General features: G+C 42.4%; 5 protein-coding genes across 8 annotated transcripts in view; 2 read left to right on the top strand and 3 right to left on the bottom strand.

Moving 5' to 3' along the window:
• The window catches only part of WDPCP (WD repeat containing planar cell polarity effector), a 106174-nt gene extending 100967 nt beyond the window's left edge, over positions 1–5207 (bottom strand). Inside the window, exons 1-3 of the mRNA XM_075708186.1 lie at positions 5141–5207; positions 3486–3530; positions 2453–2503 (exon numbers count right to left, since the gene is read on the bottom strand). Coding sequence (XP_075564301.1) covers positions 2453–2503; positions 3486–3530; positions 5141–5201 — 157 coding nt within the window. The 5' untranslated portion in view covers positions 5202–5207. The remainder of the gene's footprint in view (positions 1–2452; positions 2504–3485; positions 3531–5140) is intronic.
• Positions 5208–56238: 51031 nt separating this feature from the next.
• Positions 56239–68567, top strand: MDH1 (malate dehydrogenase 1). Its single transcript, XM_075707724.1, has 9 exons — positions 56239–56269; positions 62535–62633; positions 62960–63056; positions 64038–64213; positions 65593–65715; positions 65844–66020; positions 67637–67750; positions 67965–68054; positions 68416–68567. Exons 1-9 carry the CDS (start codon positions 56267–56269, stop codon positions 68539–68541), a joined length of 1005 nt encoding a protein of 334 aa, XP_075563839.1. The 5' UTR covers positions 56239–56266; the 3' UTR covers positions 68542–68567.
• A 50503-nt stretch (positions 68568–119070) lies between these two features.
• UGP2 (UDP-glucose pyrophosphorylase 2) lies at positions 119071–144514 on the top strand. The gene is made up of 10 exons (XM_009490235.2): positions 119071–119134; positions 124817–124944; positions 125496–125603; positions 137995–138180; positions 139649–139782; positions 140444–140741; positions 141830–142027; positions 142212–142454; positions 142911–143015; positions 144027–144514. The coding sequence occupies exons 1-10, from the start codon at positions 119116–119118 to the stop codon at positions 144132–144134; spliced, it is 1527 nt and encodes a 508-aa protein (XP_009488510.1). The 5' UTR covers positions 119071–119115; the 3' UTR covers positions 144135–144514.
• A 1043-nt stretch (positions 144515–145557) lies between these two features.
• Positions 145558–199814, bottom strand: VPS54 (VPS54 subunit of GARP complex). Of its 3 annotated transcripts, none has more exons than XM_075706702.1 (23): positions 199734–199814; positions 188512–188673; positions 187410–187651; positions 185886–185964; positions 182424–182458; positions 180955–181086; positions 177870–178255; positions 173215–173341; positions 172056–172163; positions 168792–168847; positions 166852–166948; positions 166037–166374; positions 164001–164130; positions 163376–163557; positions 162377–162489; positions 160987–161050; positions 158709–158814; positions 155239–155326; positions 153503–153624; positions 153311–153391; positions 149568–149675; positions 148504–148598; positions 145558–146432 (listed from the first exon to the last, which is right to left on the bottom strand). In XM_075706702.1, the coding sequence occupies exons 2-23, from the start codon at positions 188645–188647 to the stop codon at positions 146327–146329; spliced, it is 2931 nt and encodes a 976-aa protein (XP_075562817.1). In that variant the 5' UTR covers positions 188648–188673; positions 199734–199814; the 3' UTR covers positions 145558–146326. The 3 variants fall into 3 exon arrangements, with proteins under 3 accessions (XP_075562817.1, XP_075562818.1, XP_075562819.1); XM_075706703.1 differs by lacking the exon at positions 199734–199814 and adding an exon at positions 199683–199715; XM_075706704.1 differs by lacking the exons at positions 168792–168847; positions 172056–172163; positions 173215–173341.
• Positions 199815–219940: 20126 nt separating this feature from the next.
• Positions 219941–251374, bottom strand: PELI1 (pellino E3 ubiquitin protein ligase 1). 2 transcript variants are annotated; one of them, XM_075706987.1, is made up of 7 exons: positions 251256–251374; positions 228857–229001; positions 227462–227591; positions 225778–225879; positions 223556–223753; positions 223256–223444; positions 219941–222373 (listed from the first exon to the last, which is right to left on the bottom strand). In XM_075706987.1, exons 1-7 carry the CDS (start codon positions 251308–251310, stop codon positions 221807–221809), a joined length of 1386 nt encoding a protein of 461 aa, XP_075563102.1. In that variant the 5' UTR covers positions 251311–251374; the 3' UTR covers positions 219941–221806. The 2 variants fall into 2 exon arrangements, with proteins under 2 accessions (XP_075563102.1, XP_075563103.1); XM_075706988.1 differs by lacking the exon at positions 225778–225879.
• Between the last annotated feature and the right edge of the window lie 36984 nt (positions 251375–288358).

Below are 288358 nucleotides of genomic sequence, written 5' to 3'. Positions count from 1 at the left end.
GCAACTGTATGTATGTGTGTGTGTGTGTGTATGCATGCATGTGTGTGTGTACAAACATACATTTATATATAATTAAAAAAATGCTTTTCAAGTTGGCCTTCCTTTTCTGTGGAAACACAAAACTAAGATTTCTAGGAGTTACCTTAACCATAAAACTTACCTATAACTGGAAGGCAATGGCTATGGTTTCTATTGGTTTGTATTGTCAAATGATACCCTTTTGAAACGCTGTGTCGTAGGAACAGTTAGCATGAAATATCCACACTGACCAAGACTTTGCCACAGCAATTGTGCACAAAGCTCTCAGGATGTAATCTTACCCAGCTGCTAAGCACTTGCAATGAGAAAGCATCTCACATTTAGTATGTTAACTCAGATTCAAGTTATCAAATCCTAAACAGATACTATTCTTTTGAACTAACATTTCATTGCCTAATTTCAAAAAGCAGGCACTAACATGTCTGCAAAATATATATGCATGAATATATGCATATATAGAGGTCTTAACAACAGGTAATTGTGAACGCCATAACTTATATTATGGAGTATAGTTATTTATAGGATTTGTTCTTGAAAATTTGGTCTGAAGAATGTGCCAAGTCAAGCAAACAAGAAACTGCATAACTACTACAGTCCTTTAACAAATTTATTAATGTTCAGCAAACTATTGTGAAAATTCTGGCCCAATATATTAATCCTGAAAACAGAAAGTGAAGCTGCCTCCGGAGTTGCTAGTAATTGGCTTGTTTCATGGCTGAAAATCAGGCTCTAATAACTTGTGAGATTTCATCATTTAAAAGTGAGCAGTCTTCTGTTCATAAGTATACAATAAAAACCATGAGAAACTAGAACACATTGTCTTTTTAAAATCTAGTCTATTTAAAGGAAACCTGATGAAAAGTTTTGAGCTCTAAGCTGTCAGTTTGTGTGCCAGCTTCCAGACTGAATGACTTAACAGTTGTGTTTAAACCTCCCCGCAAAAAGGAGCTTACAATAGAAGTGCTATAGAGTAAAAAAATGAAGGATTTCATATATCAACAAAAGAGCACACCAACATACAACTTCTCTTTGTATTTTATTGGACTGAAGCCAGTGTTGGTGGAACAATTATGATAATATTAATTAGACATGTAAGATCACATTTTCAATGGGTGCCTTCATAAATACTGGAATATTTATCCACATATGCAAAATGGGAAATTACCTGTACAGATACCAAACTATATATACAAATCAGCAGCTGTGAATAAAGCTGCCCAGTTCTCCTCTTTAAGAAATGTGCTATACAGTGCTTTGTGCCTGGGCCACCCCTGTATTTACAGCAACAAGGTACAGTAGCTTGTGTTCCCTTTGCATGTCACATGTACAAAAGACAACAGTTGGGGCTTCTGTATAACGGGATTTAGCTGGGCCTGCTTCTCTTTTCATACAGGCAGCACCTGTAAGATAATGCTACGCAGAGCACAAGGGATGTAAATCCATTATGCTCCTCCCTACTTATAACCCTTTCTCACCTCCCCACCTTTACAGAGCTGTACTGATTCTGACACACAACCTCCACAGTGGGTGTAGATTTACCATATGGCTGCGTGCACCTTTATACCCATCCCCAGCAGGGCTTCAACCTGCTCCAAACACACCTTATGGTGTTGCAAATAACTTATCCCTCCGGAACACATTTTGCCTTCAAACACACGCACAATTCCATGTGAATTTTCATTATGATAAGATAAAATGTTAAGGCAATTCTTACAGCATACATATTACTTTGTGAAGTCATCTAAAAATCAATTAGATTTTTCAGACTTGTGATGTAATAATGCTTGAACATTAATGAATGTTCTGAGCAATAACAACTATGCAGGAGTTGTAAAACTTGAGCTAAAGAAAAGTTGCACTAATATAAAAATCTTTAACTGTCACAATACTGCTGTGTGATAGCATAAACTGAAATTGCCTTTAACCAGATAATGCAGGAACAGTGTAAATGTTTCAAAGCTAAAAGCATTCTATGAAGGCAGCTGATTATTAACCTGAAATTTGATTTTGGCTGAAAGTCTTTTAGTTATTTTCAGTTTTGAGGCAGTTGGTATTTCAATTCAAGAGCTGATTGGGAAAATGTTTATTGCTCATCTGCTGAGTAAATTTCATAAGGAAAAATCTGGATTGTGATTATTTTTGTTGTTCCTCTTAACAATGGATTTGAGAAGCAATGCACACTACCATGCTTAGTGACACAGAAAAAAACCCAGATTGCAAATATACTAGGAAGGAATAATTGCAACTTTTCAATTGTTTTGTGCTTGTGTAGTTTTGTGACTGTCTGTCTTGGCATGTGCAGAAAGTTACACTGGAAGCAGTCCGAGGTTACTTTAATGCTTTTCCAGGGGCATCACCAATCCAATTAATAATTTGGTCTTGCGGTAACAAGAAACTCGGAAAACGTCCTTACATTCTGCTAGCTTTTGCTTCTCTTCTAAGTAACCATGCTTCATCTGTGATGCTAAAGGAAAGAAAGGATGAAAAGATGAACGATAATCCTTACGACTGCTGTCAGCAAATACTAATATTAGAGAGAAGATTCATACAGTTTGATAAAACACAGAAATTTACAAAAAATTAAGACAGCCCTGATGTTTTCACCTCGTAGGGCAGATATCTTAAATTTGCAGTGAAAGAAAGGCTTATGCAGCCCAACAGGTGGGCCGGCATTACTGAGCCTCCAATCTCATCAGATAGTGAAGTGAGCTGCAACTGAACCCAGCAGAGAAGCTGAGTCAGCCTGTCAGCAGAGCCACGGAGACAGCGTATTAACCACGAAACTCAGCCCGTGGGATGCCCGCGCAAGCCTCCGCTCTAACCTGGCCGCAAAGAGGAAGTAACTCTAGCCGAACAGACCTTTTGGCCCATCGTGAAACTTCTAGGATTAACAGGATTAATCAGATAAAGAAAATGGACCGTTCACTCTGAAATGGCCATTTCAGATACCAGGTAGGGATGCAGGAGGCCAGGGCTGGCACTCTCGCGCGTTCACGATGCCCTCTGCTGGGATTCCAGCAAACACCCAGCTACCACAGCGGCCAGGGTCCGACTGTCCGAGCCTTGCACTGCACAGTCCCTCACAATGATGTTAGTACGCTGTTTTGGTATTCTGCAGCAGGTGAAAGGGCTGCATACAATATAAAATATAATATAAAATATAAGAATTTAGAGTATCAAATCCCACTGAGGTTTCTAATGACATAGAGGTTGTTTTTATGTAAATATTTTTCTGATTTTTTTCTTCTGTGGAATAAAAAGTTTTTAAATATTCTGACGTAACTTGGGTGAGATAATCTCTTTCTGTGCTTCCCTACTCTGTAGAAATACAGAGGCATATATTAACAAGAAATTCAAAGTTGCATTTTTCAGAGCAAGCAGTCGGTGTCAAAGATTGAATATTTGGAACTTTTGTTTAGTTTTAGTTATGGTTATTTATATTTTACCTGGTTCTTTCTTGTCATAGTACTGGTGGATCCCAATATCTTCACCTGTACAATTGAATGTAAATATATTTAATTGTGGATGTGACACTGGTAACAAAACACAACTTAGCAAGCAAAGTTCAGCATCTTAATTTTGCTAGCTGGAGCAGAGCGTTAGGTGTTAAAATAAAAGTGACAGTGGAAAAACTACAGCATATAATCTGCATACCAGTAGGACTTTCATGAACTAGCAAGCAAGGGCTGAAGGAGAACGTGACAGGTCCTTACATTTATTTGGAGCTGTAATTACCTTCACATACACTTTGATTCTCTTCCAGCTGCCAACATGCAAAAGTATTTTTATCACGTTCCTACTTAACATCTTTTATGTTCTTTCATAAGGAAAGGTAAGGATCACTGTGAAAAACGTACCTTAGAATAACTTAAAATGTTTTCTGATGACTGATGCAGCTGAGATAAAGACAACAGGGGTTTTTTTGAGATTCATTAACTCATAAAGCTGCGCTTTCAAACGATTCAATATTATTAAACTTGGATTAATATTAATATAATTATAGGTATTATTGTCTACCTGGTTCCCATGGCAAAGAAATTTAGTTTGACACCACATCTGCCTCCTAAACTCAGAGAGGGATATACCATGGGGAGAAATTCCTTACATGGAGGAATGTAGGAAGGCACTGCAATGGCAGGCAGCTTTTAAGACAAGACAGCAGTCCTCCCTTCTGCCTCAGAATTCTAGAATGAGGTTTGTAGGCAATGAATAAATGGACAGAGAGGAAGCAAGGTGGTCAAAGGCGGAAAATAGGCAGAGTAGGCCACAGTACACCTTTAATTATAATAAATCACAACTATGTGTTTACTTAAACCATCAGACTTTTCTGTGAAATACAGCTTTTGACTTTTTTATATTATTGTTGTTACAGAACAGTTCTCACAGAAAGATGGGATGACAAGACATATTAAGTCAATATTTGAATAATAACATTCAACTGAATATTCATATTCAATTGAATTGTTAATAATATTAAAAATAATATTTCAACAAAAGTATTGTACACTACAATTGGCATGAAGTGTCATAAATAATATTTTGATATGGTCCACTTATAAACCAGTGGGGTGGGTTTTTTTAGTATTACATTTTAGCAATAGCAAGGCAAGATGAATGAAGGTAATTTCTACACGGCTAGTAATCAGTCATGTGTCTCCTGAAACAATCAATTAATAAGATAAATATATCCTTGTAAGTATAAAATTTCAAGTAATCATGTAAAATACCCAGAACATGCAATAATTTTTTTATTTTCATGCTAAGTACAAATCACAATGCCTCTGCAAATCACTTGACTATTGATCTTCATTCACCCAAACTAGTCATTAAACTGAAGCTTACAGTCAAGTAGGGCACAGCTTCCTAAAAAGGAAAAAGCATCCAATTAAATACAATCTTAACATTTTTTACTTGAAAGGATGCTCCAGTTCTATGATAAGATAAGCAAAGAAGCTGATCAAGTTCAAACATCATATTGCTGCCTGATTTTCTTTCTCCTAAGTATAAAACCCACTTCATTTGGGTACTCAGAATTTTATATAAGTTTAATATGCATCAACAAGCTTTACTGTTTTATTTTTAGTAACGGGTAACAGCTCACCTCTAATATGTAAGTTAGTCTTCAAAGACCACAGGAACATCTCGGTCAGGCAGAAAGACATCTGGTAGCAGATGGAGCCTTAGCACTATCAAAAGAAGGAAAGAAACTGCATGAGCAAATTAATTACCCTCTATCACCAGTGAAACTGCAAGGATTTTGGAAACCAAGTGCCAGAAGAATGTAGCACCAATGACATTTTGTTATATGTAAGTTGTAGTTTTCAGCTGCGATAAAATGAATGATGCATGAGAAAGAATAGGATAAGAAATGGATATATGCCTATATATCCATCATATACAGAGACAAATCAACATTTATTTAAATTTACAGCTGCTCTCACCAAAGTGAATAACGTTGTGCTTGTTGCTTCTCATATACACATTATAATCTATTTTTACTGTATGGTTATTACTTTGACACATGCAGAAGTGAAGCCACTACTTAAAGATCTGGCTTAGGAGAATTTGACTTTCAGGCCAAATTTTTAAACATTGTACATTGGGAAGTGTCAGTATAACCAAGAATAAGTTTTGAACACATGATATTTGCAGACATTAGCTACAGTGCTAAATACAAAAAATTATGTCATTCTACATAAAACAGAGCACTTAAAGCAATTAAAACTGACAAAACAACAGATGTGAAGCATATGAAAAACATGAGTTGAAATACTATGTACATTGACTACAGTTATAAAATGTTTACCGTGTTTTTTTGAACAATGTATGAACAGGAGATGTGTTGTGTTTCGAAGGAGCATTGGGAATCTTCTGAGGCGCAGCAACCAACAGACTTCCCTGAGTAATTTCCTGCAGTGCTGTAGCTATAAGTGGGCCATCAGACCAATTACTTTCATTTCTTTTGCTACACCCAAGAATCCACTGAAAGCTGGACTCTGAAGGGGAGTTTACACAAACACAGCACACTTAAGAACCACTGCTGGTATAGTACTGTACTTGAACTTTTTTTCTTTTTTGAAGTGGACTCTTCATTTCCTTTCCATTAGTGCCATCTAGATAATGAACCAATTACAAGATGATTGCAGAATTCCTATCACATAGAGTATCAGACGTTTACGTCAAGAGTGCTATGATGAAAAATATGTGCAAGAATCTCAGGTAGCATGAAGGAAGCTATCAGTCCCAGCAGAGCCATGAGACCTTGAGGTATTATCACTCAAACTAATATGTGTGTTTTGATGCACTGCCTAATCCACTGAAATAGCACCAAGTGGAAATAGCATTTTCTTTGCACTGATCCCCAAATGTACAAAAAGTCTTGCTGACTTACTAAATCGCATAGTTCTATCAAGAAAAAAAAAAAAAAGCAAAAAATAAAAGCTCACAACACATATCTAGTAAATGGAATATACTTTCATCTTGGGCGAGAATGAGTTTTGGAAAAAAATGCAAGGAGATTAGCAGCACGGTGGTCTGTTGAACATGGGAACCATTTTTGGTATAAATATGGATGAGGGCAGCCCCTCATTTTCCATGTGGACTACAGTAAAAGGAGATTGTACATTATAATTTTCTTATTTGTTTTCTCTTTTTTTCCTTTCTTACTTTAGCAAGTGAAACAAAACTTGCATTCCCCAAGGCCCATAGATCCTAGATTAGAATCTCTCACTAATAGGAACTCATTGAATTGAGTGAACTTCTACAAATCCTATCATGGGTTGACTGGGAAAAAAAAAATAAAGCCTTTGATTGGCAGATGATCTGTTCAGCTGGAGAGAAGTCATATCTGCCCAGAAGACAAGGAGAGACTAGGAGACTTTGGCACAACAAATAATCTAACATAAATTCCCCAAATTACTCCAAAGCTTTTGTATGTAAGTTCCACAGGTCCTTTTAGTTGTGTCCTCCTACTGAATATAAAGCTATCCCATAACATTTTAATGCTGCTGTGTGCCTTCCAAACTGACAGAGAAGACTTTCAAGTCCTTATTTTTTCACTGAGTGTCAGAGACACAGAGGGAACTCTCCAAAAAACAGAAGGAAGCTTTCAAATAAGCACTAAATACTCAGTCTCCAAGACACGTACTTTTAAAAAATTTGCCCTCAAAAATGAGAAAAAAAGAAAGTTTGTAAGAAAATGTTAAAACCCCAAAGATTTCTAAAGAACTGCATTTCACTTCTGCACTGAATAACCTAGATGAAACAAAATTCTCCATGTACCTAAAAAGGTAAAAGACATTTTGTCAGTTATTCTAATCTTGAGTTTAGCTTTTCAATTCTCCCTTTCTTTGGACTCTGAGCTCTCACAAACCAGCTAATTATTCGAATGCTGGTTACTGTTGTGCCAGTGAGAATGGACATCTGCCCCAAAAATACTGGTCCAGTATTTTGTTCAGAGGAATTATTCTTTCTTGTTCCTTTTGAACGAATACATGCCAACTTTCAGAGTTATGCAACTACATCTCACCATTTACCACATCATTATATTTCAGCACAATGGGGATGAGGATGATGATGACAAAAGGATCTTTCTGTATTTGAAAAGTGCCTCTCAGAATTTACTATGTTTCTTTAACTACATGAGCTAGGCTGTGCTATTGCAAAGAGGTAAGTATGAAAAAATATTAAAAATTCCTCATGTTGAGCTTTAAGGACTCCATCCTCCCTCTTTAAAATTGAGTCGAATTTGGGAAAAATGGGATAAAATAACTCTATTGTTAAGGTAAAACCGGAATTCAATTTAATAGCTGGTTCTTTTTTCTGGCTCACACAACACTGACTATCTGCTTTCACAATATCTCCACAAACAATATGCAGGGATATTTTGATGGTTGCAGAAGCTTACTGAGAAATGGAGATGTTCTGCAATGGTTAGCTTGCTCCAGTATCTGTGGTAGGAGTGCTTTGTTTAAAAAAAAATCCTCAGTTTAGTAAATCTTTGTTTAACCACTGATACAGAAAATAACCATCTGGACACTTCATAACATCAACAAATGCTGAAACTGATATCTAGGGTCCACTCCAACACCTTCAATTTAGCTGCTGTCATGCCAAATAATTAGGAACTATGCACTGCATGAGTGATCCAGGGCACCGATATTGTACTTCTCGTCTTCCCATACGGTTACCTGTGAGAGTGCGGTGCTTGTGAAAGGCAATGCACAGCTCCTGAGGTGAGTGCCTCCTGGGAACATGGACCTCTGAAAATGTGTTACGAGTGACTAGATAATAGGAAATGCTGACTACAACAGACTATCTGAACTTTGTAGTTTACATGCCAGAGGCATGGCTCGGTATCACACCACTATCCCAAGTTCCTCTCTAAGAGTAAATCCTGTAACTGCCAGGCTACAGGACAGCATTTGATGACCATCTGCCTATTCCACCGAAGGTGGGCCAACATGCTCCCAGAAATCCAGTGTTCCTAGTGAAAGAGCGATAAACAAGGGGAATCCCCTCCAAAGTATCTCTATAGTTTGGGACACACTCCTAGGAGCAGAAACAAGGTAAATTACAAAGCTAGTCAGAAAGCAGATACCTCTATGCCACAGCATAGTTACAAAGCTAGTGCAGTAATATGTGTACACGTACTAGACGAGGTGCTTCAGACATGGGTTTGGGCAGATGCTATAGGACAAAATGCCCAAATAAAAGAAAATGCTGCAGAATCCATTTTCACTACTCACATGGTATCAGACTTTCTTGGCAAAAAAAATATATATACCAGGAATTATTTTATAAGAACCAGCACAGGCCATCCTTTTGTTTTCTCCTATTCCAGATTGCTTTCATGTTCTACAGGTGTAATTTTTTTCAGAAAAACTGAAAATGTAACAGCCACAATGGACTCTAACTCAGAAAAATATGTATTTTTTCATTTGATTTCAGATTAATTACATAATAGCTCTACCAGCTACAGATTCCAGAACAGACTACCCTTGATCTTAGTTCTGCCTCCCTTCCTCCACCCCTCGAATGTTAACATCCCATTTCTGGCATCACTACAGCTCATTCCCAATGTCTGATTTGTAACTCAGACACCAAACGTTCAACAAACAACGTAAGTCATCAAGTCATCCTACAACTTATTCTATGTTTCCGTGATATAATATTTGGAGCAGAAATCATTGCTGTTTTCCTCTTCATGACCAATTTCTCCTTCACCAAGGAGAGAAACTCCCTGCAGCACAGATATGATTCACAAACATAGTATTTGACTCTGTAAGGTAAAGTTTAGATTGAACTATGTGCATTAGATCAGTAGCTACTTGCTGTATGCTTTAAGTTGATACAACAACTTCTTTGTGTAAAGCATGTGAAATAAAATTTTGAACATACTCTCTTTTAATTTTTAGTTTCCTCAACTTAAAATTTACTGTAGTTACTCATTTAAAAACAGACCAGTAAAAATTTCTCTCAGTCATGTTCCCATAGATAATTGCAAAATATTCTCCCAATCTTACAAGATAGGCTTCCACTTTTTACAGTTGTATGAAGCCATAACCTGTTTGATATATAATAAACACATACAGAAATAAAGTCAGAAAAATCATGAGAATTTGTAAAACTTCATTTTGTATTCTGGCATTAAGCAGCAACAATCCAGATTCCTTCACATCTACAATTTATTCCACCAAAAGTCAGCAGCACAGCAATTAAAGGAAACTGCTAAACTTATATATGTATATTGTAGGATTGTCTTAGTACCAGAACTGAGGGACACGTAGAGATAGCTCAGGCCCTAATCACTTTTCTTGGCGAAACCTGTAGATCTAGCCCCGTTGGAGCACATTGTTTCTTGCTAAGCTAGAAGATCTAGCAAACGGGGTATAGCTATGGAAGACAGTGGTGGCATGGTGGCCATGAGTGCTGCAAAAAAGACAGGAGAGGGGAAAAAAAGGGTGGCAGGTTGTAGGGAAAAGTGTGGGGGGTTTGTGACTGCAGTGGATGGCGGGAAGGGGGCAGATGTGGGGACTGTGAAAAGCATATATTGTATGTATTGGCTATACCACTACCGCATCAGAGACAAGCACAAAGCACATGTCAACTGGGCAGGGGGAGATCATCGGAAATTCTTTAGTTGTGTTGCTTGGTGAACAAATTGCCATACAGACATTGCCAAATGTACCCGTTCCTCATTAATAGATACAAGACAGTAGGTGAGCTACTTGTCATCTGTGACACTGGCCCAAATGTTTAGAGCAAATCATGCGTGAATAGTTTCTTGCTCCTGTGTAGAAATCTAGTGACTACAGGATTCCGATCAGGTTTTAAGACCTTGGCTCAATGGGTCCATTGGTAAGATCAGCTCTAAATTTTTAGCCACAACACTTTTAAATTTCACAAATGTTTGGATTTAAAGACATTGTAGAAATAGCACTGAACGGCAGAGTTTTAATTTGGCTAGAAGTTAAATGGGTGCAAAGATGGCATCCTGATCGACCCTCCCATTGTGCAATCCTTTCTTTGGATTGCACAAGTTAGCATTCTATCAACTGTGCACAAAATAAACTATTTTCACTTCATTCTTATATGTTTAATTCATTGAATTGTGGAAATTTAACTTGATTTTCTTATAAGTAGAGGTTCTAGTCTTCATCTTTCACTTTGCACTGGCAAAGTCTGAGATGCATGTACCATAAACAGAGGCTCTGCAGTGCATAATAAATGGCAGTCAGGGTCAGAGTCCCATTTACAGTAAGACTGTAGTTAACCACAACAATGAATGCTGTTCTGTCATTCAAGATCAGATCAAAAATGCTGTGGCTATATAAAGCAAAAGACTGACCTGATAAAATTTGGATCAAATGGGTTACTAATTCTTCTGTAATGGCAACTGCAAGCTGGCTTTGGTAGCCCCCATTCTTTCTGCTCTGTTGGCACCTATGACTAGACCTCTTGCAGCTGGCCCACTGGTATCTCACCAACCCCCCTCTGCTTCCTGACACCTCTGCTTTCAGATCATCACTGCAATATGTCACCTTCCCCTTTATAAGCAGGCTTGGGCTCATCTTCTTTTTCTTAGATGCCTGTTGAAGTCAGACTCCTCCTCCCCTGCAGTTACTTTTTCTGAGCCTAGGTCAGCCCCTCCTCACAACTACTACTCCTGGGACTGAAACTCCTTGCCTGAGATCTTTGCTATCTTTAGTAGCACAGTGGGCTTTATTATTATATTTATTTACTACTCCTTTAAATCCCTTTTCCACTGAGAAAAGAAGTGTAGATTTTGTAGTATAAATAAAAATCAGGTCCCCTGTCCATAAGACCAACCTCTGATTTTAAGAAGTAGAAATACAGGCATGCTCTTACAAATCTACTCAGTGCATAATAATTCATATTATAATATTGGTTTAAGAATATTTTCAGCTAACACAAATAACAAGTTGTTCAATTATAATAAATCTTAAGTTCTAGGCAAATATTTACTGTTGCTATATTTATTCTACGCAAATATTTATTGTTGCTACTTTCTTTCTCTTCAATGCTACTTTCTTTCTCTTCAGACTTTGATGACTCAGAATATTTTTGCCAAACACATGAATGAAGCAAATTCTTTTCCTTATTCTAACTTCCCCAATCTAAATAGGAAAACTATTTTGTAGATGGGTGAACAACACACAAGAGCACTCTGTATTGAAATACACAGTGAAACTTCTATTGTAAGAAAGGCCTAAATACGGCTTGCAGAATAATGATTGAAAGGAAATACATTATCTGATAACTCAAGAATTCTGGCATGAAAATTATACATTGTAAATTTATTCCCATTTGCTGTGAAGGTGTATCATGCTCCATTGAATTAATTTTTGTGAGGTTTGTTTTATTGTTTTGTGAGTCTGAAATAATCCTCTTTTATTGCAATGACAGTTATATCTACTGAGTTTTCATACTTTTAAGATATTTACATATTTAACTGTAAAATATACATATAGCTCCTTAAGAACATTAAGAGTATTTGACACATACTAACAACACTGAAATTCTGTAAATGCTGTAAAGCAGAACAAACATTTTATCTACAAACATTTTATTTACCACTATGGCAAAGCTCATAGTAGGATCATGTCATAAACCAGTAACCATAAAAAACTGCTGCCAGACTTAATTTATATTAATATTGAGCACCAGTGTTTGAGATATATTTTAAAACAGATTAGTTGTATGTGGGCAAAAAGCCATGCAGGGCATTGTTCAGGATGTGAACTGTTGGCTGAGACACAGCTGTCCAGTTCATCCTCTGAGCTCTAAACTAAAACTCTAAATCTAAACTAAATCTAAATCTAAACTCTAAATCTACTAGATAGCAGGTGCTGAAGTTCAGGGACACGTGCAGAAATACTACAGGAAATCTATATGAGGGTAACTTGTTGCCACCCAATTGCTTGTTCATGTGTCAAAACCGAGGCACAATTTCTGCTGAGTTGTCACCCAAGTACACGATGACGGGATCAGAAACTAAATTCTTGCTTATGGCCCAAACCACACTACTGTCTGTCCTACCCTCAGAAACACACTGCCAATATGTATTATTGGTACACTCTTTTGAAAGACAACTATTGATTAACTGAACAGATAATAAGATTAACAACAGTGAAGCAGAATGAATTTGAGGGAGGTAATGCCATTTGTCAAGAAGATACTTAGCTTATGTATCAGCCACACCTCTGACAACATTAATGAAGCTAGGAATCATTCTCCAACTGATACTGCAGGCAAGTATTACAATCTATAACAACTCTCTGGCAGAGTGGGTGTGAAAAGTTAAGAAGGTCACAGAAAATAAATATAATTGACTGGGGTTTTTACTTCTCAGAGTGGAAAGTTCATACACACATTTTGATAAAGACCCTGAAGGCCTTTATATAAACCAGATAGTGGATAAGTGATCCAAACTACAGATATCCAGTGCTGACACATAACATGTAATTACAGAACTACTAAATGTCGAACTGTTTTACGCTATTCTTTCAGATAGTGATTGTTGTTGTAAATAAACCAATTTTTCAATGCTAAAGGTCAGTAGGTTATAAAATTTCATAACAGTGATTTCTTACCTTCAGCCAAAAGAGAAGATAACAAAATCCCTTGTATTTTAAGCTAAGCAGAAACAAGGATCAAAAGGTGAAAGGACCTGCAAATTATTCAAGCACAGGAAAAGTCCTTGCTCCATTGCCCTACCATTGTTGCAACTCCTGTTTGCAAGGAAGGAGGTTTATATCAGCAGGAAACTGAGAACAGTTCACATTGGAAATTAATTATGTAAATGTATGGGTTTACAGCAGTACTATTGACCGCAACAGATCTGAATTGTTTCTTTCCACTTATGCTTCTACACATAGGCATCAACTCGCCTTGCAGCATGGGCTGCTACTATTAAATAGTGATCAGAACTAGTTAAGTCCAAAGCAATGAGTTTAACCATAGTTCAATCTGAATTTTACCTATATTTGCACCTAAACAAGTATGATCCTTCTATATTTTTATGCAGAATTTCAGATTTAGCTATCAAACTACTAACCAGATCTGTAAGGATGTCTTTTTTTTTTTTTTTAAGTGTAGCACTGATATTATAGCATGAACATCTATTTAGTTTTCCTTTTGTTTATGTGCTGTACCAACAAATTTCTCACTGAGCTGTATAACTCTTGCCTTTAACATTTTACACTATGCATGTTAACTGAGTACTTGTTTAAAGAATTTTCAAAAGCACACTGGCAAACACATTGATTTGATTTGATTTACAAATCTTGCAAATTTCCAAGCTGTCTTTAGAAACAGAAATGTATTTCTGAGTACACTGTATGAACTGAACAAATTTATTAGAACAGATTGGTTATTTTTAAATCTACAGTATCTTTAAATGTGGGGTTTGTTTATTCTTTTTCAGAATGTTTTCCCATTTAAATAATTTTCAGTAGCTTCTTTACATTGACCTATTTTCTTTTGGTTTGTTTTGATGCAGGCAATAAATTAGGCAAGCAATAAATTAAGCTCCACTAATATTTGAAAATCACCTTTGAATAGCCATTTGCAAGGCTCATTGAGCTTCTTGTTTGCGAGTATTTAAAAATAAATGTTTTTTTCCTGCTATACTTGAATTCCAGTTAATCCAGTGAGACTTGTATCTTGCTTTCTTCAGTGTAATATTAAAAAAAACTACAATGCCTGTGTGTCAGACTTCCTTTTAAGAAAGATTTGATTGCAAACACAAACAAAAAGCTTTTCTTCTTTTGTAGTTCTTTAAGATCTTCAAACAGGTTTATATGAAAAGGACTAATATTTTTTCAATTTTAAGCCATACTCACCTTTGCAGTTAGGAAAGACAAAAAATGAAAATTTCATGTTACAATAATTAATTCCTGATTGTAATGCTACAGTATAGTTTATGTTATGTTCTAATTATGCAGATATGCATTAGGGAAAATAACTTTGAAGAAAAAAAATGCATTTGTTTAAATATTTTCATAATCACATTTGAAACTGTTGAGTGGTAGGGTCTTATATAAAACAAAATGTACACAAATTTTAATACTGAACTACAAACTACTCTACTACTCTTAGGAGAGCCATGAGAGTAAAATATTTGGTCTATAAGTATAGCTAGTTTCAGAAATCTATCTTACTAAAAAATGCAAACAAAATAGATCCAGTCCTCAGTGTGAGACAAAAAGCAAGTTGGGGCGAGGGGGGTGGGGAGAAACACAGAGAAAGAGGAGAAAGTTCAAGCCAAAACTGAGTATTTTTTACAACAAAAAGTGATGATTTGAGCAATCGAGTTACCAAAACCAAAAGAAACATTTCCTGCCAAACAGAATTAACTTGAGATGCTCAGTTAATTCACCAGTTTAGTCAAAACGTGAGCTTCTCCTTTTAAGCTTTCATGTCTCTGGGAGTGATACCGATCTGAATGTGGCTGAATGGGGTGCGGTCCTTCTGAATCTGCTGATGAAGAATCTAAGGTAATCCTGCCTTTTGTCCAGGTTGCCAGACTGCTGTCTGTAAGATGGACGGCCACATGACAGTGTTCAGCAGCCACAGTGTTTGAGTGTTGTCCAAGAACACATGCATAAAAGAAAAACTTGATGGGCTGAACCTCTTTCTGTTGACTATGTAGGGGACCCGAACGGACTACAGTACTAATACAAGCATTTCAAGAGCCGAAAGCTCAGTCCAGCTTCATTCTACCTATTATGTGAGCAGAGTAAGACAAGCTGTCAGTAAGATACCTGCAGTTGCCTTTGACCAGTATTTAAAACTGTTTTGGTCTCAAACCTGTCCTACAGAAGACAGACAATAGATTTAGTAACTGCCAGCACCATCCCTATAAATTTGAGTATCCATACTAAAGATAAATTCAGTTTCAGGATCTGGAAGAGATCACATAGATAACGGATATCAACCAACACTTCTTAAGGAAGACTTTCCTCTTGCTAATAATACCATCATCACTGGATGAAAACTGTTAGGTATCACTTTATGATCAGCTTCATCTGCCTCAAAAAGCAGAAAATTACGGTATCTTTATTTGATATGCTAGATACTGACACTGATGTAGATGTAATTTCATTCACCAACCCCAGTTTCACATCTTGAAAGAATATATGCTATTGCTCTAATTTCTGGTCGGCATAGGCTAGTAGTCCTCCTTAATGTCTGTAAAATAATTCACTGGTGGAATTTGTACATTTTATATTTTATAATCTTCTTTAAATGTAAAATGGACTTTTAGTCAACTCTTCATACTTTAGAAACAACCAGCTAGTTTGCAGCACCTTCCCAACATGTAGCTGAATTATGGAGAGAGATGTGAATTGGTTCTCCATAGAAATGACTGTCTATTTTTTTAGATAATACTGGTGATGTACTATCTGGCTTCAGGCTTACGGTCTTACTTGTCCAGCTATATATTGAATTTGTTTTCCTAGTGGACAGATTTGAAGGTGACAAGATTGACATAATCAAGATACGTGCACCCTTACTATCTTTGGTCATGAGCTAGCATATCTAGTATATTTGATGATCTATCCTTTCTTTCACAACAATGCTTATTAGCTCTACTCCCACCATTAACTGATGGATTTATGGTACTTGTTGAAAAAAAGTAATACAAAGCAGCTCTTGCTAATACAAGAAATGTTTACTGAAGGAATCAACCCTCCAAAATCTGTTAAAATTATAAAGTATAATACCAGAAGGAGTAATTAGCTTACTAAATTATAAGATTAGGCAGACTCCCTGTTTTCATGTAATCAGTAATTGTTACCTCTCTGGTTCTAATTTTAAAATACCAGTTGTGAACTCAAACAGTGATTTGCAACAGCTACTCAAACATGCTACCAGCAGAAAAATCCATCTAGCTAATTTTAAAAAAGTTTGTAACTTAAATTGGATCCTGTTATCATGCAGCTCAGAGGAAAAACAACTACTGGGTCGATTGGTCCAAGCTCCTAGTGAGCAGAGTGTGTACACTAATATTTTGTTCCAAACTACAGTACTATTATGATTTGCACAAGAAGAGTACCAAGCACTTATCAGATTAGGGCTTAAATTTGCTGGGCATTGCATAAACTGTTATATTACAGAATTCCTTAGTACCTTGTTACATTGTTGTCACAGGTTTAATCTAAAAATCTCTTTGAAAATCTATGAACAATTACCTTCAAAACGACATATGACATCACCTTCAATGCCTAGTATCTTCAGAGCTGAACTCACATGCTACCAGTCATTCTGTGTATTCATTCAGAATCTCCAAATTTGATATAGAAGAACAAGATGTTCTGAGCTCAGTGCCAGTCCCTCTAGCTGTCAATCGACATTTTACTAGAGAAGGTCTTTGGAAGTTCTCGCAGCTTTCAAAAGCAGCTGGGTATCAGAAATCCTTAACCCAAATCTGAAAATTCGTGCAAAGATGTACCAACTTCTGCAGGAGGAATATTTTCAGAATCACCATCTCCATGGACTGGCTTTGACAAAGATTTGCAGGTGGCAGGTTTCTTTGCTGAGCGCATAACTGAGATGTACTGCTTTGTAGTATGCACCACTTTTGAAATTTAATTACTTTTATTCAATCAGTCTTAGGAACTGATTCCATACCAGCAGAATTTTCTCTTAGAAATCTTCCTATTTCCATTCTCCTTCACTCACCTTGCACCAATGTCCTGAGTCAGAAGTGCAGACTTTAAGATGGTATTCCTGGGATAAATGGCTATAAAACCAGTTCCCTACTCTGCTGTCTGCACACTCTTACAGAAAAGACATAAGATTTATAAAATTGCTACTGAATGAGGAATCACAATGATTCTAGAGAAAACAAACAACTTTATTTTACTGAGTTTTATTTTTAAATCTTTACTAGCAATGGCAGAAATTTACAAACTGCATCTATTTTACTATTCTTGCTGCAAATATATGCAGTGGAGTTATAATGAATGAATCTATTTCTAAAAGAGGCAGTAATATTGTAAGCAAGCGCTGTAAAGTACAGATGCTCATCTTTTTCATTAATTAGGTAAGAGACCAGCCCATTTTTCACTTGCATGGGGACCATGTATATTTTCTTTTGTTTTTATATTAACAATTATGAAATGTAATACTTTTGCTGCTTTGAATCATTCCACCCTCTCTGAATCACCTTTAGTTACCCATAATTTAATCCTCCAAATTCCAAGAACAGTACTCCACAAAGTAATGCAAATTAAAGAAGGAACTGGGTAATTCTAGGAAACATAAAATGATTCTTCATTAAATCTACAAATACTTAAAGTTAAGTAAATTGGCTTTTAAGAAAAGACAGCTCCTTGGTGCAGAAGCACCCTCTAACGGCTGGCTACTGACTGCTCTGAATAACAACTGGAAAAGCAATTTAATAGCTCCGCTAAGGAAGGGAAACTGCTAAGATATAAGAGAAATAGAAAAATGTATATTCATATGCACACCCACACATATTCATGTTTCACACACATTCTCTGTTGCATATCTATCCTTAACACAAAAAAAGAGCAACATAAATCTGATAAACTTTTTAAATTAGAGACTTTTAAAACAATGTTCTCAATTTAGCAGATGAAGTAGCTTTTTATGTTTGTCCAGGTTTCAACCATTCTTTAAAATTTTAAGATAAAAAGAATCTGACTTTCCTATCTTATCTCAATTAGTTTTTACAAAAGGAAACTAGTCCAAAAAGGCTTTAAGAAAAATGCTATACTAAGTCCAAATCATACAATAATTTAGGCTGGAAGGAACTTGGAAGTCATTGAGCCCAAGCCCCTGCTCAGAGCTGGTCAGCTCTGAAGTTAGATCCCAGTAGTGGAATACTAAGTTAAAAAAAAAAAAAGAGTTATACTTTCTTTTGGTGCTAAAGCTGTACTAGAGATACTGGAAATGTAAACCATTTCTGCTGTCTAAAAATATGCCTTAATATATTTTTTTATTTTCTTCTATTCTATAGCTTTGCAGATTTTTTTTTCTGAAAATACCCAAAATTTGCTCATATAACTGCATTATTTTACCTCCACACTAGAATCTGTATTTAGCATGCAGTCCTTTATTATTAACTGTTAAGTATAATATCTCAGTGTTCATACAAAGTCAGTGGCAGATACAGCAGTTAATAACATGAAAGTAATGAGGCTAACCGACCAACTTGCTTCTCAACATCACTTTTCAAATCTCTTTGGGCTAAATTTTCAGTCAGTGTGTGGGGAATTAGCCATAGAAATCCCATTAACGTTAATGAATGTTCCATGGTTAACTCCCCATGCTCTGTGCTGAAGATTTACCCCTATATCTCTAAAATAAATATGTGCAGATGCCAAAATTCTTTTTATAGAGCCTGAAGAAATTAAAGACTCTATTCTCAAATAATTGACTTATGCACATGTATCTTTTTCCCCCATGGATCATCTTCTACATATCAGAATGGGTGTAATGTCTGCATTATTCTCATTGAAAAGATTATCCAAAGTGCATGTTTACTGCATAGAGACTGAGTTTAGTTAATTGTATATTTTACAAAAAATAATATATATCTATTGAGTAGGATTTGTCTCATAGTTAAACACACGATACACAGGTTGAACAGTATTCAGTATCATTAAGAACAGCATGTATTTGTATTCACATTTCTGAAGAAAAGACAGTATTTAGGAAAGTCATTAGTCTGAAAGAATTGGAAAGTATCCTATATCCCTACAGAAAGACAAAATACAACTAGGGCAATATAAGCCTCTGCAAGCAGTGGCTGAGTCACTGTTAAAAGATGGTGGAGGATTTTTGTTACATCAACTAGGAAAATAAGAAGCTGGGAAAGGCTTCTGGGATCAAAACCAGAAGCTGCCCCCTGTTTTTGAAAAGTACGTGTGTGGGGGCCATATTTCCATCAACTTTTCAACTCCCACTTGCAAGAATATACCCTTGCTATTTTCACAATTTTAATTTAGAAGCCTACTTGCCTACATGAGCATATCATTTCAAGCTCCATGATGGCTTAAAAAGAAGTGCCAAAACAACTTCTTTGCCAAAGCTATGCTTTGCTTCGGCAAAACAGTAAAATTCATGTTTATAAATTTTTGGCTTAACTGCTATTAAAGTACATGCAAAGTGCTTTGTTTATCTGAGGGCTGCAACTGCCCATAAAGACATAAAATGGTGTTGACCTGTTACTATACTGAGACTCTTTCAGGCTTCTGATGCATTTCAGAAACATCTCAATCCATTAAAAGTCAATGAACTGCTTCAAACCATATTCACTTGCTAAAATTTGGGAAATAAATCTTCAGTAACACTCTCTTCATACATGAAGATTTACCTTACCTTCCTTAAAAATGACTGTTCTTGAAGATCAGACTGGAATAAGTCACGTATAATACCAAACTGTCCACATCATCCCTAGTAACAGTTTATTAGAGTGTTAGCACTATAACCTCAAAGAGCACAGTCTACTTCCTCTCCGAATACAGAACCAAAAAATCATTTATGTGGAGCCTGTGCAAAGTGTTTTATCTGAAAATAATATACCAGCTAAATGAAGATAGAGGAAACCCCCTGAAATTATGCAGTGAAACCATATTTGAGAAAATTCACTCAGAAAAAACACAATCCTTCTGGTTATACCTGGAGCTGAAGATGGCACATTTAGATAGAACTTCTTTTAGCTTATGTGCAGACTCTTAAAATCATTTCTAGATCAAAGATTAAATGTATAGTCCTCCTAAGAACATCAAACTATGTGACTATAAACCAATCCTCTTTCAATAGCAACAAATTTAGAAAGATTCCCTCTTTCCACTGAAAGGTCTTTCATACAAGTCTTTCATAGCCAAGATAAAAAAGGGAATTTTCCTGGTAGCATTCTTCACAAAAATGCTTTCAGCTAGAACTGGGGAATCTGGAATGAGGTAAGGCCAGGCTGGTGGGGGTGGGGAGGAGAATCAGTCATGTAAACAGGTTTTATATTGCATTTATTACAAACTCCCCTTATTTTCACTTGCTCCTTTGGAAATTAGCACAACCATGACTGGATTAATTCTCTGTGGGTTTCCCTCTGTACTATTATTGAGCAGTCATGGGAAAACTCAGCCAAATGAGTATGGCTCTAGTGAAGCCATACATCTAGGAAGAAGGGCAATCACCAGAACACAGGGTTTGTCTAAAAAAAGACATTCAAACAGATAGGGCACTTAAGCTGACCTCCCTGAAGTGATGTCCTCATACTTTAATTGAGCTGAATTGTTGATGTTTTATGTCACTCTAAATGAAAGGGAATAATTTTATAGAGAATGTTGGTTTTCTGGTTTTACAGACATATTCCTACCTATTCTTCAGGCAGCCTGTCACATGTCATCCCTCACTGCACTGCTTCACATCTGAGCAGGTCTTGTATACATACCTGTGCACCCTCCACAGCTCCATGACTGTGGACTAGCTGAAACCTCGCTCTTTAAAGTGCTGTAAGACAACTAGGAATGTCTCTTTTCAGTATGATGAGAAACACAGACATTACAGCAGCCACCTCTTTCTCACACCTACAGATCATGAGAAAATAAAAGGCAAAGACTTTGGCATGCCTACTGCCACATCCAGCATTTCCTTCCCAATGGTGAACAGTTGGTGTTCCCTTTCCACTGCTGGACCCCCAGAGAGGGACGCCATCCTGGTAAACAGCAGCAGGGCTATCTCTTTTTGGTTTGTCCAGTGGTTTTCTGAACATAGTCTTCAACATCTCCTGGGAACCTGCCTCAAGACAACATACTCCAGCATCAAGGCACCTTGCAGGGGTTTATTCGTAGTGACTAAATTGCTGACATCTGTTCCCCTCTGACTTGCTCCCCTATTGATATGCTTGGCAGTATCAGCTGGAGGGCTTAAGTATATTTGTCCGTACTTGATGCTGTCTGCTTGTGGCATCCTATAAAGTATTCTTTCCCATCAAAATTTTTGTTTGCATAGGGTAATGGAGGAAGGGTAGAAAGGATAAGCACTGTTGTCTTCCCAATACCACTTAACTAGGCTGAGCACTCTATTTATGAAATGTCCCCACTGCTGCTGCATTTCACAGCAGCCTCCTCCCTACAAGCATCGGAAATTTCCATAACAGTCCCAACAGTTGATTTCTCAATATTCAACTAGTTTGCAACTGACTGGCATCAAGTGAGTGTAATGAGCTTTCAGATGGTAATGGCAAAATGCCTGTTGGTGCTGCCAAGAACTCCCCTATCTATCTGTGGCAGCTCTGGAGTGAGTTCAGAGATGGACAGTGGCCTATGTTAGGCTGAATTTTCGCTTCCACCATTGGTCATCCAAGTTGTGCATCATTACACTGCTTCCTCATATATATCAGCAACTAGCTGATCTACCCCTAAAGCAGCACTCCACCAAATAAAGCTGCTTCTGATAAATGTCTTGGAGAAGTAACTGCTCTATCCATCTACCCACTCCTCCTCCTTCATTAGCTGTATGGCCACAACTTCAAAAGGTTTACGCAATCACAGTGCCAAAACCATCTCTCTACATGACTATACATGCATGTGCACAATCTTATTTGCATTAATGATTATCATGATCCATGATATATGCTCTCTGCTGCTGAATGGAATAGCAAAATTAATGGACATAGGGAGATTAACCATGTAAGTTTTCCAGCTTCATTCCCAATCCTAAAATTTCTGCAAGTATTCCAGGCACTGACATATGAAAAAAATGCATAAAGATATAAAACAGCAATTGATCCACAGCATGGAACTGAGCAGCATAACATTGCATTATAGGTCCTACCTCCAGGATACTCAGTGGTTAAATCACAAAAGTAGGGAACACTAAATTATGTTACTCTAGCATACTGAATTTAGAGAGAGGCATTTCAGTTTGATATAGTCAAGTTGCTCCACATGGAGTAAACAAACTATTCTGGTTCCCCCAAGTGCTCTTCATATCTGACAACACTTTTCTGTACAGATCCTTAAGGATCAGGAAAAGCCTGGGATACTGCAATTACTGCATCAACACGTGTTTTAGGGCTTTTTAAGGCAATTCATTGTGATGAAGCCTCATTGCTGTCCTGGTCTTTGTCCCTTCCAAGGATTTCTTCATGAGATGTTTGGTATTTAGTAACCACATTCCTCATCTGTCAGCCTTCTTTCAGGATTGCAAAATACACACCTAAAAAATATTCCATTGCTCGATCACGCTAACATAAGTCATATTAATTAAGAATATGTTTGTGTAATTACATGGGAGAGGTGCTTTGCACAGCAGTTAAAGTACATGCAACATCTATAATAAGCAATCCTGTGTGTAAGACATTATTACAGAACCAGGTTCTTGGTCTGAAAGAAAGAAGTCATTTAAAAATTGATGCCAACTCTTTGGTGTTTTCTAGGTCACATAAATTGTTATTAGGACCTGATATAGTTGAATAACAAAGCACATGAAATCATATTTTATCTGACTCAATAGGAACAATCATTCTATAGCATTTGCTGAATAAAGTCAAACACGTTTCTTCCAACAAGTTAATTAAAAATGTATCATTTACATACAACAACCAGATCTGAATGGCTATTGCAAAACTTTGATTTTCTTTTGACCACTCTACCTAAAAGAATAAACATTGATGCAATCAAATTTTTGCATCTTAAAGTTATCATGATTACTTTGTTTGGAGCTAACTCTTCTCACAGGTCCAATAAACAGAGTTGCACACACTCTGTAATAAAGATTTGCAGGCTAAAAAAGCTGTTAGCAGGACAGTCCAACTGTCCTTAGGCAAATGAGCTCCCCATTTACTGCTTGAAACAGGTAGCAATACATAGAAATAATGTGCATATGCCCAGCAAAGCCATTTTTATGTTTTCTTTTTAATTTTAATACCAAAGTATTCCAAAGCTCAATTATGCTTCATTAGTGAAACTGTGATTATCCCACTTAATTATTTTAATATCTCAGGATTAGACAAGGAATGCAGAATTTTGGTGAAGCAGACAACGAAGGAAACACATTGACTGTTCCAAGAAAAAAAAAAAAAGCTGTATTTCATGTTTTGAGCCAATCAACGATGAGCCACAGATATTGTATTACAGATGATTGCTTTAATCCTAAGGCATTTTAGGGTGTATTTGAAGTAGCACAAGGGAAGCTTGTTTTGATATAGTCACAATATAAAGCTGCTAGGAGATGGCTCCTAGATTCACACAGTGTGAGTTAAGTTCTCTCTTCCCCTTTGAAACCAAAAAAGGCAAATACTTGCAAGCAGACTTAAAAGTCAAAATAACACAACAATTTATCACACAGCTCTTTCCTGAGATATCCCTTTTCCTTCTGCATATGACAAAACCAGAACTACAGGCACACTCTCATTAATCCTGTGTTACAAATCTTTCATTTGCAACTGCTAACTTCTCTGTACACATTTCTCACAAGTTTTTAAACACCGTTTGCACCTTCACTGACTTCAGAAACTCAACAGAAATACAACTTTACACAATGGCACCACCTGGTGTTTAAAATACCGATTTTCAATCCTTACACTGACCTCAACTTCTTTCCTATCACTCACAGTTGATGAAAAATATAGCTATTTAAATGAGAGCACATTTTTTCAAACAAGACTCATCTCATTTTCTGCCAGTTTGCATTTGTGTCTTTCATACCCCAAATTACCTACAACACAACCTCTGCAAGCATATTCTTAATTTAGTTACTAGTTGGTTTTCATTTAAAAGAAATGCTTGGGTCCTGACGGATGACCTGTTTTGTGATCAAAGTCAATAAAATTGTCTTTAAAGCAGGATTTAACTGGTTGGTTAAGTGGAAATCAAGCTACACATATATGTATTTTAAACCATTATCCAAGAAAGTAAATTTCCTGTAAAAATGTAAGTCTTGAAAAAATATTTACTTAAAAGATTAAATGCAGGCATTATCATACTAGAAAAATGAGTCATCCAGTGCCCAAGCTTGTCTTTTATTGTTATGGGCAGGCTGGCAGCCTTGCCATTTAGAAGTGTCAAACCACCTTACTAATTTTACAAGTGTACTTAAAGTGAATAACTTTGCAAAACTTCATCTCTGTGAGCTGAAATACAAATAAATCTTCACCAGGTTGACTTTTCTTTTCTGGGCATGGAAAGTGAGGTAACTTTGCAGCAAAAATGGTTCAGTTGCTTAAAACTATTATTTTTTTCTTTAAAATAATTTCAAATTTTGCAGGGTGGATCTTTATCTTTGAAACACACCCCCCACTATACCTAGGCTGGACCTTAAAAAAAAACCAACTCTCTGGCCTTTGGCTGGAAAAACGACCATGTTGTTCACAACTGCTCAGTAAAAAAAAAAATATCAGTTTTAGCAAATAAGGTCCACAAAACTTCCATTCCTACTTCAGATTCTCCAGTCTCCCTGTTTTCAATGTTGATTAGGCAGTACCTAAGCCTTTCAGCCCCCTCCTAAGGCACTATGCACCATGCTCTTCAGTCTCCTGCATTTCAAATAAAAACATCCTATGATTCCCATACAGGCTTAGTCCGATGCACTCTGGATACAGGGATTCAGAATAACTTTCCCAATTCACTTACTTCAGAAGTTGGAGGACCCCAAACAGAGTTCCCAAGCCCAGCAATTACTTTCTCTCCATTACAGGCACCGCTGATGCCAAGTACAGTTCTCATAACACAGTGTTTTAGGTAACAGGTATGTTTTGAAATGCTTAGTGCTAATGAAAGAAAGCACAGATACAGTCTCTATGCTGGAATCTTAGTTTAATTTTATGGTGGTTAAAGCAACCTGAGCCACATTAGAATGACTTCTTCAACACCTCACCTTCAATGTATAGCACAGAAATTCTCTGCCCTTCTTGTAATACTGAAGGATTTGCACTGCAGAAATATTCTCATTCCATTAATCTCACCTACTTTTCCCAATCTAAAGGGTTACTATTTCTCCTCCATCTCATATGCTTCTCACAAACCTAACTCTTGCTTCAGATGCAATCCTTCTCTCTATTCTACTCTTCCACCTGATAATTTCTTCTTTATCTCCAGCAAGCATTCATCTAATTTATTTTCAAAAAACTTTTAAATCGCTGGCTATACTCAAGTTACATTTGCTCAATATAAATAAAGGCAGACTCTATAAAGGCAAATTTTATCAAAAAATACCTACACTTTTTCTCAGACATTTACAAAGGATTCCACTGCATAGTATTTGAGGCCCCTGATTTAGTGGTCCCACATCCCCTTGAGTCACCAAGACCATGAAAACACCAGTTTTCCAGAACCTTCTTGTGCAGTCTTTTTGCACACATTCTCTATAAACCTTTTGCCAAAATTTTTTAGCATTACATATTCAAGGGAGCTCCAGGAGTCCAAGTTAGTAGGTTAAGAGAGGCACGGCAAAGGGGGAAATCAGGGCTGCATTTTATACACAGGAGGGCACGTCATTGCTAATATTACTCTTAAAAGATGATGCTGGGTAGTGATAGCACAAAACTGATTGTCGGCAACTGTGCTGCAACACCCAGATTCCCAGCACAGAGGGTCCTGAGAACAGACCCTCTTTAAAAAAAAGCCAAAGCTGTTGATCTTCCTTCTGTTGTGCGGGTACAACCATTTATAAGGCCACAGAAAGAAAGATGTTCAATTTAAAACCAGTTCAATTCTCTGAACCAGCTCATCAGGCAACCCTACAAATAGTTTACAAGCACAGTTATGGTAGTGATGCAAGAACAAAACAAAAGCTGTGTCAGCTGGCAGGGCTGCCAAAACGATGCCTCTTAAAACTGCATTCTCAGGAGAGATGTAATGTGAACCACGGGTATCTGCAAGGTGTTTTCAGCTGGACACAACAGTTCCACGAGGAGAGGATAGCTCAGAAGGTGACTGGAACAGTCCTCCTGTTTCTCCCCAGCAGAGCAGAAGTTGAGTGGGCATCGTCCCCAGGCAAGTCTATCTTCTATTGACTATCTAAAAGCTTTGACTGGGCAGAGATGGTTTACCCTGAGACACCTGTACTTGTTCTTTTCCCCCATTGTTCATACCCCTGGACTGCAATACCACAGGTGTTGCATAAGAGCTTCTGAACAACCACAAGCTACAGCCTGGCATATTAAGAGAAACCAAAACCTGTCACAGTTTACATTAATACCAGACTATAATCTGGGATGATTCAACTTGGTTTTATAAGCAGCAGAGGCTGGAAGAACTAGAGGCATCTCACAGTGAGATATTCCTCACAAACTTAGCCATGCTTGCATGCTTCATCCTCGCGTTCTGCCCATTCTCTGTTCTCCACATGGTAGGAAGGGGAAACAACCTTCTGTATGCTAGCTCCTCTGGGCGGCCAGACAGCAGCTGCACATCAGCAAGCCCCAAATATCTTGCACTGAGTTATAGGCAGGTAAACAGAAGCTTTTTCTCTTCTTTTTCTCCTCTCCTCAGTCTAGAAAAATGAGGTATACTGTGTCAGACGAAAATCAAAAGTCAAATTTAGGCACAAATGAGCACAAGGCCACACGATAACTCCATCTCTGTGGACTGAAAGGCCACAAAGGTGACAAATTCCTAACAAAGGTGATGATGATGACAAAGGCAATGATGAAGAAAAAGAAGAATGGTATTTTGACAAGCAGATATACTAAAAGCAGTTCCAGATTGGGCTTGTACAACGTAACCTGGAAGCATAGCAGGGAGTACACAGAAACTACCACTAGAATGAAGGCCTTTCACATGAGACTCCCACTACCCAACTCCTAAAGTAAATATGAAACAGCAGAACAACCAAATACATATTCCTGATCAAATTATCATAATTGGAGAGGACTGTCATTGATTGCTGGCAAAATGCAATTGTATTTGCACACACGTCTCAAACTATGACTCCTGTTCAACATAAGCAATCTAATTAGATCTGAAGAAGCTTAAAAGTTTTTGAGAACCGTAAGTCCTTGTTTGGGTCCTTTATAAGCAGAAAAATCCCGATTGCAAAAAACCCTGATTTCCATGCAGGTAGAGGAATCCTGTAAATAAATCCCTTTAAAAATATCTTTGTTGCTGGAGAGTGTATCTAGAAGGTGAACTGGACATCTCTGGGCAGCTAAGTGTTGCAGTACTCATGGCATTAAATTGTTTATTCTTTATCTACATTGCTTTTGAATGCAGACACTGAAAGATTGAGGAAGAAGACAAAGGATACAATTGCTCTATGATTCAGGGTGCCAATTCTTGAACATGGCAGATTATCACAGGACACATGCAATAGCTCTCATTCCAGTTCTCCACCTAATTCTCTTTTCTTGGGGACGAAGGGGTTCTCACCCTGTTGCAGGGTGGCTCAGCCACTTGTGAAATGAGTATTTCACAGTTCTGAACTGATGCAAGGTACAGCCCAGTGCCAATGGTACGCTAGCACCAATTTCAGTTTTCCTTAATTTGCCAGCCTGTAATTTGTGGAGCTGCTACATAAGCAACTGAACTGTCCCCGAAGCAGAGGCAGCGCAATAACCAGAACAACCATCCCAAGGTAAACTGTCCTGGATTGTGAACCAGATCCCTGAGGCATCTCATGCCCCTGTGAGCCCCAGTTTAGAAGTAGCAGCACTTGGCACTCTGTCTGGTTGATTAATGCATACTCCCACCTTAGGGGGAGCCTGAAGATATTGCTAAGAGTTTGATGAGTCCATCATGCTGATCACTTAATGCAGATGGTCATACATGGTCTTTCCTTTCCAAGTAGATTTACATAGCAAATATGAAGTAAATAGCCAAAATTTCCTTGCATCTAGAAAGAAGGATTTGAGAGAAAATGAGCTCCTTTAAAAAAAAAAAAAAAAGAAAAAAAGCAAGCATGCTAATCTTTTGTGTTGCCTACCAGTATCAATTTGTACCTGTGCTGCATGATATCATGTAGAAGGAAGACATTACTGCTGTATTCCACCACTCACCTCCACTCACAGTGAACTGGGATTTCTCTTCATCAAGGGTGTGACACACATGGAAGTCCCAACAACATGAGGACGATCCCGATTCAAAGGATCCACAGTGATAAAAAGTTTAAGAAAGGAGAACCAAACAGCAGTGCTGAAGCATGTTATCTGCAACAATTTTCCAGGTACTCACAGAAGGGAAGAGTGAATGACTTTGGTTTTAGGCTTTGTATCTGGCTATCTATATTATTTAGGCTGATCAGTCAATGAAGTATGACTCAATATTAAGTAGGCTTTGCTGTTAGGCAGAAAAACAGTGTCAGAGCAAAAGCTAAGGGAATGGGGATGATTCTCTGTGTAAGCTGTGGCAAACACCTCTTTTTACATGCTAGGAAAAAGTCCATAATCAGGTAGGCTGTTGCTCTGCACTATTACAGGCCATCAAGTTGTACTCAAGACATTTGATTTTTCTTTTCTTCAGGTTCAGACTTCACCTTCTGTGTTCTCTTTGTAGCTCTCATCCCACCTGACAGAACAAGGCAGACTTCCTACTCTGCCTCACAGCCTTATGCCATGTCAGTCCAGATATTGATAGGATCAGTCAGGATCAGTCTTTATGAAGAAAGTCCAGCTGTGTCCCTTGTGCCAGGAGTCAATCTCTGCTCATTCTCTCTCTGTGAGGAAGGCTCACGTGCAGCCTGATCAGCAGCCCAAAAGTGAGACAAGCGCATTCAGTGAAGATGTTTTGGAAAGCTAACTGTTGAACTTGAAGGTCTCAAAAGACATAGGCAAACTCCAATTTTTCAAAACCTAATTTAAAATGTCTGCTCCAAAGAATAAAGCTATCAGTGACTTCGAGATGTGGGAAAAACCTTAAAAAATTTTAAGAGAAAGCAAGCCCTCAGCAATTTTTCCTAGCTTCATCCTTAGACAGACTGGCAAAACCTTTTTGCTTTCTTCTTCCAAAAACCAATAGCCCTAGACAAACACATAACACATACTTCAGTTACAGCAATTAAAGTCATAAGCAACTGAAAATAAGTTCTTACAACGAAGAATTAGGCAACCTTTCTGACCTCACCTACAGCAAATCATTCAGTCCACTGAACAATTTCATATGCAGTTACGTATTTGGAAATGTCATTTGCTCTTTATATGTGTCTAAGTGACTCTCAAATTTATGTGGGCTTGGATATAGATGTTATGCTGTATACAACACCTAAGCAAAGTATACAATTGGCAGTAGGTAAAATCCTTCCTAATACAATATTTATTTTGAAGGGATTACATCAGTCTTTATTAAAAGCGGTATTTTAGTATTCCATAAAATTGTGTTTATCCTCTATCCTTAAAAATGCTAAATGCAGTTTTGGTATCCTCTCATAAACAGAATGCTAACAAAAAAAGTAAAAAATTTATGTTTAGGTTACCTTTCTCTTGAAACAACCCAGTAATTAATATTTTTTATTCAAGGCTATTTCTTATATTTAATATTACTGATATTGATATCTAAACAGTATTTAAATGAGTTACCTGAGCTAGAAGAGGATCTGAATTGTGATTTAACTCGGGATAAAATTATTCTCTTTTCCACAAAGAGAAAACTGCTCACAATAAAATTATTGCCTCAAATATTCCCTCACCTCCAAAATCAAGCCTGATATTTCATTACTTTTGCTCCTTCTTCCATTGAGGAATTTTAACTGCGCTTGTGTTCACAGTGACAAATACAGATGACAACCAAGGAAGCAATTACAATAAATGTCTGATCTACCTCCACTAAAAACATATACTTCAACTTCAAAACAATATGCCACTCAAATTGAGTAAACCCTACCTGACACAAAAATTACCAATGTTTGTCATGTCTGAACACATTTTTGGACTAAATTAAACAAGTGAGTCTTGCTTTTATCAACGCTTGTAAAAGAAAAAGAATATTTAGCAGCTTAAAAAGCAAGCCCATGTAGTGTGTTTCTGTCACTTTTTCTTAAAGAGAGAGTTCTGGGCACTTGTAAACTGTGAAAATTATTATTTTTTTTAAATGGCATCTAGATTCTTGGTGGATTTCACTGGCAGTTGTGTTTGCAGCTTTGAAGTCTCCTCCAGGTCTGTCATTTGGTAAGGCTGTTGATGGGTGCCTGGGGTGCTTTGTCCTCCGGGAGGCTATTTTCCTTTAATTCATCTCTGATTAGAAGCAATTTATGCATTTTCATCTGTTTTATGTAAAGATCAAAGGGATCATGGATCCCAATGTTGACCCTATTATAGGCAAAAGAGGCAGGCTGCACATTTTTGCTTGGTTTCAGTTTAAGCCTCAAAGAACCTGTTCATACTACTCAGTTCTTGATCTATCTCTCATAAACCACCATTTTATATGGACACCAAGTAGTATCTATTCTCTTGCCTGTAAATACATGCATGCTTTTATATTTATATAAAACAAAGTTGTGGGGTGAAATTCCCATTTTCAAATCTGCTAAGATAATTATTTGCCCAATGAGAACACAGAGATAAAAGATTAAATTCAATATTACTATAACAATACTCTTCTTAATGGTCCCATTAATAAATTTGTGACACTTCATCTAATCACAAACTGATTTAGCTGTCCCTGTATCAGAAAGTTCTTTCAAAGCTTTCTCAATTTTTTTTTCTGTCTTCAAGTTACAATAAAGAGAAAGACTGACTTCTACGCAATTTAAATAGAAATTTTTCACAACACAAAGACAACTTTAAAATTTACTCTAATTTATTCAGTAGCCGTTGATATTAACATTGTTGCCATCAACACAAGAGCAAGAATACAGATGTCATTGAAGCTTACCTTAAGTGAAAGGAAGTGCATAAGGAAGTTTTATTTTGTTACTATTTTTTTAAGCAAATTCGTACATATGCCAGCAAACATGCAGAAACAGAAAACTTGCAGGATGTTGTCCCAAGCCAGTAAACACACATTGTAAATGCAAATGCCTCATCTTACTTCCAGTCAGTTCAACCTGACTTCCTCTCCATAAGGCTCAACTCTTCCTTTTTCTTACTAAACACGTGTAGAACAGGGGGAAAATATTGTGAAGACCAGCAGATAGAAGGGGGAAAAGCCCATCAAAAATCCACTTTGATGGAAAAGGCATAGCACTATGTTTAGGAAGGTTTCTCACATGACAACATTAGGAGAACAAAGACTGCCATGGATAGTTTGTCTTTTTAAAGACAAATAATTAGGACTGGACTTAGCAAGCAATGTCCTGAAGAGGATGTTCCAAATGATGGACTAGCAAGAAATGGTGGCTCTTACCTTGAGAACAGTGGAGTCTACCCCTACCAACTTTATAAACTTTGCTAAAACCTATCATGGTCATTACTTCACAAGAGCGACAGAGGGGCTGCATGAAGCAATAGAGGTGCAAGAGAACAGCATTGAAAAAAATCGACCAGGAACAGTACAGCTTATTTGTTATCAAGATAATCCTAACAAGACAAGAATATTTAGAATTTATATGTTGGAAAATAATAAAAAAATATCCATTACATTGTAAAGGACTTCCTAATTTTCTCCTCCCTGTTTTTGCTCAATCTGAGTTACCACATGCCATTTAAAAAAACCCCACCACCTCTTCAGGGAACTTCTTACCATTCTACTTATGAAACTTGTGACACTTTCTATGGGCTTAAAAAAAATAATTCTTAAATGCGCTACAAGGTTTGCATACATTTGTGTGCTTCCATAGCAGCCGTCACTGGGATTTTGCTGGTTATTCCCAATTTCCCAGAGCCAGGCATGTGGTAACTCAGGCTGAATGCAAACAGGGACCTGAAGGAGAAGATCACAATGTCTATTACAATGTAATGGCCATTTTTTCTACTTTCCAATACTTAGAAAAAACTTAAAACCACTTTAAAAATCTTGAAAGCCACAGTTCCAAAACCAGACAGGCTAAATTCTCAGCTTGCATCATTAACACCATCGCACTAAACTGAGGTCTTTGCTAGTTTGTAATATAACAAACCCAAAGAACATGCAGAATAGGTACTAGCACCCCCCCCCCCCCCCCCCCCCCGCCACAACACACAAAACAACTCCAGCTTATAGGACAATTTAAGACATAATTACAGTAAAGAACCTCAGGCTGTCAATCCTACCCATAGAAAAAAAAAAGAACTGTGCTCTCCAAAAAAAGTGTCTGAATTCAAGATAAATTCTAAGACAAAAGCAGCCATAGGGAAAGAAACACCACTGACAAAGAAAACACAATTAGAAGAGCTCTTTAAATTTCAACAGGCAAGGAAACATAATTATGAGATACTTAGGGGTGAATATTCCAGGAAAAATGGAAAAACTACACAAAGAAAAAGTTACATGCTGCTTTTAAAAGACAAAAGTTACCTTGAGAAAATAGGCAAACTTCCAAATTAATTCCTAGGGAGAAACAACCCTCTTCCTTTTTCAGGTCTAACCTACCCCTTGCCTAGGGATCCCCTAAATTGCATTCAGAAACATGTAATCAAGTTTATATGGGAAAGGAATGGGAAAAAAACTGCCCAAGGGCAAAAGAAAGGTCCTATCTGGAGGAAGGGGAAGGTGGTGAGGCAGGGAGAGAACAGAAGGGACCCTACCTTTCCTCTCAGAATATTGTTACGAAGTCACACATAGAAAGGCCTTGTCTGATTTTTTGGTAGAATTTCAGGGTCTTCTACCACTTAACAGAAATCAAGCAGAAAAATTAACTTGGAATTTATTAAAATCTGAAAGGACATTGTCGTGGTTTAACCCCAGTCGGCAACTAAGCACCACACAGCTGCCCGCTCACCCTCCCCGCCCTGCTGGTGGGATGCAGGAGACACTATGAAAAGAAAAGTAAAACCCATGGGTTGAGATAAAGGCAGTTTAATAGGATAGCAGAGGAAGAGAAAGTAATAATAAGAATAAAAGAATATACAAAGCAAGTGATGCACAGTGCAATTGCTCACCACCCGCTGACCGCTACCCAGCCAGTCCTGAGCAGCGATCGCCGTCCCCCGGCCAGCTCCCCCCAGTTTATATACTGAGCATGGCGTCAAATGGTATAGAATAGCCCTTTGGTCAGTTTGGATCAACTATTCTGGCTGTGCCCCCTCCCAGCTTCTTGTGCACCTGGCAGAGCATGGGAAGCTGAAAAGTCCTTGATTAGCATAAGCAGGACTTAGCAACAACTAAAACACCAGTGTGTTATCGGCATTCTTCTCATCCTAAATCCAAAACACAGCACTATACCAGCTACTAGGAAGAAAATTAACTCTATCCCAGCTGAAACCAGGACAGACATAAATGAAATTGTACATGTAACAGACTACATAGGGAAAAAGAAAAAAAAAAAAAGGAAATAGGAATTAAATGCCTGTTGTTTGTTTGTTTGTTTTTAAAATCACTTTATGCTCCTTTGAACCCCTGAAAAAATTTCCTTGGATTTTCCTCTGAGCCCTCAGACCAAGACATTTGACAAAAGGGGAAACAGGTGGCTTAACTGGAGGTTTGTTCCTTATGAGAAACAAAATTTGTCTGCTAAAAGTACTTGGCCTAGTTCTCTTCTTGTGGAATCCAAGAATTCACTCCAAATAACTTGTGGAAACACTTGGCATTCAGATCTTATAATTAAGTAGAAGATAAATTACCTAGCTGGTCTTAGAGAAAGACTTACACAGTTTGTTTCCACATTGCCATGAGGTATTATCTAATGCTTCTGTTTATTTTAAATCTAAAGGTCTGTTTCAAAAATAAACAGGATCTGTTTGCTCCATTGTTGTCATGTTGTACGATACTGATGAGCACTTTATAACACATAGTCTGATTAATTTTAGACAAAGCCTTATTGTGATAAATATTAATACCTCTAAAATAGTCTTCCTAAATATGGAGTGCCTCTAGCACTGCAAACTTAAGATATACCCGTGTGCCCATGAAAGTGCACCAGGCATCTGGCTCCAGTTACATCAAGCGCTGATGAGACAATCAGTGCATCAGCACAGACAACGCAAGCCACCCTGGTTTGCCAGACCAAGACCAGCTCAGTAACTCCTCCACACAGCCCTTCAGCTCTGAATGCCACCACAGCGCGCAGCAGGATTATGGCCTCCAGCTGCATCATGGGACGTTTAGATTAGGTATTAGGAAAAACTTCTTCACGGAAAGAGTAAGTCAAGCATTGGAACAGGCTGCCCAGAGAGGTGCTGGAGTCACCATCCCTGGAGGTGTTCAAAAAACAGGTAGATGTGTCATTTTGGAACATGGTTTAGTGGGCGTGGTGGTATTGGGTTGATGGTTGGACTAGATGATCTTAGAGGTCCTTTCCAACCTTAACGATTCCTAGTTTTTACTTTCATTAAAAAATAATCCAGCCACCAAGCCAGGAAACATGAAATTATTACTCCACCCTTAATTGGTTTAGTGGTGGACTTGGTAGTGTTAGGTTAATGGTTGGACTGGATGATCTTAAAGGTCTTTTCCAGCCTAAAAGATTCTATGATTCTATGATTAAAACCATGCAAAGGCTGCCCAGCTCCACCTTCCACAGCAAGGCAGAAAATCACCTCCTGTGGCTTTAAACCTCAGTTGATGTATCTCAGTTCAGAGAAGGGTCTGCAAGGAAGACAGTTAGAAGCTAACCACAAACTGCTGCATGCTCACAGAAAGCTTGTGATGCTGGACATCAGAAAAACAGCCACATTAAAAGATGTCACAATGGCCCCTCCAAAACGACAGACAGAGATTCACGAATAGGAGGTCAGTCGATCCCTCTGCTCTGATGGTTTTGACAAGGGGTCAGAGTGGTTAGGACAGGAACAACCCTCCCTAGACTCTGTTGCTCTAAAATGATGAAGTCAATACAGCAATGTATGCAACACTCGGCTGCACAGCTGTGTTTTCAGGCATTCTCATTCCCTCACACTTTGTACGGTACTTAACTTTCACTTATATAATTTATAGGAAAACTGCAGACAAAAATCAATGCATTTATCCTAAGGTACCTCCACAAACCACTCTCTCCGAGGAAGCCACTAAGTATTTTTTTCTGAGAATTTGGTCTTTTATTTAATATTTAAATATTTATTTATATTAACATATATTATTTAACATTTGCTTGTATGCTATTTAATGCAGCTGCTTTTATCAACACTTCAAGAGTAATTCAGGCTTTTTTCCACTATTCCACACCACAAAATATCAAGTCAACTACTGGAACAGACTGCTTTGCAGAAATTTCAAAGTAGTGGTTGGACTGATTTCCTTTCACACAAAGCCTAAGAAAACAGTTTGGAAAAGCCCAAAGATGGCGCTCCACTGCAGACTGAGTGGCACAGCATGTTGCATCGTCCAACAGTCTACAAAAGGGACAGAGATTTGATGCGTGAATAATGTAACCTTCACATTGGCAAAAGACAAATATGATGCTTGCATGTTTTTATAGAGGAATGATCTGTTCTTGATTGCTCAGACACCTGAGCAACTGTTTTGCATATTATGCATCGCACACATCCCAACACAAATGTAAATGTGATGACAGATTTATCGTTTGGAGATATGACACTCTCTGTGATCCTAAGTCTATTCTGAACTACTGCAATAGCCACAAGAAACACATACATGCCATTGTCAAAATGTTACAGCAAGCCCAAAGAAATAAAAAAGTTTCCTGTATTTGTCATATATTTCCTGGCAGTCCAGAACTGAGAGAAACAGTAGATACCCTCTGAGTAGAACAACACTGTCTGGGTAACCCTGAAGGAGGAATTTCACAGAGAATGGAAAACGGGTATTTTCTTCTTGTGCAAACACTTGGGATACTTCCATCATTTTCTGGCTCCTACACTTTAAGTTCACAAGAACACACCAGGTACTATGTTAAGAGGCAAACTTGAGTGTATGCTTATGTAAAATGTTTAGTCTGGGTACTATTTCCAGCTCAAAACACTGACGTGTTCTAAGTGCTAGTTATGGTTACAATACCGAAATAGAATAGAGAAGTAAGAACTAAACCGTTTCTATATATTGCTACTGGAAAACAAAACAGCATGCTGTCCACAAGCAGAAAAGAGAGTTATTCAGCTGTTTCTACTGAAAAAGTAAAAGTTACAAATTTCTCCCACCTATTCAGTAATTAAAACAAATTAATGAAGAAATAGATTGTGACCACAGAGAAATTTTTCAAGTCTATTTTGCAAGACAGTAATTAGAAAGTAAATTCCTTTAAAAGCAAACTAAAGAACACAACATGACAAAAAAATCTATTTTTTACCTTCATAAACTCTGTATTTTCAAATTCTCTGGGTTTTTTTGGTTTAGGCAAGTAAAGATGACAATAGTTTTTAGTTTTGTGATAATATACTTTCAGTTTTGCACAAAGTCAGGTATCGAATAAATCACTAGAAAAACCCTTCAACAATTAAAATTAAAAAGCTTGTTTTAGAAAGACACATGCAATTTTATGAAGCAGGCTTTTGGAAATGAAAGCCGGTTAAAAAAAAAGCTTTTGTTTGCAAACATTTCTGTCTCGGATTGATTTTTAAAGTCTTCTGTAAATCTTCAACATTGTTCAGATATCTAACATAAACATGAAATATGGCAAAAGTTGACTAATTTATTGCAGTCTGTAATCAACAATCAATGCTGATCTTCAGAAAAGATAAACTAGAAAACACATGCTTGTTCTGTGGAGGAGATAAAAGCAAATGGGAAGCTCTGAAAGTGTTCCAGAAATGCAAATGCATACATCATTTGTGCTAAAGGCAACACCAACATTCTCCCTTAAATGAAGCAATATATCAACATGTAAGAACAAGGAAGCATTTTTCTCTCAGCAGAAAACACAGAAAACATTGCCCGTGATGAGTAAGCGATCAAACAAAAAACAAAATGGCAACAAGAATTACACAGTACTTAAAATTTTATTCTCAATGTGCTTGTATACCACAACATACACAGGTTGTAATCTAAAGGACATATAAACAGCGAACGGCACTGTAACTTGTCTGATTTTCTATGGATTGCTGATCTACAAGCCCAACACTACTATGTCATCCCCATATTCCCAAGCCTCCACATTAGGTTGCCTGCTTTTCCCTCAAGTTTCCCTAATACTTTCTACGTTACAGCACATTCACTTCTTTGTAGCCGTGCCCTTTAACTCCCTTTTTTGTCCTCTCCTCTGCCACTACATGCAACTCTCATAGCAGCCAAGCACAAAGCAGGACACTATGGCTGGTCTGGAGCAACAAGCTTCCTCAGCAATCAGTAATTACATATTTAATGATTGATATCGAAGGCCAAATTGGAAAAAAAATCCTTGAGCTCAGGTCACAGCCTTTTCTTGAGGAGTCTGGGGGAGGGAACACCAATTTGGATGTCCTTAGATTTCCACAAAAAGCATACACATTTGGACCTTTTAAGACCTCTACCTTACCCATCAAATCAGTCAACAAGCTCTAAAAATGAATGCGGGAACTGAAAGGCAGACACTGTGATCAGTTGTCTCTTCAGGTAATCAAAGAAAAATGCTGCTCCCTTACTCAGCAGATTTTGCTTACAGAGGTCAGGTGATAAAAAAGGGGAAATAACAAGTGTTCTGAATATAAATGCAACTGTTGTTTACCTGGAAATTATGGCTCCTACTGTAAGCTAAGTGTTAACTCTACCTCCAGTTCATAATTTGAAGATAGGAAAACTGTCAGCTACATTTCTTGTTAAATAACTAAGGTTGCAAACCCAAGTTCATTCTAATATTTTAGCACTGCAGATTAAACACTTTAGACTCTAATACCATGACCAACAGAACTACTATTTGCTCACTCCAAAAGAGTAAATTTTTACAAAAACCAGCTTGAAATCTATTTTCAGTACATTCCAAATCTGTTTAGCTTTAACGTTAACTAGCAAAACTGTGGTGTGGGGTGGGTTTTTTTTTTTATATTTTCCATAAAACTGTATCACATATTCATTAAAAATCCTTCAAAACTCTGAAAGATTCATAGTTCATAGGGTAGTCACGTAGGGTAAGTCACTTACTGTCCCCCTCCTAAAGTACATTATCCCATTGCAACTGCCGCTGTCTAAAATCAGTATGTAAATCCGTATTCATATTTCACTTCTGAAAACTCGAGCACTTAGAAATTGGCATTACGACCCTGAATTCAAACACTTTGCGGTTATGACAAGACTCCACTGCACAGTAAGCATGCTACCAGGCAATAAATGCCATTGCCTGATTCATTTTCGAACAATTTAACATCTTAATAATCAAAAGGAATGTTATCCAAGCTCTGAGGAAAGATGCATAGATGAGTGATAAGATAAAGTAATGTATCTTTAGAGAAAAAGAATGAAGGGTAATTCATTGTTCCCAGAAAGAAAAGGTTAAAATTGCAATGTACCTCTACCTAGTGAAAGCCATACGTATTTCAGGAATGTTTTCTGCACTACTTCTAAAATGTAGGAGAAAATGAGAACAAAACCTAATTATTAATACAAAGCAGCTGTAATAAAAGTAGTGAAAAAATATGTTTTGGTGTGTATAGAAATGCCTTTCCCCAGAGGGATAAAGTTCCTTATACCCCATTTCTGCCATATCCAACCACAATCCTGACTTTGCTGGGCAGATCCACTTTTTCATCACTTATACTTCATAGTAAAAGTGTGCCCTGGAGCTACAGTTCTAAAAGGCAAACAATAACCCATTTCATAGCTCTTGCTTAAGTGTGGAAAGTGAATTCTTATGTATTTCTCAAAATCAGACAGAAGTAGGACACATGAATATGTTTGTCAAGTAAAACCTGGGAGAGGCCCAAAAACACTTGAAGGTGTCAACAGGACTTGGAGGGGCGAAAACCTCTTAACTTTTTTCTGCACAGAGAACAGGACAATCGTTGTCATGCTGAGGAAACCGCCTCAGTTCTTGCCGAGCTCCTTTCTGCTCTCACATTCCCAGGCACCAACTGCAGTTAAACAAAATAAAAAAAACACCACAGCTTTTTTTGCATACCGACTGATCAAGATAGTTGTATCTTTTTGCAGTATGATGAGTGCCTAATTACAATGATTCAAATCTCTTGTCACCTTCAGGCTAGACTACAGATAGCAATGGTTTTTAGCCAGAGCTGATAGTGAAAATGAACTTGACACAGCACGCAATGGTTTGTTAAGCATGATATAATATTAAAAACATCACTCCCCTTTTTAATCTAGCCAGGAGGAGGAAGAAATCACATGATTTTGAGTTCAAAGTTGCTAAATCCCTTCTCCAGCAGGGAAACATGCTTGTCTGATTACATTTTCAGGTTGAATGCATTTGCCACTCTATCATCTTTCTCCACATTCAGTCCTGTTTTGAGCCCTGTTGGCTTCAGACAGTTCTTTCTCCTTCTAATTTTGCTGTAATTTCTCAGAAGTTCCTTCAGCTTACTACCCATTTTTCTTCTTGGAAAATGGTTATACGCAGGCTGGGCCCTCTAGTGCCTCTTGATGTTAATGCACTACATTCCCAGTCCTTTTTGCATCCTTTTTCTCTACCAAGAAACTTCTGAAAGAGCATTTACTCTGTCCATGTGCCTTTTGCAATTGGAACCTATTTGTGCTTGTAGAACCTCAAAAGAAGCAGGAGTTGACCCTCTGATATCCACTCTTAGTTGTGCTGTCGCTTATTGTCAAGACTCAAAATCCAAGCAGTCAGCCCCATGAATGGCACCTTCTGCTCACCCACTGCAAAATCAGCATCGAAAGCCCAGCAGGAAACTCAAGAGGTGAGGACAGAGAAACGGCTTCCTCAGCAGGGGCAGAAGTTCAGGAATGAAACCTGCTTAATACTTCAAATACAGGTCCTTTATGAGGACAGTGATCTGCACGACCCCTTGAGATCCAAAGACTAGGATGAGGCACATACACACACACACAAACACGAGGCCTAGGTGGGGAATTGTAAACAATGTCAGATCCTCAAAATACGTTCAGCTTCTGCTTAAGCCAGGAACAAAACCCTGAGGGTGTAATTCTCTCGGTCACTATGCTGCATGTCCTATCCAAGCCAATCTAAAACTTCAGCAATTAGAAAACCATCTTGATACTCCTGTACCACAATTTTTTTGATTCCTCAGGTTCTATTTCATGATCATTAACATAACTATTCATCTAATCTCAAACCATTTGCTTCTCTTTCACTTTTAGTTACCTAAGATAAAGACCACCTTGCTAATAGGCAAAACCGGAGATGGTTAAAATGCTTTAAATAAAAAGCCACAATTATATCTAAACAGGTATTCTTATGTCACTTGAAAGAATTGGGTTTTTAATGAGTGAAATGTGTTTAAGATAGGCAATATTATGTAGATAACCAAAATTTCCACTGACAAAGCCTGCAGTAGTCCAGGGGAAAAAACAAATCAGTAACATAACAAAGAAACGGGCCATGGTACAATTAGTATGAACAATATCAGAATTATCTGGATTAATTCTCAACACAGCATATATAGCTTCACTATGTATGACCTCTAAATTGACAAAATCATCAAAGATCAACAAACATTGATGTTAATGTCCTCTGTATGAATGACTGCTCTTTACACTCTGATGAATCTTTTCGGCCACAATAATTAACAAAGAAAAAGGAACTTTAATTGAATAGCAACCTTATGGTATAGGCAAAGTTGCACATTTTGTTACAACTTCCTGGGTTACTGAAAATTCAATCCACTCCTTGCTTCAAAAGAAAAGAATCCACTCTATGTTTCAAAATAAATGGTTGAAAGCAAGCTCTTTTTTTTTTTTTTTAAATGGATTTTAAAACAGCTTCTGCCAGCAAAGGCCTTCCCAGTTTTGGAGGGAAAAATGTCATTAGGGGCACCCTGTAAATGTCATAGAACATAAGGAAATAGCATACGAGTGACCCAGTTTTCTAATAGACTTTGAGCTACCCGATAAAATCACTACAAGGCAGAAGCATTTTGAAGCTTGCTTTTCTTTCACTGCAAGATTAATTTAAGCTCTCTTTTTAACACCTTCAAAAAGTGTTCATTACCATTCGAGTTGTGTATATGATTTGTGACCAATAGGTGTGACAAAACATGAACAAGCTTTTGAAAACAAAAATGTTTAATGTAACATACATTAACAGTTTAACTGTTTAACATAAGGATGAAACCTGTCCTGACTGATTTTTAAATACAACAGGGTTAAATTCATACCACTGACATTAAGCATAATGGAGTAACTATTTATGGTTTCTCTGTGAATTCTGGTAGTAACACTCTGGATGTGGTCACAGAAATTATAAATCTACATTTGTTATCTGGAAAACAAAACAATTATAGTAATCTTCTGCTATTACAAGCAATTGTCTTTAATTACCTCAATATATTACTTCATTGTCTGAAAAGACAGGATGTCAGTGTGAACAGCATTGGTTTGGCAGCCCCACATTACCAACAACCATCAAAATGCTGCATGCTCTCTCTTCCCTTCCCCAAAGAGAGGATCTGAGCTTTCATAGAAGCTTGACTTTCTACCTTAGTATCACACAAAAATAAAAAAAAGAAATGAAAGTCAGACAGATAATTTCAAAAATTCCAAGTGATGAGTTCATGTCTTAACTTTGTTCTTTGCATTGTGCATATCTTCTGATTATCAATCACTTCATGGTTTGACCCACTCTTCCTAGCAACCCATTTCTCATTTGATTCCAATTTACAGCAAAGGTAAGTAGCAATCTAATGGAAAAAATGGTACTGAGCAAACAGCCTATTACTTGACAATAATTCTGCAGATGGCAGAATGCCATGCAAGGATGCCTTTACAGCATCAGCCAACCACTGGCAAATTTTTTGCTTTTGCAGGGTTTCAAAAAAATGGAAAAAAAAATTTACAGAAGAAAAAAATAATTAAAAAATCAAATATAGCAATTACCCACTACCATTATTGCTGTGAGTATATTATAGGTCAGCTTTTGCCATGAAAATCAAACTAATGCCCTTTTGTGATAGCAAGACTGCAACACTTAAATTACACATTTTGACTCCTTTATGTAAACTTGGGCATCAATAACTGGTTGTAGTCTTTGACATTGTATCTGTAATTCTGTAATTCCATGTATTCCAAAGAATTTTTTATCATTTACAAATTTTGGACCATGATTTCATCCACAAAGATCATATTCCCCATTTTTTTTAAACAGTTCATCCACGATTTATCACTTATTACGGACATTGTTTAAAAATGCATTAATTCTGAGCAATTTGGAAAGATCTTATGCCAAATGAGAGCTGTGACTGGCCATTCTAGTTAGCTGCAACATTTGGCTCTTTCCATTTCCACAACTGTAAAAGATATGATTAAACTAACTCATCCACACAAGTTTAATCTTCCACATCGGCAGTGCAAAACAAAACCAGTAAATGGCTTCAGCTGGCAGAAGCAGAGTTATGTAATTTTTGTATTTTACACAAGCCTTTATTTTACAAAGGTCTTTTTTTATGGCTGATACAGTATTAGGGGTCTTCTCACTTTCATCTGTGGATTTCTTTTCCCAAAATCTTTGTCTCAGTTGGGCTTGCTCAAATTAAAAGTCATGGCTGCTGTTACATTTCTGTGTGATGCTTCCTTTTCATCCACTTTCATATGTTAAGGGAAGCAGCAATATTTTCACCATTATCATTATTCCTCTACTTTTAAGCAGAAGGCCAACAGCATAATCTTCACACTAATCCATTAAATAGATGACAATTATTATATAAATGAGAAAAAGAAGCAGAATATTCATTCTTCTGATTACTTGCCCCATTCAGCAAATAGCGCATTATTTCCTTTCATGATAATAACATTTCTTTGATCCCAGCAAAGAGATTTTGGAAAAAATAAGTTAGAAATAAATGTAGAATAACTAATTTACATGGCCTCAATTACAAAATGGCATTTACTACAGTTCATACATGACTAGAGAGTTTTAAAACGCACAGTATGCCATCTTCTGAAAATCAAGCAGCAGCGTCTTCACAGGTATGCCACTCCTGCAGCTTTATGCAACATCTGCACTCTCACGTCCTTGAATTCAGAGTGACTAATAACCTCAGCACAGCACATACTTTAAAAGAACACTGATGCCGAAGTTGGCATTTATTCACTGATGTTATAGGTGGCATATTTTATAGGCTGCTTTGTAAGGACTGTTCAGCCACTTGCACATTGCGCATAATTTCATGATCACCGCAGTGAAGTTCAGCTAGATGTGTTGCACAGTTTTGCCAATCAGATTCAGAAAACAAGCATGACAGCAGTGCAGTTAATTTACTAAGTCATGTACTGAACAGGGATACAACTTGACCTATTGCAAGGCAGAGACAGGAAAAGCCACTTAGGGGGTGTCCTAATATCACATATAAAAAATTCTACCCAGAAAACAAAAGAAAAAAACTCTTAGGAAAAGAAGGAAGGTGATACAGTTAAACATCATCACTGACAGATGCCAAAGAAGCTAGTCCAGCTAGATCTTGATGGAATCTAAATATTTAATTTGCCCTTTGATGAAATGTCAAGTAAACAAGTTATTCTGAACCCTGAAGAGTAAGGTCTGCTTACTACCTAAGTATTTACTCAAATGAGACTGCCACCAATGCCACTATTTCATTATCTGTCTGAATTTGGTATTTTAATACAAGAATGGCACTGTGTCACAAGTTTTCCAGTACCAAACTTAACTGAAGTCCACAGGAAGAGATCTTTGCAGCCAGCTGAAACAGTAATGAAGTTAACAGCACTCCTGACAGATACCGGACTTTGCTAGCACAGTGTTCAATGAACATTCTGAGCTTTCACATAAATCCTGTCACAACCTGCACCTCATTCACTGACATTACATCATTAAGAATTTTGTTTCAATTTGAATGTATTAATTACATTTACAAAGGAACTCTTTCAATATCTAAAAATCGACACTTAAAAAACATGTCTGCTTCCTCACATATCATGATGTATATAGACTGTCACAAGAGGTACCTATTCGCCATTCTGCTTTGTCTGACAGGCTCATCTTGTGCCCTGTAAGATCATGGAAAAGATCCTCCTGGAAGCTATGTAAGGCATATGGATGACAGGGAGGTGATTAGAGACAGCCAACACAGCTTCACAGAAGGCAAATCGTGCCTGGTGATCTGCTGGCCTGCTATGACAAGAGTGACTGCGTTGGTGGACAAGGGAAGAGCAACTGATGTCATCTACCTTGACTTCTCTAAGGCCTTTGACATGGTCCCACACAACATCTTTGCCTCTAAATTGGAGAGATACAGATTTGATGGATGGACCTTTCCATGGACAGGGAATTGGCTTGGATGGCCACATCCAAAAAGTTGCAGTCAGCAGCTCAATGTCCAAATGGAGATCAGTAACAAGTGGTATCTCTCAGGTGTCTGTTTCTGGACTGGTACTGCTCAATACCTTGATTAATGACATAGTAGGATTGAGTGCACCCTCAGCGTATCTGTGGATGACACCAAGCTGAGTGGTGCAGTTGACACGCCTGAGGGACAGGATGCCATCCAAAGGGACCTTGACAGGCTTGAGAAGCAGGCCAACGTGAACCTCATGAAGTTCAGCAAGGCCAAGTGCAAGATCCTGCACCTGGGTTGGGGCAATCACCAGTATCAGTACAGACTGGGGGATGAATGTATTGCGAGCAGACCTGCAGAGAAGGACTTGAGGATACCGGTAGATGAAAAATCAGATATGAATCAGCAATGTGCACTCACAGCCCAGAAAGCCAATTGTATCCTGGGCTGCATCAAAGGAAGCATGGCCAGCAGGTCGAGGGAGGTGATCATCCTCCTCTACTCCGCTCTGGTGAGACCCCACTTGCAGTACTCTGTCCAGTTCTGGGGTCCCTAGTACAGGAAAGACAGGACCTGTTGGAGCGGGTCCAGAGGAGGGCCACAAAAGGATTGGAGGGCTGGAGCACCTCTCCTATTAAGAAAGGCTGAGAGAGTTGGGGTTGATTAGCCTGGAGAACAGAAGGCTCCGGGGAGACATTATTGCAGCCTTTTAATACTTAAAGGGGACTTATAAGAAAGGTAGGGACAGACTTTTTACGTAAGGGTCTGTAGTGACAGGACAAAGGGCAATGTTTTTAATCTGACAGAGGGTAGATTTACATTAGATACAAGGAAGAAATTCTTTACTATGAGGGGGGTAAGACACTGGAACAGGTTGCCTGGAGAAGTTGTGGATACCCCATCCGTGGAAGTGCTCAAGGTCAGGCTGGATGGGGCTTTGAGCAACCTGATCTAAAGGAAGAAGTGCCCCCTGCCCCCAGCAGGGGGTCGGACTAGATAATCTTTAAAGGTCCCTTCCAACCCAAACCAGGTAAAAGCAGTAGACAACTCATTACAACTCACTGCATTACATTCACTGCATCTGGTCAAGTTACCAGAACAAAAACTGGCAAAACAATGGATTGGGAAGCATCTACTTAAATACACAGCTCAGGTAAGAAAGAGTGGAAATAGCTTTGTACAATAGCACATTAAGCTTTACATTTGCTTCTGTTTTTCTTTATACTATTGTTTAAAGAACACTTAGTATAACCATCGTAAAAGAAATATAATTACACAAAATTTTTATGACAATAAAATTGGAAATAAAGCCATGTAATAAGACTGATTTTGGAGTCCATATATACTTAATCTTTCAATGTATATTTCTAAGGCATTTTACAAGCTTTCTGTTTGTCAAGGAAGACACTCAACATTTACAAAATCACCTAACTGTCCTCCAAAAATGCCAGATACTCTTTAAAATTGCATTTCTTAAGAGTTTGGTCATTTCTGTCCAAAAATTACACAGCAAGAAAGTGTTATTGCCCCAAGGTGGATATTCTTGCCTTCCAAGAGGTGCATTCGAATAGATAATTATCTCTCAGACTTCATACAATCACAACTGCAGCTGCAAGATAGCATCTTGCTCTACTTGCTCAAGTTTGGGTACAACTGCCTGAGATCAGTTACAACAGAAAAACAATCAGCCTATCAGCCTCCAGTAGCCTTCAGCTCCCATTAAAAGGTACGTGGTAATTCAGAGCCCATGAGTGGCCCTCAGCAGGCAAGCTGGTGTCCACCAGTGACAGCAGATCTTGCTGTAAGGCTGCGATATTCCACTAGCTTTCGTTACAGAAATCAGTGACATAATTCGGCAAGAACTGAGTCTAGCATTGCAGTTAATGATACTGTTAATGAAATTCCAGTAATTTATGTCCCACATGACTACGTTGTACAAATAGGTTAATGTATGCATGTATACCTATACTCATAGTCCTGATATCCACATGATGAAAAACAAAACCATTTATTAAATTGCATTTACTATCCATCTTAAACCATCTGGACTACGGTGTTCTTTCAAATTATCTCTGCAGTTTTTAAGTCTTTCCATCACATTCGCCCCCCCTAATCTGATTTGTCAGGCAAGTCACAATGGTCCAATTTCACAGGCAATTGGCCCACTATTGTTAAAAAACCTGCTTCTCATGAAACTCTAAGCAGGTATGAAATGTCACAATATTGACGTTTTCCTGGACGCTACTCTGTCTACATCAGTCAAAAGTGCAAACAGGAAAAGAGTCAGCTACAGGTGGAAAAAATCCCTACTATTTCTCTAAAGATTGTAGATCTTAATTTTCAAAACCAGAAACACACACCACCTGCCCTTGCTCTGCCAAATACTGAGATACTGAATCATACAGTAAGAAATATATTCATATTAGAGATTTTCTAAACCTTTTAGAAATACTCTTCTGCTCCTTCCCCAGAATCTTGTAAGCTGGGGACTCAGTTCTGAAATACCTTTGCTATCAAATATGGCATATATATGTTATAAAAACATAAAGGTTTAATCAGCACTTTTTTCAGTTAAGTTCAGTAATGGGTTTGCCAAATTAACCAGACCACAATTGTGTAAACATACCATTAAACCCCATTTTGTATTTGCATATTACCTGTCTCTTAAGAGTGTACTCTCGTCTGTTTTGGTGTTTTATACATTTACAAAGATATCTAAAGTTTTGTTTTAAGAGAAAAATTGCACAGAATGAGAAAAACTTCTGTGGTAACTTTGCGATCTTATAACTTGTAAATTAGCAATGAAAGAACTGCAATAAGTCTTTGGGAGTATATTTGAAGTTTTAATGAAAGAGTCAGATTACAAAAAGCCATAGTGGGAGTCTTATATGAGGAAGCTTTAAAGTTAGTTGCAATATATTAAAAAACAACATTCAAATAAATTATTTTTCACTGCAGTATACCAAGTTTTTGGAGATAGAATTAAAATTGGTCTTTCATTTTAGACCAAGTAAAGCATAATATTAGACTATAATACTGGCTATACTAGCGAGATCCAAATGCCCACGGTGTTGCAAGAGAACATTTTCCCTCAGGCATTTGAAATTTAATGCTTCTTTAATATTCTCTGTTGGATATTGTTAGAATGGAATTTCAAATATTTCCTGCAATTTGAGTTAAAGATTACTGAATAATGCTGAGCAGCAAAAAATTTTTGAAGCATACATCTAAAGCTGGCACAGTAGCTTAATGTCCTGTTGTTTCTTGCTTTAGCAAAATTAATTTCTACAGTCTTCAACCATGAATTCAAACACCACCTGGAGATACAAACCCATAATTTAACTGTGGTGTATTTCTAGCTCCCCTGACTAATACACTGAGGCTAGACCCTGGATGTCAGACAGCTATAAAATGAAAAGGTCATTTCCTAGCAATACTTTATATTCTCCCAAGTCAGACACCAGGTAACTTGAAAAACAGTATCTGGCCCGTTATTGTAAATAAATGGGATTATCTGTCATGAAATAAATGTACGTGGTTTTGCCTACATTAAAAGTATATATTCTACTATATAGTCAAGAGTAACACCTTTCCAACAGGACTCAAAATATTCAAAATGTTTTTATCCAATTGAGATCCAACCTTTTTACCATACATGTCTCAGTGCATTACCATGGTTACCCAACACAGGTAAGGGTAGAATGCATATTAAACCTAACAAAAAGGCATAGCTGTATCATTCTAGAAACAAACCAGAAAAAAGACTAACTATAATCATGATTCCTTTTGCTCGATTACTTCATGGAGAAGCCTCCTTCATCCAAAGATGCAGCTACTTTCTTTTCCATCATTTGTGTCCACAATGTAAGTGGTCATGCTCCCAGTTTTGTTCCATGGCCATGGTTCCCTTATCATTCACACTGGGCACATGCAGACTCACTCCTTGGCTCTCTCCTACAGGAAGCCTGCCAATTTCCCTCAAAATGGCTTAGAACACTGCTTCAGACAGTATGACTACTATGAGTTCAAATGAAGTAATTCCTCAGCACCATCCCAGCCAGAAAAGGCAACTCTAAATGCCTTCATGACACGCCCAAAAGTTTTAAACATTGATCCTCAGTCTCATGCTGTTAAGAAAACCATTCTCATGGGTTCCACCACAACCCTCATTGACACTCTGAACTGAAAAACCAATAAAGATATATGTGTACATGTTTTGGAGCTGCAGGAACCTCGAAGTTATGTAGCATGGGTATGGCTAATAGACTCCACAAAGCTGGATTCATGGGACTACGCTTTTATTAAGAGATGGGGACAGTTTAGCCTTACAGTGTGCAACTGATTGAATACAAGCATGTGCAGAAATTGAGTACTTGTGTTTATGTGAGCAGAATGAATAAATACAATTTCTTCTTTCTTTCCTCAAGGATCAGTAAAAACACTGAATATGGACAGTACTATAAGCAACACTGAAGCCATCCATAGACTCTGCTGCTGCTTAAAAATCAGTTTGGATGAGGTTTCCAAAAGCTGTCCAGATACCAAAATGGATCTGTGAAGCAGCAGAAAAACTTCCATACAGGAAACAAAGTGTTTAGTTTGCTCTTAAGCTTATTACTGATAAATTCATGTTTTAAAAATTTTCACATATGAATAATGTCATTAAGATAAAAATGTATCACTATTTTCCTTCTGTAGAGAGTTAGTTTTTAAACAATTAACTTTAAAAAGTCAACGTCATAAGACATCATTCTCCCTCTCCAGATAGTTGAATGATATTTTTAAAGAAAATATCAATAGAATACTTGGGGGAAAAAAAGGGAGAAAAATTCAATCTGTATAATGGCAGCTATTAACAACTTAGTTCTGTGAACATACAAATACAAATGGATATTGTAAACCAAGCTGAAATATTATAAGCAAACTGTGTGATCACAATTCATAGAAATAACCTTAATGAGAACAGCACTTGTAATTATGCGACACGTTTGGCATGGAAGAGCATCCATTACTCATTCTGACACAGAAAGGATGGATAAAGGAAGCAGATGGATTTACCCACCTGTACTGCGTCTAAAATAATGGAAAGTAATCATTATGGCTTGTAACTCTAATATCAGAAGTTATTCCTTGATTATCAGGTTATCATGAACAAGGCAAAAGAATGTCATTTAAGAGAAAAAGCAAACATTTATTTTCAGTAGAAGCTGTTTTGCCACTTGACTAAGTGCTTACTTCATTTTAAAAAACTTAATGTTTAAGTCTAGTTTTTGGGTTTTTGTTTCTTTTTTTTTTTTTAAATTGTTGTAATGAATTAACTTAAGATTACAAGGTTTGATTTTGTAGAACTTGAATTGTTACACAGGTCGTTTCTTTCTTATAATACCAACCTTATAATACCAACCTTCCTTATAATACCAGCCTGCCTCTTCTGATTGGGTTTAAAACACATCAACACTTTTACTAGGTTTTATAAAACAAGAGGAAATGGAATGAAGAAGCTATCTTGCACAATACCAAGATAATTTTCAGATGTTCATAAAAAAGCAGATTTTCAATTACTCATATGCTTACAGCTAATGCATTAACCTGCTAGTTTTACTGAACAGGGACATATTAAAACAGGCAGGTACCATCTTCATTCGAATTTCTCAAAAAGCAGCAATGCAATGCATATGCCTTGGAAACCCACCTTTATCAATACAAAAATTTCATAACACTACAAAAAATCAAATGAACCAAGGAAATGTACCATTTCTTATGATCAATGCATAGGTGACATTCTTTTTACAGGAATCCCTAATCTAACATTCTTCTTGTTGCATTTTAATTGGAAAGTCCACATGCATGGAAAAAGGTATCTTTATATGTACTTTAATGCAAGTAGTTCAAATAGTTAGCTAATTGAATCCATGATGTTCAGATTACAGACTGGCAGTTTTCGTCACAAATGTACATTTCGATTCTATGGTCTGGAAACCCACTTAGTGGAACATCCAGACAGCAAATACAGAAAAGCACTTTCTGTCATACTCATGCCACTCTCTTATTTGCAAAGGATGCTTTTACTTCTCCCCTCTTTCCATTTCCCATCTCCCAAGGGTTTGCAAAAACCGCTACCACCTCAGTTCACCTACCATGGGAAGAAGTACCTAATTCACTCAGGTTACAAGTCACCATCGACCCCTTCCACACATTGACATTAGCGAGCAGAAAATCCACACGTCGTTGTCACAAAGTTTCTGTTCAACCGTGGAAAAGACAGATTTGTGTTAAGGTAAAAGAGAATCCAGTAAGGCTATTTCTCATATACCAGGAACACAATTCTTCTGTTGTCTTTGTAATAATTCAGAGATCAACTTTGCTGAATTTACAGCAAACATACCAAAGTCTTTGTGCGCACGCGCGTGTGCATTTTGGTTGTTTTGGTTTGGTTTTTTTAACAGGCATTCTCTATACCCTGTACTTCTAAGAACTGTAAGAAGAAAATAATCCAAAAATGGTTCACAAATGGTTGACGATAACAGATCTTCCAGAATCTCTCAGTTTTGTCTACAATGGGGTTGCTGTTATCAAGCCACTGTGCTATGACAGCCTCTAGTCAGTGATGGAGCCCTGCAATACCTCAACTGCACTCCAGGCACTGGAGGCCTACAAGCATCAGACCAAGCACCTGAGATCTACCTACACAGAGAGAGAGGAGGTGGCCTTAACTGTTACAGCGTCCTCTGGCAAAAGTACAACAGGTGTTTGCATTATTAACCTACTCAGAAATAAGAAACAAAAAAAGAATATTCTGGTCACAACTTTTATTAAGATTTGACTCATTAATAGTTCATAGAGATTACTGATACGTATTACAAACATGTGATACATCATTTCTGTCTCTTCATAGTCAGTAAGCACATGAGTACAGAATATTTTATGGCATCCTATCTAACTATTAAAAACATACTAAAGGTTGTATAAGCAATTAATGAATGATTAATTACCTCTAATTATGTAAAAACCCCACTAAACTATTAAAAAGTAAAAATGAAGCCATAGGATAAAATGAAACCAGTTCCATAGAAGGTAAAATTTCTCTTTAAGAGAGAAAGTTTTCTGGACTACAGCAAAAAAAAAAAAAAAAAACCAAACCACCCAAACCCACAAAAAAACACCCAAACAAAAAACCAAACCAGTTATATTTTTCTAGAATTTCTAGATACACAAGTTTCTTCATACCATTTAGTGCCTATGCAGTATCACATAACTGACATTTACAAATGAACAGTGAAAAATTAGTTTTGGACATTAACACTAGGAATAAAAAAAAAAATCATGTATAAAATATAAATTCTTAATGAAAATATATCTATTTTAATTTTCTAAACTAAGATTTTAATTGTTCTTGCTTATATCCACGTTGTTACCATTTTTAAACTCTATTACAGTTTTCTCATATACTGTTAAAAATAGCTTTTGATCCTCTTAATCTCATTTCAGTATTTTTTTAATGCTTTATTTTATTTCTGAAAAATCCTTATTATTATTCCCTTAGATGACAACCCAGAAGAGGCTTCCAAAATTGTTCCAATTCTACTATTATTTCTAGGATTTTAATCGGCCATTATATAGTTAATTTTTTTTACATAGTCTTATAAATCTAAATGTTAATTATATCAGACAGACTTAGCTACAAGAGACATGTTTTCTTGTTAAAAATTATAAGTAAATGCATAAGATAAAAGAAAAACTGTACTATACATGGAGATGGTAAAAAGACAACTTCACAAATTACTGAAAATTAAGTGTAAAAACTTACCTAAAAAAATCATCAATTTCTATAGATGGCAATGAAGAAAAAGAAAATCCCATCCAAAATACAGTTAAAGAACACAGCCAGCTGTTAACAGAGAATAATTCATTTTAAAATATAAAAAAATTAAGAGAGAATTCTGGCAGACTACCCTTGAAAACTATTAGTTACCTTGAAAAATAATGCTTAGTCCCCACAAAATGGAGATTCAAACATCTTGAGTATTAAGTGTGTTGTTTAATTACACCAATTTCCAAGTAATTCAGTATCCTTTGAGTGCAAAAACGGTAAAATGTATTTCAAGAATTAGCCGAGAGCCCAATCCCCATGCACACTAAATATCCATTACTTCTTTTGCACGTAACATGTTTCCATTTATGCAGCTCTTTGGCTTAAAGCTCTACACAAAAGACACATACTGATAAAACATGAGGGAAGCATTAAAGAATATTAAAAAATTACACTAACACCTTATGATCTCAAAAAAATACTGGCAATAGAAGACACAAAATTGGCAAGAAAATTATGAGACAATAACAAACTGGAGGAAATCCGAAGACTGTGACAAAGCTGACAGGAAAAACAGCATTAGAACTAAAATATCCAAAACTTTGAAAAGGTGGTAAGACTAATAAATCAGCATGAGTAAGTCAAATTCTTGAAGATAAAGAGCACAGATTTGGAAGACTGGGTTGCAGAAACTTGAACACTGTTTGTTTATAGATTTCTACAGTGACAACAGTCTGAAGACAGCGGTATGATTTGACAGCACGAGAAACACTACTAAGAACCAACACTTCCTACAACACCAGAAAGGTTTCTATCCAGAAGCAAAGGATATATTGTAAAAACTAATAAATACCAGGAAAAGGAGTTGTAAAAACCAGATGGGGAGACAAAAGCATCTCTCATTTATTTTCATACATTTACATTTTGCTTGGAAGATAGTAAAGCTTAACAAGTAGAAACAAAATTTAAGCCAGGTAACAAGGGAACAGTAGAATTGTTAAGTTTTACCACTTTCAAAAATTTTACCACAATCACAAAAGGTGAAACTTTAAGGTATCTTTAGTTAAATTGGCATAAAAGACAGTGCAGACAGTTTTAAACCAATTTAACTCTATCTTGGACTAATTACACTGGGCACAGATTTAAAATAAACTGATATACATGTCTCTGACGAACAAAAGCATTTACACACGGCTTTGCACCATATTCATTACAAATCACTTTCAACACAAGACATGTTGTTATCTGCAACAACCAATAATACAAGGAGCACACGCTTGGGCAAAAAAATGAGGGAGAATGAAGATGGAGCCTTACCTACAGAAGAGAGTTTGATTAGCTTAACTGAAATCCACTAAATCAATACAATCTGCTGTGTTGACGCACACAAATCAGTTTACAGCACGCTAAGATTGCTTTAGCTGAAAATTGATAAGGATGCAATTTAAACTGAACCGATTATGCGGAGTGGAAATTACATTATGCAGGTCCACATCAGGTTTTGTGTACATTTAAATCTTAAATAGTGTTAAGTCTGTACAACGTCTGGGTGAGAAACGGGTTAGAGTCACTAGGGTGAAGTATCTTAGGACGCTCTGGAATAATCTGACTGGAAAACAAGCTCCCTTCTACTTACCAAGCTTCTCTACATTTCACAGCAAGCCAGACCTCAGCTTTGCTTGCAGCTATTTGGCTTTCAAATTAATCCCCAGAAATGGACTTAGGTACAATCTTCATTCATACTAAAAATGTACAGTTATTAACCCATATAAATCAGTATAGTTTGACATTTAAAATAAACTAAGTATGACTGTACCTTTTCAACTCTGACACTGCAGTTTTCTGCACTGCAGAAGCTGTCGGAGGTTCAGCTAAAGACTTGTTCAAGCCACGGGAAGCTTTGAGTTGTGGCATGAGTACGATTAGCAACAAGACTCGCTAAAATGAGAACACTTTGCATGACAAGCATAAATATTTAAGTTTTACACCCACTGCCCTAAAGGAGTAACTTCTTATTTCTGCCGGAGGAATGCAGAAGAAATCGCATAAGTGTACACGCTGTTTAGATTGTTTAAAAAAAATACAATCGACTGTGAGGACTAAAGATTTAAAACTAATCCTACAGAAAAATATTTGGACAAGCGAGACTTCACTAAAGACTTAATCAAATTACAGAATTTGTCCAATAAGGAACCCTGTCAGGATCTGAGGAAAAAAATAATCAACTGTGCCATCCAAGGCTCTCTTTTATAGCATAGCAACACGGTTTAAGAATCTGTGCTTTTTGCTGACGCAAAGCCACTATCATATGCCAATATCAGCCTCACTTTAGGCACAGACCTAAAGAGTTTACTTCAGTCAACAATCCAAAAACACAAGTAAGCGAAGAGTTTTATTTCTGTACAACAGATCACTAGTATAGTCAGGCTGTTTTAACAGCGGAATAGCACGGGTAAGCTCTCAGTTTTCCCTACTGCAAGTAAATAAAAGGAAACGGCCAAGCGCAAGCTTATGGGATTTCGTAAAGTGTAAGTACAGCTATGCACCTTCCCCTGAAGGGCCGAAAGAGAGGTGCCGCAGGGAGAGAGGAAGCGAGGAAGGAAACTCGGAGCCTGCGCGGGAGCCAGGGGCTGCACCCGGGGGCAGCGGCTTTGGGCTCCCGGGACGCGCCGTGCTCGCGGGCAGCTTCCCGGGAGGAGGCGGGGCCTGAGGGACAGCCGGGCAACAGGCTGCGGCGCGGAGAAGGCGAAGGGAAGGCTCTGCCCGCCCTCCCCGCGCCCGGGGCCCGGCCTGAGGAGAGGAGCTCCCTGCCTGCACCCCCCACCCCCGCCCGCCAGTCTCACTGCGCCGGGCGGGCGCAGGGGGGTGGGAGCCTGCGGGCAGCGCCCGGAAACGGCCCGGCCCGGCCCGGCCCCGCCGGGATGCCCACCCCAGGGAAGGGCACGGCCAGGCCGCGCACCCGAACCCACCGAGCGCTCCGAGGAGACGGGGCGGGCGCGGCGGGCAGCGCTGCCGCCTGTGCCAGGGCCGGTCTATCCCGCGCCCCCATCCCCCCCCCCGCGCGTGCCCGCCGTCACCTAGCAACCACCGAAGCACCGCCACCTGCGCACGCGCAGCAGAGCCGCGCACTCTCGCGCCGCTCGGCGTCCCCCGCCGGCCTCTCCTCCCGCGCGCGCGAGGCCTGGCGCATGCGCAAAGCGAAACGCCCGCGCCGCCGCACCCCCCCCCGCGCCCGCCTCTTCCCACGGGCGCATGCGCAAGGAAGGGAGCCGCCGTTGCCCCCTAGCGGCTCTCAGCAGCTCTGCTCTCGGGCCGCCGCTCTCCGCTTCAATGAATGGGGCCAAGGGGGTGAGGGGGGGCGGCTGACGGCGGCCAATAGCGTGCGGGGGCGAGGCGCGCTGCCCCGAGGCACGCTGGGAGCTGTAGTTCCTCCCGCGCCCTGAGCTGCGCGGGGCGGCGGGAGCCGCGACTACACTCCCCAGGCGGCCGCGCGGGGCCGGCTCGCCCCGCCCCTCCGCGGTACCTTGGCGCGGCGCTGTCGCGGCTGCAGTCGCGCTGTAGAGGTGACCTCGAGGCTGCCGGACCCGCCGCCCCTCTCAGCCATGGTCGGTGCCGCTCCCCGAGCCGGGGGTGCTCCCGTTAGGCGGCGGTTGGGGCGGTGTGATGGCGGGCGGGGGCAGGGGCAGGGGCAGGGGCAGGGGGCTCCCCTTCGGCGGAGGTGGCCGCGAAATGGCGGCGGCTGCTCCCCCTCCTCCTCGCCGGGCGGCCCCTGTAGCCGGGCTGGTCGCGGCGCTGCCGCAAGGCCCCGGAGGATGACTTGAAGGTGCTCTTGGCAGCCGGGAGGAGACGGGCCCAGGTCTCGCCTCAGCCCCCGGGGGAGGCCGCGCCGGGGTGACCTTCTTCCAGCCCGGGGACTTAGGGGTCGGTGTCGGCCCCTGCAATGCCGGCCTGGCAGCGTCTCTGCCTCTTCACTGGCGTGCGGGGGAGGTCAGCTTGTGGTCCCGCTGGGCTCACCCCGGCAGGGCAGAGCGAACCTCCCTGGCCCGGCGCTGGCCCTTCGGCGGCTTCATCGCGCCTTTTCCTAAAGCCGGCGCCTCGCTGAGCCCCGTGGTTGGTGCCATTGCCTTCCAGAAGATGGGGATGCCTGCTCCTTCATTTCATGAGACAGTAAAGGTTTGGGGTGCAGTTCTGTATTAGCTCAAGGGGAAATACCTGTAAAATGACTTCTTTTTCATCCCTGCTTGCTGTCAGAAATCCTGCTGTTTGTGTAGGGTCTCCAAATTGTCAAGGAGTCCTAGTTCTTGTCCTGAGGTTACACAGGTGAACTGGAGTGCTTTGCTTTTTTGTGGCATATATATATGCACAGGCACGAACTTGCACAGAGACCTTGCTTTCCTTTATAATCATGAAAAGTCCCCATGTTTTTCTAGACTTTACATCCTGTTATTCAAACCTTTTCTTTTGGTACTTCCCTATAGAAAAGATGCTTGTGTGGTCTGAAATGTGGCTTATTCTTTCAGCTATATGCTAAAAAATACCAAAATCTGTAAACTTTATCTATCTGAATTCTCCACTCCTGTTTCTATTCAAAATATGAATTCTCAGGAGAGACCACAAGGCAGTAAGTTTTAGTTTGTACTTGAGCTTCCAAAACATTGGCTGCCATGAATTTGCTGGTCTCCAGGAGAACTGCTATTTGAAACTTACTTTGCCCAGACTTTTCAGAATGTCACTGGTTTTTATCTTACTTTCAGTATTCTAATTAGGTATTTGGCATTGGGCAGAGGCTTTACACTTCTGAAACAAAATCATGCGTCTTTTGATGCAACTGCTATTAGATAAATGAAATGGAAAAAGTTTTTAAGGGCACCTGTCTCAAGGTCATTTCTTAAGGAAGGAATTTCTTTGGAATTCAGTCTATGAACTACAGCGCTGCTGGGGTTGCTAAAGTGCACAACTGTCTTGTGGATACTTTCTACCACACTTCCAAATACATTTATTGTCACTGCAACTCTGCTTTATAGAGGGAAGAGCAAAGGGAAAGTTTGTTTGGCAGGCTTTAGACTTTTGAGGAGATACAGTTTAATTTAATGCTTAAAGCATTCTTGACAAGCAAGGTGGGACAGCTTAGTTGGCTTTAATATTCAGGAATAGCATTAGGTTGATGATATTTTACAGGCAGTGAAGTTTATCAGTAATGATGTTTATAGAGGTCTTTTGTAACTGTAATTAATAACTCAAAGTCCATCACTTGTAATGACAGGACACAGATTTTCTCATTCCTACATTTGATAGATTGTGGGTTATTTCATATTACACTTCTACTTGCCTTTGTAACCTGCTGAATCAGTTTTGCAGTGTAGTGCTATTTTCATGTATGGCACTAATGTTTTAGGTCTGCTAGTATTGTCAGTAATCACAGAGATAATTTAGTCACTGAGTTCTTAAACCAAAGTGTGTCCAGGGCAAGGGCATTAAGCCCACAGCTTCCTCATTTGATATTGGAAGCTTTAGTTTTATCTGTGATAATTTAGGAGGGGGAGAACTCCTACGTGTTTGCTGAATTAGAGGGAGAAGGGTATCTGGGGATGCAATGTTCACCTTCCCCCCACCCCTTCCTTTTTATCATTACCTTTACTACTCTTTAAGTTTCCTAAAACTTTTTAACTGCACATTGGCGTATGTGAAAGTGGGGAAGGCTTTGAAACTACATAGTTCAGTTAGATGTCATTTAGTTTGTCCTCTAATTCTTGTATACCTGAGACTGAGTAAAGGTCACCTCTGTAGTTACCACAGTGTGAAAGTATTCTTATCGAAGCCCAGTGCAGGAGCTAAGTCATGGATTAAAGTGCCTGAACATGAATGTGTGAAGCCTACAACTTCCATTGGGAAGCTACTCATTTCTCTCAACATCCAACATCCAAAAGTAGCCTCAGATGCTCAGTGATACTGATGTTTATATGTGATGTAAGTTTTCCAGGGAGAGTTAGCTGTATTTTGTAAGCAGCACAACATTTTTGGCTTGTTAATCTAGCTCCTGGAATCAAGAGAGAGCATGAAAATTTCTTTGATACTAATTGCTCATGATGGGTGCAGGGGCGAGGGGGTTCAGGGAAGGCTTGTATGTGAATCCAATGTACTTGAAGGCTTGAAGAGGAAAAAAAACAAGTAGGCACTACTCTTCCCTTCATTTTAGATTATGTTTCTTCCTCCCCCTTCAGCCCAAAATGGGGGAGGAACAGGAGGGATGGTAGTAAGCAAACATAATTTTTTTTGAGATGGTGGAGCTGAGTCATGACTGAAGGATTTTTTTTTAACAAGGCTAAATGTTAAGTCTGTCTTAGTAAAAAAAACAAACAAACAAAACACCTACCTCTTGCCTTTTTATCTTCTATTCCTTCCCTTTCCTGTTGTTATGTTAAATACTCACCATAATGCTAGTGGATAGATTGACACTTTTTATCTTTAAATCATATTAGCATATAAAGCGCATATAATGGGAAAAATTCTCGTTGACTTTCACCCTTTTGTAACGCTACTTTAGATTGGCTCACAGGTTGCAAAGGAAAAAGAGCCTAACTTCTTAAAATCTTTGTTCCATTCACTGGAAATTCAGAAAGCAATTCACAATTTATTTCAGATACCATATAATTCAAAGAAAACGTGTTCTGCTGTTATCTGTGTGAGTTCTGGAGTAGCACGCTTAGCAGGGGATCACTTTTTTATGTGCTGCTGATATGGGATTTTGCCAGGCCACAGTTTTGCAGCACAGTAATTTTCCAGTACTTATTTTCCTAACGTGATTAGCTGCCTTAAAAGAGTGTTCATTGTTCTCTTTACATAAATAAAATGTAGGTTCTCCTTAAAAGCATGCTGAAAAGTTGGCTTTAAAATCTGATACGTATCTTAATCTGTGCTGCCCATCATCATTCAGATATTATGGTACATTTGGATGGTATAACTTCCCTACTCAAGAATAGTGTACCAAAATTAATTTTGAGATTCAAAACATCAATAATCTATTGTCTGCTCTCCTTCCCCCTCCTCATGGAGTTCTGATGAGGCTTGAGGGATGAGACTCGCAGTAGGACAGGTTCAAAAGAAAATAATGCAGTTGAACACCATAACCGGTAGCCATTTAGCCAAATATTTAAAGAATCATTCCCATAATGAAGGCAAAATCATGCTGAGGTCTAAATCTGTGAGTTCAATAGTTTAACTTCATCACTTATGCTCTCATTTTATCTGGTATGTGGTAAAAGGGGGTAGGTGGCCTCATTTTTATAGTCATGTAATGCTAGCTTGATGCAGCTGTGCTTGGCTGGTCACTTTTGCAGAGAGAATACACTCAAGTCCCAAAATGGTTTTCCTATAAATATAGATGACAGGAATGTTGATTGGAAAGGTTCTCTGGTGGTCATCCGGTCTGACCTCTTTCTTCCTCTGAGTCTGGAAGTTGTCCAGTGCAGCCTGATAGCAAGGCTTTTGCCACTGCTCAGTCAGGTCATACATGGGGTTTTTTTCATCTGGGTCTTGAAAACCGCCAAGGATGACGATTGCACGGACTCTCTGGGTACCCTGTTCCAGTGCAGCAGTACCACCTTAATCAAGAATTTTTCTCTTGATTTGTAGCCATTGCCCGATGTTCTGCCATCTGCCACTACTGAGAGGTGTTTGGCAGCATTATTTTTGTAACCTTTCTCAAAGTAGTAGTAGGCTGGTGTTAGATCACCCCTTGTCCTCTACCTTTCCAGACTACGCCCAGCTCCCTCAGCCTCATAGAATCATTTAGTTTGGAAAAGACCTTTAAGATCACCAAGTCCAACCATTAACCTAATACTACCAAGTCCACCACTAAAAGAATTAAGGGCGGAGTAATAATTAATTTCATGTTTCCTGGCTTGGTGGCTGGATTAATTTTTTAATGAGTAAAATTAGGAATCATTAAGGTTGGAAAGGATCTCTAAGATCATCAGTCCAACCATCAACCCAACACCCCCATGCCTACTAAACCATGTCCCAAAGTGCCACGTCTACCCGTTTTTTGAACACCTCCAGGGATGGTGACTCCAGCACCTCTCTGGGCAGCCTGTTCCAATGCTTGACCACTCTTTCCGTGAAGAAATTTTTCCTACTAGAAAAATTAGATTGGAATCTAAACCTCCCCTGACACAACTTGAGGCCATTTCCTCTTGTCCTATTGCTAGCTACTTGGAAGAAGAGACCAACACCCACCTCACTACAACCTCCTTTCAGGTAGTTGTAGAGGGCGATAAGGTCTCCCCTCAGCCTCCTCTTCTCCAGGCTAAACAATCCCAGTTCCCTCAGCCGCTCCTTATAAGGCTTTTTCTCTAGACCCTTCACCAGCTTCACTGCCCTTCTCTGGACATGGTCCAGCAACTCACTGTCCTTCTTGTACTGAGGAGCCCAAAACTGGACACAGTATTCCAGATGCAGCCTCACCAGCGCCGAGTACAGGGGGACAATCACCTCCGTGTTCCTGCTGGCCACACTATTCCTGATACAAGCCAGGATGCTGTTGGCCTTCTTGGCCACACTGCTGGCTCATGTTCAGCCGGCTGTCGACCAACACCCCCAGGTCCTTTTCAGCCAGGCAGCTTTCCAGCCACTCTTCCCCAAGCCTGTAGCCTCGTCTTATAGGACATGAACTCTGGGCCCCAGCTATCTGAGTAATGCTTGCCTGGACCCTCTTTAGTTTTTCAACATCCCTTTAAAACTTAGGGTCCCAAAACTGGACTCAGTATTCCGGCTGCAACCACCAGTGCTAAGCAAAATGCCTGCCTTTGCTCTGCAAACTATACTTTTCATAATGTAGCTTAGTATGCAATTAAATCACTTCAGACTTAATTGAATGTGGAAGATGTTTTGTCCATAATTCAAGTGATCATCTTTTAATTATTTGAAAAAGTGGGCATGGGATTCCAGCAGGCTGGTTGGAGTCTGCTTGTTCCTGTCCTAGCACAATCTGCCCCAGCCATATTGCCTCTAGGGAAAAAGGGAGATACAAAAAACAGGCTTACAAAATATTGGGTTATGAATGTCCTTTGGCATGTTTTCCTTTTTCAATATAACATAACCTTTGGAGTTCCCCAAGTCCTGGTTCTACTTAACAAAATGGACTTTTGCTATATAGTAAGCCATTTTTTTCCCCTTATTTGCAATATAGCAATGTGTCGGCAGTCTTCTCCCAGTCTTTTGGAGTTTTGGGTCAGTTTGACAATGGACAGTTGTATTATGGATATTAGTGTCTGTATTTGTCCACAATGTGGCTTTTGTCTGTGGATTTGTTAAATTGCTGCATAACAGTTTAGTGAGGCAGTAGTTTTAAAGTCCGCTAGACTCCTTGGTTTCAGGCATTCAGTAAGTCTTTGGTTGCAAGTAAGCATTCAAAATGCTTAATGGAAACAGTCTTCAAAATTGAAAGAATCTGAAAACTGGTGAAGCTCATAAAACTTCTGTAGTAAGTTTGAAGTATGAATGGGCAATCTAATGAGTGGGTACATGTTGTAACACCTTACGCTAAAAAGGCAGCATTGTTAAAAGGAATACAAAGTTTTTTCAAACAGATTGTCATTCCTGGCATTTTGGAAGCTTTTCCAGGAACAATTCTTGGGGATATTTTTGCAAGTGCAGTCTGTTTCTGTAAAAGCAAGTAGAGAAATTGCTGGTGGTTCTAGCAGAACAGAAGTGTGATCCCAAGAGCTGGCCCTGATCCATATTTAGGCACACACTTTCATCCCAGTTAAATAATCACAACCGTATTTCTGCAGTAACTTAATTTTTACTGCTCTCAGATGGTGTGAGCCTGCACCGCGTAGCGGTGGATAAGTCTCTGTAACTTTCTTGCAGGGTGAACCTATCAGAGTCCTGGTGACTGGAGCTGCTGGGCAGATTGCTTACTCGCTGCTCTACAGCATTGCCAAGGGAGATGTCTTTGGCAAAGAACAGGTAAGTCTTACACTGAATTGTCACTTGTCTCTGCTGCGCAGTAATGAATAAGCTAATGTCAGAACTGCAGTCCCTGAGACTTGTTTTCTTGTAGACACTCAGAATGGTTTACCAATAGACAAGTAACTTATTCTTTAAGTGGTGAAAATGGAGTCCTGCTCTGTTACGCAGGCTTTCAGTTGTTGGTCATGCTGAAGTTTTTTTCAGTTTTCTGTAAATGGATTTTAAGTCTTGCACAAGATAGCAGTTTCTAGCAGATAACAAGACAAATTAATTTTCAAAACGGATTATGTGCAACTTGCCCTAAACAATTTCTTTCTTTACAGCCTCTTGTTCTTGTGCTGCTGGATATCACCCCCATGATGACTGTATTGGAAGGTGTAGTGATGGAGCTGCAGGACTGTGCTCTACCGCTGCTGAGAGGTGGCCGAAAGAAACTTTTCTTATACCTACAAGATGTTCTAGTACAACTATTGCATTTATGAGTTCCTGTAGCTGGCAGGAAGTTAAGCCGAATATTAGATGATCCTTTCTTGGTTTTATATTTTGTGGAAGATAAATTAATTTAACTTATGCTGTAAGCTAGGAAGAATGTCATCAAATGAGTTCTGTGTAAAGAATTGACTATGCAGATACCTGGGTTTTGGTTTATATCATCTAATCCTGGGTTGTCAGCATGTGCAACAAATTGTCAGATACTTGTGCATTTATGCATTGTATTCTGGTCTAGTGGTAAAATAACAGTGAATCTTTAGATATGCTTACATGCCTTTACTAAGTAAAAATAAAGTCTAGTCTTTAGAAATATCTTCTGCATAAAGACACAAATTGAAAAATTGCTCATCAAGTCATGTAAACAAGTTATGATAAATCTAAACAAACAGACGAAAGAGAGCCAGTAGATGCTACTGTAATTATTACAGCAGTTAAAAAATGTGTAGCTACCAGCTCTTGTACTTGTAAAAATCAAACCTTCTTCAGTTTGAATTGTTAAAGGGAGAGGAAAACTTCATTTGTGTTGATACTTGCCACTAAGAATTTTTTTATAAAACTGAAGAACGGCATATATGCATACACGTGTATAATATGTATGTATACATATGTAGATATATTTAGAGAGAGAAACATGGAAGATGTCTTTTGACATAGATTTCTCCTGTGTTTTCAGAATTTATATCTAAAGCTTTAGATAAATATTTGTGTATAAATACTTGCCAGTAAAAGTTTCTAATCTGTGGACTTAGGGCCAAATGACTATACTTGTGTTTTTGGAAGGGGAAGGTGGTGGTGTTGTCAGATCAGTTTATATAATATTTATGAACCAAAGAATATTCCCATTAACACTTTGCCATGAGTATTTATCTTACTTAGGTGTTTTTTTTTTTCCCGTTTCCTTTTTTTTAGAGGTCATTCCAACAGACAAGGAGGAAATTGCATTCAAAGACCTTGACATAGCAATTCTGGTTGGCTCCATGCCAAGGAGAGAGGGCATGGAGAGGAAGGATTTACTCAAAGCAAATGTGAAAATTTTCAAGTCTCAGGGTGCAGCCTTGGATAAGTATGCCAAAAAGACTGTCAAGGTGAATATAGAAACTGAAGTTAAAAAGTTAATTCTCTGAGTTCTGTAGGGATCTAATAGATTGTAGAATGGCATTGCATAAGGAGGGGCCTGTTCAGTGCAGGCATTCCTTTCTTCTAAGCCCTGGAAAATACACCACAGTCAAGGTTAGATGAGATACAGTATGTTAAATAGGTAGATGATTTAGTCCTTCATTTGTTCGGTGAAGAAGGTGAGTCTTACATTGTATTGCTGTAGTCCACACATACGCTGAACTGGTTACCAGCAATTCTTAAAAAAAAAAAAAAACCCAAACCCAAACTATATAAAAAAAATAAAAAGCAGTCTTCTGCTCATTATCTCTCTTCTCTGGGAGAACTAAATTATCTACATGCAGCTGCGTACTTCATATCCATCTGTGGCTTTAACACAATAACCCTTAACTTCTATATTACTATGGAATTACAGTTGCACAAAAAATTGGCTTTATTTAGGTTGTTTGTGTCTTGGTCTTTGGAGTATTGGATGCTTTTAATTGTTCTCTCTTGGATTCCTTCAGCACAGTTAATGGGATCATGTGGCCGCTCTCCTACTGCTCTTAATCTCAGACCCAGACTCCGACTGTGCTTTGTAACTGACTTTTTAATGTCTACTTCCGTTGCTGATGAACTTCCTACTGCTTCCAAAGACTTGTTTGCTTCTTTGTACAGCTGGAATAAAAACTATCAATATAACTATTGCAGAGTAATGGAAAATTTACTTTCAAAAGGGGAAACAGAAAGGGAGGTTTGCAGATTAGCTTGTGTGATTGAGAGTATATGGAGCTTGACGTTAATCATCTGAGGCACATTAGTAGATGAAGGATGAATAAAAATCAGTTTTCCATAGTAATAAATTGATCTAAGTTCAGGCAATATTTTACTTCTAACTGCCTATGAACACTGAGATAAAAAACTGTTCTGGCTTGCTTTATTATAAAGCAATTATATAAAGCGGTGGCAGCCAGTCTAGGAACTGTTTAAAAGGTGATGGTGAATTCACTGTGGGCTGACTAGTGTGTATGTATCATGCTTTCCCTGTATCTCAGTAGCATGGGGTTTGAAGCCAGGCTGTGTGTCAGTGTGCAGGCCTTCCTAGAAGTCTTGTTCTTTCACACTTGAATGCCAAATTGTAAAGATACCTAGCTAGAAAATATTTTTCTGTGCCGTTATAAAAGACTCAGTGACTATGAACAACACAGATACAAAAAAAAGTCTTGTTGAAGACAACCAAGGTATTTAGAAAACTTAACTTTTTGATAATTTCTTTGAAGGCAAAGCCATGTATTTCACTTGAGGGAGCTGTTTTGCAGAAATAGTTTCTTCACCTTTCCACATTCCCCTTCTCCTTTTTCATTTTTAGGTTGTGGTAGTTGGGAATCCAGCAAATACTAACTGCCTGATTGCATCAAAGTCAGCCCCATCAATACCAAAGGAAAACTTCAGCTGCTTAACTCGTTTGGATCACAACAGAGCTAAATCCCAGGTAAAAAGGGCCTATTCCAAGTAGAATGCTTTCTGTTGTCTCTGCTAAATACAGAGTAATGCTTTCAAAGAAGCCTATGAATTGAGAGGCTGAAGTTAATACAATGGACATCTTTAATTTCCAATTAGATTGCCCTGAAACTTGGTGTGACTGCTAATGATGTGAAGAATGTCATCATCTGGGGCAACCACTCCTCCACTCAATATCCAGATGTTAACCATGCAAAGGTAAACGTGAAAGGAAAGGAAGTTGGAGTTTATGAAGCTATAAAAGATGACAGCTGGCTGAAGGGAGACTTTATCCTGGTAAGATCTTGGGGCTTTTTTAAATGGTCATTCTGTGCTTCTGCTTTCTCCTAACCTGATACGAAATTGTAAACTATGTAAATGACTGAAGCAGGTCTTCCTATCTCACTAGAATAAGTCATCTTCGGATAGCTTGTTTCTAAGTTATTTGCTTTTGAAAAATTTAAGGTATTATGAAACCTATGTAAATACTACTAGAAAAAGCCATTTGGAGTGCTAAAATGATTCAACAAAACCCAATTTTGATTATAGCTTAGGTGCAACTCATCTGGTGCACAAGCACCATTGACAATTCACAATGGTGACTTTTTTGGGCAGCTTTGTAGATGAAGGACGATCTGTTTGCTGCTCCCCACCCACCAAAAAAAAAAGGCCAGCAGTCCTCGCCCTACACATGTGTGCGCATGCACACGCACACATGCTTCCCAAATCTAAATCTGTGGCCTCATCAGCAGCATTTGTGAAAAGTAATCTGATAAGTCTAGAAAACACCTGCAAATGTTTTAATGTATGGTAGTAATAAATAATAATGTAAGTAATAAATAATAATATAGGGTAGTAAAACAAAATAATAGTATTAATTGATCAAGAGTACATGCTACCTAAATGCAATAGAAAGTGAAACAACTTTGCTAAAGCCCTTGATGAACATGGCTCCAAGTAGCTGTACTTTGCTTGGTATTGCAATGTTACAGGCATGCTGACAGCCAGGTACTATATCTTAGCCAAGGCACCTTTAGTTTGGGACTGAGGATGTGTTTTGTCATATGACCATGCTCTGTCCTATCTTGGTTTTGGATATAGGTTATTCCAGTTCATGCTTGTTGCTACAGAGCAAATGATTGTATGCTGGCAACCGAAGTTCATGAGCCAGAGTGTAAGCAGAAACCTGTCCTTGTCCTTGATCCTGCTGTATCTTACGTGGCCAAGGCATGATACTGATTTGGCCTTCTAGGTGCATTGTAATGCTGGTCTATGCTAGAATGCTTTACCTAAGATAAGGAGATTTCGTAATTCCTGCTTTCTAGTCTGGGGTCTGGTTGGCATACAGCCTTGCCAAAACATACTAAAAGAAAAAAAAATACAAGGTTTAAGAAGCTATTCTAATTCCAAGAAGTGCAATTCCTAAGTACAAAATTTCTAAATAGAAACTTGAGTACAGAGAGGTAGGTTCAGCTATCTTCAGGAATTAATTTTATGCACTAAATATTGTAGGGTTGAGACCAGCGGGTAGTTCACATTATATTTGGCAAAAAAACCCTTAATTCCCAGCATTGCTCAGAGACATCTGTTACTGTTGATGTACATGAAGTCTCTTGGTGGTAAAAGCTTGAAATACCTGGTATTGGTATGAAAAAAGCTAGTGGCTGCTAGCTGTAAAGCAGGTAATAAGAAATGAGCCAGCCTCCAAAATACTATGTTCTTGTCTTGGGAAAACTCTTCTAGATTGTATTTCTGGTTTGTATACTATGTTCATTTAGTGATAGAACTGTATCTTGACTGATGAAATTAAAAAATGTTTGTAAGGTGGTCTTTCCTTATGGTGTTTACCAACAGTGTTTAGACCAAGCCAAGATTTTCCTGCTTTACAATTCAGGGCTTTTTCTTAATTGCAGACTGTTCAGCAACGTGGCGCGGCCGTTATTAAAGCTCGGAAGCTGTCCAGTGCAATGTCAGCTGCCAAAGCTATCTGTGATCATGTGAGGGACATCTGGTTTGGCACTCCAGCGGTAAGATGTTGCTCTTGAGTAAGTGCTTGTTTGCCTAATGCTTTGATTACATGCCAGGGTCTTTGACCTCAAATGTGTATGTGTGTTGAGGGGGGAAGAATCTGTCTTTTTCTGGAATAAAGTGTGTCACAGAAGATGCGATATATTGGAAATTAAAATTTTGCTTGCTGCTAGCAGTGAAAAATTTATTTATCCCTTCCTCTTCCGTTTTCAGGGGGAATTTGTTTCCATGGGAGTAATTTCTGATGGCAATTCTTATGGTGTTCCTGAAGACTTGCTATATTCATTCCCTGTTGTGATCAAGGTAACTAGACTGTATTTAAATCCAAGTATCTTCTGCAAGACCTTGTTGAACTGTCATATGACCTAGTTAACCCAGGTTTTAGTATGGGACTGCAGTTGCTGGAACGCAGGGGTTTTAGCAGTCTTTCACAGACAGGACCATTATTCACCATTTTGTAGCAGTTGTCAAATAAGTACTGATAGAAAAGTACAATCTTACACGACTAGCTGGTGGTGGTTGTATTCTTTATCTGAAAACAAAATTAACTTCTGTCTGATGTGTTTAAGGCCGTAACTTTGTTTCTTACACTGCAGAGTTTCTTTCGTGCAGACTGAATGAAGTTGTTCTCATATGGAGGGGCTTTTTGCTTGTTTTCAAACAGGACAAGACCTGGAAGTTTGTTGAGGGTCTTCCTATTAATGATTTTTCTCGTGAGAAGATGGATCTGACTGCTAAGGAGTTAACTGAAGAGAAGGAGACTGCTGTGGAATTCCTTTCCAGTGCATGACTAGGTGATGAGGAAATACCAAATCATTTTAGAGTGGAAGAATCTAAAAGTCGTCTCTAAGTCTGCTACCAAACACTATTACTGTATTCAAGTCAACTGTCTGTGGCAATTGTGCATTTTGAAGTTCATATGCTTACTGGTACTGTTGTGCCTGTTGAGTTACTAGCAAAAAGATTATTAAAGAAGTGAAACTAGTTTGTTGACCAAACTTTATCCGTTCAATACTCGTTGCTTTCTGTGTATGATACAGAAAAATTGTTTGCCTCGGCCTTGGCTACTAACGCACAATCTGAGTTTTGATTAGAATTTGGCACTATTGGAACATTTCCTAGTCCATGATCACTTCAGCTTCCTATGGCTCAACTGCAAATGAAATTAGAATGCCAGTAGTTCTTGAACCAGAAGTTCAGTGACTCAAGTCTATGACTGGACAGACTCCAAGTATATACTGTTCACTCTAGTTATGCTTACAGTGTTTGTCAATAGAAACATTAAAAGATGCTTAATCACATAATGGCTAAGTGTAGTCTGTTGCACTTTATTTGCATGTTTTAGTATGTAACTAGCAGAATTTGATAGTACAACATAAAACCCCCTGAAGACCTATTTATAAAAAAACTGAGGGAAACTAGTTTTAAGAAGTTATTGATGACTAGCATTTCCATTTGTCTTTCCCAGGCAAAATTGCTTTATGTCAACATCAGACACAAAAGCCTAAAGGCAGATTTGTACTCCAGCAGTACAGTTCAAAAGCAGTGTTGGTACTGTGGCTCGGTACTAATTTGACTGTAGCTTCAAAGCTTTTTGTCCCAGGAGACAAGGACTCACTTGGTTAAGACCAAGTGAGGTTAATATACTTGCTTGAGAATTTTTCTAGTGCAGCCTACTAACTCTTTAACTTCAGGAAGGTTCAAATACATTGTACTGTAATTATTCCTTTGTGACCACACAGGTGAATGTTGCTGTAACTCTTCTCCTAGACTCCTGCTTTGTCTGTTCCTACTGTAGTAACCCACCTTATGTAGACTTAAGGGATTTAGACTAGGTTTGTTGTTCTGGGAATTTCTTAGATGTACTATCTGTTTTGTTTTCTAAGCACCTTAAATATTTCCCACCCTGGCTGCAGAGTGCAAACTCTCATATACAATGTCAATGCTAAGTTGTAGTCTGTCCTGTTCCAATATAAGTGTTCCTGCCTTCTACTAAAGTAAATCTTGGGTCTGTCATGTCTGGAGTAATCACATTTCCTTTTTTTGGTTTGTTGTCCTTACATGACGATTCAAGAAGTAGAATTGTTTTGACAAAAAAAAGTCTCTCTCGGAATGTTACTGTGGCTGTTAAGTACAGTGACCGTAATGCAGCAAAGACTTACTATGCATAAGTGGCTGAAAGGGAAAACAAGCATTTCAGAAAATGGGCATGTCTGCTGCAGCACAGGCCAGCTGGAGACAAGGCATAGCAAGTGAATTCCTTGAATGTTTATGAAGCAGCTGTTGCAAAACTTATGCATTCTTACTGTCTTAGGAATAGATAAGAAGTATATACACCGTATTTTTTTTCACTTTTTCTCATTCCTCTAAACCCCTTTGAGTTTAGCTGTGGAGAAATGATAAGAAAATTTCACATGTCTCTCTTTTCATGACAGTTTGGGAACTTCTGCAGAAATGAGGGAGGTAAGGAAAGCTGCCAGCATGATGACTGCCTTCTGGTGTTCCATACAAAGTCGGTAAAATCTCTTTTTCAACATGAACCCAGCGACCGAAGGAATTCCTTTTAGTAATTACCATGCTACAGCTTATTTTAAGTCAACATGTTTTACCATGAGTGTTGCAGGAGATAGCTACAGTGCACACTGTTACTCAGTTTGAAAAGGCTACAGGCTAAGTAGAGGAATGAGTACACATCTGTGCCCGAAAACCATAAATAAGATATGATAAATCCTGCTGCTGTGCAGTATGTTTTGTGCCATACCTACACAAACATCACAAGGTAGGGAAGAAGCTTTAAAAAAAAATTTGGAAGATCTGGCTTTTAGGGTTTTTTGACATTTGTTTTAAAGTAGCTTCCAGGAGACAACTCAGTTCTTGTAAAGCGGTGCTTATAACTCTTGGAGTATCAGAACAATTGCCTAAGTAACCTCAGCACTTGGTAGACTATCTCATGATATGTTTACCTCCTCAAGTTAACACTTGAATCTACATTTGACTCCTCTCATAATATGAGTTTTTAAGCACTGTTTGTATTTCCTCCAGACTTCTGTGAAGCAATTCAACAGGAAATCTCCCACATGCTCATTCAACGCATACTTAACTACTACCCCACTACTTACAAACTGTCAAACTAGCAAGTGGTGGATATACTTTGTATTCATGTTTCTGAACTGTTTTGTCTTCTGTTCTACTTTCCTCAGGTTTTTCTCTTTATATTTCTGGGAGATGCCCTCCTGCTGCGGTTAGCTGTCTTTTACTGTGGCTTGTGTTACTTTGTACAGTCTGCAGTGTTTTTGCAGGGTGCTTGGCTCTCCTCTTAGTAGGTGGCATATGAAAATATGCACATGGAAGCAAAAAGAGTAGCCATCCACCTTTCCTTCTGCCTTTCAGACTGTTACAGGTTCTAGTACAAGAGGAAACTTGCCCCCATTGCTACTCCAAACTTACAGCATTAAGTACTTTAATCTTCATTGAAATGTTTCTACTCTTTTTTTTTTTTTTTTTTTTTTTTTTTTTTTTTTTTTTTTTTGAGTGCTCATGGCCTGGAGGACATGATGTACTAGATGAGGCTCAGAGAGCTGGGTTTCCTCATCCTGGAGAAGGCAATGCTCAGAGGAGATCTTCTTGTCAATGACTACCTAATGGGAGGGCACAGACAAAGCAGAGCCAGGCTCAGTGCCACATAGTGGAAGGTCAAGAGACAATGGACACAAGTTGGAACACCAGAAACTGGTTTATCAAATCTAAGGGTGATCAAATACTGAAGCAGAGAGGTTGTGGAAGCTTCATCCTTGGACCTGGCCCTGAGCAACCAGATATAGGTCAGCCCTGTGTTGAGCAGGCGTTTGCACTGAATGACTTCTGACCTATGTAATTGAAAGGCCCCAAATATATTCACACCAGCTGCATCTTTTAAACAACTTAAAATACATCGGTATCAAAAGTTATTCTTCAGTTAGTGATGTGTGTATTTTCAGTACGTACTTCCTGTGCAGGAAGGAATGTCATGTTCACTTTTTACTCACTGATTACTTCCCCAAGAGAGCAAAAGTTAGGAGTTGAAACAGCAACTCCCGAATGAGTACATACAAGCATTCTTTGAGAAATGAATCCTGGGGGAAATTAACATTTGACTTGTCAGATCCACTTCTGGAAGGTTTCTAGATGGAGCAGCTGAGAACATTAGGCCTCCTGGCTGAGTCTGTGTGTCGGCAGAAAGGCTCCTATGGAAGACTGGAAACTGTTCAGTGTGACTGGCATGCTTTGTCACGGAGCGCCTGGAAAACGTGGATCCCAAATCCTCCCTTCGTGCTAGTGAAAGCTGTACAAGGCAGGCTGTTAAGCTGATCTCTGTGCTTTCTTGACAGCTTTCCATTCCCAGCAAGAATTCTTGTGAGGGAGAGAAGAAATAAAGCTTTTCCCCGAATGAACAAAAAATTTATTTCAAGTTTGTCTGCCATTGTCATTCTCCTACTGCAGCTGTTTTTTACAGTAACTGCAGGTGAAGCTGGAAACTCTAGCTCTTATAAATGAATCTAAATCAACATTATGCTGATGCTCACCACAGACACTTGCACCTTGGGCGTATCTATAAGGCATCATGTCATATCAAATCAATAGGATTTGAATCTCACTTCACATAAGGGAAGACAAGAAAACTTCTCTGGCAAGTTAAACAGATGCAACATGCTTTCAAAGCACCAGATTTACAAAACAAAGGAAAGTTGTCCTGGAAGAGTTTACTAGAATTATGTCTTTGTTCCTTCTCCTCCCTCACCCCCCATTTCCTGTGGTTTTTTACATTTATATTTACATTTTGCATTCCAAATAGCAAATCCTAGAGCATACCTACAGCTCAGTTGAAATGAAAAGAAGAGCTTATGTAAATACAACTTTGCAACTGCAAATGCTGGTATTTTGTGTTCAAATACCAAGTTTTTTTTAAAAAACATTCCAACAACTTTTTAAGTGGCAGGTTTGCAGAGGAGCATATCAGAACAGAGGCTCAGCAGTCAGCTGCTTAAAATGCTGTAACTGCAGGTAAATAATTTTAGATAAAGATGCAGTGTTCAGCTTAGCCAGAAATAAGCTAATTGTTTTGGGTTTACAAAATATTTTATCATGCATATTAATTTATTACTAAAAATTTAATTGCACAGGTGCTTTCTTTTTCCAAGTCTGCTAACCATAATCATCAAGCGGTTTGTAGCTAAGTGGCAAAGGGTTTACACAGAGACCTTTGCCTGCTTTCTCTCAAAAAACATGGTCATCATACACCTGGGAGTGGTTTGTTGCTTAAATCTATGAAAAGCTCAACTCAAGCCAACTCATATTTGAGGCTCTGAGTATTTGTTGACTCCTGATGAAATACACTGCACAAACAAATCGGTGGCCACCCAGGACTTCTCAGTTGTGTTGTCTTCACACCGTAACGACTCCACTTCTCTCAGTGGCTGAAAGCCCTGAATTCAGGCTACCCTGCTCCCACAGTACCCGCTCCCTCTCTTTACACTCTGTATCGCAGCTGAAGAGCAAAGCTGGGACACAGCAGCAGAGGGAAGAGGTGGCTGCTGCCTTCCCGGCAGATGGCACTAATAGATACATTATGTGCATCCATACACACACACACATGCTCCCTATATCACACCATGATGGAAAACCTGTCTGGAGTTCAAAGGAGCCACCTGCCTGTTCTTACAAGCCTAGACCTTCACTAAGACCTATCATTAAGCTGTACTGATCAGCCATGCAAGATTTTATTGTAGCAGGCAACTAATAATAGTTGGGAAGAAAGTGAGATTTCATTTGTTATCAGCAGTACCAGGGCCAGGACATACCTGTGTGGGTAATTCCAGCAGAGCAGCTCAGGTCGGCTTCACTGAGCTGCTAACCAGTGGCTGAGCTGTGCATCCTTTAGCGTTGGGGCGCTCAGCAGCAGCAGTGCACATGTACACATGCAAAGGCAAAATACCGAAGCTAAGTCAAAGGCTGAGAAAATATTAATTTCAGTTTGCTAAACTTTGGGCTCTGTTTTTTTAAACCAAGTCAGCATTTGTAAAGCGACAGATTTGTGCTTTCCAGAGATCCAGTGTAGCCCACCGTTGTGAATTTTTCACTGATTAAATTCATATATTCAGTTTCGCTTTCTCATTCACAAGTGTTACTGAACAAACACAGGCAGCTTGAGTCATTTTAAAATGAGACCGATGATACACCTGGGCTGATGTGGCCCTAGTAAAAAAAAAAAGATATGTTGATTTCCTAAGTCAGTGGGAACAGAATCCTTTCAAAGCTTGAGACAGAAGATTTAGGAAGCCACTAATAAACCAGCATGGGACTTATTTCAGGAGCAATTTGAACCCCTGCTGAAAGCCCACTGACAGAGACTTAACAGTCTGGCTGAAAACTGGTTTTATAAGAAACCAAACACAACAACAGAAGTGGATGGTTTTGGGGAAAACCAGCAAGCTGCAAGTTTTTAATGCCACAGTAAATGCTGCCTTGTGTGGCAAGCCTAGTAAGGTCTCTCCTGCAGACGGTGGTGTTTCTCCTGGTTGGGAAGGTGGAAATAGGAAGCTCTGCCCATACCTTTGCATTTGCACGCTCCTAGGAGGGGAAAAAAGACAACATTTGGGCTTTCTGCTTGGAGGAAAGAGTAATAAGTATTTTTAGCTAAATCTCTTCTGCATGCTGAGCTGACAACAGATGTGCTTTTTATATGTGAGGATGCCTGACTGAGGAGAGCACAGTGTGAGCCGCTTACGCCAGCAGGCTTGAACACAAGCCCCAGAGGTAAGCTTGCTGCTCAGCAGGATTTTAAACAGAGGATGTGCCACTTCCTCAGTACCATGAACATGGGCACATCGTGCTAATTCCCACTCAGACCTCCAGTTCTGAGGAAAAAAAACACTTTCTCGAAGGCAGGTTCTTTCTGGAAGAGCTTCCTAAAACTAAACTCGGAGGGAGTCCAAAAAGGTGAAGAGCCAAGGAAGATGGGGAAGAATGAGGTTTATTCCTCAGTGAAGAGATCGTAGGAGAGAATTAGCCCTCAAAGGATCTCTATGTTTTCCAAGTTAAAAAAAACCCCAACCTTCCTAAAAGGCAATCAACATTTCTTTCTGATATTACAAGGGAGATTGACTCAAAAGTAAACATAAGCCATGATGGGCATGGCCGTGTTGTGCATGTATCCTGCAGGGACACGTGGATGTGTATTAGCAATGACCATCACTCCCAGCCGGATCAAGGATGGAGAAGGGCAGCACACATTAGATGACTGAAAACACAGAGGTCTACTGGGGCTAAAAACCAGGGAAGACAGCTCAGTAGGAAGCAAAAGGTGAGAGTCAGCAAAGTTTCTACTTTATCCGTTGGAAGGTGCTTATCTCACAGATATACACTTGTTTCAGTGATTCCTGTCTATTTGAGGTGAGGGTACCAGGGGGAGCACACTTTTGGGCTGATAACTGCTTAGCAGCTGTACAAAGAAGTGGTGGCTCCAGCATGACCCAAGCAGCAACCAGCTTCAATGTCAAGCCGAAAGCCTGAGTCCCACGAGGAGGGGCAGGAGGTCAGCAGGGCATGGCTTGCAGTTAGTGTTGGAACAAGGGACAGGTAGCCATGGAGAGAGGTGCCATTCCTGGTTACATGCAATAATTGTGTCATTATAGGGAAAGATAAGGAAGGCAGGTTTGGACGATTTCAAGATGGGATTTTGCCGCATCCAAATTTTGCCATCAGGTCTTTCATGCGTTTCATGACTGCAAAAGGGAAGATTGTTTCCTAAAATAGTTAAAACTAACAGACATGTCACCACCCAGCTGTTTGCAGACTCAGAGTTCAAGAGCAGCAGCTTGATTTGACAAGAGCTTCCAGCGTGGGCTTGTTATCAGTTAGAGGAGGAAAAAATAGATTTGGCAACGTCCTGCCTTCATGCTGCATGGACATCAGGCAAGATGACATCTGACTTCAGAGCACCCTGGGTATATTAAATATCACTCCAATGCTGCTCTGGCTGGGTAGTTGCATACAGCTTTTGGGATAATTATCTAATTAAAATTTGTTATTTCTTATCAGGATGTCCCTTCCTAATTCTCTCTTTGTATTGCTGTCCCCAGACCATCACTGGCCAACAATCATGATGCATCTTAAGCCTGCAAATGATGTTGCTAATGCCAAGGTAGTTTTACCTGGGATGTCTGTTGGTGGAGAAGCAATTGGAGCTTCCTGGGATTGCTGTCTCACCAGCAGAGGCAGAGAGGGAGCAAAGAGTGGGAAGCACAACTTCAAGGGTTGCGGGTCTTTGTGCAGGTTGTTCCTAAGCAGGAAAACCTTGGAGAAAGGGAGACCTTGGAGAGGCTTCATGTCCTGCTCTCCTCTGGTCTGGCATGCCCCCTTCCCTCTGCACCTAGGTACTATTAGACTTGTGGAGCAAGAAGCTTTGGAGAGGCTTTCTTCACCTTGAGCATGCCAGGATTGTCCTATGTAACTCCTCCTTTGGAAGAGGGCAGTGTATGTATCCCTGATGGGAATTTACTATAAGAATAATCTGCGATGCTGGTATTTATCCCAGCATACTGGGATATGTGATATGGGATATGGGATATGTCAAGTGAAGTATTTTTTACATGGATCCTTGAGCTGAATGGTATATAGTGCTTCTGGCTCTGCTTAGTGGGTCAGACAGCAGCAGAGACAGATTTCTGTACCCACAGTTGCCGCTGCCTCAATGCTTTTTGGCATTAGTGATTTTCAATGCCAAGACAGTCTTAAATCCTAAATAAATAGATAGATAAATAAATAAAAAATAATTTTGCAACACAAGATTTTTTGGACACTCCAGATAGAACTAGTAGAGAGGGAGTCACACTAGTTGAGGGGATTTTTTTCCTCTCAACCTGTGAGCCTGGAGAATTTAAATACTTGACCATGAGAAACCAGACAAATCTTCCTCCAGTTCTGCAGTTACAAGGCTGGGGCCCCAGGAAACTGTTGGCAACAGAGGGAAGGTATTGGCTAGCCCTTGTCCCTACCAGGGTGGACACCTGCCTCCATCCAATGGAGGGCATGTCTACACAAAAGGTAGCTTCTCCTTGGCAAGGAGAATAAACTCCAGACACACATTGTGTTAGACACTTGGCGCTACCTCTGCCAGTGACCCTCTCTTCCATTCCCAAGCAGGAATACCACTTGAGATCAAGTTATAAATTCAGGAAATTAGTTCTGCTGCTGGCTCTGCAGGAAACATCCTGCCCAACAGCAGCCAGATAACCTGGTTTTGCCCCTCAGCTTCTTTTAGCTGCTATTTGCAAACTGAGTTGAAAGTGCTGGCTGGAGGATGCTATTAAGGGCACAGTCAGAGTTTCTGTCCAAGCACTTTGGAGAAGACAGGGTGGCTGTGCACCAGGAGATACTGGCATCAGAGGCAAGTGGAGCAGGAAAGCTCAGCCACCTCTTAATCAACAAGCAAACCACAAAACAAGTAATCCTAAGCGGAGAAGTTAAATACAGATGAGGGTGGCTATGCTACTTTTGTGGGCTTTTAAGGTGAAAACTTAAAGACTAGCAATGATCCTCATTGTGAAATACCTTATCACAAGAAACCCAAACGCAAGAAACCCATCTCTTTAGTGTGGACTGGTGGTGGTGCCCGTGTTGATGCCTGAAGACCAGAGCACCCCGCTCCATGATAAACATCTGCCTCCCCTGAGAAACAGCAAGAGCCTCCCTCAAAGCTCTGCCTTCCTGCAGGGAGACGGAGGAGACGAGCCACGTGGAGACTGGCCAGAGGCCACCTCTGTGGGTTTTGGGCTTGTTGACATTGCTGAATGGAAATACCTGGAGGATGGGGGGAGCCAGCTGGAGCATTAGCAGACATTTCCATTTCTCTCTGCAAAGACACAGGAGATGAGGTTGGCTTTTTTGGCAAGTGCCGGGTGATTCATCTGCATGTTGCACAAATAGAGAAATAATTAATACAGGCGCCACGTAAGCCACACTCCTATCTAGCTACATCACTGTGAAACTGGATGTGGGATAAATTAAATTTCTCTTTAATGCTCAGGCTGGTAACAGTGAAATCTGAGGAATTGATTGGTCTCAGCTGCTACAAACCAACTCCCCGTAACTGAAGCCCTGGCAGCACCTCCCCAGCACCATCCCAGCCTCCCCTGCAGGGTTGGACTGGTGTTAATGGGAATCATCCACCCTGGCCGGCAGGAGGGGGCAGCGGCCAAACGCTGCTGTTTAAGGGCATGGTGGAGCACCTGAAAGTTTGGGGGTTTCTAACTCAGCCACTTACGATTTCCCTACAAAGGCTTCTGTCACATATGCATCTTGTATTTATTCTGACTTAAATCCCATATCTGATGTCCATGCAGAATCCATCCGAAATTTATGTACTCCCTATACCAAATCCATGTCAATACCTAAAAAAAAGATTAGGACCTTATTCTGCCAGATTATCACAAGTTTCCGGAAGGGGAAAGAGCTCTGTAGGAATATTTATGAATTTTTGCATGAGCTTTCTGTTACAAAAATACAACAAGGCTTTGTCATGTTGCTTGTCAGCAGCCAATAGTTCGCTCAAATGTGTAATCATAGCATGTTTGTTTCTATTTCTGTTTCTCCATCTCTGTCCAGCACAGTGTATGTGGATACCTTCCCAGCACTCCTGCAGTTGTGTGCTGTGCCGTGAAGAGCACTTTGTCCTTCTGCAGAGCAGAACCGATGTCTGCCTCTGCCATCTTTCCATGTACAACAAGTTTACAAAATGCCATCACTTCCTCCCTTTTTTATGTCCCCCTTTCCCATGGTGGGGCAAAAGAAGGAAACCTATTTCACCATCTCCCAGGCACACATGCCCTTCACTGAAGCTGAATTCGGCTGAACTGCTCCAGTTTATGCCTGGCAGCAGAATTTAGGCAAGCCTGTTGCCACGACCACGGGGACAGCGATGCTTAAAGGTTGCCGAGGTTTTGATAGCTGATCTGTGAGTAAATGGACCACATTATACATCTCCTGGGGACCAGCATCGTACTGGGGCAGAGAGGGTGAGGGTTAAATGGAGGTATAAGGTACAAAACATGGGATGGTGGGGCTGGATGATATCCGAGGGTGTTTCACTGCTCCTGCCCTTGCCCTGCCAATCTGTCTGCTCAGAGCAGGGGAGGGCAACTGAGGTACTCGGCAAAGCTCTGCCATGACTAGTCACATCTGAAAGAGCAGAGCATGCCCTAATAAAATATAAAATAATATAAAAATATATTAAAATATAAAATAATAAAGTTGTTAATAAAATATTAAATCCCCAAATGCTCTTCCTCTTCCTAGCCTGCTTAATGTGTTTGTTAACAAGCCTGAGATGGGCCAGATATCCAAGTAGGGTGATGCTCAGTGGCTGTGCCCTGCCATCATTGGGCTCTTGCAGCCATGGCTAGTGCCTAAGCCAGACTGGTGGACTACGCTTTGCCACTTCAGATCTTATCCTCCCATTTTCCATCTGTTTTCTACTTGTGATGGAGCTTCCCACTCCTGTTGCCCACTTGGCCAATTATGGCAGGTTTGCACTAAACGCAGACCGTGGACTGCAGTGGCCGACCAGTTAAATGGAGCTGGCAGGCCGTGGAGGAGGTGTGGGGTACACAGCGAAAGCCTTCAGGGCTGCCCAGGCTTAGCTGTCAGTGCTTGGAGAGTTTTGGGTGTACAGTGATTGCTGAATAATTAATTACCTGCTTGTTTCTTCCTCCCACTCCAGCTCCCAGGGCTGCCTACCAGCACACTGATGAGATTGTGTAAGCACACGAGCAGACATGTTGTCACAACTCAAACTGGGCTGCCCAGAGAGGATCGTGGAGTTTCTGTGATTTCCTTGGGCTAAATTAAGGTGAAAGGGCACCAAACAATCGATTAAACACTTTATTGATGGCAAACACCAGCCTGAACTTGGAAACCATAACAGTAGGCAACCCAAACCAGGAAAGCACAACGATAGGCAAGGTGGGTTCTAATTCAAATACTTGTAAGAGGAAAGGAAAAGGAAGAAAGAGGACGGGGGCGGGGGGGGGAGAGAGAGAGAGAGAGACCACCACCCTTGGATCCCACCATGTCTGTGGTAAACATGGCAGTCCTCCAGCGGTGGGCGCGCTGCTCTTGGAGCACAGGGAAAGCAGCACAACAGGATGGCTTTTTCAAGTTTTTCTTATTCTTCCTTCCCAGGCTCCCATCCCTTTGCTCTCAATCAGATTCCCAAGGTCTCACTCTCAGAACTTTGTTTTCTTTAATAGCAGGGTGCCATCTGTCTGTTTGTCTTTCAGTCATCCCACACACACTGCTGGCTCTGTTTCTGTATTTCTTACCACATGTGTGGGTCTGGCACTGAGGTCTTCCACACTATATGCCAGTAGAGTTATATGAGTCAACAAAGATGAAGTTTTCCCCCCAGATCCTTGCTGGCATCCTGAGACTCACTTGGGTGGTGTCACTTGTTGCTCCCTGCTTTCGGGTCATCTTGGGGGCTTTGCCACTTGAACAGGGTGTCACTTTGGCCAATGTGTCTGGATCTGGGCCCTTCCACATTTCTTCCACTTTCTTAGGTGCCAAAGCAAGCCAGGAGCAGTGGCAGGCACAGAGAGACTGCATTGGGGGAGGTGGGCTCAGCAGAATGACTTTTGCAACCCTCTTTTTGTTCCTCCATGCCTCTTCAGTTTCCATCCTTTCAGCTGGTGAGCAGTAATCAGAAGAAATCATGTCCTCTGCTAATCCCATGGAGGTTTCCTAGCTTGCTGGCAACTTGTGGCAACTCTGCAGGGCTGCAAGGGGACCTAAATGTCTGCAGGACATGGGAGGTGTAGGAAAAGGAGCCTTGTGTTTTCCAGCTGCATGTCTGCACTGATGTGGTGCATGCATGTCTCTGCTCAAATGTGCATGGAGACGGTCATGCAAGCACCTTGATGATTTATTTAACTAATCTAGAAATGCTGGAAGTTATTTTGAGTGGAGAGGACACTGTCAGGTTGAATGTGATGGATAAAGACTTGAAATCTGTGGGCTTTAGCTGCACCATGCTGTTGACCTCCAGGTCCCCACACTGACTGTACCTCTACCACAAAAGCATCGTGCTAATGGTGAAAGTTGAAAAGCTAATTTGCTTGAAGAGTTGCTAGGCACAAAACAGGAGGATAATGGGAGAGCACCCATGGGCAGCCAGCACCTCCTGCGCTAGGGTGCATGGGAAGTGAGGAACCCCATGGTCATAGTATCATAGAATGCTTTGGGTTGGAAGGGACCTTTAGAGATCATCTAGCCCAACCCCCCTGCAGTGAGCAGGGACATCTTCAACTAGATCAGGTTGCTCAGAGCCCCATCCAACCTGACCTTGAATGTTTCTAGGGATGGGGCCTCCGCTACCGCTCTGGGCGACCTGGTCCAGCCATGGTGAGACACCTGCCCTCTCCACAACGGTGATACACTGACGTGGGTGTGTTGCCTCCTGGTCTTTGTGCCAAATGTGGTGCAGACCTGTCCTGCTGTCATGCCTATGGTGAGAGAAAGTGAAAAAAAGCAAGGGTAGCATGGCAAGGTGGTGAGGCTCAAGGCACAGACAAGCTCCTTGTCCTATTGCCTTCACTAGGTATCTGCTGGAAGTTGTCTTCATTGAGCAGAAAAGACACAAGCTATTTTACAGCATGGAGGGAAGCTAGTCCTCGTTGCACCATGCTTTTCCCTTTTCTGAGCCTCTCTTGCCATGAGGCCACCTGGTCACCTTGATGAGGAGCTCATTTCTGGATGTTCCTGTAGAAGCACTCAGTTACATTATTTATGCATTGCAAACGTGTAAGAACCAAAGTAAACAATGACAAAAATAGTTGCTATTTTTCTATTTGGATGTCCAGGTGTCCAGGCAGTATCTAAGTCTCTAGGTGAAGCAAAATCTGCAGGGAGGGCCAACATCTTTTATTACACCCACTGATGCATTTGGGAAAATCAGACTCTGTCAGGCAAGCAGGTCTTCACAGAAAGAGGAAATCCTTGGTTTTTCCAAATAAATCACTTTATTTAATAATAAAAAAGTAAATATTTGAGGAACAAACAACAAGAACAGAAAGAACTTGAGGTCATGCAGACAGAAGGAAAGCATTGATGCTCTTGATGTGTACAACAGATCAACTGCAGTTGTGTGGGTGGACTACTCTGGTCCCCATGATCAGAAGGTTAGTTTATGAGCATGACAGTTCTTTAATGCCTTGGATGATCACAGACTGCATTTCTAGTTGACTCAGGCCAAGGTCCATCAGACACCTGGGATCTGCCTTGGACCCATCTATCCTCTCTGAAGCCAGCAAGGAGCCTCACACTGCACCTAACTTGATCATGCAGTGTTATACCCATGAGAAAAATGTCTGTGAAGGCTTTGCAGTTAAAGAGGTTTTGTGCAGGAAGCATAGACATCTCATGAAAACAACGTGTGGTCCCAGGTGATTAGTCTCTCTCATGCTAAAGAAAGCAGTGAGAAGAGTTTGGACAGATGGGCTTTCCACTAGGAGGCCAGCATGACAAACACACCAGAAATGAATAGCATGTCACCTCTCTCCAGTATAAAAAACAAACACGTTTTCTTTCCTGTAGGTCATCCCAACCTTTTCTTCATATTCAGCATGACAGCCATGAATCTTTCACAGGTCTTCATCCTGATTGTATCATAGACCTGCCCATGGCCAGCCAGCAACAAACACCTGTGCCATTGCTATCAGGTATTTTAGAGACAGGACATTACTGCAGAACACGGCTCCTGTTGCTGTTAACATCTCAGGTAAGCACAAGTCCACTGTTAGGAGCAGGACCTTTCTGTGTTAGAGGCCAGCCTTTATCACAAACAGTTGGCAGGCACAGCTCCAGGAGAGGAAAAATGTCTATAGACACACACGTGTATCACTGGTGCCAGAGGGACTCATGCCTCCTGTAAATCTTTGAAGAAAAGGAATGTGCTTTGCAGGAAGAATACCAAGGGTTGTTCTTCCAGAAGGACAATACGAGTGCTGGGATAGCTTCAAGTTGGGCAGGAGTTGTAAACACATGCAGAAAGGGGAAAAGAAAGCAAAAATATTTTCCCCTCAGTGCCTAATAGATAGGTGTTGGACTAATTAACTTCATTTTCAAGTTTCCATCAGTGAAGAGCCCATGTCCTGGTGTGGTTTTGATTCTCTCTGGTCTAGTTGCCCATTTCTCAAAGATGTGTGTTTTAAAACCTCAGGAATTTGAAAATATTGGGTTCATGGTCTTCTTATCCATCTCTGGGCCCATTTGCCATGGAGTTGTAAAATCATCCATGTTGGAAGGGAACTCGGGAGGTCCCTTGTCTAACTCCTGCTCAGAGCAAGGCTGACAGCAAGATCAGACAAGGTTGCTCAGGCCTTTATCCCATCAGGTCTTGAAACCAAGGATGGACACTGGACAGCCTTTCTAGGCAACCTGATCTGGTACTTACTTAACCTCATTGTGATTTTTTTTCCTCTAATACCTAGTGAGAAACTCCCCTCTTTCAATTCATGTCTGTAATCTCTCACCTGCTGTGCACCAGTGTGAAGAGCCTGGCTCTGTCTTCTTAGCAACCTCCTTGTAGGTGTTGGAAGACCACATTTAGGTTCCTCGAAGCCTCCTCTTCTCCAAGCTCAACAAGCCTCAGTCCCTCAGCCTCTCCTCATACACCATCGTGGTGGTGTCCTCTGAGCTTTCTCCAGTTTTTCGACATCACTGTTGTACTGGGGGCCCCCAAAACTGGATGCAGTATCCAGATGCGGGCTAACGAGTGCCAAGTAAAGGGAAACCATTGCTTCCACAATCAACTGGCTGTTGTTTTGATCTAAAAGTGATGAATACTCAGGGACACCAAATCTCTCATGCAACATTTTGGGTTTTGTCTGAAATGGGCACTAGCTGCTAAAAAAAAATCATTAGGAGAAGAGTGGTTATTTGATGGAGTTTATAGATTAGACTTGTCTCCTTTAGCTCCCACCTCCAAATTTGACATCAGGTTTCACCTCTCAGCTGGCACACTGGCAGTTAAAATATTTTGCACAGATCCTAGTGCAATGAAGAGGTACTGTTTCCCTGAAGCCAGCCACCAGCACCCAAAACAAAGGTGCCACTTGAACCACGAGGTGTCCCCACAGGGCAGCTGCATGGGCTTGGGGAGGACATGGAGAGAAGCCACAGGAGAAGACACAACCCTGCAGTGCTGGACATGAAGAACTGCCTCTTGATAGTCCATATTTCTTTTTTTTTTTAATGGTGGATATTTACTTTTTGATTTATGGTAGAAATGGTACTCCCCTTTCATGTGGAGAGAAAAAGACCCAATCTTTCCCAGTCTCCCTTGGATCCCTAACTGGAGTAGATGCAATATAGGTACAGGAGAAAACAGAAGTGCTATTTACCTTGTCCTCTCCTATTCCCACTGTCCTGTTGTCTCAGGGTGCCTGCCAGGTGGAGGCAGAGGAGTGATCTAGAGAAATGATGCTTCTTGGCCAAACAGTAACTTCACAAAAAGTGATCAGTTTGGTGCAGAAACTTTCCATCCTAGTTCCTGGTCTTTTGATCCAGCAAGTAAAAAGGTAGCTTAAGTCTATTTAACTCTTCATGGACATTACAACAAATGGGTGTTGAGGGTATCGGTTCCTGCTGCTGTATGATTATTTCTACAAGGTGAGATTAGGAGAAGTTCCCTTTGTGTCCCAAAATATGCAGGAGTCTGGGCATTTTCCTGAGCAGTTCAAATCCTCTCAAGCAAAGAGGACAGCAGAAGAAATAGCTCTTTGTGAAGCTCTGAGCTACTTGATAGACACAACTGAAAGCACCACCGTGATGTGAAACTAGCCTTTCCTTTCTTTTCCTTTTCAGCTTAGCACAGAAACAAAATGCTTCATTTTGGTTCACAGAGAAAACTTTGGTGATGGAAGAAAACCTCAGAGATTTCATTTCTTTTTGGTGAGTGGGGGAAAAAAAGGTGTCTCAGAGTTTCTACATTTATATTTCTACACTTCTACACTTCACTATCAGGCCTCCCACTCTTACTGCTCTTAACTGAATGAGGCTGTTATTCTAAAATATAATACAGGGTTTGGCTGATGCTGATGTTCTTCAGCACTGATTGTTTTCCCTTCCAGACTAGAGAAGTCAACAGAAGGAAAGACCTGACCGAAAAATATCTGCTGAAGGCTCTCTCCAAACCTACAAGCCATCTGCTTTGAGACATGGCTCAGAGTAACCTGTGCTGAAAGTCCATGGTCTTTCAACCAGGTCTTTTAACCTGGATAACGACCTTGGTCATGCGATGAGTGGGGAGTAACCTCATACCTTGGCTTTTGGCATGGAAATGGCTGACAATGTGTTCATTGAATGCAGGGAGCTGGACAATGTACACAGGGTAACTGCCTTCCTATATTGGCTGTAGGGAGGGCAGAGGTACCTCAAGGCTGAAGGGTTACTGCAGCTCCTCTTTCAAATCCCAGGCTGTCTTGTTACAAGCCACCAATGGCACCACCAAAACTCTGGGAGCTGACATTTGTCCCTCTTGAGGCACCCAAGCAATATGCTTTGTTGACTTGTTCATCAATACAGATAATCTTGTAAAAACTGCTTGAATTCTGTGGAAAAAAAACGTCGGAAATATTGCCTACAAAGTTTACCTTATTACGTACCTTCATCAAAAATGCCAGTCATAAAATCCTCAAATACTTCATCAGTGAGAGAAGGGCTGTCATGTTCTGGACACTTACTGCAAATGCCGTAGCCTTTCTTCATGTCATAAGCCATCTGGTTCCTGCTATGTCCACAAAGGAGGTGATAAGGCCCACACCTACCCAGGGGTAAAATTGCCCTTGGCAATGTGAGTGATACGTGAGCAAATAAATGGGCTTCTGACTCACAGTGCTTCTACGTGGCGCTCCTCTGCCTGTGACATGAGCAGCACTGCTGGGCTGCAGAGGCAGGAGGGAAAGGTCAGGGAAGTGACTGCAAAAGAGCCAACCATCCACGTATATGCTCAGAAACACAGTTAAACAAACAGAAAAGCAGTAAAAGAAGTAATAAATGATCTCTCAAAGTTTACCTTGGTTTGTTTTTTTTTTAAATTTCTCTGGTTATGTAAACATTGGGGTATCATGGCACAAAGGCACTCCTGGATACTTTTTTAAGAAGGTTGAACTGAAAAAGTTCAAGAAACACAGTTTGAGTGACCTCAAACTGAAAATCAAAGCCACAGGGATGCAACCTGATCAAAGCTATCTTGTGGTTTCCCAACCACTTTTGCTATTGATTTTGACTGGGGTTTGGCTATGGACTTTGATAAAAGCAGGGCCAGGCACAAAATCAATGCTGCTTCTCACCCTTATTTTCAGTCCATTATATGCTATTGATAGCACCCAGTATTTTTCATCATGACAAGTTTTTATCTTCTCCTGGTTAGTCCACGAGCTTCATCTTAAGATACCTTTTGCCATCCAGTAGATAGACATTGTACTGTCCAGACAACTTATCTGTAATGAGATCCCTCATTTTCAGTTTTAGCATCCTTCCTTTTCTTTTTGCATTGTGTGCCATCGTCTTCCGTTTACTTCAGATAAAAGTTCTCTTTTTTTTTTCCATTTTAGAGTGGGTTGAGAATAATCTGTTGTGTGTATGCTTAATAAGAAAAAGAGCTTTGCTGTTTTTTTCTCTCAACAGAAGGTGTGTTTTTGACTCTAGCACAGGTTAACCTACTTTTTGAAAGCAAAGTGAAGGAAGGTAGTCAGGAATGGTGGCGATCAGCAGTATGAATTTCAAGAGACAGGAGCAGATGAGCCAAAGGAACCAGTAGCCTGAAGGTCACAAAACCAGTGGCTGAATCCCAAAGAGAGGGGACACAAAAAGGAAATGTGTGACTCTGGTAGAAAGACAACCTGGCCGGGAGGACAAGGAGGTCACCTCAACTTAGGAGGAGCTATTAAGTGGAAACAAATGGAGTGGGAAGAGAGCGAGGCTGGTCTGAGGGATAATCACAAAAGCTACCAAGGGTGGGAGAAGGGAAATATGGGTAGAAATGGGAGAATTTAAGGCAATGAAGAAGGAAGGATGGATTAGCCCTGTGGTAAGGAGAAAGCAGGTGAGGAGATGGGACAGAAGGTGCCAGTGACAGATGGAAGTAGGATGGAGAAGATGTCAGCGTGTGGAGATGTCGGATGGATGGTATCCATCTTACAACCTGACCCGCTGCTCAGGCAGGCATGAGATGAGTGGCAGCACCGTCACTCCCGGCATGTCTTTGGAGGAAGCTGGTGGGCGACCAAGGTCTGACAAAGGCTGCGAGGAGACAGCTGCGAAAGCACATGGCAGGAGAAGTATCTGTGCCACGAGGCACCTCTGCTGTGTTTGCTTTGGTGTTGGTGAGGCAAATGAAATTAACTGGGAAAAAAGCAGAGTACAGATGGCAGCCAGCATGGCTGGGCGGTGTGTGTGTGGAGTGGGTTATTTCGCCCTGCTGGAGTCACAGTGTGGGAGCAAAGGCAGAGGGAAAAATGTTGCTCAGGCAACTCTGATTGTCACTGCCATGACTAAGTCTGGGCAAAACCCAGCAATAAAGGTTGCAGGAAAGGCTTAGGAGGAAATCATGCAGGTCAAAAATCAAGACTAAGGCAGTGACAGCAGGAGAGCCTGTGCTTGGAAATGACCCTGGGTGCAGAGCTGGGGCAAGGCATATGAAATTTTCAAAAAATTCCATGAAAGAGGATGTTCTTCTCATCACTACTGAGCCAACTCTCTCGGTTTAGTCAGGAGCACATGGGGTCTGTAGTGTCCCTCCATGCTGGAGGAGGCTCTTGTCCCTGTCCCCTTCCAGACCTTGCTGCAGCGGGATCCCTCTCTGGACCTAGCAGGGATCCAGCACAGCTCAAGGTGAGGGTCTGGAGGGGCAGAGGACAGTAATTTCTTCCATTTCTGGGCATAGTTTCAACAGTCAACCAGGCGTATCTAATGGCCAATTTCATCCAGGTGTGCAGTGGCGCCAAAGGTGAGCAGCAGCCAGCCGGCTCCTTCTCTGAGGAGTGAATGCATGGTGTGTCCTGCAGCAACCCCTGGGGCTGTGGCTTGCTTGGAAATTCAGCCGAACCGCTACTTGCAGCAAAAAGACAATGCAAGGAGAGGCAAGAGTCCAAGCTGGAGAAAATAGCATCGGGCCGTCCGTGCTGCCCTCACACGATTTTCTACCAGTGCTTTTCTAAGACAGCTCATGTCCTTGAACGCCTGAGTAACTTGGAGCAATCAGGACATGCCTCACCTTTTCTCCTGACTTAACTCCTGCTGTGCAGTTGGGTACACAAAAGCAAAAGGTTGTGATATTTTTCAGGCCACTGTCATTTAAACAGTTTCATCTGAGCCCATGAGATGACCTGCCAGAAGTCTGGAAAGCAGGTGGCTCCCAGGGTACCACATTTCCCGAAAATGCGTGCTCATTATATCAAATGGAGGCAGCACTTTGGTACTTAGACTTAAAGGCTTTTCTTCCATTTATGCCGCTTTGACGGAATCAATATTATAAAGATTAATTGTTTGGCCAAACTACTGTTTCCCTTCCAGACTCCCTGGGGTGAACACATTTGTGTTAGCTTTTGTACACAAGCATGGTTTTTCAAGAGATTTATTACATTTATGTGAGAGGGGGGAAAAAACAGCAAGTCACTAATCTACACCATACCCACCTCTGTCTAGCTGTGCCACAGAAGATACGACGGGGCTGGGAGGTGAATTTGCACAGTCCTATTCTGTTTGTTCTCTTTCAAAAACTATTTTAGCATCTTTCTTGTGTAGCTGTATAATTGCCACTAAATTTGAGCTCTTGAAGCGGTCACCAATTTTCAAAAGAGCAGAGAAATACAAAGAAGATAGAAAGGCCTTAGCTATGATTGCATCCAGTATCTATCAGTGGTGAGTATTGTCAGTGCAGCCCTCCCTTTTTCAGTGTTTATTTCTCCTCTGTTTTTTATTACTTTATCCCAGATTTGCTTCATTTAAGAAGTGACTGATAATTTATCTCCCTGTGTCGCAGGTGATCCAAGATTTCTTTGCTATACATAAAATTGCAAGTGATGCTTTAGTGAAGCACATTATAAATACTGTAAGTGAAATCATGTCACCAGTGGGGACAGGAACAGTTTGGGTCTAACTCCCTGGATAGTTTCATTCAAAGGAACATAACCACTTTTCACAGACAGTCGTAGAGCAGGCAGAAAAGAACTGTAATTAAAAAAAGCATACAAATCAATCTCAAAGAGTTAAATCAGAGCTGAAAGGATAGATTAGATGTTGTTATGTTATTTATGTCGCTATTCACCCTACCCAAAATGAGAGTACAGCATCAACTTAGCTGAAGGCTTTATTCACCACCAGTGCTGAGCATAATAACTGAGCTCCCACGTCATTCAGCTTACCATAACCACTGCATTCCTGGGAAAAAGAGCTTGCATTGGATCTAGAACAAAGTGGATGCACTGCAATAAATGTTAATATTTAATTGCCTGGAGTTTGCCAGCCCTCCGGCACACGCAATGGCAGAAACCAGAGCCAGGGAGCAGGTCCTCCATTCACAGTGTATACACATTGCCCCGCTGATACCAAGGACGCAACCTTAAACTTATCGAAGTCCCTTTGATAAGATGAACTAAGTCAACCTAGGAGCTGTTGTCATTTAAAAAAGCATTAAAAAAAGCAGTTTTCTTTCTTTGCTTTTTCTGCAATAACCCCACTTGATATTGAGCTGGACTCAAAGACAAACCAGGGATTTTCCTGGTTACAAAGAGCAGAAAACCTACCCATCCTAATCACCTAACATACTTCTAAAGCAATATTTAAGCTGCTTTGTATTTATTTCATCTGGCTTTTCACTCTGCAGGGTGCAGATGTGGTCATCTGTGGCCATCTGGGAAAGGCAGATCAGCTGGGGCTGAGCCGGCCTTGGTTTCCAGCAGTGGCATTCACCCAGCCCTCATCAGGTCTCACCTTCAGAGGAGAAGTGCCACTGAGTCACGGGTCTTGTCTGCTGGCACCCTGGCCAAAAATACCGGGCCTGACTTTTGAGGATTTAGAGAAGGAGGGGACAACAGGTGGAAGATGTATTGTTAGAGAGGAGAGGATATTTTTATAGCTTGTTCCTTTGCCAAGGAAGTTGTTGAACCAGCTGGGATACATGACAAGATAAAGAAGAGGAGATCTGAGACACTTGGACAACTACAAGCTAATGAGGTCTGGGTCATGGCGGCTATCACATCCCTATCAGGGGGCTGCCAAAGTCAGAGTAAGATTCAGTGAAAAGGCATGTCTGGATGAAAGTGGCAATAAAGTCTGTGTTTTAAGCTTACTGTTTGTTGTGGTTTAACCAGGCAGGCAGCTAAACACCACACAGCCATTCGTTCACTCTCCCCCTTCCCAGTGGGATGGGGGAGAGAATCGAAAACAAAAAAAGTAAAATTTGTGGGTTGAGATAAAGACAGTTTAATAGGACAGAAAAGGAAGGGATGATAATAATAATAATAATAGTAATAATATACAAAATAAGTGATGCACAATGCAATTGCTCACCACCCACTGACCGATACTCAGCCAGTCCCCGAGCAGTGATCGCTGCTCCCCGGCCAACTCCCCCCTGTTTATATACTGAGCATGACATCATACAGTATAGAATACCCCTTGGTCAGTTTGGATCAACTATTCTGGCTGTGCCCCCTCCCAGTTTCTTGTGCACCTGGCAGAGCATGGGAAGCTGAGAAGTCCTTGACTAGCATAAGCAGTACTTAGCAACAACTAAAACATCAGTGTGTTATCAGCATTATTCTCAAACTAAATCCAAAACATAGCACTACGCCAGCTGCTAGGAAGAAAATTAACCCTATTCCAGCTGAAACCAGGACAGTATCCACCCTTTATTCTATACCATCTACATCATGCCCAGGTCTCTATCCTTTCCAATAAATTCCAATTAATCACCACCACTTTTCCTGCCTTTTCATACATACACACAGTCTGTGGGCCATCCCTCTAAAATGTCCATTGAGTTAATTTAGTCCATGACTTTGGGTTCCATCTGTCATAACAGGGGCAGGAGAAATGGTGTGTGATATTAGATTTTTGCATGTTGAAGCCAGTTCTGGTTCCATCACTGCCGCACTTTACTCAGTTTTATTGAAGTTCATTCTTCATTAATCTGGGTGATTCTTACTGTAATACCACTGATATGGCACATAGCAACCGTAAAAGTGATGCCATACAGTATTATATAGCAATTAACATAATACAATTGAGTTCATTGGTTATTTTGACCCAAAATCAAATCCCCTTGAGGTACACATCGGACTTCCCCATCCTTCCGCATTACCCACCAAGTGCACCCAGGTCCTTGAGCAAAAGCAATGCCATGAATGGGTTTGCCTTTGCCTGAGGCAGCAGTAACCTAGACTCTCTTCCCCAGCATATTTCTTATGTGCATTACAGGGACTTTATCCCCTTCTACAGTACAAAAAAGTTTTGATTGGGCAGGGCCAGCTCAATTGGCAGATCCCCTAGTGTTGACTAACCAGGTGGCTTTTGCCAAATGTGTATCCCAATGTTTAAGTGTCCCACCACCCATTGCTCTCAGTGCAGTCTTTAACAGTCCATGGTATCATTCAATTTTCCTGGAGGCTGGTGCATGATAGGGGATGTGATATACCCACTGAATGCCATGCTTTGGTCCAGGTGTCTATGAGGTTGTTTTGGAAATGAGTCCCATTGTTTGACTCAATTCTTTTTGGGGTGCCATGTCACCATAGCACTTGCTTTTCAAGGCCCAGGATAGTGTTTCAGGTGGTGGCATGGGGCATGGGGTATGTTTCCAGCCATTGAGTGGTTGCTTCCACCACTGTAATCACATGGTGCTTGCCTTGACAGGTTTCTGGGAGTGTGATACAATCAATCTCCATATTTATATTTCAGCCATCATCCTCCATACCAGAGAGGCTTTAGCCACTTGGCCTGTTTGATCGCAGTGCATGTTTCACATTCATGGATAACCTGTTCAATACCGTCCATGGTTAAGTCCACCCCTCAATCATGAGCCCATTTATATGTTGCATCTCTTCCTTGATGGCCTGAGGTGTCATGGGCCCACCGAGCTATAAATAATTCACCCTTATGTTGCCAGTCCAGATCCACCTGAGCCACTTCAATCTTAGCAGCCTGATCCACCCGCTGGTTGTTTTGATGTTCTTCAGTGGCCCGACTCCTGGGTACGTGAGCATCTATACGATGTACTTTTACAGCCAGGTTCTCTACCCAGGCAGCAATATCTTGCCATAATGTGGCGGCCCAGATGGGTTTGCCTCTGCGCTGCCAGTTGCTCTGCTTCCATTGCTGTAACCACCCCCACAAGGCATTTGCCACCATCCATGAGTCAGTATAGAGATGAAGTACTGGGCACTTTTCTCATTCAGCAATATCTAAAGCCGGCTGGATGGCTTTCACCTCTGCAAACTGACTTGATTCCTCCTTCAGCAGTTTCTGCAACTTGGCATATAGGACTCCATACAGCAGCCTTCCACATTTGATATTTTCCTACAAGATGACTGGACCATTCAGTGAACAGGGCATATTGCTTTTCATTTTCTGGCAATTTATTATACAGTGGGGCCTCTTCAGCATGTGTCACCTCCTCCTCTGGCAATATTCCAATATCTTTGCCTTCTGGCCAGCCCCTGATCACTTCCAAGATTCCTGGGTGACTGGGGTTTCCTATTTGAGCCCATTGTGTGATCAGTGCGACCCACTTACTCCACATAGCATCTGTTGCCTGATGTGTAGAGGGGACCTTCATCCAGCCCAGCACTGGCAGTCGGGGTGCCAGCAGGAGCTTCAGTACCAACCACTTCCAAAACAGTTCTAACCCCTTTATATGCTACCAATATCTCTTTCTCAGTTGGAGTATAGCGGGCTTCAGATCCTCTGTACCCCCGACTCCAAAACCCTAGGGGTCAACCTCAAGTCTCCCCTGGTGTTTTCTGCCAGAGAGTCCAGGTAGGGCCATTCTCGCCCGCTGAGGTGTAGAGCACATTTTTTACATCTTGCCCTGCCCAGACTGGCCCAAGAGCTACTGCATGAACTATCTCCTGCTTAATTTGCTCAAAGGCTTGTTGTTGCTCAGGGCCCCATTTGAAATCATTCTTCTTCCAGGTCACCTGGTAAAGAGGGCTTACAATCAAACTGTAATTTGGAATATGCATTCTTGAAAAACCCGCAACACCTAAGAAAGCTTGTGTTTCCTTTTTGCTAGTTGGTGGGGACATACCTGTTATTTTGTTGATCACATCCATTGGGATCTGACAATATCCATCTTGCCATTTTATTCCTAAAAACTGGATCTCCTGTGCAGGTCCCTTGACCTTACTCTGTTTTATGGCAAAACCAGCTTTCAGAAGGATTTGGACTGTTTTCTCCTCTTTCTCAAAAACCTCTTCTGCTGTGTTGCTCCATACAATGATGTCATCAATGTACTGCAGGTGTTCCAGAGCTTCACCCTGTTCCAGTGCAGTCTGGATCTGTCTATGGTGAATGGTGGGGTTGTGTTTCTGTCCCTGGGGCAGTCGATTCCAGGTGTACTGGATGCCCCTCCAAATGAAAGCAAACTGTGGTCTGCACTCTGCTGCCAAAGGGATTGAGAAAAATGCATTAGCCATATCAGTTGTGGCATACCACTTGGCTGCCTTTGACTCCAGTTCGTATTGACGTTCTAGCATGTCTGTCACAGCAGCACGCAGCAACGGTGTGACTTCATTCAGACCATGATAATCTACTGTTAGTCTCCACTCCCCATTAGACTTTCGCACTGGCCATACGGGACTGTTAAAGGGTGAGCAAGTCTTGCTGATCACTCCTTGGCTCTCCAGTCAATGAATCAGCTTATGGATGGGAATCAGGGAGTCTTGGTTGGTGTGATATTGCTGCTGGTGCACCGTTGTGGTAGCAATTGGCACCTGTTGTTCTTCAATCCTCAAAAACCCCGCAATAGAAGGGTCCTCTGAGAGACCAGGCAAGGTGGACAGCTGTTTAATTTCCTCTATCTCCAAGGCAGGTATACAAAAGTCCACCAGTACCCTTTTGGGTCCTTGAAATATCCTCTCCTGAGGTAGTCTATGCCAAGCATGCATGGAGCCTCTGGGCCAGTCACAATGGGGTGCTTTTGCCACTCATTCCCAGTTAGGCTCACTTCAGCCTCCAATACAGTTAGCTGTTGGGATCCCCAACACTGAGATCACTCCAGAAATACAGATGGGTTCTGCCCCTGTATAGCTTGATGGCATTAGGGTACACTGTGCACTGGTGTCCACTAGAGCTTTATAGTCCTGTGGGTCTGATGTGCCAGGCCATCAAATCCACACAGTCCAGTAAACCCAGTTGTTCCCTTCCTCCACCTGGCTGGAGGCAGGGCCCCTCTAGTCCTGGCCATAGTATTCATTACTCACTTGTAAATACGAATCAGAAGTCCCTTTACTGAGATCAAGATAAGATCAGCCCTTCTACTCTGTCTGGGGAATTGCCCACTGGAAACTGGAGTAGCAATTTTCCTGGAAGAACCCCCTTTTGTGATTGTTTTTCCTTGCAATTCACGTACCCATGCCGCTAGGATTGGGGTAGATCCCACTTCCTCACATCCTCTCCGTGGTCATGCAGGTAAAACCACAGGATGGCCTGTGGTGTGTATCCACTATATGCTCTCTCTTGGGTAGAGGGACGCTTACTCCTAATGGCTGAGATACTGGTCCGTACAGGTGGGGAGTAGGACATATCCTCTTTGAGTTGCTGGAACTCTTGGGACAGTTTTTCAGGCAGTTTTTCCACAGCTGAGACACAGGCCTGTAGGGAAGAAGAGAGACTTTCTTCTTATTGCCAGAGCTGGCCAGCCAATTCATCCACCATTGGTTCCGCTCCATCTTTCCAGGTCATTACTGCCAATGAGTTTTCATGCGATGATGGTGCACTCCGTACAAACTTCCGCCACATGGGTCGTGTGCACCTGACTTCATCTGGATCTTTGGATAACTGCTTGTTGTTCAGGTTACTATAAATCACCTCCAGCATGGCTAATTCTCTCAGGTACTGGATACCTCTCTCCATGGTGGTCCACTTGCCTGGGTGACATATAATATCTTCCTGGAAGGTGTGCCTTTCCTTCAATCCTGACAAGAATTGCCTCCAGAGGCTGAGGGGTTTGTGCCCCTTTTCCAATCGCTTTGTCAATGCCCCCTTCCCTAGAAAGGGATCCCAGCTGCTTGGCTTCCCTGGCCTCTATTTCCAGGCTACTGGCCCTGTTATCCCAGCATTGGAGCAGCCAGGTGATGATGTGCTCGCCTGGATGATGACTGAAATCTTTTCGCCTATCTCACAGTTCACTCAGGGATGGGGATTGGGTGGTTACTATCTCATTTATGGATTCTGCCTCTTCCTCCTGTTCTCTCGATGGCCCTGGTTCATCTTCATCCCTTACTAAAAAAGCCAATCTTCTTGTATATTTCTTCTTGTGTATAGGGGTGACTGATACGGGCATGGCTTGGTTCTCTGGTTCAGCCCCAGTGTCTGTTGCTGGAGTTTGAGTAGCTGCAGTATTTGTCACTAGGTTTGGAGTCACTGCAGTGCCTGTTGCCAAGGTTTGAGTAGCTGCATTGTGTATTGCAGTGGTTGGAGTAGCTGCAGTGCCTGTCGTGGGGGTTTGAGTAGCCGCAGTGCCTGTTACGAGGATTGGAGTAGTTGCGGGGGTTGGAGTAGTTGCAGTGCTTGTCACTAAGGTTTGAGTAGCTGCAGTGCATGTTGCGGGGGTTGGAGTAGTTGCAGTGCCTGTCACTAAGGTTTGAGTAGCTGCAGTGCATGTCACGGGGGTTGGAGTGGCCACAGTGCCCATCGTGGGGGCCGGAGTGGCTGCAGTGCCCACCGCGGGGGTCGGAGTGACTGCAGTGCCTGTCGCAGCGGTTGGAGTGGCCGTAGTTCCTGTTGTGGGGGTTATTCTCTGGATGATGTTCTTAAATAGTTGTTTAACATTAAACGAGACCTGAACTGCATTCAGGAGACAGAACAGTAGGAGGATGCTGGTTTGAATATCCCAAGGATATTCAAAATTTTCAAGAGCTGTTGTAACTAGCCTGAAGGAGAAAGGGATGGTGAAGTAGCAGGGGAAAGTGTCCCCCTCTGCCTCCTGAATAGATTGGTTCTCCAAGAGGAAGAGGTAAGAAGTGTAATTATTAATAGTTTCTGAGAAATGACTCCCGAAGTACAGGAATGACAACAATGCTGAGTACAATCTTGTGACCAAGAATTTATCATACCATAAACCAGTGTTACACAGTACAGCAAAGCGAGACCAGGACACTGTCCAGGGACAAGCCACTCCATGGCATGGGAGACGAGCAGTCACAGGGTGGGGTGTTGCTTTTAGGGGGTTTAGGCTCTTTTGCCAGCTCTCGTGGAGTGAACAGCTGCTGAAGTTTCTTACAGGGCTTATCCTGGTTTCAGCTGGGATAGAGTTAATTTTCTTCCTAGTACAGTGCTGTGTTTTGGATTCAGCATGAGAATAATGTTGATAACACACTGATGTTTTCGTTGTTGCTAAGCAGTGCTTACACTAGTCAAGGAGTTTTCAGCTTCTCGTGCCCTGCCAGTGAGAAGATGGGAGGGGGCACAGCCAGGACAGCTGACCCAAACTGACCAAAGGGCTATTCCATACCATATGGCGTCATGCTCAGTATATAAACAGCGGGGGAGTTGGCTGGGGGGCAGCGATCGCTGCTCAGGGAGTGGCTGGGCATTGGTCAGCGGGTGGTAAGCAATTGCATTGTGCATGACTTGTTTTGTATATTCTTTTATCATTATTATTATTATTTCTCTTCCTCTGCTATCCTATTAAACTACCTTTATCTCAACCCATGGTTTTACTTCTTTTTTTCCGATTCTCTCCTGCATCCCACCAGTGGGGTGGGGAGGGTGAGCGAGGGGCTGTGTGATGCTTAGCTGCTGACTAGGGTTAAACCACAACAGAGATTTTTCAAAAAGATGGTGAAAGTCACAAAACAATTTTATCATCCCACTGCCCCCTGCAAAGCTCCTGTCTTTTCTCCTTTGCGTCCACTAGCATGTGATCATCTTTCAAGGTCTTGGTGTCAAACTCGACTCACACTCACAGCTGCTCTCCCTTATCCCTTTTGCTCTGTTTGAGAGCAATGTCAGAAAATGGTTTCTTTTCCCAGTGTTAGTTCTGGAAACCCACCCTGGCAGGGCAGCTTTGCATTCCTGTCTCACCCAGGAGCCAGCGATTAGCAGGTGTTGCATTAGAGTTTCTTACGTGGGCTCTGCTGCACCAGCTCAGCCCTATTTTTAGCTGGGGCTGAGCTCACCGCCAGGGCTGCAGGGCTGTGCGAAGTGATGGGTATGTTATGGGGTATCAACCCCTGAGGGGCACCAGTTTCCTACAAATCCTTGCTATCCCCCCAAAGTCACTAAACTGCATAAGCACAAGCAAGTGCAGCCTTAGGACCTCAAATTATTCCTCTTGGCTCTCCCACAAAACCACTGTGCTTTGCCTTAGGTGGTACCAGGAGATCTTTGGGTTTGCTCCCTGGTGGGTGGAAGGGCTCTTCCAACACATCTGAGATTCCTGCACGCAGCCCAGGTGTCCTCACGCCTGCATGATAGAGAGCCGGTCAGAGGCGATCACTAGGATGGGTGCAAGCAAGAGCAAGTTTGGAGCTGTTGGCATCCAGCAGGATGTTAGGTGCGCATCTGTGCGTGGCATATCTTATTTTGGGAGAGGTGGCAAGGCTCGCTGCCGCATCTCCTGGGAGCTGAGTAAAAGTCATGCCAACAAACACGGATCTATTTTAATCACAGCCCTGACAACTGTCCCTCCTCTATGGGGGTTTGAAATGTCATCTTAAAGACAGGGGGCTTGGTACATGCTGTACAGTTTAATGAAAAAAGTCACGTGGAGCCTTGTGGATAGTTTGCTGAGTTATACTAGGAAAATTAAACACGAGTCACGCTCCAGCTGGGTTTTGCATCACTACATTGACCGTATTAAATTAGTTTTTCATGTGATGGTAGTGGAAGGCCAAATTCTGTCTCTGCATATTCAAACACATGTGCTGTCATTGAACCAGGACCCAGGACACCATGGACGGGTTCATCTACCTCTGTGGGAATTGCTGCTCCTCAGTAGCAGAGCATGGTTCTTTAATACAAGCTGGATGTGCCCCTCTGTGGAGCAGATTTTGTTTAGTGTCCCTTGCAGTTTTCTGTGGGTACTTCTAAATCTGGACATGCTTAGCCACCTAATTTCCCATGGAAATGGCAAATCTCTCAGTGGGTCTCATTATAGTCTGGATTTACAAGCCAGTCTTGGAAAAAATATTGTATTTAACAGGAAAAATTTCTGGTAGAATTATTGGTAGGAAGTGTACTATTCAGAGACGCAATGAAGAGTTTTAAAACTACAGCACTTTAAAACTTAAATTCCTCTTGGGGTTCACAGGTTTTTTCCTTGCGTTATGCCACTTAACACATAGATGGCAAATACTTATGGACAGAATTAATTATAAAGGATTCACTTTCACAGCAGGACACAAGTTCAGTCCCAGTAGTTGCTCATATGAGTCAAGTTGCTTGCTTATACCCTTGTTCGGAGGATTAAGAAATGAAATCTCTTTAACTGAATAGCACTGGCCATCTAATTTTCATTTCTCAAGTAAGATTTCACAAAAAGTTGACAACAACTGCTGAATATCAGAAGAACAACATATGGCAAAAATTAATGACATATATTTAGCATTTATATTTATATTTGCTCCCAATAAAATGTTTGGGGAACAGACAATTGGACAAAAAACGAGGACAGGGACCACATATAAGAATAGTGCTTCTTAAGAACTGGTGACAATAGACGCTCTGTCTCCTGTACTAGGAAAATGTACTAGTATTTTATTGCTGTGTTTATTATTTAACTGCAGGATGACTCACAGCCACTGAAAATATTTCACTGAAGTCCTAGCATGCTGCCGAGTCCAACAAGGTTGTATTTTTAAGGGAAAAAAAAGCACAGAATTGGCTTCTCCTCCCCACCTGAAAGGGGTACAAGAAGACCAACACCACCGGAGACGGCGGGACCAGGATGAGGAATGGCTCAATAACCCTCCCCTGTCTCTCTCCACAGCCGTGAGCGATGAAAAGCACACTCAGCGTGTGGTGCCATCAATGCAGGGATTGTAATGTGACTTTCCCTCCCTTCCCGAGGTCTGTCTGCAGCCTTCCCGGCACAGAGCTGCCTTTTCAACAGCCCCTGCTATTTTCGGTGCCTTTTAACCATCTCACCATGTGACCAGCTTGGCCTCAAAATGCCACAGGGGACACAGCCAGGGTCTACTCCAGGAGAGGAAAATGGGAGCACTGGATTGACCTGGAAGACGTGGAAAGCTGTGCATGAGGAATTACAAACCATTACCTTATTGCATGCTTGAAAAAAGGCACAGAGAAGTTCAGCTAGCCAGAGGTCCCCCAAAAACAATTACAGGAAAGATTTAATGGGAACGATGCACTGCCAAATTCCTCCCTAGCCAGGATCCCTCCTCCCCAGCCCAGTTTTTCTAACAACAGGGTATTAAAGTCCCTTCCCACCAAGCATTACTGCCGTGTTGGGCATTTAGCTCTTAAGCATCCCATGCCCCCGCAAAGGCTGAGTTCCCATGTGTGCGCCCTGAGCTAATTCATATGTGCTGTTTATGCTGGAACATTAATTTGCCTAGCAACCATAGATATTTTTTCCGTGCTGGTTTACTATCATTTATGTGCATTCACAGTGGCAGCTCTGCTATATGCAGGTTTTATTAGGGCAGCGTTTTACTTGGTTTTCTTCCATGCTGGGTCCTCTGTAGTGGCTCAGCCAAGTGCTGGTACACTTGTGGGAGCAGAGGCAAACCTACAAAACCAAGCCACCTGTAAGCTCAGCAGCTCATTTGCAGTAATGAGCTATTTGTCCCTAAAATATCAGGAAGGCAGGGGGAGTTTGCTGGGCTGCAGATATGTGCTCCAGGCTTTAGCCCAGGTAAAAGGATTTCTTGGAGGAATTATGCTGCAGTGCCTGGCTGCTGGCATCCCACTGGCTCCTGGTGTGTATGGGATGTGTGACCCAATTCCCCTTGAAGCCCTACCAATGAGCCAGAGAGAAAAATGCCTCTTTTCTCACTTTGCTTCTGATCTACCTTGGCACTTGCAGGTGAGTATGTTTAAAGCCAATCCCTCTCTCTATGGCAGTCCTGGTCACATCTGCCTTTCCTCTTAGGTGCCTCTGCCAAAGGCACCAAAGACTTTTTCTGCATGCAAGATGCCCACTATGCTCAGACACCTCTTTGCCCATCGCAGAGCTAGAAGAGGTGCGGAGCAACGGTTTGGGACAGGGCTGGTTGGCTTAGCCAAAGCTATTGTGATAATGATTTACTCACAGAGGGGATCAAGATTCTGCACATGGGAATATCCCTGGCCACCTATGCAGTGCACTTGCTGGTGTAAAACCAGGCTGTGAGTCCAGGGTAGAGGTTTTAGACCTTTACCCCCTGGGATTTTGGGTCCAAACTGGGCTGATGGAGCGGTTCCTCCTGCAAACACATTTTTGTGGTGAGGGACCTGGCAGTCCGCATATTCTTCCCTTGGGAAACATGAAGCTGCTGGAATATTTCTGTATCTCTTTTTCTTAAGGCTTTTGTTAGACACAGCTTCACAATCGTCCTGTCCAAGCTGGGAGCATGCATAGAGATATTTTTTTAGCACTGGAGGCTGACTGGCAAAGAACAGGTTGTATCCACACTCTTAAACTCTCTTAACCCCCAACTGTGTCCAAGCTGCCTCTGAGGAAGGTGACCAGCGAAGCCATGGACTTGGGATGCTCTGAAGGGTTGGGATGAAGTCATAGGTGATCCATGTCCTGTGCTGCTGATGTAATTACAGCAGAACTGCAGGATTTACAAGAGTGGTAGACACAGCCCTGATATTTTAAATTCTGTTTCCATGTTTTCTGCTTGCTAACTTACATGTTGCTAGATATCTCTGGGTTTGGTTTAGTGCAGAGTCTCCAAATGATCTAAACCCTCTTGAGCTTTGGAGGAGCTGGATCTGAAATGAGCAGCTGGGTCCTTATTTTAGAAGAAACCCCAAATCAGGCTCTGAGCACCCCATGCATGAGAAAAGCGTGGATTTGAATTCACATGGCAACTTTGCAGATCTGGCATTTCTCTGACCTTGCAACTGCAATGTTGCAGAGGCTGGTGTATCTTCTGTCTTCTGTGTGGTGCAATCCAGCCAGCATGAAGACAATGAGGGAGGTTTCTCTGCTCTTCCCAAAAACATTGTGCTTCCCAGAGGACTGTAGCTGTGGTGAACACGGAGACCACAGCCCACACACTGATGCAATAGCACTGGCGTTGAAAGCCAAGCACACTGCTCCTCATAAAGCAGAGGAGCAGATCTCCTGAGCTGAGGTCCATCTTGCTAGTGACAGCCTCCATAGCAAAGCTTCAGCATGTCTGGAAGTGCCCCCCGAGCTGCTCATGGTCCAAAATGCTCCACTTACATCTGGGACAAGGGACAGGTTCAGGACTCAGGTCCTTCCAGCTGGTCCAGAAGAAACAGAGAGGGAAGAGGCATTGCAGCCGAAAAGGATGGAGCCACCGGTGGAAACAGAGAGGGAAAGCAGGGGGAAAAACATCATGGCAGAAGACAGTGGTTGGAGAAAAAGCAGGTTAAGAGTAGGAAATCTCTGCAGACAGAAGTCCTACAAGGAAAAGCGAGGGAAGAATGAGAGAAAGTGGGAAACCGCATGCCACCAAAATGATTGCAGGAAGGTCTGTCGATGTGCTTTTTTGTATTGGCTGCAATCAAGACATGATCCAAAAGTGTTCTGAGCTCCAGCTGTGCCAGTCCTTTGCCCTGCTCTGCCTCTCTGTATCCTGGTGCAGCATCTCTTCTGGATCAAACATTTAGACAGGTGAGGGCAGCAGGAAGGTTTCAGGACATGAAGAAATCTTTACATCTTTTTATTTGTTTTAATATGGGATTGCAGAGCCATGCAGACACGGGGTTTTTTTTCTTTAAATCAGAAAATGCTTGTATACATATGTATTTATTTATACACAAGCATCACTTCGCCATGCAGGGACAGGTTGCTTCTCAGTTGTTCATCCTACTTAACCCATACTTTATCCTAAAAGAGCTGTGGCAGCAATCCAAGCTCTAGTTTTGTTGACAGAGGCATCCATGTTCATTCCATCCTATCCCCTCCACTAACCCACTAGATGTGGGGCTGCCATTGTGTTACCCTACATTGTTCTCCAGCAAAACCTCCTGCAGGAGAAAGGTCCTTCCTAAGATCTCTAATCTGATGATGAGCAAAGATGACTGCAGAGGTTTTCTGCACTCCTCCTTGCCCAAAGTGCTGGTGCTGGGGAAGGGCAGGATGCCTGGGCTGAAGGAGATGGAGTCCCAGTTTCCACCAGCTGGGGTCGAGCTGTTCTCCCTGATACTGCCAGCTGGGCATACTGGTTCAGCTGGATTTTCACGTTCTTTTACGTATCACAGGTTACCTTCGAGCAGCAGTGCTGCCTCTGCACTTGAGAGGGCTGATCTGCCCTGGGAAGTGAGTGGGAGGGAACATGTAGTATTTTGGCTTCTTCGCATAAACTCCCATGCGCACCCCAATGCTGGTACCCGGGGCTTTGCTGTGCCTACGGTGAATAGAGGTGTTGCTCCTGTGAGTTCAAATGCATGAGCTACCTCCCTCCCTCTCTGCCCCTCAGGTTCGGGATGCTGCTGTGGCTGGATGGAGCACGCTTGCTGGCAAAATGCTTTTCCTGTATTATTTTACTCGCAGTGAAACCTAAACACTTGGATGCACCTATCTGCTGACTCAAAGCCATGACAGATGATGCTGTAACCCAAATGTCACTGCGGCAGTAACCTTACACCGCGTGACTGGGGTCATGGGTCTCATGACTGTTGTCATATTTTTGGAGCTGTGCTTACCCCAGAGATAAGGCTTCCCTTTGCAACTTCCTTTCTCTGCCAAGATTATGGTCATGTGTACATGGTCCTCTGCCCTGGGACGCACCACCAGCAGCTTCTGCGAGGACCCTATGGGTGGGGATGGAGCAGCTCTCAGGCTGCTGGGGACGGTGGTTCCCTGTTTGGGGTGTGCACTGGCCACCTTGTCCCCAAATGGTCATCTCCAGAGCACGAGACCATCATGCATCCCTGGTGCTTTTGGTTCATAAATTGTTTTGTGGACAGTGGGCTAATGTCTATTGCTTTGAGTTATTTTAAAACAACATAGGAAGCTCTTTTCCTTTTTCTGTATCACTAATATGGAAAAGTTGAGCTCTTCTTTTCAGGTTTTTATCTAGTTTAAAATATACCTAAAGTTTAGGGAGAGTCCATCCATGGAAGTGCTGGCAGAATCAACCCAGAGGGGAGTTTTACTGACTTGTTAAGGTTTTAGGATACCCTTAGAGGCACCCACAAATGGACTCAGCAAGGTTTTGTTCTGCTTTTATTGGATCGATATCCGTCAGCTCTTCAGGTAATTGCCTGAATATATTTTTTTAATTTTTATCTCTTGTGAAAGACCTGTCTCTCTGTGACCAGAAAGATGCTTTCATCTCACTTGGGGGCAGATGGGGCCTTTGAGAGTCCCATCAGCCTCGGATGCCAGTGGTCTGTGATGTGTGCCAGTCCCAACAAATGCAGATGGATTCATCCCATTTACTCTAAGAGCACTTTACATCATCCCGGTGTATTTTAAGGCCAGGTCAGTGTAAAGTGGCTTTTGTATTAAGGAGTATCAGGCCCAGAGATTTTGTAACTCCACTTACTGCAATCCTCATAATCAGCTTGAAGTCTCTAATTAGCTGGAGTAATGACTCAGCTCTGTAGACAAAGCTTGAAGGTGAAGGGTGACACACTAGAGTTGCTCTCTTATCTGGCAAAGGCCAAGATGTACTGTGCCTTTTTTTTTTTTTTTTTTCCCACAGGAGAGCCGAGCAGCTAAGAAATTTACCCTCTCCCCAGGTTTCATTAAAAAGCCATTTGATATGTTCAAAAGCCATATCCACCTCTCTTCCGACCAGACCAGCTGTCTCTCTAAATCAGCTTTACAAGATCCAATTGCTAAGCAGTTGAGCTTTCTGGAGGCCACCTGTCACACTACCGTTTGGGACACACCAGGTGAGATCTTGGTTTGCTGAGGATCGCAGTTTTCCCTGGGGAACCATGGTGCCTCGTGGTCAGTTGGTGATCCAGGCTCCCTGTCCAGCTGAATCCAGCTCCAGGCTGGTCCATGGAGAAGTGGCTTGGGAAGGAAAATATGCCCATCCTGGGCAAATTTAATTAAAACCTGACAAGAGAAAGGAGGAAGTTCTTGACAAAGGGGATTATGAAATTTGAAGGGAAGGCTGCCTTGCCAGCTCTTGTTGAGTGAATAGCTGCTGGAGTTTCTTGAGTTCCCATAAATGGCTATAATTTGCTTTTCAACAGTTTCTACTAATGGTTTTGCAGAAGTATCTCATTAAAGTTTATGGGAGCTTCCATTCTTCCAGGACTCTAAAGAAGGCAAAAGTTACTCTGTGCCTTCAGCTGAACTCATGAGCTGATCTCACCCAACATCTGCCTCCAGGTAAAAAGCCCTGTGCTTATTCCCTGACAAGCTGTCATGTTCCCAACTGTGTGGCTTTGTCCCCACATCCCAGCCATTCGGGTGAAATCTGGTGTCCCATGGTGTTGCAACCAACAGATAGCAATGGGGATGCTGGGAGAGGCTCAGGAGAAGGGCAAGAAGCTGATAAAGTACTGCACAATACTCAAGGTGTTAGTTGCTTGAGTGTTTAACATGTTAACACCTGTTGCAAGGTCCTCTGCTGCAAGGTCCTATGCTGAGCAGGTAAAGAAGGATCCACAGCAGCAAAGATGATGCTGTGCTCAGCCCTGCAGTGCACACATTGCAGCTTTGGTCCTGCAGCACCATGTAAAACATCCGCAGTGGACTGTGTGGGGCTGCAAGGTGCTTGCAGGAGCTCATGCTCTCATTTCCCATAAATAACATGCTTGCTATAATAACTGCAGTCATCTTGGGAGACACCTAAAAGAGGTACCCTGACCAAACAGGAGCATGGGGTGGTTATCCAGCAGCCCTGCAGGCTGCTTTAACCAGCTCTTGATTTGCCATACTGGCTTTTGGGACCTCTCTCCCTCAGGGACGAGCTCTCAGAAGGATCTGGCACGTGGATCCTTGCAGGCTGCGGGACCACAGCACCCCGCTGCATTCCCATGTGGTCAAGCAAAGGGTGAGCTGCCTGTGAGCAGGGAGCCGGTGCCTGTGATGAGGCAGGGTGGTGGCTCTGCAGCTGGAGGCAGGGTTTGGCCATGCCACGCGGCTGCTGGAGCGGAGCCACCTTTGCATTGCCACTGGGACAGAGGGTGAGGAGGACAAGATGGCACCTGTGCCATGCTGGGAGGAGGTACCACCAGTCGAGGAGCCAGCGGGATGTGGAGCAGCCCCTGGAGCTCCAGGCTCGGCAGGAACAGCACCGAGCAAAAATGGCACATCCTCTGGAGAGGCAGCACCTGCCAGTTTAACCTCTTGCATGGCTTTGCGGCTTTCTGGTCTTGATGTTTTCAGCCTATTTCCCTTTAAGTGAAAAAATGCCTTTTTTTTTTTTTTACAACTTTTTTTCAGTCCCAGACTTCCCAAAGGGGCAGAATGGCAATCCCTGCCTTAATGCCCAGTGTGGCGATGCATGGACAAGAGATGTCAAAGGCCAGGCTAGCTTGGTCATACTATACATATAACCCATAGAGTGCTTTCAGCTGCTGCCTGGTCCAGCACTGGGTCAAATCTGTGCAGCTGACAAAGACAACAGCATCATCCCCTTGCCACTAACGCAGAAATGTGGCCCAGCATGTTCACCATCGCAGTAAATCAACTTGTTGCTTTCCTTTTTTGAGGCTTCCAGCTGGCAAACCCACAAACCCCAGTGGTTTGCCCTTCCTAACAAATCGGTTTCCAAGCTTTTTTACTGAAAGCTGCAGGATTTGGCACCTCCGTGCAATTTGTATTCAGTGAGAGCCTCTTGCTCCCGCCTGCTCCTTGCTACCCTGCGATGCAGCAGTCCTGTTGCAGTCTCTCTGGAGCCTGATCTTGGTGGCATGTGAGGACATTTCCCACAGCTACAGATAAATCTCAGGGACCTAGAAGGGAGAAACTGCCTGTGTTGTAAAGCTAGTGCTCCACCAGTATAGCCAAACTCCTGTAAAAACCTCTTCACTCAAGTGGAGAACATTTATTGCCCTTGATAAGCCTGTAAAACATTTCTGGTTGTTTCTGGATTTCTCTGGCAAAGTTATGTAGTAGAAGATTAAACCTGCTCATTTTTCACCACATAGCTTAAGGAAACTAGGGCAAAAAAAAAGAAAGTCCTCAGACAGATCAGATGTGGTTGAGGTGGGAAGCCTGGCTTTGAAGTGCCTGCTTTCATATGATCAGGATCCATTTGCAGAATAGCAAATGCTGTTGGCTTTTAGCAGCTATTGATGGGGCAAAATACAGCTCTTGGAGCACATCGCATTATATGCTCCCAGTAATAATTATAGCCCAAGGCAGCAGAGACACCCCAGGTCTCCTGTCCTTCAGTAGCTCTGGCTCTCTCTGATGCCTGGCATGAGGTTGTTTGCTCAGGCTGCTCACTGGCCCCACATTGTCCAGAAGCCACACATTCAGTGACTGGGTTTCTAATCCTGCCCTCTCTTTCTGAGGTGGTGAGTGATGATCCTTAGAAATCATTGATAGTGCTCCCCTTGATAAGGAGCTTTTTGGGTCAAGGAGTACTTCTGGGCTTGTTGTGTCCCTGCACCAGGGGAGGTTTAGATTGGATATTAGGAAAAATTTCTTCACGGAAAGGGTTGTCAAGCACTGGAACAGGCTGCCCAGGGAAGTGTTTGAGTCCCAACCCCTGGAGGTATTTGAAAGACGTGTAGATGTTGCGCTTAGGGACATGGTTTAGTGGTGGACTTGGCAGTGTTAGGTTTACAGTTGGACATGATGATCTTAAAGGTCTTTTCCAACCTAAATGATTCTATCGTTCTACCCCAACAGCAACTTGATCAGGACGGAAAATTTTAGGACCCTCCATTAAAATGTACCAGGGACAGAAAGGTCTGGCTTTATGTTTGTGATGTTTCATTCTTCACGGCTGCAATCAAAGCACAATTTCACTGCTGGGTAAGAAGCTTAGCCAGGACCTCAGGATTTAGCCCTCATTGCTATCCCTGCAAATACAGCCTCCAGAAGGACTTATTCGTGGATGCCCACTCCCTAATTTGGGCCACAGAGGTGTGGACGTCTTTAGAGAGGCTGCTTGTGATGCCTCCTACAAGCTGCCAGAGGTCTGCTGCATCCAGATGAGGAAGATCTGCCTGAGACAGGCTTCCCCCACCTGGAGGATGCAGAGTGGAGCACAAACCTAATCTGTGCCTGGCTGGGTTTTAGTGCCTCTTACTCACATGCTATGTTAGGCAGCAAATAACTCTGGAGTGCTGTGGAAAACCAAGATTTGTGCACCAGGACCATCCACTTCTGCTGAAGAAAACATCACTGTGTGGTAAATGATTAATGGGAAAAATATTGCCCTGCTCCACTCCGAGCCTGCTCCAGCGGTACTGCCGCGCTCCCAGGACGTGACGGCACTTGGCAAATGTGGTCCCCTCCCTTGCTGCCCAGCGTGCAGGCAGCCCAGACAAGCATGGGAGGGACTCACAAGCCTTGGAGTCACTATTTCTGATGAAGAAATGGAAAATCCCTTCTCTGGTGAGGTGCCATCATCTCAAGACATTTTGAGGTGCAACCATGGCTGGGTCTCATCCACTTTTGCTGGAAACCTCCTGTATGGCTTTGGTTTGGAGAAGAAACTCCCTTGGTGGCATGAGCCCTTTTCTCCACTGGTGCTGCATCCTACAGCCACAGCCTGGCCCACCAGGAAGGACCACAATTGCCCTCAGGAAGCGTCCAGGACCTCACTGAAGACATGGGTTGTGCTTCAGTAAGCATCTCACTGAAAATGGCTAAAACACAGTAAATGTGATTGATAATCAACAGACAGATTTATCATCCAACAGATTTATCATCCAACATTTAAAGAACAGTACTGTGGGCAAATCCTAACTCCCTCTGCCCTGAGCTTGGGTGGAAAGGACAGTGGCTGATGGTGCTCCAAGACGATTTGTGCTGCCACCAGCAAAGCCTGAGCAGCTGTGATGTGTCGTCCAAATGCATCTGAAACTCCACCTTTGCCATCAAAATGAGATTATGGTGCTTGCTGACTTTTCATCTGGTTTCTCCATGACTATTTAGTACCACGAAGAAAACATTTTAGCAGGGGTTCTAGCTGAAGTATTTTTTTCCCTCTGTAACTAAGGAAGGGATGCAAACATGGCCTTAATTTAAAGTATTTACTAAGCACACTTTCTGGGGACAGTCTGTGAAACAGGATTGTTTCAGCAGAAACAGAGCAGGGAAGTTGGGCATGGAGCAGGTGAGAACTAAAAGGAGGAAATCCACTGATTTCCATTGGAGAAGGAGGAAAAGAGCAGGACAGGCTTTGCAGACAGTCACTGTCCCACCACAAAAATCCTCATAAGCATGTCCCCAGGGCTCTGGGGAGCTTGCCTGAGATGGACATCTTGGCTAAATATGCAAGACACAGAAGATATAAGAAACATGCTAATTTGTAGCAATAAATACGTGATCTTCTCCTTTCTATTACAGACTTCATTTTCAGAGAATGCACCCAAGACGAACAGATCTAAAATTAAAACAAAACTAAAGCAATAAGTCAATGATAACAATGCTATTACCTGAAATGGGTTAGCAGTTGGTGTTTCTTGCCTTTTTCCTACATCTCCTTAAATACAAGCACCTGAAGGGACATTAGGGGTCCAAAGGGACCTTGGGGACCCAATGGCACCACATGTTCTTTGCAGATTTCTCATCCTCATCGAGCCATGGCTCCAGACATGAGGCCGTCCTGACTTTTGGTGCAGCAGGAGCCTGCCAAATCTCTGTGAGGATGCCTCATTCCTCAGCTGTGAAATTACTGCAGCGTGACCTCATGAAGGCGGTATTTACACCACGTGTTATGTCTATGAGAAGCAGCTGTGGAGAGGCATTTGGCTGTCAGGAAGCCCATGTTGCCAATGAAGTTTTAGGATGCAGCAGCTTTGGTTGTGTCTTTCTATGGATCTTCTTGATCCTGTCACCCCAACCTGCAGCCCATTATTACAAAGCAAATGAGTGGGTCCAGGGTTTCTCAGCTGGCTCCCCCAAAGGCAGCACTGAGGACATGGCACAGCTATATGGGCTCAAGCTGTGCCAGGGGAGGTTTAGATTGGATATTAGGAAAAATTTCTACACGGAAAGGGTAGTCAAGCATTGGAACAGGCTGCCCAGAGAGGTGGTGGAGTCACCATCCCTGGAAGTGTTCAAAAAACAGGTAGACATGGAACTTTGGGACATGGTTTAGTCTAGTCTACCCTTAATTGGTTTAGTGTGGACTTGGTAATGTTAGGTTAATGGTTGGACTGGATGATCTTAAAGGTCTTTTCCAACCTAAACGATTCTATGATTCTATGATTCTAAAAACTTGGAGCTCACCACTGGCCCTTTGGGCTGCTCCATCCCCTGGGTGCTTGGCAGCACCACCACCATAGGATACGCTCCCTTCAGTCAAACCACAGGAGCCCAGAAAAGATCAGGTGGCCTGGAGAATTTATTTTATGCCTGAGAATGGGTGATATTTGGTTCCTTACCCCAACAGTGGTGTATATACTCCTGCACATGCCAGTTAAGGAGGGTGGTGATCTGTCAGGAAGGTACTGGCTTGACACAACCATTGCAAGAAATATAATGCAAATGGATTTATTTTATGCATTTCAGCGGAAAAAAGGGTCACCTGGACACACTGGGGTTGGTCTTCTGGCTGGTTTTGCAGCATTGCAGGACTAGGAGCTGGCTGAAGAGCACTGTTCCCTCTCCAGGACAAACTCCATCATGCTGCTGCACATGGGCTTGTGAGCACAGGCTTTGTTTTCCCTCAGAAACTATCTGCTTGGGTAAACATAAAAAAAAAATTTTAAATGTGCAGATTTGGAAAAAAATGGTCATGTCACTGGAGGGGACGCCTGGGGGGAAGCCAGTTGTGCAGAGCTGGGGCAGGTGCAGAAGCCCAGGGCACACTCCCTGGTATGCTGGAGGGCAGGGCTGCTGCGCAGGTTTGGGCTGCTGGACAAACATGGTGTTAAACAATGCGAGTAGTCTTTCATGTGTATTTCTTTTCCTTATTTAACTTGAGGATTATTGTGTGTATTATGAAACTCAGCAGCGGTTAGAAGGAAGCTAAGATCTTGTTTTGGGTTTTTTTCTCTTTAAATTTGACAGCACGTGGTTAATACGGTATTGCAGATAGAAGAAATAGATATGGAGGTGGTTGTTAAGTAAGTATACACCCAAATTGTTTTTTTGTGATGGGTGGGGATAAGAGATGTATGTTTTTAGCATAGATAAATTTACCATTCTAATTACTTGTTAAATTTCCCTATAATTAAGGATTATCCTTCTCTCTCACCTTAAGCCTCTGCTTCTGTCTGCCTCTGTGAGGATATTGTGTATTCCCCTTCTCATTCAGACTCTAATGTTACCTTAAATTAAACTTACCTTTAAAATAAATACTGAAATTCTGTGCATGTCATTGCATGAAGCATAAACTACTGCATTTAGGCATATACCTCTTAACTACTTGAAGGCATTCGCTGTTGTCATAATCTGGGATTTTGTATTCAAACGTGTCAGTAGTTTCAGTACCTCCTGCATGAATAAGAACAGGAGCTATCCAGAGAGGACATCAGACAACTTCAGCCCTGGAAATGGTCTGGCAGGAAGCTCATGAAGCCCAGCAATGGCAAATGCCATAGCAGAGGTGGAGATGGAGCCAGGCTCCTCTCAGAGGTTGCACAGGGGAAGAACAAGAGGCAATGGGCACAAGGTGGTAGACGAGAAATGCCAGTTGGATATTAGGAAAAAATGTGTTCTCCATGAGGGTGATCCAACACTGGAGCCCAGCATGGCTGTGGGATCTCTGTCCTGGGAGATGCAATCCTTGGCCCTGAGCAACCTGATCTAGCAGGGGTTAGAGGAGGAACCTTCAGAGGTCCCAGCTCCAGAGGCCCCCACCAGCCTCTGCTCTTCTGCAATCTATGACTCACCAGGAAAACCCCACAATTTATTGGTGGAGAAACCGGAGAAGTTATAATCAGTCCTTTAGTCTTGTTCTTAACCAGTGTGTTTGTTTTTCCATTGCCAGGTTCGCCATGCCCCAGTGCATGTCCTTTCTTTCTGCAGGTCCAACATTTAGGACCTAACTACTTGCCAGTCAAACATCTCTGCATGCTCCGCTTGGCCAGGTGGAGCAAGAGAGGACTGGGTAACCTTCTCTCTCCACTCACCTCCAGTTGCCGATCAGTCACCAAAATCCTCCTGAGATGTTTCACCAAACCCACATGAGGAGTCACCAGCAGGGCTAGTCATAGTGCTCTAGGACTTTAATCAAAGTTTCTGTGATGACCTGCCTCATCCAATGTGCCCAAACATTGCCCTGGATGGTTCACCATCAGAAAGGATGAGGTGTAGGTTGTGACAACGGGCTACCAGGGCTCATAAGATCACTCATTATGTAGGGGACCCATGAGGCCACTGCAACCACATGGACGCAGTTGTGTTGGCCCACAGGGTGTCATGCTCCGCCTTGAGCTGGGTCAGGACACCTGGTGCTCCAGGACAAGCTGTGCTTGTAAGCACAGGTGTGTAATTTCCCATCCTGGACGAGTGCTGAGGTTTGTGCTCCTTGCTGTACCTCCTGTGCCCCTGCAGCAGGTCTGCTGGTGTGGAAGAAGAAGCTGCAGCCATGAAGTGTGGACACAAGGTGAGGAGGTGGCTGCCTCCTCCACTCCTCCCCATCCTGATGCTTGAAGGGTTCAAGACATCTCTGTTTTGCTTCCCTGACTGTGGCATCTCTCTTGCTGGCATGGAAATACCAACAGCCCAGCCTTGGTGCCTCTTGACATAGCCTCCTCACCCACCTGGCTTCACCAACAACCCTATAGCAGGACATTTGGGTGTTACTATCCCCAGCCAACCTCAACGGGGCAGGTAGGGGTCATTGGAGAGACACCATCCAGTGGCTCAGCCCCATCCCTTGCAGACACAAAGCATTACTATCACCTCCAGACCTGCATCGGCCCCCGCAGTGCCAGCATGACATTCCCTTGCCAAGGTCCACCATACCCCTGGTTGCAGGGGACCTGCCCAGTCATAGATGCAGACACCAGGAGGTGGGTGAGCCCAGCACGGCACTGCGAGGCTCTCCCCACCTGGGATCTCTGGGTGGGCACACAGATGTTCAACCACAGCCACCTTGTCTAAGCTAGGTCCTGGGTCCAGCCTTGAGTGCGAGGGGGAAATGGGGAAGGCTCTCACCCCACCGCGGCTGTAACAAGCTGTTTTCCTCCCATCTCTCCGGCGCTTGGCTTCCAGCCCTGAAAGGAAGAGCACCGTGCCAAGAATTTCTATGGCTGTGTCCAATGGAGTGAGCTAACACCTGATTTGCCCTTAATTACATACAGCGGTGGGAATAAGCCCAGGGGGAAATGTGAAAGAGTGACAACTGGGTGGTGATAAGGACAAGACTCATCTGTCATTTGTCGTAAGGGCTGGTCCTGAGGGCTTTATTTCCTGTGAAAAATCAGCAGAAAGACTTTGAGTGTGTGGAGAAGCAGCTCACGGGACAGGATGCACAGAGACCCTGCCTTCCTCTCTGCCACGCCAACATCTCCAGACCAGAAAGGTCTGGAGACCCCCCACAGCCTTGTATCGGGAGTGACGTATGTGCCTTTTGCATGCCGACATGCCACAAGGCGCCAGGCGATGCAAAATTAGTGCAAGAAGGGAGTTAAAAATAGACGCTGAATTATTCCAGCGCTTTTGTCCAGCCTATTTGTGGACAAAACAACCCCCATTACCCTGTGACCCCTGAGCAGCTCCAGCCGTTCCCACCACCACCAAACCCCGCCGCAAACTAGGAGACCCTGCTCCTGCTGCCTCTGTTGTGTTCTCAGGTTGCTACGTTACAAAAACACTATTAAAGAGTGCTGCAGCTCTGAGCGGGAGCACCCGAAACCTTCGGACAGTCCCTGCTGAAGTTGTTAATGGAGGATTTTTAGGTGCGACTGGGCTCATTTCTGATCCAGTGGCTTTCAGCTCTTGCCCCAAAGGTGTGCTGCACTTCCTTGCTTTAAACATGTAAAAGAAAGAGAGTGAAAGCCATAGCATTAAAAAAAAAAAAAAATTGTTTTGTTTTTTATTTTATTTCTATTTTACATTAATTTAAAAAATTGGAGAGGAAAAGCCTGCACAATGATCAGCTGAAGCATCTTAACAGTTTGCTCGGGATGCTCAGCCCCACTTACAGGGGTCTCCCTGCCCGTGGTCTGCTCACACAGCCCTCGCTCAACTCCACCTGATTCAATGCTGGAGCAGCCTTACGCTGCTGGCCGTAGATCATGGATTTTTATACCTTTTTAAACACCTGGGAGAGATTTCAGAAGAATATAGTCTGAGGTTTCTACACCCCGCATTAGAGTCCTGGGGTATCACGGAGTGGTGCCTGAGAGAGATAGTTTTTAATTATGCAATTTGAAAGCTTTGATCTGTTTGGGGCTATTAAATTTGTTAATGCAATGCTTTACATCCTGCCAGGCTTACGTGTGAGCACGTATTGTTTTAACTCGGCTGCTCCCCAGCCAGCAGAGGCAGTTCGAAAGGGAAACTGGTGTGGGACTGATGGTGCTAGCTGATGAGCCTCTTCTCATCATGAAATATTGCAACTGGGTGTTGGTCACAGGAAACGGGTCTCCACAGCAATCCCGGAATCTGTCAGGCGGGTGTTTGCACTTGCTGGACAAACAGGAGGTGGTGGAGCTCAGGCGGAGCGTGTCCGGCGCACCCCAGCCAAGGGGGCTGAGAGTTTGATTTTTACTGTTTCCCAGCCACTCACTGTCTCTTCCTGCCAAAACCCTGATTTAAAGATAATAAAAAAATATTACAATAATATATTACTATATATAATTATATATTATATCTACTTTATAGATTTTTATATATTCAATGTTTTATATGCATGTTTATATTATAGATAAATATGTTTATATTATATATAAAATCTACAAAATATATAAACTAGATATAATTATATACAGGAATATATATTTATATGACAAATATATAAATACATGTTTCTACAAAAATATATATATACATATAAAAATACATATACATTAAAAAAAATATATATCCTTGGGGATGTGTGTAGCATGTCTGCTTTGCTGGATGCCTGGACACATCGCCTGGGATTATATGCATATAATATAAAAATACATATACAAATTCCTGGATTTTTATGTGTATATTTATACTATGGATAAATATATAAATGTATCTTCATACAATGTATAAAAATGTATAGGATGTCTATAATCATATATATTTTTATATGCACACACACATACACATCCAGGAATATTAAACGGTGCTTTTACTAAGAGCAAGAGCTAGGGCACACCAAACACCGGGTAGATCATTTCAGAGGAAGGGTAGACCTATAAAATTAGGAAAAATATTAAATGCTGCAACCTTCACCCCTCTTTTCTCAGTCTCGGGTGCACATCAGGCCTTGCCAGGGCAGCCAGGACTTTCTCTTGGCAGAGCCAAGCCCTCAGGCTGTTCCTGATCTACCCTTATGCCACAAATTAGGCTCAAGCCCCTGCTCTGAAATGGCCTTGGGGTGGGGGGCGCTGGGGAGAAGGGCTTGGGCGTGATGGGGAGGGCATCTCCCCCTGCCCGGCCCGATAGGGCTAGGGATGCTGCTTCACCTTGCAGGGAAAAAAAGAAACTTAGCTGGGACATCACCCTTCAGCTTAACAGAGAAATGGCCATAAAGTATCTATGTTACTAGTTATATTATTTGGAGAACAAAAAAAGATTTTTTTTTTTCTATTATTCCCTAATCAGTAAATTATAATGTTCACACCTTGGCTTTCCAAGCACCTCCTGGCCACGTTTCCCTGGCATTTGTGCTGTGTCTTTTCCCCCATAAACACCCAGATTTCCATTATCTGCAGATCCTGCTCAGCTTAGGCGAGGAAGTTAATTGGCAATAAATGAAGTGGCTGAAAAACAGATGGAGGTTGGAGGAAAAGTAAATGTCCTCGGTGGGAAACTTAATAGGGAGAGCTAAGAAGAAATAAATGAGACAAGATGAAGGGATGATGCTGGCTACCCAGAAGGGCTTTTTCACCTCCCCTTCCCACCGTGCCAGAAAGGAGCCCATCTGAAAGGCTGCTGTCCCAGCCAAAACCCGCCAGTGCTGAACCAAAAGCGGGATGGGGAGAAAGGCTGAAGTAAGGGGAGGACGGGACCAGCTCTTTTGGCAGCATCTTGCATTGGCGTCGGCTTCTCAGGTGATGAAACCAAAGGAAATCACTACTGTTTTATTTATTTGTTTTATTTACGACACGTATTTACAAGGCATTTTATTTATGAGGCATAAAAACCAGGCGGCGGTTTGGGTTTGGCACCTTTTTCCTGTTGTTGCTTACTCTTATGTTCGTGATGCCGTCCAGCCCGACATTCCTAGAAGATGCTGAACCCCCTGGGTGAGATGGTGACTTCAGGCATGGTGGGATCAAAAGCTTATTTTTTAATTCGGGCCATTTTGACCTCCTGTTGTTGGTGTTTCTATGGCTACTTACTTGACCTAAAATGTCAGCACAGACGGACGGACTGCCGGCACATCGCTCCCTGCGCATCCCTGGTTGGTGTTTTCAGGAGCAGCATTGGGAGACTGTATGCATCAGCTTGCACGTGTTCTGCAAGAAAAACCTGTCTCATTTAAATCTAGCTCCTGGGCAATTAGTTTTTTTTAAAATGAGGCCAAGGACGTGTGCTTCGCAGCCTGTCCTCCGTCCGTCTTTCAGCTGATGTCTACCAAAGGAGTTGGGAGGAATTGCTGGGGGTGGACAGACAGACAGACAGAATCTATCAGCTTCATTTCCTTAATCTTCCTAAAAAGGCACCATCAGAGCTCTGGCACCCAGAGTTTTACCAAAATTTGCCGGTTTTGGATGGGTTGATTCCAGTTACCTCCATCCTAAGTGAACCAGTGACCTGACTGACACCATCAGCGCTCAGCCTCAATTTTTCCCTTATTTCCATAAAACTCAGTGAAGGAGGGAGGGTTTTCTCCTGGTTCCCCTGCAGTGAGACAGGTCACTGAAATTAGTTTTATTGCAAGCAGGTAAAAGGCTATCCCTGTTTATTACCCTGGAAGCTATGCCTGTAATTATCCTATAAAAGGATGGCTGTAAAAATGTTCCAGTACTATCTGGAGATCATCTAGCTTGTATTTTTGGCTTTCAGGTGTTGGATGTGGGATCATAGCAGCGCTGAACTGTAGGAATGGAGCACCAGGTTTAAAGCAAAGTGTGTTAATTAATAGTGCAAGCACAGGAGTGGGGCTGCTCTTGCATTTAAGGTAACAGCAAGCTCCCATTCAATGTCTGGAGAGAATGATCAGGACTTTGCTGAAGTCCTGGAGTGAATCCAGGACTTTCCTGCTAGTGGATCTGGGGCAAAAGAGGAGCATCTTCCCCGATGCGGAGAAGGCAAGCTGCTGCACCTGTCTGGTGGTACAGAATGCAAAGGGATGCTCCCAGGTCAAGTGGATCGCGATACAAAATTCACGGAGCACTTCAGGTCTTTGCATTTTTTGTTTTCTTTAAAGAAGAGTGGCAGAAATGGGCAGATGGGACCCCAAAATTAACTGACTGGCTTATCCTGGCGGTTGCCTGCTTTTCCCCAGACTTTACAGGGAGCCTCAAGCACCTGGCTGAGCTTCGGTACCTGCAGCCAGGAGGGATGAAGCCCACCCTGCCCATCCCAGGCAAGGCTGCCTGTGTCTCCCACCACGCATCTCTTGAAACTGGAGTTCAGCAGTACCCCGGCAATACCCATGCCCCTCTCCTCAGGCAAGAGGGGCCCAGGTCTCGTGTGCAGTTCAGCTCAGTGCGGGTATAATGGGCAGTTCAGTTATGTTTTGGTGTCCTTGTTGCCAGTGTAAAGAGCTGCACGGAATGATTCAATCATATATTAAATATGTTTTTATATACAGGCGCATATATATGTATAAGGCCATCTAGAGCTGGTGGGAGGGCCAAAGCACCCCTACCCCGCCAAAACATGGCAAAGCCAGGGGCATTGACCCACGCTACCACCGAAGCTGGGCTTAGGCCATCACGGTCTGCAGAGGGGCATCGGAGCCATTTCCCTTCTGCAGGCGCCGCTGTGGGGTGATGCTCTGGCACGGAGCAGCCAGGCCCTATTGCACCTTAACCCCTGCCGGCAAAGCTGCTGATCCCGCTGTTTGCCAGAACCCAGTTTCTCTTTCCTTGAGACTAGATAGTTGGTATCTGCTCCCAGCCCTTTTGGGCTGCTGCATGCCACCAGCGCTGGAGATAAAAGAAAAAAAAAAAAAAAAAAAAAAAAGGTGCTGCTATTTACCTGTGGGGTGCCGGGGGGCATTTATGGTGGGCAGAGGGATAAGCTTTTCCAGCATAATTAGGTGTCCACACCTTAAAGGAGGAAGCCCAGCCACTGCTCGGAAGGGTGTTCAAGCAAAAATGGGGAAAACATGAAAGGAAGAGGGAAATTACAGCCGAGTTGAGAAGCGACGCTCTGCCTTTGGCACCTGCTTGCTCGCTGAAGATGCTCCAGCAGCGCGGTAGCTCCCCGGCACGTCCCGCAGGCCCGTCAGCCATGGCTGGAGGTGCTTCAATTCACAATGAACTTGATAAATCAGAAACGGTGCAGACACCTGGCGCTGAAATGGCTTTAACCTTGGCTTCCAGCCCCCTTTTTCGAAGCTCCCATCCTCGAACCGCGGGTGTCGCGACAGAACAGCAACCGCCATTTATTTCCACCCGTCCCCCGCGGGGCTGAAGGACCTCAGGGGAGGAGCGGGGCGAGTTACGAGCGGCTTTTGCGGGAGAGGTCCCGCGCTATCGCCCCCGCCGCAAGCTCCCGGGGCAGCGCCCGCGTTCCGGCGCCCCACGCGGGCCCGCACCACCCCCGGGGGAAGGCGGGGGCGGGGGCCGGGGCCGCTCTGCGCGGGGAGCCGCGCCGCCATCTCACCACCACCTCGCCCCTGCGCGCTCCCGCTGACGCGCGGGCACGCGCCCCGGCGCACGCGCGGCCTTCCCGCCAGCGGGGCGGGGCGGGGCGGGGCGGGGCGGGGCGGGGCGCAGCGCCCGCCCCCTCCCTCCCACTTCCGCCGCGGCCGCCGCCGCCGGCGCGAGGGGCCCGCCGGGAAGGGGGGCGGGGACCCCGCCCTCGCCGGAGGGGGAGGGGGGGAAAGGGGGGGGCGGGGGCGCGCGCGCGGCACGCGGGTCTCCGCGCCGCCGCCCCGCCCCTCCCCGCCCCGCCCCCCGCCGCCTGCGGTGCCGGCAGCGACGAGGTGGGTACGGCGGCACCGCCGCCCCCCCCCCCCCCCCCCGCCTTCCCGGGGCGGCGTGAGGGGGCAGCGGCGGCGGGGAGGCTCCTGGAGGCCCCCGGCGCCCCCCCCCGCCGCCTGAGAGAGAGGCGGGGCCGCCCTCAGGCCTAACGGCCGCGCGGGGCACGCGGAGCGGGGGGCGGCCGTGGCGGCCCGTCCCGTCCCGTCCGTCCGTGAGCGGGGAGGAGCCGTGCGGGGAGCCCCGGGGAGGCGGGCGGCCCAGCCCGGCGGGGAGGGGAGAGGAGGGGAGGGTTGGGGGTGGCGAAAGCCGGGGCGCGGCGGGTCCGCCTCTTTCATTGATGAAATTTAAATTCCTCGGGGTTTGCCTCCCGCCCGCCGGCCCGGGAGGAACCGCTCGGCTGAGGGGCCAGCGCGGCGGGCGGGCTGCTCCCAGCGGGGTCGGGGCCGCCGTCTCTCCCGCCTCGCCGCTTCCCCGCCGCGCAGCTGCTCGACCGCCGGCGGCCAGCCTCCGCGGGGGCGCGGGCAGGCAGCCTGCCCTTCCCTCCCCAGCCTTGGGGTAAAAGCCCCCAAACCCAGTTCACTCTATATTTATAAGAGCAAAGTATTTATTTTATTAAAGAGCGAAAATGTCGTCTTTTGCGAAAGGTAAGCTGATGTGCTTTGTAATTTTTTTTTTTTTTTCCGGACTCTTCAGCTGTGTACACATAGATCTCTGCTTTTTTAATTTCTTCTCTCCTTTCCAGCAGCCCGGTAGAGCGCAGGCAGCGGTAGGTGTTGCAGTCCGATCGGCAGCCGAGTTGCGATGTGCAAGGGCTTCCTCAAAGTGTTATTTGTTATTTGGCAGCGGGGCCTCTGCTGGTTCTGCTCTGCTGGGTGCGATTGCCTCGGTGGATGCGTGGCTCTCCGGTGCGGTACAGGCGCACGGTGAAACCGGGCAGTTGTAGCAGCAGGGCTCCTATCTGCGGCTGATGCACAGGCAGGATCTGGTGTACGCAGGGGGATCTTGGCAAGCACAAATCTCCTCTCTCCACTAAGCGGTCTGTTAAAGTTGGGGGAGAAGGAGCACTGAGGTTGACCGTCTGCACTTTTTTCCAGAGCCTTGAGTGTATTTTGGCATTTTTTGGTCCTGATTGGCTCCGGCACTCTCCTTTACTCTCTGCATGTGTAAGCGTGTGTGTACGTGGTATGCGTTTCAGATTCCTTTATTGCGAAACAGGGAACCAGCCCACAAGAGGTCATTTCGGGAAGAAAAATGACTTTGGTGCATTGCTGTGGCAGTTTTCTTTCCCGCCTTTCCGACATTCCTAATGGTGCGTGTGTGCTTTTTGTAATGAAATCTGTGCCTGCAGGTTTCCTTAATATAAATCCACGCAGGCCTAATTGACAAATGTAACATTGCCTATGGAAAGAACGTGAGTAGGTCTGTTGCTATTCGAACTTGGTTGTTGCAGGAAACCGGAGGGCCTTCGCAGGCTTTGGGAGATCGCTGTCGCTCGCCCAGTGGATGTCTAGGACTGTGCGACACTTGCTGTGTAAATGCATCAACTGTCTGCAAATGTCCTGTGGCACCTGGGCAAAATGCAGAGAGCTGAGTGGGGGAAGCGTTACAGCCACGTTGCTCAACCGGCCTCTCTGAAAGTTACCAAGATAAGCCCCTTCTTCCTGTGAAATACATCACGAAAATGCGTTCTGAATTGTTCTTTTTAAATGGAATTGGCTTATCTCAGCCTACTGCTGAAGGTAGCCATCTTGCAGGCAAGTGGTATTATTTATGAAACTGAAAGCTGGAGAAACCTATGTAAAGATCCTAACCAGTTTTTAAAATATGACCAAGGATTTGACAATCCTAAAAGCTTTTTTAAAAAGAGTATCCACCATGTAAGTGCTCTTTCATCAAGCCAGTAGTACTAAAACATGTTGCCAATGTCAAGTGATGTTTTTAGCATGAGGATCAGCTGCTAGACTGAGAAATCCAGCTGTGTCTGACCGTAACACCTAAACTCTTGGTGTATGCAGCTGGCAAGAATGGCTTCCTAGGTTGCAAACTTCTGAGTTAGCTCAGGCTAACCTGCTCGTCCGTTGAGGAGAGGGAGGGGGCATATAGGTTTCACTTCACGTATGCTTCAGTCCAATGTATGTTTAGAAATTTTGCCTCTCGTAGTAGGAAAAGAAAAATGTTCGTAAAAGCTGAGTGGGTATGTTCAGTTCTAAAAATCAAACGAAGCAATATTTATTAGCATTGTGCATTATAGCATGGGTATTTAAAGAGATTTTTATGTCATCAGGGATAAAAATTGCCTTGAACTTTCAGCGGAGTTGGTAGAAGTTAAGGCATTCGCTCTGTACCCTCAGCACAGAGTTCAAGGATAGAGCATTTAAAGTTCAGCTGCCTGCTTTAACTTACTGGCCACCCTTTCTTGATTTTTATGCTAGTAGTCTGGCTCCTAAGAGAGCTAAATAATTTTCTGCTGCAGGTCTTTCTGTGTGCTTACTTGGATTGCAAAAGTAATTACAATTCATAACCCTCAGCCCAAAAGATCCCAAAGTTTTTCATGAGAGAAGGGACTTCTTGCTCAACTTGTCCCACGACTCCCTCCTGTGCTGGGTCCTTGTACACCCAGTACCATGGCCGTGAAGTTCTTTTCTGAGTGAATTAATGAACAAACCTAATCAATCTTAACACATTCTCTGCTCTTAATGTAGAATAAGGGGAGGGACAGCAGAAGGGAAGTAATGTGCAAACCCCTAAGTAAGGGGTCACCGCTGTTCTGTTCTTGGGCAGTTTTCCTGAGGACAACTGTCCCTTATTTTGTTTCTGATAGTGTATGAAGACCTCCTTTTTATTAGCTCGGTCTGATTTATCATATTTTGTTTTCTCATGTTATCAGTTTTAAAGCTATGTATGCTAAACCTGGAAATACTCTGCCATATGCTGCAGTTCATGCGGTGAGGGCAGGGGGCAGGTTAGCAGTGAGAGCAGAGCACAAAAGCGTGCTGGAAATAACAGTGGGGGCAGGAGTGTTTGAGTGAAGCTCTCCAACGTGTCGAACACCACCACGAACTTAATTAAAGAGCTCTCCTTTCTCTTCCACTTGAGGAAGCACTTTCTACTGAAGACTTTAAAAGAAGATATCCTGGGTGGTCATTTTTGCAAAGCCCAGTGTTTTCTGAAGTCTCAACTATTTAGTCATGCTCTTCTGTTCTGTGCTAATTTCCTGCGTGGGCCGGTCCCCCGAGAGTCTTCCGCTACCTTATCCCACCCTCCCTTCAGATGAGTGTTCAAGAATACTGATCCCGTGAAAGTGAGCTTTGGCTGAAGTCTGAGGCACTGGTTGTGAAATAGCTTGGAAGAGGCATTTCTTTTTAAAAATAATTTGGGAATTTATGGCCGCATGTACCCTTGGAAATCTCTTCCTGCAATTATCCAACACCCCTGCCTCCCATCTGATTCTGAGAGGCACAATAACTACTTTTCATTGTAGCCTTAGGAAATTTTACTTGCCTGTAGGAAATAACTACTTGCAGATATGCAGTTGCGCTGGCTTTTCTACTTCCTCATTGCTGCTAGGGTGAAAAGAGAAATAAACCTTCACCCGGGCTGTTAAATTTAACAGTAGCTCATGTTAAAGGACTGCAGTTGTCTTTCAGCTAGCAGTAGGCTGGGGTGCATAAATACCAGATTATTCCCCAAAACTAAGGGGCAGCAACACAGGAACAACTGCAGAGTGCAGAGTAAGGTTCTGTTTGTAGCAGAGGCACTGATGCTGCTGTTGTGGTCTTGCTTTGGGGAGCCTTTAGAGGGTGCCGTAGATCCCCATCCAGTTCAAATCCTGGTGGACATCTCTTAAGAGAAATGCTTAAAAGCCTCTGCCTTGCAATGGCATGTTGAAAGCAGAAACGCTTTGAGTTGCTATTTCTCTTGGCTGCCTAGTTACAGTATTCAAATTCTCACATATGCAGAATAGATACTTTTCCTGCACCAGGCAAATGCATGTTTTTATGGACTCCAGCCATGTCCTTCCTCTCTCTTTCCCCCAGATAATAATAGTAATTGTACTAATAGCACTAATTATGCTCTCCCCAAGCAACCGTGCCCTGGCATGTTGAATCTGGATGAGACTGAGTGGTTGCAGTAGTTGTTAAATGGTCAACATGAAGCCTAAATATTCTCTGTTGCCCATGGAGGGTGCAGCCATCGGTGCTGGTAGCTTTGGTGGTCTGGGTTTTGGCGAGAAATGTCCCATCTAGCTGGCTGGTCTGCCAGCTAGATGACACTTGGTGTTTGGAAAAAGCAACAGGTTTGCTTTGCTTCTCTGTGAGGATGTCAGTGATCAAATGCATTTAGCATTCCCTCATTAAGTCGTAGAGAATTTATGGTGTTATAAAAAACCCAACAGACTAGGACATTTTCACGCATTTACTTTTATGATGGCTTTTTCTTTTGATTTGTTTGTGATGTTACTTAATCTCTGAATGCTTTTATCTGGTAGCTACAAGTTTTTTGGCTAATATGAGCGAACAAGGTTTTACTTCCATGGCAGCCTGGGAAAGTTGCTAGCTGGCTCTGCCTCACTTAGCCTCGGTGTGTTTAACAGCATGGATGACGGTCTCTGAATACTTGGTATTTGCAGAGTTTCTCTTGAGATGCGTTGCTTCATATTGGGAGGTTCACATGTTTTACAGGCTGATGAGCTGTGATAAATGGCCACTGCTGTTGCTGTAACAGAAGTCATGCATTACAACATATTGCAGGGAGGATTACAAACATCTGAAAGTATCTCCTAGCAGTTGTTTCTCTGGAAGTTTAAACAGTGTTTCAGTATGCATCAATGCAAAATGTGTGAATGAAAATACAGTACTTGTAGCAGTTCCGTATGAAAGTATTAAGCTGGTGTAGACCTCCTTGTTTTTCTGTAGGAGGAGGTGCTTCCTAATGAAGAGCTGTCCGTGTTTGTACACATTTGACCTGGAAAGATATGCCTAACAGGCGCTCGACTATTACCTGGTTTTACTACTAAATTAAGCATTTGATTAAAAAAAGAACCTATTGTTCATTGTACCGCTCATCTTGAGCTGGCATTTCCCCTGTGTTGCACCACACACAGTATGTGCATTGCAGCACTTGTCTGTCCTTTTTTTTTTTTCTTTTTTTTCCCCCCCCCCCCCTCCCTCCCCTACCTGCAAAACAATGCAGTCAGGAAAATGGCTTCTGTGGGCTTCAAAGCAAGGATTAGATACTGTCACTGAGTCTGAGGCTGTGGAATACTTTGCTTAAAAAAATAAAATAAAATCAAAACTGTACTAAAATGAACTGCCTCTGGCTTTCTTAGACATTCTCAACAGAATAGCCTTTTAACGTATGTTCTAAATAAGTAAACTTTAAGCACAGGTTCCTCTTCTAATGGTATTTTCTGGCAGTATCGCTCTGTTTACTTGCAAAGTTTCCCCTGGTCCCTTTTTGCACTAGTATTCAGGGTGTTTCTAAAATCCGGCTATATTTGGCAGTACATCACTCTGTTACAGGGAAGTGATTACTTAAGGGATTTGGCAGAAATTAAATTAACTGAGGTCTTTAGAGAACATACTCAGAATGTCTTTTGAGAACGCACTTGCTTCAGATGCTTTCTGTTGGAAAATAAAGTCATGTTATCTCTCGTTTCTTTCTGCGATGTGGACTTTATAGAACATTTGTGTATTTACTCTTTTTCACATCTATGGAGCTTATTGCTTTCAAAAGCAAAACAAATGCTGGAGTGATAGACAGACTAATTTTCTAGGTTGCTTAGTGACTGAAATGCATGCTGTAGTGTGAAAATACTCATATGATAAAGTAAGGGAATATTTACTAGAACAAACTGAAGATCGTGTGAAAGGGCACTGTGTAAGTAATTAAAGCATATGTTTTTATTTGCTTGTGTGAACAGGATACCCTCGATCACAATGTTCTACATAAAAAGAATTTTTTTAGTGAAAAGCTTTTTCACACTTTTACTTGCTAAAGTATGTTGATGTGGTAGGATGTGAATTCTTTGGCGCTCTAGCAAAAAAGTGTACCACTGGATTTTTGGACAATTTTTGAGATGGATCATTGGTCTTTTGGGACTTTTGAGTTTTGAGAGAAGGGTTGTTGTTCTGTGGGCCCAATTCAAGGTCTGTCTCCAAGTTACTAACAACAAAAACTGTAGATTCCTGGAGTGCTAGCACAGTAGTAAAATGAGACGGGATTATGTGAGTTTATTATTTTTTAAAAGAAAATTGAGGACTGTCTGTAGTCTAAGTTAGTTTTCTTCTTTTTCCTTTAACCCATGTTTTCTATCTTTATTTAAGATTTCAGCAAAGCGATGTCTCAAGCTGGCACTTCACAGTTTCAGGAGGTCATTCGACAGGAGCTGGAGTATTCCATGAAAGTAGAACTTGATAAGATACTATCGACCGCACCTTCAAATGAGCTAGAGGTAAGGAGCATGATGTGGATGCAACTCAAAGCATGAGAAATTAGATGCAGGAAATTGAGGCAAATTTTACACAGGGAGACAAATCACAGAATACCACGATCCTTATTTTTAGGACATGCTCTGATCCTGTGTGGAGGAGTAGCCTGGATACAGTGTCAGTAGGAGACTTTCTGTTCCATGTAAACTGGGTGACAGTTATTATTAAGTGTTTAATCATCTTTAGTTATTAAAGGTTCTATGTAATCTTTAATGGATTACAGAAAGGGAGGGTAAAGCTGTTATCCTAAAGATTGGGCCAAATTCTAATGGTTATGATTTTTACTAAAGGCAGACTAAAGGTCTTCTAGGTATCCAAGTTGGTTTCGTACCTTGAGTTTTAGTGGAAATGAGCTTTTGGTACCTTTTAGAATTTTACTTAAATTTTAGCATCTCTCAGTGCTGATAAAATTACTCTTGTGAATAGGTTCTACTTCAAGTTTGTAGAAATGCTTCTGTGATTGAATAGGTATGTATTAAATACGAGCATTAACTAATGCATTTCTTCTTTGTAGCACACTAAAAAGGACCTGGAAGGATTTAAGAAGCTATTTCATAGATTCCTACAAGAAAAGGGACCATCTGTGGACTGGGGGAAGATTCAGAGACCTCCAGAAGATTCTGTAAGTTGTGATGAAGTGACAGTCTGTAGGGAACATAAACCTGATAGTTGCTACTTGTAGCAAATGATGTAGTTGGCCATAGAATGGATATAACTGCCAGGGTTCTGTAAAATCATGTAGGGTTCAAAGTGCAACACTTTGGCTTCTAACTGAAAAATAATTATTGACATATGTTGTATGTGTTCCTGAACATCAGGTCCTGCTTAACATGTGTATCAAGTTCTTTGGTGTTGTTTTGTTAGTTGGTCTTTGAGCAGGGGAACAAAATGGGACAGATGCCATCTTACCATTTGGTACCTTCTCTGGAGTAAATGGTAACTTCTGTTAGAGGGGAGGTAGGTAGGACCCTTGTTGTTCCCCCTTCCCTCCTGCCCGTGAAAGAAGGTTGTGTGTCTCAGATGAGACTGTTTCCAGCAATCCATTCTGCTAAATAATTTGAAAGGGACATATGGCAAGTGGGCTGGCTTATATAGCTCATTTAGCAACTTCTGTAATCTACAGCAGCTCAGTAAAAGCGAGGAATCTGAAACAAGTAGTTGTCTGTGGGGGGTTTTTTGAGTGTAATTTTCTAATGTCAGCTATGTTGTTGTAACTTATAAGCTGCCGCTGAAAAAGCACCATATTTTTTTCAGCACTGTTTAGTACTGAAATAAACACTTCCTATTAAACCTAACCTCATTTTATTGATTCATCTGTGGCCCTAGGCTGTCTTTTGACTCTTGCATAACTAACGGTGTAGTTGTGCTATGAATTCTTGCTTTTCCCAGTGTAGTGATCTTGGCATATTGCGGGACTTCTGTGTCCTCACATATTTATGGTTTCTTTTAGCCTCTCTGTGGTGATTCAATCGAGGCTCTGTTTCCAACTGAAAGGCAGGCTGTCCAGTTACTTCCAGAACAGATGCAGTGCTGCTCTCTAAAGCATTGGAAGAATGATGCTGTTTTAGAGCAAGTCTAGGGTTTTTCTAAGGTTGAGTGTTTTCTTTTAACTTCAAAACCACGTGATGTCTCTCTCTTCTGTACTGTAACACTGAATGAAATGTTGCTTTGGGAGAAAAATCCACCTTCAATGAAGAGGCCAAGGTGAGAAATTGGAGTTCTAGATAACATGACTCGCAAGAAGGGCTGAAGAAAAGGGGGTTGCTTTTAGTCTAGAGGGAGTGAGACTCTGGGGAGTGGTAAGTCTTTTAAATATGTGAAAAGGTAGTTGCAACAATGAAAGGAATAAACTGTTCTCTGTGTCAAGATAAGGCCTGGGATTAAATGACAGCAATTTGATGCAAGTGAATGGGCTGCTTTGTAGTGAAGGAGAGCTATTGTCTATTTTTAAAGTTTTGCACACCTTCAGTGGAAAAACTTCCAAGTTCTGCAGAGGACTGAAAATTACTGGGTAGGACATTGGGAGCAAATGTCAAACAGGAGGGTTATGATAAGACACTGAAATAGACTGATGGGAGATTCCCAGGCAGGGCAAGGTCTTTAAGAAAAGGAAGTTAGACAAAGGTCTAACTTAAGGTCACAGAGTGCTGAAAGGAACAAGATTAGAAAGAGTATCTCTCTTCTTCCTTATGGCCTGCACTGGCTCGTTCTCATCTGCATCCCTTAGCTATATAGCAACTTTTGACCAAAAAACAAACAAAAAAACCCCAAAATGGTAAGACTCTTGCAAAATCAGGTCAGTTCAGCTTAGGTGAGGTGCATGCGTGATCTTGGAGGAAGTTTTGCTTCCTAGCATGAACTCCAAATCAAATAATCATACTTAATAAATGTCACAGAGAAAGCTAGGGAAAAATATCCACAAACAAACATCCTTCCACCCCTCCATCACTTCATAGTAAACATCTCTTACTTTAGGATTCCTTGGGTAAGATGATAATTAGAGACTTCCTGATCTGACAGGAGGCAGGTTGAGTGCTCTCAAAAACTGAGAGCAAACTTAATGTTCTTGAGTATTTTTTTCTTTTCTTTTTTTTCTTTTCCCCCCTGACCATAAAAGTTCCTTTTTCGTTCCAGCCTCAAACCCTGCTTGTGTTTATCCCACCTCCACCACCTTTTTAATATGACAATCATGTAGGGGACATACTGCAGAAAGTGAAAGGTGTCTTACATGAAACCCTTTTCCAGTGACCTGCAGTATAACTTCTCCCAAATTATTCTTTGCTGAGGGGTATGAGTTGTGGAATTATTAGATAAAAAATTTATTTGTTCAAGACCAGGATTCCTGAATTACCAGTGTAACTAGTATAGGTAAGAACAGTAGGAGCTTTTAGAAGGGGTGAAGAGTGATAATTTTAAAAGGGCTTCAGAATAAAGACTGCACTACTGAGTTCTTTGGGACACTTACCCATCTGTGAATATATGCAGATTTTCTCTGAGTACTTTTGTTCAGGTCTAGTTGAGTTTTTTTCTTTTCTTAGCTATAAAAAATCATAGTGTACTCTCCTCGTGGTCCTGTTAGAACAGCACAGAGGACGGTACACACAAGACTTATTTAGATTGGTTGGTAATCTTGCAAGTGATGTATAATTGCTTGTTTGGACAACCTTGTTTTATGAGGTGGTGGGGTGCTCAGCTGCTTTTAAGAATCTTGCACTACAGGTATCCTGGCTTAGAAGGCAACAACCTGCTGTCCCCAAGGTGAATTTATCTGCCTGTGATTGTTTTGGAGAATTGGTTTGCTGCTTGATCAGTCCAAAGCACTGAGAATTCTGGCATGTGTAATCTTTAGCTGATACCTAGTAGAGCTCGAAGTATGTGTTTACGTATATATGTGTGTGTGTGTGTGTTTACACATACAGACAATACACGTGTGTATAGCTATAAAAAACCCAAAAGCACCCAAAAATGTGCCAAAGTGTGGGGTGGTTGTTTTTTTGTTTGATCGTTTATTTTTAACAGCTTAAAAAAGTTCATGAATAGTTTATTGCATTTATAGGCTTTGTCTTTTAATTTTCTATTTTATGTAAGCTACTTCTGACTTTCAGATTAGGTCAGAAAGGTGTTTCAGGCTTTTGCCCAATGTCGTTGGACTGTGCTATGCAGGAGCAGAATTTCTCATCAGACTTCCATGGGTCATCTAATGTGTTATCCATTGTACGTGTTCTTTGAATGTAGTTTTCTGTTTTTTTCCTGAAGCATCTACTGACAAGTAAAGGCTCCTGTCAATAAACTGAAACAGAAATGATTGTCTTGTAATATTCTTCTGTTTTTCTCTGCAATGGGAGATTTCATCCCTGACCTTCATGTTTTCAATGTAACAACTAACAGCGATGGGCAAGCAAATTGTAAGGTCCAGTCGATAACAGCAGATTGAACCCATTTCACACCATATTGGTACACTTCTGACTTGTTTTTTCCTTCCAGGTGCTTTGCTTCCATGTGTCCAAAGGCTTGCAGTGATAGCTGGCATAGTTAGGACCCATTACTGTTACAGTCTTCAAAGAAGAAAGTGTAGTCAGAGTGCTGGTTAACAAGGAGAGGAGGTAAAGAATGTGGACATGGCAAGTGTAATTTAATCCTGTTGATGTAGATTGCAGTGATTTGTTTGTTTGAGTTGGAAGCAATAGCAAAGTCCTGCTGGGAGGCCTCCGAGGGAACTGCAGTGATCAAGTTAACCTCAGAGCAGCGATGCAAAACGTCATCTAGGATGTAAAGAGAGCATCCAAAGCAATGTGAGTGTGAAAGGAGCTTGTCTATTAGAGATTTTGTTTCCCCAGTGGTCAGATTCTTGTCTGCAGCTCAACTTGTCATCTCAATGAACCATATCATGAAGGAAAAGAAAGAATGTGATGCTCTTTCTCAAAAGCAAAATGTCTTCCTAATCTTCAACTCTGGAAACAGTTTTTGAGGGTTCACTTGGTGCTATTTTTAAACTGTCCCTTGGTGCTAAGTAAATATTTCCTTGTTGTTCTGTAAGTGCATGTTGACTAATATGGGTGTATTCCTTTCCAGTCTACCCATGATGACAGCCCTGATACTCGTTTTGTCTGTCTCTGACAAACTCTTCCAAACTTCTTTGCGGTAGGAGTATGCTGAAGTCTGTTAGTCAAACTCCCGACATTGTCTCATGCAAACTGTTCTGAAAATCACTTCTGTGACATTGTCTGCAAAATCAAAAGAAGCTAGATACGTCATCTTAGAACAATCCCAAACCACAGTTTTGAGACATGTCTCAAATGAGTAACACTGTAGTCATGCATCTGTAAGCCATGTCATTCCTGCCCATTTTTGTTCCTGAAGTATTTCCCTATCAGCGTTTACTTGTCAAGTCCACTGTTCCAAACCCTTAGAGCAAGAATTGGTTTTTATTACTGTGGAGCACTTCTTATGCTTGTATATATGCTCATAGGTGATGAGGTAGTTCTGTGTATTAGTGCCTACACATGATGGGGACTGCTAGATGATAGCACTGGCATCCGGCAGTCCTGATGCTGCAAGGATCCTGCTTGAATTTGAGTTCTTGACATTTGTTATTCTCTGAATTAAAGACCCTTCAAGATCCAGGGCTTCATTGCCAAGTTGTCATTTCCAATGCCTATGCCAAAAGAAACTGAAATATTTAGCGAGGCTAAGTTATAAATTTTGTGTTGTAGCTGATGCAGCATCCAATGAACTAAATCCTTGATTGAGGGCCTTGGATGGAACCATTAACTTCATCAAAATTTTACTCTGAGCTGCATGAGCCAGTTTCAGACATGATAGTGAAGGCATAAAAAAGTAGTTGGCACTTCAGCAAAAGCAAATGATTTTGAGGCAGTCTGGCCCTGAACTGAGTGGCAGACTTTCTTCTTTTTGGAGAGCTATATTGCGAGTGATGCAAGAAGAACGTAGTGAGACTTGAAAGCTGAAGTCATTTTTTTGGCTGTTCAGACGGCGTCTGAACATTGTGGGTGTGACTCGCATCCCACCCAGCTAAAGCTCAAACCTAAATGTTTTAAATCCATTTGTAATCTAATATGGAGTGGTATTGACCTTAGGGTGGATGGGAAGTGATGGCAGGGAGTAAGGATCTAGTCACATTTCTTTCCTGAACTGTACCCAGCACAAAGTATAAATTGCTCTAGATCTTGTTGGGTAGTGAATCATTAGTTAAGCTTTCTGATGTACTTTCAGTACATTAAAATCAGTGTTTATCTACTCTTTGTTAATGAGAAGAATGGTTGTTCTTAAGAGTGTCTACCCAGCATGAACACAATCTGTGTTGTTGACAAAACACAGTGAGATTCTGCTTTTTGCACACTTCTGTACCTGAAAAATTCTAGGAACTTTGGAATGAAGTTTCTGTGTATGTCCTCTGAAATGGCAGCACTGTGTGGTTTTTTTGGGGAGCAATCTTACATTGACAGCGTGTAGCTACCCTGACCCTTGAGTAACTAATTTCAGTATTGACCTTCGGGAGGTAAGGGTCTGTGAGTACGAGGATTGTAAGGATCAGTGTAGTTACAGAGTAAAAAAAAGTGCTTAGTAGTTTGAGCAGCAGCCTCTTTAGATAAGAACTGAGAGAATGTGTGCATGTATATTAATTCTTCTCAGTGTGCACTTGGAATTGGGTATCTGCCATCGGTTCCTACATCCATGACCTCTTGTGCTGTATCAGCTGTCCCTGCCTTTCTGACAAATCCGTGCTGGCAACTTTCAGGATCTTCTACCTTTGATAGTTTGTTCAGATGCATCCTCCAACACTGAAATGCTGTATCTGTGTCCTGCCTCTCTCATTTATTCTGTATGTTTCCTTTTGAAAATACAGCAGAATAAATGAACTGTGGATAGAATAAACTAACTATGAACAGATGGTATTCCTGAACGGATATGCATTTGGAATGAGAGGGATTGCACTACATCAAAAAGCTCCAGTTCTGTTTGATTTTTGCATATTAACAGTCTGCAGAACTGTTTATATCAGAGATCCTTGCATAGTAGCTAGTAGATTGCTAAAGGATTTTCTTGTATGTAGTCTTTTTAATGGAAAGGAAGGGTAAAAGGAAGGAAAGCTATGCACGTGATGCAAAGGACTTTGAGTTCTCCTGCATGAAACTCATTTTACCTCAAGCCTATAGAGTGTGCCTCTGTTATTCTTGTCTAGCATGGCCATGGCTGTTGTCAGGTAGTGCTTAAGGTCTAAATTCTCTTTGTGAGAGCTTGGCATGACTGGTGAAAATGGTGCAGTTTCCAGTTGGAACTGGAATAGTGCAATTCTTTGTATCCTTCCTTTCTCCATCCTTCCCCAGCTTCCACTTAGCAATAAATCTCAAATGAAAAAAGTCCTGTTCTGTTAAAGGTTCCTTTGACTTGTTCTAGCCTCTGGATCTGCAATGAGTAGATGACCAGATCTGACATGCAAATGTGTTGCTACAGCTCAGCTTGAAGCTGTGGTTTTGATCCAGGCGTTACTGGCCCCCATGACCTTCAGATTCTTTCCCTCGCACCTGATTAATTCCCAATAGCCTCAGAAAACATTCATGGCAGTGAGCGTGCATGGCAGCGTAATGCCAATGCAGCATCCATCCTGATCTGGACTGTCTGAAGCAGTGATCTGTGGGAACAGATGAAGTTGTCTTATTTGCCACACAGCCCTGTTAGGGATTGCTGAAGTCTTCGCACAGAAAGTGTGGTGGATGCTGTTTTAAGAGATGACTTTCTGATAGATGCAGGCAGTGCTGCTGCCCTAGCTTCAGTATGTGTTATTTCAGTCATGCTGCTGTGCTCTGTTGCATGAACAGAGACATCTGGGGATGCAAGACCAGTCTAGCGTGTGCCTCTCTTTGGTTGCAGAACTGCTTGCTGATAACTGATTGCTAGAGCTGCTGTTGCTGCTGTTGTTGTGCAGTGTTTTGCTTAGGTCAGTTGCTTCTGTTTTATGGAGGGCATGCCATGCAGTAACTTTGGGTTTATTGGTGACAAGCTCCATAAACCTCCAGTGTTTTCAGGTCAGCTGTAGCTGGTTGGCAATCCCTCGAGGCACGGTTACATGAGTGATAAAGTTTTTATTTGTTTGTCATGAAGATTGCCATACAGGCTTCCCTTTGAGAAGACTTCATAATTGGGCCTCTTTGTCCAACTAAGGAAAGGGACTGTATGTATAATCTGTTTTTGCACTTCCTCATGCCTGAAGCAGCTGACTTTTCTAGTCCTTATTTACTGTCAGCTCTGAATATTTTCAAGAGAGCCTTCTCTAGTTCAAAGAGTATGCTCATGGGTATACGCACAGCACATGCATATATGATAAGCCCTGTACCTATATGTTCTCTTTGTTTTCTTTTTTTTCCCTAAATATTAGTCTCCTAGTTCTCTGCATCACAATTTCTGGAAGAAATGAGCTTCTCAGCCAAGTTAAAACAACTCTGCAGACTTGAAAGCTTTCTCTGTCTTAATTTAGCTGAATAACACTATTGCCAGTCGTAAGTTTCCTTATGAAGGGCTGTAGTGTTCCTCTAACATAAAGTGCTTGCGTGGGTAATCCAAAATGGTCCTTTTTGAGATCATTAGATGTGAGTTTTTAGGAAGTGGCTTCGACACAATGTTTATCTAGGTTGCCACGGCTGCCCCAACTTAGTAACCTCATCCTGGTATTCTTTCAACAGTTGTTTATGCATGTGGCAGAATTATGTTGGAAACCAGGATAGATGCAAGTGACAAGTTTTAGTAGCTTAGTAACCTTTGGATGACGTGAACACAACTTGGGGCCATGGAGAGCAAACTCCACTTACAGAGGAGGAAGAACAGTATTTGGGAATGCCTAGAGAAATGTAGGCTCCTGCCATTGCTAAATAGAGAAGAGTGGGAGGGATATTTCCTTCAGACCTCGCAGGTAGTCCAGTTTCTCACCTCACAGCTGGCCTTCCTTATTAAGCTGCTGTTGTTGATCTGACTTTTCCAGTTGTCCACCTCCCACTGCTTCTGGTGTGGGGGAAGGAAGAGTACCAGCCCTGTAGAAATATTGCAGCCATTAGTAGGTTGGGCCTGCTTCTATTCCTCTTCACCCCTTTAAGGAGCAGGAAACATCAAGGCCAGCGTGTTGTGCATCTTTGATGCAGAGAACATGCAACTTCACAACCAAGCAAATCAAGAGCTACTGGTTTGCTTCAAGACATTTTACATCTTCCCCATGTAACATTACAACTTCATGTAAATGCAGATGTTGCTGTTTATTTACCAAAAGTCTGAATACAGTTAAACTTCCTAAAATTATTTTGTGGGTTGTTTAGACTTTATGAATGATTCTTCTGCATTAAAAGAGGCACAACAACAGATTGCTGTCTAAACACCCAAACTAATTTTGTAGATCTCCTAGGATGCTGAGCTTCCAACTTTACAGGCACAAACCCTAATTAAAAAAAAAAAAAAAAAAACACACCAACAACCACCAAACAAAAAAACCTGTTAAGAGCCTTACCTCAGAGAGACCTAAGGGCAGATGCTGCTGGAGGAGCTTGTGTTCAGGAACTGGTGCCTAGGGTGCAGCACTTGCGGCGCAGGGCAGAGCAGACTTGGCACAGGGCAGATGTGGGTGTAGGGCCAGATCCCACCACAGCCCTCCTGGGAGCTGCTGCCAGGCTGTTTCCTTCCAGCCAGGCTAGGTATTAGGGCTGCATCATGATGGGGCTTTTATCCTAGGGCTTGGTCACACCTGAACTGCTCTGGAGCCATGTTTGGCTGCTCCCAATTTTGCTTATCCTGGGTTATGCATCTTTTAAACCTTTGCTGAAGTAGGACTATGGAGATGGTTCCAAAATGCTGCTGTTAAATTTAAAATGCGGAGAGGAATGTCTTGATAAGATGTACTGGTTTTATATTTGTGTTATTGGGCATCACTGGTAGAGTTTTGTACTGGAAAACTGCATGGTGTTTTATTTCCTGTTATTTCAGGTCTGGTTTAGGCTCTTTTGTCGCTCTGCCCTGGGACTCCATTCATTTCTAGCTGTCACCTTATCTTCCACCTTCTTCCCTCTTATCAACCTCAGCTGTCTCTTTCCTTACTTACTTCAACCTTCTGTCATCTTTGGATGATGCAATTGAGCAGAATTTATAACCTGGAGGCAGGAAGCTACGCCAGGGTTTGGGGTAGAAAAGGGAGAGTGGGAAAAGGCTGCAGTTGGCCAGAGATTGTAACCAGCAAATCTGAGGGAGGCTATGGAGAGAAAAAAGCAAGGCACAAATGCATGAATATTTCCCTGCTGATCACAGTATTTCATACCCGGCCTGTGTTTCTTGGAGTAATACATGGCACAATCCTGTTATCTCTAGGCACTGTGTGACTAATTGTGAAGACTGTTTGTGATTACAACAGTTGTTTAACTTCTTGATACTGCTAGATAAAGAACCTTTTTTGTCTAAAATGAATGCTGTCACAGCCTCACATGAGAAAGCTGGTATGGGAAGACTTTACCTTATTGCTTCCCTAGCAAAGGGGTCCAACTAAGATACCTTTCAGTAACATATTTGGTCTATAATAGGAATTTGCATAAATTATTCATAACGACTTCTGAAGTTATCAGTTAAGCCACACATTTAAAGCTGCTGGCCTTTTTAATGAAGGGATCTTGGAGAGCTGTTTTTAACCAGCTAGTTAACAAGGAAGGAGCCTGTTTTTAATTCTGGGTTCAAGGTAGCAGAAATCCAGAGCAATCACTTTGATTTAGTATACTTTTTATGTGGGTCACTCAAGCAATGCATTATTGTCCAAGTGTTGTGGTTTATTTCATAATCTTATGATACAATGTTGAAACTGAGACACTGTCAAACTGCTGGGACACTACGAAACCTTGCTTGAAAACTGTCTCTCTCAGATGTGTGAATCAAACTGTGGTGACATAGGTGAATTTCTAGGGATCGAAGTTCTGGTTGTCCAAAGGGTAAATTTCAAGTTAAAGCCTTGGCTGGCAAATTTCCGCTCCCTTGTCCTTTATTGATCCATGCAGACTTCACTGGCATATCTGTGTTCTTGTCAGTGACTGAAAAGGCATGTTGTTTCTATGCAGATTAAATGGGAAATAGCATGCCAGCATCACCTGCTTTGTTTAATCAGTTAATTTCGTTCTCTAAGGAGAACTTACTATTAGCAGATGACTGCAGCAGTGATTGTGTTACTGCTTGCTGCCTGAGCCATGATAACTCCACGTTTACCTTCTAGCCTGCTGAAAGAGTGAAATAAAAATTGTTTAACTACCATGTCTGCGACTGTGACTTAGCTGGAAGGTGGTAGCTTAAATACATAAGATTTTCCTTTTCATTCTTTCCTCTTCATTCTTACAAGCTAAACTGTATTTATCTTGAATGCAACTTTAGACTTAGGATAGTCTGTGCATTACTCCTAAAGCGCCTTACCTGCATGTGCTGTCTCAGGGTTTTTTGGCATAGGGAACGTCTACTGCTTTTGAAACATGGAGAAGTACAGTTAAGTCTGAACTTACTTGGTACGTAGGAATACAAGACCTTGGTTAAAAGCATGTAGATGGAAACATTTCTATCTTTAATGTGTTGGTTAAATCTTAGTATAGGGTCATGAGCGAGTCTGGATGTTACCTTTTCTCCTGGGAACAGTACAGTCTGGGGTACCTGTACTCCCAGCACCTGCCAGAAACAAGCAGCAAAGTTCCTGGCATTTGTGCAGAATGTAGTTTTAAAAATTGCATTAAAAGAAAGTAATTACTAGGCTTACTTGTCAAGCAAGCCTCATTATTTTAGTTGCATATCTTTGTTCTGATGGGTTCATATCACAAAACTATTGAAATTTGTCTTGTTCCCCAGTAACACTACCCACTGAGCCAAAAATTAAGTCACAACATTGACATATATTTTTAATGTTCAACAGCTAGACTATTTCAACAAGGAATCTGGTGCTATTCTTATATTTAATGTTGTCATATTAGCTAAAAATATTTTAGTGAGAAAGGGCTTTCAAGTTAAATTAATCGCTTGCTTTTTGGAGTACATATCTTATGCATTGGGAAATTTTTCTAAATGGAATGAGTTGCATCAAGATGTTCCTCCTGGGCCAGTTTCCACTGTTTGAGTAATGAGAGTTTAGTTAGTCATTGTGCTGTAACTTGTGGAGTGATCTTATCTTTAAATATATACCGTAAGCTTTCCAGATCCTGTGTAGGGCAGAATTTCCCTAATTTCTCTAATCTGTTGCTTGTGGTGTACTGGAATGCTGGAATTGCGCAAACTCTCCTCTCTACCCCCGCACATCCGAGTAAGAAATATGAGTCTTGTTCCAGTGTAGTGTGAATTTCCATTTGAACCCCAGCCTGACTTGCCCAAAGCAAACACAGTTCCGAAAACAACTGTGTATGTATTTGGTTTTGGAAATCAGCTGTGGATATTACACACCCCTTATCAGAACGGAAATAATTTCCTTGCTGCTAGAATACACACAGCACTGAAACACTAAGGCTTTTCTTCAAAAGAAAATCTCTAGAAGGACAGGCTAAAGGATAATTGTATTGATTTTGCTCTAACAGTTTTGGCATGATGCTTGTTGTTGCATTGTTACCTTTGTTTCTTTGACTCAGGTGCTTTGGATGAGGACACAAGCAATGCCTAACGCAAGGCACAGTGTCATTACAAGCCTGATTTTGCTCTCCATCACTAGCCCCAAATGTAGCCCATACTCTGTTTTTAAACCTGTAGGATATAGCTGTCAGCAAGGGAGAAGACTTTTTGCAAGGTGTAATGTGAGCTGGACAAACACATCCTGAAAATAGCAGGATAAGAACTAGGAAGTTTCTTCCACTTTGTAGCACACTATTGGGAGAGATGAATTATTGTATTGGACTAGTAGTTGGTATAAAAATTGGTTTGAACTGAGTCAAAGAACCACCCTTTTGCCAAGAATGTTGTCTCTGGCAACCTCAGAGCAAAGTATCAAAAAAAAAAAAATCTGCTGCAAGTTCAAGTTGCTCAGGGAAGAAGGGTTTTATGTCCTGTACGCAGAGCCTGTGTTCTTAAATTGTGGCCTGGCGGAAGGGGGGCATCTGGTGAAGCGAGTTAGATGGCTCACAAGGAGACCCCCTCTCCTCCTGCAAGGCAAGAGGGAGAGTGGTAAGTGGCATAACTGGCCTGACTTCTTCCTTACTATTGAGTAAGTTTCTTCTACCTGGAAGAGTGGACAGAGACTTTTTTTTTCATCTGGATGAAGCTGGTTGTGAGTAGTGTCAGAAAGCCTATAGAACTTCTCAGGACCAGAGGTTACTATAGTAACAAAGCAGGTTTTTTGTATTGTAACAGAACATGTTACTGTAGACTCATTTTGCAAATGTTCTTCAGTGTCATAAATCATGTAAACAAGTGTGGGTATTGTTGCCAAATTTTAAGTTTTGAAAGGTTTTAGGAGAAAGCAATTTCCTTCCAAACATCTGACTGCTTCTTGGTTGGTTGGTTTGTTTTTACAGATCCAGCCCTATGAGAAGATAAAGGCCAGAGGACTGCCTGATAATATTGCTTCTGTCTTGAACAAGCTGGTGGTTGTGAAACTAAATGGCGGCTTGGGCACAAGCATGGGTTGTAAAGGTCCAAAAAGTCTTATCGGGGTGCGCAATGAGAACACCTTCTTGGATTTGACAGTTCAGCAGATTGAGGTAACTTTTGATGGGTTTTTCTTTCTACGTTGGAGGAAGCAAGACACACTGAACTTCTCCTGTATCACCCTTTAAGAGAGATTGCAGTAGAGCCTTGCCAAAAGAGGAGAGGGAAATGAGGTCTGGTCACAGTGCTAGTGGTGAAGTGGAGAATTGCTTTGGGAAAGAATGGGCATGAAAGGGACAGAGCAATTTGCGATTGAACTCTGTCCGCTCCACATGTTAGCACAAGTGTAATTCAGCTTGTGCACACCAACCCAGACAGTGGTGATTGCGTCCAGAAACATGAGCAATCAAATTGTAGAGCTGGCCTGGCATGGCTAACTCCTGGGCTTGGTTCCGACTACTCCAGGTGCAAGTTTAAGTTTAGCTTTTTAAAAGCTTTTTCAATGTGCATTAGAACAAAGCTCTTCACAGCAGCTCCAAGTTCCTTGTCGAATTAAAACACTCATGCTGAAAGTGATTGCTGGCATTTTCCTCTGAAGAAAGAAAAGAAAATAACAGCTGCTGGTGTTGAGAGAGGACATTTCAGCTTATGTATGTTTTTAATGTAGAATATTCCTCTTACAGCAGGTAATTAAGGTGGTCATTAGAGTAGGAAATTGGGTGTGCCTGTTCTGTAGTTTCTGGAGCTCCAACTGTTTTTGCCTCAGTGTGGTGTTTGCATGGAGTGACTCTCCCATGCATGTTAGACAGTTCTATAGCAGACTTAAATTTATATCCAACTGATGTAGTCCTAATCCTTTGGCGTTGTGGGCGCTTTCTCAAAAGGGTCATTGTGGAAGTCTCTTAACTTCGCCAGAGGGTAATGATCCGAAACACTCCCCAGCAGATGAGGGCAATCTGATACACAAAGCTTAAAACTCACCGAAGTATCTTTTTTACTGCACGCTCTATTTTTGATGGAATGCTGTCATGTTTTCCAATTTTTGCTTTTGCTGTGCTGTGCACATGGAAATGCTCCTGTGTATTTCAGCTCCATTCTATAGATTCCCAAATAATTAACATGGTGACACTTCATTCATTATGTACTCTTGATACTTTTGTCCACCTCATAACCTGCCAGGAAGGCTCAAAAGTGCTTACTGTGCAGAGAAGGTTTTGAAACTTCACCCTGACAGGCTTTAATAATTTGAGGGAAAACATGCCTTTTGTAATCAACAGTAGTCTAAAATTTAAAATAATCATTTTGTGGTGACGTGCTTTTCAAATTTTAAATCTCAGTGCAGATTTAAAAACAAACATTAATTATATGTTAATTAATGTGGGCCTTATCTTTACTACTTACAAAGATTTGTTTTCCTTTACCTGATTTATTATCCTTTCTGTCAGCATAAGTGCATCTCTCTTATCTCATGCCTTTATTATTTCCAGTCTGTTTTATCTAATTTCTTTCTCCCAAAATCTTAGGTGTCAGGAGTTAAAGCTAATAATACATGCTGAATTTACCATTTCTTTCCCATCTCAGCATTTAAACAAATCCTACAACACTGATGTTCCTCTTGTTCTCATGAATTCCTTCAACACTGATGACGACACAAAGAAAATCTTGCAGAAATACAGTCACAGCCGTGTGAAGATATATACTTTTAATCAAAGCAGGTATCAAAAAACTTGGGGTGAAAGGAAAAACTAGCTTGCATTTCTCCATATTCCAAATGGTGTGGGTTTTTAGTTTGAGATGCTGAGGCAGCAATAGTGTCTTCTGTATTCATGTTGAGTCTTTATTTTGGACCTCTTTGAAAGACTGAAACATCAGGGTGTTAAACAGAGTCAAAGGCAATGTATTAAAATTAGGGAGAGGGGTGTGTGGGGAACACAGTTTCTAAGAAGTGTATGAGTAATGGCATACTGGATGCTGGCCACTTGATTCCTGAATTTGCTTTTATTGTACCTGGGCTCTGGAGGGAGACAGAACGTAGCTTTCTTATCAAGAACAAACTCTAATCTAAAGTGGCTGATGATGTCAGAGGCGTGCTTGGCATGCGCTGAACCTGTGTGTCAGAGGAAAGCTGTTTTACAGCATGGTTGGAGAACTGTGGCTTTAAATCCTTGAATGAGAGATTGCATTCTGCAGCTTCTCAGCGATAGCTCGATATTTGGATGGGTCTTTCAATTCAGAGTACTTACACTAACCTAGAAAGCATATCTTCAAAAGCTGTATGAAAAAGCCCATGTGGTTGCACCTTTACTATTGTGTTTTGTTTTTCTTTATGCTAGTCCGACATCGGTGGGAACTTAACAAAACCCATTGTCTTCCCAGGTATCCTAGAATTAACAAGGAAACACTGCTGCCAATAGCCAAGGATGTATCTTACTCAGGAGAGAATACGGAGTGCTGGTATCCCCCAGGCCATGGAGATATCTACGCCAGTTTCTATAACTCTGGTCTACTGGATAACCTTATCGGAGAGGGGAAGGAATATATTTTTGTATCCAATATAGATAACTTGGGTGCCACTGTGGACCTTTACATTCTTAATCATCTTATGAACCCACCCAATGGAAAACGCTGTGAATTTGTCATGGAAGTCACAAACAAAACCAGGGCGGATGTGAAGGTAAAGGGAAATAGTTGTGCAAGTCTGTCTGGATGCCTGGCATGTTGGTGAAAATCTCAGCCTCTTGTCTCTTCTGTATGCATGAATTCAAACATACATTAAGTCGTCTTATAGCTATTTCAGGCACCATTTAACACATCATCTGTGATCTAATTTGAGATGCACAAAATCAGCAAGTTTATGAAGTTCTAATTCATGGAACAAATTGGATCTAGGTTCTGGGCAACAGCAGACAAGGACAGCCTGGACTTGCCTGATTACTGAAAACATAGTGATTTCTGCAGGGTGCAGTGCACAACCTCCATACCTTTTCCAAACTGTCACTTACACAGGGGAGAGGTTTGGGGATGGTAAAAGTACTGAGGGGTGGGATACAGCAGTTGTATCTCTACTGACTGAAAACTGCCTAAGCTACTTACCCAGCTGTCAAGGTGCGCATTGCACAACTCGGCTTGGCATGGCTGCCGATCTGCTCCTCCCCTAACTGCTTAACTTTGTACAAAGTCCGGGTTTGACAACTTGCCAGATGTTTATGACATGTATCGAATACTTCTAGCATGCAGTAATGTGTCCCGTAACTGTACTTTGCCTCTGTTCTTTTAAATATGAGGATGGGGAGGAAATGTGATTTTCTCTGTATTCATTAGATATTAAGAAAGCTCTGATTTAGTCCTATAAAACCACAGAAATGCACTGTAAGAATACAGTTCAGGTTACAGAAGTACCACTTCTTTCTCCAGTAAGTGCCACAAATACAGAACTATTAGATTTAACTTAGATTTTGCTCTGTAATCTGGCAAAATACTGAAGGTGATTTTTGACAACAGCAGCACTTGCAAAAGGTTCTCAACAACTTTTCATGACAAGAATCAACTGTCTTGGAGTGCTGAAACATGATCGTTTGTTGGTTCTGACTGTACTTTAAACATACTCTATAATTAGTAACCTGGTAGCTGAACGCAAGCAACGTGTTTTCACTGAGGTTCAACTTTAAATGCCAACAAAACAGGCTGTCTGTTTGGGGTGAGGGGAGGGTTTCTCTGGCATCTCATGAACAGGACTTAAAACTTCCTCTTTGACCCTTGCAGGGTGGCACGCTTACGCAATACGAAAACAAGCTGAGGCTGGTGGAGATAGCTCAGGTCCCAAAAGCACATGTGGATGAATTCAAGTCCGTGTCAAAATTCAAAATATTCAATACCAACAATTTGTGGATTGCTCTGTCTGCGATTAAAAGGCTGCAAGAGAAAAACGCTATTGATATGGAGATCATTGTTAACCCAAAGGTAAGCAGCTAGGAAGATTTTGGAGGAAACAGACTCAAAAGAACTGTTTGTTTCTAGGTAACTAAACAGACTGCTGCCTTCGAAAAGGATAAATGTCGGTAAATGCAGAGCTTCGACTTACGCTTGTCTCTAGTTCTAAGTGCCGTTACCTGCTGGTTGTGTTTACGTGAGTTTTCTCTTCCAGACTCTGGATGGAGGCTTGAACGTTATCCAGTTGGAGACTGCAGTTGGTGCTGCTATTAAGAGTTTTGAGAACTCTCTGGGGATAAACGTACCTCGTAGTCGTTTTCTGCCAGTTAAGACCACGTCAGATCTCTTGCTTGTAATGTCTAATTTGTATAGCCTTAATGCTGGATCTCTAACGATGAGCGAGAAGCGTGAATTTCCAACAGTGCCTCTTGTCAAACTGGGAAGTTCTTTCACAAAGGTAAACTCCTATAATTATACTTTTTTTAATCTCTGAATAAAAATACAGTCCATAGCAATAAATAAGTTAAAAGTGAGGTTTACTTTACCTACCTCTGCCCATCTGGGCGTTCCCTTTTGCTCTTTGTAAAGAATTGTTAGGCTGTTAGAATGCACACTACTTAACACGCATGCATAATGTCATACTGCTGTTTGGTGCTCCTTTACCCTGCCAGTCGAGGAAATGGAAGGGTGAATTGGGTTGCCTGTGTTCTCTAAACTTTGGTGGGATACTGCCCTTGCCGCTTCTCATAGTTATCTCTGACAGGGATGACAATACCATGTTGCTTTCAAAGTAGCAACTTTTATTATATCAGATGTAGATTCCAGAAAGATCTCTGAAAGGAGTTTTCAGGAAGTGCCCACACTTGTCTTAATCCACAGATGGATTTTAACTGTTTCTATTCTTTCAATTCAGGTTCAAGATTACCTGCGGAGGTTTGAAAGTATTCCAGATATGCTGGAGCTGGATCATCTTACAGTTTCAGGTGATGTTACATTTGGGAAGAATGTTTCATTAAAGGTGAGTATGTAATTGGGATGCTCCTGCAATAAACGTGACTGATCTCTGCTCCTTGGTAATTGATCCCGCCTAAGTCAGTGCCTTTACACATGGTCCATGGAAGCACTCCTAGGAATTAACTAACTGGCCCAAGGACTGCAGAAGCCAAGAGACTGAACAGTGACCCTTATGAAGAGTGCAAGGTGTTACTGGTATAGCTGCCTCTCCATATAGTCCCGGGGAGAGCTCAGGCTTGTCTACGAACCTTGAAAACGCCACAGACCTCATGACTCTGTGTTCAAAACAATGCTTACATCTTCGTCCTTTAGCGCTACGTGGCATGTACCACCTCACCTCCAGAGCTGGCTTTATAGCCACAGGCCACTTCTTATCAGTTTGGGGTCCTTGATTTATTAGTAAACGTTGGAGCCGAGCAAGTTTCTCTTCTCTCAGATTCTTCCTTAGGATCTGGCCAATCCTAGCAGAACATTGTCATGTTCTGAAACATGTCAGTCTAGGCCAGTTTAGCTGACACAGATTGCTGCAAGGTGGGGTACAACAACCAGCACTTGAACCAGCTTAGGCTGTTATCAGACTGCACGCTCACACGCATATATGTGTTTCCAGCTCTTTATGGGTGTCTGCCTTATAGCTTTAATGGTGAGCTGTGCCATGACATACTGATGTGGGTAAGATTTTTGCACCTAAAAGCAAGCAGACATGATAAGAGCACTACAGCAAGCATGTATCTTCAAAGGTAGCATCAGTGCTGCTTATAAGATGATAGTATCTAGTATGCTGGTAATGCTGGTAATTACAGTGCTTCCAATATTGCTTGTTTAAAATCTCGGGGGGTGTGGGGGGGGGTGTGGGGGTGTAGTCTATGCAGAAACAATCAATTAAATGCATCCAGGATCTGGCTGTGTTACAGCTGACACTTAACTGGTGTCAGGGGTCCAAACAACCCTACTCCAGCTCATTCCAAGTCAGCATGAAGTTTCTAACCACTTGTTTTCTCTTCTGTAAATCCAGGGAACAGTTATCATCATTGCAAATCATGGCGACAGAATTGACATCCCAGCTGGAGCTCTACTAGAGAACAAAATCGTATCTGGCAATCTTCGGATCCTGGACCACTGAGTCAGTGAAGGGGCATGGTCAGTGCTGTAGACTGCTGTGCTAAACCAGCCTCATAATGGAAGAAATTTTTAAGCATTAGAAATATAAGTACACAGAGGGCCTATGCTTTGTCATCTTCACAGTACCCTGCAGTATTAATTTAAAAATTAATTTCTCTTGCTTATCTTTTTAAGCAGACACATAGCGCAATGGATGTGCATAAGTAATGCTTCAGTCCTTAAAGAGTCTGTAACTCAGTTAATAAACCTTGAAGTGCAATACTGTTTGTCTTGAGGTAAGATGGACAGATCTTCTTTGATAAGAAGTTAAGAGGCTTGCCTCTAACATTTAGTAGTTTTGAATTGCTTGTAACTGCAGAAATAAAGCTGTGAAGCAATACATGTGGGACAACATGGTTAGCTACTCATCTGACTTTTTATGAAGTGTAAGTGGCAGGCACAGTTGAAAACCAAAAGTTTCATTACTGCTAAATGGGCTGTTAAAACCCCTGTATTTCATGTGCTCACAACCATCCCAACCTATAGCCCTCTCTAGCCCCACAAACTACACCTGGGATGTCCTATCCCAACTGTACGTCAAGATGCTGGGGTAAGGCTGTCAATACCTCCACTTCTGCATTGCGAGAGAGGGAATTGTTGATGTTCCAAACTTGCCCAAAGAATCTAATACTTGAGAAAAAATGCCTCAGTATCCACGTGCGGTGTTTGCTTTTTCACATCCCATTTAAGACTGGATCTCCTGTTAATATCTGCATCCTTGATCTGCCCTCTTTTTTTTTTTTTCAATAAATGGATTGTGTTGACTACACGCATGTTCATATTGTCACAGCCATGTATGTTAATTTATCTTCTCGAGTCATTTCTAAATTTGTACAGGAATTGAAATCCCTGTCCTGATCACTATTGATTTCTTAATGTTTCTCTTGTATTTACATGCAGACAACTTTATTTTATAAGCTTAGTATAACACTGGTATGTATCATTAAAGAAGTTGGTCTTTAAAAACAACTGTGATTTTATAGCTTTATTTTGACGGACAATTAATGACATCTGTTATGCTAACAGATAAGCATGCCTGTCTGAAGAAACCATAGGCACACACGCACTGTAGACCATTCCATCGTACATAATCGTCACAGGGTTAGGCACTCGGACTATGGTTAGGTAAGGAGGTGTGAGGTGAAATACACAGGCACTTTTACTTAGTTACTAGCAGCATCCAGTCTTAAAAGGTAGTATTAAAAAACTCTTAAATAAATTAATTTCAGTTGCGCCTTCCTTAATGGCGCAACCTTTCATAAGCAGCCTAAAAACTGTAAAATTCTTCCTGCCCTGTTTTCTGTGTCCTCCTCTGTCTTTATACGCACCTCTTTGTGTCTTTAGAACTGCAGAGCAATTGGCAAAGCCCTGAAACACTCCCTGTCCTTACCCAACTGCAGTGGCACTGCCTAGTCTGTGGTGTGGTAGCTGCAGGAAGCCATCCCCACACCAGCCTTTTTGCTACCTTCAGATTCCACCAGAAGCCCACTGTTATGCTGTCACTGCTAACAATTATAATTTCACAACTCCATCCTGTTGGTAGTGGCTTCAGTGAACCAACAGTTTTTTGGAAAATCCTATCTTCACATGGCAGTAGAGCCCAGCTGTGAGAAATCCCCTGAAACAGGACTGCTCCCTGAATCCTATACGCAAGCAATCAAAAGACATTTATTTATATAAAGTTCTGTAAAAAAATAAATTTTAGAACAGCATAGTTTCATAGAGAAAAACATTTTCTACAGAGTTCCAACTGCAAGATTTTTATATTGTACCATCATTAAATAAGGTGGGACACCATGTGATTTCATTGCACTAGAAGAAATGCAAAGCATCTTTTTAATATAAAGATATACAGAGCATTCTAGACAACTACAGCTGTGTTACAGCTATGTGTTCTTTTGGATTTGGTCCAAAGAAACCTGAGTCTGTTTCCAGAGAGAATGAAAAAACATTGCACAGACAGCTGATCACTTGTTTCTTGCTGAAGGACACAGAAAAGATCACTCCCTGCAGCTCACTCTGAGTCTAGTTTCCCCGACTATCAATAGTGTCCTTTCTTGGACTCCGGTCTTAAGTATTCACCTCACAGTCGTCACGCTGCTTAGAAGAAAGTCGGTCTGTTGTCAGAGCCAAGTGACTGCTCCCAGTGGATTATCACCTCTTCTGCTCCCAAATTTCAGCCATGTTTAGGTCTAATTTGTTAAGGCCTTTCAGAGCTTGAAGGTTTCCAGTGTAAAAAGCTACATCTGAAGTCACCAGTCTGCAGTGAAACATATACAACACAAGAAGATTAGCACTGGAAGGGATCACAGCCACCTGGAGTATTCAGAAAAACAGCCAGGGTTTGTTTATTAATTGGGCACACAATTACAACAATCCACGTTCAAGTACTATGCCTGGATTAGATGTTTTAAGCATCAGTTCAAAACAATGCTGAGGAGGTGGTTTATTTTACAGGAGTGATCGTACATAACGTGATTACTGCTAGGTGTAAAGCTAGTTACAGGGAAGGGAGATAACGCGTTCAGAAAACTCAGCAGGAATTGGGCATCTAAAACTTCTATTCTCTTGCTGTAATCCCAGGCTTATCTACACTTAAACCCCCAATTCCATTGCAACTCGGAATATTAATTATTGCATTATTAAATTCTATATCCTGGAAGGTTAATATAAAAGCAATGAAACAGCAAAACAGTTGCATTGTTTGTAATAGTTTACACAGAGTCAAAATCCCTCATACATTGTTGAAACATAACAGGGGATGACAGGAACATGACCATGGTGTTTCCAGTTAGAAAGCAGCAAGATGTAGGCACAGAAGTTGTATTTTCATAGTAAAAAATTATCCAGGATTCACAGACCTGGATTTTTACTATTATTACAGAAACAGGTAGTTTAAAATAGGATGAGGATCAGAAAAGCATGTTCAAAACTAGGTCGGTGAAGATCTGCTGAACAACAGCAAGCGAAATCCAGTGTTTAATTTTTCCCTTCTCAAAAGGCCCCGACAACACACTCCCGGAGAGCTGCGTTCTAACGCAAGCAACTGCTGCCATGAAAGAAACAGAAACAGACTTGGGGCATTACTGTTTCCAGCTGCAGCTGAGAGACCCGTCCAGCAGCGAGGATGGCTGTGCTGGGACATACACCACCAGCAGTATGTCACCAGGAACACTTGCCCCGACACTCCTATCGAAAAGGGATCCACTTACACCGTCCAACCACAAGCATCAAAGAAACACAGGGAGCGGCACAAGGACAGCACGGCACGCTGGTGTAGGACTGTGCTAGAAAGCCCAGTGTGAAACACTCCTGAACACACTCTGGGCACTCATTTCAGCTGGGGCTGCTGCAGCCTCACTCCTATTCAGTAAGCTTGTCGGCTTCCAAACGCCTTAGTTAAGTGCCAAAGGCAACTGGATGTTACCTTGCGAATACACCACAAGTACAAAAAATGATTTCAGATAAACTCTTTCACGGAGTGCAAGGATGAATAAGCTTAAGCAGGATAAGTAAGAATAAATTGGACAGGAACAAAACTCTTCTTCATTCCAGCAACATTTGAAACATTCATGAACTTCCTTCTCTGGCTTCTTCAACCTAAGACAATGCTTTCTTGCATGTGGGCAGGCCGGCTGAATTTCACCCCAACCACACTGCAAACAAACACCCCCAGGTCATTAAGAACAGTTATAAAACCCACCGTTTCAGGGCACAATCCAACTTACGATGGGATTCAGCCTGCCAGAGGCTGTACGCTTTCCTGGGAGGTGTGGGACACCAGGCACAGCCAGCCACACCCCCTCAGGAGAGGTACCACTGACCTGTTTTGGTGATGGAAGGTTGGGCTGAGGCAGGAAAGGGGGAAAGCTCTGTGAGCATAATCTCTGTTTCAAATCTAGTTCTGCTGTAAAAACAGTTCCCGTACAGAAGCTGCCCATTGCACAGATGAAATACCATTTTTACTTTGCTAGCACCATGAGTCACCATCCATATTACAAAACTGCTTCATGAATCACGCAATTCTTGCGGATTAAACTGTGGCTACTGCTGTCACACAAAAAGAGAAAAAGTAATCCACAACCGAGGAAACCTACAGCAGGTTTCCAGTAGGACAATGCCCAACTCCCAATCTATTACCAAGCTGTTTGCATTCCTAGTTACTACAGAAAGGCACAAGTAAGGTCCTTTACTGTAAAAAAGCTCCCAATGGCACACAGTAAAACACAGAGCGTGGCTGGATTCTGCAACCACAACTTTCTTGCAGAAGACAAAGCCTGCTTATTTAAATTAAACAGTAAAAAAAAAAAAAAAGAAGTGCCCAAACATACCCATTCAGAGGTCCTCCGTCATTGACTACGTTTAGGTGGGCCAGCTGCCTCTTCAGGTGAAGTTTGTAGCTTGCGTTAATTCTTAAAAACAACGTCTAGAAGAAACCACAGAACCAGAGTAAGGAACCATCCCCATGCTTGCATCACTGCCTACAGAGAGGAAATACGTCGCAAACACCTTCAGTCACTAACCTTCAGTTTTGTTTTTGCAATTCATGTGATTTTCCCTTCTGCCAATCCTTTGGCCTGCTAATCTTTCCAGCCACATACAATATATAACATACAGGACAGTATACACCCTCACTTATTTGTTACATGTTGCACTCAGAGGTACATCCTCACTTGTTATGTGTTGCAATTAGAGGACACATTATTTGGAGCATGAATTTTTCTTCCCTGTTGTCTGAAGCATCTAGCAACTTGTATTAAGCCCAGAAGATTACAAATCTTTTTCCTATACTATAACTACTTAAAGTCTTTTTTTCCAAGAGAAAAAGTGAAAAAAATTCTGAAGGGACCATTTAATTTAGTGCAAAAAGAGAAACTACAAGTGTATTCAGCGACTGCATCAGTCCTTTCTGTCCTTAGATTTACAACTCTGCAGTAGCAATAACTGCAGCAAAATACTGAAAAAGCACATCTGGTACAATTTGGCTGCATAATACATTTAGGGACCTTTGGAAGCCACTAAGTTTGAGGAGCATTACAGAAGAATTCCCTAAAAGGGCTATACTCAAGCCCCAGGGTGTTGCCACGTGCGCAGAATTTCAGCACTAATTCCTGAATTGAAGATCCACCTCTCTAGATATTAAAATGAAGCTCAAAATGCTGGAATCAGTCAGTTCTTTTTGTGTGTCTCATCGTTCCCCCTGCACATCCAAACGCTTACTTCAGTTCAGACCGAGCTGTCTGCGTGACTGCTGCCAACCCCTTTAATGTGTGGGTTTCGCAAAGACTCAAAAAAGAATTTTTTGTCCCCTAGATAAAGCAGAAGTCTCTCTTGTTACTGAGTTCATGTGCATTTGTAAGTGAGGTGTCGCATGAATCTCAAAAATAACATTCACCTGAGTTTGCTCATCAGGAAGGAGATCATATATAGCTTCATGCATCTTTGCCATTTGCTTGCAGATATTCCTGAAGCATGCCGAAGGAACAGGAGCTTTCACTTCATACTGGAAATAAAACCAAAACCAGTTATTCCTTTCTGCCACCTTAAAACAGTTTATAGAAGAGAATTTCCAACAGCCATCCGAAGCTCTGCATTGCTAATGATGTCATGAATCAAGGCTCATTTAGCATATCACAAATTAAAATGGCTGCTGGGCATGATCTGATTCAGCCAAGGACTAAAATCATACAATCTTTCTTTATGAGCAAGCAGTAACATTCAAACCAGTACAAACTCTGAGGATTTCCCAAATTCATCTATTCATCTCTGTTAGTTTGAATTGCTTCTCTTCGCTCATTACTCTTTGCTGGTTTCCATTACCCTATGAATTACAGATGCCGAGAGAATAACCACTGTGCCAGCTACACAGATGCATGCTATGTGGCCTGCTAGCTGGTCCTCTCCTTCAGATTAGTGCGAGTCAGTGACAGACAAGCAATTCTACCTCTGATGAATATGCCCCTCAAGTACTTCAGGAGAGAAAACTGCTTCTCTAAGATCACATATATCCACATTTCTGAAGAAACAAGGAAAGGAAAGCATAAGAAATGGAAGCCACTGAAAATTCAATACTGGCCATAAAACCACGAAAACCAAACAAAAACCCCACAAAAACATTGCAGAAATAGCTTGGAAAACAAAGCAGAAAACATCCCTTCTTTCAGTGACTGAGATCAAGAAACAAGACGCTGGAAACCACCAGGTGGCAAGAGACTTATTACAAAGGGAACAAAACTCTTATGTCCCCATCCCGGATAGGGAAGATTTGAATGTGATTTTGGAAGCACTTTGAAAAACTGTCCTAGGAACAGTGAAGCCAGCTCTTCAATTCCTAGTGAAAAGCCTGTGCTAGCACAGGCCTGCATTAAACACTGGTAGGTTGCCTTCGGTATGGTGATACTTCCCCACAGAGCCTTGCACAATTCGGTGGAAGAGCTGAATCATTATAACTAAATTATTTACAAACAGATGGGAGCAGATGCTCTCTTGTATGCTAGCCTGAATTGTGAAAGAGAACAAAGAATACCTAAGTGTGAGAGAAAAAAAAGAAACGGGGAGTTTTGGGAAAGTCTTTACAGAAAAGCCAAACCGATGACCTAATTTTGACAGAAGTAGCAGAAAAATAGTGCTTACTGCTCCAGGAGCCCTGCTCCCTGCATGGGACAACCACACAGCATGCAGGATTGTGCCTCAAGACATGAGAGTTAGGCAACAAATGATTTACAATTTACCGGTATGCTGTAAAGCCAAAGGGCACTGGCAAGCTGCAGCAATGGCTCTTGCATGACTACAGACAAATCAGACTCTTCATTGTGACGGGGGAAAAGCAACAGCACCAGAAAGGAACATGAGCTCCAGCCCTGCAAGGTGCTGGCCATTTTTATCTCCAGCTAAGGTCAACAGCGTGTAATACCATGAGGGATCAGACAAAAATTTACTGCTCTTCTGTCCAAACAGTCACAAGACAGCAAGCTCCAAGAGAAGCTAAGAACTCATACTGGATTTTTTCCACAAACATTTATCCCTTTTTAAAAACATCTTTTTCACTTGTTAATTATAGCTGTTAAATACCCCTGTTCCTGTTTTATCTCCCTGCCAAAGTTAATAGACACATGCTGCGAACTGTCCGTGCTGTTGTGAGATGCCCCACTGAGTGCACGGCATCATCACGGTGGCACTGTGTGAACACAGCTCCTGTTCCACAAAGCTCCCAGAGGGAGCAAGGCCTGGAAATGCAAAAGTAACTTGTCCACATTACCCAAGTGCCAGGTCTACGTCCCTTCTACTGGACCAAACCGTTTTGTCTCCTACAAAGCAGGTTTCTAGACCACGCAGTATTTGTTTTAAAAGCATGCTGGGACACGCACTGCTCTGAAACTTGCTTGCCTACTCATTCAGATTTACACACTTTAAAGCAGGTGACCACTTTATCCACAAGGCACTGAAATATTTAGACTCTCACAAAAACATACAAAACAAAGAACACACTGACATGGTTGCACTGACATGGCAATTTGCAAATTTCCTGTTTTTATGTTCTTCACAGCATTCAGTGCCAAGATTTCATTATTTCAGGAACAAGATGAGCCAAATTATGGGGTATGTTAGGAACGGAGGCAAATCAACACATGGTCTCCTTTTCTCCTGTACTCTCTGGGTTGCATTCATGTGAGCCAGGCACTCTCACTCAAGCCTTTAAGAGCTCTAAAGAACAGGAATATTCTCAGTTTATATCTTGTGCCAGCTCACAAGAGGAGAGTGGCCTGTAAAGATGGAAGGACAGTAAGGGATGGATACTTACTTACTACCATTAAGAACATAAACCATGCTACTGGTTTGTTGTGGGCTAACTTGTTTAGAATCAATAACCAAAACTCTTGCACTTGTCTTTTATTTTCAAGAGCTAAGAGGTAGAGTGACCAAAAAGCCACGTTACTTCATACAACAGGTATTTTTATGCAGGGCAAAAAACCAAAAAAGCAGCAGACCACTATTTGGATCTTTAGAAAAGGGCATAAACATGTTTTAAAAAGTGTAAACACAACAGGGGGCAGGGAATCCTAATTTAACTGCTTGGGCTTTTTTTCCCCCTAAGTTTAAGTAACACTATTTGATAGCCCAAGGAAACAGATGAAAAGAAAAACCACAACATAAAATAAACAATAAAACAATAGAAACAGCAAGGAAGACAGAAGTGTCGCCTGTTAGAGCTGCCTCACTGCAGCCCCCATTCGCCTGTCCCCAAACTATGCTCCACCAGGGAGATTCTGCGTTTCTCATGAGCTCCTATGAGAAAGAGGTTCGCCCAGGCCAATCAATCAAATCCGTCAGTAAAGAATTAATTTTTTTCTCTCATGAAACAGCTTCTTTTAAGAGCACAAGATCCAAAGCAAAACACTAAGCTTTAAAACCTCATGTACTTTATCCATCAGATCTGTGGGCCCAACAGGTCCCGTCTTGGGGCAGCCTCTTTCAGTGTATTCTGCCTCGAGATGAGTCAGAGTGAGTGGATCCAGCCCAGGACCAACCTGTTCCACTGATGAGTCTTCGAAAACCAAAAAACACTAAGAGCACTTCATGAGACAGCTATTAGCGTTGCTACACAGCAGAAACTGCTAAGCACAGACCTCTAGCCCCAAGGCCTGCAGCCCAATAGAAGAGCTGGTCCTTCCCCTCCAAAAACTCTTCCTCCTCAGCAGTTTTTTGCTGTTTCCTAGCTGCAGGAAATTATGCGCTCCCCACTTCCAAAGAGGCACCATCAGGAAGAGCAGGAAATGGGAACTGGGTCAGCCTGACTCCAGACAAGAGCTGTCAGTGGATAAAACTGCCGAGGGTAGGAGAGCACTTCAGTTTCTAAACAGCAGAGCATCTGCACCAGCCAAAGCATTTCTGTTACTGCTGAAGGACTAAATGAACAATTTTTTTTGTGGGGGTGAAGGCAAACAATACCCAGGTGGCAAACGTTAAGACAAAACACATTCACAAGTACAGCACAAAGGTTTGTGTTTATACAGTTTAAAGAAGGTCAAACAATTCCTGATTAGGAAAGTTTAAGACTCCATTTGAAACATCTAGACTGTATACAATGAGACCTCCAATTGCAATTTAGAGGGTATAATTATTTCCATAAATCATTACCTTGGATAACAGTTTGTCAAATAAGCTATCCATTATGGCAACAAGCTTTGCTGAAATTTCAGCTATGTGGTCGTGATAATCCTGTAATGGAAGAAAGCAGGTTTTATTTACTATCTAATGGCATTCATATTCTTCAGAGCACAGTTGAAAAGCAGAACTTTGCATTTAATTAGGAAATGCCAAAAGAGTTACCTTTGTAATGTGGTCAAAATGCCTGAGCATGCTAAACTGCTTCGGCTGCAGTCGAGCTTCAAAATGAGCCCTGATAATAGGAATGTAGTGTACGATTAGCTGTAGGCAACGTGAAGAAAGGGCTGGAAATCCAGAAGAGAGAGAGGGAAAGAAAAAAATAATTATTACACAAGAAGAGTAATTTTGTATAGACTGTATCTCCTTTGAGATACATAACAGATCTGACACAATTTAACAAAAAATTAATTTAAAAAAAAAAAAAAACACCCCGAAAAAAAAGGATGTAAGCATTTGTTTCCACTGGGAAACCCCACACAGTGAAGATCCCAGACTAGTACCTGGCTATTCACACTCACCTTCTGTAAGATACGGGATAAGGTACTAATTTTACAAGAGGCTTTAAGTCTCTACTTGACATTCTGAGCCCTGAGCACACGCAGACATCAGAGAGATCTCAAAAGACCTGACTTATGAGCTACCTAAGCTTGGCAGCCACATTCTCAAGGCATCAATATTTCTTCTGTGGGAAGTGTGCATAAACACTCTGCCCTGCCAATGCTGAGCTGCCCAGAGCCAGCTCCTGCCTGTGGTGCCGGCAGGATTCCTAAAACTGAGCTTCTCCTGTGCCCACCAGGGCCTGAGCTGGCAGCAGAACACACAGTGGTGCCAGAGTGGTCACCACATCGGCTAAGCCTTCTGGAGCAAAGACCTGACCCAGCTTTTCTCTGCTCACTTGTGTCTGCTCCAATACTATGGCCCACGGCCCCTTGGCGGGAAGCCTCTCAACCCATCCTCCTCAAGCTATTCCCTTTTTAAAAGGGAAATGCAGACTGGTAATCAGGACACCCTGAAACATGGGAACTGCCAGTTCCAACACCTGCTTCAACCCATCAACCAAAGGGTTGAACCTTAATTTCAGGAGATAGTTTAAAACTGGGGATCTTGAGCAGCACATCAGACTTTTCTGTAGCATGGAACTGGGCACCTAGTTCTCCCCAGCTTTTCAGAACAGCTAAAGCAGTCCAGGTGAGTAAGTTGGGGCTGGCAATTCAGCTAAACAGCTGCATGCTGAAAATGAGAAACTCTAAAGCCCAAATCATAATTTGGATTCAGCACACAGACACAGTTACCTGACTGCGCCGGGACACTCAGCCACGTGAAGACTATCTATTTGATTCAAAGCCACCCACAGAAATCATTTCGCGCATTACTGACATGTGGTTATAGACCGCAGGAGCTGTATGTGGACACAGTGTTACAGGATACAGCACCACAGGGCAGATGGGGTAGCACAGCTCAGTGAAATGCACGGGGAGACACGAGTTTGGCTGCATTCCTCTACCTACATACCTCCAATCTTGAGATCTGAACACTAAGCCGCTCCCAAGCATGGCAGTCACCACTGAAAAAGTAACTACACCTTCCCCCAGTCAAAACATTTTCATGGAAAACTTGCTAGCCTGTGTATTTGTTCTTACGTTTCCTTCATGTAACACAGTGAAACTTTACATTTAGGAATTTGATGGATTTTAGTGCACCCCTTAATCAGACAATTCACTAGCTTTTATACATGTTTTACTCCCTAACCAGCAAGGTTTTATGTCACCCTCTGTGTTCCATGCATGGCAGCACAACACAAACATAGCTTATCATAAATGTTTAGGGTTTTTTTGTGGGTTTTTTTTTTTAACAGGCAGGAGAACAAGCTTTGACATTTTAAATATAGAAATCCATACCTAGGTTTTTTGTAGTGATTGTTTTCAAACCAACAACTTGTAATGCTCCAGCTCCAAGTACTAGCTGGCAACTTCTAGAGTTGAAATACTGTGAGAAAGAAAAAGATAGTGAAAAATTATGCTGACTCTTTAAGAACTACACATAACCAGAGCTTAGAAATACCATCAACAGAATTCTGCAAGATTAAACAGATTATTACAGAATAAGTGAAGGCCAGTACCAGAATTCCACATACTCCTTGCTACAAGAGGAGTATGTTAACTACAGAGGACTGTTAACTAGTAAGACAAAAGGAACTTTTTCACCACTTTCAGTAGTCACTGGCCCATAGTATTTTTTTGACTCAGCTTATGCTAAAGCACTCAAGGCAGTGTTTCAGCAGAGGGAAGCAGAAACACTGTTATAAAAACACAGCTGCTCAGTGATTTCAATTCAGTGACTAATTTCTGCTTCTCTATGAGACCTTTGGGTGAACCTTCTCTTAGTGTGAAAGTAGCAAGTCAGACTTGCTGCAGACTAGCTATGTTCAGCCTTACTTTGAAAGCCATACCCAAGAATGGCTTTATACTAGAAATCTATAAAATGTACTTCTCAAACCAGGGCCTTGGGTGGAGTGAAGAGTAAGGATCTCACTAGTTTTGCTAAGTAGAGGAGACAAGTATAATATCAGAACAGAAAATATCAAAAGACCAAGTTTCTGCTCTGGCACTAGACCCTCCCCACTGCTGATGTTAAAGAAAACTTGAAAGCACTCAAACTCACTGCTGCTGAGGTGGCTGAATCTGTGTTTGTAACACTATAAAATACCAAGATTAAGAAATGATGCACAGAAGATGTTAGGCCATGCCAAAGAACAATTCTGTAGGAATTCCAGGTATAGTGCACGGCTCATGACTTGATCTTCCGAACTTAGTTCCAGGAGGAAAGAAGTTATCATTAAATGCACACAGGCCAGCAGGGTCTCTGGGCAGTAAGACAGTTCCTGTTAGGGTATTCTGTCTTATTTTGGAATTCTGCTCCACCACCCAGCTTGAGACACCAGATGTTCTAGACTGGCTTGGGTGATGCAGTAGAGACAGAGGAGCTGTTGCTGCTGTCCTCCATTCCTGCTCTGAATGGAGAGCAGAAGTCCCAGGGCTCATGTTTGAACAAAATTGTCCTGTTGACACTGGGGTGGAAATTGGGAGGCAAAACCTGCAGAGAGCTGACCCTTTCTCTTGCACCTAAAGAAATTCACAAGACATTGTGACAAGGTTGCCCTGCAGCTTGTGTCTGCAACACAGCGAGTTTCCCTCACAATACAGCTCCTTTTTTTGAGGGCCACAATCCTGCTTCACAGGTCTTGCTTCACAACACAACAAACCCAAAATTTCAAACCTCCTTGAGTAAAAATAGGAAACAATTTTTCTGGCTATTGCCTGGAGTTAGTCATGAAACTCAGGACCAGAGAGGATATGCCGTGAACACCACATACCCACTCTGGGCTTCCAGAGTGGGGTATCCAGGGCCAGGAAAGAAACCCAGACCTAACGCCACAACTGAACCCCCAACCTGAGAGAGGCATAATCTACTCTGCTCTCAGACAGAAGTCAGGATCTGAAACTGTCTGACATTCACTTCCACTCCTCCTCCTGATAAGCAAGACCTTTTCTTATGCACCCTGGTGGACTTTAGAAGTAGATCCACTGAGCCAAAGACAGATACATCCTACACAGCCTAAGCTCCTCTGAGGTATTTAGCTCAGGTTAGCACCAACTCATTGACTGCGTGGCAGACCATTAAAAACATGCTCTATAAAGGATAGACACTCATACTCCCTCCCTGCCTTTTGTAGATATTACTGTTACCAGATGGCCTGTTGCAGACAAAGCAGCGAACTAGTAGCATGCCTGAAATATCAAAAGAGCAATACCCCCTCCTTGTGACTGCTTGAAGGAAAGCATTTCTGTGTTCGGCACCATGGCTGCCAGCGTTCTCTCGTCTGTACCAGCTAAACAACTCCAGTAATTATGATTGTGTTTTTGTTCATGCACAGGGGTTATTTCACTCTGGTTGCAGCTGAAGTCCAAAATGGCCTGGAATTTCATTACCTGGGAACACTTTGCAGCTGCTGTCACAATAAAGACTAGCGCTCTCTACCTTCAAAGCTTGCTAGCTCTGACAGCTGTCAAACAAAAAAGTGTAGTGACTTGCAAGGACACCCTGAGTGGCTCTTATTTTGTTCGAAGTATAATAAATGAGCTTTTGTTTTTGCTAGCTGCTCTTGTCATCTCTCCAATTGACGGCACCTTGCTGCCAGACATACAATAATTAAACTGCACGTGATGTTTGAATATCAAGGAATAAAACACAAATCACAGAGCTAGAACAAGATATGGTAGGGAGAGAGAAGTAACGCAGAGATGCAAGTCTGGCCAAGTTTGAGGCATCTGCTGCTATTCTGCCTGCCTGCGAAAAGGTGCTGCAAGACTTGAGTGAAGCAGCAGCTCGAGAAAGAGAGGTGAAGAGGGGTATCCCCATTCCAAGACTGACTGATTTGCCTCGGATAGTGCTTTCAAAGGGGAAGGTTTGTGGATGAATCTGAACGATGACTGCAGGGAGGAGTGTTCCTGCATCTGGTTATTCAGGTAAGAACTACCAACGGGAAGATTATTTGAAGGTCCATCTCCTAGGGTGTGTTTCCCCTCCCCTGTGTCCCACCTTATGTAAAATATACTTTTGGAGAGTAGAATCTCTTCGTCTTTTATTGATTATGCTTATGTTCAGAACTCTAATACCTGATATAACCTTTGTGGTCAAAGACACAAGTGAAGACCTTGAAGCAAATTAACTGCTAGACTTTAATATATATATACACACACACATATACACACGACAGTTTTAAGGTGCATTCATGTACTCCTTTTATTATTGTTTACTTGTATTACCTTGCAATATCTGTGCATAACCAGCTTTCCTCTTCTCTAGTGAGAAATAAATGACAAAAGGTCCTGGTCTTTCATCATCTTTTTTACAACAGAAGCTTCATCCCATACTATTTTTCATGCTTCTACTGACTATACCTCTACTGACTTGTAAAAACAAAGGGACTTGTTTCCATCCTGAATATAGATATATATATATATCTGTGGCACCTGGGATCAAATTGCTTCTTCTTCAGCAGCATTAATCCTACACCCAGCCTGAAGGACAAGCAGCTATGACAAACACTACTAGATGTGATTTCCAATATTCCAGGTGAACAAGAGGAAAGACAGCCTTCCCAAAGTTAATTCACACAGCAAATGGCATCTTTAACACCCTTAGCTTAAAAGGCTACCTTATGGCACAGTAACAAATGCAATCATTTCTAGACAATTTATATTATTTATATGAAATCACAAAAGCACATGAAGCATTACAGAGAGTAAGACATGTTATCTGCCTTCAACAGCTCTGATTAGCACAGATAGTAATTTTGGAGTCATACCTTCAGTAAATCAGACAGGCGGGTAAGCATGTCAGTGGTGATGGAAGGAATGTTATCCACACACTGGCAGTACTCAAGGATTATTCTTATTAACAGCAATACTGTCCTACAAGAGAGGAAACAGCCAAGTATGTCATCTCAGTGCACAGAAGATGCTGAAAAATCAAAAACAGGCCAGTCACGTTGATAGAAAGCTACCTAATGCTAGACTTTATAGCATTAAATAAACCCACTAACTGATCTGAAGTAGAAGTAAAACATAAAAGAAGATATACATAAAGATGGTTATAAAGAATACCCATTCCACAGGGTGGCATGTGAAGTACTTAACATATATGAGAGAATATCTCTAACATTCATTGGTATAACTTTTTAATCTCCAAAAAAGCTACTGTGGAACTAGAAGTCTCCACGTAGATGTTTGCACAGGAAAAAGTCCAAAGCTACTTTCTTATACTGCTGTATAATTCTGGCCAACTTTGAGCAAGTATAAAAATCCACACAATGTAGACAACCAACAACCACCACTGAAAAGGATGTAATGAATGCTAAGGAGTCACAAACAGAGAAGGCAGCTGTGAAGAAACAGCACCAAATATTCAAATATGCTCAAGACCTGTGACTTCTGCTGAATTCAGGAAGCACTGGAGAATTTGGGAGCTATTGGATGGAATTAAGAAGGCTCCACAAAGAGCAGGTATGATCCTTTGAATTCAAATACACAGAAGGTAGGAAAACTAAGGCAAGATCAAATGTTCAGAGCAGATACTCTAACATTTCAAAAAGTTAAATCTCTTTCTTTCTTTAGGCTGTAGACTGCAGAAAGATGATGAACAATGAACTGAAAATAAAAACCTGGAGAATTTTGGGGGAACATCTAGGCTTTTTTTCATGAATACATTTTATTTAAGTAAAATGAAACTGTATGTAGAAGTGTGTATAACTGAAGTATTTGCATCAACATGAAGCTGACAATTGCTTCACGGAGCTACATATAACAAGTTTCGAATGAGCAGAGATGAATTATCAAACACATCATCTATTAGGTAAATTTTATGCTTTAAAGCATGTTCAAATGCTCCTACTCAACCTGAAATGCTCTTTCGCAGTAGTATCAGTTGGCTGGCACAGAAGTTCTGAGCCATCAGCTTCTGTTTCTAATTGAACAATGATGCATCATCATGAAGCAACTCATAAAATGACAACTGGTCAAAGACATTATGTAAATCAGAACTTTTACGTTTGGGATAGATTGATGTTAGGACTCTGGGGAGTGAGATCTTCCAGGTTTTACTCCGTCCCCAAAACCATTCTTATGCATTTTTAATGCTTAAGCCTCACAACCTTTGGAAACGCAGCATGCTTTTAAATGAAAGAAGTATGCGAGTCATCATATATTTTAAAATGTCTTTGATATAACCAGCTTTAAGAAACTATTTTCCAATCCAAAGCAATCAGGATACCAAGAAACAGCGTATGCAACTTAAGATAGCCCATATCTTATTTCTTATTCAGAATAAGATAAGCAATCATTCAGTAGTGGACTCATATTTTGGGGTTGTTTAGCCTGCAGAAGAGAAGGTTCTGGGGAGACCTTATTGCAGCCATTCAGTACTTAAAGGGGGCTTGTAAGAAAGATGGGGACAGACTTTTTAGCAGGGCCTGTAGCGATAGGACAAGGGGCAATGGTTTTAAACTAAAGGAGGGTAGATTCAAACTAGACGTAAGGAAGAAATTTTTTACAATGAGGATGGTGAAACACTGGCACAGGTTGCCCAGAGAGGTGGTAGATGCCCCATCCCTGGAAACATTCAAGGTCAGGTTGGATGGGGCTCTGAGCAACCTGACTAGTTGAAGGTGTCCCTGCTCACTGCAGGAGGGTTGGACTAGATGACCTTTAAAGGTTCCTTCCAACTCAAACTATTCTATCATTGTACGGTTTTGCCAGAGATAACCTATATTGCAAGAAATAACAAGTGTGCTATGAAGACAAACCTGTATTTTCATGACTCTGTTTTCATGAAATAGCTGGAAGAAAAACATACTCAAATGAAACCATAAATTTCAGCCTAGGCATTCAGAAAAGAAACAGCATTTTCATGTACAGAAGAGCTTGCAACGTTTTATAACTGTTTGGGAACTAAGGTGAAACCAGTCTGTGGAAGGAGAGGGCTTTTTTTATTTAAATAAGATTGCTAAAGCTGTTAGTATTCATCACAGTTCTTCTCAAAAGTTCTTGCCAACTAACCCACTGCTAAGAGAAAAGAGTGCATCTTACCCAACTGTTGCATATTTTTGTCCTTCAACAATAAGGAATTCCGTTGGCTTTCTTTCTTCAGGAGCTAGTCATTTTAGCAAGAAAGGAGAAGAGGTGAGTTGAACTAAAAACAAGTACAAAAAAATGCTAGTGTCTAAAAAAATTTAGTGTTCACTTGCTAAGGCTTGGAAAAAAAAAACCCACAATCAATCTTTGGAGCACTGCTGTCACTTACAATATGTATTATATAGTTGGTCACCCGTTATTACAACCCATAAAGTTACTTTATTATCTGCTGGGATTTTAGATCAAAAATCCCCCAAAGTCCCACAGTCATTATGGACTTAGAAACTTCAAATACAACAGGTTACAAATAGAAGAAGAAAAGCAGAAATAGTCACTACATTTTCTACTATACATTCTCAAATGATTTGCTGTGTATATTAATATTTTAGCTTCAGACTACTACTTCCTCCGGCTTTGTAGTAGAAGCTCTTACTGATGCAGTTTTTTGTGCTAAATTTGATGCTGCCAGTTTCCTATCTTCTTGAAGGAAGCTGCAAGAGCTTATTTTAAAAGCAATGGTCGATGAGCATATTTTGGTGTCATGTTCCACAACTGGAGCGATTATTGCCTAATACGCTCTCTGTATCTGCTGTATTCCTTTTGGGGGGTTGGGGTTTCTCCACCATGGCATTACTGTATTTTCTTCCTTCTCATCTATTGCCATTTTCCTTCCCCTCCATGTATGTTTTCTTCCTCTTCTAGCTTTTCACACACATGCATCACTGCAATATTGGATGAGTGTCCCCACAAGGCAAGAACACATTATGCACTCCCATTTTGCACATGGGGACATGGGGCATGAGGAAAAAAAAGTGACTTGTCTGAGGTCAAATGGGGTTTCTGTGGCAAGGTAAATAATTTAATGTACATGAGTTTTCACTTCCATGAGCAGCCACATAGCATGCTGCCTTCATCTGAACAACTGGCAGATGAAGCAGTGCGAAGGAGTACGCTTTGTTTAACACAATGGGGGCTGAGCACACATGCACACTCCTTGGTCCTTTGCAACACTTCAGTGGTATGTTCTAGGGAAAGACTGAATTTCTGCAAAGACTGTAAGCCTCTACACTGGGAACACCTGTATAAAAAAGTAGCTCCCTCCCTGTACTAACACTTAAATGGGTTTTCAAAAAATAAATAAATAATCTCTTAAGGTCAGCACCAGATATTTCAACATCGGTAACAGGAGGGAAAAAAAAAAAAAAGTATCAGCTTCTTTCTGATCCCCCCAGAAGACAGCGAGCAAACACAGATCAAGAGTGACACTGAAGTATGTCCATCAACATTCAATAGCAGCATTTGCTGATAATAAATTCAGTTAGCAGTAGGACTGCAAGATACACACCTGCTGGTTTTTTTTCAGGGAGAGAAATTCTGCCATCTGACACTGAATCGACAAGATCCTGAAACTCGGCAGGAACTTCAGCTTGCTTCCAGCGCTCGTTGTCCAAAAGTAGGCTAGTTATAAACACAAAAGAGAGGAGGCTGAGAAAATGAAATGCCTTGTCTTGACACTTCTCCTGCCTGCAATACCATAGAATCAGAACTACAGTAATTTAAAAAAAGCCAGTGGCCCAAAATGTTATGTTATTCATCTTCATTACAAAGAGGTGCCCAACAATTGGCAGTAGCAAAACAGAAAGACACCGTGTTGGCCTGGAGATCTCACAATTTGTTCATTCCATCTATCACAGAGGACAAAAGACTACACTAGGCAATAAAGAGCCCTATGAGATCACTGCCACTGAAGTAATGTGTAAATACTGGAATTTTAAGAGCTTTTGATGGATGAGAGGAAAAAGACTTGATGTATGTTACTGGGAAGGCTGTTCCCCAAGTGGTTTTTTGGTTGGTTTGGTTTTTAGTTTGGTTTGTTTTTTTTTAAAATTGTTGTTTTCGTTGGAGGTTTTTTGGGTTGTTTTTTTTTGTTGTTCTGGGTTTGGTTTTGGGGTTTTTTTTTGAGTTGGGGGGGATGAGGGTGGGTTTTGTTTGTTTGCTTGTTTTTAAAACGGTTGGAAGTGAATTATCCTGAAGTTACTTCACTCCTGAGACAGAGTAATCCTGCCCTTCAGTGTCACTCTTGCATACTTCCTGTAGCTATTACTGTCCTTTTCGAGGTAACTGTAGAACAATCCAGTTTGAAGAAATTATGAGTCATGTTATGAAAACAGTAGAAGTCTAAACTAATTGAAAGTAATTGGGGTTTAAAACAGTTTTTTCATCTGCTGCTCTTAGGTACAACTGGCTTAGTAGCATTCTGGGCAACAAAAGATTGTGTTTGCCTGGCATATGATTGATAAAATAATTCATGTAAGAACACAAAGATCTTTCTACCCAGAGATACCTTAGTTTTGTCTTCCTCTCCTCATGGAATCTATTCACAAATCTATTGGCTTGACTCTGAAGTGCTCCTCGCAAGGACATACTCTTCCTGCCGCAGATCTGCTCAGTATCTAAGATAAAGCCTTCCATCAAGCGAGAAAGAGCAACAAACTCATTGGAATTCAGCTTCTCTAGGAAGCCGTCCTATAGGCAAAGAAAACCATTGTAAGGGGACATAACACCAAAAAAATTCAGAGAGGTAAAGAAATAACTAGTCAGCATGTCTGAGGGCTACTAGTATTTTAAGAGTTATTAAACCCAACATGGGACAGAGAAGGCAGATTGCAGTGCAAGCAGCTATCTTGTCATAGATATGCATTCTCTGCATGGAGCTTCAAAGACAGCAAGTCAGAATATTGAAAAGGAAAAAAAAAAAAAAAAGTAGCAGAAACCCACATTGCCTTACAATGACATGTTAATGTTTGCATGCTCTGGGCGTTAACATCAAGCGCTTGTGGCAGCAGGAACAGTTACTTAATTTCAATTGAGAATGCCATTTCAGAACTCTTGCTCATTAAACCAGTAACTTGGGAGTAAATTCTCATCAAGGACAAGACACCAGCAGCAGTCTGAGCCAAGCTCCTTACCTTTGCTCTTGCCATGAGGAACTTGACTGAACGATCATGGCAGATATCGGAGGCATTATAAAGTAACTCTTGAATATTGTTTGCTAGCCTGACCAGTTCCAGGTCAGTCAACTTCATGTCATCACTGATCCTACAAATGACAGAACCAGTTGGTTAAGCATCAGTTTATTAAAAACCCCAGTATTTCTGCTCACAGGTTGAAGGAGGAAAGAGCCTTGCAGCAATTATCAAATGCAGACAGTTAATCACCAAAGTCACTTTGTACAGATGGGATCTTCTAGCTGCTGTCAATGTCATGTCAGTCCCTGTAACAAGGAGATGCACAACTGCACATCCCTGTATTTTGTTTTAAATCCACGTTCTAATTGCTATTAATGGTCTATGAGAAAATGTGATGTAGCCATTATTAATACAATAAATATTATTAACATTTACTGAGCCAAAATTTGCTCAGTTCCTGTAACGCTTGAACACCACAAGCGTATGATAGACAAAACACAGCATTTTTCTTTCAATGCAAGGATAAGGCCTAAAATAAATACTCTGCACTCCCCACTATCTTAACCTATAGGCTGTCATTTTATTAGCTCTTTAGACTTCAGGCTCCTAAGTTGGTTCGTTTTAAAAAAAAAAACTTTTGTGATTTGTCTACTGTTTTTAGGCTGGCCTGTAGCACAGCTCTGCCGCTCATGTAATTAGTTAAGATAACACCCTTTTGGTCCAGTGCGGCTGCTCAAGGGACTGACAGTATGAGAGGAGAGAAAAAACCTCAAATGCTACAGAGCAACAACTGGGCTAACATTGTTGTAACTGTGTGATTTTGCTAGCCTGCTCCCAAACACAGAGCAGAGGTGCAAAGAAAACCAGAAGAGAGATGAAGCAAGTTCATTTTATAACAAAGTTATATTATTTCCAGCCTCGGAAACAACTTTATTGCTCGAGAACTCTCGCTGGGTGGTATATTTTTAGCAAACTCGGCAATGTGCTCCAGACCAGTTCAGACCCAACCCCCTTCTCCTTCCCTGCTCCTCACTGTAACCCTGGACTCCTCTTCACATTGCATTTCTCTTCCAGTGTACGACGGACGTTTGGACATAGAGAGGACTGAACTGGATTTATGCACAGCATATTTATTTTAAATCTATCTCCTTCAGCCAATATTGTGATTTGAGGGGAAGGTCTCTATCAAAACTGGCAGTTGCTTAAACACACAAGTACAGACACTTGAGTACCAATCAGCTAGAGCAAGCAGGCCACTTGCTATCTTCCATCTTTCAGCAGGGTAACAAGTGGTTTTTCAATTTTGCTTCACAGAACTCTGTATCTAGGCATGCTGACTTTTGAAGTGGCTCATGCCTGAGTCCCACACACACTATGCCTGGTTCTTTTAAAAAGGTAGCTCTGACATCCAGCCATAATTAAGGCATGCATTAAAAGGATGCCAAAAAGGTTACAACTCTGGAGCTTGAGGCACCACAGAGCAGCCCTGCCTATGTTACCAAAGCACTGAGATGGATTTATTTAACCATACAAGTCAAATAGCTGACAATGAACAGCAGATTTTTCTCTAGAATTTATCAAGGTGTATTTCATGAAGCTAGCTTAAAAAAAAATTAAAAAAATAGCCATAGGGAACATGGACAGGGAACAAGATGCTTCTGCCTGCTAAAGGCATGACAATCTGTCTTTCATGTAGGCTAGACTTGCATCTCTCCTGCTCTCTACAGAAGCTGGCTCCCCAGCAGAACAGACGGAGAAAGGGCCCTTTTCTGTAAGAAGTGAAATAATCAGCACCCATACGGCTACACACCAGAGGTGAAAGCGAGTCAAATAAAGGAAACAAAGGTGACCTGGGGACAGTGCAGTCTGATGGCAGTCTCTAGGGGCAATGGTGGAGAGGCATTCCACTTCACTTACCTAGAAAAGCACATTCCTCCAAAGTAATTTTTGCACTGCATCATCAGATACAACCACCTTCACCTAACGCCTCGTTTCTGACATGTTGCAAAGCTGAGACAGGCAGCGCATTTACTTACATCATCTCTACTCCCCCTGGAGTAACAGAAGACGATGTTTGCTCTTTGCTGGATGAGGAATCGGTAGTGCACTCTGGTTCAGAGACTGAATCACTGCTACAGGGCTCACTGTTTGGGGAAGTGTTTCTTTGAGAGGTAGTGTCAGCTGCTACAGGCGGGAGGTCCCCTTCACTGAATGCATCGCTTATAAACATGCCTTCATGAGTCAGGTAAGCCACTTCTGTGTCCACTGTATTGTCTTTAGCAGAGTTCTTTTGTAAGGTGTCCTCCAGGTCTCTGGTTTTTTGGTTCTTGTCTAGAACCAAGAAAACCACGCTACGGATAGTATTTAACGTTGCCTAGAATCAAATATAACTTTTATTACAAAAAAACCCAAAACCCTGTGCCACAAGCTTGCGCTAGAAAGAGATTTTCTTTTACCCACAAAATTAAACTAAATCCTGGCTTTATTTTCTGTTGTGTAATTAGCATTCGGAGGCAGACCCATCCGTCTTTCACGGTAACCAATATCAGATGTTTCCAAGAATGGTGAAAGAAACCTCATTTGGAGCAATCTAACACATACAAAAGTTCTGTCCTAATCCCTAGCAGCCTGAAATGGATGTAATCACGCAACAAGAGGTATTATCTCCTTCGCACTGCTCTCTTTGTTAACAATAATAATTTTTGCCCTGGATGCCGATATTCACATATCCTTTCAATCAAAAGTTTGAACTCTACAAGCAAAACCAACACCTTAAGACTTCAAATGGAAAGTAACTTCATTCCATTTCATGTCTGAACTATGTGAAGCTCTTGGTAAATGAATGTCTTACCTTTATTCTCTTGAGGAAGATGGTAAACTTAGAAAAAATATTCTTCAGTAAATCAAACCACTGAGGAAAATTCATCATCCTCATCTGGTCTGCAAGCCTTAAAAACAGAGCAGTATTCAGTAAACAGCAAATGTTTACTAGCCATGATGCCTCCTGGCACACATGCTTTAAATGGAATTGTAAATATAAGGAACACTGTGTAGACTTTTATCTGGCAAGACAGATATCACCTGAACAACAGTCATGATGCACACAATGTATGCATGTGGAATGGGGAAGGAGGTGTATAAAAATAGATATTAAAAAAATGAAAGCCTTACATTTACCATTTAGTTTTTCCAGGGCATAACGTTCTTTTCCCTGGCATAAGTATGTGATACCAGCAATGGAGTGGGGTTAATAACATTTTCACAAATTATGTGGGAAACCCCCCCTCCCCGAGATTACAAAAAAAAAAAAATTTTTTTTGCAAGTGTTACAAAAGCCATGTTATTAAGCCCATTTTGCTGCACTGCGATGAAACCACTTCTGCTATTAAAGTGCAAGTCAGCTGTTTGTGGCAAAGGGCAGAAAAGTCACCGATAGAACAAAAGTTAAACTCTGTAATGCACAGTTAGGACCCAACTGCAGAATAGTAAACATTGGAGAATGGTGAACAAATACCCAATGTTTCAAAATGACCCTGTGCCCAGTCTTTTCCCAATCTGGGTATGAATCTCATGTAGAGTCTGCCACTCACTCTGCTTTAGCAGCTGGTCTGGTTTTATTATCTTGGGGTAGCCCTTTGCTGAGCCAAACAAATCACAGAGCTACAGAAAAACAGACACTGGCAGAGGGGCCTCTGGAGCTGGGACCTCTGGAAGTGCCTTGTCCAACTCCTGCTCAACACAGGTCCAACTAGATCGGGTTGCTCAAGGTCCTGCACCATCAAACCTTGAATATGTCCCAGGACAGAGATCCCACAGCTTCTCTGGGCTCCTGTTCCAGTGGTTTGACCATCCTCACAAGGAACACATTTTTCCTGAGATTTAACTGGCATTCCTCATCTTCCATCTTGCGCCCATTGCTCCTCATCCTTCCCCTGCACACCTGAGAGGAGCCTGGCTCTGTCTACAGCTCTGCTAGAACGTGCCCATGGGGTAGCTGTGGGCAGTTGTCCCCTGAGTTTCCCCTCCCCACACTGGAGGGGGACCCAGCTCCCTTGACTGCTCCTCCTACACTCCATGCTTCAGCTCCCAACTGGGCCAGTGGCCTCTGCTGGATCTCAATGCCTTTCTTGCTCCTGAACCTCCTGGCTATGCTAACACAGCCCAGGCTGTAGCTGCAAGGACACACTGCTGGTCCATGGCCAACCAGTTCTCCACCAGGACCCCCAGGTCCTGCCCTGCAAAGCTGCTCTGAAGCCAGCCAGCTCCTGCCTCTCCTCTTGCAAAGGGCTGCTCCTTCCAAGACACAGAACTTGGCATGTGCTGTTGTTGGGCTTTATGAGGTTCCTGCCCACCCATTTCTTGGGTCTGAAGTTGTCTGATCTCCTCTCTGGATAGCTCCTATTCTCATTCATGCAGGAGGTACTGAAACTACTGACACATTTGAATACAAAATCCCAGATTATGACAACAGGGAATGCCTTCAAGTAGTTAAGGGGTATATGCCTAAACACAGTAGTTTATGCTTCATGCAATGACATGCACAGAATTTCAGTATTTATTTTAAAGGTAAGTTTAATGTAAGGTAACATTAGGGTCCGAATGAGAAGGGGAATATGCAATATTCTCAGAGAGGCAGACAGAAGCAGAGGCTTAAGGTGAGAGAGAAGGATAATCCTTAATTACAGGGAAATTTAGGCACAAATTAGAATGGTAAACTTATCTATGCTAAAAAACTCCATCTCCTATCCCCACCCACCACCAAAAAAAAAAAAAATCTGGCTGTATACTTACTTAACAACCACTTCTGTATCTATTTCTTCTATCTGCGATACCGTATTAACCACACACTGTCAAATTTAAAGGGGAAAAAACAAAACAAAAAAGATCTTAGCTTCCTTCTAACCGCTGCTGAGTTTCATAATACACACAATGATCCTCAAGTTAAATAAGAAAACGTAAAACAAAGGAAAGACATATTTGTATCATTTAACAACATGTTTCTCCAAAAACAAACAAACCCCCCAAAAGAACCCCCCAACACTGCCCCCCCCCCCCCAACATCTACTTGCAAAATACAGATGATCAAAATGTTCCCAACTGTGTACTAAGCTCTGGAGGACAGAGTGGCTCCATCTCAAAGGCACCTGCTTTTCGAAGCATGGATGCTAAGCACCATTTCAAAAATGTCTCTTGGGTCAGGTACTTCAAAATAGAAGGCATATTCTTCCCCTTTCCAAAGTGACTGACTTTGGAAAATGTTGGTTGACTTCCTTTTCAGCTTTAAATAGAGGACTTTGGATCTAACCTAAACTGGAAGGAACAGCACCAGGGAAGTGTGGGAGCACACACCTACAGTCCTGTGCTTTTAACTGTTAAGGCAGGCCCAGTTTCAACTGCTCTCCTAGCAGACATGGTATTTGCTGTCTGCCTGTCCTCTTCAACTTCAGGACACTGCCTGCCTCTGTCCCTAGATTTCTCCACATCTTTATTGCTACCCTGTGGCCTTTTCTCAAAGGACACTTGCTCTTCCACTGGTACATACAAAACCAGCCAGTTTCTTCAGGTCTCCAGAACCATTGATTTTCATTGCAAACTTATCTATTGTTTTATGGCAATTTGTTCACTGGTGTCTTTACACATTACTTGTAAGCCCTAGGTACAAATCAACTCCATTTAGACTGAATTAGGGGTTTTCTCCCAAATGTCAATCAATAACCTTATCAAATGAGCCAGTAGAGTACAAACTCATCTTGCCTTAAGTGAATATGTACAATCCAAATGGTGACTGATGGCCATCATCTCAAGCTACATGGATTTTACCTGCATTTTGAATAAGGTGGTCAGTACAGTGGTCAGTGCCTCTTAAAAGCAGACCTTGTTCTTGAACTATGCATTGTGTTCAGTGCTTACAAACCTCTGCTCTTTCACCTGCCTGGCAATAAAGAGCTACTAAAGTACTGACCAAACCAGCCCAGTGATGCATTTGAACAGGAAGCACATTTGAGAGGTGGGAAGAAAACAGTTTCCTCTATTAAGGAAAAATATCTCTAAGAGTTGAGACAACAGGCCACGATGCAAATGTGTTGCACAAACCACACATAAATACTCCAATCCTGTCTATTTTCCCTATTCAATAGAAACTTACATCAGAAGTTCATTAAACTTCGTCTATTACTGAGCAGAGGCGACACCTGAAAAATCCAACATAAAGACAAATATTCCCAGCAGAATGGGAGAAGCACTTTCTGAGCAAGAACGAGCAGGAAAACAGGAAGCACTACTTGCCTATTATCCAACCAAAAAGAGAATTTAAAGGAAAAAATGTCTCCTCATGACTGCCAACACAGGCAAGTGAAAAGCCAGTGGAGACTGACGGGCAGATGAACAGTTTTATCCTGGTGTTATTCATTCATGCTGGGTTTTTTTTGGTGTCACACCTTCTATGAAGGCCCAGAGCAGCTGCACACAGCTGTATGCTCTTGTTTTTCCAGGCTTACAGTAATACAGCATAACTAGAAAGTAGTGCTCACTCCCACCCTCTGCTGATCTTTCAGGGAGCAGGGCAATGACTCAGCCCAGCATCCCACTGCTTTCAGGTGGAGAGAGAACAGCAGCTACGGGCAGAGGTGCTTAACCCAATTTAAACGGTATTGCGGTCAAGTGAGAAAGAGCTTGCATCATCGCCAAGTCCTTAAAAGAAGTGGTGGTCCAGTTGCACGCATCACTGTCTGCCTTCTAATTCCGCCACAATATTTACTAGCACCATCAGCCTGTGTTATCTATACCCACCCTGCACGACCAGATCAACAGAACCGTGGGGCTGCAATGTGAAGTGGACTGGGGGAGCCAAGCTGGCTTAAAACAAAATCCTAATAATGATGATGATGATAATAATCATCATTCTCCTCCTCCTCTTCCAAACTTTTAAAAGCTGGGTTCCCAACCTGGTTCACAGTACAGCTCTGAACAGCGTGCTATACTACAAGGACAGAAGAGACTGTCTTCATCTGCTGGCAAATGCACCACCTGACTATCTCCCAGCCTTTGAGATACACATCAGAGGTGGCTCATAACACATCAGAACATTACTCCTGAAATAATCACACATATCTGGGGGAGAAAAACACCCCTTGCACAATATTCTCAAACATGCATGCAAACAAACAAGATGAGTAAAATTAAAAGTACCAAACACACACTCAAAGTTCAGTCTAGAGTTTTTGTTTGCAAACAAAAGCCATCATGTTACTGCCCAAAATATTCTATGCATTTTCCCCCAAAAGAAGTCATCTAAACTTTGTTCATTTGTTGGTTTTAGCTGGTTTTATGTATAGAGATTTTTGGTTTGAAAAGATAGACACACTACCCTAAATGGCAAACGACAGCAATGTGGACAAGGATTCATTTTTTAAATAATTTTTACAGGCAAGCACTTCTTCTACCGTCTTCATTACTTCACCTGGCTCTCTTACAAAAAGGCAAGGATGTTTTCCAACCTTTCATCATGTGCCTATGCTAGGTGTGTGCTAACATTTAGGCAAGCAATGTTTTCTGTAGCATTTGTTGGGAATTATTTGTCAGGAATTCAAATGTTTCAACTGGCAAGTTTTTTGATTCTCTTTTATGTATTTACACCATGAACGTGGGGGGGTTGTTTTTTGGAGGGTTGGGGTGGGGGGCTTTTTGGTGTTTGTGGGGTGTGTTTTGTGTTTTTTTTTTTAAACACAGCATTATGACAAAACTATACTATTTGAGAAAGCCGTGTGTTAAGACAAAGAAAAAAACTAAGCTAAAATCAGGGGATTCAGAACAATGGTAATTATACATAGAAAGCTGTGATCTGCTGTACTTGTGCTACCTACTCCTTCCAGAAGGTCTTTTCTGCAAACAGACCTCTGTGCTTCAGGAAGTCCTTAGTGTCTGCAAGCCCAGCTGCTCTAAATGAGAGACCATCAGCCACCAAAAAACTTCATCAGAGCTGTTCTTAACTACTTAAAAATAATTTGTAAGGGGTTCAGGCAACCTTGACAGATATGTTGGAAGTGTTTGGCTTACCTGTTTAATTATGTTCTTTGCAGTAATAATCATTTCATCTCCATATATTTCATAAAAATTTAGCTTTCTTTGTTTTAAAAGTCCAAATACTAGTGATACAAGTCTCTCCTATCAAGAAGGAAAAAGAAAATTAAAAAAAAACACACTAAAAATATCAAGGTGAGGACAAGAAACAATTTTAAGAAATTGCAGAGCAGTAAGCAAGTTCATGTACCAAACACATGGTGAACAGGATTTAGGTCATCCAGTGCCTTGAGACCAATGCCACGATTTAACCACACAACGTTCCCTGTGGCAATACCAGCTAATGGAGTCCCTTCCTCCCAGCCCCTTTCATGCCTGTTCCTCAGTTGTGCTCATCCACTTGTGCTTAAAACCATGGCTATTTCTAAAGATTAGTGAGTTTCCTTACCCCAAGCAAGAATGACACTAAATACAATTGCACCAGCACAAGTGAGAGGCTATCACATTGCAGCACGGAGGTGGGAAGAAGCTATAGAGCAGAAATGGGAATATTTAAGTGCTATTGCCATTCACTATATTTCATGAAACCCATGGATGAAACAAGGCTAAATGGTTAATAGGGTCTAGCAATTACTGAAGAATAGTACAGGCAAAATCCAGAAAAATCTTTTTCCTGGCTAGAAAGCTATCACAATAGCTTAATCTTCAGATGTTTATGATCTTCAGAGGAATGAGGAATATATCTGTATACTGCAAATGAAGCATGTATTCTGGGCAACCATATGCTTGATATAAGCACCCATAAATGCATAGGGAGACAGAATGGGGACATGCAACTATCAGCTTTCATTGCAAAACTGAAATTTTACAGTCAAGTAGATATGAGTCCATGTTCTTTTCCACTTACATGTTGAGGTTCATGAAACAAACTCAGTATACATTTAATCAGAGAAAAGAGAACTGATTATTTTGAAAAGATAAAGTAGGACTGGATTGCAGTTCCATGAGTTTAGTTACAATTACTTAATTTTATCAAGCACAAAAAGAAGGGACAGAGGGAGGTTTGCATGAGAAGAGAAATAGTATAAAATTATAATGTTGCTACTAGGGACCTGAGTGAATTAGTTGGTGCTAACTAAGTATGTTAAAGATGCAAACATATTCATCAGACAGTTTATTTCAATAACAGACATACCTCTTCTAGAATTTGGCAATCATCTTCTAGGGGTCTATTTAAATCATTGCGAGCATAAGTTGAAAACTCTGCAATCATCATTTTATCTATCAGCTTTTCCAGTTCACAAAGCTGTGAGCCAAGATGCCTAAGAAAAACAGCCATTGAGATATGAGCTAAATAATCAACCTGAAAATGAATCATTAGTTCACAGTTGAAGAAAATAACCACCCAGCAGGTAATTTCCATGCAATCAACGCTGGCTTAATGGGAGGCTGAAATCTTTCACTTCTTACAGCATTTTTCAGAGGCACCATCACCTTGCAGCAAAACATATGGACCTGAATATTGATGGAGGGTAAAAATTGGACGTAGAGGGTTTTTTTTTTGGTTTTTTTTGGAAGGTGCCGAGTACCTCTCTTCCCAATGAAGTGAACCAGAACCAAGAATACTCAGTGCTTGTAAGCATATAGGTGTTAAAAAGAAGGAATACTTCTTTTGCTTGTCCAGTTCGTCAGCTCATCAGTCCACAAGTTCTTCCACTTCAAACACTTGAGCTTTTGATATCAGTCGTCACAGATTTAATTCACATGACTAAGATACAGTAATAGCTTTACCTTACAGGATGGCTTTCAGAGAACACAGAAGAGTTTTCAGATTTGCCATTTTTATGCTACTCTAAATTAAAAATACTTTTTCTATGTATTGCCGATTTTAAATCGTATTTTGCAGGCTGCTGTAATGCAGAACCACATGGGAATTTCTCATGTCAGAAACGTTGACCAGTCTTGAAAAGTAAAGCAGAGTAAAATTAAAAGTGGAAATTTCAGAGATGCCAAACACTCCAGGCTTTCCAACTTCTACCAACAGCTGAAAGCAACCAAAAATCAGACTGCTTTTTCTTTTTTTTTTTTTAAAAAAGAAAAAGACACTTTGCCAATGAGAATTAAAAGCAGCTGTGATATTTTAGATAAACCTGGATACAAAATGGGGAGGAAGAACCTGCATGGCTCATTGGCTTTAATTCAGTGCTGGCGTAGCTGGACTGTTAGCTTGCGTAGAGTGGCAAAAAGGTCTCAGCACTCCCTGGTAGGAGCACTGCTGTACCAATGCGAAGCCCACAGGATCCGGCCTTGCAGCCCATGTCAAAAGCCAAAGTCAGTGCCAGGGTGCAAGGAAGCATGATGCCAGGGTCGCTCCTCTGTGCAGAAGCCCACATGGCCAGCACTGAGCTGAACTGAATGAATCTTGCTGGATCCGAGTTAAGCAGATTAGTTTTTTTTTTAGTTTTGGGATGACCAGGGACATGTCTGCTTTTGAAATTGTTGGTCAAGAATTGGCTGGAATGGACAAAGTGGACACATTTCAAACATCTAATTTAAGCAAAAATGGCCTCTAGAAAATCCAAGCCAGTTGCATCATGGACATTTCAAAACAGACCAAATAGAAAAAATTAAAGATTATTATTTGCAATGTAATGACAAATTGCAACACTTACTGCAGGACTAATACCCACAACACAAAGGCTCTTGCTTAGGTAAGCACAAAGATGCTGCTCGGTAAATTATTTCTGTAACTGTGCTTAACTACACTGAAATACAACATAATCCACCCTCTCAAACCTCAGGTATGGAAATGTCCAACAAGAATTCCCAGCACTTGCTGCCACCATGTCACTCGAGATGTTCTAGTCCCTAACAACAACAACAACAACAAAATCACTCCACCCTGAAACACACAGGAATAAGTAAAACCTTAATTCACACTCCAGCGAAACACCTTGGCAATGATCTCTTAAGAGGTACCATTGACACAACAGGTCCTTTCAATGACTGAATACTACACTTATGTAAAATTATGCATGCAGGGTAAAAATTCTTTTAAAATACACAGATGAGAACTATTTTACCAGGCGTCTGTGGTTTGCCAGCATACCTGTGCAAAAAAAAAAAAATATCACCAGATCTCCAACACCCCAACAAGGATTGTGAAAACAATGTAAAAACTGGCAGTACAGATTTGTAATTTAGTTAACTCATTAAGTATTCTTTTTGTAAAATTAAAAAGATGAACTTGAGAAGGTTAAAGAGCTCTAAAACTTTAATTCTATCCTATAGCAGTAGCAAGCAGTAATCATACAGTTATGATGGATACATATAATCATTGGGGATGTTAACCTAGATTAAAGACACCAATTTATTACTGCACAGCACCATTAAGGTGCTTTCATTTTTTTCTATAACTAGAATCAAATTACATTTTTTTCGGCATATAGCATGACAAGAGGAGAATAATTTTTGTATATGGATGATCTGAATAGTTTTCTCACCACTTTACATCGAATGATTCTGCAACATGACTTAATTTAAAGCTGTCTGTTCAAAAGCAAATTCTACAAACTGCCAATGCACAACACTAAAGCAACAAGTTTTTAAAAAAGAAAAGACAAATTACTTAGGGAGAAAAAGAGATACTAATTATTTAGAAAAATGAGATACTGATTTAGAAGTTAATCTCTTCTTAAAATAAATCAGGTATTTAACTCGCTCGACAATTGTGGCATTCTTATCAGAACAAAGCAAGAACATCCATTTGGTATTTCTTGGAAAAAGGTGAAGTATTTGTATACGGCATCAACTTAGACTTTTTTTTATTTATTTATTTTACCTATTTTCAAAACCACAATGTTCTACGGAGAAGTTTTATCAAGATCTCCATCTTTCCATTGCACATTATTTCTCCAGATATGCTATACACACAGGCCACTACAAGACTTAGGAACAACTGTGCTGGGCTTCTCAATTGCACTTGCATCTCTGGTGGGGGTGATGACTTAAGTTGCATTAAACTCACCTTTCTGAACCTTTAATATCCAAAGCAGAGAGGACATTTCCCATTCCCGTCACTATTTTAAACTCTACCAAACCAACCAACTGAAATCACTTTTTACAGACAAGATGAACATTCACCTGCAAATATGTTCCATATCCAAGTGCAATTTTAAATTAATGACACGTTCTTGGGACATCATATATACTAATCACAATGACAACAGAATTGCACTCTTTGCTGATGTAGCACAAAGGTTACTTGATTGCAAAACAACTAATTCTGACTGATGTTGACACAGGGTTGTAGAAGTACACTCACTATCATCAAGGTAAATGTAAATATGACTCAGTCAAGGGCTGTGCACCATAATCTAGTTAAGAGTAGGAACAGTAAAGAGGAAAGAAACTGCACTGAGGTGTCTGCAGATGGACCGTCTAATTCCATCTAAGACCATCTAAGTTTTTTTGAAAAAGACTAACAGCTTCTAACAGCTTTCCTCCCAGTAAGTTTATTAGCTTTTTAAAACAAAATATTTTTAAATGTAGGTTTTTTTTTAAAAAAAGACTTTTTCTGAGATCTTTTCTACATAAAATTTGAGTCTTTTTCCAAACCAGCTAGAAGGGCAGCTAGAAGAGCTCGTCTGAACAGACAGACAAGAGTAGTAACCGTATAAAGTTCTGAACATTCATGTTCATTACTGAGCAACAACCATGTTTTTATTATGCAACCACCAGTTTGCAGGAACCACACAGCCTCTGAACAAAACAAAACACCCCCCAGCATCAACTTACAAAACTAAGCGTACAGCTCCTCAACTGGCTGATGCAAGCTGGAGAGCTGACGTAACATGCGCTACTTTTGCCAGCATCGTACCACAGTGGCAGCTTCGCATGAGACACTTTTATCCTGTATATGACTGTTATGATAGCTTATTTTACATCAGCTAAAAGGATTCTACTGTAGTAATACTCCTGCATATCAGAGGAGTGCAGCGGCATCTCTCAAGTGAAGCTCTAAGCATCAACTGTTAACAGAAGCAGCCAGCACAGGACCTTGGACTCACTAATTCCCACCACTGCAGCAAACATGGGTGAAAAAACAGTAGTGACAGCAGCTTGGGCAGCACCCTCCCACTGTTTCTTCCCTTCCCAACCTCAGCAGCTCACAGAACTGTATTTCTCAGATGGATGGAGCAAGAGGAAGCACCCACTGGCCACTGCTCTCCACAAAAGCAGGCATGGCTGAACACATCCCATCTGAACAGTTGTCAACCTCCGGCCACATTTTGAGCCATGGTTTGATAGCTTTGCACTGGCTTTTGCTTGCAAAGCTTCTTCTAGCACAAGCACAGGCTGGAGGCTGATGTACTCAACACACGGTCCGTGTGTATTCCTGTAACACCCCATGCCTAGGTCAGTCACTAAAGGCAGTGGCCTGGAGTGGAGCTGTGTAGCAAGAACTGTATCTCTGGGATCCTGTGTGCATAAGGATTGCAGACCACTACTTGAAAACCATCTCTCAACTGTGGGCTACAAGCCCTGCAAGACGAAGGTCCAGCCACTGCCTGGCTCTCATATCTGCACCCCTAAACCACCTGTAGACAAGAACGGAGTACAAAGCATCTAGATGTTAAAAGCTTATCCCCCCCTAAAAAAACAAAAAAAATTATCTCTGGCACACGCATTAGTCACACTGCTTATGCCACACTTACATTTTGTACCTTTTGTACTATATCCTCCAAGAATGAATAAACAAAGGTAAACCAAACCCCTTCAGCCAACATAAGGTGCTCAACATATCCAAGCTCTTCTTGCATTTTATTAATTTCCTAGATGGGCACCTACCGGAAACTGTGAATGCCTTGAAGCTCTTGCTGTAACACCTCCTGTGTTGTTGCTATTAAGTCCAAAGCTCCAACAAACTCAGAAGTAGATAGCAGCAACTGTACTGTGGGCTGTGTTTGGTGTACAGTAGCCATTAACTTCAGTTTATTGTATGCTTTTATACAGTTATTTCTGGTAAGTGACAGTCTTAAAACTCGAAGTGATCCTTCACACATTACTTTATCAATTTTGGAGATTTTCTCTCTAAGTAATTTTACAGCCTGGGAGGTTTTCCTGAGGTAGTCCTGCAACTCGTGCTGAGAGGTCATTGCATGAAAAAATGCTTCTGAGCGCAGAGAAATCTGATGAGCAATATTGACTTCCACAATGTCCAGATAATGGCTCAGCTAGAAAGAGGATGGAGGAGGAAAAAATGAACAGTGTTGTTATGACTTGGCAAGTTTATCACCATGCAAATATACTTTCAGGATATCTGTCTTACTGTATCATGAGGAAATTTTGCTCATAAAAATTAAAACCCTTTGTCAGATTAGCAAGCAAATAACTACCCATTGTGGTTTGATCATTTGTTTTTAAATAAGCTCAAAATCACTTTGGTAAGTCTGACTTGATGCCTCTCCTGCTTGAAAATTACAAGGTAGAAAAGCAAATAATTTTCAAATACCCAAGCTTTTCCACCACATGGTTGCATACTGGCACTGTTACAATACTGCCATTAACCAGGAGACAGCTCTGGATACTGGCTTGCGAGTAAGAACAGTATACACATGCAAATATGCTATGTACTTCGGGTCATTGAAGCTGCTAAGGATGCAGCCCGACTATACTTGATGACATGGCTTTGGAATGGATCTGTTAATTTAAAAGGCTGCGGCATCTTCTCTGCTGAAAAATCTTCAGGATATCTCTGGCTACAGTTATTTTTTTGCCAACAGTTGGAGTTCCTATTAAATGTATTTCATGTGCACAGGCACTGTGAGATTCCCAGAGACGGAGTATGCCTACATGTTTAGAACCTGAAATTCAAATTCTCAATGTTGAACCACTGGGTTGGCCTGATTATTTGAGCTGTAAAACCTCTGTGTTCTGGCTTATGCTGAATATGCAAACTCAAAGGACTGAGCATTAGGATGCTCATCTGAATGCTAATACTCAGATGACCTGGTTTCTAAGAGGTATCAAGCACTCAAACCTCATGTGAATTTCAAAAGGCCCATCCAGAGATGGAAAGAAAATCAGCTGGAGAATGTTTCCTTCTTATAGTTATTTTCATCCCACATGTATTTAACACTGGGGATTAACACAATATACAAACCCATCTTTTTTTAATACATTTAATCAAAAACATCCTCCACCAAACAGCTGTGACACACCTAGCCCCCAGGAAAAGCTGAGACAGACTGTGACACAGGGATCAGAGAAAGGGTTATTATGATCATTTATTTATGTGATTGTACCAACCAGATGCCCCAGGTATGCTAAGCGAGGTAGAACAAACAGAACAAAATGATAGTACCTGCCTCAAAGAGCTTACAGTTCCAATGCAGGGTAAGACATGGAAAGAGGTAAGGAGGAAAAAATGTAAGGGGGAAATTGTTCCAAGTAGATCAGCAGCAGTCCAAAAGCACTAATAGCCTAAGTACATGTGCTTAAGGCAGATTTTTCCAAACCCTGTTGAAAAATAGTGCCTGGAGCGAAGGATAATTATGGCAGCAGGGTGCCTATTTACACATGGTAAGTGTAAACCTCGTGCAGTTCAGAGCCTTTAAAAAGTAAAACAAAAAATTTGAGCCTATTTCAATAACATGAAGCAGTGTAATAATTTGTTTATCAGGCATGTGGCTTTGGAGGCAACAGAACTGTTTGATACTCTTTAGGTATTTGTATCACCTCTCCAAAGCAGCGCAGCTCACAGCTATTCAAAGCCTTATTTTCACTCCACTGCATCAGAGAGGTCTCTGGGTCTCTTTCACTCAAAGTCCACGTTGTGTGTCCATCCTGCTGCTGCCAGGCTCACTTCACAAGTTTAAAGCACATGCCAGACACTGCTTTTTCGTCTTCAGACAGCAACTGCCACAAGAAACTCCAAAGAAGTATTCCTCCAACTTTAGGTGTGGAGGACAACCCAATGAAGGATCAAGTTAGCTTCCAGCAGAGTCTGCCTCTACCTCCTGACAGAAGGAGGGAGGAGGAAGAGGAGGAGGAAGACTAACACCTGGAAATTTGGAAACATCTTCCAAAAGATCTCTTGTTATTTTTTCTTAAGGCACCTCACTACTTCCCCCTGGCCCCAGCTCCCAAAAGCTTTAGTAGGTTAAACAGGAGGGAAAATGAAAGTTAGAAAATGGACTCCAAAATGATGTAGATTTTCTAAAAGCATTCTGTGAGTATTTGTACCATAAAAATGATTCATTATGGGATCTTCTACACTATGACTACATAACTAACAAAAAAAAAAAACAAACCCAAAACGACCAGGTAAAGACTTCTGTTTCCAATATGAAAGAAATAGTTCTGCTTTCATGCTCTCCAATGCGCTTAAGTCCTTTGTGAAATGCAAAAATGGATTAGTGCAGATGACATGACAATAAAAGGTAAGAGGAAGCTTCTGACATACAAAACCTTAGCATTTAGTATTTCTTTTAGCACAGAAACCACAGTGCCTTGAATCTGGAGTTTTCCTGAGATGCGAGAAAGCCACAGTTTTAAACAGTGTACAACCTCTAGCTTTCCCTTGTCATGGAACTGCTCTTCCTCCCTAACAAACAGCTAGCTCCACATCCCTGAAGTTCTCAATATATACCTGCTTAACTAAGTTTTAGTGGTCATGAAGAGCCAATTATTATGCCACACATAGATTCTTTTTTCCAGATTTGACAGGTACATTTATTTAGCAGGGGAAAAAAATTCTCCTTTGGTAAGATGCTTCCTGCATTGTTTACTAACAATCTGCAGCCTGATATACAATGAGAGATAACAAAGCCCACAACCGTGATGTCTCAACAAACAATGCAGAACAGCAGCAATGGAGTTTCTCTGTAGTAACAGCTGTGATGGATAATGACATCTTGTACCAAAGTTGTACCTTTTCTTGAAGTAACTTGGAGGAAGCTGCATCACGATTTCCTTTTCCACCAGCAGTACTAAAATGAGACCATGGTAAAACGGCATTAAATGTTAAGGAATCTTCCAAGGCAAAATCTGGTTTCATAAAAATCTGAAACAGAAAAACAAAAGAAATAAATGCACCTCTCTCACCCCTACATTTTCCTCCCCAGTTTAACACACCTCCTGTCTCATGAAGCTAACAGGGACCTTATTTGTTGATTTTTCAAAAACCAAATTTTCACTTATCCAGGCAAACAAATTCATTCCAGACCTTATAACCAATTTGCTTTACATCTTAAAAGCTTGTGTGATTTGACAAACTCTTGTCTTCCTAGAAGTCGAAGTCACAACTCCAAAATTACATAGGTTATTAAGCACCCAAGATGATCCAAACATCCTGAGTGTGAAAACATAGGCAGCATTAAACTGCAGGTGGGTCCTCTAAAGGATCAGAGCAAACGTTCTTCAATAGTAGGGGCATCCTACTGCTGATGTGCTCATTTCTGAGGCCATGGCTTCAACCAGACTGACGATCCAGCCAGCTGTCAGGGTGCAGCAAGTGTTGCCTGGGAGGGAACAGAGCCTCGAGCTGATCTCCTTTAGCACAGTGCAGCAAACGTGCTGGTCACAGAAAGAGTCAGTAACATGTAACACTAACTCTATATACCTCAGAGAACTATTAATCTAAAATTCTCTCTGATAACGATATTTTTACTTGACAAAATTGGCACAAACCTTGAGCTTCCAGGCAGACAGTAGTACCCTTTTCCCTGTATTTATGAAGTGTAATTTTAAAAGGTTCAACACAGACTATCGCATCACACCACACTCAAACATTCTTGTTTCCTGCACTTAAGCATTGCAGCGGCAGCTATTCAAGTAACAGGCTACATGACTGGCACAGAGATGCTGACCCATATTAACACCGTGACTTCTTAATGTACCTAGAAAAAATTATTCAGACTGAAATGGAATCTGGAGTTGTGTCTTTTGTCAACCTGTCACAAAAACCCCCACATCATATATGCTGCAAGCATATATGCAAGAGGGCTTTGCTCAAGGATTTAAGGAGTTAGACCTAATGCTGAGTGATACACTATGCAATATTCAAGCTTCTGCCAAATTCTTCAGTTTCCTTTTCCTCCTAGAACACAGAGTGGCTAATTTTGCCCAGCTCTGAGGTTTTAACTATTAAAGATGAAAGAATTAATGGCATTTGTATTCTACTTTAAGCAAGACAAAAATCAAGCCCACAGGAAACAACAACAGAAAGAAAGAAAAAGCAGATTGTTCTTAGTTGTTGTAAATTCCAAGCATTGCAGATCCTCTTGAGAATCAGCTCAATTAATCAGCTTGGTCAAAATTTATACAAAGTGAATACATTCATATATTCAAGACTACATGTGAGAAATCCTTATAAAAGCTTAGAGTGCACAGGAACCATACCTTAGGTACTTGTTCCAGATCTGTCCTGGATTTATCTAAAATTAAACAAAATACAGGTAGTCATTCATGAGCAAACAATGGAAAACAATTACCTTGTAACACTATGAAACCCTGTGAGGAAGTTTTCAAGACAATGGTGCCAGGTTCCTCACAGGAACAGACAGGGAACAGTGGTTATAAATTAAAATGAAAGGTTCTGACTGAACACAAGGAAAACCTTTTTCACCGTGAGGACAATCAAGCATTGCAGCAGGTTGCCCAGAGAGGCTAGATACTCTCCATCCTTGGAGGTTTTCAAGGCCCATCTGGATAAAGCCCTGAACAGCTTGGCCTGACCTCACAGCTGAGCTGGCTTTGAGATGGCAGTTGCAGTAACAACCTTCTGAAGTCCCTTCCAACCTGAAATATTCTGATTCTTTGAAACACACTGTTGTCCTTTGTAGTTTAGGTCTCATGCTCAGAGTATTCAAAGGTGCTTGCACTCAGCCGCTTTGGCAGCAAAAATGTTAGTCATAAAAAGCAATCAACTTAGCACTTCACATTCCTTAACGCATTGTTCGATCAGCAGGCAAGGGCCAGTAAAATGTCCCTCTAACATCACCCCAACTTTAATGCTCCAGATTGAAGCTGCCCATACAGTCACTTCTGCACAGCACCTGGAGGATGGATGCACAAAGGCTGGCAAGAAGAGTGAACGAGGACTCAGGACAGAGTCCTGAGCACACTGAGCAAGTAGCACAGAAGTAGCCCTTCCCTTGAAGTAAGCTGACCTGACAATTGCAGAGGGTAATATAGTTGAGCTGGAAAAAGAGGTGCATCGTTGCACTGCAGCAGAACTTGAAGAAAAAGCAAATTCAGACTTTTGGGGTTCAGCCAAAATCTCCTTTCATCCCCTACTCATTAATCTAGTGTGCATCATGAAGAGGGGGCACATTGCAGGCCAAAAAAGGTGAGAAATTTAAAAACAAGCCCATACCTCAGTTGGACAGTCTACTTGTCCCTGACAAACATGGTAAATGCTACATCAGCATTATCTCCCAAATTTCTCTCACCTCTTTGGTTCTTACTTTATGTGATTGTTTTATTTGTATTGAAATACAAAAGGCAACCTAGGAATCATCCTGCTGTCCTCAGGCTTTGGACAGACCAGCTCTTATGGAAGTGAAAGGCCAAGTCTTGTGGGCTGGAGTTAGACAGGCAACACTAACAAAAGAAACTATTGAAAATACAATTTCAGTTTACCAAAATGATGCTTCTACTAGAAACTGTCCGTCTATCCAAGAAGCTCCCAGTTACTTTGGTGACACAGTCATTTTCTCTTTTTAAAAACAAAAGCCACTTTCAAAATGGACTAAGCTAGGCCTGAAGAAAGAACTTTTATTTTGCAGTATGCGCCACAGACTCATTCAGGAACAGCTCTTTCAAAGTAACACCAGGTACAGAGAAACCCTACAGAAGGGCTTCCTTTTGCATGGAAAAGGAGGAAGAAAGCCAACTGAAAGAACTTGATCAAAAGCAGTAAACTACTGAATGCTTCTTGCTGCATTACCTGTAGACATTGATATAGACAAGCCTGATCAAACAGTGATTGGCAAATGAACCCTTTTATACTAACATTTTTGAGAAAATAAATTAAAATAAATTAAATATTAAAAGTTTGCCCCGGTTATGTTTCTCTTCCTTTTGCTTGTCTTTTTAATTTTGCCTCTTGCCTTCCTTTGTCCAGTTTCATATTAGCTGAACTACTTCCATAAAATCTTGAGACTCAATCTTGCTACATCTGCAGACACCAAAAAAAAGGTTGCCAGGTAGTCTTTGGTAACAGTAACCAGAGAAATACTAACCAGAGAACTGGCCAGAGTGGAACTTCACTTCAAGCCGGTGAAGGGTCTGGAGCATAGGCTTTATGAGGAGCGGCTGAGGGAACTGGGGTTGTTTAGCCTGGAGAAGAGGAGGCTGAGGGGTGACCTTATCACTCTCTACAACTACCTGAAAGGAGGTTGTAGTGAGGTGGGTGTTGGTCTCTTCTCCCAAGTAGTTAGCGATAGGACAAGAGGAAATGGGCTCAAGCTGTGCCAGGGAGGTTTAGATTGGATGTTAGGAAAAAATTCTTCACGGAAAGGGTAGTCAAGCATTGGAACAGGCTGCCCAGAGAGCACCATCCCTGGAAGAGTTCAAAAAAATGGGTAGACGTGGCACTTTGGGACATGGTTTAATCTAGTCTACCCTTAATTGGTTTAGTGTGGACTTGGTGATGTTGGGTTAATGGTTGGACTGGATGATCTTAAAGGTCTTTTCCAACCTAAACGATTCTATGATTCTATGATTCATGAAGTTCAGCACAGGAAAAGGCAAAGTCCTGCACCTAGAGAGGAATAACCCCAAGCACCAGTACACGCTAGGGGTCTAGCAGCTGGAAAGCATCCCTGCAGAGAGGGACCTGGGCTCCTGGCAGACAACAAATTGACCATGAACCAGCAGTGCACTCTTGCAGCAAAGCATCCTGGGTTGCATTAGGCAGAAAATTGCCAGCAGGTTGAGGAAAGGTGATTCTCCTTCTCCACTCAGCACCAGTGAGACATCTGGAGCAGTATGCCCAGTTCTGAGCTCCCCAGTACAAGACAGACCTAGACATACTGGAGCGAGTCCAGCGAAGGGCCACAAAGATGATTAAGAGACCAGGGCATTTTTCATAGGAGGAGAGGCTGAAAGAGCCGAGACCGTTTAGGCCGGAAAAGCTCAGGGGGGATCTTATCAATGTTTTTAAATATTTGACGAGATATTTGTGTAAAGAAGACAGAGCAGGCTCTTCTCAGTGGTGCCCAGTGACAGGACAAGAGGCAACGGACAGAAACTGATACACAAAAAATTCCATCTGAACATAAGGAAACACTTCTACTGTGAGGGTGGTCAAACACCGAAACAGGTTGCCCAGAGAGCTTGTATAATCTCCATCCGTGGACAAATTCAAAACCCAACTGGACACTGTCCTCCCGTAGGTGACTCTGCTTGAGCAGATGGGTCGGACTAGACCATCTTGAGACGCCACTTCCTACCTTAGCTATTCCGTGGTCCTCATGGCAGAGAGACAGGAATGGCCAGCACTACCATTCTTCATTGCAAAGTCAATAACTGTTAGAAATCTGATGCAAAAGTTTCAACAGATCTTAAATAAAAGGAAGTTAAAGAAAACACTGCCAGGGACATAATGACCTGCCACGAATGCAAACATGCCAAGGAAAAGTTTAAGAGCAGGTATCACAAGTGTTTTGACCTATAAAATATCAGCAGTGGTCATGAATACTTCTAGTCAACCATATCTGGGTTTTCAATTACTGTTCACCAGCAGCTATTTTTGCACATGAAGCCCTTGAGCAAGTAAAGGAGATGATCAGTATGTTATAGTAGTCTAGTCATTAAAGAAATTACTTTCTAACGACTAAAGGAAGGCTTTGACTGTACCGTGGGTGTGTAATAGAGTCCTGTCGAAGGTATGTTTAGGAGTACAAATATTCTTGCATCTTTCATGAACCTTCTCTCTCTGTAAAAGAGAAAATATATTAAACAATTACTCTGAAGCTTTAAAAAGATTTTTTTTCTTTGAAACAGAACATTCAGAACATTTTCAATGAAACATACTGCATTAGGCCAAATAATTATGACAAGTTCACAATAATATTTTTTCTTCTTAAAAGATCAGATGATGTTTGTCCAGGTAAAATGTAACATAGGTTGTAATTTTTGGTCTATATGTTGTTTTTTCAGTATATTTACATCTCAAGAGAAGATGAACACAAAAGTTATTGTAGAGGTGTAATAGCTTCTCTATATGAGATATAACCGTAGAGCAATTGTAATTACATATCCAAACATTTATTTGCTGTCTAATTCTGAAATCACACTAAGACACAATGAATGCTTTTTCATTGCTATATTAAATTGGATCAAAGTAGAAATTGCTTCCACATCTTACTCATGAGCACCCTGCTGAAGTCACGTATCTTGTTTCATCATGCTGAGCTTCAAATTTTATCCACGGTGTAAACAACACCAGAAACCATAGTGGTGAGAAATTATGTTTCTAAAGAACACCAATGTTAGCGAGACCTCTGCTAGAAGCTACATCACAGGTCAGTTCCTTCTTCCTAAAACCTTCTTACATTTTGCAGTCACTGCATTACACGCTAATGGATGAGCTCTTAAATGTCTTCAATGTCGAATATGTGAACTGATGGCAATAGTTCAGTTACAGACAATTCCCTTCCACATACTTTAACTACAATTTACATAAGTGACACTTCCTGCAGCTACTTCTGTAACAGCAAAAAAATAAGAAAGTTACAAACCAAGGAAGCAGAAAACAGTGGGAGACTTCTACATGTTCTTTCAGTTAAAAAAAAAAAAAAAAAAGAATACTACATACTTACTGACACCTGTATTTTAAGAGTTTGTAGAAGTCTCCTACTGGTCCTGGTGTCCTTAGATGTAGCTTAAACTTTCCTGTCACAAAAGAAATCGTCAAGATAATAGGCCCATTTATAGTTTAAGAATTTCACATATAAATGTTTACATTAGAGACTCTTAAAAAAAAACACCTCCAAACCTTGCAGCATATAGTCATGTTTTATATTTGATGCTAAGGTCTGAAAATGCTATGTTGCACTGTAGAGCCCAATCGTTAAACAATCCTTACAGAAAAAGGATTAATAATCAGAAAGAATAAAATAGGAACTGTAACCCCTGGTACAGAGCACAGGATTCAGAAATACAAATGAAAAAGATATGAAATTGCCTAGAGAGAATTTAGACAGCGTGTTCCACACTATGAATACCAAGATTATAAACCAAGAAATGACCAATGAAGAGTCAACAAGCACTGAAGAGCAAATTAATTATCAGCTAACAGGGATAATCTCTAATTAGAGGAAGGAGCTCAAATTTCTTTCTGGCCCTTAGTACTATGTGCATCTAATTTTGGGTTCTTACCGGAGTGATTTCCTGTTGGTATAATGCAAAATGTTCCTTGGTGATCTGTGGGAGGTAGAATGAAGGCGTGACTTCAGTGTCCACAAAGTCCACTCCCCATGTTTTTGTAAAGAAATCAGATTCCCGTTTTGCTAACCTAGGATCATTTAGTGCTGCTGGGAGATTGACTTTGGAATGATAAATAGTCCATCTGTGCTGATCCACAACTAGAGATGGGCTGTCACATAAATTACTGGGATCGCCTGCAGCACAAAAGACAAGACAGTTTGTTAAGGTGAGAAACTGAAAGTTGTATTTTTGCTAAAATGTGTTTCTTGAGCAAACCATGTTTCCACAAGTGGATCAGAATTATCTATGCAAAAGACACATGATATTCTTCTTTTGCAACACTTTTACTTGCATTTCTTCTATCAGATTAACGAACGCAAGTTTTGAACGCAGTGGTGTATTCACACTCATTAAATATATTTAGCTCAACAACATTAGTTTCTACTGAAGAAAAAAAAAATTCCAACCACAAACATATTTTTAATAACCTGAACTTGATCAGAATAACAGTTGAAATTCCTTAGCATTAGATTTCTTAATTCTTAAGATCCCACCCCACCTACTCCTTTTTATAAGCTAAGCTTTACTATACCACACCAGCTATAACTGTGACCAAAACCTGGTTTTACAATAGCACTAGAGACTTATGACAGTGCTAGAGACAGGTCCTGGTCTCTTGCTTCCCACTGCAAGAGGGCTGGGGTGTTTCACAGAAGTAATGCAGCTAGACTCGAAGCACACTGGACAGGTCTGTTACAGGCTCTGACAGAATATACCCTCTTCTTGCATGTAGTATGGATCATAGCTATATAATGTGGAATCACACAAGCAAGATCCCATCTATAATGTGGACATCTGAAAACAAGCTGCAAATAGAAAGGCTCTCCCATTGCTCCAAAGGGACACTGGGTGGTATAAAGCAGAATTACAGCATACTTTGAAATAACACCATGGCTTAGTACACTACACCCAGTGTACAAGAAAATTTGACTGAACAATTGTAATGGATTAGCAAATTTAACTGCATTTTCACTCTCCTTGACACCAGTATTACCTGTAGGTTCCTTGGGACACACATCAGGCAGCGACTGCACAGGTCGAAAACGTTTTGTGGCATCCATTTCCTTTCTAAAGAAAGCATCACTGCTGTTTGACTGAGGCACTGGTGAAGAACTGTGGCTTGATGCCATTGCATAAAATCACCACTCGATAAAAGCTAAATAAGAAACAATAAATATCAAGGCTTTAATAAACTTCTGGTTAGGGATTGTATCAAAACAATAACACTCCATCAGCTATATAGTTTTTTTTTTTTTTAACTGCAACACTATGCAACACTAACGGACACATTTCAACAGCAACAGGGGAAAGTTTATTTTAAACACAAAAATAACACTTGTTCTTGCACACAGCACCGATAAAATCATACATTAAAAAAAAAAAAAACCAAGAGGTCTTTCAGGCACTTCTGCCTTTCTATTGCCATAGCTATTGCAGTCACAGTGCACGCATTCACAGTGGAACTTCCTCACAGATATCAGGAAGCTCAGGTAGACAAATGCATAGCCTTATAGCCTTCAACCTCCTCTTCCCTCCTACCTACCTACTGTCCTCATGACTGCTGGGAGCAGATCACCTTTTGCATCTGCAGAGCCATGCCACACTCAGTGAGGTTTAACCACAGGGCATTACAGGCTGCAGTGAAAAAGCTAACGAGTGCAGGTGGGATATTCTGTGCCCTCACTTTGTTGCGCTGCTTTAATGTTACAACCCCAGCAACAGGAGGTGCACCATTTCCTCCAAAGGAGGTCTGCAACCTGTGTTCACGATTCAGCCAAGCCCAGCACCAGCTACCCAGATACAATATCATTAATTATTTACAGTAATTGAAATCATTATCACATTTCAGACAAATCAGAATCTGAAGAATACAAGCATACCATGTATATCAGAAAAGAATGAGCACATACTATGCATAGAACATAGACATCTTTTATCACTTGAATCAGGAAAATTGGCAATTCAACTTCTCATGGCTGTCTAGTAAAGTAAACTACAGTTTATTTCAACATAAAAAGCATTTGCAGAGATAAGACAATTAAAACACAGATCAAAAAGCGCTGGAGTAAGAGAAGTCCCATTAATTTTCAGTTGAATTTTAAGCTCCCAATTTTAAAAAAAACAAAACCCTTAAAAATTTTACACCAGGGCTGAACAACATAATCTGTTCTTTCCACCTGTAAACAAAACTGCATTTCTATCAATGTATCTGTTGAGTCAGTGGTAAACTACAGAACTATTATAAGTTTGAGAGTTTATTAAAACATCCCCATAATGTACAGCTCAAAGAGTGCCTGTTCAAAGGGACTGATTTGAATCCTCCCCTTTAAGGAGAAATAAACACATCTAGCAAGATCTTAGCATTTAACTACCAACCCTTAAGGGACAGCTAAATTACTTACTATCCTGTGAAGGAGCACAAAAAGATAAAAGGCCTATTTTATCTTCAATCGTTGAAGCAGGCACCAAGGGATGACTGTACATCACTGTGTCAACTTCTAACAGCATCACATATACTACAGCAAATCTCATTTGGAAAAGAAAAAAAAGTTCTACTTTCTAAAGGAGGTTAGAAGTGTCCTAGAAAACAATTCTAAAGACAAGTTAAGGTATGTACAGCTATAACAGAGCATCCCAATGAACGGGCCCATAATGACTAACAAACACATATTCTGTCCATTGGGTACTGTTCCTGATGTTCACTTGCCTCTCTCCCTTTCCATCAAACAATGCAGCAAGACAAGGAGAATAACATGCTTCCACTGTCATTATTTAGAAGTGACTTTTAAAAGGGGTAAAAATAGTCCACTAGAACCCTTTCTAAAAAGGCTGCAGAAGGACTGAAGATCTGTCTCCCAGTTTTTCTTGGGAGGGGTTTCCCTTCCTTCTTATAGTAGAAAAACTTACTAGTCAAGACAGAGAATGGGAGCACTAATGGAAAACTGGAAGTAGTCAGGAAGTGGAAAAACCTTCCCAGGTATCTGACAGACAGACATTCTTTAAATATCATAAAGCATCAGTCTCTCTCCCCAAAACGCCCCAAAGAAAACTTTTTTACTACAACTTCTGTTACATGTTCATATTTTTATGTTCTTCCCTTGACATTTACAAAGCAGCTTTTTCTTTATAAAGCTCTTCCCTAATGTTTTGAGGTGGTTTTGTGAAAAATCTAGTTTATGATAATGACAGAACTCTGCCATTTTAGCATTCTTAAAAGACATACCCAGTGCTAAGTTATAAAGATCAAGTGTCCTAATGGCATTGTGGTTGTTTAACCCCAACTGGCAACTACAGCCACTCGCTAACTCCCCCCACAGCGGGATGGGGGAGAGAATCGGAAGAGTGAAAGTGAGAAAACTCATGGGTTGAGATAAAGACAGTTTAATAGGTAAAGCAAAGCCCACGCACGCAAGCAAAGCAAACTAAGGAATTCATTCACTACTTCCCATTGGCAGGCAGGTGTTCAGCCATCTCCAGGAAAGCAGGGCTCCATCATGTGTTAATGGTTACTTGGGAAGACAAAACGCCATCACTGTGAACATACCCCCCTTCTTCCTTCTTCCCCCAGCTTTATAGGCTGGACATGACACCATATGGTGTGGGATATCCCTTGGGTCAGCTGGGGTCAGCTGTCCCAGCTGTGTCCCCTCCCAGCTTCTTGTGCACGCCCAGCCTGCTCACTGGCGGGGTGGGGTGAGAAGCAGAAAAGGCCTTGACTGTGTGTAAGCACTGCTCAGCAGTGACTAAAACATCTCTGTATTATCAACACTGTTTTCAGCACAAATCCAAAACGTAGCCCCATACTAGCTACTATGAAGAAAATTAACTCTACCCCAACCAAAACCAGCACAGGCATACAGTGAATTTATCTGCACTTGGAACTGCTTCAAAGTTCTGTATTTGCAGTTTTTCTCCTGAAGGAACCTCTGTAATATGGCACACAGTCTGCTCTAGCCAGATGTATGAGCACAAGACAATTTGTAGAAAGCACTGAAATCTTGTACTCTTGCTAGCAAGTCTTTCATTAAGCCTCTTTCCTTTCCCCATAATGAGGTATTGCCTGAAAGTATATTCTAAGATATGAATTGTCTCAACTACATAAATCTCAGTGGAGAGAATGCTAACTGCTTTATGCCAGTGTAAGATTTAAAATAAATTTAGAAGACAATTTAACACTGAAGACTGGCTCAATACCTCAACTTTTCAAAACCAAATTATACCTACCCTTGCACAGGTATTTTTACTACTTATCACCATAAAATATTCAGATTGCCTTTGTACACTGACAAGTCTTAAAATTGAATGAGAAGAATACAATAAAATATCAATGCAAGCAGTGACCTTCATACTATTGAGCGGATTTCAACAAGATGTAAGGATTCACAGGCAGAGGCCTTCTTAAGTGGCATGCAATATGATGCTGTACTAAATTATTCATAGTTAACAGCTATTCTAGTAGCCTCATAAGTCAGGACCTTATGGATAATTAACCTCAGTGAACAGCCACATTTGCACAGAAATAAACCCATCTGTACTGCCCAAAACCAGGCATTCTTCAAACTGCAGTCCTTAAATTAGCCAAGTAAGTATAGGTTCAGAAAGAAAACTGCACAGAATTACCTGAATTAAATTGAGATTACAAAGGACTATGTGACAAGTCTATATGAAGACAAAAATCCTGCCCTACACGAGCCCTTCTGTGTACACTAACCTTGCAGACAACAGAAAAATAGTTTCATTCATTCACCAACAGAACAGCCGTTCCTTGTGCTACACTAGTAAATATTCTATAAAGAAATGTATCTATAACCAGCCTTCTAAATAAGCATTTTTAAATATGCAGATATATATAAATTCACTGATTTAATCCTATTACAAAAAAATGAAACTCAATGTTAACATAGAACAAAACTGCTGCAGAATATTTTAACTCATTCAATTTAAAAGCAAGTGAAATGCAGGTAAATGCAGTTATCTGCACAAGCTGTGCAGAATGAATTATGAAATGGTGAGTCCCCTGAGCCTCCTACTTAGAAAAGCATATGTGCAGCAATAAGAATATGCAACTGTGTAACTTAATGACATCAATATTTAAATTATATACAATTAAAACTGGGTTAGATTAACTCTGTTCTCCCCAGTAATCACCATAATTTACTCACATTTTGTCTAGCAATGTCTATTAAATTAACACAATAAAAAAAACTTTAGTGGTTAGATAAAAAAGTAACGATGGAAATACTTACAGGATTACGACCATATTTGCAACATGCCTTCAACGTATTAAATCTATTTTGTACCCACTCTATTAATTTCCTTAGTTTAAAAAAAAAGACATTAAATTACACTGTCACTGTAATGACTTAATATCACTGAAGTTAAGCATTAAAAAAAAAATTTAAAAATCAACCACTGTAACAATGAAAATAGCTTCTATGATATGAATTTATGGTATTCTTACAGTCTGAACACATGAAGATTAATATTTCATATTCAACAATCTTACAGCTTCCTCTTTAAAAAAAACCCTTGCTCAATAATATGCTTAGGAACTATGGTATGACACAGTTGTATGACATACAGCATGGAATAAAATTACTGTGATGACAAATGTAATAACCACATGCCTGGATACTTTATAGTCAGCAAAGTAGAAGATCTGTGCAGTTAGTAAGGCATTAATCATATGAATTTTAAGAAGTTATTTCTGTGATGACTACTCTCTGACTCGAGTTTCACACCTGAGGTTTCAGCAGTTAAAAGAGCAGCACAACAAACAACAAAGCGTATTACTCAGAAGTAATTGCACAGGACGGTTATAACTCTTGAGCATGTGCTTGTTTTTCTAAGTATTAAGACTTGCACGAAGTTCTTCAAAAACCGCCTTTCCATATTCTGAGCGTTATTTGCACACTTTTGTTCTTCAGATTGTAAGTCTTTGCTACCCAAACATCCAGTATTATCTCTATATAAACATGATATTAGAGAAGGTGCAAACTAAACCTCGCCTATTCATGGATATTAACTTCATATTTCCACATTTTTGGGCAGTTTTCCATTTCCATTATCAACCAATTTTCTATTTCATACTTAAGGTAACAGCTTTACATGAGTTAACCATTTTTACTGGGAATTTTCATGGGCGTACACTTCAGTTTGTAAAGGGGTAATTTGTGCTGACAATACAAATTAGAATGTATGAAGCCAGTGCAATCCCTGCAAGGTGCCTGAAGTAAGTCTCAATTTATGCACTGAAGAAACCCATATTTTTCCTTTCTCTGTGCTCTCCTTTCCAAATGAGAATAAATCTACAACCTACTAGTAATACCTTCAACTTAAATTAGTAGTTTTGATAAGTTAGCTGGTACTACAAGGCGCACCCAGGAACATGGAGCTTATTAGCTCCAGCCCTTCATACAATTCATAGAATCTGCTCTCCAACCTCGACACTGGCTTCAAAAATAGTGACAACTGAGAATCAGAGAATCATAGAATCGTTTAGGTTGGAAAAGACCTTTAAGATCATCCAGTCCAACCATTAACCTCACACTACCAAGTCCACCACTAAACCAATTAAGGGGAGAGTAATAATTAATTTCATGTTTCCTGGCTTGGTGGCTGGATTAATTTTTTAATGAAAGTAAAACTAGGAATCACTAAGGTTGGAAAGGACAACTAAGATCATCTAGTCCAACTGTCAACCCAACACCCCCATGCCTACTAAACCATGTCCCAAAGTGCCACGTCTACCCGTTTTTTGAACACCTCCAGGGATGGTGACTCCACCACCTCTCTGGGCAGCCTGTTCCAATGCTTGACCACTCTTTTAGTAAAGAATTTTTTCCTAATACCCAATCTAAACCTCCCTGATGCAACTTGAGACCATTTCCACTTGTCCTGTCACTAGTTACTTGGGAGAAGAGACTGACACCCACCTTGCTGCAACCTCCTTTCAGGTAGTTGTAGGGAGTGTAAGGTCTTCCCTCAGCTACAGAAGAGTTCGGGGATGCATCACACACCAGCACACCTCCAGGATCAAGGATAACACTTTGCCTGGAGGGTTTCCCAGGCTGGCGCCAGCAGGCAGGCTCCATCTCCAAGGAGGGACGCCCAGGCCCCCCTCCCCAAGGGGCACAGGCTCCCCTGCTCCGCATGGAGCCCCCTCCCACCCCGGGGCTGGCTGAGGTGGGCGGGCAAGCGGCAGTAGTCACCCTTGGACATGTGTTCCCTCAGAGGCACTAAGCACCCAGGAGAAAGAGCCCAGGGCTTCCACCTGACTACACATCACTGAGCAAGTTCTCCTTGGAGTATTCCACATTGTCTGCGATGAGCCACACTTGGACACCACTAAGTACTTTTCAAGAGGTACGCTCTGCATCCCAAAGCTAAGGCAAGAAGTTTGTCCGTGAACAGAAATGGCATGCTAAAGTCCCTGCTGCTTTTCATGGCTTTGTCTGGCAGCAACAATCAAAATATTGTAAAGTACTGTTCTGGTTACCCAAGACCCTTTGGAATAGAAAACCATCAGAAGCCACCCACAAGTCATGCTAAAGCAAAATATTTCACCATTTCTAGAAGAAGTGATAAATACCAGAGATATTTACTAAGGAAAAGGATACCTGAAACATAACTAAAAAGGAAAAATGCACAAAGGATTCCTTCCAGGACCTCAACAGCAAACAATGTGCCTGTTGTTGGACTAATATATTTACTCCATCCTCAAAAGTTTAGGTTTCCCACTCTATTATTATACAGCTCTTTTTGCTAAACCAGCAGCATTTAACCCTGTAACAAGGAAACCATGGTAAGAGCAAAGTACACACCACCTTTGTAAGACAATGTAAACCAGCCTGGACTAACACAAGCTTTCAATTTCTTTCAACCACCTAATTCCTCAGGCTGAAATTTCCACACTTGCCCCTGTGCCCCAAGGCAGACACCCCTCTTTCAGCAGGGGAGCCAAGAAGGTTAGCTTTCAGCAGAAATGTTTAAGCAGTTTCAGAGAATGAGGTTAAGGCTGCAGAAGCTGTTCTGCTAACTCAAGCTCTTTCTGAATGCCTATTTCCACCCTGGGGTTTTAGAGTAGGAAGCAGATGATTGTCAGGGGCGTGATGAGGCCAGAGATGGAGGACAGCTGTGACTTGTCCCCATGGCAAGACACACACTCCAACACCAAACCTCCTTACACAACGTGGAGAGAAGACTGTGTCAGCCCGGCCTTTCTGAAAGCCTAATAAACATACATATATTTGTATTCATGAACACGTGTATTTCAGTGCATTCTGAATGGTATCCCAAATCTCATGTTCCCACACTGAGGGTATACCTTCTCTGCAAAGTTAGCATGAGTGATGACCATCCAGATTAGCCTTGCCGGGATAAAAGCAACCTGACAAGGAAGCTATATATGGGACATCTGTGTTTCTCATCAGCCCTGTTTAGCCACATGTGCTGTTCACGACCCAGCATATTCAGTAATTCCTTAGATGGCGCTGATCTGAGCCAGACTGTGCGACTTTCTCAGCAAGCTGCATAACGGGGACCGTGGAAAAGCAAGAGCACTTGAATAGCTTAAAGAGTAATGCCACCACCCTCCCCTTATGTCATCTCTTTCATAATGCCATCTGAAAATGCTCTCCTCACATGGGGAAATAGGCAAGGAAGAAAGTAATCTGGCTACAAAGAAAGAACAGGACAGCTGCATCCCCACTGCAAAGCACTGTGGGTAGACTACAAGGCCAAGGGAAAACAGCATCCAACTTTCATATTATTGTATTTCGGACTGGTTTCTTTTACTCTCCCCAGCTGAAGTCTCCTGAACAGTAGATGTTAAAAAATAATAAAAAGAAAGCTTTAGTTGAGCTTCACTTCTTTAAATAAAAGAATAAGATCCTCTGAAAAAAAAACCCATCACTGGCCAACACATTGTTGTCTGAATGCATGTATGCATAAGTTATTTAGAATAATACACAAGCATAAATATTTTGTCAAAAATTGGAAAGCAATTTATCTCCCTATAGACTAAACTATCTTAAAAGTAGTATTTCACTTTTATTCAGGTACTGAATAAAATAATTAAATGAAACATCTGTGATATACCCAATGTAAATGCACTTCCTCTCATCCGGAAACCTAACTTCCCAATGATGAACACTAATTTGAAATTGGAAGGCAGCTTTTGTGCTGGAGGAACTGACCTTCCTACAGCTATTTAGGTCATTAAGCATCAAGTTCTTCCATGCCAGGGGTGGGAGAATCATTCAAAAACAGTTAACAAAGCAGTAAAAATACATGTCAGAAAAGAAAAGGCCTCGTGGTTAGTTGCCCACACTATCACACATGATGAGAGTAAAATCTTTTTGTACTCTCTTTTTTTTGAGGCATCAGCATTACAGTAAGCATTATCCCCTCAGAAAATGGTGAAATATGAGCATCTCATATAGCTCCACAGAGGTACATGCAGCTGAACAAAGATCAAGGAGTCCTGGCAGGCGTTCCAGCTAGAAGTCTGTCAAAGGCAGACACCACGGAGCAGTGACATTTTGAGGAAAGGCAGAAGAACTGCACCAGCCAGAGCAAAAATTGTAACACTAAGGTCCTGACTTTACAAAAGGAGTTTGACAGAAGCTGACAGCAATTTGCATCAACAGGAAGTTTCCTGTTCAGGCTCTCCATTTGCTATCTTCAGTGAGGTTAGGCTCAATTTGTTAATCTGAAACAAATTTTCTAAAAATGTGATTCTTCATGAGAATCATGTCTTCCCAAAGCGTTACCAAAGCCCTGAACAGCTGAAAGTAGCTACGAAAGAGCCAAATAAAATATTTAATAGTTCTGACATTATGCAAAAAGCTGAGACCAGGGATTATCTGAAAGCAGGCACAGCATACCTCATAGCAAGTCTTTATTGAGCGGTCTTGACATAGGATGCCAGTCCACTAGCAGGAGGCAGTAAGTCACTCTGTAGGGCAAGTACTCAGCAAACAAGACCATCCAAACTTTACCTTGGTGAGCACCAGATAGTGCCACCCATGTCTGTTGATAGTTCTTGCGGTGTTAATACCTGCCCAACAGAAGATCAAATGATCTTCTTTTCTACTCACATAACTTCCTTTATATCCCTCAAATAGCTTCCATTTACAAGAAGAATAAATATTTCTATAAATGTAAAAAAACAGTATGGTTATGCTACATTTACAATGCCAAAAAATAAAAGGAAGGCCTTACACCGCTGCTTACAGTAAGTGTGTAAAACTGATGGGAACTCTCTGCCATATTGCAAAGCACCAGATACGCTACTCCAAGTCTAATAACCTATTTTAAACACACACACCCCCACATCCAAAGTGGCTCCTTTTTTGTTTTAAGAAACAAAGAAATAAGAAACAAAAAGAAACAGATTAATAGTTGAAATAGGCTAACTGTTTCTCTATCCAAAGATGAGTATTTTGGAACATCTGATCTGTAAATAGCTCTGCCATTTTTGAGTTTGAGGGAAATACATTAAGGACTCTTTACCTTTTGAAAAGAATACTCAGGTTTTTTTTAAAACGCAGGTGAGGTGGGTGCGAAAAGTTAAAAATATGGGGAAGACAAATCTTAGATGTGCTGGTAAATATTTCTTTGGACTTAATCATATGAGGCCCCAGAAATATATATGCAGAACATCCATTCATGATCACCCTTTCTCTCTTTAAGCTATATTCATAAAACAAAATGAGGAATAAACAAAATAAAGTGTAAAAAAAAAAAAAAAAAAAAAGAAAAAAAAGCAGAAATCAAAAGAAAACTGAGCCTTCCAGAAAACTGGAAGAATGATAACACGTTTGTGGCCCTTTACCCTTCTTCTTGAGAAACTTGCAGCTCCTTATTTCCCCAAAAGTCTTGAGAAGGAAAGCAGAAGTGGCTTCTACACAGAGTTACCACCCCGAAAAGAAGAAACGTGACCTACATGATTCCATTTCCCAACTTCTTCCCACTCAAACTGCCAAAGAGTAAGCCTGTGGTCTGCTTTCTCCACTCTCTCTAGCAGCTCCTGACACTTCTCAGGCAAACAATATTCCTGTTCAACCTTGGAAATGTATGTCCACTTCTTCTCCCGTTAAGTTTGTGCTGTCAACAGGAAGGCAAAATTGCTCCACAGATGCACCAGACTCCTACTACAGAGAAACACAGTACTGAAGACACAGGGACACCCAGAACAGATCCTATTACTGGCAAATGGGATGGGAGAGGTAGAGCTGGGTCTCAGTGTGCCTTCAGACCTCACTAGTGAGGCTGCCCACACGATTCACAGAAGCTTTTGCTTAGACAGCCGTAGATCTCCTGTCAATTAGTTCATTTTAGGCATTGTTTTCCTACCCAACAGAAGCACCGTCCTATGCCCAGAGGATTTTGGAACTATAGCTTTTGTCTATACTACAGTTTGGGAAAGAGTCACGCTGGCTCACAGGCTAAAGTAGCAATTATTGCAGCCACTACAACAATTAACGTACTGCAGTCAGGTTTTTTAGTAAAAGTGTTTTTTCACAGGGCCGCAAAGCAGCTGTGGTTGCACAGGACCACAGCTGCACAGAAGTCCACAGGACTTCTTCCTCAGGACTCCATCAGGTAGGGTATAGGTAAGACGGTGAAGTCAATACAGCACCTGTGCTTTAAAATTCTCAAAAACATACGTGCAAATCCGTAATCAAGTAAATATTTTTATGTACTTTAAAATAGGTACTTTACACATTTGGGATCACTCGATGGTCTGTAACAGAAATCCTAAGTACTTAGAAAATATAAGAAAAACAGAGAAGGAAAGGAGAATTAGTACTAAGGCCAAAACTGGACCGTCAAAGAAAGAGAAAGTTAATTTTTTGTTGAAAGTGCAGGAGGTCAAACACAAGCGGGTATTTCTCTCAACAGCACATACCGTGTTTGAAAAATGACGGTAAGGAAAGGTAAGAAACAATGTTTGTCTACACACGAGATTTTAGGATCGCCTATAAACCCAGCAACCATCGCAATCCTAAATGGATTTTGGGACCAACAAACCCTTTAGCTCTCCACATCCCAGTCCACCCCGGTTGCCATTAACATGGCTGTCATGTGCCAACGATACAAAGAAAAACCCCAAATACTTGCTCCAAGCGTTACTTCGCCGCGCCAGCGCCGACTGCTTACAAAAGCTGTGCCGGACGAGCACGGCACCGCCGCGCGAGGAGCCGGCCGTACCTTAGCGAGAACACGCTGGGAGTATCTCAGGGAGGCCGTCGTCATATCTCTCCCCGTCACATCACAGGGAAAACTGCCCGGTCTCGGAGCTCGGGGACGGCGCGTCGGTGACCTGCAGGAGAGAGCCCACATGAGAGAGGGCCGCGCTCGGGGCAGCCCGGCGAAGCCTGGCTTCGTGCGGACGCTTCCACACACGCTCAACGCCTCCCTGCCAGGCGCAGGCACCGATGTCAGACGCCGCCCGTTTCCCACCGGGGGGTTACCATGGAAATACCAAACGCAAATTTGCGGAAAACGGGGAGAACCGGGCGGCATCCCCCCTGCGCCTCCAAGTTGGCCGCCCCTTCCCTCACGCCCTCCTCTCCTCCACACGCTCCAGGCCGCCCCCCGGCCCTCGCCCCGCGGAGGGCCCGGGCCGCAAAGACAAAGGGCACCCGGCAAAATTCAACTTTCCCGGCCGCTCTCCGGGAGAGCCCCCCGGCCGCGGGCGGAGGCGGGGAGGCACCTGCGCCGGCGGCCTAGCGGCGGGCGGGCGGGCGGGCGGCCGGGGAGCTCCCCGCTGCCTACCTGCGGCGCCGGGCGGGCGGCGCGGCCTAGCGCGGCGCCTCCGCGGCGACACGTCGCTCCCCCCCGCGCAGGGCGGCGCAGGGCGGCGCAGGAAGCGGCCCGAGCGGCGGCGGCAGCGGCGGCGGCGGCGGGAGGGGCCCAGGCACCGCCTCTCCCCGCCGCCCGGGGGAGGAGCCGCCACCGCGGCCGGCGGAAGGGGCTGCCCCTGCCCGGCCGCGCTGGGGCTTGCGGTTCCGTCCCCTCGGGAGCGGCTCCGGCTGTTGCTGCGGGGCCCGCCCTGGGGGAGGCTGCAGGGCTGAGGTGCCGCCGTCCCACCCGGGGCGGCGGGGGGGACCGACCCGCAGTGCCCGCCGCCGTCCTGGGCGTTGAGAGGCTCCGCAGCGCTCCACGGCCGAGGCGCCGCCATTTGAGAGGCCCCACAAGTGCTCCGCAGCTACGGCGCCGCCATCCTGGGGTGCGAGGGGCCCCACGAGTGACTGACGGCCCGGGTGCCGCCACCTGAGGGGCCTCACAAGTGCCCCACTGCTACAGCAGCACCTTCCCCGGGGGTGAGGGGCCCCGTGAGTGCCCCACGGCCAAGGTGCTGCCATTTGAGGGTCCCCACAAGTGCTCCACAGCTGCAGCGCTGCTGTCCTGGGGTGTAAGAGCCCCCATGAGTGACTCATGGCCAAGGTGCCCCTACATAAGAGGCACCACGAGTGCCTGAAGGCTGAGGCACCATCATTTGAGAGGCCCCACAAGTGCCCCACAGCCAAGGCGCTGCTGCTTGAGAATCCCAAGTGCCCCACAGCTACAGCACCACCATCCCAGGGCATGAGAGCACCCGCAAGCGCCCCACAGTCAAAATGCCACCATCCTGGAGCGCAAGGGGTGCCACAAATGCACCCCAGCAGTGCCCCCGGCGCGGGGAGCAGGGTCTCCTCGGTGCCACGGAAGCCTCGTGGCTTCCCTCCATGCCAGCGGTGAGCAGGGGAGGGGAGCCGCAGCAGCCAGGCTTGGTGTCGGCAGCTGCTTCTGCACGGGTTTCGGCCATGGCTGCCGCGCTGCGCAGCGGTGGGGAAATTGTGCCAGGTGGCCACGGTCACGCTCAGAGACTTTAATCAGGCGTTGTACCCAGCAATCCACTGGTTGGTAACTTCTTATTCAGACTTATATTTTAGGCTGTAATTCTTCATCAGGCCGCAAAAGATGCTGAAATACAGGGAGGCGTTAGGTCCCAATTAAGCAATAACAGCCTCATGCCTGATTGTGCCTTAAACACACTTAAATTTCAGCCGTGGTCCTGTGGCAGTCAACAAAAGGTATCAAAATACAGGGAGGCTCACTAATTAATAGCAGTAATTCCATCTGAGCTGACGAGCAGAGGCACGTCAGCACGTGGCTATGGGCTGCATGAATGCACATATGTGGAAATCCACGGGTTCACACCTTAGCTCAGTAACTCAGTTCTGTCTCTGCCCCTGCACTGACACCAGGCAGACTGCTGTCACCCCAGCGTGGCTGAAGATGTTTTTTTGCTCCTTGGTAGTCGATGTTGACAGTCGTTTGTTGGGTACGATTTGTTTTGCAGACTCTGGACCAATACATCACAAACAGCTGTCACCAGGATCAGGTGCCTGGGAGTCACAGGGACTCTTTGGTGGCTTCCTTGAGAGATGTGTCTGACCTGACCATGTTCACTCTTTGGCTCGGGATGCTCCTTTGTCAGGTAGCAGGCTCCTGTCTTCAGCTTTTCTCTTTTCACTAATATACTAATGGCAACAGAAAACTGCTGACACCTGTAACAACCCCGTACCAGTCGCTGGTGCAGCAGGCTGGGCTTTTTACAAGAGAAGTAATGAGTTGTAGATGCCGGAGAGATATATACATGCATACACACAAAAGATAAATAAATAGCAGGAAGAAAATATAAGAGAATTGTGGAGACACTTTGTTCCCCACACAACCCTGCATTAAGGATGTTATCTGCTTTGTTCATTCTCTTGGGGAGGCTGCATGTTGTCGTTGCAGTATCCCATTTTATTCCTCCTGTCAGACCTAGTTTGCAACATGGCAAAAGGCTGCATCAGGCTGAAGATATGCAGTAGCATCGCTGCCATGGGCTGTGAAAGATTTATCTCAAAGAATAACCAGATTTGGTACATTTAAAGCACAGACCCATCAGCAAGCAAGCTGTTGTACATCCCACAGTAGAGGCTGTGGTTTTAGGTGCACGGATGTTGTGCTCGCAGGGTGAACTGCATGCCTCTGTGTCACTTCAAGGCTGTTTTTTGCTACTGCTTTGCCTCCAGCAGCAAGACTGACACAGGTAGTCACACATGTGTATTGCTGCTGGTATCACACACCTGGGCTGCCATTTCCAGTGGGACTACGCTCCCACCTTGCATTAGCATGGACATGAACATTAGGCTGAGTCACAGCTTTTGGACCCAGACATGGAACCTCCTGGGTCACAACTGTTGTGGGACCTGCTGTCCCATCCAGCACACAGCTATCTTCCTGTGGGGTTGTGGAGGTCAAGTCAGCTGTTAGCTCTGCAGACCTTAGGACACTGCAGAAAGGAACGCCTGATACAAGTAGGTGGGAGGATTTCATTATCGTTTACCCTCAGAGGCCAATGGAAATTTGTGGCTGCAGTTTTCCTGCTTTCACTGCTTAATTTCACTTTCTCAGGCCAACACACATCTGGATGCACCCATGGGTGCCCAAGTTTCAGATTGTGAAACACTGAGTAATGCCATGGAGCACAACTAAGGATCTTAAGATGCCTACCTTGCAGTTACTTCCCTCTCACTTCCCTACCTGCAAGGCCCTGGGTGGCCTGATACTACGAAGCAAAACAGACTCATCCGCGGTCCACATGGAAGCATGTGAATATGGTGGAGATCAGTCCAGGACCCTTCCCTGAGATAATCACAGCCTCAGCCCACACGTCTTGTGGCCCTAGTTGTGCAACGTCACAATTTATTGAGGGCACGGGCAGCACCTTCGACTCCCTTTTATTTACAGTATGAGTATGGCTGTTTTCCAATAAACAAAATATTCCAGCCCTGTTTGGAAGTGGTCATTTCATGCCCAGATGGATGTTTGGGTGTTTTTGTTGTTGTTGCTATTGTTGATTCACGTTAACACCCTAAAGCTGCAACGACTGGAGAGTGAAAACTGTTGCTGTGGATCCCAAGCTTTTTGCATCAGAATATTCCTGGCAATTTTTACATCTTTGTCACTCACAACTCACACAGCACCAAAGTTTTCATTGCAAAGCTTATTGAAAGCACAGCTTAACGTGCTCTTACGTGGACTGAAGTGCTGGCTACTTAGCCTGGCCTGCTGATTGCCACTCATGCATGTGTGACGGTCTGGGACACACTGACGTAGGCTGAAATAGCATTGTTTGCTGCTTTGCATGCAAAATTGCAATGAAATCTGATCTCTTGTCTTACCCTGCAAGAGGTAACTGGTTTATGCGATGAGTTTAAAGAGCAGAAAATGTGGCACTACCACAAAGAAACACTAGTTTAATTAATCACTATTACTTCATAACTGTTGGCTTCTATGTCAGTGGTCATCATCACCACTGTTGTGCTCTCTTTACATCCATTCCACCTTTCCTAGATATGCTTTAGAAAATAAAGATGTACCTTCTCATGCTTCAAAATACCTTTCTGGAATTAATATCAGCTCAGCACAGCTCACACAGGCTTTACTGGAAGCTGGAACAGCAAAAGCAGTAAAAAAAAAAGTGAAATATTAAATGCTTGTTAGGAAGCCAATGGGAATTTCCCTCCAGCAACCTGCAAATGTCACTCACAATATTTTCATAGCATCTTTTCCACTACCTGGCAGAAATCTCTTTGTCCCCAACAGTCTCAGCCATGTTCAGACTACAGGCACGTATTCGACATGCTTCTCATGGGGAAAACGTGGTGGATTTTTTTTTTTTTTTTTGCTTGGGGATCACATTAGTTGGAGTCTATCTGTCTTCTAATCCCTGGAACATGACATAGTTGCAATGAAGTGAGAGATCAGAGCATAACTTAAAACTGATCGCTGTATATAGATCCAGACTGCAGAAAGACTGAGTTTGCAGAATTTACTCAACGTGGATAAAGTCAATGAAATCAGAGAGGCTGTGGGAGGGATGGAGGCCATGTCAGCCCTGTCCTCCATTGTGCTCCTGTTTTGTGGTACTTACTGTTGTCTCAGACGAATGTCCTCAGCTGTGTGGGAAAAGCCCTTCCCACAGCCTCAGTGGAAAACCAGGTTTCCCCTCTCCAGCCCTGTGGGTCAACCTGAGGCTGAAGGTGAGTGCTGCAGGGTGGATACTGTTTTCTATGCCTCCATTGGGTGAATCATGGGCTCATACACTCACTACTGCAATGTGTCTGGTCCTGGTCCGCAAACTGAGCCGGAGCCAAGTCCAGCTGTGCAGGACTGACTTCAGTGCTCAGCTGGTGAGGTTCAGATCTCTGATCTTGAAGCATCTTCACCCGAGTCAGGGAGACACCCTGCCAGGTTAATCTCAGTCACCACTCAGAGCAGCTTTAAAAAGAAATTTTGCATCACTCGCTTAGCATGAAATTACCTTTATGTAGAGCTGGACTTATCCCTCAGTTGACATTTGCCCAGGAAGTACTGATCTGGTTGAAAACCTCAGGTCTGTGTTTCTCTTTCACCAGAGAGGTATATTCATATCCACAATGATTAATTGTGCCAGAGAGGCAGGGGAAAGCTGTACCCTTTAGCCATGTGCCCTCCCATGACCTTTAATATCTTTCCATTGCAATGAAGAGAATTTTGTTATCTGGTTACACAGGGAAAGTAACAAAATCTTTGATTTTCTGCCTTATGCTTCATTGACGTTATCTCCAAGTTAAATGTTTTTACTGTTCTGCTGCATTTTGTATTAACAGCAAAGCCCTTTGTTCCCCTTGGGAAGAATAAACTAATGCTGCATCATACTTGTGGACCAGAAGGAAAGGGTGACAGACATGCAGTTATGTCCTGCTGCTTGCTTTTCTGACCGTCATCTTTTGGCTAAACACCACGGTGGCAGTAACAACGCCAGTCCAGCCCAAGATACGTCCTCCCCGATTTCTAGTGACTTTGAGAAGAAAGGCTGGTTTAAACCATAACAAACTTCTCCAGAGCATGCAGCGTGGCTGGTCTTGTGAACTCTCGTATCTGCAGCCTGAACGTGCTGACAATTCTCTGCAGATAAGAACGGCCATTTCTTTACAAGCAGAGTTTGGTGAGGAAATTGTGAGTCAGTCAACCATAGTTCACTTGACGTGTTGTCTATCTACCTCTTCAAGTACAACTTATGTCCATAAAGTATGCTTTTACGGTAATTCTTCTGACTGTAAGATTTCAGTTATCTCTGCTTCCTACTAATTGCTGAGGGCCACGTCGGCTTTGCAGGAGAATGACTCAGCGCTGCCGGTGTGTTACAGTGCCCTGGTGATATAAAACGACAAACATCCTTATTCCTGTGCATGTGGGACATAGTCCTACGCAGAGTCTCCTAGGTAAACAACTCCAATCCCCAGCAGTTTTAGCCAGGAAAATTTTTCTACCACTACTTTTTCAGATGTGTGAGTTGAATTGGCATTCTTGAAAAACAACAGAAATATGTCAGGGTTTTTTTCTACACTTACTCTGGTTCAGGAGTCTTCTGCGGAGTCTTCCTGGAAAAGAAACAGAGGAAACAGTGGGTTTTGTGACGTAGAAAATAAACAGTAAAAAGAACAAAGTAGCGCGACATTTTCCCAGATATGACAGAGTGCAAGAGACAATAAAAAGTAAGGACATGCGTATTACTGCTTGGTGGCAGAACTGGTAGCCAATTTTTGTAAAAGCTGGGCTATTTCTAGTAATGTCTGGGCTCCTTTCTTGGGATGTTATAGTGTTTTAGAAGGTCCTTGCTTGCAGGGTCCTGGTACTGCTAACTTTCAGAAACTTTCACAGAAAACCTTTGCTCAGCTTGTACTGAAAGTAAAAAAAAGAACAAGGTATTGGGATCCATAAGGAATATGAGGGAACATAATGATTAAATGTAGGTAGAGGGGCAGGTCCCCCAGGAATCCCGTGTGTAACGGGTAGTCTTGTCTCTAAAAGAGCAGCATTAAACAATTATAGGAACAGCCAAACATTAAGGCAAAGCTGTCCTTGGAGGAAGCAAGGGATATAAAAGAAATATGTAAAATAATAAACACTGCAGAGAAAGCAGATGGAGGGTTTCTGCTTTTCTTGTCTTCAGTGATGTGAAAGGATATTAAGACTGAATTTTTCATGCCAATAGTGGGGAAAACATTTCTATGCCTTGTGTATGTGGAGCATGGTACTCAATGCCACAAGAAACCTTTCAAGACAGGAGCTTAGAAAGATGCAGAATGGGATCGCGGTTTTATAGGGCAACATTAGTGGCTTTCAAAATTAACATATACCACAATTTTGAAGATAATTTTTATCGTGTCAAACCAATACTAACTATTAGAGCTCAGGATCAGAGCCATGCAGTGAAGACAGATGTCTGGCCCACCTCTGCGCTCACGGGCCACCACCTGACACGCTGTATCCTTGCTAGAGGCAAGATACAGGGCAGGATGGGTGCCTGGTCTGACCCTGGAGGACAATACCCATGTTTTCCTTCAGAGACGAGAATGAGCTGCTGCATGTCAGAGCGCAGAAATTGTGAGAAGGGGCCTGCAGGAAGGAAGAGTGGCTGGATCAGGGTGGTGGAGGTCAATGGCTCTGTCTGGGACAATTTCTTAATAGACTCCATCAAGACACTGTCACAACATAAGGACAGCCTGTAAAACAGGGATGCCAAATCTCTTCCATTGCTCCTAAATGGTACAGTGTTTATTCCTCCATGTCTGCAACGGTAGTGGATTTCCTCCTGGCTCTAAGTCATTCCTCAGCACGTCAGACATGCTGCAGATGTATCTGTGTTTAACCCAGTTTCTTCTTGGTACTGTCAGTCGCCAGTAAAGAGGCTGCGTAAAATTAAAAGCTCTTGCTTCTGTATCTGGAGTGAGCACATTTTGCCAGATAGCAGCTTATTCTGATAAAGTGGAGTACATTAATACCCGAGTCATCAGGGGCTCTGGCTTTTTTTATGTCAGCTTTCCAGGCTAGCTTTGTTATATGCAATGCTCCCTTTGAATTCGGCCACTGCCACCCTGACATTACAAAAGGAGGGATTCTAGTGGGATGCTTTCAGGGAAGTGTAATGGGAAACAGTCTAGTCCGAGCGGCAACTCCAATATCATCAACCATGGATTCAAATGGGGCTTTGCTTTTAAATTAAATGGTGACATGGGAAGTTATTGGAAGATACAACAGGAGATTCTCCTGTTTGGCAACAAGGAATCACTGTGTAAAGACCAGGCGTGCCTGATGCATATGGAATTCACCTATAGTATTTATTTATATTATCCACAGGTATTTAAGATGCCTTATCAAGCCCTCGAGCTTTGCTAGGTCTATGCAAGACTTCTCCTCTTGCAGCCTGTAGACTCTTTCTCTAATCCTGCTGCTCTTTAAGATACACCTGCAGAAGTTCCTCTCTCTCTCTCATCTCTGTCTACATCTCACCTCGTGTGTTTTCACCAGTCTGACCCACACCTTTGTACTGCTGACAAATATTTACCTCTCTCTTATTTGCATAACTCACTCTGCTTCCACCATTTAGGCTTGAGTACCTACCATCTTGATCTGACCATCTCTTCAGCAATATTTGATGTTAGACCTCCTGACCACTGTCACAAAACACAGCCAAAATTAAATTATTTTCCTTCCCAGATCTCACTGTTTCCAACCATCCTGGTATCCCAGAAGCAGCAAAATATCTTGACTTTACTGGATTTTAGTGTATTAGACACTGTCTGGCAGAGGGGTGGACGCATGCCTCCAAGCAGACAGAAAATACACAACCCAAATATTTTAAAAACTACATCTCCTAAGTGCATCCTTTTCATCTGAGCATGCACAAGAGGAGATGTTTGATTCTTAAAGGACTCCAGGAACATGCATCTGCTAGAGTTGCCACCCCACAGCCATGCAGTAAATTTCTTTTTGCAAAACAGGGTGTCAGGAGCTCCTGTCCTTTATTCCCACCTTTTTCCTTGCAAATCCGTTTATTTGGAACAATTCTTTCTGACCTCTCAGTCTGTCTTTACTCAGGCAAACTAAAAGCTCTTGTTTCTGAGATTACTTGTGAGTCAAAATGTGCAGTTTCAAAGCAAGTGATGATGTGGAGTGAGAAAAAAAAGTACAGAAAAAACAGACCAAGTCAGTGATGTCTAAAGAAGGTACCAAGCAAGCAGGGCTGGGATCTTAGGGACTTTCAGAGATATGAATTCGATTCTGGTTTTACCACGGGGTTCAGTACAGGTTTTATTTTAAAGATCAGAGATAAAGGCCCTGAATTATAGATGTTTTTAGACTTTGCTCTGCTCTAGGTTGCGAGGTCCACTGGTAGAGGGTACAGGCACAGGAATCCCAACCAAATAATGCAGAGGCAGCCAAGCTCACTCATTGCTATCTTAGGTATTGCACACATACCACTGAGAGGAAAAATACACGCCTTTGTGTGTTTTAAAATTCTACAGCTGAGAGGCTGTAGAAGTACTGTGGGCACCTAGATTAAATTGAAGAAGCAGCACACTGTCCCCTCACAGCAGGCTCCCCCAGCCTGAACAGTGCTACATGTATTGCTGCCTCAGTCCCCCTCTGCCCATCTCTGACCTCGACTGGAAATACCAGGGATTAAAGCAGGTGGGGACCACAAGGATGGTTCTTTTCCTCTAAGGGCATGATTTTGGAGGGATAGGTAATAGCTGTTATTGGGAGAGTGATCTGTGTGGAAAGCATCGACGTGCCTTTACACGCACAGTTCATCTTCACTTGTCTTACCTTGCTTCTATCCTAAGCTCATCACAGCTTCAATGTGACTATTATGATTTGATTTAGGTCAGATTTATTTCCAGCAATTGCTTTGTTTTACAGCAGATGGCAGCCTTTCCCCAAATTTCCAGAAATGAAGTATACCTGGCTTTCAGACAATTCATGTCTTTTCTTGGCCCCTGGTGTCTGCTTGCCACCAGCAGAAGCCTCCGTAGGAACTGAGCAACTTGATCGAAGAAGCTAGAGATAGAAACAAGACCGAAATCACCTCCTTGCACTTGCAGGGCTTGGCTCCTCACCAGAGGTCTGATCAGCTGTTGCACCACCTCTTCATTCATCTAGGACAATATTTCCCTTCCAACTTATATCAGAGTTCAAGATCAAAGTAATTAAAAATCCATGCTAATTCATTTCTTCACCTTGACAACAATACATAACAGAAAATACATGATACTTTGTGGGTAGTATGTCAAAATCAAAGTGACATTTTTCAGTGCTTGATCTAAGAAGATGTTCGTGCCGTATTAAAAAGCACCTCTGTTAAACGACCTACAGCAGCTGGCTGAATAAACTGTGGTGCGGGAGAGGCCTCAGATGACTTCATCTGCTGGTGACTGTTCAAAAGAGCCTCAGATACACTCTGTGGATTCACCCAGCCCTGAAAAGCGAGGAGAAAAGTGATCAGCACTCTTCTGTCCTGCCCCTTTTTATTCCCTGCCTATTTCTGGGAGCCAGAACAGGAATGCTTATTGGGACAGGGTTTTTTGAGATTGACCGCAGGCACACCAAGCTCTTTCTAATACCCTCTAGACCCTGTGGAAACATTTCTTGTTACCACATAGCAACTCTCTTGTCCATACTGTGTTTTTATACCTACCTGACTGGCATTAATCAGTCCTAGTGGTCTGTTTCACAAGGACAAGAAAGGTGCAAAGATGTCTTCTTCTGGGAGGTTGTTCCTGATGCAAACACAAATGAACGCAGATTTACTTCTATGTAGGCTCTGCCTTCAATTGCTACTTTTTATCCTGCTTCTGTTCTCACAAAATATGTTAATGGCATCCAGATGCTTATTAACACGTTTCATACTAACAACCAGAGACAGGAAATACAGGCCAGATGAGGAGAAGAACAACTTAATAGTTAAGAGAGAGATGAGAGAAATTCAGAGTCAGCAAGGCCAAGTAACATTTACTCTGGAGTCTTCAAGAAAGTAATCAAACAGTTGTCAGTGAACGACTTTATAAACTCTGGGAACAGGAGAGGTCCCACAGGACTGGAGAACCTATTATCAATATCTAGGGGGACATCCAAATACAGCATTAATTAATCTTAAAGACCCACGTGATCAACCGCTATGGGCTTACAAAAACAAGCTGTGTCTAACCAACTCCATTTCCCTCTTTGATAAGGCAGCTGGCCTGGCAGCTAGGAAAGGGAAGTCACAGATGTGCTGTATCTTCACTTGAACAACACTGGCTCATGCAGCCACCAAAGGAAACAGTCTAGACAATGTTACTACGAGGTGAACAGGCGAGTTGTTTATGCTCAAGGTGTAACATTCATCACATCCCTTGGTGTGTCCCTGACAGCCACTGCCATGGGAACGTTGGTTCCTGGAATCTTGCTGAAGAGGCAGGAGGCTGTATTTCTGCACACATACCGTGAGGGATAGGAGACACAGGGAGAAAGAGTTAATTTCACACAGGAAATCACCATCAGCGAGGAAATGACCCCAATTCCCTGCGTTACACTCAGGGTCTTGGCATTTATGATCATCTTTTCCTTATCCAACATGCATGCCACCCATCCCCAGTTCAGCTTTTAATGAAAGAAACACTTAAAATACCCTTCCACCAATCTACCCAGCCCACAGAGACTATTGCAGACTGTGGCTTATAGCTGTCCCTCAGAGCCTTTTCATCCTTTTGAAAGCTGCCTCCTTCTTTCCCAGCTCTGTAGAGAAATCTGGCTAACTAGAAATCTCCAGGCCATTATACTGCAGTTCTCCCATCTTCCTGGCTGCATTCATTATTAATAGCTCATCATTAAATTTTAATAAATTGAATATCAGATGTTTAAGGCTTCTTAGGCACCTTTTCTCCCTTTTTTTTCTTCTAGGTCCATTTGTTGGATGAGTTCATTCAGTGTCACACAGGGGAAGCTGGTCAATCAATAACAGGCATACCTTTTGCAGAAAGTTGTAATGTCTTTATTTCCAAACTCTGCAGAAGTGCTTGGAATAAAAAAACCAACTCAAAGCAAAAGCTTTGGTGTTTAAGAAAACAAAACAAACAAAAAAACCCCCCAAACAGTAGGTAAGTCTTTGGTCTCAACTTGCTCTTCAGTTTACTTTATTAGAGTAGGAGTTGACAAGTTCTAGCTTCGTTCATTAATGAGTTGGTTTCACAGGGAAAAGGGGAGCAGCTTGGCTGTGTAAGACTGTTGGTCTGCTTAGGAGTGATCCTAATGCAGGATCTGTCTCCCAAAGAACAGTGAATTGGGGATGCTCCAGGAGAATCACAGAAGCCTGTGGTAGGGAGGGAGCCTCTCCATTGTGTTTTTTGGGGGTGAAAGTTGCTCTACCTCCATCCCAGGGTGCATGACCCCTCTCCTGGGTGCAGCAGTGCTACTGTCAGCAGCACTGATATTTGCTTGCATAAGGTTGTTTTGGTGTGGATAATCCCCCTCACCTTGCAGTTAAAACCTGAGAGAAGGACGCTGTAGAAGATCCAACTTGCTCAGCATTCAGGGCTCAGGCACCAAAAACTGAAATGCTTCTGGATGGGCAGAAACACAGCAAAGCAAAGAACCATCAGGATATTTTTCCCCACTGGAGGAGGTGGGTAAGAGTCTTTGGAGGGACATACAGCATGTAGGACATGGGCAGGGACTTTCTTACTTCACTCAGCAAGTGGGAGGGCCTCAGGGAGGACATGGAGAAGTTGAAGATAGAAAACTGCTCAGGAAACAGAAGCAAGAACCCTGGCAAGCACAGCCTATGAAGAAAGATCAAAAGGACTGCTTCAGCATAGAGAAGAAAAGGCTGAGAAGAGACATGCTTACAGCTTTCACATATGTAAAAGGCTGCTAGAAGGAGGGAGAAAAAACTATTGCCTCCACATCCTCTGGGTTGTGGAGGCAATAACAAGCAGTCACGTGCTAAAGTTTTCCTCCTGGGGGGCTTAAAGTTCAAGATGAGGAGCAATTTTTCACTAGGAGGACAGCTGAACTGAGGAACAGGCTGCCTGGAGAAGTTGTGGAGTCTCCATTAATCTGCAGATTTTGAAAGAGTAAGAGAGATGAATGCTTGCAAGCAGGATTTGGGTAGAGCTGACCCTGCCACAGGGCAGGCTAATGCATGAGAGGACCTTCCTGTGGTTACATTATGAACAATACATTTTAAAATCAGCTGATGCAAAGGAGCTTGCATCTGAAACTCATGAAAAAAAATTGTTTGATGCAATCTCAGAACCCTTACTGGTTTGTTTTCTTTTTCCCCCCTTGAAATAGTAGGGAAATTCCAGAGACTGTAAGAACTGGTACTCAAAAGAGAGCAAGAACTATAAGTTTAGACCAGTTCATCTGACATCCATACTGAACAAAATAGAAAGCTGATCAGAGCTCACATGTAAAGGACAATAACATAATGCCAATCAACATGGGGTTTTTTGGAAGAAAAACTCACATCTGGCAAACCTGCTTTCCTCCTTCGAGGTAACAAGTTTGGCAGATAAAAGGCAGTCGTAATGGAGTTTTGTAAGACATTTGACTCAGTACAGAGCAACATTATGATTAAAAGATTAGCACCTCCCCACTATCAGAAAAGCCCATGTTAAATGCATTATCTGACAGCTCCCCAGTGGAGGCTCTGCCACAGACAGGACAGCTGGGCTGAGGAAAGTCATTTAGAAACTGCTGCTACACAGAATACACTGGATGCATTGCTATTTTTTTGAGTACCAAGAGCAACAGTGGGTTAAATTCCCCCACCCTGGGGACTCCCACAGCTGCTCTTCTCTCCCTCTGCTGTGTCTAGGGGAAGCCAACCTCTGACATCCCACCTTTATACTTCTGTAATGTGAATTAGCCCCTAAATTACAGTGTGAAAGATTGCTTGGGGCCAGCAGAGCCTAAGCCTCTTGCCTGATACTATTCAACATATTTTGCGCTGCAGAAACATAAATACAGCATGGCTTTATTAACCATTAGCCTATAAAGATAAAAATATAACAAAATGCAGACACACATGGTCTATAAATATATTTATGCTGTCATGAGGAACACTAATCCCAGGCCTCCACAGTATGAAAAACACTCCACTAGTATAAATACTGTGCATTTGGTAATATTGTTTTAAGGACAGGAGGGCTGAGGTGTTTTTTTCTTTAGGGCTGGCACGGTCTCCAGTCAAGCCCCGCTTTTGCAAAGGCACTTGCTCTGGCTCCGGTGATGGCTTTCCCAGGCAGGCATTTGCCAGGAACTGCCAAGGAGTGCGAGGTGAGCACTGATTCATCGGCACCCGAAGGCGCTTGCACACACCTTCTGCTTCTCCCGCTTGAGAACAGGCGGAGTGAGATTTCCAAGTGATAAAGAGTGACGCTGGCAGAAATGCTGAGTAACACTGAAAACACCCGGAGCGATGGTGGAGCCGAGGGCTTTGGCATCGCTTAACCTGCCTCTCAAGAAAGCTGCTCTGAATCCACTTTTAATGTGAGTAAGTGAAAAAAGCATTAAATATCCATGCTCTGTGCTGTTATGCGGTATTTAAAAGACCTTCTGATTGATTTAGCTCCCATTTAGAAGTGAAGCAAGCTAATTAAATGAACTGAGGCGCCAGCAGCTTTGCTCTGCAGAGCCTGGGACTGGCTTTGCTGTGACCACAGGCTGCGGGGAAAGGGCAACAGATGGGAGAGGTGCCTGCATCCCTGCAACCCATCTTGGACAACATTTATCCTCCAGCAGTGGTGGAGGGTGGCACCACAGGTTCATCCCATGGTGGGACCCATGGACATGTCCCCATTACAAGGCAACATTCCACGGAAAGGCAAGCTGGGCAGGTGAGACCATATCTCAATCCCCTGCAATTTGGAGCCTTTCATCCCCTTTAAAGTCACATTTTAGGTGATTGTCCAGGCAAAATGGAAGTGGGCATGCCCACATCTCAGTCCTACAGAGACTTTTGAAAATGTCAACCACTGTGCCAACTGGAAGTGCAGGCCAGAGAGGGGAAAAAAAAAAAAAGAGGCCAATTAAAAAGCCAGGTTGTCTCCGTTTTGCTCAGGGCTAACAGAACAGATGATGGCATCGCTGGAAGCTGCGTTTGCTTTTAATTGTCCTCGTTCCACTGAATAACTAATTCTCTCCTCCTCCCACACGACAAAAAAAAAAAAAGCATGGCTTTTTTGGAAAGGATGAGTTGACTCAATTCCTTTCCTACAGCGCATGACAGCAAGCTGCAGTTTTTAGCTTTGCATCCAGGCAAGTTTAGAATATCACTGCATGCACTTGTTTTGTTTCAAATCTTCTGGGATCAGCTAAAAATATTATTCTGGAGAGAAGAGCATATGGAAACACTAAAGGCTTTGTGTTCATTCAGCTCCTACATTGCAACCAACCAAAGGGAATAACACAGGTAGATCCCATTTGTAAGATGGTTGTATTAAAAACTTATTTTACAGGTGTCTGAGGGCTGGGATGTGGGAGGTACTGGGGATCTGAGCATGACCCAGGGAAAGAAGTGGATCGCGTCAGCCCAGAGATGAAACGCCAAGCTTACCACAAGACTCATCCTTCATCTGGCTGTTTCCCAGGAGCCCAGGAAAGCCACTGCTCTTCCCTTATCCTTGACCAGCTCACATTTCCAGCATTTTCCAGGACAGACTGAAAGGAAACCCTATCTAGGCTGAAGAATGGATGACCAAAAAAACCCTGAAACACATTTTGCAGGGCCTGAGTCCAGCCAACATGGTTCAATGCAAAGTCACATATTTTAATAGAAACGCTTAAAAAATAATCATAACCACAGCGAACATGAGTGAGAAACTGTCAGATAAAACAACTGCAGAGCAAAGTGATTCTGATTTAATTTTTTGGGGGGGGTTGAAGCAGAAACAAATACAAGGACAAAGACAATGAACTATAAATAAGCAGACAGGATGATCTTGGGAATTATTAGTAAAGAATACACATAAGGAAGCTTTACCCCCCAAGTGATTTAACTGTGTACTGCACTTTCATCTACTGTCTGAAAATGTGAACTATCATTTCCTACCTACCCTCTCCGTGCCACTCATGTGGCGCACTCATGGGGAATCCTTAGGAGTCTGTCATGTGCTGTGGAAAGGAAGCCTTTTAATGAGACCTTTCCACTAGGAAGAGGAGAAATAGACAATCATGGTATGAGTTATAACTCCAAAGGACTCTACCCTCATCCTATTTCTGAAAGGCAGATCTCCAGTAGCTATCTCAGTACAGAGCTGTTATTACGTACATAGACAAGGTAGACGAAAGAACTCGGAGCAGATTAATAATTTACTCCTGCCTCAGAGCTCTTTAGTCACACTAAATCAGCAAAAGCATTCAAAATAAAAACTTCATGGTATTGCAGGTGTTGCCAAATTACAAAGGAGTTGCCTTTGCCAGCAGGATAGTGCTTCTCTAGTTGATCCGTAAGTCATTTGCGCCCATGCAGAGGATGTGTGATGTCTCAACCCCCTGCACAGTAGAGCTGGGCCCTCAGCAGGGATGGCAGAATTGAGTATTTGCTGGTGCTTTCGCTGCTGCCACAAACACATCTTCGAGCAGAGCCAGGCAAACATCACAGGGCAGAAAACAGAGTGATGTTGGTGCTGGTTCCCATTCCCTCCTGCCAGCCCCACAAGAGGTGCAGTAGAACAAGGACAGGCAGCCAGGCACACTACTGGCAAAATCAAGAGTGGCAGATAAAAGGTGAATGAGAAATGGTTATTTACTGCCTCCTGTAACACAAGAAATTGCATATAAAGCAAAGTCATCAGACAGGCTCAAAACAAACAAGTGGTACTTCATAGCGTGCGGCTGAACCTTGGGTCTCCTTGCCGCAAGAATTTCAGATGCTGGAAGCCTATCTGAGCTCAAATGAAGTTATATTAAAGGAAGAAAAATCGACAGCTGCCACCTCTTACTCAAAGTCTCCAAGCCACAACTTGTATGAGGCTTGGGCCGTGTCACATCTGCTTGTGCTGTTCTTATTCCTCCCAGGCATACACTTACATCCCCCACTGGAAACCAAACAGTGGGGTTGGGTGGACCTTGCTCTATAAAAGAGCAGTTACTCTGGATCCAAATGTTTTTCATGCAGGAAGACCTGGAGAGCCACTGTCAGCTCTCCTGCTCTACAGCTCAGACACCAGATTGAGGGTCCACACCCCTTTTCCACACCAGGACCTGGCACTGTCCACCCATTTTGCCATGTCCCTTTTGCTCTGTGTGGCAGCAGCCAAGATGCAGGGAGATCTTGGGGGAGAGCTGGAGCCAGGGAGCTCCTGACTGCCAGAACTGGCACTTTGCCTCCGGTTACGCATCTTCCCCTGAGCTCAGCCTAACCTGATCCCACACAAGCTAGTGCCGGGCAAGGTGAACGGGGCCAGCTTCTGCAAATTTGCCTGCTTGCTACGGCCGTGGAATGGACCGTATCTGCCACATCCGGAGGGAGGAGGAGGATGGGCAGCAGCTCGCAGGGGGACCAAGGCAGGAACATAAAGATTCAGGCACTGGGGGTTACGGCCACTGCTGTTCCCTAACGCTGCACTGACACACAGCCTCAGGCACATCCGAAGCCACTGGTCCCGCTGCAGGTTTTGCAGCCCCCCAAGTCTGTGTTCGGGATGGCTGCTCTCACAGGGGCAGCTTAGGCTTGAGGGAATAAAAGCAGTTTTTTCTGCTCTTCAAATCTGCCACCCTTTTGCTTTCAGGAGGGAGACAGGACCAACAACCAGTAGCCCTCAGCACAGCCAAAGCAGCCAGCTGTTTCTTGTGCAATAGCACACATCAGTGTTTCTCCAGCTCAGCTTGTGTCACCAGGTACGTTACCATGGGATACTGCATCTGAACAGCAGTTTGACACAGTGCTGTTCTCTGCAAGAAAACAGGGTCCTGAGCTCTTGCTGCTGGGAAGGGGCAGGCTTGCTGCTGCCCATGCAGAGGCCACGCTTGCCAATGAGCCCCTGACACAAGTGACAGGAACCATCACAGCTCCCGCAGAGATGCTTTCCCAGATCTTTTTCACAGGATGCATGACAGCACATGTACAAGTGATCTGTAGCCACAAAAGAGCCTTAGAAGCTGCATTTCCAGGATGATCACAGCCCTTGTTAAAGCCAAGTGCTACAATTAAAAATAGATGAGCTTTGCCAGTGTTTTTTTACAGAAAAGGAAGCGGGGATTGCACGAGCCAAGACTAGGACCAGGAAATCTGGTCTAACTCAACAGCAACCAGGCCTAATCCAGCTGAAAGACAGCATGCAGGCAGGTAGCTGTAGTCATCATGATAGATTTATATTGCAAAACTGGAAGTGTATTTTTAGAATCAGGCCTGGAAAGTGTCTCTTCAGAAACAGATCAAGCATGCCACAGCAGGGTCATTATGGGATTTGCAGAGCACCTTCAGGGGGACTGCTGGTGTGACTTCATCATGTCATTAAACCTTCCAGGATACTGGCCTCATTCTTGCAGGTGTAACAAGCCTAGCACAGATGGGAGTAGAAAACCTCATCCCCAGCCTGCACAACACATCTCAGAGCCACACCACACGCTCATGGTATTGCTTCAACCCAATGGCTGAGTCAGCGAAGGGAACAGAGTGCTCCGTCAGTGCTGGACTACCCACCGCCTTCGCAGGGAAACCCCCAGCAACCTCCCCATCAACATGCTCCTGCCCTGCTGTGAGTCAGCACATCAAGAGCTGCCCCACTTCTGCTCTGAGGGAAAAAAAAAAAAAAATGCTTCATTAGCCAGCTGCTGTCTTTTACCAGTGTTAAATCCATGCAATTTCCTACAGCTGAAAAGCAAACGAGCTCATTAAATCACCTGCATTACACATCACACACAAGAACTGTGCAGAACAGAGCAGCCATGCTCAAACCAACTGCAGAAAGCTACTTGCTGATTTCCAGTTGCATTTCTGCAGATGTTCACAAAACTTTAAAGCTAGAAAAGGGCCTACACTTACCTCATTTTCCACATGTATTCCCTCATCAGTTCCACATACCTGCGGTGATCTCCCAGGGAACAGTCCTGTCCCATCTGCTGGTTGCATCATTGATGCTTCTTTCCATTCAAAAAAACTTTGGAAGCAGGTTAAGGCCACAGATCTCCTTTGGGGCTTGTTTTTGCAGGTACAAGGGGCTGATCTAGGCTGCACACAAGTGGAGCTGTAACAGTCTCAAAGCCAGCACAGTGCAACTTCTTGCACTTCTCCCAGCTCCTGGATTTGTTCAGAAGCAAAGGTCTTACAGTTCAGAGTGCTTCAGCCAGCTGGTTGAGTCAAAGGGATCATTTTACTTTCAATCTGACACTCATTTTACAGTTTACAGAGCAGAAGACCTTCTGTTTAAATTGTTTATTAAAGAACAGAAGCCCATGGGGGAACTCAAATAGGGAACCACAGTCAAAGCTACTGCTTTTAGTAAGCTTGCATGTTGTATGGAAATTATTCTTCAAACTACTCAACTGCCACTATCCTGCTTTTGACAGTGGGATTTCCATGTCTCAGGCATTTGAATGCCCATGTTCTGCTCCTTTAAGAAAGGGATTAACAAGTTCAGCTTGGGTCAAGAAAGGTACACAACAGGCAGAGAGCATGGGACAGACTCCAAAGGGTTACCTTAGCATAACACTGCCCAGAGAAACAGCCAGTTCTGCTAAGACTACACCTTCTTCTGTGGTGTTTCTTTTTTGGGTGAAGGGGGCAGGGGTAGAGAAGTCTAATGAAAGCATGAAATATCATCTTAATGGGGGACAAGCTTAACAATGGTTATGTGTTGGGCATGAACCTCTCCTTCCCCCTCTACAGTCAGATGTGCATGTAACCAACTGCACTATTGGCTCCACACCAGCCTCCAGCTGTGCCTCCAACGCAGGGCGAGTACACTGCTTTCCATGTGTCTGCTACCATCCAATTCTCAATCTGTTTTCGCAATTCGTGTCTCTATTACTCATACTGCTTTGTAGCTTTCATCATGTCCTTTTCTGATTTTTCATATCCCTGTAATCAACAAGATCAGGACCAGAGAAGAAGCACCAACGGCATTCTGTGGAAGATGAAATCAAGAGCTCTTGACATTTTACAAGAGCCCAGCCACTTGGTTAAATTTTTTGCTTACATTTTGTTATTTGTAACTTACTCAGGGAAGATACCATTTAACTATGTCTTTTGAACAAGAATCTTGCCTTTGTTAATGTAGGGTTAAATAAAAGACACACTGGAAGGTCACATCTGAAAGGAGCCATTCAAATCCATGACCAGGATAACATGCAAACCAGGGTAACATGTAAACAGTTGCGCTTTTTTTTTTGTGATCTTAATCCACATGTGCAGAACAGACACGTGACAGCAGAACGGCCACCTCCAGCCACCTTTCCCATCTCTTGGAAACAAAGCAACAGACAATCCCAGAATTTCTATTTTTGAAAAGTGTTTACTCATGTAGTTTGAATAAATTAATTTGCAAATAAAAATTAAACTACAGTATACTATAGTTTGAATAAAATGATTAGAACAACTACAATACAGGGATTTCTCGCTGCATAAGTTTCATTACTTAATGCATATAATCTGGAAAATGTCAAATCAGTATATATTTCTATGGAAAGGGAGTAACAGCAGTTACTTGTACATGACAGCTAACTGAACTTATAATACAGGTTTCCTGACACATGCATTTCCTGAGTGAACCAAACAATATATATAATTTCCTTTTAAAAATGGAGAAACAATTGACAAAGTAAATAATTCATGACATCTAAGTAACGTAGGTCTCTCTTTAAACCAAGAAAACTTTAGAACAGCTTCAAAAGGAAAAATTAAAGCTATGCTATAAAGTACAGAAATTTGCTACTGTCAATTATACAGTACGTATTTTTAAAAAAAAAAAAAAAAAAAGAAGCTGGCCAAAAAAGCTCAACTCAATCCTAAAAAGGTCAGGTTGTGTATTTGCCATGAAGCACAGTGGGTTAGCAGCAAAGCTGGATGTAGTGCACTGGCCTCTTCTGGTGGATACAGAGGGAAAGGAAGGGTAGGGAGGGGAGGAGCGGAGAGAGACTACTAACCAGCGCCCACCGCAGCATGAGCAGACCTTACACAAGCATCCCACACTGAGGTCTACGAGTCCAGTCCAGTCCCAGCTTAAGCTCTCCCCTAACAGACTGCCAATTGTGACAAGTTGCACAAGGACACTAGGACGCAGGCATGCATCCCTTGGGTACCAGGCTTCAACTTCGTTCCATGTGTGGCCTAGATGAGTATTTGCACCCAGCTCCTCACTGCAGGGTAAAGGCAAGCCTGTGGCTCCCACGCGCCCAAGCACGCCAGGTTGCAACGGGCCAGAAGGCAGGCAGAACATCCGGCCGACAAGCCTGTCACATGTGACCATGGCCAATTCACAAATTGCTCCCTGCTCCCCACACATGTGCACGGGCACATCTGCCTCTCCCCTCACCCCCCTCCCCAAACAGCAAGGAACAAAATGAGCCTCATCTTTTAGGTTTGTTAATGTTGAACATTGGAAAAATCCTCACAAATGTCACTAATGCTAAATAAAGAGATGTGTTAGCATGAAGGGAGAAAAAATCCTTAATCTAGACTAAGTTGCATATTCAAAGTCTGGTAAATATTCTCTTCATAACCAGATCTTAAGTACAGTCCTACCAAAAAGACTTTTTAAGAAGTCCTTCCTAGCTACCTTTCAACATGGTTAAAGCACACCTTTATGCCATCATAATTTGCATTAGCTTTGTTTAAAAAGCATTTTAACTATTCTAAGAACTCAGTATTTTAGATTAAAAAAGATTTTTCTACCATTTCCATCTCACGTCCTTCTCCATCCAGAACTACTCTATGCATCTAATTGCTGGATGAACACACTATGACCATCCTACTCTCTAAACTTTCTACATACTTTTCAATAATAAAGATAAATAGAAAAGAGTTAATATACACGTTATATTTTACAATGTTTGCATCCAAGCTGTAAACTAATGTTCTTTGAACTATTTACCCTCCATATACAAAAAGAATGAAACAACTTTCAAACACTGTTGGCATGTAATTCAAAACCATTAAATGGAAGGCATCGAAGTTCGCTCTACACCACTTCCTTCACCTCTTCAGAAGTAGTTATTAACTAAATAAAAGCAGGAATTCTCCCCTTTCTCCCCCCGTTTCTTCCATTTCCAGACTTTCCTCAATAGAGAGGGATTTAGCTGTTGTAACAAAAACCCCAAAATTCTTCATCTTAATGCAAACCAGCATAGCCCAGAGAATAGGAAAAACAGTTGGTTTAAAAATCAGAATCGCTTAGCTTATCAGTTTGCTGCAGTCCTTGGTAACACATGTGTTAGTCAAGAGGTCCTTGGAAAATGAGTCTGATGTAACCTTGCTCACCAGCCAGCTGATGCGCACAGAACGGACAGGCTGCGTGAAAAGTGTGAGTACCATGAGGAAGAGGAATTTGGGACCAATATGCAGTTGTCTTTTCTGAGCACACATGTCCACAGGGGCTGAATGCGTGAGTTGGAGGTCCTGCATCCACATAAAATCCTGCTTCACATCCAAGCCACAGAGGCACATAGGGGCCGACAGAGCGGCACATGGGACACTCGCGATCCTTGCCGTCTCTCTCCTCTTTGTTTCCCCAATTGTGATAGCCGTGGACATGGCCACAGTTCAGATAAACCCACGGCTGCTTTTCATCTACAACATCTTTTCTCTTCATGCTGGGAAATGCCAAGGTGTTAAACCCCACGGGACACTGGGGCCTTGCCGCATTTATCTCCTGTCTTAGTGCCTCCAGGTGCTTGACAGTAGGAGTGCGTGAAAGCCCTTCCGCAGTGCGCCACAGCAGCGTTGCTCCACACAGGTCAATTAGAGAGCCATCTTGGAGCTGGTTTGTTTCGTTCTCAACCTTGTGGTGGACAAAGAGAAAAGAGAGGTGTCACCTAAGGTTACCTGAAGAGTAACATAAGGCACTTCCATAGCACAAATCCCCCTGGAAGATCCAGTCAAAAAGTTCCAAGCAGCTCCTGACTGTCCTATACAAGATACCCACAGAGAGCCCAGTGTCAGCTTCTCCCTCTCCATTTTTTTTTTTTTTTAAAAAAACCAAACTTCTTGACAAGTCTTGTTTAGTCCTCCATCACATTTTAGACTGTTTTCTTCAAACACACCTTTACACATGGCCTTCCTCTTCTCCAGAAAGTCAGCTGTCAGCATTCCTAGCTAAATGCATCACTTAAGTGTTCATGTAGCATTTATTTTTGCTAGGAAATCCCAAGTCATACTAAAACCAATCATCTCCTGGAAATGTCGCCAATGCTTTGGAAACAACAGGAAGAGGAAAACCCAGAATGCCAAGGCAGAAATGGACATCCAGGCATATAGGCATGTGTCAATAAAACTGTAATTATTCTTTATTATTCTATAAAGTAAGGAAAAGTGGGAAAACCTTAAAAGCATCAACTCAAGAGGGAGAATCAGGAAAATACTCTAAAATATGTGCACGACTATGAAGGTTTGCAGAAGAGCATAGTAGACTGGCAACTCAATTTAGAAGAGCAGTCTAGATCTGCTATTAAGTACTAGTCTGCAGATAAATGTCAGTTATTCAGGTTGAGCCAGACACCTTCGTGTATGAACACAGACACATAAAAGGGCAGTGTAACTAATTACAGAGGTGACATCTACACTGAATGAGGCAGATTCCAGCCTCCGTTTATGCCCAAGCTGTACCACTTATGGTTGTACCCATTTTAAACAGACTGCATAAAACACCGGTTACTACTCTTACCATTTTTCCCCTCTGCTGAGCTGATCTGGTTTCACGGAGGCTGAACACATTCCCACACACAGATATCTCTCTCCACACCCCTGGCTTGGAGTCTTCTGTAAATCCATTACGGGGATGCATAACAAGAACTCCATTTGTGGTTAGTCCATCCATTTGCCCATCTGATGTCTTCCACTTTGCAGCTTTCTCCTAAAAGAAATTACATCAATGAAAACTTTTAATTTGGCTGAAGTGGTGCTATGAATTAGTTTAAAAATAAGCCTGCACTGAACTGAGGAAAAAAGGGAAGAGTTCCCTTACCCCAAGAAAGATGTTTTTTGAAGAGTCAAATCCTGCAGCATATATTCTTGCTGTAAAAGGAGGGTTACGTTCACATATGATTCTGCAGGCAAACCTTGATATAGTGCTCTGCACAGACTGTGTATCTGAATTACTCTGACTTCCAGGAACTGTATCTGTCACGACAAAGTCTATAGGACTCTCTGTTGACCGACCAATCTGGAAAGGGATTTAAAAAAAAAAAGCAAAAACAACCTGTTCAGAAGTTTGCCTTTGGGTCTAGGAATATTCAAACTCAAAGCATTTAAAAGGGATAAAAAAAATCATGACATTCAGTTTGAAGCATTCCCTTCCACCAATCTAAATTTAGGTTTCTAAAGCCTAATCTGAATTGATGAGTTATTCCACCTCCATGTGATCAAAGTTATTCTGAGGGCTGAGTACAGCCAACTGAAGGAAGGGGGAATAAAATGATGTAATTAAGTCAATTCTGAGACAATTTCCCATTGAAGGTCTTCTCATCAGAACGGTTACGCTCAGGTCAGCCGGACCAGCTGCAGCAGCACCAAAACAGCTAGGAAACAGCAGTTAGATGGAAGAAAACTGGTATTCAGTCACTTTGCATGCCCAGAATATTCTGAAAAATGCCAGACTAGGTGGAGGTGTAGATGTAGGAAAATTAGACTATGTGAGCTGACTCTCCAGCTCCAGTGGGACACTGAGAAGCAGCAAATCTGTCAGGAAAGACCAGGTACAAGATGTTTATGGCAGGGAGGGGTTACATTAATATGCACAGAACACAACAGGAGTACAACAGCTGAATACAATCAGATTTTTCTAGTAGCTGCACCTTCTTTTCTGGTTGCATGGAAAAATGAGTTTTCCAGTCCCCCACAACTCTACCGGGTTTGATAGAATTGCATGGGTTTCACTGCTTTTCCAGTCAAGTCATCTTGTCCTTTTCCTTATAAAGCATGAAGAGAAATTATATCCCTCTCCCAAACATCCACATAGCCAGGTTTAAAGCCCACTTATACACTACTGCTTTTCACCACTCACTTCCAGAGCTCTCAACAGCCTCTTATAAAATAGCTGGTTATATTAAGACTGATTAACTGCTGGGCAGGAGACCCAAAAGCCTGAGGTGCATTTTGGTGGAGGCTGGATGGAGAGCTTTCATGAGACTGAAACTGCTTTGTCAGAATGTATTTTTCTATTGCTTCTTAGGCAGGATAACCCATCAGTACACAGGGATTGCCACTGGCAATTTTAGAGCAGCATACATGCCACAGCATGCCTGAAGAGAGAACACTTACACAAGTAATAGCTTATGCTGCAGTTAGCTCATTACAGCCCTTTTGCTCTGTTGTAGGTATTTGCAGCTGCATAGCAGCTTCCTCCACCGCTTACCAACACCTCCCACCTCCTTAGATCCTGCAGTGGCATCACAGCTAAATGCTGTGACAGCAAAACTCCTTGCCATAAATTAGCGACAACACCAACAAAAAAAAAAAATCAACGCATGATCAGTTCAGGAATCAGAAGGAACAAAGCACACAAAAAACCCCCAAACAAAACCCTTCCTTTTGAGAAAAAACAGGAAACAATTATAAGACATGAGCGCACACCACAGCTGCAAATGTGTTTGTGGTTCCTTCTCATACATACAGGAACTGCAGTAAAGTTGCTCTGAACTGCCAGCACATCAGCACTGGGCCTCCTCTCTCCACACTTCCCAGCACTTCAGACTTATTTCTAGGTTGGCTTAAAGGAGTTAGGGGTATTTATCATATTAGTTGTGCCAAAAGCTTTTCTGTAGTTTCCCATTGTATTTCTTCTACCCTGTCTCCAACTGGCTGATCCTAAATCCCTTCGTAAATGCTAGAAGCAAAGTTCCAAGCGCTTAAAGACACCTGTGCACTTTATTCTTCATTTTGCAAGGAGGGACTAAGAGACAGGTTATGTGACTTGCAGACCAGCAATCAAAGGCAAAACCATAATCCTGTGCATTAGTCACAAAAAGACAACTTTCACCTCTGACCAAGCCCAAAAGAGATGCACAGATATACAGCCTTGTTCATGTGATGGCCTTGGCAATGAACAGAATTAAATGTCTCTAAGCAGTAAAGTGCAGAAAGTGACACATGCAAATTTTTGGGTCTGAGGGAAAAAGCCTCTTGAGAGGATGTCTTGTTAGAAACTACCAAATGCGAGAATACATTTATCATATTTACTTCACATACCTGGAACATATCTGTGTTGCTGTCATGTGTATATTCAACTACTACTGTCTGGGCCCGAGACAAAGTGTAAGATATGCTGTGTTGGTCCTTATTACTTATTGCCTATGGAAAAAATGCCAAATATTATTGAACTAGCGAACAGTAACACTACTGAATACAGCAAAGCAGACAATATATATAACCAGGCTCTTGTTCTGCTCAATTAATGTATCAGGGCAGATGGTTGTTAGTGACACACCTGTAGTTAAACTTCACAAAAACCAGTCCTGGCCATTAAAAAAAGCTGCAGGATTGATTCAGCAACAGGCCAAACTGGTCTCTTCACCACATGCTGCAACAAAATACATGTAACCAAGCCATATTATTAGTCATTCTTCGTGTTAAAGCAGCACTGGCCTTAACACAAAAGAACAAAACACCTGAGTGTAAAGGTTAAAACTTAATGTAACACCTTCATGGCCTTCTCAGCCTGAGCTTCTCCAACAGTAAAGTGAGGACAAAAACTTAGGGACTTCATTCTAAAAACGGGATCCGAGTTCATACTAAAATCAGTGATGATTAATAAGATACATAGACAAAAAATGTAACAAGTAGTGGTGGTAAACAGGGTAAAACGGAGAAACTCAGCACAGGGTGCAGAACTTGTAGCAAAGTAATCTAGGTTTCAGTTTGTGAGTCTAGATTTTCATTCTGCAACTACCTACTAGGAACTGAACAAACACGCTTCTAAAAGTGCTTCTAAATAGCACTTACTTGAGGACCATAAAGAATTAGCAAAAATAAATGTTCTTTTCACAGATCTCCTATAGATATAATTCTATTACAAGAACTTTGGTTAGCAAAATGCTTTTGATTTCAGAATACTTTATGCCTTTCCCTGAATCAATATTCTTAAGTGTCAAAGTATCAAGGGAGTCAAACACTTAACACAACTGTTTTTAATGGCCTGATCTCAACACTGGAGATCTCTAAACAACCACTAAGCATTCTCAAATTCCATTGGTTTTAGCAGAAATGCTCAATTTGTTGTTAAACATAATTGCATACACTTAAATCACCACAATACAGAAGTATTTCATGGTAATACCTTAGCTACAATACATTAGTTTTCACATTAAATACAATTCAACTTTAGGACCTAAGTCATTCCTTTACTGCTTCTTAATGGGAAGTCTGAACTTGATTGCAAGCAGTATAAAATGTGCCCTGCAAAACCCACCTGTCCCTGGGGAACTCCTACCCATTGGATGGAATAGCAAGTGCACACAGAGCTTTGGGAAAGGACCATTTCAAAGTCAGCTTCACATGAAGCAAAGTTAGTCCTAAAGCATGAATGAGTGTGAAAACAGGAAGGCTAGAACAGATGTCTGTAGTGAGTTTGGAAGGAAAACAAAATAGAAAGTGTTTTACATGACTAGCCTATGCCCTGAACATTCATGTTTCAAAAATAAACATTTTTCTTTCTGGACACAGCAAGGACTGGGCACCAGATTTGTTTTCCTGAACGGTTTCTTGCTAACCCTGACAGGTACTAAAAAAACTTGAACACACACAAACCATTCTTTTTGCAGCCAGAACTTCATGCTTTTTACATCATTTCATCTCAGCATAACGGCACTGACTTCACTGAACTCTTTAGACAGCACTACGAGAAATAAGACTTAACTAGACAAGTCAAGCTTACCTTTGCTGCTTGAGGGGTACAGGCAATATGCACAGTGCTAGGTTTCACCCCATTTGCCTTGGGCCTTTTAAATAAAGCAAACCTACTTTTTCTTCTTCCTCTATCTCCATTTGGGAGAGACCCATTGTACCTATCAAAAAGACAGAAAAAGAACAAAGTCCACCTTCCTGTATTACTTAACTTCTCACAAGATACAGAACCACAAGAACTTTCATACTAAGCACAAAGACTTAATTAGTATGGTGTTGAAAAAATTACAGATTTCCAATTAATCACATCTATTCAAATCTGAGAATTGATAAACACAATATTGAAATGCCCACAGAATTACAGCACATGCACACAAAGCTTGTAAGGAAGGAATGCTACCCAGATGAATCTCAAAGCTACTACTGATAACAGAGAGACTCTGGTCCCAAGCATGAAAACAAGTAAGGTTATATGCCTAACCGTAGCTTTATCTCTACACGGTGTGTTCACGCTGTAAATGAAAGAACCTAAGCACCCACTAAGCCTGGTGGAGAGCTAATATTTTAGAGAATTTTCGTTGGGGGAAAAAAAAAAAAGCCCTTGCAAGAAATAGACATACTGTTGTCTGAGACTCTGATTTAATCCACCAGAAACCCCTCAGACCCTCACTTTGAACATGTCAACATAAACAGGCCAGCCAGCAAACTCACTTTATTAAAATCTCCTGTTTGCACTTGGATAGTATAGAGTCAGCTACCACGTCCCTACAGAACTCCTATAAAACTCCTTTCATTTTACTTAAAATCCTAGGGAACCTCTCCTTCCACATTAGTCGTCTGTCTAGGTACAACCTGGAACCAACTGGGAAACCCTTCACAAATTGGCTGCCTTTGTCATGAAACACTTACCTGGGGAGAACACAAGAGCTGAAAATAAACTTAGAATCATAGAATGCTTTGGGTTGGAAGGGACCTTGAGAGATCATTGAGCCCAACCCCCCTGTAGTGAGCAGGGATTGAACCTGTGAACTTGGCATTATTAGCACCATGTTCTAACCAACTGAGCTAACCCGGCTGGTCAACTTATGTCTACTCAGCTGTTTAGAGCCCTACCTCCATGCTCATGCTGTCACAAAAAAGTATGCGTGCTGCAGTGCAATTTTCCAATACATTACGTTACATATAACGCCTGGTTGCCACTGAAAAAGGTAACCCTTCCTCCACTCCCTCCCTTACATGAGATCAGCTACCAAAGAAAAGCTGATCAAACCACCATTTAGTTGCACACTCACTCACACGGCAAAAGAGGGAGTTCAAGTGAGAGGTTGTGGGACCATCTCTCACAGCAACCTGCATTTTATCTGCTTTAAGCGCACCATGAAATTCTACCTTCATTCTCAATTCCAACCAAGACACAAACACTTACCCTAATACAATCAATTCACCATATTTTACTGGTGCTTTTGATGGATGATTTTCTTGATCAGGAGAAAACATGAGCTTAGCTAATGACTTCTTCTCAAATTTCAGGTCTCTGATCAAGAGTTGTGGCACACTTTTTTCATTATTTCCTGTAAAAACAAAGATAAAATTAAGTGTAAGAGAAAAGACTCAAATCCATCAATTACACAAACCTGCACACCTATCTGGTACAGTAGGTACAATATTTTGTGTTTTCCGTATTTCGGTTTTGCCTGAAATAATTTTTAAAACATACATATAAAAACCACATCAATTAAGGCTGAATTGCCTGGAAGATCTACCAGATCACAAAAAACCACAAGTGCATTTAGAAAATTCCAGTACGGCCTTGATAAAACATGCACAGTTCTTTTCCTTCATGCTAGTTTTTAGTATAAATGGTATATAGCTTCATTTAGTATGTTTGGTTCAACTATCAAGAAGTAGAGCCATTAGCTAGAGAGGTAGAAGTTTTCACGGAAAGTATATGATTCAGAGCTTTCCAAGAAATCTCTGGATTTGTAGACGGAAGCTGTATGACGATTTGATATCGAGTCTACCATACAAGCTTGGGGTGTGCAATGTGATCCGTCACGTTTAACCAGAGACAGAAGTGATACAAACAACTGTTTGAAGGAGATTTCCTGAGGGAATTCCACATAATTCTTAATGAGAGCAGACTCTTGAAGTGCAATTTTTCGTCATGCTTCTGCTTTGAGGAACAGTTCACACTAGTATTTTTTACAGCTTCTCATTAGTAACATTTCCAGACACCTCTGACCTACCCAACCCATCCCTGACCTTCATATAGAAAAAGCCTACCCAACAGAGCACTTGCTCAATAAAGAATAAAGCTGATGCTAGCCTGTTTGTGGCTTTCTTTAACAGAAACAAGAACATTCCCTTGGTTCTTTCAAGTAAGTTTTCATACCAACTCAAGAAGTTATTAATTTTTTTAGTACTGATGGTTAACATTCTGGCTTCTGTTCAAATACACATTTTGGCCCACATAACATTTCTTGTATCCTGTCATCAACTTTTATCATGACTGCAATGCTGTATCTCCATTTTCTTCTACCTCAACTAGACTGTAGATATTAGCAGAAAAGACCTCACCATGCAGGTTTTATCTACCCCATCTTCTGTCCTAACAACAGAAAAAAGGATGTGGCAGTGCTTGACACCCTGCTCACATTTTTCAGAAGCTGATGCAAAAATTGCTTTATTGACCTGATGTCTACCCTTTCCCAATCTTCTCTGCTCCTTCACAAAGAAGCTTGGCCTTCAACATCGCTTCTCAATCTACCAATTTCATATTAGGCAGGGATATGTTGATCCCCACCTGCAATCAGCTCACAGTGCTATCTGAAAATTCCGTACGCTCCTTCATTGCCTTCTTACATGCTATCCCACATATTTGGGAGCGCTTCACAAAATGCATGCAAAGACATTTTGCTGTCCTCCAAGCTTATGCTGCGATGCCTGCAGAATACAACCAGGAGACTAAACGGAAACCTTTCTTTTTTCCTTTCATTTCTCATTATTTTTCCAAATCTCTCCTCCTTTGCTGTCAAGCCTGGGTACTGTGGATTTCAAAGTGCTTGGAATAAGTTAACTGAAGACTGTCTTTGTGATTAGCACAGGTGTAACATTATCACAACAGTATCCTGACCCACTGCTAGATGTGTGAGTGCATTGTAATAAACCCGATCTGCACAACACTACTGTAAACACTCAGCTCCCCCTTAATATATTTTTTGTTTCACATTTAAAGAAATCCAGCCAAGTTTATTTTGGGACCAGCACATATGATGGAAACCCACTTCTTATCTGACTTAAGGAAGGTTCAAGAGTTAGCAGTCTAGAGCTTACCATCAGTAAAACAGTTGTTCCTACATTTTCAAAGGCATGGCTTGCATGTTTGAACTTACTTTTTTTTAATTATGTCTCAAAACCTTTATGAGCTGCACACATCACTTTCACAGCTACTAACACCCAGCAACTTCAACTCAAGCACATATGGGCTCAAGCTGCGCCAGGGGAGGTTTAGACTGGAAATTAGGAAAAATTTCTTTACGGAAAGGGTGGTCAAGCATTGGAACAGGCTGCCCAGAGAGGTGGTGGAGTCACCATCCCTGGAAGTGTTCAAAAAAGGGGTAGATGTGGCACTTCGGGATATGGTTTAGTCTAGTCTGCCCTTGATTGGTTTAGGTGGGCTTGGTAGTGTAGGTTAATGGTTGGACTGGATGATCTTAAAGGTCTTTTCCAACCTAGACGATTCTATGATTCTATTCTATGAAAATTCAGAGCCCCTACAAAAAAAAAAAATCAGTGCAACATACATGCTACTTCTTACCCAGTATGATCTGCCTGATGCACTGTACCCAAAAAGAAGTCTCATTTCATTCCCAGAAATAAAAAAAAGATTAATTATATTCTTCCAATGAGATCCTGAAGACTAGTCCAAGTGAAATTTGATGTCTGCAAATAAAACTCAAGTGTTCTCCCACTGGAGAGGAGTCTAATATGCTATGGGATAACATCTCCACTCCTGAAACAGAGCAGGCTTATGGATCATTTAAAGCTGGATAAAGCATTTAAGAACTTACAGGACGGAATGCTCTTGAGTTGAGAGGAAGGACCAACTAATTTATATAATGAGCCTTCTCTTGTAGAATAACGTGTCTAGTTTTTATTCCTAAAATACTACAAGAGACTTCTTAAAAGTGTTAGGAAAGGCTAATTAAATACTTTAAAAAGACAGCTTGGCCCTGTAGTGCCAGTATACAACTAAGCAACTGACTGCTTGAGCAAAACATGACCAAGTTAGCTTTTTGCCATGACCATTAATTTTGTAGCAGCATCTCCAGCTACTGGAGGCTTCATTGAAGTAGGCTCTGAACAACCGACTGTTCCAAAACTCCTCCAAGACCCTTCCACACTGATGAGGAATAAGGTGTTAGTTATAAGATCCCACCCCATCCTACATTCTTCCAAAATCACAGAACTGGTAGGAGCAAATTTTCACCTCAAGACCTCCGCTTCTGCTACAGAAAAGAGACCAAAGCCTGAAAACCCCTACATGTACAGTCTTGTATTATGTAATATAATAGATTTTGTGAGTAAAGCAACTTGCACACAGAGAAAACGGTTTCAGAAAGGCATTACTTAATTGGGTAAGAGGTGAGCCCAACTATTTGCAGTTAGCACAAAAACACAATGGGTACCAGTTAGTGCCTTCTAGTCTCAAAAATAGGAAACTTGAACAGGAAGAACTCATGAACAAGTAATACATTTTTATTCTTAACACTGGTTCCTCTGGAGCTGGTGAAGTCACCACCTCATGGAAGGTGACTTGTGCAAGAATGTCATGTGCAACTGTTTTGAGGGACTGGAAAGAGATGACATCTAAACTGAAAGAGTATTTTAAATTTGTTTTAGGAATGGAAATCCAGTTTATTACAAGCCTTCTTGTTCAATATTCACTTGAGTCACAGAAGGCAAAGATTGCTATGGCAGAAAGCAAGCCACAGATTTCTGATTACATTCAAGTATAACAAAAAGCCCTATCATTGCACTCTCTGCTGTCACATTCAACCACTAGCCTCTGAATCTGGAGCCAGACTATTCTCCAGGAAGACCTAGCAAACCATGCTTCAGAGTAGAGTTTAAGAGTCTGCCCAATTTCACTGAACATGCCATCTTCAGTGGGGGACCTAGAGATGCAATGAATTTTGGTTGGTCTTGAACTATCAGCTTTAGCTTACCACCCATCCTCAATCATTCAGCTGCCTTTTCAGATCATGAGACTCATACACGACTAGTCTTTGGTGGCTTCTACAGAAAGTCTTCAGATCTTGTTTGCACTGAGGCACAGCACCTTGTGAATAAGTTCACTATTTAGTAGACCAAGTACAGCTTTTGGAATTGCAGCAAGAATAGCAGAATCTTAATGGTTAAAATGGAGCAGGGGGAGGGAAGAACATAAATTCAATGAGCCCAAGCAGAGATTCATTAAACACTCGGCTGTGAGCTAAAAATACTAGAATAAAAGTCTCTTTGTAATAAATTACCATCATTTTCTAAACACAGAGCCAGCATTATAGGCTGCTAGCAACTGTAGCTAGTGCCAGACTAGCCCTTTTCTAAAATACTGCATAAAAAAACCCACTTTCACAGTATAAAAGAAGTCCTCTGTCAATGAGTATATTAAAATAAAAACATGCTGATTCAGATGCAAAAACTGGATTTTGTTTTTCCCATTTTTATATTATCTTTATGTCCGATATTTACATATTCTAAGGTTTGGATTTTTTTTTGTCTTTCAGAAATAAAGCACAAGACAGCTAGCCTACTGACGTTTTTATTTTTATACAATTTGCTATCTGTAGTTCTCCATTTACTCTCCTTGCAATTCTCATATCCAGCTCTTCCCTCAGCAATTCTGTGTTAAATCAGGGGGGATATGGACAAAATATAATCCAGCCCTTCTCACAGGTATGCAGTGACAAGACAAGATACAACAAACAAGCTGCAACAGAAAATCCTGATTAGCTATTAGGGAAAAAAACAATCCAGAGCCTGTGGGATCTCCATCCTTGGAAGTATTCAAACCTCAGCTGCACATGGCCCTGAACAACTTGACCTAAGCCAGTCCAGTCCTGCTTTAAGTAGGGGGACTGGACCAGACAACCTCCCAACCTAAATTATTCTAGGAATACAATTAATTTTAGGAAGCCCAACACAATTTTATCAAGCAACTGAAATATGCACCTTAGGTGCACTTTTGGTCAGTTAGACATAAATTATGAGCAACTCCATTACCAATTAAACAAAGTTTTATCCTTATCCTCCTGAGATTTACATATTACTGTCCATAGCTTTATTTGGGTTTAAAACCCCATACTACTCTTCAAACAAGTAATTGTGCAGTTACCTGACAAAACACAAGTAGGACCCAAGTTTGCCAACATCCATTTACACATTTAAGCTCTTTAGCACTCCAATTTCCACTAGGCAATCTTGTGGCTGCAAGATCAGAAACCAAACTCCTCTGAAAGCATGTGCAGTAATTCATGATGCATATTCTCTTCTGTGGTTATGTCTCATCCCTTCAAAGGCAAAATCTTGACTTCCAAATTTAAAGGACCAGAATATCAAGTTAAAATCACCGAGAGACACAAAGGTTCCGTGCAGAATACTAGCCTCTCAAGATGAAGATATTTGCAAGCATGGAAGAAGGAAGAGGCAATAAATAACGAGAGGGGTAAAAACCCCACAAAGTAATTCCCAGCAGACTGCCTTCTTGTTCGATTACAAGTCCCCATCAAGTCCAGGTTGCTAGATTTCACAAACAGTATCAGTGATGTTACTGCTGGTCTATGCTGGTGTGAGCAACAAGGAATCAGCTCCTTGAATCACTACGTTTCTGAAACCTGAGACAAAGATTGAGAAATCACTTTCTTCTACATGATGGCTAAATCACCACTGGAAAGTTATTCTCCTTTAACTGTATTTCCTAGTAATCTTTTTGGAAGGTTTTATTAAAATATTTTTTACTGAAGCAATCACCTGGGTAAAAGAGCATGCAGAAGAGCATGTGTTTATCAACCATAGTTTTCACACTTCCCCAGTTTCCAGTTAAAAGCAAGCTCACATTTCCTTCACACACATACCTGGAACTTAAGTTCAGCAGGTTTTATATTCCGCTTTTGAGATTAGCCAGATTCTGTGTACAGCTTCCATCTTTCACTGCAGATGCAGAGGAAAGGTATAGCTGTCATGTATTCAAAATTGCATTGTCACTTTAGACCAGTAGCGCTACTTTACCTTTCTAAGGAAGGATAATCGATATGCTCCTTTCTAGAAAAGGCAGGTTTTTAGCACCAAAAAACACCCCCAAAAAACCCCACACCTTGGGACTAACTCAGTAACTTGTGCCTTGTAACTGTAACTGACTCTGGCCTTTTGCTTTTGTATGGCTTATTCTTTCCCTACTCTATACTGTTTGCCTTTTCTTTTATAACCTCTGTGTAAGCTTAGTCATGCACTATACACACAAGAGTGTCTTATGATATGAAAGCATTGAAAATAACACAACAAGGCCAAGCTCTTAAATGAGCAAGCAGTCTTCTCCTGCACAGGATACCAAGCATAAAACAATGCAAACAACTATCTGCTTCCGCGCCTTGAGAACATCTGTAAAATCTCAATAGAGGGGTTTTTCATTCTCATAAACAGAATGAGAGCATCTTTTTACCACAGACATCTGCCATTTGTAGGCTGATCAACCTGGAAACAAGTCATGCAAGAGTCACAGCATGGAAAAAAAAAAGGCACATTGCCTGTAAATGCTTTCAAAGGGGCATTAACTTGATACACAAGAGCAAACCTACTGCTTTGCACCAAGACTACAGTTAACTTTTTCCAGTCTAAGAAACAGCAGTTTTAGTTGGGTTGGCATTCAGTGTCCTGCTTCAAGTTCTGTTTCAGTCTCGGAAGCAAGTCTGAGCATTTTTAGCAATTTTAGGAAAATGAAGAACAGCACTGTGAGGACAAGCATCCTTGTTCAGTCAACAAGGCAAGTGTTTTAGAACAAGACTTCTATTATAGGTGCCTATATGGAAACCTGTACTTTATGACTACTCAAAAATAGCATTCCTGTTCAGAAGATGGAAAAACCATCTAAGCACAGGGGCCTGATTTCAATCAGACCTCTGCTAACTTCAGTTCTGTTATTCTGAAGTGCTGTTGATGGGATGAGGATGTGGCCGGGTGTATTAGACCTGGAAGATTTAGGTAACCGCTAATGATCCACTCTGACAGACTGACAAAAATCAGTTCTGAAAATATTGCCCTGGGAAAAAAAAAAATCCAGCATTTTTTTCAGTTACAAAAAGTAACAGCTGATCCTCCCCTGAGGAAACCACGATAGCCTCCTACAGGTTATAAATGATGTAATTCAGACTGCATGTGGGAAGCTGAAAACATTTGTCTTTTAGCACAAGGTGTCTATTTTAAAGCTGTCACTGCAATTTTATCTATAACCTTAATTAGCTGAGAAAGAGTTCTTCACCAGTTAAACTGCTACATGTACATGCGGTCTACACCCCCTTACCACCCATGTCCTCCACGTCAGCTTTTGGATATACCAGTGACAAAGCACACAACCTCGCACGAGGCAAAGCTCCTCCATTGACCGCCCCTGCAGCATGAGAGCCAAATGCTACAGGTTTTACTTGCTCAATCAGCTGAGCTACCTGTGAAAGTTATTCACACGAGCTACTTAAGATTAATTTGCAGCTTTCTGCACAAGCTTTTGGCTGTACTTACACTTTGGCTGTTACTACAAACACTGTATGTTTTGTTAAAAAGGGATAGTTTTGATTTCATACTCAGATTACCAAATGAAGATTATTTATATAAACTGTAATGTATGAAGCCGTAAAACGATACAATAGAGAATAGGACAACGTTACGTGTTCATTAGCCGCAGCACTACCTATTCGTATCCTACCTATTCAAGTGCCTTGTGAAAGTAGAAGCAGGAAAACAAAAAGCTTTGTAGAATACTGGTACAATATGGCAAAAGTACAGTTCTGATACAGAGAACTCTGCAGTCAGGATCATTTAAAATTATCCTCTTTAGTGCCTTCAGACAAATTACACGGTCTTACCTTAAAAATAAGCAGTCCCAACTGTCATTGCAAGTTGGTGACAGAAGCACAACTTCCATATACAGATGAAGAGTTTAAACCAAAACAGAGGCATTTTATTTTTAAAAGGGCCATTACGCAAACAGAGGGAGCTTTTTATGCTTTGATGACAGAGCCCAGGGAGATCTACTGTCTGATGCACCTGAACTAGAATACACAGCCGAGGACCCTGTGCTTGCAGAAAACCACAATGACTTCTTGTTCTAGAGATCTGAACGTTACCATTTTGCTTTTTATGAGCCTCTGACTTCCTGATGAGGCAGTTTATGTACCAAAGTATCAGCTAAATAGGTGTTTGTATTACACTAAAGCCTTTTCACACAGCATACTATATAATCTTGCAAAAATAGGAGTTACAATTACATTCAAAGCCTTTTTTTTTTGTTTAGACAACACAAGTATTTAACAGCTCTATGAGAAATTCCCCTTGGTATGATTTTATTAGATAACACTGACAGTTTCAAGGCATCTTGCTCTGCACCCTAAAAATGAGAAGTGACTGACACTTCGTAAGAACAAGAAGCATTTATTATACTATGCCCTTTCAATGTCTCTTCCTATTTTAGGTGGAAGGGCAGCCTGCAAACACACTGCCTAGTCTCAGATTTCCTTTCGACCACATCACTGAACTATCTTTCAACTTCCCACTGAAAAACACTGCAACTGAGGAGGCTTTTAGAAGAGAGACTGAAACAATAGAACACTAGAAGGGAAAAGCAATGGCATGCAGAGCACTTACCAGTATCTTTTTGTCCTTTCAGTATTCCTGCACAGTAGAGGAGAAAAAGCCCCAGCCCTTCAGTCTTGTTCAGAACCGGCCGAAATCCACAAACTCCTTTAAACTCCCAGCAACTGCCAGGCTGCGTGCCTCTGCTCCCTGTGCTTTCACTTAAGCCGTAGGTAGCGCCTTCTGACTAAAGAGGGGCTGGCTCTGCCATGCGTAAGCTAGGTAAACACCACCGCACCACGCACCATTGGCTGGAGTCAGAGTCTGCATCCTGCTTGCCGCTCCATAAATTCATCCATCTCTGGCCCCAAAAAGGAAAAAAGGAAGCGGAGGGTGTGTTGAGAACGATCCTGCAGCCCAATTCCCTGGCAGCTCTGTGGATGAGGTTCTCAGAGAAACACTGATCTATTTCCTTCTCCGCTTCTCTTACATAACTGTACCCATGCATACTATACCTTCTTCCTTTTTTTATTTTTCTCTTTTCTTAAATCATCGCTTATTAGCCCCACTAGCTTTCCTCACCTCCCACACAATGTGATTTCTTAATACAGTGAGAATTAAAGCGGCAGAAACTCTTCAGGCATTGCTATCCCCGTTTTCACTAATGCTATAGAATTGGACACATGACACACTTGCAGACACCAGCCTGGGTATACTGGAATCCCACGGCCAATGATGCTGTAACAGCTCATTCCTGTAGGATGCATGTTTAGAAAGGCAAATCTGCACGTGCCAGACCAGGTTCTGAGCTCATTTCTTATTCCACTAACATCGAAATCGCTGCATCAAGCCAGTGGGTGGGATCATTTAAATGTCTGAGCTGTAAAATGGTGATCAAGTTACCACAGCTTCCAAGTTACCGCCTCTTAGAATTGATCATGCAAATACTTCAAGGCTGCTGCAAGCATGATACAATGCAGTAGCTTAACCTTTACATCAAGTTTTACATCACAGCTGTAGTGGGCCAAAAAGGTGTGCATGGTTACCCTAGCTCAAGCAATGTGTACTCAGGCTGACATTTGACATCTCTAAGTTCTACAAGTGACTATTGCTCTGGTTTCTGCTGTTCCTTCCTCGGTTTGCCACCTCAATTTTGCAACCACAACTTTATGGGCTGGTTTCCCTAATCTGTCCATGTTTTTGAAAGTTGGTTTACCTGCTCAGTTGTTTTTCAGCTGGATCCGTTTCCCAATTTGGCTCACGGCATGGCCGTGCAGTCATACCAGTAGAACCAAAGGCAGGAAGGGCAGGCGCGTTACTCGGCAGCACTCAAAGCTAAGCGCTGTCAAGCATACTTTTTGTTCATAATGCCATAAAACATAGCCTAAGTTGCAACTCCACATAAGCCAGCTTCGCTGCTGAGAACAAGGTGAATGCTTACCCGTTTTCTCTCTCCTTGACCAGTGATTCCACAGCCAACCTTCCCCCAAGTAATACCGTAAAACTCAACTGCAGAACATCTTGCCGTAAGATATTCTGGATAATAAAACTCTACATAAGCTCAAAGACACTTTTTTTTTTTTCTCCTATTATAGGTTACTAAGCAAAAAGATACCACTTTGTTCCACAGAAGTGACTGAGCCACAACTGCTGAACACTAAAAAGTGCTTGGAGAAACACTGCCATTACAGGTGCTTCCTTGTTCCCATCTTCTTCCTGCCACCAAAACAGACGCACTACTGAATACTGATCTGAGATGGTATGATCATTATCACAGCTGTCAGATTACTAAACTGGTAAAGGGAAAAACCAAAACACAACACACAAACCCCAACTATTTTAACCCAAATAATTTTTCTAATCTGTGGGTTTATTCTGTAAGCCCACTACACCAATGCAAGTGAGGGGATAGGAACCTTCTGAATCGATCTCATCAGTAAAGCCAGAGACTGGTCAAGCCACATCCTGAGATTAAAGTTAAGCCTTCCTGCCTGCCAAAAATCAGTGGCCTCACTCTAATGGCACATGAACCTAGCTTTTCCACTGGTGACTAGCAAAACCTGAAAATGGCACTATTCACTGTGGTGGAAGAGTCACCCAATCCCACCTCCCCATCACCTTCAAGTATTTTATACTTTGTCCTGGCCTATACAAGGTCAGCAGCTTTAACACTTTTTTAACCAGGGCTAAGGGTTTAGTTTTGTTTTGGGTTTTGGGGGATTTTGTTTCTTTAAAAAACACCACCATCAGGACTGTATTAGTATCACTTAACACACAGATACGCCAACAAGAGTACAAAAGGTGCTCTGTATTCAGGTATTTAACTGTAGTGGTAAGTCACATTGGTATCACCACTTCCAAGTTGCACTACATTTCTCACACAAGCTGTAACACTTGAGTTGCACTGTTTCAAAAGTGTTCAGTCTGAAAAGCAGAACTTAGGACTAATTTGCTTCTAGAGCTCCTTTATATTCTCATTTTGTAGATGCCACTGTCCGAGTCCAGGTTAATAAGCCTGTGGATTACTTTATGCTGCAGACATAAGAAGTAACAGAGTGAGCAACTGCAAGTGGATATGCCTTCTACTGCCCAACCCAGCCTGCCACAGATAACAGTTCTTATCTCTACATTCCACCTGCCTTCATATTAATGACCCACAGTATTCCCGAGTGCAGTCTTCTGCTATCAGGTGAATGCACCACATAATCCCCTTTTCATAGCTAATCATGCCTCATCCTGAAGCAGGGCATTTTGGGGTTTATTTTGCCCCTACCTGCACTGCTACGTGGCTGCCTCTGAACCTCACCCTACAGAGTTCAAACCAGAGTTGTTTCCCTGCCTGTGTTTACTCACAGCCATGCTCTACTCATCTCTTCTTGTGTCAACATCGTCCCTCGCTTTTAATAAGAGGAGGGTTTAACAATTTCCACTCCACACAAGAACCATGCTCTGCCTTGAGGACTGGAAGCAAATGCCTCAAGCGTGCTGTCGCTAGGCAAGCTATCCGACTTTCCCTGGAGCAGAGATAATGCTGACCATGCCAGGCTGAAACAATGACATTTGTAGCCCAAGATATCACTGCTAATTTCATGAAGTGATGCTTAACTGCAGGGGAGGTTCTTTCCTTGAAGTTGTTGAAGAAATAAAGGGCTGTATCGTCATGTTCTTCTATCTGACTCACGAGCAGATGCTGTACAGTTTGATATAATTACGTGATTTCACATGACATTCAAAATGAGCTTTGAAGAGGAACGCATTTCTAGCTGTACCAGTTAAAACGACAGCCTTGCAGATACTGGCAAAGGGCAATGCCATCTCCCCTAGCGTGCAGACAGCCAAGAAGCCTGAGTGGCTCTTCATCCCAGACTTAACCTGATCAGCACATTACTGCTAAATTTCAAGACTGACATTTTAAACACGTCTCTGTTGATAATTTTATTTAACAAAACAGGCAGGGAGTGGAATAAAATCCCCTCACAGGATAAGTGCTTGAAATTGCTGTACACATGGTACAGAGGAAAGGAGACCAAAGGAAACACTGAGAAGAAAGCAAAACCATGGAAGAATAGGATCTGTAATGGTCCTGAGGGGAAGTATATTTGTACACTCAATACTGAAAGCTGAACAGGCACTACACACCACCTTAACTCTGTTTCCCACAAAGTCAGCATCTTAACTCTGATCAAAGCCAATGACACCCAAAAAAGACACATATTTCACTGACTGGGAAGTGTGAACCCTGTTAGGGGGTTCCCAAAAGTCTAACCTCAGGTGCATGGGGGAAGAAGAAAGGAAGATTACTGACTTGCCAGCCCCATCAATCTTTCACTGTGCTGTGTCACATGTAATCTCTGTGCACGGAGTTCCCATGTTACACAGTTAAAACACTGTAGTATGACTTTATTAAGGAGATTATGGGGGGAAAGCAGCCTGAAGCCAGGAACATGCTAATTAGAGTATACAATAGAAATGTTAATCAAATAATCTGCAGGAAGAGGAGGGGGGAAGGAAATGACCTAATCCCCTGCACTACTGTGTGGTGCCTTGTGGCAAGAAGTAAGAAAATTCTTGTAAGGGCCAAGCAAACAAAGACCCATTGTTACAGCTACAGTTTTCAGAGAACGTTTTGCTGCGTCTCAAGTTGCTGCAACACGAAGGGTAGATGGTACTTTATGAACTCGTCCACACTGACCACTTCTGGGAGGGGTGGGAGAGACTAATTAGATTTGCAGGACAGCTGAGTACAAGAGATCTAAGTAGAATCTCAAGTTCTTAAGGCACAGCAAGTTCTCCTTCAAAGGGATTTGCCAACTCTAAAATGCCCGTCATCCAACAACCATGGTGATCCTTAGGCAACTGTGGAGCAATTCGTCGCTGAAGCTGCAGTAGCCTAGTTACAGAGAGGCAACAAATCATCACGCTGCAGAGAGGCATTTCCCGTGACACGAGTCATTCTTTGCCATCAGACAAACCTAATGAGCATTTCTTACGAAGTCCTGTTCCACCCTTAGATGTCTGTGTGCCTGCTCTTCAGGTACACCAGGGAAGCCCTTCTACTCAAGGACAGCATATTACCATCAATGCATATCCCATCCTGCAGACTGAAAAACAATTGTGCCTCTGTCTTCAGTTTGATCTCCTCTTTAGTAGGCACATGTGGCTTTTAGCACTGTGCCAACTCAGTACTTTCAACTTCCTATAGTGGAGAGACCCCATTAAGAAAAGTGCATGCAGGATTCCTGATCCTTGCACTGAGAACATATTTCACAGTTAGCCTTACTATGAGCTGAAGGAATCTTAGACAGGAATAAAGAAATACCTACAGGACAGCAGGACTACTGACTTTTATGTGCTTACGTGTTTCCAATAGGCTGAATCAACTTCTTTCCTCACAAGGGACTTCACAGAATCACAGGATAATTCAGGAAGTCATTTAGTCCTACCTCCTGCTCAAAGCAGGAGTTGGCTTCCCAGATCTGGAGCTATTACTGCAAGAGACTGGGAGCTTTAAGGATGAAACAGCTTCTCAAGACACACATTCCCTATGGAAATAGGAAGGCATACCAAATGCTGGAGAACTGCAGATGACAAGCAGTCTTGCAGACCAGTCTGGAGCTTCATGTTTGTTCACAGCCTTCCTATGACTGTTTGATTCAGCATTTGCTTAAAATAAAACAATTGGCAAAAATTACTGCAGAGAGCTCGCTGTAGCCACACCAAAGATTGTTTGGGCTGATTAAACACTAGAAAGGGTGAGACCCACAGCATACCCCTGTGTTTTACAACAGCTTCACAAGAGAAATGTATCAGTGCTGAACTGCTTATTTGGACACTACAGAACTCTATTCACAGCAATCATTGCCCAAGTAAGACATTTGGAAATTGAGCTGCTCTTAAGATGGTCCTTCACCTGGCTGATCAAGAATGGCCTGAAGCACCAGACGTGCTGGATTCCTAAAAATGCAAGACTGAAAGGATGATAGGTAAGACATCATTCTGAAGAAAACACATTCGTTTCCCAAAAGGTCAAACTGATGTATGACACCAGTTAAGTCAGAAACATGCAGATGTAGTTGCACCAGGCTTCTTTACAAGACTGTAAACTTGAGTTTCCCAGGTACCTAGAAACAGCTATTGTGTAAGCCTTTTTTTTTTTTTTTTTCCTTTTTTTAAGTTCTCCAGCAACATTTCTGGATCTTGAAAGCTCTGCAAGACAAATACCCTATCTGCAAGTTCAATTAACCTAGGCTATGCACAAGCACTTCCTCAAAGAACTTTTTAGCTGTAGTTCTGTGTTCTTTGAACAGCAGAACTCAGATTCACCGAGCTTCATGTATTATGGTTTCCCCTAAATAAAGAAAGGGAGGCCCAATTTGAATTCATTTCCAAGATGTAGTTTTCCTGCTTGTAAAACTTTTAAGGTACCTCCTAGCAGAACTAGCTGAACCTGCATTACCTGAAAGTTTTCATTTCACAAAGCTAGATCCTTTGACCATGGACTTCTTCAGAGAAAGTTAAGACAGTCACTGTAAGTATTAACACATCTTTGCCTCACTTTCAGCAATGAAAACCATTTCACATAGATTAGCAAAAAACAGAGAGAAAAAGTTTTCAGTTATAGAAATTCAGCTAGCTATGCTGGCTGGCTCCCCACACTCACATTCTAGGGGGGGTAGGAAAAAAAAATCTTAAGAGGGACAGTTTAAAAACTATTCAGTACAGTTTTTAGTCAACTCCCACATCACACAAACGGATATCTTAAAATAAGGCAAGCACCTTTTCACTCAGAGAGGTTGTAAAGTGCAAAAGCCAAGTTTATCCAATAGAGTTTCCCCCTGCTTTAGCCTAAATTCCTCACCATGCTGTTACTACACTCTTGACACTCACCATTTCCACTGTAGTTCATCTGCAATTCCAGTAAAAAAGGTGCTGAATAACCTCCACACTGCTCTCTCCACCTCTGCATGTAAATGTCCAAGTCTGTAGTTCATACTTGAGTATTTTGTAAGTCACTGCTAAAAAATGTACCATCTTACTATATTCCTCCTCCTAACCTCAAGCGTTGGACAGCCTTTATATAAGATACAAAACCTGGCCTTTTCTAAACTTATCACCTCCAGCATTTACATATAAAAGCATATGACCTACATACCTCTGGAGAGCCGTCAGAGGTCTGCCTACTCTGCAAGGCAAGTGTCAGGTTTTTATAGTGGCCTGATAGGATATATTATTCTATACATAAATGGCTGGTTCATTTCTGACATTCAAGCATGACTTTTTAGGAATACTTTAAGTAGTGTTGTATGAGCTCAGGTACAGAACAAAGGTTACTTTAGAAAACAACCCAAGAGAACAAGAATTGATTACTTTGCATATGTAATAGGTTTCTAATAGAGGTATATGGAAATATCTCCAGATACATTAAAAGCTGTCTCTTAATGAGGTGAACCAGCTTTTATGCTAATACAACTGGTATTTATACATAAACGCAAAACTAACTTTTTGCACACTTAGGTTTCCATGTTAACTGCCTCCTACAGCCAGGAATTCAAACAGGACAAAGTTCAAGTATCTCTTCCACCTCCTCACGTTAGATCACCTACTTGTTCCCAGTTTGTAACTGCTCAGAGAAAAAAAATCCCATGCCATTTGATTATATCTTTTCCTTTCCTTTATAATCCCATGGGCAACGCATGATTTAGCGTATCTAGAGAGGAGCAGTACTTTACTTCCTACACTTCTAATCCAATTTGGATAAGAGGTTTGCAGCTTATAAAAATAAACAGGCAGTTGCACTTTGCCTTTACCTCCATGTGGGCACTAACACCTAACAACAAAAAGGTCATTCCCAAAGAGTAGTAAGAATTCAGTGCTAGGGGTGCCATCCCTAAAATCTACTCCTTGGTTGAGACAGAAATCCAGTTTCTTTGTCTACAGGTACAAGGAGAGAGCTGGTAGGTACTCTTGGCTCTTGTCACATACAACATTTGGCATTATTGTGCCAAATATATTCTCACCAAAAAAAGCCAAGGGTAGAATACCTCAACCATGGAGATGGAGCTGTACTACTTCTATAGGGACCCAAGGGACTTTGGTCTGACCATATGGTCGAGTTTTAATGAAAAGCTAAGGAAATCGTTATATTTAACATTTGACTTACAGCTGGAAGTGGTCAAGGTGTCACTAGTTTCAGGTTTTCAATTTGCTATGTATACAGAAAAATGTTACCCTCAAATAAGAGAGGGTATCTAGCTGAATATGACAACGTTTAGTAAGTATAGTCTTCAGTTAGAACCAGAACTCTGATGGCAAAATATTTTCAAGCGTGTGGATCATGTAAGATACATTTTTGAAAGACACCAAAAGGTATTTTTGTACCAAGATATTTGCATGGTTGTTTTTTCAAATAGCCATACTCTCCAGAATCTGTATTGTTTTTTGTCCTCTTGGAGTATGTCACTGAGGAAAGAAAAATCAGCCAAAAATCTAGTATATGAAGACAAATGTAATTTTAAATTGGTAGAGTACAGGGATACTGACAGTCACTGTGGCAGAACACTCTTCCAGCAATAGTCAAAGTGTGCACCCATTGCCAGGCAGCATTAAAATGTTCAGCTGGTAGTTTCATGAACTGCCCTCGCATTTTCAATGATGTCAATTCACATCACTAACCCTAATGAAATTACATTAGCAAGACAGCAATTTGACTTTTAGTAATTCTACCAGTGAGGAAAGCGCTCCTGAAGACAAACAAAATTATGTTCTTCCTTGATACACCAAACTCAACAGAATTCTGTGGGAATACAAACCTTCAAGACTTGGCCTAGAAATAGGTAAGATTCCTAAAATTGAGGCTTAGGGACACAAGTTCATTGTATTTCTCACTATCCAATGCAAGTTTACTCATTTCCCACATAATGTTCTCAAGCAAAATAGCTCAGTAATTTCTTCTGAAAAAACACATGCTTAAAGCTGTACCCTGGCTAGGACTCCGGTTCTCTGTAGATACCGGCTCATATTTCAAAGTTACCTGAAGAAGCCTCAAAACCATATGTAGTTGAGCAGTTACAGACTGGGCTAGATTTGAATTAGCACACACATGAAAGGAAAATCTACATTTCTTTCCCATTTCAGGCATTTCTCTGACATGCAAAGATAAATGCAGAAGTATCTTAACACTTGCAATCTCACTTCTAGCAATTACCTTGGCTTTGCACTTTGTACCTGTATGCATTGAGAGGCAGGCTTTAAGCAGTAATGAATTACTCATTTTCTCCCAAAGAAAAATTTTTCCATTCAGGAAATAGGAAACACAGTTGGGCAAATATACTGAAAAGAGCATATAGCCACAAAAAGTCACAGTTTTGACAGCACCACAACTAAGTAATTTTTAAACAGTACCAGACGATTCAGAACACAGTAGTACTTTACACAGTTTTGAAATCAATTTCACATGATTTACAGCATGCACTTATTTATTAACCAGAAATGACTGGTTAATATAATACAGACTTCTTCCTTCCTTGAGAGAAGCCTCTACTTTAACCCATCGTGTGCACTCCAGATACCCAAACATTAGTCTATTGGTCGCCTGTATGGGTATCTTCAAGTGCACCTCTGCGTACCACGGAAACCATGGTCCTGTTTTTCTAGTATAGCAAAGTCAACAGTAATAATCTAGTATGGAAGAGCTGTTTCACTTGCCCTTTTTTAGTCAGCTGTTCAGTGCAGACGGATTCATTCCAAGAAATCTTGCTCTTCAGAACTAATCTTTGCAAGTTTTTAGGGGTAGACCAGTCCCTCTCAGGACTGACATTGTTGACGAACATTCCTTGAAATTACTAGCAGCTGCTCAGTGAGCACAGTGGTGCCTCATTCACACACATTCATAAAGGTTTGTGGAAGTCTTGCTCACATTCAATTTGCTGCTTGTCATTATTTACCCTCCTGCTTAAGGATGTCTCGTGTCATCCGTTTGTGGAGGAGAAGAATGCCATACAGCTGCAGAGGGTACAAACAATCATAGGCAACCAAGTTGGCACACACATTAAGAAGTTACTACCCAGATTCAGCAGAGATGTCTGACCACATTCAAGCTCCTGTACCAATGAAAATTCAAAGTAAAAAAACATTTAAGGAAGCCCATTCAAGTAATTACTTTACAATTTGATTGTAAATGCAATAGACATACTAAATAAACTAAAGAACTAGCAATAGGGCAAAGTCAGTGTAGCCAATTTGACACTAAACAACCAGAATGAGTTTATGAAGTGTCAGGTGAGTGGGACAAAGGCTATGAGTTTGTCAGGCTGATCAGCTGAGACAACTAACAGGCAAGTTGCTGCCTTTAGCAGCACCTATTGCCTCGATGCAACTTAGTGGCAGACGTTTTATTTAGAATTTCAAAAACAAGTTTTCAAGCATGCTCAGTCTCGCTTCAGTGACTTCAACACCAGCTGTAGAAGTAATATATATTCTCTAAACATAAAAGACTTCCTCTGGCTTCACAGCCACTGCTACACTCAAACTCTTTAAACTCTGAAATCATTCTGTCCTTTTAGCATTTCACTGATGCAAGTGTGTAAATTACATGTCCCCAAAATAAACTCTAAACTATACAAATAAATACAGCACTGTCACAAGCTTGCCCTCCTCCAGCCTCTCTTTTATAATATTTATTCCTTGTCTGTAAACACAACTGCTAGGACAAAAAGATGCAAGGTCAGCAGCACCAAACAACTCTGAAATGTCATCAACACTATAGAATATCACCAAACCAACATAATGAGGAGTGTATCAGCTCCAATAATTTTATTAGTTTCTGAGGTGAAGCATTTTTCATTTAGTAACCACTTCCAAGCTGACTAAGGCTTTTTTCCTTGTTAGAAGGGAGGCATTTCATTTTAATTGCAGAAAAATTAAAAAAAACCCTCAAAACAATAAAAATAGGCAAATACAAAAACCCCTATCTTCTAAAAAAAGTTTTCACTTTAAAACCAATCTGTGACCGAAGCTTTTTATTTTGAAAGTATAGTTTAATAACATGGTAGGAAAGAACTTGTGTCAGTAACATTAGATATACAGCTATAATTTTCATCATGTTTAAGAACAAAGTTACAGTACCTATCTCATACTAGAAATAAGGTTTGGGTTTTTTTTAATTTACTTAAGAGAAGGATACAAACATCATAGCCAAAATGCAAGAGCACAACTGTTGACACAAAGCTTCAGTCCTGAAACTCACCCAACCATGAGTTAGAGCTCAGCGCCTGTGGAGCAAAGCGCCACTTCTGGGAATAACTGCATGTTCCCAGTTTTGCGATGGAGAGCTATTTTTCACTGCGTCTGGTATTAAAACTAAGCATGCTCATATTTGCTGGATTGGGACTTGCAAAAGTCCAACTGCGGTAGTAACTCTGTGTTTTACTTGTCCTAGGTCCTTCTTTTAAGAACAGGACTGAGCCTAACATTAAAGGGTGCAAGTTTAGGAGTTACTGGGCTTCTTTTTATATCTAGACCTGTCTTTCCAGGTCACCCTCCCTCACTCAGCAAAATGAAAAGGTTAATACAGTCACAGTAAATGTGATTTCTGTCCCAACATCCTCACATGTTACTTACCAATTTTTTATTATCATATTTAAATATCTGTGTTTCCCAAAATTATAGTATGGTGCTTATTCCTTAACTTTTGATATAGAAGCCTACCTAAAACGTAAAAATTGGGTAAAAAGAAAGGCTGCAATCCCCACCCCCAAAACAATACCACTATAGTTGTATACACTGAAGCAGCAAGACTTGTCTTTACCTGCAAAAATGAAGGTCCAGACTACAAAAGTTAAGCGAAGATAGCAGAAGACCTAACACAAAGGGGCATTGAAATATTACAATCGAAACTCCCAGTGAAGTGGCAGCCAACTGAAATCAAAGACCATAAGAAAAGCTTTCTTGTTAATCGGAAGCAACATGGAATCTCTTTCCGACCAGAAATGCAGAGTAATCTAAAACAGCTCCAGCATACAGAAGACTACATCCTTTGAAAAAACTTCAGCCTTTCAGATAACTGCTTGCAAACTCAACACACTTCAAAGATGTTTTTTACTATGGCACAAATGAAGAATCTCTAATTAAATTTAACAAAACAAACAAACAAAACCCCCAAACCAAAATGACTTGCAGCCTATAAGTTTAGCCCAGATTGGAATACTGCAACAAGATCCTCTTCCTTAAGTGTCTTTTTAAAGCGTGCCAAAACCATTAGTTAGAAGGATAATCTAAATAAAAGCCATTGTTAAAAAAATAAAACTACATCATACCATAGCTGGAGCAGCTAAGGAACTGGTCAGGGAGGAAGGATTATTTCCTGGCACAGTAATGTAGCAACAGACTGAGTTCTCTCTCTCTTTTTATTATTATATTAAGCCTTCACAATGTTTTGCAAAACTAAAACTGAGGTTTGTACCTCATCTGTTTAACAGATGATCATCTGTATTGAGCAGCAGGACTTTGTTTCTAGGCATACTTTGCAAAAAAAATTAAAAGCATACTTAGCAAGGAAACGAAACTCAAGTCCAAATTCTGGTTTTGTTCATCTACCAGGTCACCTTGCCAAACCTGATACCTGAGCCCTATTATGCAGGTGCAAGTAAAGATTCAACTGCATTAACCAGCGTAAGCAAGATCGCTATCAGCCTACCTAAGCAAGACTGTACTAGAGCAGATCTGGGCTGGACACGTAATTTAATTCACCACTCTGATTTTGGATAAGCCCCAGACATTCAGAATGATTACAGTGCCGTCAGAGACAATACTCAATGTCAGTTATAGTATTTAAGTTGTGTCTGAAGAGGTGAAGCACTCAAATGCCAGGTATCTTCCACCTTCTCAAGCCACCAGCTTCAACTGTGTTCCACAACACTTAAGGAATGACACACTATTACTAAGAGTTTGCTGCAAGTATTTTGGCTTATACACAAGTACTTGAACATGGTAAGTCCTCTCTGACCCACCGTATTTCATTAGATAAGTCTTCCTAATAGATGAGACTCTTGAGTTGATAAAACAAAGCTCTAAGCTACACTACTGTTAAAGCTCTAGACCATACCGTACTATCTGTTGAGCTTCACCTTGAAATGCACTGGCAGAGTTAAGTAATTTGGAAATAAAATTCACTCATTACAGAAAACTGACAGAAAACCAAGAGGCATAGTAGAATATACAGCTCATCAGAAACTAAAAGAAACATGCAGCATGAATTCAAGTCAGCAAACTCACATGAAATAAATAACAAAGTGGAGTTTTCTATACTTAAAACGTTTCGGGCTGTTAACCACCAATACTGACTGCTCATAACCAGTTTTAGGACTTTGGCAGTTGAAACAAAAATAGCAGCCATTGAAGTACTGATACCTTTGATCATGCAAAACATTATTCTGATTAGCATCTCATGCCTATTTGCACCAATCCCCCAAGATGTAAAAGACGACTGTAAACATTTTCAAAGTGATATGCCAAAAGTCTTCTCACTATTAATCACACCCATTGTACTTGAGGTTGTACTCTCAATTTCACTAGCATTAACTTGGTATGAAAGCTGGTCCAAGCAAGGAAAAGTCGATGTTCTCACAACACCAGATCATTACTTTGGTGCAAGCAATAGTGAGGGGAGGCAGCAGCTGTTGTCCTCCAACCAGAGGGCTAAGGAAAAAGAACAAGCCACAGATGCATTCACAGACACAGTTACAGAAAGCAATGCAAGAATTTTAAGCCTACTGCATCAGAAGGGTATATAGTCAGTCTAATGACACAACTTAAGACACAGCTCCCTGAACCTCTTAGGAAACTCCTGCAATTAAATTTGTTCCTCTCGAGTTAGTGAGAAAAGTCAGCTCGTAGAAAAACTCTGGTCAGCATGTCTGGAGCAAAGAAGGGTGCAGGGCTGCATAACTCAGATCTGGAGAGAGAGGCTGTGTGTGTGCATGCAGGCCAGGGGGATGAGAAGGAGAAGGCTTTGCTTTCAGCAGGCAGTGAAAATTTTATCAGCTCAGAGCCTCTGGAAACAACCTTCAGTAGAAATCCAACATTAGGGCATGAGAAAATACAATTTGGTACTGCTTAGGAGGCACCTCTCTAATATTATCATCTGCAGTTTTATAAAAGCTGGGGGTGGCTGCTGGAGAGAGATGCTGTCCATGAACAACTTAAAGCATTCTCTCTCCACTTACTTTAAAAAAAGACAATGTTTAGAGAATAAATACCGTTACGGACAGTAACAGCAAGACAATACTTACAGTTTGTATTGTTCTACACTTGTACTACCAGCAACTAATCTCAATCAAAACCTTGAAGAGGTAAATAAAAGGTCTATTTTAAGGGAATTCTAGAAGTAGTTACTGAATTTTCTCTTCAAATTTTTCATCTAGAGAAGATCAGGTGCAAGTAGAAAAAATTGTTCTCTTAGAGCAACTGTGTAGATGTAAACTCACCGTGTCCAAGAACCGCAAGATTGTAACCGCACTTCCACTTGGATTTACGATACATAATCAAAAGCCACGCTCGCAGAGGGAAAATGACCTGTTGATGATGGTGGCTGTCAACAATGGATTCAGATCAGTTAGCTGCTAGTGCAGACAGGACAACATTTTTCAACACTGCGAGAGAAAGTGAGAGCGAGACCATATGGTTAAGGCCCATCCACATTAGCACCAAACCACTAGCATCACCAATTGAGAACTGTCAGCTGGGAGAGGCAGAGGTGGGACCTGTTGCTCTCAGCCACTGAAAAGAATGGTTTCATAGAGGTTTATCAATGTTGGCTCAGCATCTACTGGAATAAATGCATTTTGAGAAAAGCGCGAATAACATGTCTTTGAACACAGCACATACTCTAGTGTCCGATCAGTATTCCTAGTGCAGAGCAACTCAAATACTCAGTTGTTCAAAATTATTCAAGGAATTCAGTTACCAGTCAGTTAGTTTCAGCATGCTCAAGATTTACTGCTATTTAAGAACATGTTCTGGAATTATACTGAGTAAGTCTAAGTTTTACATTTACAGAAGATTGACAGTTGCAGGTAAGCATTAGACAAGTATTGTCAGCAGACACCCTGACTGTATACTACTCAAGACCATGCAAAATAAAGGGATGAAAGAGCTGGCTTTACCTTCAAACTACTTTGAGTAGGGGGAGCTGGACCAGATGATCTCCAGAGTTCCCTTCCAAAATAAATTTTTCTGTTCATTGACAAACCTGGCCACTAGTGCAGAGGCACGAGCTTTGCACGTAAAGACAGAAGCACTGTATCACAGAACTATTACTTATCACCTATTCTCACGACCTGCAGGAATTCATGCACTTAGCTGTTACCACTAACATACAGCAGGAGCACATTCTGTGGTTAAACAATTTTAAGACAGCATAAAATACCACTGCCTGCAAAAGCAGTGGTCCTGCCTGTTGCCCTGCATTTAGACAACAAAGCTTTTGCACAACCATGGCATCCACAGATTTACACCCCAATCTGTTCATCAATTGGATTTACTAGGTTCCATGCATGCATCTGAACACAGGACAGGAGCAGAGAGCTGGGACCACCTTTCACATAGTGGACTTTGTGTTCATTTCCAGAAAAAAAACAAAATTATGTTTTTTTCACAGCATGGACTAATTAATAGTGAGATGACAGGAAATAGGTTTGTTCCTGACCAGCACTTAAAAGCTGTGTTTGATCTTGGAAAACGGGAACATAACCACTCTTATTCTTAACTTTGGAGCTAATTTTTGTTTTCTTTACACTTGCTCTTCTATTCAACTTACTTTGTTCCTTTGGGTAACAAAAGCTACATTCATCAGTGAAAGACAGCTTAGTACAGCAATAATCTTATTAGCATGCATATTGAGTTAATACTAAGCTTATATGAAGGATGTTTGAAAATTAAGCTTGAAAACAAGCACAGGAACAGCAATAAACTGAAAAATTTCAAATTCTGCCTCAGTTACAAAAGCAGACTTGCAACAACCCTTCATTCTGTCTTCATCAGGTTTAGTCACTTCCTGTACATTTCTCCATAGGACAATTTTTCTATTACAGTTTTGCTATGTTTGGGGATCTAGGACTTGGGACAACTCAAGAGACAGAAGAAAGACAAGCACTGTTAGCGTACTCAGTTCTGCAGCCTGATGTAGCATCAACTCCTCTTAAGAGGAATTAGAGATAAAAGATAAAGGTTACCAAGATAAAAATTACCAAAACACTTTCTGGAGGCAAAAATGAGGCACAGTTTGTCTGCTAACATTGATGCAAGTTACTTCCATAACCAGTTGCTACAATAAAACTTGAGGTGTACTAACATTAACACATCTTAGTGTCCAGTTGCAAAAACTCTCCTACCAATAATTCTTCCAAATTGGTCATTTGGTTGCATGCTGGGAAAGCACCTTCTAGCACTGCTTGGCAAAGGGTAAACTGCAGAAATCGAACAGGCCCCAACACACTCCAGCACACATGTGCTAAGTTGCAATGGGAAGACAGCAGGAGGACAGAAAGTACAGACTCTCAAGACTGTGGGATAGTATCTGAAGATTGTCAAAGCTTAAGTGATGTTTCCGAAGACTAATCACCTCCCTTAAGACAGAGTAAAGTCTGAACTATAAACTATGGCTGAGGACTGGACAACTGACCTTAAGACTTAAAACCATGTGCAATCCTTTGGCATAAGAGTTAGGCCTAACAAAAACCACTGAGTGCCATGGTTAAGCCTACAATGAAGACTAACCAGGAATTCCCACATACTTCAGTTACAACAGTGACTATTAATAGTGAGAGTAGAACTCCTTGGGATTTTAAGTCCCTCTGTATCAAGAGACACCTCTGTCCCCCACTTAGATGCATGTCATTGAAGAGCTGAGGAACTTTACTCTAGCAACACTAGCCAAAGGTAAAGTTGCAAAGCAGAAACCAAAACAGACTGTCATTTAATAAAAGGAGGCTCAGCAGAAGTAAAAGAGGCAGAGGGGGAAAACCCAGGCTCCACCGAGCACCATGCTCTTCCACACCAGCACAATGGAAGGGAATCCTGCTCCACTCTGAGGGCCATGAGCCACCTGGCCAGAAGCCATGCTTATGCACAGCTACTTGGCCCTGAGGGTTGAAAATAAAAGATGAACAGCCAGAATGAGGCCAGCAGACACAGCTGTCAGGCAGGGATCAGCAGACCTGACGACTGTAGCATTACGAATGCTCCAGCCCATGTTGGTTGGCTGTTTTGCACTATACCCTATTCTTTCGCTCAGTTATTTCCTTCCTCTCTTTGTCTACCTACTGTAACTCCTACTTGCGCTCTGTTTCTCTCCCCTACCTCTTCCTTTTTTTTTTTTTTGTCTTTCAAGAGTCCAAGGTCTTATGGGGAGACTTCTATTCGTACAGCATACAGGCACTGCAAAATTAAAGTTCACAATTTTTGTTACGTTTAGCTGATTGTAATAGTCCTTTCTTGTCTCAGGTTTTTTATAAAATTCAAGTTTCTTAAAAACAGTTGATGGACTCTCTTTATAACACTATCCTTCATCAGAGCATACCAGTCAGTATTAAAGACAGGAGTTCACAAATAATGCAGTGTGCTGATTTAGCTTCTATAAATGGAGAGTTTGGCCACTGCAGAAACGGCTGATCTATACCTCTCACTCACGTAAACAGTCCCAAGCCACACAAATAAAGACTGTCAAGATCCTTCCCCAAATTCCTGCAGGGAAAACAAATTAAAACAATAGCAGATTGGATGGAACAGCTCTAAGAGAAATCAGTAATGGTAGCTGCAAAATCTAAAATTAAAGTAAGTCTGGTTTTGATGCTTTCAGTACACACAGTACATTAAATTTGGCATAAACCCAATGGAACATGAAGTACTTGTGGACAATGTCTGCCAAGAGCTAGAAATATAGCACTTAGTCTTTAAAGAACAAACAGAGAGCCTCAGACCATTCCTACTTTATGCATCTGAAAAAAATTAAATCAAGGTGATCTTTCCGAGGGAACATTTGTATTGAATCTAATTGGTGTGCTTTGTGCAATACTGAATTGAGCATATGCCAATTGGCAGAGAACCAGTATTTGTCATTTTATAATCCATTCCACTTGTGACAAAGGTTATGAACAGATGTTATACCTCCCTGTATTCCAAATCATTCTGCTTTCCTCCTTAGCATCAGGCTTGTATCTCAGACAAGTTCTGTACCTGGTCCTTGGTCACACTGACACATACTTCTAAACATCTGACACAGCAGGAGCAGAAGAAAGAAATGGGAACTGTGAACTCAGGGAACTCACACCGCACTATTTCTTCATCCACCTTCACATTTGTTGGTACTTCATTAGTTTACATGCCTCAGAGCAGAACAAGATTTGATTAGTAACTGAATACTAATTCACATTTCTATAGCAGCCTCCAAACATTAGCAAATTAAGCATCAACACAGCTGTGAGTTCCTTACCTTTATTAAAATAAGGACAAAAAAAGGGAGACAAGCCTAACACCCATCCAGGACTTTGGAGACATCCATAATCCCAAGCACACAGGTTCCTCTCCCCCCATACCTCCCATATGCTGAGCTCCTAGTTGGACAAGAGAATGGAGCACAATTCCAGCTTTGTTAGGTTTCCTGTTATACATGGGAGGGCTTACACATTCTTCCCCACATCTCCCAGGGATTCAGGATGGAACAAACCCCTCTTGTCTTTAAGGCCAGTATGAGGTGCCAGCACAGAAGGATTGCAACCCCAGCCCTGCCTTGGGAAACTGGAGAGCAAGAGAAAACAGGCGATGGTACACTCGACATCTGCCTGATTGAGGCAAGAAACTTCTCATGCCATCTCACTCTACACGTAAGCCAAGCACTATCTGGATCTTTAAAACTGTTATTTCTTGATGACTGAGGCTTTGAAATACCTAACAACAAAAAGGCCAGATAAATCTGACTGTTACTCCTCATTAATAGCTATAAAGTAACAGCAGCAGGCCCACAATACTTGCTATTGTGGACTCTAAGAGACTGAAAGACATCAGACACTTTCTACACATGCTTACTGACACGATAAATAAGCTCTTCACTTCTCCCTGGCAACTGGTCCCTCTTGGGTTTAAGGTAAAGGTTAACTCTTCCCTCATCTTTTGGATCAGGCTCTATCTCTGTTCCTGTTTAGACACTGCCAACTTAAACAAGCTCCTCCTCAAAGTTACAGCAAGTGAAAGACTGCAGGAAAAACGCTTGTAACACTTTCCTTCTAGAGGTAGGAGTTTCCCTTGCTGACTACGTGTATCTTGCAGAACAGTGAAATATGAATAGTTAGTTCAGTGAGAGAAAAAAATTAAATAGTGTGTATATATTGGCATAGAAATTCAGGAACTGTTGCTGTATCTCAGTCACAAGTGGTTTATAAGCCCCCACATTTTAATACAGCATCCTGGCCTTTCTCAGCCAGCAGTGAGAGGTACAAGGACCCTACTCTGTGTTCACATCGGCTGCTCAGAAAGCCTCAAAGCTAATACACTGGGTACAGTACTGACTGTAAAAATACACACACATGCAAGAAACAAAACCCAAATGGATAAAAATAAAAGCTACTCGTGCATTTATCTGTTTGCAAGATCAAGTTGAGCTCCTCAACTTCAGCAGGTGGCCGACTGCCTCAACAGAATAATGCATCACTTCTTTTAAAAAACAAAAGGAAGAAAACCACCCAGCTGCTACCCTCACCACAGTACACTTCAGCCCTCTGCAACAACCTTGCATAGTTTACAGGACCCTTAACCAAGAGCCAACAGTTCATGCTGTACCAAAAGGGAAAGCTCTGCTGGAATGGTATTTCACATCCACCACATAGAGCACCAAATGAATGCTAAAACAATTGATGTGGGCTATCAGCAGCATAGTAATTACCTTACTTAAAAAAAACAAAACAAAACAAAAAAACAACAAAGAACAAAGATCCGGTATGATGGATCCACCTACCACAGGAATCAAGAGGAGATGACTTGGCCATGAAATTCATCTAAGCACAAAGGGGTGATCAACTGTCTTCAGACTAATATTCATTATGATATAATTTGTCTTAAACTTGGTCTGCTAATCCCAGGGTATGAAGTGCACAGTTATATATATATATATGGTTTTTACATATATATAAAAACATATAATGGCTTAACTCTAAGAGGTACAGGGACAGCAGATTGGATGACAAAAGCACTCCTTATGTAAAGTGTCCCGCACTATCATCACAAATTTGCCTAAACATTATCATGTGAGAAAAAGAACAAATGAAACACTTAAGAGCCTACTTTGGGGCTTTCTGGTTCTCTGCACTACCTAGCTGAAAAACTGAGAAAAATGTTTAAATCTTTTCCCTGTTGAGAAGCAGTTTTTACTGATGGCCCCCATAAGTTTCAGGGAATTTGAACTGAATCTCTCCCAGCTCTTTGCTGAAGGTACATCAAACAAATATCCACCTAACACATACAAGTATCAGGTGTTGAAGTTAGGTGTTACCACGATTACTTGCTTTACAGTTGGCTATTATCTTCTCCCCTCTAACTATGCAACTTCTAATCATCACTACTGATGTTAAAAATATTTGAACTTTACAATGCCAACTAAACAGAACCTATATGCAATGCGAGAGCAAGCTGGAAACATTTTCTGGGTAAAAATAGAGATGGTCTTTACATGTGGCTTTAATTCACTCTTTTAAAGCAGAAAAAAAGGACAAAAGAATAAGTCACTTGAACATACCAAATCATTAACAAGTGTACAGCAAGCAATATTCCTCCTCCTCTCCAGCCCACGTTTACCAGCCTCATCTGTGTTGGCCATTCAAGCCTAGGTTGTGTCCTAGGGCTAAGATTGGGCCACCCACCACTCAAGGACAGAAGACAGATTATACTAGAGCATATCTAGTTTAAGGAAGCCATGCATGGACAGCCGTTGCACTCACACCACTTTTGGGCATCATACAGCTTTTTGTGGAGTTCTGAAAGCGGCATTCCTAAATCTGAAACCAAATTACCATGAAGGTTTGATTATGAAGATGGCAATAGCAGTATTGACTGAACAGTCCATAGCTCTGGTTTCCCACACACGAATAGTGAGCAACTCTGATTTCCTATACACGAGAAACTCTCCCAGTTTCTTTTAGAAGATTTTGACATCATTAGTAGCATGTTACGTTTTCTTTCCTAAATTCAAAACAGAGCGCTTGCTCAGCAGACAGAAGCCAGATCCAAGAGGAAGCAGATACCCTACCTGAGACTTTAGATAAGGGTTGAGGCCCCTGTAGTCTCTTCCACTGTAGAACAGAAGTTCAAAGTCATCTTCTCCTAGCCTTGAAATACAGCCGCGATCTAAATACAGCAACTCAAATACCTACATGCATTTATTTTCTTCCATGTTGAGCATTCCTCAGAGTATTTAAAGTGGCTCAGGGAAAAAGCAAACCAAAGCCAAACAAAGAAAAAATATATTAGTGGGAAATGGCGGAACTGACATATTTTTAGAATTAGCAGCTTATCCCAAGAGGTGCATTAAAGAAGGAAAATGAGCAACAAGTTCTTTAAAAGGAAGCAAATTACTTTATAGTAAGCTTCTATGTGTGATGCATTTGGATTTTTTCCCCTAACCTCATACCAAATAAATAGTTCAGCTACATGATATGACAAAAGAACCATTACTTATTTTCCCAGTTGAACTTTGTGTTAAACCATGATTAAGGCAATATTTATTCTTGTAAAAATACTGTACTGTACTACAACTACTTCAGATAAGTGGAAAGGATAGCAAGGTAGCATCAGACAAAAATCTCAGTATACATAATTAACACTTAAGAGAAGAGGAGCCTTGAGATTTCTTAGCAGGAATTCTTCAGGGACCACTTTTATCATTGAACAAAAATAATTTGTCTTAGGACAAAGAAAATACAGATGAAATACTCAAGTGTGCATGATTTTAAAATCAGGTCTTTACTATTTAATACTGCTCGACCATTAAAAGCAGAAGGAACTGAGGGCACGGAAAGCAGGCACTTTGGGGAAGATCTGTAACCATCGGAGAAGCATGATCTTAACACAAGAAAAGGAACTACAAACCCATGAAACCCTTAGCCTAATTTTGCTACTAGTTTAATGTTGTCTTACAGCATCCCAATGGACTTGATGGTTAAGGGGGCCACATGTGCAGGCTACATAGGCACACTAGTTCCCATACCTAAAGCCCACAGTTCCACCTAGGTGCTTCATGTGCTGCCCCAGCCATTGCTGATCACTTCTTGGGCAAAGATGACCAGCTGGATGGAAATGTGTCAAGCTAGATATAACCTGGAGACACTGGTTTGGCTGCCCTGACCTAAAGAACAATTAAGACATTCATATTGTTAACCCAGGTTAAGGGGTTACCAGCCTAGAGGACAAGCTGGCAGAAGGGAGGGAGAAACTAACTCAGCAGCTGCTACTTCCCAGTTGCTCACTACTCTGTCCAGACGAACCATCAGACAATTAAGCAGGAGCACTGAAGAGGCAAGCATGCCAGGGTGAAATGCTTGAATTGGATCACTAAGTTTGCTCTCCCTATGCCTCCAGAAACTCTTGCAGGCCTTGAGCTCCACCGATGCCAATGACAAATCTTAACAGTCTTAAGAGAAAGAAAATCAGTCCCTTCAAACTTGATCTCTATCCCCCACCTTGCCCATGAAGTAAGGAAAAAGGCATCCCTCAGCTTAGGAAAGAGTATTTTTAAGTGTTTGTAATGAAGCCCAAAGGGTTATATAGTTGCAGAAACATTGCATACTTGCAATACAAGCAGCTAAGTACATCCAGGCAGATAAATCAATTGGCAATGAGAGCAAAAATCCATTGATGGTAGTCTACTTAAAGACAGTTTTGGCTAGTCAGGGGTTTGTGTTCTGTTTATTGTTTGTCTGGTTTTGGGGGGCTTGGGTGGGTTTTTTCTTTCCATCTCCTCCTCAAGTCCTAGCTCCAATAAACTATCCCCCAAACAATCTTACTCAACCAACTTGCTCCAGTTCCATATCTTGCAAGCACCTACAAAATATTTCTTTATATATCCCCCTCGATCAAACCACAGCATTCTCTAGTGGCTATTCATACTATCAACTATCCTTTGTTGTTATCCTTTTGTTATTACAAAAAATAATATTCTGTAGATCACTTCTGCTTTAAGTCTCTAAATTCAGCTTTTTTCTACCTTCCTTGCTGTTAATTTCTGTGCTATGCTATAGACTTGTCTACAACACAGAGCCTCTATAGCAAACGTTCTAGACCCACAAATGGAAATGTAGCATGTACTCACAAAACCTTTTCTGCCAAAACCGCCATGCTTATCTCCCTGAATACTGGATATGTAAACTAACAGGCTGACAAAAGCACTCCATCAGCAAAAGCTTGCCTGCATCTGGGACTTTGATTAACTTTTGTCAATTAGACAGTGCAACTGCTCCCACCAACACATACATACCCACCCTATCTAGTATAGCCAGACCAGCACCTCTCCGGCCCAAATATCTCTGTACTATTAAATAACTTCTCCCCAAAGGACCGCTCTTCCCCCTTCTAAAAACACATTTATGCAATTAATCTGCTGCAAACACGATCGGCACAGAAAAACATCTGGTTGACATAGCTGTATAGCCAACATCAAGGGAGATCAAGAGCATTTTGAGCCAGCATGACACACAGCCAAAGTCTTCTACAACATACTCTACTGGTGAACAAGGAAAGTGTTGCAATGTGAGTGTGAATTGAACAAATCCCCTTCCCAGCAGGGATATAATTATGGGGCCAGAGTAAGAGGTTTTGACTGCTCCTACTCTGACAACTGCCATATACCTTCAATTAGGACAGTAAAATTGTATGACGCTCCCGATCCCAAAACCACAGCCAGAAATGCACTGCAAGGTTCAGTCCACTCTGCTCTCTCAAATCTCTCATGAGATTTGAGCCTAAAATTCAGCATTTATGTAAGTACATACCACGGGTGACAGTCAAGTCACTATGATTGAATTCAGCAGCATGGATTAAGAAACAAGGTCAGCAGATTAACTTTTATTACCTACTCATGAACTGAACTGTGCTCCTGCACGGCAGAGACTGGAGGATACCATCAATCTTTAACCAAACGCTTCCACCCAGGTGCTGCATTCAGCCTGAATCAAACAAGCTGCTGGCCAGGTCACACTTGAGCCCACATCCTGAAACACTACCTTCACAGCATTTACACCTAGTATGCCAGCCAGGAGACATTGCTGGAGCACGACTGGTACTGATGACCACCTACCTTCAACACAGGGTGCCAGAGGACAACAGACTTTTCCTGTAGAGCCTGCAGCTTACAGTCAACTATTTTACATCCATTCATGACTACAGGGTTGTTCCAGAAAGGTCATTTTGAGTAGGTAGCAATATTTGGTGTTCCCAATCACATGACAACGGTCAGCAAGAGAAGTCCACGGCATAGCGCTCACCTAGGTAGCCAATAAGCTGTGCACTCACTCATGCAAAGCATCAAAGCACCTCTTCCTACTTGAAGCAAGAGCCCTTTTTCAAATCAATATAAATACAGGATACTTGGAACCAAGAACATATTCTTAGTGCAAGGCTGTAATTTGTCTGCAAATCAAGTTATTGTCCATAGTTTTTACTGCTTTTAGAAGAAAGTAGCAACAGGGTAGGGACTGCTTTTTTTGTAGTTTAAGGATGATTGCTAGCATGTCAAAGAACTTTCTTCTTCTTTAACCTGGAAAGCAGGTTTTTGAATACATCAATTCAAACATTTTAAACAAGAAACCCTTACCATCACTTGTGACTATTAATTGCCACATCCCCTGCAAAACATTAAGGCCACAGAGAATGCACCACGATGCCTACTGTATTGCTCCAGCCCACCTCCAGCCTTGCACTGGAGAACATGCTGCAGCACAGGGAGAGGGAAATCCATCCCACGAGCTGCCCATGGCCTCCTGGGAGACACAGAGCCACTTCAGCTTTGCCCAACTGACATGATTTGCACCTCATAAGATGAGAACTAAATTGGTATTTTACCTTCTTGCCCATGAATATTTCCATCCAGGTAGACTAACTGGGCCCGACTGGGTATGCAATATTAATTTCGGTAGAACCAGGAGACTACAGTAGGAGTACGAGATTTACTGGTGCATCCTGTTCACCAGTCAATTGAAAGGAAACAGAAACTAGATCAGATGGAAACACACTTTTTTCCACTGAAACTCTCTCAGCAGTATTTAGCAGTGCTCGACCTATTTCCTACACCATCTCTTTGCTGTCACTTCCTTTGACAGTTTGTCAGCACGCCCATGAATCTGGAGATGAAGGAATGAATGTCTGGGAAGCAGAAGAGCTGGACTTTTTCCGCTTGATGCCACCTACAGTCAAAACTTTTACGATCTAACCAGGAAGGTGCACAGTGACCAGCTAGCAACAAGTACCTCCAATTACTGGCATCCTGCAGGAATCCCTAATCAACTGTGTAATTTTGCTTACAAGTATGCATTTAAAGGTGACTTTGATTTCTCATGAAACACCCTCATTCTTCCTTTTTTAGCTCAAGGCATGGATTAGCATCTACAAACAGCTTTGGGTTTTTTGCTTTCCTGTATTCCAGAGTTCCTGAGAAAACATTTTATATCAAAATATACTTGTAATTAGTCCCTTCCAAATGAATGAGAGTTTTAAATACCAATGGCTCCAAGCAGATGATGCTCTATTTTGCATCTTCAAACACAGTCTCTAGCTATAAATACTGAAGTGAAAGGATCCTGTTTTCCATGCCTAATTTCTTAAGAGAAACCAGTATAGGATTGATACCAAAATACAAAACAGTTGTAGCAGACAGACTTTAAACTAATATCTAAGTTCTGATTTAACTGAAATACTAGTACGTACTCAAAATTTTAATTTCCAAGATGAACACTAGCATGGTGACCTGCTGCATTGAGAAATACACGTCAGTGTTTAGTAAGAACAGAAATATTCATTAGGCAAACTTCACAAGACTATACTCAGCATAACATAGGTGCTCCTGCAACTTTAATTCATTTGAAGTTGGAGACATTCAGGTTTAAGGTACCCAGTAGGTGCCTATATACAACTAAAACGCATTCCTAAAGCTTCCTGCCTGGCCATTCATATGGCTTCAAAAGGAGTTAGGACACATCTTACGCGGCACTAAAAGGGTCTAATTTTCCAACTATGACTGCTCAATTTTCTACAAACGAAGCTTTTTCCTGGGGAGAAGAAGGGTGCAGGAGAAGAGAGGGGGAAGTGTCCCATGCAGACATCTAACTTTGGCACTACATTACTCACTCCGAAATTGTCAGCCTAAAACATTGCAAAGCCACACGGACCACAAGACAACACAAGCAAACGAAAATCTGGGCAGCCTGTTTGGCTGAAGCTTTCATCTCCACTAACCTACCAGCACCTTTCGGCATAAAAAGTGATGGAAGATGTATCATCAACAGGTCATCTGGCTGCTTCTTTGTAAAAAAAAAAAATATGAAAAGCTGCTGAACAGAAACCGGAAACGGCTTTTTTTCCCCCCAGCTCTCCCCCCGCCCCCTACGCACGTTCAAAATGGAAAAAATAAAGCCATCGTCCTTCTCATGCAGAACTGCCAGCTCTCTCTAGCTGAAATGTTTTGTAATTTTACTTGCCCAGTAGTGTGTTTTCAAGGCAGAGTTGTCCCCGGCAAAAACAAAGGGGTGGCCTTTAAAAGGTAAGGCCAGAAACACAAGCATTACAGCCAGACTGCTTTTTGCTTGCATGTATTCTAGAAACTGCATTTTGCAGAGGTGAAATAGCTAAATAGCTGCAGTTTTTGAGGGGGTAGTCAAAACAAAGAAAAAAAGAAAAAAAGCTTTCAGTATAAGAATATAATAATTGCTTTAAAATATTGGTTTTTTTTTTTTAAGAAGTAAAAAAATTATTCCGCTGAAAACAGAACCGCTGCTCATTTCCTCTGCCTTTTAAAAATCTTCTCCATAGCTGTTACAGGCAGAAATGTCCCCCTGCCATTAGCTCTTCCTGAAACCGCATCATTTAACTACGTGAAGAAAAAAGCAAAAAAAACACCAAAAAAAAAACCAGAGTGAAAAAAAATCCAACGAAAGTTGCACTGGATGGCAGGCTGCTCACAAAAGAGCCAAGGCTGAGGATATGGGAGAGAAACCTTGCAATTCTCCCAAGCAGCTTAAAATTAAAGACACAACTTACCTACCGGCTATCTCGATTCTTCCAGAGTAAAACAACATCAAATCTGGAAGATCGGGGGGGGGGGGGGGGGGGGGAAGCAGCAAGCTTTCCCACCAAGATTTTGCAGGTTAACACCAGCAAAACAAAATCCCCCTTTGTTTTGTTTTCACCCGCCTGCGTGCTGCTCCCATTCAATGCTCCCGCACGGGGGGCTGCGATAAATGGAGCCTGGGCTTCAGGGGGACTCTTTCCTTCCCGAAATAAGAAAAAAATCTAACACCACCACCGCCAAAAGAACCCACCCCCGAAATTCAACAAAACCTCGGAGTGCAAATACTGAACGACTTTTTTTTTTTTTCTTTTCTATTTTTTTAAAGTGATGTTTTTCCCGAGGGCAGGCGGCTCCATGACAAAGAGCTTCCCCAGCACATCCAGCCCCAGAGCGGGACTCGGCCAACTCCGGGTGGGTGGGAAGGAAAAAAGAACAAAAAGACAAAGACAAAAAAAAAAAAAAAAAGAAAAGGCAAGACGACAAACTCCCCAAACCCCCGGAAAAAAAAAAAAAAAAAAAATTTAAAACCAGCAACAAATGGGCAGCCCTGCGGAGGCGCAGCACAAAGCGCGCAGGGCGGCGGGGAAGGGGGGCGAGCGGGGGGAAGCAGCCCGAGGGAGCGGGCAGCCCCCGGGCAGGCCCCCAGCCCGCCTCCCCCCTCGCGATACGGGCGCGCGGATGGGGCTCTGTCGCGACAGGCGCGATACTCACCCCAGGGAGGAAGGAAGCAGGCGGAAGAGGCACCCCACGCCGGCAGTCGCAACTCCCCGAGGCGGCGGGGGGAAGGGGCCGCCTCAGCCGCCTCAGCCTCCGTCCCCGTCTCCTCACGGCCCCACGGCGGGCGACAGCCCCGGCTGGGCGAGAGAGGAAGGCGCCTCCGCAGCGCTCCCCCCGCCCCCGCGGGCTCCGGCGGGCCGGCGCTGCGAGCCACAGGCCGGGAAGCAGCGGCGGCGGCGGCGGCAGCTGCCGGCAAGCGGCCGGAGAGAACAACTCGATCGACGACGGCCACGGCCTCGGCCTCCGCCGCCGTCGCCGCCTACTCCTCCCCCGCTCCGCTCCGCTCCGCCGCGCCGCGCCGCGCCTCGCCTCACCGCGCCGCCCGCCCTCTGGCTCGGCGGCCGCCGCGCGCTCGCGCCCCCCACCGCCGGGGGCGGGGAGAGGGCGGGGCCTCGGGCGGGGCCACGCCCCCGCCCCGCGGCATGGCGGGAGTTGTAGTGCCGCCCCTCCCCCGGCCGCGGGGGCAAGGACGTGTGTGTATGTACGCACAGTTGTGTGTGTACATGTCTGTATATGTATATGTGTATGTCTATGGCTATGTGTGTGTATGTGTCTGTATGTATAGTGTGTGTATACACACATGTGTAGAATCATAGAATCGTTGAGGCTGGAAAAGACCTTCAAGATCATCGTGTCCAACCATTAACCTAACACCACCAAGTCCACCAGTAAACCAAGGAAGGGTAGAGAAGTAGTTTCATGTTTCCTGGCTTGGTGGCTGGATTATTTTTCCATGAAAGCAAAAACCAGGAATCATTAAGGTTGGAAAGGATCTCTAAGATCATGAGTCCAACCATCAACCCAACACCCCCATGCCCAGTAAACCATGTCCCACAGGGCCACCTCTACCCGTTTTTGAACACTTCCAGGGATGGTGACTCCACCAGCTCTCTGGGCAGCCTGTTCCAATGCTTGACTACCCTTTCCGGGAAGAAATTTTTCCTACTATCCAACCTAAACCTCCCCGATGCAGCTTGAGCCCATTTCCTCTCATCCTATCACTTGTTACGCGCATATGTGTGTGTATACATACATATGTATGTATACGTATGTATATGTGCGTGTGTATATGTATGTTCATCTGCATGTATATATGTATATGTCTATGCATGCTCATATATTTGTGTATATATATAGATGTATGCACATGCATATGCTTACACATAAATACGCATGTGTGTATATATAACACATGTACGTACATATGCACGTATCGCATCTATGGTGGGGTGCCACCATTCGCAGGCTGTAGGGGAGGTTCCTGCCATCAGTGAGCCCAGCTCCAGCAAGCAAAACCCAAAAAACAGCCCTCCATCCTCCTGAGCGTGGCTCGGCCATGCTGGGAGCTGGGTACCCCTGGGGCTGCAGAGCAGGGCTGCAGCACACCCCCGGGGCAGGGACGCAGCAAGCGCTCTCCCTTCCTCCAGTAAAAGTTGGTTTTCCAAACATCTGTGCACATTTATGGATCTCGGTCCTGGCCTTTGGGCCCTTGTGGTGCAACGCTGGGGTGGTATATTGGGGGTAGATGGTGGGGCAGCAATCCCCACTGTCTGGGATCCAGCACCAGCAGCAGCAGCCACGCACGTGTTTAAAGCTTGGGAGCCTCACATCGCTCGGAGAATTTGAATGAGGGATGTTTCAGCTGACAGATCCCTTACAGATACAACAAAACCCTCAAAAGTATTTGTTACAGGAATATTTCTGCATGAGCAACCCTCCCCATCTCTGCAAACCAGAGCCTATTTTTTAATAACAACATCAAGTGCGATGGAATAAGAAACCCACTTGCTAGGAGTCAAGGGCTATGATCAAAGGCTGTTACATGGGTTCAGAACTGAAGATGAGCTGGACGGAGTGGCTGCTGCCCCAGCATGAAAGCCCAATACCGCTCAGGCTCACACCTGGCTCTGGGTTTTTAGCCTCATTTCTTTGCCAGAGTGAAATAAATAATCCTGGATATTATAACCCATGGTGTGCTGCCCCGACCCTGTCCAGATACGTCTCGCTATGTGTGTGTGGGTGCTTAAATAAATATGTAAAAACATATTTCAAGCAAGGCAGGGAGATCACTCTATATCATAGGCTGCTCCGGCAGTACTGCCAATGGTGACTGTTGTAGTGGTTCTCCAAGAGGATTTGTTTGGACAAAATATGTTATTGAAATAAATACCTTGAAATACTATTTCAGCTGAAAAACCCTTCTAGCAATGGAAAGAAAGACTACATTAATTGATTTTGTTCTATATTTTCCGTAGCTTAAGGGAAATCACAGCCTGGATGTGGCCTTCAAACTTATTTTTGTTTTCTTGTACATAGTGAGAAACAAAACCCCAGATTTTTAAGTGAAACAGGGGCTTTTACCACTGCATCACTCAGAAGAAGACATGGTCCTGCCCCAGCATGACACACAAAGTTGATGGAGATGCTTTCCTTGCATCTTCCCTATGTGGAAAGGTTGAGAGAGTTGGGGTTGTTCAGCCTGGAGAAGAGAAGGCTCCGGGGAGACCTTAGTGAGGCGTTTCAGTACTTAAAGGGGGCTTGTAAGAAAGATGGGGACAAATGTTTTAGCAGGGCCTGTTGCGATAGCACAAGGGCTAATGGTTTTAAACTAAAAGAGGGTAGATGTAGACTAGATGTAAAGAAGAAGTTGAAGATGTCCCTGCTCATTGCAGGGGGGTTGGACTAGATGACCTTTAAAGGTCCCTTCCAACGCAAACTATTCTATGATCCTATGATTAAGAGATATAACTCACAGCTCCCAGATTATAAGAACAAAAGGGTAAGGGTGATCACCGCTTCTGACCTCTGGCACATAACCTCAGGCATCCCGAAAATAGTTTTTGCCTCAAAGGCGGTATTTCTTTCAAAGAAGCGTAGACACCAGAGATAAAAACAGCCTTGATGGTAAAAAAAAAACACCCTTGCTTTTGGCAACTGCTGCAAACAAAGCCTGGTGTTAAAACTGAGCTCTCCGTTGAACATTTATTGGTTTGCCTTTGGATTTGCTGTAACTTTGTTCTCCGCGCTCGGCAGCCCATTATCTCTGCTTTATTTCCAACCTAGGTATTTATAGCCCTCTGATCGAGGCATCCTTTAATCTCCTTTTTGCTGAGCTATCGATACCAGCATCCCCTAATCCTTCGCTACAGGGCAAGTCGTACCTTCACTGTCAAGCAGGAGGGTACCCTGCATCTCCCCATAGCTACTAGACGTGTCGCTTCCCTTGGGACCGAACTGTGGGGGAGTAAGAAGCACATGTGCAGGCACATGGGAGACGGGTGGCAGGTAATGGTGATGTGGGGGGCGTGGGTGGAGAAGCTCCTGGCACAAGCCCCAGCACCAAAAGCCCTCTGGGTCCCACCTGGAAAGAAGCCACCTCTCTCCTCCCAGGGACCAGGCACTTCCTTTCCCAGGATGGGGGGCAAATGCTGGGGGAGATGGGGTGGGGAAGAAGGTGAGGGATAGGTGGAAAGCCACCACAATCACAGACAGGCATCACGCCGGGATGAGCCCGATGCTGCCTGACCCCTGCGTGCTGCCTTACGTGTTCAGAGCCTTGCGTGTAATGAATCACTTGCCACATGTGATGTAACATGACAGTGTTAATAGATCTCATTATTATACAATTTACTAGGGGAAACTGAGGCGTGGAGAGGTGAATATTATGCCTGGGGCATACTGGGGCTAGATTGCAGGAGACCTCATGCTGCAGTCCCATGCTCACTTTACTAAGCCATGTAGGAATTTGGCACAGCTGGCAGCACCACCTGTGGAGGATGTTGAAGAAAGCCTGAGGGGAGAAGATGAGCTCATGGGGGTTTGCCTTGCCCATAGCACTCAGGTCGTGACACAGCAAATGGTCCCCTTGCTGTGTTGAGAGGTCTCATTTGGCTCCCAAGAGCTGTTCTGGGCGGCTCTCTCCTGCTGTGCTCTTCTGTAGTAGCTGATGGGTTTATCACTTTGTCCTTTGGGAGGCTTTTTCCTGTTTTTGCCTGGCCATGCTACCCTCCCACAGAAGCTGAAGCACTGATAAGGGATTTCTAGTATCCCAGCACCTCTGCTTCGGCCTTGTTCCTGCTGCCTAGGTGCCAGTGGTGCCAGCGCTGAGCCTGGCCCTGTCCTGGGACAGCATCTGCAGCATCCACAGCAGGACCAGGGCTTGCATCCCATTGCTGACCCTCTTTTCTTTAACTCTAAATTAGCACCTTCGTGATGAATAGCTTTTGATGGACTTCTATTTCATGAATTGGCCTGATCCCTTCTTAAATCTGTGCAAGCGTTTATCCTTCACACAACTCCCTGGCTCAGCCCTGCTCACCATTCCCTTCCCGATCTCTGTCCTGCCTCAGGGTTCATTTCTTTCTCAAGCACAGTTCAGAGGAAGCTTAAGAGAAAAATCAGCATTACAAAGCATTCCTCTTGTAAGAGAAACAGTTTTCAGAAAGCTTTTCTTTCCCCACTTTAGAAAAAAAGAGAGGAAACAGCTGAGTTTGGTGGCTGCTTTTGGTATTTCCTTGTATTTAACACAGGTCCCTTGCTATGGAAAAAGAGCAACCACGACTCGAGGCTTACAGTCTTCTGCAACATGCCCAGAGGTCTGGAGAAGCTGGTGCTAAAAGCGGGACTTCATAACTCAGCTACCTGCCAGCGGCAAGCCCAGGAGCTGGTTTTGCCTGTCATCCCACCATGTGCCCCATCCCATAAGCTTGTACCATGCCGTGGTGAGACAGCAGGGAGCTGAAACATAAAAGACTCGGTCTTTTTTGGGGAGCCAATCTGGCCTGAGGTGACCCAGCACCATGGATAATTGGTTGGAGAAGGGAGGGTACGTAGGTAGAACATCACCTCTACTGATCCATCTAATTTCAGACCATTTTTTCTTTCCTGGCACTGAAACTTGGAGCTGCTGCCCAGCAAGGTGCAGCTCTGAAATCATCTTTGATATTTAAACAACTATTTTCTGTTTTCTGACAGCCACATACTGTTCCAGCGTTCATGTCGAACAGGCTTTCTGAGTCAGATGCAAAACAAAATGACACATGGTCCCCTCTAATGTTCCCATCAGAGCACGTATGGTCCTGTGATCTCTCTGTAGCGATGAAGAAACAGTAAAGGCTCTTGGCCAGGTTTCTGTGCTGCTCTAAACTACATATGGCCCCAACAGCAACAGCTCATCCACACCACACTGCTGTCTATATTATTAAATAAATTGATCCTGAGCCAGAGTGGTTTGGTTGGGCTCACGGTCATGCCGCTAAATGCCCTGGGTCCCCAAAAACACGTGGCTGGTCCAGAACTCCCTCTCTGGCTCCAGTGCATCTCCTGGCCCTGTCCATATCATCTTCTAGACCTGGGCTGCCAAGCTCAACCTGCCAGGATACTTCACCAACTTCTTCCCAAAACCTCGGAGATGCCCCTCGATCCTGGGGGAGGATCTGTGTCCCCAAGGGGTGTCCTCATGCTTCTCTAAACCAGCTGCCTTCCCAGGCTGTGAAACAGAAGTTAGCATCGCCTTTCTCACCCAGCCCATAAGATACAGAGGGATTCAAACTTACACCCAAACAAACTTTATCGGGAACTGAAGCTGCTGGGACCAAGCGTGATGACAGGGCGCTTGGTGGCTGCCGGTGCCACGATGTGCTGCGGTGCATGCCTGCGTGGGTAATCACTGTGGCTCGGTGCCTGATGACTGTGATTAAGTCATTAGTCAGACTTCAGTCGCATGAAAATATTTGAGATTACAAGTCAATGCTGAATTCCTTCTTGGAAGGGTTAAGCAAATCAATATTCAGTGCTGGCTGACAGGAGGTCAGAGTATGTCAAACAAAGACACAGAGCACAGCGTTGCCCTGATCATCAGCTTTTGGGTTCTTTGAAAGAGGCATGCTAATTCCTCCGGCTTGTTACAAACTCAACCCTTGGTCCATTAAGGACTCAACATTAAATCATGGTAGAAAAAACAAACCACCCTGAGCCTGGCAGCCAGTCCCTCCTTTTCCATGCCCAGCAGTGGGTATGTGTGCTTGCACCTGCACTGTGCTTAGGCAGAGTAAAGGGGTGGCTGTGCAATCATGCGCAATCAATCAGGCCGATCATGTGCGCCGATTAAATTATGTTCTTCCACCGGTTCTTAGAAATGTAATTTGCTTTAAGTTAATAAGCAAACATCTACCTTCTCAAAGCATATTTGCAGAGGTGTAAAATCAAGGGGCACTTCATAACTGCAGAGAGGAGGGAGGGATGGAGCTATTGCACCAGCACAGTGTTTAGTGAAGATGCTGCTGGCGTTTGCATCACTGTCTCCACCCAGATGGACATGTATCAATCCTACTGATGTACATTAATTAATGATGAGGGACAAAAACTGCAGTCCTTTCAGAGGACCTACCTTTGAAGACAACTGCAAAAGGGGAGCTTAAGCAGCACAAGAAGCATCCCACTGTCCCTCTGCTGAGGACGGGATTGCACCCCACAGGCTCTGGTGTGTATTTCATTGCTTTTCCTCACACATGGATCTAGAGGGAAAGTTTATTTAGCATTTTCAGTGGTTTCCCCACCAACCGTACCCCACTAGGAGCAGTCAACCCTCCACCGGCAACACCCCAGGAGCATCTTGTGGATGGCTCAGATGGGAGAAGGTGCTTGGCTGCTGCTCAACCTCACAGTGGTCCTCTCATGGACTATGCAAACACACATCTCAGCTTTGCCAGACACCCACTCCCAAAATGAAAGTATTTTTTTTCTTTTTCTTTTTCTTTTGTTCTTCTCTAAAGCACGATCTCTGAAGCTGTCGGCTGGAAGGACATCAGCCCTGTGCATTTTCCTGGAGAGGAGGACGTGGTAGCATCTCCCCCTCACCCAACCCACGACACAACCAGCAAAATAGAGGAGGCAGGTGTTACTTTAGCAAGGCATATTTAAATGCATAATTAGGTGAAATGAAAACACCATGCGTCGCTTGTTAGAGCTGATGTATCAGTCTGGAGGTTGATGTAATAAAAAAATCAGTACATAAACATCAGCTTGTGAGTGCTGCCGGTGCCCATAGGATAGGTTCACTTCATAGGTGACCTCCACAGTCCCTTTTACATGTGAGGAAACTGAGGCAGAGGAAAACAAAGTGGCTTGGCCCAGAACATTATCAGTCAGCACAGGAGCATGAATGATGGATGCACTGGGATGGTACCTTACCCGTATTTTAAAAGGACTGGCAAGCTGTGGGGACACCCATAGCACCCATCTCCCATCCAGATGATTCAGCCTCCCCTCTCGTATCCTCCTTTGAAAGGAGCAGCACCCACTGCACATGGCAGACCTGTGGCCCCATGGGGACTGATCTTTGGCCAATACACGTCACTGTGCCACTGCTCCCCTTGCCGATTTACCACTTAGAGACTGGTCCACCCCATGTCCAAGTCCATCCTGTCTAACCACGGGTTAGTTAAAGAAACAAAGCAGCTTTTGAGTCCTTGAATCCCATGAAAACACACAAAACCACAGGTGTCTATATGTTTTTGTTTGCATTCAATATAGGCAGCCAAAGCTCTTTTTGGGGGGTTTTTTTTGGTTTTTTTTTTCTTTTTAATCCCCCCTCCGCATGTTATGGAAAAAATCCTGTGCTTTCTGCCTGGGAACTCATATGCCAGAAGGCCCGCTGTAGCTATGATTTAAGCCACATGAGCTGGCTGCGTGGTAACAGAGTAATGCTCTTTCCCCGGCTTTCCCACTCAAAAAATATAATTAACGTGGTGTCTTCTGGCTGGTTGAAGGCTTGCAGTCCAAGGAAGAAGTTAAAGGGAAGGAGGCCACCATGGGCTCTGTCAAAACAAGGTTTGTTTAATTGTTGCTCAAAGGGGATTTGCAGCTAGGACCTGATTAAAACCCTCCCTGGGGCCAGCCTGGCACGGCCACCTTCAAGTCTTCCACCCATTTTGAGGGTGGTGAGACACCTACAGCAAGACTCACAGTGGCCTGGCTGGGACCGGACCCACCAGGTCTCCTCTGGGTATCTCCAGTGCTACCCAAACGGAGGCTCAGACACCACCAATGATGTGGGTAATGTGTTTGGGGGAGGAACTGAATGGCTCCTACCGATTGTAGAGGCATTGGGCAATGAGCTTCAGAGGGTTTATGCCAAACGTTTCAAATCCCTCATTTTCTCTGCTTGACTGAAGGGTCCTATGGGACAGGGCCAGCAGCAGCTCTTGTTCTTTCTTCTGTAGACCAGCCAGTACCTGTTGAGTTTGCCCCTTCCTTGGGGTCTGCCTCTGGATCCCACTGCTGGTTTGAGGTTTCTTTTTGCTTTTAGGGTCACTGCTGGATTTTGGAGCCAACACTTGGCCATTCGTAGCCATGTTTCATTCCTGGACTGATGCAGCAAATATGAAATCCCGTTGCTTTCACCTAAAAGATCAAAATGTTTCCTGCCGTTGCACTTTAATTTGCATCTACCATCACTGAACTTCATTTGACGTGATCTTGTCCTTTCACCTGGGAAAACTCCCCTTCTGCAGCCCCTCAGTTTTACATGGGCTCACCTCAAGTGAGTCACTGTGATATTGGTGAGGAAAAGGATTTGCTCCGAATATTATCCAGACGATGAAGAACACCGCGTCCCAGGCTGGTGTCTGCAGGCTCCGGGTATGGCAGCTTGCTGCAGCCCAGAATGAATCAGAGCTGTGAAAGCACAGACTCACTAACAGGAGCCAGCATCCCACCCTCCTAGCAAACGCTCAGCCCTGCCTGCCCACCAGCCCAGGCTCTAGTGTCTCTATTGCGTCCTGCATAAGCTTGAGGAAGATGCAATGCTGTTCCACCCACCGCTGGTGGTCTTTACCAGGACCCCATCACCAAATGGCCTCTAATAGCTTGGTCATAAATGGCTCCTAAAACATGTTGGCTGTGTCTGCAACAATAAAATAACCCATGCCAGAGCCTCAGCATCATTTTGGACCAAGCCAACAAACCCAAGCATTGCCCAGGCATGGTTAGGAAATTGCATGAGCTGGGGACCACTCGGAGGAAGCAGTTTGGATGGGGCCACCTCATCTGGGGCTGCAGGAGACTTTGACAGCAGTCGTACATTGCCAGTTGGCCTCAAGACCAGGAAACCACCTGGGACACACTTAATTTATTAATATATCTGTTGTCTTTGAGGCTCAATGATGGTCTAAGAGTCATTGGCGTAATCCAAGCTCACCCTGCTTCCTCTGTGCCGGCAACACCGATGCTCCTTGGTGGGAGTGACCAATGTGATGCCCACCAAGCCAAGGTTCACAGCCATTGGAAACAAAGCTTTCCCAGCAGGAAAACTAGGAAATGGAGGGGGAAACGTTATTTTTTGAAAACTCATACCCTGGCTGTGCGAAAAGGGGAAGAGAAATGAAACCCTCTGCTTGTGGAGCGCCTCGTGAGTCACTCAGATACTAAGGTGTGGTATCACAGCCTGCAGAGCTTGGCAGGTCCACCCTTGCTTCACTGCCTCTGCGGCAGGAGCCAAGCAGTTTTTCAGGGCTGGGTGTTGACATGGTTTCTGGGTACAGCCGATCACCCAGGGAAGACAGGCTTGCTCCAGGGCTGCCCAGCATTGGCAGCCTGGTAAATCCCAATGGGAGCAAGCCATGCTCTGATGCAGCCCAGCCATGCCAAGAACAGCTTCTGCTCGGGCTCTGGCAGAAACCACCACGTGTGTTGCTTTAGGATGGGGCACACAGATGCATCCAACAGTGTTGTCTTGCACCGCATGGCATGCCAAAGGGAATAAATAACAAAAGCTGCAGAAGCAACACGAACAAAGTGTTGGAGAGGCCAAAAGGAGGATTTTTCTGGCTGCATGCTCGGCAAAGCCAGGATTTGACCTCTGCGAGGCCAGGAAATGTAGGTGCGGTGTCCACGCCTGGATCCGGCGGCAGGAATTTTCCCTACGTAGCAACAGTTGTTATGTAGCAATAATACTTAGCAATTTTCAAGGCACTTGAGAAATATTAATTAATCTGCGCATCAGCCTTATCAGGTAGGCAGCTAAATGTTTTCATCTGTGCTTTACAGGTTGGGGATGTAGGAAAAAAAAAATGAAGCAGTTTGTCCATGGTCATGTCAAGAGCAGCTGCCAAGATGCAGGCAGTGCTCAGCAACTGCGTCAGGACAAGCAAGCTGATGCAAAGGAAAACCAGCACATCCACAAGCAGTGCATTAGGAGATTCAAAGGAAGCACCTAGTTTTCAATCTAGTGAAGTAAACCTCCCATCAGAGGGGCTTTTCTGCTAATTGTTCTAGCATTTCACAGCTCAGTTTAATTAAACTAATCACTTCAATGATGAGTCCTGACATTCACCTTCATTAGCCATTGGTGGCTGTGCTCAGCTGCCTTGACTTCAGAGCTATCAATGTCTGCTTTAAATAACCCATGAGTAAAATCAGCTGAGAGACAGTGTGTCTGGGTTTTCTTCTGACATAGCCTGCATGGAGGTGGCTAGGAATGCAAGACTGAAGCCAAAAGTGCAGTTTAACCCTGGCTGAGTATGGGCATGACCTTTTTCTAGATGTCTATGGGTGGGGAGAGCTTTTCTCTTTGGCACTGGTGGTAATGACTGAGTGGAAGTGGGGAGAGGGGAAGATGTGCGGGGAGGAACAGGTGAAGTCAAGAAGTTCAGTCCATGACACCATCTTCCCATTTGGTTTGGGAATGGTGTTATTGCTACACCTCCTGTTGCATAAACATATAGCTGATGCCATAACCAGGCTTCAGCCAAAGGGTATTTTTGCCCCAGCAACCGTTTTCCCCAAACAGAAATTCAGGTCACACTGGGGGTAGTCACATTCTAAAAGCTGGGGGTGTGACAGAGGGAAGGGCAAAGCAAAAGCAGAAGGACATATGGTGCCACAGTCACCTCTCAAAACATAGGGCTGCATGGCCAGACAGCAAGGCCAGTCCCTGTCCCACACCCATGAGAGCCACCAAGGCCACCATTGCAGTCATGCTGCCCTTCCTGGCAATGCGCTTTACTTGCCTTAAACCAAGGTGAAATGTAGAAAAATCACAAAATCCCAGGCAGATCACAAAGGCAATTAGGTGCTGTGATGCAGCTGCTTAATTTTTGTCTTCCTTATGGTTTAATGTGCTGTTTACAGCTTGTGATTCCCGTTTCACTGGGCACACTGCTTGGGGAACACAGAAACAAAACTTTCAGTGATGCCGTTTGTTGAAGCAGAGGAATTTGATCTGTGCAAAATAAAAGTAGACAGAGAGGTGAGATGCTGTTTCTTTGCAGTTAAAGATGCTGCAGCAATACTAAGTGCTGTTTGTCACTCTAATCTGAGGGATCCCAGTTATAATCCCTGAAAAGCTGAAGAGGATGATGATTTCAGCCTGCTAGCAAGCAATTTCCCCCAATACTGACCACAGCCCAAAAGCCTTTCTCTGCAATGTTTCTTTATGAATGTATTATTTTGCAAACTAATGCCCACAAGAAATCCACTTGTGCAGATTTTATTAGCAGGGACCAGTCACTCAGTAACTGCTATGGTATGCAGTGCTTGTTTAAAACATAGCAAGGCACCTGTTTATAATTAATAATAAATAAAAAGCATAAGGCTTTTACATTGTAAAAGTGGCATCATTTTAGCATGAGTACAGCTATTGGTCAAGGTATTGGGCATGACTAACGCTCTTTGTGCCTGTGGCTCTCCTGAATGCCTGGTGGGATGCTGCGTTTATGAACAATGCACTGGGTACAGCACTGTTGCCATGCGGTGGTTGGACACTTAACTCTCATTGTATCTTTTGTACTTTGCCATGACATGACTGATGCTTTAAAAAAAAGAAACTAAGGAAGAAGTCAGAGGGTTTCACTAGGAAGGATGGGGTTTAAGTATTCCTGCATTTTGCTCAACCTTTATAATGGGAGTTTTCCTGATTGTGAAAGTGCATGGAAAAAAAGTGACGTTAAGACCATGTTCTTTGGGAAAGAGATGGCCCATGGCAGGTCCTGAGTGCTTATCTCTACCTTGAAAATCCTTGCTTTGCGTCAAGTTAAATTTCTCAGTGCTGGCTCTGATGTGCTGTATCTGCTGTATATTTTGGCTGGCTTCTCTGTTGTGCGCCTTGGTTTTTGCTGTGACACGCAACACACGGTCTCTTAGGAACGCAATGGACTTTTGCACTCTTTTTGAGAAAGATGTTGTCACTGCAAAACCTTCCCATGCAGCCATAGGAGTGTTTCTGAAGGCCCCTCTTGGGGAGCCACACTCTCCTTCCCAGAAAGGCCATTCACCGCCTTTTTCCTGCTGCGAAGCCACATGAATGCAGTTCCCCCTGCTTCAAAGGCAACCTTGAGTTGCCGGAGCAGATGCTGCTGGTGACTGTGCTGGTGGGCAAAGGCCACCCTAGAAAGAGATGTGGCACCCTGGGCCAGAGTGGCCAAGCGAGGAGGCACTTCTGCCCCCGGCAGGGCCCTGCCTCGCAGAGCAACCAGCTTCCCAAGCTTGTTTAAATGCTGTTTCAAAGGCAAGAGAAAGCTCCCTCAATTCCCAAACACATATGAGCCTGCACCCCCTTGCTACTGCCCTTCCTACCCTGCTGCAGTGATGGGCAGGACTGCACCTCGCTTTGCACCCTGCCGTGCTGCGGGAAGGGGTATGTGATGTACGCGATGTTACTGAGCCCTTCGGCGCTGCCAGTAAAAACCAGCAGTTGTACTGGTTTCCAGGCTGCAGCAGAGGCGGTGGCAGAGCAGCGGGCACGTGCAGGCATTGCTTGCAATTGGGTGCTGATGAGGACAGATCAGAGAGGAGAAAACTGGATTTCTCTTCGACTGCTGGCTGACGGGTCCGTTTATGCCAGGGTGGGGAGGAGAGGACACGGCATCCTCCTGGCTTGGCCCTGGCCGGGAAGGACTGGGGAGGGGACTGCCAGCATCGGGCTCATCCCTCCCCACATGCTGCTGCTTATTCCAGCACCGCTCTCCCAGTCCCTCTGCAGAAAAGGGGAAAAAGGCGGGGGGTGGGGGGTAAATCTTACGGAGGCTCACAAACTCCTAGTTTCTGTATGTCTTCCCGAATATGCATACAGATTTTGATACAACAGACACACTATTTTTAGTTTCCTTTGGGGTATGTTTGGGAGCAAGCCCTTAACTGTTGCTGTGCTGCTATAGAAACCGTATCCATGTACACTGACATGTTTACAATTGTTTTAAACGCCATAAACTTTCAAGGGCAAAGTCAAGCAGCTTATTTCCATTAAAGTCACTGCCCTGGTGTGGGTTTCCTTTACTATTACATTTATTAATTTAGGACCCTTCTCAGCTTCATCCAGCCCCGTGGAGCTTTCATTTCAAGAAAGGCTTGCCAGCTCTCACTGCCATGGTGCTTGGCAAACCCAGAGCAGAGCGTTTGCAAATCTGGCTTGGGGAAGAGAAAATGTTTTTGCTAGCTCTCCCTGACCTCAACTATAAGAGGGGTGTTTAGCATATACAAGGGCACTTGTGCAAAGCTTGCTCTGCAAGTGAAGCCGCCTGCCCACTGCCTCCCTGCGCTCTGTCCCAGAGCCAGGCAGGCACTGCAAAGGGTTGTTCAGCCCTTGTGGCCAGCTCACATCTATCTGGGACAGCAAAGCAGTGGCCTAACTTTAAAAAAAAAAAGCACAACAAAACTTCTTAGTTTAGGCTTTGGGAAGAGAAAAAGCTTTTTTTAATTTATTTTTTAAGATTTCCTAAAGCTAGGCTTCCCCATCCCCTTTTGCTTTGAGGTTGCAATCTTTCTCCTACAACAAAAATTAGAAAAGGGGGGAAAAAAAGTTTTTTTTTCCAACATCCCAGGTGGGCAGCAGATGTGAGAGAGAGGAATACCACATCTTTTCCTGAATATGAGACGAGATGTATCATTTGAGCCAGATGAGGAGCACAGCTTTCACCCCATCCTCCTTGCACCCCTCGAAGTCACAGCCATCATCTGCAAGGTCAGTCGAGGGTGCAGATGGACCTTCCCCTGGAGCACCACCCCCAAAACAACCATGCCAGGACAAGGGAGGTCCATCCATGGCCAGGCAGGGACAGATGGCAGTGGACACCTTGGGGTGGCTCAGCACCCATCAGAGCACCCAAGCACACATCCTCTCACTCCTGAACACTGTCTGAGCCCCACTGCTTTGCTGCAGTGAGCTGGATACTCTGTCAAAAGGAGACACTCACAGGCTCAACCCCACCAAACCGTTTTTCCCTGTCTGGGAGCATCCGTGGCAAAGCCCAAAGCAGGATTTGGCCTCCAGGGTCCATGTCTTCATTGAGCACTGCCTGTTTTGGGAGGTGTGAGCTTTGAAATTGGTCCTGTAAAGCTCTACAAGCACTTTGCTAAGCTTAAGCTGGGTTTCCCTGAGTTACCTGAGATCAGTGGGAATCAGATCTACACTGAAGCAAAGGAAACAAATGGGGCTTTGCGCTGAGTTTGCTCCTAACTTAATTTAATGCCTCCAACATTGGCACCACCTACTTTGCCTCTTTCTTGTTTAAATATGCCTGTGCTTACCTGGTTATTATTTGCCATTTCATCCCTGCCATGGTCAATTATTTATGTTTGCTAGGTCATGCAATACAGAACAAAAATGACAACCAAATAAGTAGCATCTGCAGTAACACCCAAATAGGTAAATAGAGATCAGTGTCAACGGTTAGCTGTGGGTTGCTGTTTGCCTGAGCCAGCAGTTTCACCCTCCACGTGTCTGCAGAGAGCAAGAAAGGGGCCATCTGACCTGACATCTACCTTGGTGGAGCATCCTGTGCCATGTCGTGCCATGCAGAAAGCCCCAGGTGAACTAGCCGACCCCCATACGATGTTCATGGGGCAGAGGCAGTCATGGTCATGATGTTCTGGCCTCCACAAGTTAAAAAACACAGTAGCCAAAACTCACATCTTGGCCCAATGGCCAGTTTCTGAGCGGCTGGTAATGACAGGTTATCTCTTATTGATGTGCTCACCACAAAGCAATTAAAAGTTGGCAGCCAAAAAACCTCCAGAGCCTGTTGTTTAAAGAAAATATTTGCCTGCAGCTGGAGTTCATACTCCCCCAAAGGTCCAGGCTGAGAAGGCTTGTAAAGCCTTTCAGACCATGGGATGTGCCACCAAACACATCTTGGGAGCTGCTTAGAGGGGGGAAAAGTGCTTGAAGAAGCTGATGCTCCTGAAGGTCCCATCCCCAGCTGTCGTGCTGTGGGAGCCCCCTTACACAGCAAGCCAGGCAATGATCCCAGAGTCACCATCGGGACAAAACCTGCCCCTGCTTCCTTCTTTCTACCCCACTTCCATGGCCCAGTGACAGGTCCTATGTGATGCTGCACTGCTGCTGCGGGAGCAGGGCTTACTAGCACTGCAGGTAAAACAGTCTTGACCCAGGGAGTTTTGACTTTATTTTACTGCCAGTTAACACAAACTTCTTATCACACTTTTGGATATAGAACTGTTTGGGTGCTCAAGCATGAATCGGCTGGGTGCTCACGTATAAATTAATTTGGCAGTAATACATGAATTAATTGGTGCCCATGCATGAGCTGATCAGGTGCTCATGCATGAGTCATTTGCGTAGTCATGCATGAACTGAAAGGATACTCATGCATAAATTAATCAGGCACTCATGTGTGCATTAATTGGTTGCCCAGGCATGGATTATCTGGGTGCTTGTGCAGGCACTAACTGGGTGCTCATGCATGCACTAATTGGTTGCTCATGCATGAACTTACTGGGTGCTCCTGTGTGAACTAATTACTGCCCATGGGCAAATGCAGTAATCCCTGCAGTTCATTCCCAACTCTTTCCTCTCCTCGAAGCTCATCCCTAAAAGCTGTTTGAACACAAATCCATTATCAACTTTACTTTCAACATCATCATAATCTCAATACACATCAATTACAAGCTCCACTCTCTCTCCCTGTGGACCAGATGGAGGGATTAATACTGAAGCAACATGTGGAACCAGAGTCTGGGTGTTACCAGCAGCCTGAACTTTTATTTGTCATAAGCTCCACCCCCCACCCCCCCCCCCCCGCCCTTGAACAATGGGCTAGATTATCAGGGTCAACATTATCAAAGTCCAAATCCATGTACTTTTCATGACTTCACCCCTTGTCCCCACAGACCAGACTGGAGGGGTTAATGTAAAAACCTGAATGCAATACTTATTGCAAACTTCATACCTTGCTCCTGCGAAACACTTAGCCAGGAAAGACACAGTGGTCTGAACACATATCCACTGCAAACCCCACCCCTTGCACTTATTACAAATGTCAGGCCTCGTTCCTGCAAGATAAAACCGAAGTCATTATGGCAGTTCGAATATATACCCATCACAAATGCAATTTTTTTTCCTTCTGTGTCCCCAGAGCTCTGCTCTCCCAGGTCACTAACTTCATTTCGCCAGCTCCCCAGGTCAGCACTATGAGCTGCTTGTTGCCCACCAAGGTCCGCCCTTTTGCAAGAAGCACTTGTTAATGCCTCTTTATGCTCACGCGCAAGTTGTTCAGGTCCTGATGTGTAGATTAATTGAGCGCTTGGGCATAAATTATTTTGGATGTGAAAGCACAAACTCACTGGGTGCTCACGCATAAGTGAATTGGGTGGTCTTGCATGGATGCAGGAGACCTGTCCATTTACACACAGCATAAGCAGAGGTTACACAGCAGCCAGCCTTGCACAACTGACCACATCAGCAATGGGTCTGCTTTGCACTTTGGGCTGTTCGGCTGCTTCTCCCCGCTCTTCACAGTGCTGTGTCTGCAAGCGCAGCCCCAGCATCCCACAACTTGCACTTTAGGTAATGCTGTTGGTGTTTCACCGGCTACTTTTGAGCACCAGAGCTCCTGTAACCCTCATAGGTAGGTGAGGGAGGGACAAGAGGGGACTGAGGTATCAGATCTTGGGTGATATTTTCCATGGGCACATGACATTAGTGAAAAACTCTACATGTTTCTAGTCAAATGCAGAGATTTGGCAATCCCGGCGCCAGCTCTGGATTCCTTTAGTCATGCTAGTTAGCACCTTGCTTGGCAGATGTCAGTGCAGACGCTTGCGGAGTCACGATGTGGCCCCTCGTTGGAAGCACAGGGGCATTGAAGCAATGCCAAGAAACTGGAAGGGAATGGGAGCTGGATCTGTCCACGTTGGGCTGCACTGCTCACGCACCGCTTCCTTCTGGAGCCTGTCCTCCAGCCTGGATGACAGCCAACACGCCATCCAAGGGCCTTGACATCTGAGCCTCTGTCAGTGTGACCTGAGGACACCGACCTTTGGTGGCTCCTCAGCTGCTGGCTGTCCAAGAGCAGAAGTGTTGGGGTTGGGATCCGTGGTGCTCAAGTCACCACTGGGCTTCAAAGGTGAGGAATTGTCTTGCTGACCCAGAGACGTCTCTGGTCCAGATCTGCTTGGTTTAGGAGGTTGAGGGACCTGGAGACTTGGTCTGTTAACAGAAAGCTGGTGTCCTTCCAGAAGGGCAAGTCAGCCAAATTATGGCAGGTAGTCATTTGTACCAAGCAAAGTTAGGGCTGCAGGCTGGAAACTCCTCAAGGCTTGGTCTGCATCTTCTTGTGAACTGTGCGTGATGCTGAACAGCTGTTCTCACTGAACAATGCAACACAACAACTAATTCCCTTAATCCCTCCAGGCTGAGCATGAGCTAAGCCCTTCTCCAAAGGGCAGCATTCAGCTGGCATCACAACTGGGCGTGCAACACAGATTCCAGATGTGTACATCTAGCGATGGCACCATCAGGAGACACTCAACTCACCCTATCACAGGAACAAACACAGGGGGCCTGTACCTGAAAACTGGAATTATTTCAAAGCTAAGATCACCAAGCACAGCAGGAAAGTGAAATTATCACCATGGAGAAGTAGCCTTCAGTGCAAAGCATCCCAAAATAATTTCTTCTATGGCTCTGAAAACAGTTTACAGAAGCCATAAACACATCTCATACATAAACATATCTCGTGGCAGGATTACTCCATGTGAATACCCAGGGATGAATTCCTGCATATTTGAATTGATCAACAAGTTGCACGTCCTCATCTCAGTAACATCTACAAAACCTGCAGGCAGAGCATTCGGGTGTGCTCCTGCCTGATGCCACCGGCACCTTGTTTCTGAACTCACCCATTTCAAGAAAATGGGATCTTTGGGCAGTTTCTGAAAGCCTCCCCCATGACCCTGTTGAGGAAAGCCATCAACTAGCCTCAGACAAGCTTTTGGGACCACCTGGCGCACCGTGGCAGGATACAGCCCATCCCTTGCCCCTGGCCACTGTGCCCTGCACAGAGAAGGCTCTCACTGCCTGGGAATGGGCAGTTGGGGAAAGCTGAGCATTAGGGATGGGTCAGTGAAAAATAAAGTGCTTTTTTTCACTGTATTTAAAGAAAAGACTGGATGATCTTAAAGGTCTTTTCCAACCTAAATGATTCTATGATTCTATGATTCTAAAACAGCTCTAATGGGGAGAGAAGGAGTTATGGTAATAGAGGGAAGTCTGAGGGCAGGCAGGGATCTGCTTTGCATTGCAAAAGACAGCGGGAGGGGGCTGCTTTGCCTGAAGACAGGATTAGCTGGCATTTCAAGAGGAGATGGCTGAGGGAAGTAGTCGGTAGGAAAATTCACATGCTTCAAGCATGTACTGAAGTTCAGGGACAATTTTCATACGTGTCAGAAATATTTCCTGCTTGACAAAGCCACACTGAGTCCCAACAATAACCAGAGGAAGAGGCTGGTGCCGCATCATGTGGCATCCCTTCAAATAGCTCAGGAGCACTCTGGGGGAAGGACTTGGGGGCTGCCAGAACAGGTATTTCTTGCTGCACTTTCTTCTCAAAGCAATGAGACCTCTTCATACACATTGGTGCACACGAATACCTGGAGATCAGGAAGGCCCAGTAATATTGCATGCAGAAAAAAGCATGATATGTGTAAGAGCATGAAAGAGCTTGTAAAGCAGTGGTGGTGGCTATTTACCCAGAGGCCACTGAAAGTTAGAAAGTAATAGGGCTGTGAACGCCAAAATAATTCACCAGGTGGGAGGAGGAAAACTTAAATATTCTGAAGCAAACTCAGTGGCTGAGGGAGGATTGAAGACCCCTGTAATAAAAGGTGAGACTTAAAAAGTTGTCTGTGGCCCCAGGCAGGTGGTCCCTGCGCAAGCTGGTGGGTCCTGAGGGGGCCTTGCTTCCGGTCCAACACTGAATTTAAAGCTCAAGCTGTTGGGCTGATCTCAGCTGCAATAGCAGGAGACATGCTCCAAATAACTTTCACAAGAAAAATTATCACTCACAGCCTCCTCAACACTATCCATCATTTCACCATGGAGGGGGCATGACTGATTTTCATCCTTTCCCTTAGGGAGGGAAGGGATCGAAATGCACTTTGCATTTACTCTTAGATCTTAATAGAACTGAAATAGATCTGTCCCGTCATGGGATGTCCATGTATTCAAAGGCAACTCTCCCATTCCTCCTGCCTTTGCTGAAGACTCTGAAACTGTTTCAAAGGAGCATTTCCAGAGGATAGGATGCCGTTCCTCACTGATTTCGGAGGGCACGTGAGCACATGTCCCCACTGGCCAAAGAGCACAACCCCTGAACTGCTCAGCTGGGGATCCGCTCAGCAGGACAGGCTTCAAAACATTTTTATGAGAGCTCTGGCAATAAAAGATGCATGTCAGGACAGCAGATAAAACACTTAAAAAGTGATTGGAGTTGTTGAGATTGCAGCCACTGGAGTTTGTTGAGCTGGAAAGCAGCCACATGTGGCTGGGTGAAAACTCCCAGACCGCAGAAAAACTCTTAGGGTGCTCAGAGCCTCTTCTTCCTCATCTTCCTCTGGTGCTGCAAGAAAAGAACCCGCAACCCCCATATTGGGCTTGGTTTAACTTTTTTGATGCAACTGCCCCCCCCCCCCCTTTTTTTTTTTATTTTGGCTCAGGCACTTATGTATAACTTGAAGCAAAGATGTTTCACTTTGTTTCCAAGACATTTAACCTCTGAAACCCAACTTTCCCCCCTCCTCAATTAGGATTGAAGTAATTCTTAAAAACAAAGATCATTTCAAAAGCAAAGGTATTTTAAAGCATCTTTTTAAAAAATGTTTTAATTTTAATTATGTGTTTTTTAAAAAAATTATTTATTATGGAAAAATATCAATATAAGCTATGTAGCATAAAAAAGAAGGCACAATGACACACTTTGGCCATTTGGGGATTTGTCACCCTTTGCATGGAAACTATTTGCTGGCTGTGGCCCTGTTCTGAACACAATTTTTTTTTCCTGAATACCAAGTTTCACCCTGACTTTATTTTTTCCTGAAACTTTCATTTCAGCTAGCCTCTAACACAGCAGCTGCTGTGCCTGTGTGGCACAAATGTCAGGGGGAGGTGCAAGGAGTTTTTGGGGAGCCCTGTGCAGTGAGTTCCCACTCAGTGGGGGGTTTCCCCTGCTCCTCCAGCCTGTCGAGCCCAGATGTCTCCCTGCCCCGGAGCACCAGCATGTGCATGGGCATGTGCTCTTGCATACATGGTACGGCACTTTGCTGCTTTCTCAGAGTGAGCAGAAAGATTTATTTGCAGAAAGGGTTTCTGAAATTTAGGATTAAATCCTATGACCTGGCCCCGAGGTCCTTTTGGCTGGCAGTGGAGGGATCTCAGCACTCAGTGGGGTCCAGCCCCTCCGTAAAGCTGCCTATTTAAGGACCTGCACCTGTATGAAAATACACTTTTGCCATAGGGTCACCTTTGCATCTCCTCATATGCAGCCCAAAAAAGATGCTTTTTGTTGCTCTGATGCACACGAGAGTCCCCTTTCCCCCAGACCAAAGAGGGAACCTTGGGAAATAAAGCAAGATTTCAACGTGTGCAATACAGATACAGCCACGAAAACATCTGCAACACAGGTTTCCTTGTGCTTTCCTTGTCCTGAGAGGCAAAACCAACCCAATTAATGCTGAAGGGAATTCATGAGAGCTGTGTGCCCCGTGCCCCAGGAAACCTCTGTGGCTGCCAGGCTGCTCCCACCAGACTATGGCAGTCCCGTAAAGGCTGGGTAATACAATAATGTCATTCCCTCAGGCCCCGGTTCAGGAATGCACTTAAGCACTTGTTAAACCTTAGGCGTATACTTAAATCCCTGAGGTTTTATTCCCTTAAGCCCTGTATGCTTTCTCTGTGTGCTGAGCCAGGATGCTCATGCATAGCGTGGGAAATTTTTGCTTCAACCAGCTTATACCTCTCATATGGGATCATATGGCTTGGACGGGCGTAGTCTTCGCTGGGTAAAAAACTGGTTGGGTGGCCAAGCCCAGAGAGTAGTGGTGAATGGAGTTAAGTCCAGTTGGTGGCCGGTCACGAGTGGTGTTCCCCAGGGCTCTGTTTTGGGGCCAGCCTTGTTTAATATCTTTATCAATTATCTGGATGAAGGGATTGAGTGCACCCTCAGTAAGTTTGCAGATGACACCAAGTTGGGTGGGAGTGTCGATCTGCTGGAGGGTAGGATGGCCCTGCAGAGGGACCTGGACAGGCTGGACCGATGGGCCGAGGCCAACTGTATGAGGTTTAACAAGGCCAAGTGCCGGGTCCTGCACTTGGGTCACAACAAGCCCATGCAACGCTACAGGCTTGGGGAGGAGTGGCTGGAAAGCTGCCTGGCCGAAAAGGACCTGGGGGTGTTGGTCGACAGCCGGCTGAACATGAGCCAGCAGTGTGCCCAGGTGGCCAAGAAGGCCAACAGCATCCTGGCTTGTATCAGGAATAGTGTGGCCAGCAGGAGCAGGGAGGTGATTGTCCCCCTGTACTCGGCGCTGGTGAGACCGCACCTGGAACACTGTGTCCAGTTTTGGGCCCCTCAATACAACAAAGACATTGAGGTGCTGGAGCGTGTTCAGAGAAGGGCAACAAAGCTGGTGAAGTGTCCAGAGCACAGGCCTTATGAGGAGCGGCCAAGGGAACTGGGATTGTTTAGCCTGGAGAAGAGGAGGCTGAGGGGAGACCTTATCGCTCTCTACAACTACCTGAAAGGAGGTTGTAGTGAGGTGGGTGTTGGTCTCTTCTCCCATGTAGTTAGCGATAGGACAAGAGGAAATGGGCTCAAGCTGCGCCAGGGGAGGTTTAGGCTGGAAATTAGGAGAAATTTCTTCACGGAAAGGGTAGTCAAGCATTGGAACAGGCTGGCCAGAGAGGTGGTGGAGTCACCATCCCTGGAAGTGTTCAAAAAACGGGTAGATGTGGCACTTCGGGACATGGTTTAGTCTAGTCTACCCTTGACTGGTTTAGTGTGGATTTGGTAGTGTAGGTTAATGGTTGGACTGGATGATCTTAAAGGACTTTTCCAACCTAAACGATTCTATGATTCTATGATTCTATGATCACTACCTGAATGGAGCATCGTTCGCAGAAGACACTGGCATAGCTCTTCTACATGAAAGAAAGCAAAGCAAGTTCGTCTCAACCCTTCCACTAGCACAATCCATCACGTAAGATCAGACAACAAACAACTGCCTGGACAGATGCTAGATTATTTATTAGAACAGGCTACCAATATTAGGCATGGGGCCAAGAAAGAGGGGGAGTAGATGGCAAAGAAGATAAAAATGTAGTATTTGTTAACCTCCAGAATTTTTATTCTGGACATGAGAAAGAGGGAGCAAACAGAGCATCTGGAAAATGCATGCCTACAGGAAAAACATCAGACATATGTTTTTTATAAGTGCTTTCTTACTTCTTAGTGAAGGAAAGAGACCCTCAGTACATCACATTATGCAGCATTTCCCCACACGGAGATGCTGGGACCCCTTGAGAGACAGGCAGGTCCCCCAGCACTGCTGGACCAGCGCTGAATTTGCCAAGCACTGAGTCGCAAGCCGCTAGCAAGCAGCTAGGGATTTTTTGCTGAGTTTTCAGACACAATGGCAGGATGGGAATTGAAAACCCTGCTACTGCCTTTCAAAGGCAAAGAGAAAGCCAACAGTGAATCTTTCTTCTGGATGCCTCACTCATGCTGCGGTCACTGGGGCATCTTAAACCCCAGTCCACACATACAGATGAATCACCCCGTGGGGACCCTGGAGGCAGCAGCCTGTCCCCGAGGCACCGCAGCAAGTTGGTTCCCAGCAAGCCCCACTCATGGCACCGCTAGCCCTTAGCTTAGACACCCCAAAACCAGCTCCCGGGATCCATCAGCTGTGGCAGAGGTGGTCCACGAGAGAGGGATGAGAGGTGCCTGCAACACCAGGTAGTGATCACAGGTAGTGATACAATGGTGAAGTGACATTATTCTTAGATTTACCACAATAATATAATATTAATAATTATTAATAATATATAATTATTGTTATAGCTGACTGAAGCATTCAAGCACGGGGAGCAAATTCTCCATCTCAGCAGAGAATTTGCTAATTTTTCTTGAACACAGCAGCTGCTGTTGCCACCCTGCTGTCACTGTCACTACAGGGCTTGGCTTTTTGTGCTGCAGCCTG

The sequence above is a fragment of the Pelecanus crispus genome, chromosome 3, assembly GCF_030463565.1.
Source record: "Pelecanus crispus isolate bPelCri1 chromosome 3, bPelCri1.pri, whole genome shotgun sequence".
In the NCBI taxonomy this organism is placed as follows: Eukaryota; Metazoa; Chordata; class Aves; order Pelecaniformes; family Pelecanidae; genus Pelecanus; species Pelecanus crispus.
Note: the sequence above shows the minus strand (reverse complement) of the source record. Positions and strands in the feature narration are given on the sequence as shown.

Bases quoted from the DNA above. Each gene is read 5' to 3' on its own strand.
- MDH1 (XM_075707724.1), top strand. The intron at 65,716-65,843 runs GTAAAAAGGGCC...ATTTCCAATTAG, and splicing joins ACAACAGAGCTAAATCCCAG to ATTGCCCTGAAACTTGGTGT. The intron at 68,055-68,415 runs GTAACTAGACTG...GTTTTCAAACAG, and splicing joins CATTCCCTGTTGTGATCAAG to GACAAGACCTGGAAGTTTGT.
- PELI1 (XM_075706987.1), bottom strand. From the start codon at position 251,310: ATGTATCGTAAATCCAAGTGGAAGTGCGGTTACAATCTTGCGGTTCTT. The intron at 223,754-225,777 runs GTATGTGAAGTA...ATCCCTTTCCAG, and splicing joins GCAACACAGATATGTTCCAG to ATTGGTCGGTCAACAGAGAG. The intron at 223,445-223,555 runs GTAAGGGAACTC...AATTTCTTTTAG, and splicing joins CAAAAAACATCTTTCTTGGG to GAGAAAGCTGCAAAGTGGAA.
- VPS54 (XM_075706702.1), bottom strand. From the start codon at position 188,647: ATGGCATCAAGCCACAGTTCTTCACCAGTGCCTCAGTCAAACAGCAGT. The intron at 187,652-188,511 runs GTAATACTGGTG...TTTGTGCTGCAG, and splicing joins GTGTCCCAAGGAACCTACAG to GCGATCCCAGTAATTTATGT. The intron at 166,375-166,851 runs GTAAGACATTCA...ATTTGATTCTAG, and splicing joins TCTTCCTCAAGAGAATAAAG to GCAACGTTAAATACTATCCG.
- UGP2 (XM_009490235.2), top strand. The intron at 124,945-125,495 runs GTAAGGAGCATG...TCTTCTTTGTAG, and splicing joins CACCTTCAAATGAGCTAGAG to CACACTAAAAAGGACCTGGA. The intron at 142,455-142,910 runs GTAAACTCCTAT...CTTTCAATTCAG, and splicing joins TGGGAAGTTCTTTCACAAAG to GTTCAAGATTACCTGCGGAG.